Source organism: Pangasianodon hypophthalmus, chromosome 5, assembly GCF_027358585.1.
Source record: "Pangasianodon hypophthalmus isolate fPanHyp1 chromosome 5, fPanHyp1.pri, whole genome shotgun sequence".
Classification (NCBI taxonomy): Eukaryota; Metazoa; Chordata; class Actinopteri; order Siluriformes; family Pangasiidae; genus Pangasianodon; species Pangasianodon hypophthalmus.
Window position 1 is genome coordinate 22,354,026 of NC_069714.1, and position 248,894 is coordinate 22,602,919.

General features: G+C 39.7%; 3 protein-coding genes across 8 annotated transcripts; 2 read left to right on the forward strand and 1 right to left on the reverse strand.

Annotated features, from left to right (window-relative positions):
- The first annotated feature begins 9,281 nt into the window (after nucleotides 1-9,281).
- LOC113526168 (transcription factor 21) lies at nucleotides 9,282-12,342 on the forward strand. The gene is made up of 2 exons (XM_026912994.3): nucleotides 9,282-10,322; nucleotides 11,780-12,342. Exons 1-2 carry the CDS (start codon nucleotides 9,671-9,673, stop codon nucleotides 11,815-11,817), a joined length of 690 nt encoding a protein of 229 aa, XP_026768795.2. The 5' UTR covers nucleotides 9,282-9,670; the 3' UTR covers nucleotides 11,818-12,342.
- An 11,979-nt stretch (nucleotides 12,343-24,321) lies between these two features.
- Nucleotides 24,322-28,314, forward strand: twist2. Its single transcript, XM_026912804.3, has 2 exons — nucleotides 24,322-25,161; nucleotides 27,771-28,314. The coding sequence occupies exon 1, from the start codon at nucleotides 24,610-24,612 to the stop codon at nucleotides 25,123-25,125; it is 516 nt and encodes a 171-aa protein (XP_026768605.1). The 5' UTR covers nucleotides 24,322-24,609; the 3' UTR covers nucleotides 25,126-25,161; nucleotides 27,771-28,314.
- Nucleotides 28,315-39,520: 11,206 nt separating this feature from the next.
- hdac4 (histone deacetylase 4) lies at nucleotides 39,521-209,796 on the reverse strand. Of its 6 annotated transcripts, XM_034304205.2 has the most exons (27): nucleotides 209,660-209,795; nucleotides 193,650-193,930; nucleotides 145,297-145,365; nucleotides 113,472-113,701; nucleotides 109,504-109,654; nucleotides 105,096-105,216; nucleotides 102,945-103,063; nucleotides 92,398-92,526; nucleotides 92,162-92,274; nucleotides 91,543-91,659; nucleotides 90,821-91,025; nucleotides 86,263-86,456; nucleotides 81,668-81,877; nucleotides 80,435-80,621; nucleotides 79,160-79,293; nucleotides 75,898-76,000; nucleotides 75,056-75,102; nucleotides 70,930-71,037; nucleotides 67,495-67,550; nucleotides 65,367-65,454; nucleotides 63,910-64,029; nucleotides 62,763-62,860; nucleotides 52,442-52,560; nucleotides 50,761-50,894; nucleotides 43,962-44,046; nucleotides 43,690-43,831; nucleotides 39,521-43,605 (listed from the first exon to the last, which is right to left on the reverse strand). In XM_034304205.2, exons 2-27 carry the CDS (start codon nucleotides 193,669-193,671, stop codon nucleotides 43,566-43,568), a joined length of 3,141 nt encoding a protein of 1,046 aa, XP_034160096.2. In that variant the 5' UTR covers nucleotides 193,672-193,930; nucleotides 209,660-209,795; the 3' UTR covers nucleotides 39,521-43,565. The 6 variants fall into 6 exon arrangements, with proteins under 6 accessions (XP_034160096.2, XP_034160098.2, XP_053090245.1 ...); XM_034304207.2 differs by lacking the exon at nucleotides 145,297-145,365 and having other exon boundaries at nucleotides 209,660-209,796; XM_053234270.1 differs by lacking the exon at nucleotides 193,650-193,930 and having other exon boundaries at nucleotides 209,660-209,761.
- Between the last annotated feature and the right edge of the window lie 39,098 nt (nucleotides 209,797-248,894).

The window sequence follows — 248,894 nt, forward strand, 5'->3', positions numbered from 1 at the left end:
CATGCATGCCTCATATTCTTCGTGTCCAGTCCAAAACGGCTCCCTCATGCTGCTCTTTCAGGAGGAAATTATTTTTCATTGCCCCTGAAAGAAATAGCCATTGCCAAGCACTTTCTTCTAAGTTGAGTTGCCAGATCTTTTCTAAATCCCCCAGGACCCATTTTCCTGCCCTGCTCCAGAGGAGAAATAATGAGGATTTGAGATCAGGGTCAATGAGCATCAAGGACCAAATGATCTTCTTAGCTACCTGCATGCAGCACTGAGACATTTTATATTGAATGTAATGACTTTCTAAAATAGTATATACATCACTTCCTTTCATCTAGGTTTTTTCTCCATGGCAACATTTTTACCAAGCTCATGACCATGATTTGGGAAATGCCATTTTACAACTTTCATAAATTCTTTCTTTTTTATGTCCATGTAATCTGTCACATCTTATGTATTGTGACTCTAAAATAATTACCAAGAACCACTTTGGCCACATTCTTTGTACTTGTGGTCTCTTTTGAAGAGTTTGTTTTTGTTCCACTTTTATGTAGTTGAATTATTATAGCTTTCATATAAATGTTGCCATTAAAGAGAATGTTAGGTTACCCACATACATTCCCCTTTGGCCTGTCAAACTTGAGACTCTCATGCAGGGAATAATCCTCAGGCTACATGCCACGCTGTCATACAGCAAATGGATCAATAGTGGAACAAAATTCGGTTTAATAGTGTGAATCAGTTTTTGATCATGCAGTGACTCACACGCTTTAGGTAGAACATCCTATATGGCCTGTTGCCAGACACATCACCCACAAAGAGGCTTTAGGAGTGCTGTCAAACTGACTGCTTCGATTTGACCCCTATCAAATCAACAAGTAGAGGGCGACTCCCTTCTTAATGATTCAGATCCTGACCCAAAGTAGCCAGAATTATTCCCACAGGCTTGCAGCAGGCCCTGAAGTGTCTGGTGTATGTCTGGTTGGCTTCTCTCGCTCACACCCGATGTATCATGGAATATGATGAGCCATTGATCCTATGTTTTTTTCTCCATGGAAGCACTTTCATCCTGTTTCCTGTTTCTGTGATTCTCTGATTGGTGTTTATGTTCTGCAATCTGTTTCTCATAATCTTTTGCTTTTTTCCTTCTTTTCTCTTTCCCTTTCAATTTTTTTTTTAATTTAGGAAATAATGGCGGATTATGGGATAAAGCACTTGGCAGCAGTTGAAACGCAGTAGGAAGTGCAACACCTTTGGCAGCACGAGATGCTCTGGCGATGTATAGTTCCGCATCACTCGGCACCAGATGACTGCTAGTGGTGTGACGTACTGCTGATGGATTCAAATTCTATGAGAATCCTATTTATTGTAGTCTGAATTGTTTTTGTAAGGGCGTCACGCTGCATATGCTTTCTTTGATCTTGCATTTTTTAATCTACACTTTAAAAAATATATCTGTCCTCGCCACATAACTTGCTTTGTAATGCCTAAAGTATGCCTTTTCCTCTCACTGTGTCTTCATGGGAAATTAAAGTGATACCGCAATGACTGTGACCTTTCACCAAGCCTTGAGGCTTTCTGCAATTAGCAGTTCCAGTCACATGGCTTCTGTGGAGGCTCTCACTTTGTTCTCATATACCGCTTAATTATGGGCCCTAACCTTGATAACATTTAAGTCTAACATTTAAATTTCAGTCTCCGCTTTGAAGTGAACAAGTGTCTGAATATTTTACGAAAGGGGTCCGATGCCTTTTTATTGTTAGTGATTTGTAAAGTACGTAGGAAATTCTTCTCTGTGTGCAGGCAGCTGGATAATTCGCACACTCTGGCATGCAGCCCTTATCGATGTTTTCTTTTTGTGCTTCGATGCATGCATGCTTTACATGCAAATGCCTGCTTGTATCTTGGGCATAGAGAGAAAAACAGACTGGCACACTCCCGGCGTGGGATCTCAGGGGACATCACCCCTCAGCCGTGGCACCCCCTCACCCACCAAATTGTCCTTTTCACGGAAACCAAGCAGGCCTTCAAATTGTTTTCAGATGTGAGCTTTGGGTTACAAAAATGTAGTGCGGCTTCTCTCTCTCTCTCTCTCTCTCTCTCTCTCAGAGGTTGAATTAATTTATTGCTGCATATTAAAATGCTTCAAGAGTCTCCCTGGTTTTAGATTTAATATATATGCGTGGGTGGCAATTTCCTCAAAGCTTTTTACGGTTTTGAAAGGATGCGTGTGTACGGTACGTGGAGTTAGGCCTGTTTTCTCCAATTAATGATGCATGCTATTTTGCTTTGCTGGATCTGCACAATCAGGAGACTCCTAATTAGCTGATTCATCAAAAAGAAATTTCCACATCATGAATTTATTTTTTCAGAAAAGAAATCTTCATGCATGACCATATACAGCATTTATTTTCAGGGTACTGCAAAGCATTTCACAGTCTTTCAGTCTGTAACACACCGTCTCTTATACATGCCAGGTTTTTTTTTCTTTATATCTTTGGCAAAATCACAAATTCTTTTCTGGGAAACATGTTTTTATGTAGATAGGTGCATGACTTTAAACCTTGAGCGTTTTCAAACAGTGCTCCATGTTGTGCTCCGTGTGTGTATGTGTGTGTATATATATATATATATATATATATATATATATATATATATATATATATATATATATATATATATATATATATATATATATAATAAAACATATTACACTATTATTTATTCTGTGTGACACAGTGGATGAAGTAAGGGCTGGGGGAAAGTCTTCACGTTTTTATTATTGGTTTTACCCCTAAATAACCCTTTTGTGTGAAAATAAAACTTCATTTCAGTAAGAAACCAATGCCAGTAAAGCTGAATTTAGAGCACTGTCAAAAGGAAATGGGCAGAAGAAGTGTGTTTTGGGGGTCAGTTTCTTTTTTTTATTTTCTCAGGATGTTTGTGGAGCTGCTTATTCATTCTGAGGCCAGGCTGCTGAGTGGCTGTTGATGAGCCAGGATGCACAACTGCCAGATTTTGGATGCCACACCTGACAAAGATGGAGACTATTATTTATATTTCATTGTGTTTCATTCCATTGTGTTTGTGCAGGCTGCTTCAGGTTCTGACTCAGTGTAATAGTGTTTATGAAGGATGACTCAAAGAGCATTAGCCATTCAGAGATCACTCACTGTGGCAAGGAAAATATCTATAAAACAAAAGTGTACCTCCCACTCTTATTTAGGTAATGCGTCTGTGTTTAAATGATGAAATATTTGAAAGCTTACTCATAGTTTATGGTGTTTATGATCAACTAGTCACCTGAGGAATGTATTATAATTATCAGATTAATTTGCTAGATTTTGCGAGAGACACAGTAGGTTTTATTTTTCCTACCTATTTAATTTTTCCTATTTATTTTTTAGATTTCATTGTTAGGATACTCTAGGTTTAGCTATTTTTTGTCACACACTGACATAGTCTGACCACATAGTCCATAGCAAATTGTTCTAGGAACAGAATGAAGAGTCAGTCTTGAGGAAATAACAAGGTTTTCTTTAGGCAGCAACAGTGTCTTTATAATCTTACATAAATATGAAGATCTTGCTGATGCCACAATTTATGCCAAAGTCTCACCTGAATACTGTAGACTTGTCCCTAAGAACTGCTGCTGTAATCATAAAGACTATGATACTCACACTGAACATCCTTTTCACACAATTAGCATTGTTTGACTTGATAGTGTACAGTTGTAGAAGATCCGGTATCACCCAGAAGACTCCATTTTGAGTCTGGTTTCTCTAAAGGTTTCTTCCTCATGACATCTCAGTCCCCTCTGGCTTGCTAATTAGGGATCTAAATCTAAATCTACATACAGATTTCTGTAACACTGCTTTGTAACCATGTTTAAGTTGATGATTAGAACAGTGTTGGCCTACACTAACCTGGTATATAAACATCTATTGATACCGCCATGCTCTTGCCTTAACCAAAGAACTTCTTTCATGCAGCTTCTCTTCCTCTTTCAATTCACCAATGAAAGATGACAAAGCTCAAACTCTGACAAACAAACAACAAAACCAGGGACGGCCATTAACCCAGCCGCTGTATTCTTTCCTCAGTGACCCCACAGGCCCGAGCACTGTTCACGTTAGCGCCTGGCTGCTGGCTGCACCTGTGCAGTGGACATACAACCCATTGGTCTTTATCTCATTGAGTGCTAAGAGAAGAACGGCCTAATCATTCACATATGTCCTGTCAACACGATCGTCTTTCTGAAGGGTCTCTTCACCTTCTGCAGTCCAGGGTGAAACGTCTCAGTTTCTACCTCATCTCTCTCGCTTTGCACATCCTCAGGAGCCCGAGAGCTTTGACCCCCTGAACCACGAGGCCATTCAGCAGCTCTGTCACAAGCATTTGAGATCTGGAGGAACAATCAACACCCCCCTCCTTAGTCTCACCCACAGAGAAAGAGAGAGAGAATGAGAGAAAAAGAAGAAGGGACTCTTGCTTGCAAGTCATCAGAATATATGTCAGCTCTGTAAAGCTGTGGCTCAAACCTTTGCCGTCTCTCTTGTGGCGTCCTTGCCCAGCCCACGGGTGGACTGTTTATGCAAGTGGATTTTATGCACATGATGCTTTTTCCAGACAGGCTGTGTGATGCAGAGGGCCGGAAAGAGAGAGAGAAAAGTGTCCTGTAGCTTTAATGAGAGGAAGAATATGTGGTTTAGAGTGTCACGGCTTTGCTCCCGAAGGGGCCACTGTGTGCACTGGTGTGGATGGCCATGGCATCATGGTATAAACACTCATTCCCCTCTATAAAGCCAAATATTTTGACCAGCCATCTTTCCAGTTGCTTCCTACAGAGCATGTCAAATCAACTTTAAAATTCTCAATTATGCTTAGGAAGGTGCTCATCACATCCAAATGTCTGTTGCCATACAATTTTAAAATGTTATTCCAATACTCCTTCCAGCGTGGGGACATGATTTGGGACATGGTTAATCTTCTTACCATATCCAAGCCCTTTCAGAGAGATCAGAGGAAGTAGAAAATGTGGTAATCAGGGAAATATGTTGCAATCCAAGGGGACCAATCATCTGACATCATTACAGAACAGCACTGAAGAACATCTGATTGGACTTTTCAGTCTGATTAAAGCTAGGATGTAAAGCTACTATCTGCCAAAGAATGATCAGATTTAAAGACGCCTGTGACCAATCTCCATGTAACTGTAAGTAGAGGCTATACAGAGCGCACTAAAGGGTGGCACCATCTACTTATGTACGGAACAAGGTGGATTTGTTCCTAGGTACAAAGTAAATGGTTACGTAATGACATTGCATTAGTAATGTACGACATTAGCATTGGATTTATAGTTGCTCATAACTTCCTAATGCTAAAGGAATTTGGTAAAAAAATTCATACAAACTCCTAAATGATAATTTAATCCAACACAAGCCTGATGAATTGCCTATGAGTAATAGACGACTCAGAGATGTGATTTGAAGCTAGAAAGGGAACTTCAAGGATGATTTCAATTACTATTATTATTATTATTATTATTATTATTATTATTATTATTACAGTGGTGGAAATCACAACCCTCCATTACTAAGTCTATTATATGTATTACTGAGGTTTTACAGTTATTAGTGATTTGATTGGTCACTTAAATTAACTTGGTTTAATCCAAACCTCAGTAACTCAAACACATGTCAATCTAGACATTGAACCTTCTGTTTCTGTCAGTGGATATATAATTTAGCTATATGGCTCTATTAGCTATATGATAAATAGCCAGAATATTATTCTACACATTTGAACAATGACCCTAATATTTGAGTATATTCATTAAAAATAATCATTAAAAGTAATCTGTGCTGGGGATCCATGGAATTTATTTTATATAAGTCCCAGGCTGCAAAAGATTTGATAACCAAATGTCAAAATTTTAAATAAATAAATTACAAAAAAAAAGAGATTTTTGTTAGAAGTAACTGAGGAAAGATCAATTTTGTTATAGCTTAATGTGTTAATGTTTGCAGCCCAGTGCTTGACAAATCTTTTATGAACCATATACTGTAGCATAATTTGTAGCATATTCTGTGTTAGATAAGTGACAAACAAAATATCCAGATAGCAAAATATATTTTATTATTTTGTTGTTGTCATTAAACTGTTCTGACAGTTTTACGCTATTCTGGCAGATTAAAGATTTGACTGCATTAGAGCTCATTTGCTAACAATCTGATATGTTCAAATAATTGTTACAGGAAACTGACAGTATGACTTTTGGTTCATTTTAGGTTTCTTTGACAAAGTTCAGTATCAGTTACACTGAAAATTATTAGCCACAAAGAAATGATTTCATATCCGGAGGCTGCTGGTCAAAATGGTCCTGAAGCAGGTGTAGGGTAACTGAAGCTAATATGCCTTTAATCCTGTGTTCATTTACATTTCTTGTTTTCATCAGCATAATTCTAAAGTCAAGACGGCTGCAGAACTCGGGGACTAATTGTCCACAGATGTCTTGCTGCACTGGACTGAAGACCCAGTGTTTCACACACCTATTGAAGGAGCACACACTCCAGTCTCCTGTCCTAAATTAGGATAGGATTTTCTTCTAAATTAGGGCTAAGTTTGGTTTCCTAATATTGAGTAATATTCGAGATTAACAGTCTGTATAATCATAAAGGTTTGAATAATACAACATACTTTCTTGAAAGCTTTCTCCTCTTGCTGAACTTGAGACTGCTGTTTATTAACTAACTTAGTCCAGCATTATGTCTTTCCAAAAAGTCCACGGATAATCAAGTGTTGTAGGACGGATAAATCTGTGCCACTTTTGGATATATATATATATATATAATCAACACGGTCATAGATATTATGTTAAAAGCATTAATGTAATAATTTAATTTGTGAAAGTCACGTTTATAAACCTACTACTTTACTGGACACCATGTGTGGCTGTAAGTGCATCTGTATTGTATGATACAATTTAAGCTAAATAAAATAAAAATAAATAGCTTATATAAGTTTGTCCCCATCTAACCATGCACGTGACTTTTGTTTCAGAAAAGTTCCCTACATACAGACTACATGCCTGTATAATATTAAATCTTACAAAACAAAATTATACAATTTACATCAAACATTGAACACTTGTACCAAAAAGCGAATTGCGTGCGTGTGTGTGTGTGTTTGTGTGTGTGCGTGCGTGTGTGTGTCAGCTGCAGCAGACTGGTCCCTCTGCACGGCAGAAGGTTCTGACAGTCCTCTCATTTCGCCACTTCATCTCTGAACAGCTTTTATTCGTTGCTGTTTAACCGGCTGTCTAAACAAAACACATTAGAAGGGCCACTGGCGAATATATTTAACATACTCTACGGTATATTAGTTATATTGTTGTTGTGTTTGCTATATTTAATATTCACTGATTCATTTTGACTTCTTTGTCCTAATCTAAGTGTGCTTGATCACTGATTATCCATGGCTTAAGAACAATGACTTCAAACTTCATGGGCAATTAAAATTTTTGTTTAATTTTGAATCAAATTTAAGAAAACTTTAGTTAACCGTTATTAAATTAGCCTAGTTAAGGAAGTTTAGGAAGGTCACCCACCTGAAATGAGCTAACCTTTAGACAAGACAATGCAGTTATGTTGCAGAATATTTCCCACATCACTAGAATTTTTTTTAGTTCTCATGAAAATAGTCTGGAAGCAGTCTTATCTGGAAATAGAATAGAAAACTCCTCGGCCTAGCTAAGGTATTAAACAAAAGTTCTCGAGGCACGCTATAGGTCTGTGTAGCTCAGTATTGTAGGGCAATTCAGTTTTTGTAAAAAAGCTCCTAAATTATTTTGTTATTATTCAGAAACACAGGTCAAGGGAATACCTGCATATTTAATGTCCTCCCACATGACACTATTAGGGATGTGCCCATGGATATAGTCAAAACCACATACTAAATAAACTACATCACTATACAGTAATATAATAAATAGTAGGCTATCAAATGTCCTTCTAACTTCATCTATGGTAAATACAGTGTGCCTTACTGTTTGCCAGTTTGGACGTTTCCATGGCAACCAGTGAGCATTATCATACTATTCGAACATGGGGTACAGTGTAGGCCTACTTTTGTAGGATACGTTATAGGACAGCTCCAGAAAAACCCAATCTGGAAGTACAGTGAACTTTCCATCATGTCAGCGAATATCAACTTGAGTACTTTTAGTAAGCTAAATTAAAGCCTTGAGTTTATTTTTAGTTCGTTTCATCTGAAATATTGGGCTACCATGATATTTGCTTTTGAAAATAATGTAAAATGTCCATATCGCAGTAGGCATAAATACAATACAGGCTAGCTTATCCTAACCGATAGGGCTGTGTTTGTTACTGTATTTAAACAGTTATGAAAATATTCTACAGGGTGTCCCAAAAGTCTCCATACAGAAGGGAAATTAACACTTCCAAACTTTCTCATAGTAACTTATCATAACATAACTTTCTCTCTTAGTTTATATTATATTTTTTTGCAGATAGCCTTTAAGAATGCCTTTGACAAAAGAAGAACATATTGAAATCATTCTCATGGCTGGATCAGGAAGCTGTCAGAAGGTTGCGATGGACTTTAACAGGAAACATAGCAAGCACATCACACACGACACTGCTGCCAAACTTATTAACAAATTCAAAAAGACTGGACGTGTTGCGGACCAACTGAGAGCACAATCGACATGGTGCTGGTACACATAGTCCCCTGTGCATGGAGACTTCTGGGACACCCTGTAGTTAGATTTTTTCATATAGCTCTTTTAATATTATATTAGAATATAGAAATCCAGGTCCTTTCAGAGAGCTGTACTATTAACAAATGCATGTTTAGGCCATGCAGCTGGTCTATACTGAATGCTTTTATTTCAGTATATGCTGTTTAATATCCTGGGATTTTCTATTATAATATGGACTGCAGAATTCAGTAACTAATACACTGAGTAAAATAAAACTAGCCTGTAAAGGAGAACTTGTGCTGTAAAATGATTTGTTTAAACTTGAATAATCTGGACTGCATTCAGTATCGTAATAAGGTTTAGAAAGGTGCAAAGTAAGACATTTTAGAAGGATAACACTGTCAGGAGTTGCTGCAGTGGCTGCAGAAGTTCTTGCCAGGCTTGTTGTTTACTGGCCATGTGGTCTGTCTCAAGAGCCCGGGCGCAAAGCTGCTCGTTGTGCATTGCAAATAAGGCTTTTCATGTTATGGTAAATATTGGTACATCCTTTGAGCTGTATGGGAAACGACTTAAGAGAACTTTATAATTGTGCACGTGTTGTTTCCCCCTTTTCTCCGTCTGTATTTTCAAGCTCGGCTGATCCAGTTGAATGCGCCCTCGCTTCTGTGTTTAAATGGCAATGAGAGCGCTATTAGGAGGAGGCACGTGTCCTAATGAGGTCTTTTTCAAGCCGCTGAATGGACAGAAGCACCCCGCTGCGAGCCCTGCGAGCCCTCAAGCTATTTAATCCCTCCTGGATGGGCTTAGTGTCAGGAGAGGCCAGTCTGAGGACAGAGCCCTAGTGCGCTACCGTCGCGCTCTCGAGTGCCCGTAAGCGTATAAAAGCAACAGGTCGATGTAAGACACGCACTCAGTCACAAGTCACTCTGGTAACCGCTCAGACTTTCTAATAAAGCAGTGATGGAGGACATGCTGTTTGACTTTGACCAAGATGCAACCACAGATTTCGCCTTCTGGGGCCAAATGGACCCCAACTTTCAGTTTCAGTCCCAGCTCGACTCGCTGCTGTTCGATGGCGCGGCCCTGACAGGTGAACTGTCTCCGTGGTCCTCCTTCGGGTGTCAGTCCGTGTTCCCCGACGCGCAGCTCGCTTTCCCGGAGCTGGAGTCTCGCTCCCCGCAGGCTGAGGCGGACAGCAGCGCTGCAGAGGCGGAGCAAGAGGCGCAGAAGCGGGGGAAGCTCAGGCCTCGCCGCCTCGCCTCCAGCCATCACACACACCATCAGCATCAGCATCATCACCAGCACCAGCATCAGCATCAGCACCAGCATCAGCATCAGCACCACCCGTACCGCGTCCAGCGCCACGCCGCCAACATCCGCGAGCGCAAGCGCATGCTCAGTATCAACTCTGCGTTTGAGGAGCTGCGCTGTCACGTGCCCACGTTCCCTTACGAGAAGCGACTGTCCAAGATCGACACCCTGAGGCTGGCCATCGCCTACATCGCCCTGCTCAGAGAGATCCTCGTGTCCGGCTGCGACCCCAAGGCCTATGTAGACGAGTGCATGAAGAATGGCTACAAAAATCAGACCAACGCCATCTGGAACACGAGTGGTGAGGCTTGATCCTGCGTGGTTCCAATTCATACTTATAATTCATACCCACTAATTTCTCATTCTCATTCTATAACATCATTCTGATACACTTTGAATGATAGTTAATTTTTAATTTAAAGGATTAGATCAATGTTTTCATAAATGTGTCATAAATGCGATTAACGTTTTAATCTTTTACAAGATTCAAAGATTTTACACTCATGAAGATCACAGGATTATAAGTACATATTATTCTTATGACAGAATTAGTACAAGTGCAGTTTAGTAGAAGTTTGGTTTTACTTATTTAATAAGCTGAGGGATCAGTGATCAACCCCGGACTTTTTGCTGTGTTGCAGCTGAACAAGGTTAACACTGGTTCAGATTACAGCAGCTAACACATGATGTCCACTTCTTAGGAACTGTCTGGTCCAGCCCACTATATCTGCACTTTACTTTGAAATATAATCCTTCGAATCATATTATTTTTTGCATTAATGTGGGAATCAATTTAACATTTCATGCTTGTATCATGTTTCCACAAGTCATAAGTCATAAGATATGAAAAATGTACATTTTAGTCCCACACCATTCACTCAGCCCTATTCCCTGAACACATTCACCCCTAGGAAATATACTGAACATCCTACAAGTCACAGTAAGGCAATCTCTACTGTGGATAATAATTGTTTTAATAGCAATACATGTGTAAGAAAAAAATAACTTTTTAATAAACATGATTATTTAAATACAAAATACTTTCCTTAATAGCACATGCGAGAAGTGTCAGGTGCACAGGAGTGAATGAGTGTGAAAATGGAATGTGACATTTCATATTACACATTAAAATAATATTTAAAATGATTTGTATGCATTAATATTGTTATTTGTATGTAAAAATGATTAGCAGAATTGAAACATTTCCTTTTGCTTCATTTTTAGTAAAGATCATTTTTAGTTTTAAAATTATTTTGGCTCAAAATTGCTGTTTACTGAATGTCGGATTCTTACTTTATTTAATGAGCCGTTTAGTGAAGGACATGACACACCCACGGGAAATCATGGCAAGCATGAGCTATACTATCTCCACTTAATTCTTTTTTCTTAAAAGTGCATAAGCAAATATCTGGGAGCTGATTTGATTCTAAATAAGGCTTCATCACTTAAACATTGTCAAACAGTCCTATTTATTGTTCATTATTTAAAGTATATTTGTTTTTTATTCCCATCTGTCTAATTTTTTGGCTTTTGTGCTCAGAAGCTTTGTAACACAAGTACTCTATCTGAGCTCAGTATGCAGCCTGTGTACTTTACTTAACCACATCTCAGTGCACCCTCTCATCGAGGGGAACATTTTAATGAATAACTGGCTCCTATTGTTAGTCCTGGCTTTAACAAGCCTGTGAGTGTTTCATTGGTCATTAAAATGTATCTAAAGGCTTACATTTGTCCTGCTTTTGTCTCCTTCACCTCCAGATCTGACAGCTCGTCTTTCTTGGATAAAGTGGGATTAGTTTGCGGGACAGACTCGCACGGCTCGGAGGAGAGGTCCTGCTTCCCCCCACCTCACTGGCAGCTTGGCATCATGGCACACTGACATCTGCACATTTCTCACCATGTCACACGTCTGCACTTGGCACCCGGGATGCTTTTTATATTCTAATTTGTTGTGGGCAGAGAATGAGACTCAGTGTTTTGCTGTGCCACTCCAGTTGTGTGTTAACGATGAATGAGACCAGGTTTAAACCTTGGCAGGGCAAAGACACTTGTCTCTGTGGGAGATAAGAGGACTGCTAAGAATCTTGGGGCGCCTGTTTAAGTGTTTTGTATGCGTTTCAATATGGTCGCAAGCTGAAGGCTGAGAATTTGCAGCATGCCCATTGAGCACATTTACATGAAAGAGTAGTATTGTTTTGCACTGATTACACTGAATTGAAAATTCTAACTATAAACTGTTTTAAAAAAAACTTGCTGTAACTTTAAACAATATTTATATATTTATGACCCTTACAATTATTTATTAAAACTATCTTATTTATTTGCTGTCTATTTTTCTTTGTAAGTGTGTTCTTCAAAATATTTTTCTTTTTTAAATCTGATTTTGTTCAAACCTTAATACCTCTTCCACTATTTCCCATTAAATATCTTAACAGATGCACATCTCAGTGGATGAATTTATTTCTCCGTCATTTCAAGTGATTGCAAATAAAATAGCTGAGCATGTTTTTATTATTATTTCCCTTTATAAATCCAAATCATTTTTTAAGGTTTAATGGAAAAATAATTAATGTACCGCTGAGGTAAATGTGCATTAGTACAGGTGCATGTGTTTGCATTGGCCCAGAAAAATCAGTTCCACTATCCACATTGAATTCACAGCTGTCCTGTGCTAGCACATTGCCATTCACTCACAAGACTGTGCATGCTTTAGCAATTTCCCTTTTAGTAAAGGCTAACTCGAGACCTCTGAGACTGCACTCGATCCCCTAACAGAAAGCTGGAGCATGAGGAGGGACAGGGTTTGGTCTCTGGTTAACACACACACACACATTTGTGCATAATATGATGAATGCTTATGCTTCCTAGTGCGCTTATAAAAATGAATGCAGGTGAAAAAGCTCAGTCTCAGAACACACCTGGGTTGCAGGTGAGACGTGGACTAGCTCTCTTCTCTGTCCTGTCCTGCAGGTGTGATTTCTTAGCCGTTAATGGCCCTCGGTGGAAATAATTAAGCAGGCGCATAGAAAGGTATGGGAAGTTCATTATGGTCACAGTCAAACCTAAAGCTTTAAACCAACTGCAGCTTAACTTTACAGTTCGTCTTTGGGTTTCTCCGTCCTCTTGTGGACTCTGACAGTCCTGTCTCATGGGCTTTGCTTTGTTGTAGTGTCACCTCTTGAATGCATATCATTCTCTTGACTGCATACATTCCTGCTGTTTTACACAGCCTCTGTGTCCATGCACTTACAAAATTTTGGACGGATTGTTGAGTCTCTCAGGCCTCGTCTTGAGAGTTTGGTACTTAATTTATACGTTTGGCTGACTCCTTCCTCCAGGGCGATGTGCTTAACAGGACTTCGACTCCATCTCCGGGCGCAGCAGCAGGTGTGTGATGGCTCTCTCAGTCCTAGCCATTGATCAACCTTACATTATTCCTGCTGTGCTATTGCCATAACAGAGGCTTCAATTACACCACATAGGCAGTGTGCTTCTCCGCTTACATGTTGTGTGGCCCAGGAGGATGCTGTGTGTCAAGTGTTACACGCTGTCTGAGTGATTTACACTTCTAGGTAGAGGTAGAGCTCTGTCTCCTCATTGGAGACTCTTTCTGCTGTGTGGATCAGGGTGATGATTCAGTTTTCATATCATCTGGGTAGGTAAAAATGTATTTTCTCATGTTTTTTTCTCCCATTCGGCAGTGGCAGGGCTTGCAGTAATTGGACGTAATTGATCCATGCATGATTACTCTTGTCTCCCTCTAGTGGAATGCCATGATTTGTGTTTGTTCCAAGTTGCCAGGTGCTAAAGATGTGCTGTAGCTCAAGATAGATCAAGTGTCTCATATCACCAATCAGTACGTAACTACAGTGATGATACCACAACTGAGGTGTGACCCATGTCTTGTCTTTGTCTTTTTGCAACATTGGTTAAATGAAGAAAGCATGCATTCAAAAACTTTTTAAACCCATCTCAGGAAACAATATCTCATTTTTCCAAGGTTTCTTTGCTGAAAAATAACTGCAGTTTGATCTTGAATGAGTAACAGGGATGAAAGCAACAACAGAATTAGCAAGTACACAAAATGTGTTTAAGTAACAGACTTGTGCTTTCAAAGCAATCTCATCATGATATCACAAGATTATGAAAAATAAAGAAAAACAAAACTAAGAGGTAGACTTACTTTACTTCTTCCCATGATATTCAGGAAATTTGGATGATGCAATTTTCTGTTGAACTTGTGGAATATTTTCCATAGCCTATAAAAGATGACTCATGGATGTTTCAAGCATGAGATATTAAATGGATTCGCACACAATAACAAATTTCTTAGGACTTTAATGAGTATATCCCAAGGTAAAGTGTAGTTATAGTGAGCTGGTACAGGCAAAAATGTGGTTTCAAGTGCTGTAGATTTGAATTATTTATCTGAAATACCATATCTTACTGTGAAGGACTCTTTACCTATGTTTAAAGCACTGTTTACCTTTAGTTTACATACATAATTCTAACTGTAATGTATGTATGGCACATCAATGGCACTCTAATTGTGAAATCACTCGCACCAACTGGATGAAGCTATCTTTTTTCATACTTCCTACACATAATAAATTCATCCTGCTAACTGTATCAAGTTCCTGATTGTTTATCCGTATGTGAGGTATAGTTTATTTAGTAAAAGTGATCAGTCTGCTAACGAGGGCAACAACAGGAAGCTTTCTGTACACAGAGAGGCAGGTGTGTTTACGGCATCTCCTTCAGAACCAGCATGCTTTTTATCCCATTTGAACATAATTATATTCGTCTGGAACCTTTGTCACAAAGCAAACTACAGTGTTCATTTTGTTTGCATACTGCATACAACCCTGTAACACTGTTCTTCAACTTCAACCACCAACTTCAACAACTTATAGCTGAAGAATACCATCTGATCTCGGATGGTTTGATCTCATTCAAATGAAGTAATAAGAAGAGGTACATATAGTACAAACTCCACCTCTAACCCTAGACTTTGTCATATGAATTGAATTGAATTGTTACACATTTGGAAGTGTGAAACCATGTTGAATAGAAATCTAAGTATAAAACATCAACTACTGCTTTATCTAGACAATATGTACAGCATTTATCTTTTATTACAAATAACTGAGTATGCTTATAAGCATTACCTACAGCTACACACAGGTTTTAGCTTCATTTTAGCTTCAGGAGAAAGATATATGCTATAAAGAAATAGATAAAGATATAAAAATAGTATATTATGCCACACTGATAAATGTTTATTCATACAGAACAGATTAAATGGTTTTGAATAAGTGAAATCAACATGGACCAGATCTATCATGCTTCAAGCTTAAAAATCTTAATTAATTTTATTAATCTTCACAAATCCTTGCCTTAGATACAAAGAAAAGGTCAGGTCTAATTGCTGAGGACATGCTTTCCCCATTAGTGTTTAAGATTATTAACATTTAAAAGCCTATACACGTTACTCTGTTTAAATTATTTTAGAATTTATTATGAGAACATTTCTCCCTTTAGTTGAAATCACAGATTTTGCTACATGTTTAGTTATTGACCAAGAAAAAAACATTCATATTTTATCTTAAAATCCTTTCATTTCTTTTAACAGATATTTCAAGACATAACTCTAATCAATTAGATTAGACTCCAAAAGCGTCTCTGTATGAACAAGTGCAGGATTTTGTGTACTGTCTTACTTTTGTGTACAGACTTTAGACTTACACTTGACTGTAAATGTCCGTCTTGCGTTTACACCAATCATGGACCTGTTATTCACTTGTGCCTGGCCAATCAGCAGGGTAAACAGGTCGTGTTTGCCCAGGCTCAGTGGGGGAGTCCTGGCCACCTGGTCGCACAGCGCTGTGAGCCTGAGGCTAACCTTGGCACTAGGGTCACAAGTGCATGTCTCATTAAAATATACTGCTCAGAAAAGAGTGTGTGAGAGGAGAGGGAGCTGTGTGTACATTTACTGCAGTAATGAGCTGCAGACTCCAGTCGGTGCTTCAAAGCTACTAATAACTAGAATTTCCCATTAAAGTTTAACAATGAATGAAATAATGAATGTTATGTGTTGGCAGTAGGTAGAAAATGGCTCATGGTTGGAAAAAGCTGTATGGATGACAGCGGAGGTTACTGACGGCTCTGATCTTACCACAAGCCATGTAGCCGGCAGCGAGACAGTATTACACAATGTAGAATAAAAGACATAAATATTATGCAGTGTTGAATTAAGACAGACTTTAAGATAGAAAAAAGATAGAAAAGATAAAAAGACCCTAATCCTAACCATAAATAATAAGCAAATAATTTGTAAAATTTAAATAATAAAGTGAAATAACACTCCAACAAACACTGTAAAAATTAAAAGGATCTTTAAAGTGATGCCATAAAGGAAACATTTTGGTTCCCTTGATTTTCAGTCCATGATTATTTAACATCTTTTTGTTGTTTTCATGATAAACCAAAGAATCATTTTCAATCATTTTTCCACATAACATTTATGACACTGGTTTATTTAGTTCTCTGTGAAACCAGCAAAATAGTTAAATATCCCTTAATCAAAATGTTCTTTAGGAAACTGCTCTAAAGCAAGCGTGGATCAGCAAAGTATTTCAGCGTACTGAATCAAGAACTTGGAAAAACTACTCTAGCCGAACATATGAAACTGTACAGTAGATCGACATATGGGGAAGAAAACAGTCTGTAGTTAGGCGAATCTAGTTTTCCAAAGATGAACCAGCTCAGCTTCTGTCAGACTCTCTGCTGTGATCGATCACATGCATTTATGTAAATAATTTAGCTGAAGGCGATTATTCTCCACTTCAGGTTCAAAACATATGTCTCATCTTTTGAGAGTCTGTTGCACATTAATGTGAACGTGATAACATGAAATGCCACTACAAAACAAAATATCCTTCGAAATTGTCTTATTTATGGATATGAACTAATCACTGATGGTAAGCATTAAAACATAGCTGCTTTGTATGTAAGTAATTTTATGTAACTGGACCATTTCAAATTTTAGTTATATGCCCCTGCTCTAATATAATAATATTTTTCTGGCACTTTTATTTTTAAGAATGTTTGCGATTGTTCTAGAAGAATTATTTCCCAGTTGTCAGGTAAACAAAAAATACTGATGAGTGAGACTGAGTTAAGATGATTAAAATATATGTGTGTGTTCATTCATTTATACAGTGTAAGTAACAGATATGTCTAATATATTTCCATCCTGATGCATCAGAAACAGGACTTCCTTAAAGCCAAAAACCAAATGGAAACTACCAGACACTGATCTATTACTGCTTTACAATAGTCTAGCATGCTTTAACCTGAACTTATATAAAGTGCAAATAAATGTAACTCTTAAGCATGGTACAGAATCATTTCTCACATTTCTTTAATCTTTTTCTCTTTTTTTGAGTAAAGAATTGCAGGCTTGGCCTGTCAGAGCCCAATCCAGAGTGTGTGATGGAAGCGTTCTGGCCCATTTGCTTCACCTCAGCTGAAATCAAAGCGAGCAGCGGCAGCAGTGTTCTGGGGCCCCTGGCACCCTGGAGAGAAGCCACGCAAAGCCTCCATGATCCAGCCCTGACAGCACACACAGCGGTTGAAGCCTGCATCATATTAAACAAACCTAAATGCTTCAAGCTGTTACACACTCCCTAATGCAACATTTATGAAGGACCCTTTAATGAGATTTTAAACACACCTTGTCGTGGGGGTTTAAAATGAAAATGGAGGTATGTACAAATCAGTTAAATTTCCTTGTGTATAGGTCTAGCTTATTGATTTACATTAAAAATTCTGACGAATGAAGTGGGCATGTAGGTGCTGGACAGTTATAATTTTAACACTAGAGATAAAATTAACATGTGTTATAGGGTTCTTGCATAAAATGATATCTTAACAAGTAAAGATATGAATAAAGGAAAAGTTATCTACTATAACTCATTATGAGTTCATTGTATAACAAATACAAGACCATTAAACCTATTTCTAGACATTTTTACTAATTACAGGCCTAAAATTGTCTTCTTCTATTCTGAAATTTATTACTTCAAACTGAAATGAGTAAAAATAGCTTACATAATATTATATAATACCTTAAAAATATCTATAATATACAATAGGCTTAATCATGGTGACTGTTTATATGTGCTATAATGCAAGTGATAACAGGATCCAACTTGTTTTGCGGACGTTCCATAACATTAAACATAACTTTAAACAGATAAAAACTAAAAACCTCAGAAAATAAAAATAAAAACCTCAGAAAGTATTGCTGATTTATTTAACTTTTCCTTTCTTTATTCAACGTAACCCGAGAATGTGGTGACACACACCTGGGGTTATGCCGCCAAAACGGAAACATGATGAGCAAACATCAGAAAGTCATGACGGTTCTCTGCGTTTTACCGAGAGATGGCGTTTCACTGATGATGGATCAAAGAGAGACTGGCTTGTATTTGATACCGCGACTAACACAATGGCCTGCTCCGTTTGCCAAAAACATGCAAACGACAAGAATCTCAAAAATTCATTTGTTTCAGGGACAAAAAAAATGAAACTCAAAAACGTTAAAGAACACAAAAAGTCCTGGTGCCACAAACACTGCGTCTTTACCTGCCTTGTCAACTCCGACAGTCAAGGCTCGGACCACACATCAGGAGCAGACAGCCACCAAGATGAAGAATATGTTTCATCTGAGGATGAGGGGTAATGGGAATGTGTGTGAAAAAGAGAGTAGGCTGGTTTGATTGTATGGCTTTCAGTCAGTGAAATGAATTAATTCATTATTCAAAGAAACTGAAAAAAAAAGGTAATAAATCAGTTTGTTGCTGTTGTTTTTTTTTCTTGAAAGCAAAGCAAGGACAAATTAAAAACATTTTAAATATGTTTAGTCATTGTAGTAGTAATAACTGCTTGTTTTTGCAAAAAGAGTTTCATGGACGGTAAAAAATTTTTTGGCCAGTAAATTTTCTCACGTCACTGGCCAAAGGTTAGTTTTAGGCCCTGGGTACAACACTTCAGGATGTGCTATTATTGAAAAATAATCAACTTCAGGTTTGTAACAGTAACTCAGCTTCACACTGGGCTCCTTCACACGACCCAGTCATTGACTAATTTCTAATTTCGAAATTGTAATAACAGCACACTTCCAAGTGTTTTATTCTTTAAATAAATTACATCTAGTGTCTGAGTTCAATCCTTCTCAATGCTTCACATAGGAATGTTTCTGAGATAATAACAAAGCAAATAGATGTGGGAATTGTATTATGGAATTCCTATTCCAGTTTGATTTTTTACATTCGGAATCCATTTTTATTCTTTACAAATAATTCTTCCCTTCCCATAGAGTGAACAGTACACTTTCTCTTGGGTGCTGCTCAAGCAATTCCCTTGAGTAAAGTTGATTTACGATGAACTATGTGTTACTGTCAGTGGGCTCTTGTCCTGATGCATCGAAGGGTGCGAATGAAGAGCTTGTGTATCCAAACAGCAGTGTTTGTTAGAACATGTTTACACTCTCAGTTCACCCAAGTGTGTCACATTCACACCACCTTTACAGTCTCTGCAGCAAAGCATATATTGACACTATGCTACTTGCTTGAAAGGAAAGAAAATGGCAGCAGCCTAGAGCCAGGACACTATGCTGAAAGTTTCTGTATGTTTTGGCACCACAGGATTAAACAGGTGAGTGTGACGCTGCGCACAGTAGCAGCAGCACAAGCTGATGGCAGTAACACTAATAGAGTCTGAGGTAATAGTGATGAAAAACAGCTGCTCCCAGTTTTCCTGCATCATCTGTTCATCTTGGTGTAAAGAACATATTGCATGCATAAGCTCACAAAACCAGTCCATGCACCTAATCAACAAATGTGAGATGCACTAACACACAGGGTACATCTGCCTTCACTTAGGATCAGCCAAGTTCATTTCAGGCAAGGCCTTATACATTGAACCATAGGATACATCTGGACTGTAAAACCACTGATCACATTCTACAAATCATCTCCTCTATGGATCACACCAGCTCTTCCTTCTTCATACAGCATTCATAAGCAATATCATCCTCTAATGTACACAGTACCCACCTTTGTCCTAATACATTGTTCAAGGAAACATCTATTAAAACCCTGTGAAGTGCCAGTGCCACAAAGTCACTCAATTTCTCCTGTTTCCTTTCTGTTTATTGCAGCCTGAAAGCAGCCGCCGCAGCCCTCTGCCAAAGCATATGACAGACCTCTGCAGAAAGGATTTCAGCTTATTAAAGAGTTCCAGGCCATGTGGAGCTGATTTAGAGGTGTCAGGGAGATGTAAACGCGTCATCTTAGCAGAGTGAAATATGGCATTACACATCTTTGATCTGATGTGGGTCATCTCTAGAGCCTGCCTGTCAGTTCAGGAGAACAAGAAGAATACCTATGAGGAACAGTGAGGAAATGTGTATGGTATTATACCCGCCGTCATGAGCTCATGTTCCAAAGGAGCTGCAGCATCCATATGGAGTCTCTCTGAAGCTGTAGGGGTGTTGGAGGAATGCAGGGTAGGGGAAACAGGGCTCTCTCATCTTCTGACCAAGTCTGAATGGACAGATGATGTTTAAATTACGTCTGGGATGTGGTACCTTCAAAAAGCAGGAATCATTTAAATACAATTCGTGATTAGGGTCAATTTTACATGAAATTATGACATTCAGTTGTATGTATGTACAGATAAAAGGTATCTAGTGCTGGACAATTATCATGCTGGACACTGTGTTGGATGTTCATTGTTGCATTCAGTGCTAGGGCATGTATAAATCTCTAGTAGAGATTTTTTTTTTTTGGCCAAAAACTTTCACAAGGCATCTGGTTGAGACCAGAGGCGTGCATCAGGACTGGGATCCCACAGGACGCAACTAAAATTCATTTTTTACTTTCAGATATGAAGCTTGCGGAATAAACAAAGACCATGTTAAGCTGAATGTGTGGCACTGCAAATTGTACAGTATTTACAGCATCATTAGTAACTGTCTGGTCAGCGTCATGGTGGTTTTATATCAGGCTACTAGTTTGGGAAATAGACCCAGCAAAATTTGTTAGAAATGATCACGGGCAGGTGAAAAACAAATACAATAACTGCACAAGCTGAATAAAATAAAAACAGTCCTGCGTGATAGTGAAGGAGTTCATATTAAATTAAAAACAACAACAACAACAAACAAAACCCTTCAGTTTTAGACCACACCCACTTTCTGGTTTAAATCTGATTACAGATACAGATATTTGGAGCACTAAACAGATACAGACATTGTCACTGCACTTCTCCCCTAGTCACTAGATGCTTTTACTTGCTGATGTTATTAAGGTCGATACTATAAGTTAGTTTTGGTGGACTGTCATTCAAAGTTTGTTTTGTGACTGCTGTTTGCTGCAATATTTTGAATTTTGAGCTCTACTGTATTTACTTTCTATCTTTCTGCCCTTTCTAAAACTATCTTGCACTTGTTTCAGGTCTACTGGTCAGAACCCAGTCTTGTCGCACTTGTATCGGCTCATTTAACTGCTTTCTTTCCCAGAAAATCCTGGCCAGGATTTTAAAGAGTGGCTCTTGGGTCAGAAACCATAAATTCTAAAGATTAAGGTCTATGAATGATCTCCATCATGTTTCAGTTTGCCAGCAGTGTAACTGCAGCTTAGAATATAAGCATGGAGTAATCCAGGCCTAATAGGCAGTTTCATAAAGTATTTTGAGATGACTTCTCTTACATAGTTCAGGACTAGTTCTGAAATTATGCTGAGAGTAGTGATTATCAAGAAACCTTTTTTTATTGAAGACTGGACCAGGCTTAATGTGTGGTGACAAAATAAATTCCTGAACAACTCGCAATTCATATCATTCTAAAGCTCTGATACACACTCAACTTCTCAGACTTCCCAGAAATCAGACCAAAATAGGCTACCGATTTTCCCAAAAGCATCACACACAAGTTCATGTAGAACAACAGCAGAGCAAGTGTGACTTTAAAGAGGTGTTTTGTGGTGAAAATGACCATAGTGTTCTGATATATTTAAAAGCTTAGATCCTGGAATAGATTGTGAGATCACTGTACTCTCTGTGACCGTTTTAGGGACCTGTACTCGATTCGCATGTGCATTACATGTGCATAATTGAATGAAATATCAAAAGAAGATGCATTTCACAATTTAAAACCTAACAAAACTGACCACGCTTCACCAGTATATAAAACATCAACAGCCTCTTCTAAAGCACTGGACGCTGGTAAAAGAAATCTGACATGCATTATTATTGTCTTGTACAAGGAGACAGTCCAGACTCTGCATTGAAGCGGCAGAACTTGTGAGGCTTTGCCAAAAGTTCAGCACAACAGGCCGCCTTGGACATGTGGTTGGGGTATTGTGAAAGCCTGGACGTTTTTTTCTGGAAAAAAACAGGCAGAAGACTTTCATCATGGTTGAAAGAACAGATTCTGAGGAACATCAGAAAGCACACCTTGACTATTTATTTTGTTTTTGACTAATATGGACCCAAACTAGTACATTACAGTGAATTAGAAAAAAATGCTTTTTTTTGTTTATATAAAAACAAATAAGTCAAATACATGGGCTATTACAGTAAGAGGGTTTGTATTCGTTTCTCAAATGAGGAAATATAGGACACGATGTGCTTTGAGACAGACAAACTGGACTTAGCTTATTAACTGCTGCTTAACTAGCCAGTTAATAAGTTTTTGGTTTTCTAAGAGGAATTCATATCAAAAGAAAAAAAAAAAAGATTTCCAGGATGAACAAACCAGTTGCACTACTGCTACTACTACTACTATTACTAATACTACTAAAAACAAAGTGGATTTTTGTTATTCTGTATATTAACATTTATTGCAATGTGTTGTAAGGTTTCATAAATGTCCTGGATATTCTCCGCTGTGCTTTCAGACATCAGTAGAAATCCTCAAAACAGTCTACTATGTAGTGAACAGTGTACTATGTAGTGAACAGTGTGATTCAGACACACCTGTTTCTTTTTAGAAATTATTTTAATACATTATGGGAGAATTCGTTAAAAGATTCATATGATTGTGTGATTTTAATTATGAAAAACAAGCGAAGATGCATTCGTCTCTCTGATGAAAAGAAGCCTAAGGCCACGGGAAGGAGCTGTGAAAAGGAGAACTCGGACCATAGAGTCACGTGCGGCGCGCAAGGTGTAAAACACCTGACGTCATATATGAGCGTCTAAAGCGCGCGGCAGAAAAAAAAAAAAACGAGAGTCAATCTGTTTAACAGAGAAAGTCATTTAATGGTCGTATTAAATGTCTATTCGTTGTAGGTTTTAAACATAGACATTAAATAATAATAATAATAATAATAATAATAATAATAATAATAACAACTATTATTATTATTATTATTATTATTGTTATTAGTATTATTATTTAAGTATTGTATTATATAAGTATTGTCTAATGTTTATATAATTTGTATAATTCAATTCAATTATTAAACATCCCAAAGCGTGTATTGCCGCACTGATGATGATGATGATGATGATGATGATTATTATTATTATTATAGTTGTTGTTGTAACAATTTCAGAATGCATTAATGTTGAAAGATTAGTGTGTAGACAGGACCATCGGGTATAAACGGGGCAGGTCATTTTTGTACAGATAATTGCTATAAATAATTGTACACTATGGACACAACAGTATTTGACATGTAGCCAGTGATTTAACTGATCTGAGGTAGTTACAGTGTTTTTGTTGTTGTTGCTGACTACTGAAAATTTGATGGTTACTACTACTACTACTACTACTACTACTACTACTAATAATAATAATAGCTCTTCTTCCTCTTCTTACTATTATTATTATTATTATTATTATTATTATTTGTTGTTTGTAGAAAACTGTAGAAGATTTGAAAATTTGATGGTTGCTACTACTACTACTACTACTACTACTACTAATAATAATAATAATAATAGCTCTTATTATTATTATTATTATTATTATTATTATTATTCTTTGTTGTTGTTGTGAACTGATGAATTGTCGGTTGTGCTTACCCTACACTGATTAGAAGATATTTGTTAAAGATTTCTCTTGATGAGAAGTGAGGCTGCTTGTGTGGCGTCTCTGCAGAGACACAGTGTAAGAGTGTAACTTAAACCTGGTCCCTCCTGTGCGCTTGTCAGCCAATCAGACGCGACGCCACCTCCCCCTTCATCTATTTAGCATCAGAGACTGGACTAAAGTTTCCAAACCCATCAGGCCAAAACTTCCTCCGGGACCAGAAGTGAGGAGGCTTTAGTGCCCATCAGAGCGAAGAGCAAAACGAGAAGACAGCACACACACTGACACACACACACACGCATACACACACTCACACACATACACACACTCACACACACACACACACACAGTGAGGTGGAACATCCAAACTCTTGAAAGCTTTTTTTCTGTGTCTTGTCATCCCGCACGGATTTACTTTCTCACCACGGATCCGCAGGCGGAGAGCGTGTTTTGCCCCGTGCCCTTACATTTCTTTAAACGAGAAATGGAAGAGAGCTCGAGCTCCCCCGTGTCTCCGGTGGACAGTCTCGGGACCAGCGAGGAGGAGCTGGAGCGCCAGCAGCAGCAGCAGCAGCAGCACAGGCGCTTCGCCCGGAAGAGGAGACCGAGTAAAAAGTCCAGCGAGGAGGACAGCTCTGGAGGAAGCCCCGGCTCTGCTAAACGGAGCAAGAAGGCGAGTCCGAGCCGAGCGCAGTCCTACGAGGAGCTGCAGAATCAGCGCGTGCTGGCCAACGTGCGCGAGCGCCAGAGGACTCAGTCTCTGAACGAGGCGTTCGCGTCTCTGCGCAAGATCATCCCGACCCTGCCCTCCGACAAGCTGAGCAAGATCCAGACGCTCAAACTGGCTTCCCGCTACATCGACTTCCTCTATCAGGTGCTGCAGAGCGACGAGATGGACAGCAAGATGTCCAGCTGCAGCTACGTCGCGCACGAGAGACTCAGTTACGCCTTCTCAGTGTGGCGGATGGAGGGCGCGTGGTCCATGTCCGCCTCGCACTAGCGACGGCCAACAGCGCGAGACACCACTGCCACACGGGTATGACCCACACACACACTCACACACACACACACACACACACACACACACGGGTTTTTTTTTCCCCGAAGGTAATCCTGCTATTTTGTTTACGCATGACTTTAGTTTTAAGGTAAAATGAAATTGCTGCCTGAAAACTGAAATGTAAATAATTAAAGTTTATTATGTTACCTAAACAACAGTGGAGAATTTAAATGAAATAAAAATATGATCACAGAATATTTAGATGGTTTAAATGGTTTTGATCTGCTACAATACTACTACTACTACTACTACTATTAATAATAATAATAATAATAATAATAATAGTAGTAGTAACAATAATAGGAGCTGGATGGTTTTAATAATTAGAATGAATTATAACTGGGCTTCTGGAAGTGTTCAGTGTATTTAAGTGTGTTATCAGTGATAAAGCCAGATCCACTCCTGACATGCATGTCTCAGTAGCATGAGCTATTTATAATGCCTTTAATAAATCTAAACTTGGACATCAGTCTAGCTTATTTTTCTTTCTTTTATAGTTTATTTTTCTGAAGAGTTTAACAAAAGAACAAGGCTATGTAATTATTTAAGATGGTGGAAAGTCAGTTTATTAGTTTGTAGAAAATGTGAGGTTGATGAGGGAGAGAGGCACCACAGGAATGCTTCATTACTTCTGTGTAATTTCTGTAAGCTCTGTGGAAACTATTTCCTCTCGAAGCATTTAACAGAGCCTCTTACAAAATGAATCTTTTCTGTAAGATGTGAGGTGAAAATAATACAAAAAACATGACAGTTCTCCAACAACCGCCTCTCCTTAGCGTAAAACTACACTAAAGCTCCATACAACGAGAACAACTGCACTTTCAAGTGGAAAAATACACACACTTAAATACACAGTTAGAGTTATACATTTAAATAGCTAAAATAATTAGTCTAAATGCTAATTTTTCTATTTGTGGAAAATGTTTTTTTTTATTTTTATTTTTTTATTAAATTTTAGGTATAATCAGTGCAGTTTCAAAAGATTATGTTTAAGGTTAGTTGTGAAAGCTCCTGTGATAGCGTGATACATCATAAATAATAAATAGCAGAATCTCTTACTGCATAATGCGAACACTGCAAATCCCAAGATATTTTCTAACATATATACATTTAAAGGAAATTATTATAATAATACAATGAATTTCAGATAATACAGATGATTAGTAAAGAAGACATCTCAACTGATTTTTATAGCCTTAATAATTTAATCATTTAATAGTTTTAATAATCGTGCTTATGTGAAAGTGCGGCATGTGGGAAAAACGAAACTTCTTGCTTTTGTAATAACAATAACGTGTCAGATTGCGTCTTTGTTATATTTGAATAGTTTTACTGGTGTTACTCTTTAAAGAGAACCTAACGTCAGAATATAAATGTCAAACCTAGTCATGAGCAGTGATGATGACTCTCTCATACACAGTGTACAGAGTGATTCTGTTGGAGTGTATGCGATTCTGTTGGAGTGTATGTGAATCTGGTGGAGTGTATGCGATTCTGTTGGAGTATATGTGAATCTGGTTGAGTTTATATGAATCTGGTGGAGTGTATGCGATTCTGGTGGAGTGTATGTGAATCTGGTGGAGTGTATGTGAATCTGGTTGAGTTTATATGAATCTGTTGGAGTGTATGCGAATCTGGTGGAGTGTATGCGATTCTGGTGGAGTGTATGTGAATCTGGTGGAGAGTTTGCAATTTTGTTGGAGTGTATGCGAATCTGGTGGAGTGTATGCGATTCTGGTGGAGTGTATGTGAATCTGTTGGAGTGTATGCGAATCTGTTGGAGTGTATGCGAATCTGTTGGAGTGTATGTGAATCTGTTGGAGTGTATGCGAATCTGTTGGAGTGTATGTGAATCTGGTTGAGTTTGTATGAATCTGGTGGAGTGTATGCGAATCTGTTGGAGTGTATGTGAATCTGTTGGAGTGTATGCGAATCTGTTGGAGTGTATGTGAATCTGGTTGAGTTTGTATGAATCTGGTGGAGTGTATGCGAATCTGTTGGAGTGTATGTGAATCTGGTTGAGTTTGTATGAATCTGGTGGAGTGTATGCGAATCTGGTTGAGTTTATATGAATCTGGTGGAGTGTATGCGAATCTGGTTGAGTTTATATGAATCTGGTGGAGTGTATGTGAATCTGGTGGAAGGTTTGTGCTTTACACCACTGAGAGAGCAGGAGAGAGGGCAGGTGTAGAGGCTCATTTTCCAAACCAAAATGACTAGATTAAATCACGCTGTTATTTTGCAGTGACGTCATGCCACGGCAGGGTCTGGGCAGCGTGTATAAAGTGTAAAGGCGTTTTCCTGAAGGCCATGTGCTCCCACTTACAACCAAATCACTTACTCATTAATGACTTCCCATGCCAATATACCATATGGCTCTAATGCGTACTGTAAGAAAACACTACGAGACTTTACACTTTATAATACATAATATATGCTTTTAATGATTCTTTTTTTAATTTACAATTTAATTAAAGGTATGGTGTTAAATTATCATGATCTGTGTTGACATTTTTGTAGATCAATATCCTATTATACGGCATTATCATGATGCTTATCGTCCCTTTTTTGTTTCTCTCCTCCAGACTGTTTACTTCCACTATTTCTGAAGACACCAAAGGATTTATTGAAGAACCCGTGAAGCTTCATGCCATGACCAAAGACACAATCTGAGCTCCATAATATGGACTGAAAGTGCTGATGAAGCCCAGAGTCAGGGAAAGCTCCACTTCACCTCCACAGAGAGAGAGAGAGAAAAGCAGAGCATATCTGATACTTATTCATTTCCACAATTTAGACCTAAACGTCCTTATGGTGATAGTAAAGGAAAGCCATCTTCTATCTTTAATGAAACTATATTTCCCCTTGAAATAGAAGAGTTTATATATATATATATATATATAGATGTATATGATTTTTTTTGGTAAAGTATTGTACATAATGCTACCTGTGAGTTTGGTCAGTTTTTAAGGGGACCAGTACGATTTAGAGTAATAGTTTCCTGCATGGATTACTGCCTTTTTTACATTTAAAACAAAGAAACAAAAAAATCTTTTGTTCTATGCAAGAATTTCAATTTCCGTCCATTAAATTGTGCTTATTTATTAAAACATATTTTTTGAACAAGTAGGTTGATCTGTGGATTATCAGTGGGTTTTGTTATTGTTTTTGGGTTTTTTTGCTATTGTTTTCTGTCCATGTTAAAGAGAACATATTTATTTCTTACAATTAATAACACAATGGCAGACAGTGAGCACAAAGTTTTGATCTGTTTTGAAATGAAAGCTGTTCATTAGGAGCCAGTGTTAAAGCTTTATCCGCCTCAGTAGCGCCATAACATTTCAACTGCTGGAGCTGGAGACCAAATGTCTTTGTTAACGACCAAAACGAGTCGATCTAAAGAGCAGATTGATTCTCCTTCAGCCCTGTATAAATGGAAAGCTGCCACACTTGCAAAGCGTGAAATTGTTTACAGCTCATTTTGCTCAGATAAAGATCTGCAGAATAAAACAGAGCGATGTGCCATGCGCTGACTGTGGCTGATACAAGTGTACATAAATGTTGTGTGTAGTGCAGAACTAATGATTAACCACAGCGAGGAGATCTCTATCTTCTCAATCTACAATACTGATCATTTTCCTTGTCACTGGGGTAGTGCCATTAAGGGGATGGTGTTTTTGTTTTTTGTTTTTTTTTAAACCATGAACATCTTTAAAAAATAATTTCAGGTGCAACCAATAATGTACCTCAAATTGTTGGTTTGACCTTAAGGACTTCTGGTCTAAAAGATCATTATAATAAAAGATAATTAAAGATATACCACATGTACCTTCCTGGATAAAAGATACACATTAAGGTACAAAAGACTTGAAAGTACCACCCCCGTGACACAAAAAAATACAGTTTGGTACTTTATTTCTGAGTGTGTACTGGTAGAGACAATGACGCTTGTGCAGTTTTCACAAGTTTTTTTTTTTTTTTTTTTTTTTTTGCAACAGATATCCAACAGCAAAAAAGTGGACTTGTGGAATTTAGTTTTCCATTATGCTTTTGTGTTGTTGGCCCTGAAATCTTCAGTAATGTTGAGGAAGGTGCGGTTCAGATTGGACTTCAGTCCTTTAGTCCAAAATTATGTGCACCTGCCAAACTCTGCACTACCGCCACATTCCTTCACTTTACTGGAATGAGGATTCACATCCCAAGCTTAAATTCTTAAACGCAACAGAGAAAATAGCCATTCGTTTTTTTGTTAACTCAAAAAAAGAAAGAAAGTATTTTCATAGCAAACAAAGAAAGGTAAATAAGGTCAAAAAGGAGGGGATCCTATTAGGATCTAGATCAGTGTGTGTGTGTGTGTGTGTGTGAGAGAGAGAGAGAGAGAGAGAGAGCTGCATGTAAAAGCCAGTAAAAAGCATTACTGGTGTGTGTGTGTGTGTGTGTGTGTGTGTGTGTGTGTGTGCGAGGCCTCCATCGGCAGCGTACTATGTACAGTCTCATTATCTGAGCGCTCAGATGAGAGGCTCAGTTCCAGCCAAGAGCCTGAGGGCCCCGGGCCACACTTCCAACACTGTGCCAGGCCCAGATGGTTCCCGTAAAAATCAGACGGAAAAAGCAGCAAAAGTTTAATTTGCAGTAAAATGGATAAAGTGAAGGTTTATGCTGTGTGTGCCTCAAAATGGAATTCATTCTGGCTCAGTGTGGGGGGTGGACGCTGGTGTGATACTGTGACTCAGAAGTACCTTGTTACTTTCCTTAGACTCTTTGTACTGAAAATAGTGACTGTTCTTGAGGCTAATCAAGACTTCCCCATAATGTTTTTATAAACTTTATTAAAAAACATATTTATAGAGGTAATTTAGTTTAGTTTACTCAGTATGAACACTGACAATAAATTCACAGGAAGTTTAGAAGTAAACTCGTGGAGAGACTTAGTGCTGGTATCTACTTGAAAACAGTCTCAAACGGGTCGATGTTAATGTCGTATAACAGCCATGACTTCTACGTGTCACCTCTTCTGCACTCGTAGCTGCTCTGAATGTATGCTGAGTGCTTTTACTGCCACAATGTCACATGAAAGCCAAAAATTCTCTATGTCCTAGCCAATACATCTCATGAGATTTCTGCAATGCTACTCAAAAATTTTAGATAGGATCCAACATCAGGGACTTAATCTCTTTGGCTCGGAAAGCCTCTCCTCGGGTTTTGGATCTCAAATTCTTAGATCCAGGACAGGGATGACTCTAGTCACAGTCGCTGGACATGCGCCTTTCCTGTAGTTCTGGGGACTTCTAAGGTTGAGAGAGATGTGGTGCTAGTAAGAGTCAACAGAGTATTATTAAAATGAAGCATGTATATATAAGAAGCTGTCACTTCTACTGCAAATGAAACCTGTAGTCTGCCGACGGGTATTTATGAAGTATTTCAGTGTAACTGTGCTAGACTTGGATCCACTGCTCATTTTTCACATTAAATAAATATGAACATATTTAAGAGACACAGTGATTCTGGATCACCTCACTCTTTGGAGATGTTTCACATTTGTGCCTTAAATACTTTTGAGCAACTATCAATGCACACAATTATTAGCATTTAAGACTTTATGACTGTAGGTAGCATTGGCCGAGCTATACAACGTGTTTCTGCTGAGAGCCTTGCACTAGCACAATGCAGAATTAGGCTGTAGAAATTTCATACCTGCTTCAGAAGCCAGGTGTGCAGCCAGACAGAGCTTGCTTATGTTTAAACAGATTTTTCTAACACAAATAAAAAATCCCTTGCAGTGTCTCAAACCTCAAACGGCCAGAACTCTGGCAGAGTGATGAGTAAATTATGAGCTAGTAGGGTGTGTGGAGGTCTGGAGACTATCCAAGGAGCTAGAAGGCCAGAGGTCCTGCGTATAAAACCAGAGCGCTGATCTCAAATCTGTTCAGTGTTTCATATGCCCATGAATCCATTTACATGGAGCAGAGTAAAATTATACCAGATCAGCACTTCTGACCTTGACCTATGCCTGGAGAAAGCACTCTAACATACAGTACCTAGCTGGGTAGTGAGCAGACTACACATGCCAATGGACATCTATTACTAGGTATGACTTGAATTTAGTGCAAACACTCTGATTAAGAAGGGTATTAAACTGTACGTTTGGTCCATGTTCATACAACCTCCAAATGTCTTCGTTTTGTATGTATTAAGCTTAATTGCTTATCTGAAGAGCAAGATAATATAGCGTATAGTAGTTTGGACTGTGTCTACCGATATTCACGACAGAATAACAGTCTGGCCGTGTTTTCACCTTTCATCCTGTCCTAAGGAGCACCAAGAATTTCTTTACACAGCCCCACTTCCCCCACACCACCATTCCCTCACCACTGCTGGAGAAAGTTCTGCAGCCCACAAAAGTAGAATCAAACTGGACAAGAAAATGGGTTAAGAACACGAAAGTGGCTGTAAAGATGGCTGTGAACGCAGGTGGAGGAATGAGCGAGCAGGCCAGCCAAGGGAAATTACATCGGTGCTCAAAAGGCTTTCCAAGGCCGCAATGTTTGCTTTTGGCTTTTTTTTTTTTTTTTTTTTTTTTTTTTTTTTTAAGATTTGCAATATTCTTCAGCCACCTCTGCTCTCTCATTCCCAGCCCAGTTCCTAACCAAAGGCTCAAACAGCCCCTCATATGACTGCCCAGAGAACAGCAAAACTTCAGCAAAGTATGCTCTCGGCCTCATAAAACCCTATGTAGCAAATGATGGATATTACTTTTGAACCATCATCCACGGCATGTCAGGTTAAACAGAAAAGCTGTAAATGTGCAGTGCAAGTGAATGTGTAATTCTGGAACTGTAATAAGACAGTCTATTCACAGTGATTTGTAGTAGTTAAATAAACGTGTTGATCCCTCGGCTGCTGTGTGCTGTAACCTGATCTACGAAGGCAGAGGGCTCACATTGTGGCACAACTCACACCATCACTTTTCCTTTTATTAGCACTGAGGTCACTCGGGGTCAGCAAGGTCCTGCTACCAGAGGAGCCGTCTCACCCTGTCACACACAAACACAAAATTGATGTTTGAAGCAGTTACAAGGGACATGTAACATAATTCAATGCAGTAAGGAATCCAAGAACATTTTCCTCCTTGAAGAGGAGCTTCACTTATGTGTGTGTGTGTGTGTGTGTGTGTGTGTGTGCATGTTTCTTTCTTTCTTTCTTTTTTTTTTTTTTTTTTTTTTTTTAAACCAAGTATTTGGCTGTCTATCTGTATTTAAATGAACTAAACAAAATATAACTATTGATCTACTGATGATACTGAAAGTCCCAAGTATTGTACAAATAAATAATCAATAACAGACATACTGTAGTTTATTCTGTTTCTATTAATCACTCATTAAAGGGAAATTAAATCACAGTAAACCTAGTGTGTAACTGAAGACCTGGGATTTAAAGTTTTATATGAATGATTCTGTGATTTTGAGGTATTGAGGCAAAAATTTAAAAAGGATAAATAACATTATAATTAATACTTTTTCTACTTTATAATATTTTCACATTAAATATAACATACTGCATTAAGGGTGATTTAAATAACATATTTATAACATTAACCAATTTCTGCCAGAAAATATCAGATAGAACTTGATCATTCCAAGATTTCAATTTCCCAATCACTACAAATTAATAACAGAATTATAAACTCTTAAAAATAAAGGTTCCCTTTTAGCTCTTTAAAAAATACCCAACTTTTTAAAAATTAGTTTTTACCATTTTGCTGCTGCCATGATAACCTGAATAATCATTTCCTTCTTCATCCTTATAACATTTATGGTGAGAATTTTTTGTTATAAAAAGTTAAAAATAAAATTAAATAAAATAAAATAAAAAAGGAAAACAGGTTCTGAGACATCACTTAAAAATATTTTCTGGTACTATTATTTTTAAGACTGAAATTGGAAAACTAACACACTGCCTAATTAACTACAGTGAATAAATACCACATTACATATTGCTGGATAACTCGAACTTTAATTTTTCTCATTCACAACAAACAGACACATATTTTACCTGTGTGTGTGAAATGAATGTGCTTAGAGCCAGAGAAAGAGTGCATGTTAAAACGTAATTGAGACAGTTCTCATTCGTGCTATCTAACCAAAACTAACATTTTGCACTGGACATCTTCAAAAAATAAGGTGAAAGGTTCCCACATCAGCAGTGGACAAATCAGTAGCCTGGGCACCTGGGACAAGAAACTATACTGTAACTATAGTATTTTTCATTCTGAATCTCACCACCTGCTGCACTTCACACATCAGCATTGACGTACAACCTTTTTAGAATCAGAAACACGCCGGTATGTGGAAACACTAACAAAACCGATCAGACTAAAGCACAACACACAGTCAGCCCATACTTAAACGTGTCAAAAAATAAATAAAAACACATGAATAATATACTTTATGTAAGAAAACACCAAAGCTCATAGATAAAAAATATAGGCCAAGGACTTAGTGAATTTTGTTGAGGGGGCACAGACATGATGTACTACCTCAGATACTTTCTTATAAAAAGATGCTATTTGTTACCTATGCTGGAATTTACAAATTGATTTGTAAAAACTTCAATGCATTTAAATGCTTCAGTGTAAGAATTATCCAAAGCAAACATTTTGCTCCCTAATATTATTAAAGCAGAAAGTCCACTTTGACAAAAATGTGTGAAGCACTGGAGAGTGTGTTTGTTGTTGTGGACAGGGAAGCAGTCCTGAACAGATTACTGCACAGAGATGTATGTGTTAATGCGTTCCTGATGTGGAGACTTTAGGATAAAAACTAAGTCTCCTTTACAAGGTTAGCTGCACTTTGAGGGGGCGGGGCTAGGGGGGGGATGCAGAGGCCGGTTATGTAGATGGGGCTGAAATGAAAATAGCTGTGAGGGGGTTGAGCTTTTCCTCACTCCCTGTTTCATCTCATACAGCAGGAAGGTGGCAGGTCACCTGTATAATGCGAGTGAGCACAACAGGCAGAAATTGATGCAGCTTTAATTTGCGTGGGCTTCCACAAAGGTGAATGTGTAGTTAATGTGAAAAATATGGCTTGCACTGCCTAAGGGCCACCTTCCTCTGTGTATGTGTGTGAGATTTTCTGCATAGTATAAAGCCTGCTGAACCTCTCTTAATGCCCACAGACAGAGCAGACAGTGGAAAGCATTGTGTGAAAGCTGATTATTTACCATTCTCTCAGGAGGTGAAGAGCAGACATACTGTGAGTGCTGTGATCACATTTTCACTGTTGTCATTTTTTTCCTCCCATAGCATGACCTTCAATGCTGTGCCACATTCCAGCAGTGAAGTCTCACCTGAGAACACGCAGCAATGGGTCAGTAGGCAAATATGCTCTTGCCGTGCCTTTGCAGGCTGGGTGCTGCTTTCTAGACTAAACACACAGCAAGACAAGCAAACGTAGCCCAGCTTTCCAAACACAGCATACACGAGGCCGAGGCCTGAGCAAGACTGGTCAGTCAATCTACAAGAACAGCACATAGCTGCTCTCTGATAAATTATCCCAGTAGCTGTCTGGAATATGTGAGTATCAGTAAAGCAATAGCACAGCACGAAAACCACAACCACCTTGACTTAGATCTTCAAGCCAGGTGAAGAATTAAAGTCACTAAACCTGAACTGAGAACCTGTAGAGAAAAACTACATGTTTATTTCAAAGAAGCTTTTGCTCCCTTCAATGTTCAAGTCAATATGGTTTCAGTTGAGAAGAAAGAAAGAAAGAAAGAAAGAAAGACAAAACCCATACCAACAAACTCCTGCCTTTTTTCTTATTTCCAATGGAAAATTCTTCATGGTTTAAAAAATCCAAACGCTATCATCAACAAATAAGGATGTCAACATTGCCAGGGGTGTAACTGTATTTTGAAAAGTGCTGGAATCAGGAATGATGACTGGGAAAAATAAAATAAAATGTACCAATCTGCAATCCAATATAATACCATCACAAGTCACTCCACCAGTAGCCAGTTCTTGACATGTTACACAGAACACTAAAGAGTCCCAGTGTAAGTTACACCTATGATTGCTGCACTAAGTAGACCTTGTTGAAGCAAAAGCAAGCAAAGCTAAACGAGCAGCTAAACTGATCATGTGTCATGAAAAATTATTAAAACGTAATTAATTTCTTTGGAGTAATTTGGGGTATCATCTTTATTTTGACCATTTTTCAAGAACTGTCAAGACCAAGGCTCAGCAGGGTGGTACAGTGGGCTTGAGACCAAGGCTGGCTTCGAGAACTACAACCCAGCCTCCGTCACTGGCACATGAGCTGTTTCCTATGTCATATCAAAACAACTTGGAAGGCCTGATCTGTAATTTGGTGCAGAGATGCAATGGCCCTCCACCACCATTCAGCACCACAATTAAAAACTAGAGCAGTGTACTAAAAGATGGTCTGAAAGGAGAAGCTAATATAGGAGATGCTAATGACAGACTGAGTGGCCTTACTGAGGAGGATGAGCTGAAGAAAGCAAGAACACACAGCATGAGAGAGAGAGAGAAGTGTGACCACAGACAGGACAGTCATTGTGGTGAAGAAAATAACTGGGGATTTCTTTGCTATGTCACGATTCAAATCCTTGTCGAGGTTTTATTGTGGGAATTGAGGTTTCACAGGGCTCTTGATCAGAAAAAAAAGCCAGAGTGTCTCAAATCAAGTGCAGAGCTGCTGCTGAGTTTATCTAACCCTAAGCTATAGGGCAGGGGTTAGGAGGTTAGCCAGCGTGGTCAACAGTCAACTACTGATGAGCTGTTTAGCAGTTTCACTGGCCTTAACAGCACCTCAGCTCCTAAACGTCCTGAAATATAAACAAATTCCCCAACTTCACGTCTCCTTTGTCCACTTTTGTCCTGTCTGAAGTCGAGCCTTTAATGACTGCTAAGACAGTAAATATTGTCCCTTGCGTCTCTGTTTGCTTTGCTATGGTCCCGACATGCCTGAGTCCATTTGTATCCCCTATTACACATCTCACCCTTTCAGATTTATGAACATTTAAACATCTCAAGCTGCGACACAGGCCTACACTTTTTGCTTATTCCTAGTTTTAAAGAACAAGACAAAAGAGTTTAGCTTCAGCTTGGCAAACAAGCAGAATTAGTCACACTACTGTTTATTTGAATATGGCTTTACAGGTCAGCTGCTTTTTCTGTTTGCTGTTTCTTTTTATCAGCTGTTGGTCTGACAAGTATCTGCTTATTTAGACAGATATCTGACCCAGAATGTCTCACTCAGAATTGTTGGTGATCTTTGGCATGATTCCAGTTAGGCCCAGTCCTCCCTGCTGCCCTCCACTGGCCAGAGACAGCAATGCCAGCTTTTTTACACTACATCACTTTTGTTCACCCAGGGGAGAGGTGGTCAATCATTTTGGTCAAAATAAGTTAATGTTATAAATATGTTAGTGACATACTACTGAATAAATGTTATGCTTTGCACACAAACAAAAATACAAATTAAACTTGGTAAAAAAAAAAATAATAATAATAAAATTGAAATGTGCCTGATTTGATGTTATGGCACGTTATGTAATTTTAACATTAAACTTATTGTGTAAAAATTGTATCATATTAAGACCACTTTTTCTAGTTTTATTAAAACTGTATTTAAATTCATGCTAATTCAGGTTTGTTTTTGACTTCTGGGTTAAACCCATTCACAAATAAAAAAATGACAAGTCATTTATGCTTATAACTTCAATAAACTAATAGAGAGAGAGAGAGAGAGAGAGAGAGAGAGAGAGAGAGGTATCACCACAACCATTATAAAACACAATAATAAGCACTTTGGGCTCTTCACTGAATGGACACAGTTTAATAAAATTAGAGGTGGGTGATCTATTTTATAAACACTACCAGCCGAAAGTTTGGCCACACCTGCTTATAAAGTGTTTTCTTTATTTTTAACAATGAAGACATTAACGCTATGAAATAACACATATGGAACTATGCAGTGATCAGGAAGTCATATCAAATCTAATGATTCCTAATGAAGCTTTGTGCACTTTTGGCATTTTCTCAACCAGTTTTTGAAGGATCTATTTAGGAGGCTTTTCTTAAAATTCCCAGCTAGGCGGAGCTCCTTACTGCTAATCCTAATTTCTAGATTAAATCTAAATGTTTGGGGAAACAATTTAATTTTAAGTAAAAATTATGTATTAAAACTAAACAATAAATGAAATATTAAAAAAAATAAACAACAAAAAATTTTTAAAAATATTTTAATTAAAAATTAAAATACTAAATGAAATATTTTGACAACAAATATTAGTTACATACAGTCATCCATTGATTGTTGGTTGCAAAGTAGAGGGGAAAAAAAAGAAAGAAATGTGAACGTGTGATAACACAGCTGTTGATCCCAGTCCTGGGAAACACCTGATGCTGATCATGAAGGGCCAGTAACCATGAGTTAAATCAGAAGAAACACAGAGACCTGCAAGTCAGAGTGACTTCAGGACTGGGACTGAGAAACACTGGGTCACACACAGCACAGCCTTTTCATCTACAACTGCAAAACTGAGTGGATTTCATGTGACCTTTATATTGGTCATGGTGGTTTTGCAGAGAAATATCCACAGCCGGTCCTTCTCAAGGGCAACATGAAACTCAGAATCATTTGCTGAAGTGTGGGTTGAATGACAAAAAATGACAAAAAAAAAAAAAGGAGCAGTATTATTTTCCCTGAATCTCTGATGTCTTGCTGTATATTAACATACTGTGTACTTATACTTACTCAGTATACTGACAGCTACATATGCAAAAACACCTGTGATTTAATAACAAGTGGCAGCATTGCACTCAGACTAACCACATCACACTCAATGTGTTCTGATTATTTTTAGCGTGTGCACGAGGTGTGCATGAGACTGTTTATTTAATCCCACTCCTGGAGGAATTCTGACCAATCACACCCTCTCACACAGTATTTTTGTTTATACCCACCTGTGATATTTTCTAATGAATCTAGTTGGTTCAATTTCCCAAAATGTAAACAATATCCTCACCAGGATAAGGCGTTTACTGAAGATGAATGATTGAAAGCGGTAAAGGTGAGCCACAAGCACCCAATATGCTCCTGTGATAATGAATGTAGACTTCTATAAATAAAAACCATGAACATCTGTACCTGGAAGCATTGTAGGCCTATATAACTAGAAACTCTTCATGTAACAACATAAAATATGCAGTACCTTCTTAACATCAAGTATCAATATTTCTTTATCAATATACAATCATTTGCACAGTCCTGCAAGTTTTAGATGCTGCTTCATGTTTGAATTAAATGCTAAACAAACACCAACTGTGAAGTAAAGCTGATGGGGAAAAACAGCAAATGTGCTCTGACAGCTTTAAACAGCTTAAATCTAATTAAAAACAACAGTGTTTCTTCTTTTTGTCTTTTTTTTTTTAAAATCAGTAGCAACAAGGGATGACTGGTTGCTATCAAAAAGGCTTTTGCCAAATTAACAGAAAAAATGCTAGCAAATTTTCTTAGAATGTACTAACGTATATTTTTTAAGAAAATTTCCTGCCCTCAAGCACATTATACACTCACTGTCCACTTTTATTAGGAACACCTGTACATTTTATTAAATGGACATTTGAAAATTAGAATAAAAAAAAAAAAAAATCACCTGGTCTTTTTCCACTCTTCAACTGTCCAGTTTCATTCTGTGCCCATGGTAGCCTCAGATTCCTGTTCTTGGCTGACAGGAGTGGAACCCAATGTGGTCTTCTACTGTTGTAGTCCATCCACCTCAAGTGTTGTGCTTCCTGAGATGCTTTTCTGCTCACTATGGTTGTAAGGAGTACTTATTTGAGTTAATATAGACTTCCTGTCAGCTCAGAGCAGTCTGGTCATTCTCCTCTGATCTCTCTCATCAGCAAGTTGTTGCAGCTCGCAGACCCTCTGCACACAGTATGTTTTTTGTTTTTCGCACCATTCTGTGTAAACTCTAGAGAGTGTTGTGTGTGAAACTCAGCAGTTTCTGAAATACTCAAACCAGCCCATCTGATACCAACAACCATGCCACAGTTAAAGTCACAGAAATCACACTTTTTCTCTATTCTGATGTTTGATGTGAACATTAACTGAAGCTCTTGACCGGTATCTGCAGGATTTTATGTAGCGTTCTGCTGCCACATGATTGGCTGGTTAAATGAATGTGCAGGCATACAGGTGTTCCTAATAAAGTGGATGGTGAGTGTATGTGTATGTACATGCTTCTTTTCCAAGAAATTATTCTTGAGCAAACGTGGTTGGTGCAATAAAACAACAAGACATTGTGGTTTTCCAAAACAAGATACTTTATAGTTGATGTCAAAGACAAATGTTAGAGCAAAGGTCCCAAGAAAATGTCTTCTGTAACAATGGAAACAAAATCAAAACAAAGTGATAAAAATAATATGCATTTCTTACATCTGTAAACCTAGAACTGCTCTCGAGCCACAGTGGTCATAGATATATTACTGGCTATAAAGGGAAGTACAGGCTGAGGATGACATACCTGTCAAACATCTGGAAAAAGCCCTTTGATGACTCCAGATGCTCTCCGCTCAACCCAAAAATACATCCAAGGGGTGGGGAATATATATATATATATATATATATATATATATATATATATATATATATATATATATATATATATATATATATATATAAAATCACACAGGCATAATATGTAGTGTGTAGTTCACCTAAAACAAAGTTCTACATAAATACAATAAAATCTGTTGTCTGTATGTCACAAGTGCTAGATAGTTCTGTTTTGTAAAATATTCAAATGTTTTGAAATTGTTTAGCTTTCTCTATTCCATTTTTTACAAGTAAAAAGCACATGTTGGACACAAGAAGCATCGTTCTTTCTGCTTCCTGACCACAGAACAGCCAAGAAAGCAGTTGTGTCCCAAGCCGTTCTCCGATGCTGGAAAAGTCTCGTCCTACAGTGCTCATCGGTTGTGCAAATATGTTACAAGGACAGACAGGCATGCCGACACATAAACCATGCAGAGGTGGAGCAAAGAGAACGATACAAAATTTACCCAGGCCTTTGAATAAACAAGCTAGGCCCAGATTTAATGGCAAATTAGCAGGAATAACAAATGGTCAAATAAATGGGAACAAAATGAAAATAAATGGAATGTGTTATTTTTTTTTTGTTATTTATCCGGATGCTGGGTAGAGAAACCAGATACAGAAAGATTCCTTCTGAGGTGGAAAAAAAGAAAAAAAAAGAAAGAATATGGCTGCCATAGTTCAGACTGCTGTTGCAAAGTGATGTGTGAGTTCTGGTCAAGTGAGCCATCAGAGCCGCTACTTCATTAAGAACACTGATTAAAGCTTCAGCAAAACTCTCAATCAATGACGTTTTTAGTGCGAATCATTCAGTAAAAGAACTGAGGCATGACAAACTAAGAAACACTGCAGCATTTTTGTAAGTGATCATGCTACAGTACAACAATAACAAGTAAATCTTACTTCAAGTGCTTTTAAGTCAAGCAGCTGCGTAATACACAATCAGCTGCACTGAGAATTTGGATGCATCAAACAGAGAACTAAATTTCATTTGGTCAAATTGACAAACTTGCCAGAACATTCACTGAGCAAGACTGTAGCTTGTGTTTTCAGCAGATATTATGCATTAAAGTCACTGCATTATGAAGTGCCATGAGACTGTAAATGCAGAACCAGTGCAGTGTTAAACCAATGGCAGCCAGGAGGAGAGAAGAGAGTGTACACTGAGCAGATATATGAGCATATCACCTTGCACTTCCAATTTTTTTTTTTTTCAAACATGATTGTAATTTTTTTTATAATATATATCTATAGATCATTTTTTTTCATATATAAATCTACTATAAACAGAACATATAGTAAATACACAATTGTTGGAATCATTATACAAAGTAAAAATCTCAATTTCACCCTCCCAAAGAAAACCAGAACCCCAGCATGTGTGTAAAAGGCTGCTCTATAAGAGAAGAACTATGATCTCTAAGCATGTAAAACAACATTGTCAACTGTACAGAGTGTAACAGGGAAACAATAATCAGAAATGTAAAAAAAAAAAATAAAAATAAAAATAAAATAAGTATAAAAAGATTTGAGATGACAAGGAAAAAAAAAATTGAAAAAACAGACAAAACTGGCAGAATGGAGTAGTCATGCTGTATACCAATAAGACTTTAAGAACAACTGTGACTGCAAGTCATGTCTCCTTCGTTAATATGCCCTTCTCCCATCTTGTGTATGAGAATATTAAAAAGAATCGTAAATTCATACAATGACAAAGGTAGTTGCCAAGAGGCTGAACATGAGTTGGGGTTTTCGAACAAATTAGCCCATCTACATCAGTCCACAGTGTGATGTGTTCAATCAGTGTCAAAGTGAATGAAGTCGTCAACGAGCATGCTTGTATATATACACAGGTAAATGGATCATTAAAATGCATACATATGCTGCCATGCAGGTGCTCCATACCTACAGTATGCAATCAGCTCAGAGACTCATGCGAGGAGTGTCACAGCCATCTCCATGGTTTTAGCATCACTGTCAGGGTGAAGGCTGGTGGTCCAATTACTTCCTGGATTGTGTAGCGCACGCGCACACACACACACACACACACACACACACACACACACACACACACACACACACACACACCCACACCCACACACCCCTACACTCCTGCACACACATACACATATACACACTCAATCAGACAGTAGCACCTGCCTGTAGTGAAATCTGTAGGGACGTCCACTGCAGTGCTGCTAGGATTGCAAGAAACATCACGCTGGGCACCAGCACCGAATCTATCTGCTGGAACATCTGAAGGCTCAACGGTATATTTTAAAATTGTTTTCCAGCCCTTTTGCTCATATTTGAAAGATGCCAATGAAAACTGGCCATCTGGACAGAAGGTTATTATCGGTGATTAGCTAGCACTATTAATTGAATCAAATATGAACACTGTGACATTCATACCTATAAAAAGTCTATTGTCTGCTGTGAGAAATACATGAAAAATATAAATAGTTCAATCACTCAACTTTTCTCATAAACCACAAAGTTGTAGAAGAAGATAAACATGTTAACAGTCCTATCATGTATGCCTGCAGTTAGTGGCACTGAACTAACTACTGGTTAGATCTCATGCTTTTAGTTTGTGTTCCTCTACTGGTCTACTGGGAATGGTGTTCAGTAACAGAGCATGCGAGTTAACGGAGACGGATGTATAGATTTGGTCATAGAGTTTGAACAAGTAGCTACATTGGGCTGCACTTGCTCTCAAAAGTACTCAAGAAATCAATTGAAAACCGCTCCAACAATGTTTGCCTGGATATGGCTGGCAACTACCTTCTTGGTTATTTAAAAGTTAAGTCCAAAGCAAGTATCGAAAAAATGCAGAGGAAAATAAATTGCCAATAAAATGATGATAATGTGTGTGAGACACGCACAAGTCTGCAGGACATTCCTGGTAAACATGCAAAGGGCTTTTTGTCCTTCGGGCCTCCAGCCATTCCACTCCTGGAAAAAAAAATGGAGGAGGGTGCGGAAGGACCCGATGGCCTTCCCCTTATGGAACTAGTTTAAGGCAATGTTCTTCTCAAATCATCATTAAATCCACCAGCTCTGTAAAAAAAGGCACAAGCTCTCAGTGTCTCTCTTGTGTGTGTTAGAGGGGTTTCAGACAAGCTGTTTCGTCAGCCTTCGTCCACACATCCTCTAAATTTTCTACCTCTCTCCCACCCTGCCCATGTCTCCGGCCTCTCCTCTCAACCATCTCGCAAAGCATCCAGAAGTAACTTTCAAAGAATTTCCCAATTCGGAATGAAACAGCACCAGTCACTTTTCCCTCCTCAAGAAAAGACAAACCAAATAAGACAACCAAAGAGACAAGAAATAAAACCAGACGAGGACACAGCCATGACAATGTCCACAGTTGAAACCATGCGGACGTTAGTGGCCATGAAAAGAAGAGTTTGTTTTTTAAAGCACCAGCTCTCGCTTCTAGCAGTGAGATGCAAGTCCACATCCTGTTTGAAAGCAGGCGTCTGTTCGGACAGAGCAGAAGGGAGGCCTGGACACACCCTGCTCTAGACAGAGACTTAAACTGCGGAGGTTTTCCACACTGGTGTGCTTGGATTTTTTTTGGAGACGTCTTCGGTCTGTTTTGCTTTCTGTGCTGAAAAGGCACTCGGAGGCGGCGGTGCCATGGAGCCTGGAGCGGCCAAAATTAAACATATGGAGAGAGAGCAGAGTGAGGTCACACACCAGTGAGAGGCTGTGAGCCAAGGAGGTCACCCAGTCAAGTTGGTCACCTGTCATCTACAGTGGTGGTTCTTCCTCCATTGGCTCCTCTTCAGACCTGTGACACATATACAAACCCATTATTTGTCACTGAATACACAACTTATACATAAAACCACTGCAGTTCAACAATAGAACGTACCTTTTCCCCATGTTCTTGGTGGCTACAGACAATGAGGCCATGGCGGTTACAGTCTCAGCCTCCTCTGTCTCACACTTCTGAGCCTCAATCAGGGAGTAGCCCAGCGTCGAAACACTGCGCTGCAGACAGCGCCAGTACTTACCTTCAACAGACATGGATCAGAGGACAATGCTTAGAATCATCATCAAATACTGCGAGACTGTTCTGTCTAGAAATGAAATATTCAAATAATTTGGTTTGGTATTGAGCATAAGTGCAAGATGTCCACTTACTATGGGCTTCCACGACCTTCTCCATGGAGCGCACAGCGTTGAGATTGGGCCTTTGTTGAAGAACCTTCTCAGGTAGTGGTTCCAACTACAGAAAAGTACAGAAAAGAGTTCAGAACATCATGTCACACTGACAGTTTTCATGGCTCTACATTCAGTGGAATATATCACTACAAGGACAGTCATACTCATCTGTCTTTTTATCAACAACCCTTACACACATGCAGTCTTTACAGTGTTTCTCACCATATTAATTAACAAATTAATCAACTTATAACCGGCAAAACAACTGCTAGGTGACACACTGGCATACATTTGAGCCTTTACAGGTGTTAGCTGCAGTGCTCGTGACGGCTTGGCAGGGTTGTCTGTAGAATTGGATTTTACCCCATTTTGACAAGTGGTGGCTTTATGCATCTCAGGAAAAGCAAATTTTTTAAAAGAATTTACTGTTCTCCACCCAGAGGCAGCAACTGTGTTTTGCAGGGTTATCTGCAGTGCTGATGTCTGTCTGGCAGGATTACTGTCCATCTGACAAGGTTATCTGCAGGATAGTTTTCTGCCTGACAGGGTTATCTGCAGGATTGGTGTCTGTTTGACAGGATTAGTTGCAGGACATTTGTCTGTTTGGCAAGGTCACCTGCAGGACAGGTATCCTTTTGGCATGGTTAATTGCAAAACAGGTGTTCGTCTGGCAGGGTTGTCTGCAAGACTGGCATCTCTTTAGCAGAGTTACCTGCAGTGCTGGTGTCTTTTTGCCAATGTTATTTGCAGGACTGGTATCTGTTTGGCAGGATTAGCTGCAGGACTGGTGTCTGGCAAGGTTATCTGCAGGACTGGTGTCTGTTTTGCAGGGTTATCTGCAGTGTTGTAGTGTTGGTGGTTAGCTGGCATTAATCTGTGATATAGTTGGGAGAATACTGTGGTGTTTATATCCTAGTTCAGACTTACAGATGCACTCAACACGTCACTTATAACAATCCCTGCAATGCACACATAACAGTCCACAATACTTGCTTTGTTCCTTGTCAAACTCCAAGGGCGGAAGTGTGGCCAGTGCCAAAAGCAAATGGCAAGGAGGCAATAAGCCATCACTGATGTGGAACAATTCATTTTCATGCCTTGAAAGCTGTAATGACCAAAACCTTTTAATGTGAAAATGTAAAGGAAGAAGACAGGTCTGACCAACAGGCAGCATCTGCATGAAAATGTAGATAGAGGCTAATGTTACAGTGTCCAAGGAGGAAAGGAAACAGAGACATGCTCTTTCCTTCTGCAGACTGACAAAATGGGTGGTTTTTTCACTGACTAGAAAGGAGAGATTAGGAACACTCCTTCCATATACAATGTGAGAATTAGAATTACAGTGAGATTCAGTCCCAAACAAATACAGCACTGTTTCTCCTAATCAAACAATAATCAACAAATGGAAAAGAACTAAATGGAGAAGTGTTTGTGCTTGACTTGTGGACGGCTTCCATGCATGCTCAGTACCTTTCAACTGTAGATGAAGAAAGCCAGAGTTAAATGTGACGCTGAAGTGGAGCCCAAGGGCTGTGGCTGGCCGACAGAGCACCCACGCCAGACAATAAATCTTAGTGTTGATCCACTGGCATTAAGCATAAGTACTGCAAGCTCTATCAGAAGAGTGCCCACCCTCATTTTCGAGTTTGGCACCTGTGCCTCTAAAGAATGCACCGTAACCAGACATTTCAGTGTGGAGAGGGTTCTGCTTTCACTCAAATAGGCATGGTATGTGCCCATATGCATAGTCCCATGTGGTAAGGTAATCCGTCATCTCTGTGTTTGTAAAGCCAGGTGGTCATCTACTCATGATGCCCTGCTGTGCAGCTTCCCTGTAGCTCACTGCCAGTCTCAGCCAATCTCATCACGGTCTGTCAGAAATCTCTCATTGCACCTCACCACAGCCTCGACCCACTAACCCTAACCTACTCCTCCCATTCTCCCATCCCTCCTCCAGACCCTGCTGAGAGTGTAACCCTCACCTGCTCTGGCACAGGCCACTGGGGCCAGTCTGTCCATCAGTTTAAAAGACGACCATGGTGCATTGCTATAAACTTTAATGGGTCTTGTCAGCACTCTCCAAGCAGCTCGGCAGGTTTGGAATGCAAGGCAGTCCCCATGAAATGGGTTTATTTGAGTTGGTACAACTCATCAAGAAAAGTGAGAGGACCCATACAGTTTCAGAGATAAAGAATCACTTTTGCTAGTACAATACCAAATCTATCCTCTTGTCAAAAGCAATCTAAACCCATGGCACTGATTTCAAATGTGCAAGCAAGAGGCCAATTTGGGAAGAAGATACTGTACAAACCCAAAGCTCCAAGGAACCAACCTTTACAGATTTCAGAGAATGTATGATATAAACATTCGAGACCACTCAAGAATTACATAAATTATGTACATTTCATGGTATTGCCGCTTATTCTGTTATGAGAAACATTCCAAGGTCTGCCCTAACTGATTACTGTATATTATGTTTAATTCACAAAGTGACCCTGTATGAAATTATTTGTGACCTTGGTGTTCATTTCCACAGTGTAGAATGTGGTGCGAAGACTTGGAGGTAAAAACATACATGTTTACAGTAACTGCTGGGTAAACACATGGATAACCTCATCAGTAACTGGTAACAATTAGCCTATTAGGTTGTTGTTTATCAAATAATTACTAGGAACCACAAGTTGGAGAGCAACATCTGTTAGTGCACATTCACCAATTAGTCATGAGTTCAGAGTTGACTAACATCAGAGCTCATGCATCATTCATGAGGTATTTAACCTGAAAAAGCTTTCGATTAGTGACTGAAGAGCTGAGGTGGGGGAAAAAAAACAGGTCAGTGGTGGCAAGGTTTATTGCCAGCTCTCTCTCCTAATCTGAACTTTTTTTTGGAGAGGAAACACAATCCTCATTATAGCAGAGACTCCTCATCTTTACTGCTTTACCTTCCAATAAAACAGAATATTTCTCACACTGGACCTGAGTAAAACGCTTGATATAATGACCAGTCACACAGGAGAAGGCAGTGGTGGAAAGTGGAGGAATGATCAAAATGTGTGGGCTTGAAACCGTATGAGTATGATGGGTTAATTTAGGGCTCAGGCCAACTGAAGCAGCTGTGCTCCCATAAGAGTATTCAACACACTCTAGAGCGTGTGTACCCACACATACACACTCCCTCTCTTGTTCTATCAGCCTCATCACGAATCAATGGCCAGCATTCCATCTCTATTACACTGAAGCCTTTGTAAAGACTGTGATAAAACACTTGCTTCCTGAAATTCTGATTACAGGCCTTACTCTCTGTTTATTTGATCTGTTATCAAGTTTGGGGATTTCAACCCTGAGTTTTGGATCCTGAGTTTCTTGTTGCTCAGGTCATCAAATTAAACGTATGGCTGATTTTCACTTGTTCGGATACTGAGAAAACCCCTGCCAGATTTCTGATGAACAGATGCCACAAAAAACACCAGTATTACTTATTAATCATGTGCGTCTGAATTTGGCATGTGATGCGTGTAGTTATTTTGCATGGCGGCAAAACAGTTGGACTCAGCTAATGAGCCGAGATGAGTTGAACTAAGATGTTGTGCAGGTTATTGTCCTTAATGTCACAGCAGTGATGTTATTTTAGAGTTTGGAGCCATGCAATTATATTTTAAAAGTTAAACAGCAATATCTCTCAATATATCTGGTGCTGTTTTATGATGACAGCTTCCGTTAGACTTCAAATGATTCCTAATTTCCTTTGATTACTTCATCTCTGTATCTCGCTCTCTGTTAGTGACCCCATCTGCATAAAGTGTGAGCTTAACAGCTTGCAGATGTGGAACAGGGACACTGTTTGACTGCAGACAGAGAGAGAGAGAAAACAGGGGTATGTCTTTAACTATACTCAAAGATCTGACATTCTACACCCAACACACCCCCAAAGTGAATGATCACTGTAGACGTCTGAAACATATCCACAGAGCAGCAGTGATGCTTTTTGGATCAGTGGTAGCTCTATTTTTAAGACTCCCACTCTTTTCCTCTCGCTTGCTGTCTCCATTTTCTGTCTTCCACTTTCTATCTTTCTTCACCTGCTCCTTGTTTCCTCTCTCCTGCAGACCCCTACACTGTTGTTGCCATACTTGAGATGCTGATCTCTAAGCTGGGATCCAATCAGATAAATTGATTAATATTACGCTGTGAACCAATTTTATTCCCATTCTCTAGCCTCCACTTCTCTAGGTTTCAGTGACCTGTGGGGCTAATACAGTTTACACTCAAGCAATTTCTTTACAAGCTTCAGCAGCCAGTCTTATTGCCCTGTTTACTTCTCTCCTCATCCAGTGGACTGGAAACAGCTCTGTTATTACAGCTCCAGGCCTAGATTTACAAGCTCATCTCAAAAGTAAAACTAACAAGGTCGTCAGCTTACCCGACAGAGAAAAGTGCTGGAGTGACAGCATTTTATCCACCATGCACTGTTTACAACGCTCATCTTAGCCTGCTTCTAAAAACTTGCAAACTGAGCCCAAGAGTTTGAGCTAGGCTGATTTCAGATTTCTCTTCTTTGTGGACAGGATGCCATTAGTTGTTCTGTAAGGTCTCTCAGAGCCAGAGGAGATGGCTTTAGCAGCTTTTCTCTTCAAGTAATTAAAGTAAACACCATGAAGATGTGCCCATGACCTACTTCATGTCCCAAGCACTGTTGCTGTATCTGTAGCTGTCCTGTCAATTATATACATTTCCTTCAAAGAAGGAACCCTTTTGCAGCTTTACTGTGTGCAAAACCTAGCATTGCACAATAGAATATACATGGCTCTAAACAGTGCTTTAGTTTTTAACCCGGACAGTGATGGCATACAGAGTCTACAATGCAGGGGAAAACTCAGATCCATCGTGGCCAAAAACTCAAGCCATTAGCTTAAGAGAAAAGTAAGACCTGCATTTTACTGAGTGTAATCCTTTGTGTGCCATGAATCACAGAAAACAGCTGGTTCAAGAGGGAACACACTTCCACAATTAACCTCCAATTTTTCAGCTTGACTCTTGTTATTCCTCTGCAGTGGGAGCTTCCTCCTACACTGTGCAGCAAAAATGAGATGAGCGAGGAGAGGTTGTAGAACAGAGAGAGGAAATGTATGATTGACAGAAAAAAGAAAATCTGGATGGGACAGTAACACTGTATAAACAATAATTTAAGAGAGCAGGATGATTGATTTGTATACAAAAATATCTTGACCAAATGGCTAATGCTAAAAAAAGAAGAAGAAGAAAAAAAAAAAGGCTACAAAACAAACACTATACACCAATCAGCCATAACATTAAAATGGCTTGCCTAATATTGTGTAGGTCTACCCTGTGCTGCCAAAAAACCTCTGTCCCGTCGAGGCATTGACTCCACAAGACCTCTGAAGGTGTGCTGTGGTATCTAGTATCTGTGGTATAAGATGTTACCAGCAGATACCTCAAATCCTTGCCCAGCGTGCGTTCTTTCCATAGTGCATCCTGGTGCCATCTCTTCCCTAGGTAAGCAATGCAAGCACCTGGCTGACCACATGATGTAAAAGAAAATGTAATTTATCAGACCAGGCCATCTTCTTCCATTGCTCAGTGGTCCAGTTCTGATGCAGGAACTGGACAGGGGTCAGCATGGGCACTCCAACTGGTCTGTGGCTACGCAGTCCCATACACAGCCAGCTGCGATGCACTGTGTGTTCTGACACCTTTCTATCATAGCCAGCATTAATATTTTCAGCAAACTGTGCTACAGTAGCTCTTCTGTGGGATTGGAACAGACCGGCTAGCCTTTGCTCCCCATGCGCATCAATGACTGGGCGTCATTACCCTGTCACCGGTTCACCAGGTGCCCTTCCTTGGAACACTTTTGGTAGGTACTAGCCACTGCACACCGGGAACACCCCACAAGACCTGCCGTTTTGGAGATGATCTGACCCATTCGTCTAGCAAACACAAATTTGCCCTTGTCAAAGTTGCTCAGATCCTTACGCTTGACCATTTTTCCTGCTTCCAACACATAAACTTTGAGAACTGACTGTTCACTTGCCTAATATATCCCACCCCTTGTCAGGTGCCATAGTAATGAGATAAACAATGTTATTCACGTCACCTGTCAGTGGTTTTAATGTCATGGCTGATCTGTGTATTTTTGATAGACTGGATCTATTAAAATATCTGATGGAGTTGAATTATAATAGTAAAATCATCAGATCTCTTATTGCATGAACAGTTTGGTCAATATGCTAAGCTAGTTAATTAAGAAGTAAAAGTTGGCAAACATGATACTTAAATTTTAGATATAAAAGGAGTTAAATCCATACTTTAATGTCATAACAAACTGTACATAGTAACTGGTCATGTTCTTGAAGGCATTTATTTTTATGTTACTGCAACAGATATCTTGTCTTGAGTTTTATCTATGAATTTTTTATTTATTTTATTTTTTTTATTTATTTCTACCCGCTTCATTTATAAGCACTTAAATGGTCACTATATTCAGAGAGTGTAACATTATACTGTGATGCAATGCTTTCTAGGGAAATAAGACTACACCGTCTCTGGTGCCAGGCTACGCTGTGGTTACAAATCCTGGCAGACGTTTTATTCACAACGATAAAAAAGTGCTCAGAATGGAAAACATTAATTGTTGAAGACTTTACATGCCCTGTAATCAAGTTCATATTCTCTGTTAGACTGAAGGACCATCTATACTCCTTTACTGCACTACAATCCCTGACCCTATTTTTTGTGGAGCTCTACAGTATGTTCTTACCTCGTTTCCTAGCAAAGCAGAAACACATGATTCAGACGCATCACAGATGGCAGTGAGGTCGTGACCCCCCTCAAGGGCGAGCACCAGGCGGCCGCCGGCCAGGCCCATCAGCTGCTTGGTCAGGTAGCCAAAACCTGCAGAGAATGAGAAAGGAAGTGTGAGTGGTGTTTAGAGCTTACCCAAGAGCTTTGCCACTTGGCCCTCCATCAAAGGAGCCAAGGACGAAGCAAAGAGGGAAAGAAAGAGAAGGAGGAAAAGAAGGGTATTACATCATATTTTTTCTTCTGTAAAGAAGGCACCCAGGATTTAGTGGGCCTAAACATATAATAAAAGGCAGGTTTAATTTTAATAAATGTGGCTCAGGTTTTCAGCTCCAGGCTGCTTTTGATCTTTGACTATATGCATCCTGTTCTAACCGATTCAGACTTCTCTGAGAAGCCAGTTTAAGGTCCAAATATTTTGCTACATTCCCTTGCAGCACTTAGGAAAGAAAAAAAGACAGTGATATAAAAAGGGAGGAGATGTACTATTGTGTGATAGGCCTTGACAACACGGTAATATGAATTAGGACCAGTGTGTACAGACAAAATGCACTAAAGATTTAATTCACTGATAGAGCACTACACACAAAATACATTAGTTATTTATTAGAGGCCACTGAGTGGACACTGTCTGGAGAAAATGTGTGCGTGTAGTTCAGAGCCACTAAACGCGCATCTGTATGCACAGTCCTCTGGTCAGATCCAAATCAAAGTATGGTTAAGTGTATGTGTGATTGCATACGTGAATGTGCATGTTTATGTGTTCACCAGATATCTGGATAAACGTGAATGTGTATGGTTCCAGAGAGGTCCAGATAAGTGTGTGTGTGTGTGTGTGTGTGTATATGGCTCTACAGAGGTGTGTGTGTGTGTGTGTGTGTGTGTGTGTGGAGGAAAATGGGTCTTGTCACAGGCTGTTGGGCTGATATGAGACCATTCTGCATCACAATCAGATTAAAAGTGGACTTTATCAGCTGGTGCAAACGCAGGCTAAAATTTGAACAAAGGTTCCACTCAAAAACAAATCAGTGTTTATTCTTTACTACGCATGCATTAAACCACTTGCATAAGGAATGGCATGAGGTCATTTTTGGAGTTGCTGTAATCTACAAAGGAGGGTTGAACATATAAGGATGGATTTGTAATAAGATAAAAGGTACATGTTACATGTTTTCCTATATTTTAAGCTTAAACTAGGAATGAGATTAAAATATTTTACTGAGGTAGAATACTTAGCTAAGGGTAGTGAGACTGTTGGATGTACTACATATTTCAGTATGTCCAAGTGGAAAAAGGTCGCTTTGTATGTGCGCCATGATGAAATCTACAAAAACTGGAATAACAGTTAGACAAGTAAAATAAATCTTTACATTCTGCTAAGCAGCATGTGTTTTTCCTCTTCTCTCTCAGGCCACACAGTCAGGCCTCAAAAAAGAAAGGAGTTGATACAAACATGGATAGTGAGGAAAAAAGACAAGAGAGGGACACAGAGAGACAGAGGGACAGAGAGAGACTTGTATATTAATGACTCATTGTTTTATGTTGCGTGAAAGCCTGGTGTGTGGGAGGAGAGCAAAGACTGTGTGCTGGTGTGTGCTGCAGTGCAAATGTGTCAGGGTGAAGGGTACTTGGCCACTCACACTTAGCTGTGAGTTTGTATCCCCCCAGTGGTGGCGGGTGGCCCTCCACAGCATCGAACCCTGACGAAACCAGGACCACATCAGGCGCAAACTCATTAGCAATAGGCATCACTATTGTTCTGCAAAGAAGATAAAGACAGACATGATCATCCCACTATTCTTTATAAAACATCAATGCCAAGAATACAGTTAGATGCAGAAACCCTTTACACAAAACTCTGAACACTAACTCAGAAATAATAAACTAATACCTAATGTCTGCATCAAGAGTTAATAGTAAAACCAGGTATCAATAGGTACAGTAACACTGCTAAAACTATTGTTAGAAGCAGGGGTAAAACCTGATGATTTTAGCCTAAACATACCAGTGTACCATGAGATTTAAAAAAAAAAAAAAAAAAAAAAAAAAAAAAAAAAAAAAAAAAAATTATGACAATGGTAAAACAGGAAACATTCAACCACCCTGCAGTACACAGAGAAGCTCTCTCAAGCTCTCATAAACAAATGCAATACAAAATGATTATTTAAACCCCCCATTTGACTGAAATTTGAAAAAAATGAAAAACTACTGGAGTCATGTACAAATTAAGCAAATTCACTGAAATCGCACCATATCTCCCAACCAGACCTTCTTCAATTTGTTGCATGGATTTGAGAGAGCTTCTCTCTTTACTGCAAGGTGGCTGAATATGATGCCTGCTTTATTCTTCATAGATCTGCACCAGTTATTGCACAAATACAAACATATAAGTTAACCATGTAGTTTGTATCAACCGTGGAACCGTAGATACTTTGGCCCATTGACTAATTTCTACCATTCACTCTAATTTCTAGAAGATCTCTAGACAGCTTCCATACTTTTGGCATGTAGCATACATACAAATATGCTCTGAAGGAGGGGGGGAACAACTTACACTGATTTCAAGTTGCATGCTCAACATCAATGTGTGATTTATAGAAGGACTGTGGGTTTAATGGCCCATTTTGTGGTGAGGCTGTGATTCCTAGCCCAGTCATTGCAATGCACACAGCTCCTCGGCTCGACTAGCCCAGCATGCAGTGCTGACCCGATGACAGCGTGACTGAGCACGGCATATGGCATTAAAACAGTCCCATCAGTCCTCTCTCACTCTAGAACTTTAATAAAAGGTAACAAATGTATGCTCCCCTGTCTGAGTCTCATGCCATAAAGCATAGTGAATGTTATCATTGGGTAAGGAATATCAGAGCACACGCCAGCATGAGATATGTGTATTGCCTGGGCAGGAGGATATTATGACTGAGCTTATGACTATAACCTCTGGCTGGCCGGTTCCAGTGTCCCTGAAGCACAGCCAGCTGTGAGGCTATATTAAGCGCCATTACGATGCTGCATTTCACTGGCCTGCAGCTGGAGAGGAACTGGATCTGCCTGGGGTTTGGTGGGGCTGCAGTCAGAGCTCTCTCTGAGGATCTGGTTGGAGCATAGCTTGCCGCTGCAGTGTAGGTGTAGGCAGATTATAGGCTGGCTTTGTGTTGCTTTTCTTTAGATGTGGGTAGGTCTTGCACAGCTGAAACCTGTCCGCAAGTACCGCAGCTGAAGTCAGTCTGTAAATACCCGTCATGGTCTTCAGTGTATTCTTAAAACATTACGTATCCTACAACAACCTATCTACCTCATTCTGATTTGGCTAAAAGTTGACGTCAAATCTTGGCTTTATTTTTGTATTGGGGAACACAATCCTGTTCCATAACTGTCAAAGATGTTTAAGTACATGTAACACAGTTCTTGTTAGTGCAGCTTGGGGTCATGTCACGTAGGTAGTTTATTTGATTTGGTTCAAGTAGCTTGGCTGCTGTAGCTATAGCCATGCCTCAGACGTAAATGTGAGTGTGATCCATTAGCAGCAATGGCTAACACCACACAGATTTTGGAGCAGCTGTTGGGAGCTGTACTTTGCTGACCTGGAACATGGTACTTGGATGCATGGGCTTGGTGCTGGAGATCTGGCTCCTAAGATGGCTGAGGTCCAGTCAAGCCTCATGCTTTAGATTCCATTCTGCACTTAGCATAATTTGTAATTGAAGCACACAGCCCAATATCATTCACATCTCAAACCTGAATTTAGTGATCCTGGAGTTATTATGGCTCCACCAGGTTGCACCATTTTGTATATTGATGGTACTAAGGTGGACTGATGAAAACGAGGGAAGAGTGGGTGAGATGCCGCCAGTGGGTACACCAAAGAATATGGTGAGTATAGTGGTTTTCAGAAGTGTTGGTAAGAACATCATAGTCCTCCAAGCTGAAAATACTTAATAATATTTTCACAGTCAACAGTGACTCTCGTCATTGCATGTTTTGGCTTGTTTTGTGGCTACACATAAAAAATTCAGTCTCACAACGCCGCTTGGAAAAAGTGTTGACTGGCCACTGATGGTCTTGGGTCAATATTTTAGACAGCTCTAGAACTAAGGAAAATGTATTCGTTAGCAGGAAAGAAGTCTCTGTCTTCATCTCATTGCAGCCTCAGACAGACTTTCTGCCACAGGTGACACTTGCTGACGCTATGCTTCGCTTATGCAGCTGCAGCAAAGTCTGGCTGTGTTTCTCCTGTGTCTGGAGCACGATGCACAAAAGCTTTGATGCTTTACATGCAGGCCACAGGCATGCCGATGGCTGCCACAAACCTGGAGTCGAGACTTGGAGCGCCAGCAGTGGGGTGGGTACCGAGCCCGCTGCCTCACTTTGATGTTCTCAGTTAGACGCGCTAGCGCCATGCACCCATCAAAAATGTTCACATCATCACATTCCCTCGATGGACCCCCACCAAAACTTGCAGTGTTCTGCCATAAGCCACAGCCATGATCTCTTGGTGACGAGTGTGGAAATTCTGCATTAAAGCGCAAGTATGAATCATGCACTGTCTGATCTGGGAAGAAGAAAAGAGCTCCTCTAATTATATTGGGAATACTGAGATTTATGACCCACGGAGCGGGAGTCTTGGGTCTAGGCTAACTGTCCGCGGACTTTTACTCAGCTTGTTGCTTTACTCCTGATTCTAAGCAAAACTGAACCGAACAGAAAGGGGACGGCTTATCGTCTGGACCACACAGATATGTAATGACTATAAATCAAAGCAGGCTGTGACCCTCACAGAACCCATGGGCCTCTCACACTTCACAGATCCCAAACACCTTTTTTTAACCCTCTTCTCCATGCTTTGCCCTTGTCTTTCAGACCTGTGTGATTTTCCACAGGAGTAAAAAAGCAGGCTTGGGTATGACATCCTTGAAAGCAGCCTGTCAGGACCCTCAGTGGAATATGCTCTGAGAATACTTCTTACTAAACTACCAAGCATCCTATAGTCTGTCTAACCTTATGTGTGATCAAATTGCAAAGACACGTACACAGCTGAAGTGGTATCTGTGTAGATCCCACCAGGTTTTTTGTTAAGCTCACCTCTTGAAGAGTAGGCTCATAAAGAGAAAGCATGCCGTGTAAAGTCAAAGAGAGCAGCATTAATAATCACTAAGCATTCACCCAGACCCCCTCATCAGCCTAGAACATATTCCTTCATCCTTCAACCACCACACAGTCAGGGTCCTTGCTAAATCTTAAAAGTTCCATAAATGTTCGCTACCAGAAACTAGTGGGCAGAGCGCTGCTTTAAATATTTTTAAATACATAATGCAGCATTAGAAAATACTATTTAAGGATAGAAATAGGAACTTGGAAAGTTGCTATATTGTATTTTTCTTGATTAGCGTTATTGTACTCTTTGATTTAATGCTGAAAAGCTTGAAACCATCTTTTTCAATAACTGAGAAGTGTGAACCAAGAAATAAAAAGACAATTCTCTTTGGAATTTTTCCAGCTCATTTCTGAGCCAGGATTAATGGCAACTGTCAGTATCCCACTGTGTTTAGTGGTTATTGCAGGCCAGTACCCTGACAGTAGTGCTAAAGAAACAGACTGTGCTGCTCTCAGTGGCTTTCCCAGGGCCAAAGGAACATGCATTTACAGCACATGGGCTTTCCTCTCTTTCCCAAGAGCTTATCAGAAAACCTCAAAGCCCTTTACTCTAAAGATGACAGTATCCCCATCTTAGTCATAAAACAATTGCTATCAATATACTTTCTCAACATTTATCCTGAAAGTCATGTGAAATTTTCCCTCTGCTCCCCTAAATCATTGGGGTAATGTGCCTCCCCCTTTGACTCTTTTACCAAGAAAGATATATTTGGGAAATGACTAGTCACCTAGCCTGATAAGACGTTTCCTGATTTTAAGTCTAGACCAATCAGTGTGTTCTGGTGAACTATGGTGAAGCCTTCACTGATGAAAATAACTATACTCACTAATGAGGAAAAATCAAAGTAGAAACCAATATAGTGGGCTAAAGGTCCATGTGTACAAATGATTGGCTACTGGAAGGATGCCAGAGCCAAACCCATCTAGAAAACCTTTTGAAAAACAGTTGGGACCAGTTTCTAGGCATGGACGGTTATGATGGCTGGGACAAGTTCTAATGGATCATCAATCAACTCCTAGAGCCCAAATAGCCATTGGAGAGTAAAATAGTCTTTCTGCTTCTTCTCTTTTATGGATAGTGGCAGTGCATTTGAAAGGGTCAGAGGAGTGTAGCATGCAGAGCTGGAAAATGGCTTGGCAGAAGCAACTTGTTGGAAGAGAACAGAAGGTTTTGTATCTACAGGATATGATGATGCTACACCAAATAGAGATCAGGGCAATTTGTAAATGATCCAAACAGACACTCTTTCAAACGCACACATTTTGGAATCAGAGAAGGTCTTCTTGACATGGCATTGACAAGAAATGCGCCAAGGTCCTTCTCATTAAGCCCTCATCCGCTCCACCAAAAATAAATGTTCTAAATCCACCTCCAATTATCATCACTAAAAGGTCTTGCAGAGGAAAATGCTTGCAATGAAAGACCCAAACAGCAGCTGATCCACTGCAGAAGACATCAGGATCATGAGAGATGGCTGGCAAAGATTTATGAGTGCTAATTAGCAAAGGCCTCTACAGATTCTCCTGCAATGCACTGAGACAAATTGTGAGAAGTGGAAGTGGGACAGGGGACCACATGCTGTCAAAACATGATTCATCCTTACAATTCTGTCTAATTTCCAAAAAGAGGGAGGCCAGTAGTGGTTAGAGGAAACAATGGGGCCCACTTGTAAAACCACCAGGACCAACAAAGGGTTAATACTATCCAGGGCTATCTGTCAGGCTCAAAGGCTTTTCCAATCTCTCCCCTATACAAAAAAAGTCAAGAAAGACCTAAAAGGAAAAGAAGGGGGAAAACACTTCAAAGCCTTGTCATCTGGCATTGCAGAGAGCTGGTTTGAATTAACTTCAATTCTCCTCTCCTTTTCCAAGTTCATGGCGAGAATGCCTTGGCTTCTGGTTTTCATTAGAGCCAATTTTCTTATCTTTTTTCTCCCTCTTTCTTCATCTCAAGCTTGATCCCCTGTAAATGCAACGTGGCACTGAGTGTAGCTAAATAAGAAGGTGCTGCCCGCAAGGCACGCATTGTCTCACATAGCCCACAAAACGCAGCTCAGAGGCAAATAAAGAAAATGCAGAGAAAGGGAGACAGTGGGAGGAAGACAGAAAGAGAGAAAGATGTTGGTTGTTTACACCAGAGCAGCCTTTATTTATCTGTTCCTCTCATCTGTTTAGTGGGATACAGATTTTTCCATTCAGACTTTATCATTACTGCAATAATGCAGTATTTACCAAGCAGGGAGAGAGAGTGAGCGAGTGTGTGTGAGAGAGAGAGATAGAGAGAGCACTGAATTAAAAACTGATGGTAGTTGATGGAAAGAGAGAGAAGGCAAGGACAGTGAAAGAGAGCAGGAAGTGAGAGACAAAAGGAAAGATATATGGACTGTTGGGCTCTCCCTCTCCAGTCTTAAGGGAGAGATAAATCAGTGTTCAGAGAAGGGCGCAGTGCTGTGTGAATGATGTGAGCAGCAGGGTAGTGAGAAAGAGTGAGAGAGAGTAGGAGAGAAAAAGAGAGAGCAAGCAAGGAAGAGTTTGGCAGGCGGACGGTCCCTTCAACGGGTTGGAACTCAAAAATTGCCAAACATGGATTTAATGCATCAGATAATTGCCAAGTCCTTCATGTGGTGGATTGCGTGCATTAGCAAAAAGGAGAACATCAAACTGAGCAATGTATAAAAAATAAGTTTCTATTAATAAACTCCTCTGTCCTGGACAAGTAGAGCAGTTTTGTGCAGGAAACTGTGAACCTTTTTCATTCATTCATTTTCAGTACTGCTTTATCCTGGTCAGGGTCACGGGGCTTATACCGGGAACACTGGGCATGAGATGGGAATACACCCTGGATGGGAAATTGACTTATGTCAGTTGCACATATATGTTTCAGATTTCTGACTGAAGATAAGTCTTATTTCTGGGTTGGAGGAGATTTGTGACGCCCTGGGTAATAAGTTAGGTAAATGTTCAGTAAGTTTGCTCAGCTCATTTAGACAAACCTATATAAATTACTTTAGATGAAATTCCACTAATTGCTCTGCATAATTAGCACATTGAGAAGTGAAAAAAAAAATCAAGTTCAAATGCATCACTGTACAAAAAAATTTGACCACAGTAGTTATTACACAACATGGTCATAATACTTTAGACATTTCCCACAGTTTTGTAAAAAGTTGAAGACCTCCACCATTTCTTCCCACTAGCATCAACTAGTATCCTCTGATTATTTCTGTTTCATGGGTGCAAAGCCAACTATAGCCTATAGCCAGCAATTACATTTACAATTTGTATTTATTTACATTTCGCCTAGATGGATTTACAAGATGTCTTAAAATTGTATCATTTCAAACCAGAAGTATATGGATTAAGAATAGCAGAAGATTGTTAGAAAGTGCCAAAAGGGAGGGAGAGACCTGTCAGTGCATAAGCATATTTACTTTTCCAATAGGGTACAGTTCAATTCAACAAAGCTTTCCAGTACTAAACTGACGACATGTGACATTGACACCCTTGGTAAAAGAAATACATTGAAGGTGTTGTTGTAATATTACATATTAAAACTCAGAAAACACATGTATACTATATGGACAAAAAACTGTGGACACCTGACCATCACACCCATATGTGGTTCTTCCCCAAAATGTTGCCAAAAAGCTAGATGCACACAACTGTATAGGATGCCATATATGCTTTGTATGCTGTAGCTTTACAGCTTCCCTTCACTGGAACTAAGGGAGCACAACCTTGTTCCAGCATGACCTTGTACCCCATGTCCACGAAGCCATGGTCTGCCAAGGTTGGTGTGGAGGAACTCGAGAGGCCTGCACAGAGTCCTGACCTCAACCCCACTGAACACCTTTGGGATGAAGTGGAACACCAACTGTACCCCAGGCACCTCACTAACGTTCTTTTGGCTGAATGAGCACAAATCTCCACGGCCATGCTCCATAATCTAGAGGAAAGCCTTCCCAGAAGAGTGGAGGTTATTATAAGAGAAAAGGGGACTAAATCTGGAATGGGCTGTTCAACAAGCACATAGGGGTATGATGGTCAAGTTTCCACAAACTGCATAATTGTTATGTTTTTCATTGTACAACTGTACTGTCCAATGAGAGAAGACAGAGCAATAGAGAGCAGAGGAGCAGAGAAGAGAAATGAAGCAGGGAGAGACAAAGAGGAGAGCAGGCCAGACTGCAGTGCTGTGGGTACCATGATCAGTATGAATGGTCTGACTGTATGGGGCTATGTGCCAGGTTCAGAGTGGCGGCTGGCAGGAAGGACTTGGACTGAATCATCCAGCAGCTCAGTAAAGTGTGCTTCTGAGAGTCATACACCACAGTACCACACACTGCTGCTCCAGCAGACTGGGTCTCCAGTGACTAACCCTGACTCACACTTCAACACGTTATCCCTCATATTCCTCAGCCAATGACACTCAGTATTCCCTTAGGATCACAGAATAATGCTGCTAGCTGCACAGAGTCCACATATCATACATCAGCTGTTTGCTTCAGCTCTTCAGTGTAGAGGTCTGCATTACTGCCAGACTCCAGTGGGACATGTGGAACTCTATGCAATAAGATGAAAGGTTGCAGGAGGAAGCGGGTGGTCAAGTAGCTTGTGCAGGTGGGAATTGGGAAAACACTATTGTGAAAGAAATTCTGCTACGTGAAAGAAGGACAATATTTTTTCCACCTTTTCCTACTTTTCAATGTTAGACGATTGTTTCAACACTTAGCCTACTATGAGCCTTATTTATTAAATAATGACATATCATACTTTTGATCCCTTTATAGTTACACTTATTATTGTGGAACATCTGTGAAACAAGTTAGTTCCTGTTACCATTTATAGCTTTTATCTCTCTTGAAATTAATAAGACAAAAAAGCAGCTTGTCATGCTATTGAGAAACCACAAACCACAAATTCCTCTGTCATGAAGACTCTCCCATGTTGGAAAACTTAAAGTTACAGCTTCACCTCTGACTGTTAAAGTGCTGTCACTGGAGACTCCTTCCAAAAATTCTAAATATACGTCTCAAAAATTCAGCATATCAGAAATGCAGACGGCTCTATTTTATGAATTGGTGTTATAGAAAATGAATCAACACCTTCTGATCAATCAGAATAGCAAATTCAATGGTACTACAAACATTTTTAACTAAAAGGATTGTGTAGAATACATAACAATTACTGTATGTGTGCTAGGCTTACCTACTTTTATCATGGTAAATATGGAGTCAGTGAGACATCCACATGTGCAGAAAATAAACTGCTAAAAGTAACAAAAGGCAGATCCGGCATTTGTAACACTAACGGAATGCATTTCTGTGAAACTTTTGCTGTGCAAGCGAAAGTGAGATAAATGCCAGCAGGACACGTTATAAACAGACTGAATAACGTGTGCGCAGGACCACTCCATGTAAGAAGTGTGCTGTGGGAAGCTACACGTCTGGCCACAGTGAAGAAAGTACCGGGTGATGCAGTGTGTGAAGCAGCTGGCATCACTTAGACCCTGCGTGCGGAGCTTAGGCCGGACCGAAACTGTGCTGTTTATCAGTGATGCGCTGCAGGGAGATTTACAGTGCCCGCGAGACTGGAAGACAGGACCAAAGGCTGATTGGCGTGCTGAGATGGAGGTGAAGAAAGGGATGAACACGGATCATCCAGGTTCATCGCAGACATGCTGTGGGCTGTTTGTCACGCCGCTTGTCTACCTGCAGGATCAGAGTGAACGTGCTCGTTGTGGACTGACCTCTTCAAAGCAGAGGTCTGAAATAGGCCGTGTGCTGGCGTTCTGGGGGGAGAGGGTTATTAATAGTCCCAGACACCGGAGCTAATGGGGCTCAGACCTACTGGCACATCCTCAAAGACTCGCATCAGGCCCCGTACACAGATAAAAGAGACTGGCCAAAAGAGGGGTGGTGCTTAAACAAATTGTTACAAGACATTGTTTTGGAAGCTTTCTTCTCCAACTTTCTTTTATTCACTCTTACATGCTGAAAATCCATGTGAAAGTTGTAGGCAACATGCACAATTTCTTCAGCTGCTTCTTCAAGATGAAATCAGTGCAGCAGTTCTGTGACGTTTATTTATTTTTTACATGCAGTTGTGCAACACATTATCCATTTTACCTTCCTTATAAGTCAAGCATACAGTGAGTTACTCACTACTTGGAAATCTTAACTGTGGATACTGCTGCTTTCAATATTCTCTTTGCGTCAGAGTAGCAGGCATGAGACAGCTCAGGGACCTCAAGCTTACGCACAGTACAAGAGGAAACAAATTGTACCTTAAATAAGTTTAAGGTAATGTCTACTTGTATCTTCCAGTAGTGCACTAGTTGCAGGGCTTTCCGTCTATCAGCAGGACGCTCTCTAAACCTGAACCACGCATGGCTTAAATAAACACTCAGAGTACTGGCAGGCTCGCAGTGACATGAGCGCTCAAAGGAATAACAATGAAGATATTAAAAACATCACACCTACTTAGCCACAGAGAAATGGCTTGTTATCAAGGTTATTATAGTTCATAAAAATTGTCATTGAAAATAATGTACCAAAAAAAACTGGAAATAACTGAAATAAAATAAAAGTAAGATGTAAATAATACATATTTTTCTATTTTACTGTTGAAAATGGCTCCACAACCTTCAATTTGCTTCCAGAACTTAAATTAGTAAAATTAAAACTATAAACTGAATAAAAATATAAAAAAATGTATCTACCAAAACAACATTACAAGCTAAATTAAAAAAAAAAATTTAATATAAACTTAAAATACTGTCAGAACTAGAATAACACTGATGGTTACCTGAAGGCCGCCAGATATTCCACGTCTCCCATGGGAGGCTCCAGACCACCAGTGAAGGCCATGTTCACATTGAAGCCCACACCAGGCCCCGAGCCCACCTGGTACACAAACAAAGACATACACAGCCTTAATACAGCAAGAATTTGCTTTATTAAAAAAAAAACAAAAAAAAAAACAAGGAGGAATATTTTAGCATTTTGGAACCAGAATTAAATAAATAAATAAAGTTGTGTAGTTTTGGATATAACAGTGGCACTTCTCTGATTCAGAAGGAATCAATTATAAACAAATATATTGATTCACTGAAAAAAATCAAAAGAGCAGGAACTTTTTCAGGAACTCAGAAATCATGTGATCATTGGAGGAACCAGGGCCGATTATAGTTTCTAGGCCCTAGATTCAGACCCGTTTTCTGTTTCAGCTTCAGGTTACATAGATTTCTGTGGCTCCAAAACGTTTTAGGAGAAGCATGTTGTACTGTCAGTGTCCTGTTTAATGTTAGGCTCCTGGATCCAGTCTGACCCTAATCAGGATAAAGCTCTTCCTGAAGATGAATGAATGAATATATGTTGCACTGAATGACAGTGATTGCTCAAACACAAGTGTCACAAAATTAGCAACCGTATTACCTACAGAAAAAACCTGCATTTATTCAACAAGCAATTGCTGGAAAGTTTTTTTTTTTTTTTTTTAATTAATTTCTATAGCACTTTTGGTTTTAATCCAAGATGCAAATAAAAATGTGTGCTGTGTACATGTTTCCATTGGCATGCTGGTCATGGCAAAGGCATGATATTTTGCTTTAAGCAAGTACAGCTAGTTTAAAAAGCAACATTAATGTTAACATTTACAGAACAAAGCAAAACAATAGACAACAATATCAAACTCCTCCATGTTTGCTGTGATGCTAGAACAACACACTGTTGCACAGTTAGTACCACTGCTGTTATATACGCACTGCTTAAGGCCACTGTGGGATCTAGGACTAGTGTGTGTGTGTGTGTGTGTGTGTGTGTGTGTGTGTGTGTGTGTGTGTGTGGGTGTTTGTTTGACTGAAGGAAAATTAAATGGAGAGAAGTGTTATTCTTCTTTTCTCAGTCTGTGAGACATGATGAGTCGGTGTCTCAGCTGCGTCTGTGGTTCTGACCTCATCAGGAGCGCCACTGCCAGGAAAGAAGTTCCCGTCGTCATAGCGATGCAGAGAAAGATACAGCACATTGGGGTCACTGTAGAAAGCCTGCTGGGTGCCGTTGCCATGGTGAACGTCCTAAAAGAAGAGTGGTGTTATTATTTAGTGTTTGGTGGTGTAAATACAAATACAAATACATACTCAGTAAAAAAAAAAAAAAAAAAACAAACAAAAAAAAAAACACACCACTCGTATGAACATGAAAAATATTACACAGTCATTTACATAATGTCAAAATCAGATGCTATGCTGGAAAAGACATTGTGTGACACATTTTCATAACATTAAAAATGTATAAACATTCTATTCTGAGCTCACTGTAATAATGTTTAATAGCTTTGTGAGTCTCATCCTGTGTCTTTTGATCTGAGGCGCTGTGTGTCATGGCGTGTACTGCTCCAGCAGAAGTGCTGCGTGACAGACAGGAGGAAATGAACGGCATTTCAAAGGCATCCTGAGACCTTAATGATCTCAGTCGAGTCTGGCCAGCAGGATTACTGCACTCCGAGGCTCATATCATGCCACTACAGGCCTGAGAGGGATACTCACTGACCTACATACATATATTAACCTGTCAGTGTCGATATGGAACGGTTTATGAAAATAGTTTCAGGTTGTGATAGACAGACCATGGCTTTAGAGTGTATGGTGTGCGAAGAATAAATTTCATATTGTTTTAAAAACTGATATCTTAATTTAGCAAACTGAAGTCTGTAAGGAATAGAGTTTCCATTACCTCCCTGAAGTTGGTTAGTTTCAAATAACAGCCTGTGCTTTGTATGTTTTATTCCACTTATACCACAGTAAATTACTAACGCTTACAATTTGTACTTATTACAGAAATTTTTTACAATTTACAAATTTTTTTGAGACAAGTTAGCTCATGTTATCACTTAAATAATAGCAGCTATAAATGTTCTCACCAGTCTCTCAAAACTTGCAACTTGCCATATTAACAAGAAACTAGAACTCACAAAGTCTTCTACCTGACTGTTACAAAGTGCTGAGACAGCTTCCATAAATATTAATGAAACATCTTCGGAGAGAAAGCTTCATCATGGCAACTGATTATATATTTTTCATTGTTAAATAGCAACACATTTAAAAATGAATTGGAGCATCTGCCATACAAGTCCCTGTGAATGAGCTGTTATTATAGAAATAATAATATACTAGAAGGAGGGCATTAATATAAATGTGTGATTTGAATTACAAATGACACCACTGTCAGAGCTGCTGTTATACAAAATGAATCAACACCTTCTGACCAATCAGAATTGAGAAGTCTCTGATAAAAATACATTCTGAGAACACTGAGTTTTCATGAAGCAATGCTGCATATCCGATGCCACAGAGGTCATTTAATTATTTGCATTCTTTTAATTTATTGGTCAGACCTTTGAGAAAACACTCACCCAGTCCACTATCAAAATCTTGCTGACATTCAGTCGCTGCTGGAGGAGTTTGGCTGCGATGGCGACAGAGTTGAAATAACAGAATCCCCTGTTATTGCAAAGAGAGAAAAAGTGTAAAAAAGAGAAGAGAGATGGATGAATAAGGGAGCATAGAGAGAACAGGAGAGCAATGCAGTGTGCTGTGTGTAATCCTGTGTAAAGTGGACCCCCTGGTCGAGTGGATTCTCCCATTTCACTAATGACAATTCACCCACAGAGCTCTGGCTACACTTCAGAGTGGAGAGAACAGTGCTTTGGCCTGGCCTACAGCCCATACACAGTGATACACCGCTACACACACACACACACACACACACGCGGCCTCCACTAAGCCTGGCACACTCACCACAGCATTGCAACAGCCATTGGATTTAACCTTTTCCCAAACCCTCAGTGGAACAATAATTTCACTTAACCTTTATGTAATGAGGCCTGTTTAGTAAAAAGGCTTTTCTGTAAAACAAAGAAGGAAGTAGTAATACGGATCACTTACTACGCAGGTATTTAACACACACGCACACACACGCGTATGTACACGCGTGCACACGGATACACAAACAAACGGACACACATACACACAGACGCAGACTCAGACACACACTCTCAGAGACACAGATACACACACACGCACACACACAGACACAGAGAGACTGAGCAACTGAAAAACAAGCCCCTGAAAATCTTTCAATCTTTCAGTCATGACATTGCGTCAGTATGTTCTCAAAAGTAACGAGCATGTCAGAATAATACGAGGTTTCAATAATATCACTGCTGAATTCCTTTAGAGCAGCCAGGCCTGTGGGATGGGGAAGTCTGCACACTTGGCCAGGATGTTCACCTCAGAGTTGGATTCATTTATGTTTCAATGTGTGTGTGAGAACGATTTACATCATGCTGTATTAGGGTGCTTTCAGATATACAGTGTTTAGTACGTTAGATTCAAACCCTGGTCTGTTTTCTCCCTCAGTGCAGTTTGTTTAGGTTTGTTACTCGGAATCGGACTAAAACAACCGTTCCAAGAGTGTCTAGACTCAGGTCCAGTCAAACTCTAACATGGTTCTATTGCAGTGAGAAAGTGATTCGACCCTGAATCGGCTGAACTGTTGGAAGTGAACCAAACATGCAGTGTATTTTGGGTTGCAGGTGACAATTTTTTTGTAGATACGAGATTCTTAACTGAGCCACGAGGTGCAAACTGAGCCAAAGGACAGAGCTGTAGGCCACAGAAGCATGATGTGTTATAGACCAATGAACAGAAAGAGAAAATAAATGGATGCGATACAAAAAACATTTTAAGGTGCTGTTTATATAATTATTTAATCATTATTTATTCAGCATCTACTCTCTGTTCGCTGTGCTCAAGTTATTTTGGTGATTTCTATGCACACTTGGCAAAGGTTTGTTTACCATCACTGTATTTCTGACCAATGAATGAAAGAGTTTTACTAGTATTTTCAGCTTTCAATTTTTATTGCTTTTTGGTTCATTTATTTAAGGGCAGTGTGTAAGTGCAGTGTGTAAGTGCAGTGTGTAAGTGCAGTGTGTAAAAGTATTAATTTCACTCTGATTCAGACTCTGCAAATGGCCTTACAGACATGAAAGCACCATAAGACTTTCGAGTTTGATTTCGAGTGACGGAACTACGTTTTGTGATATAAAGTGAGGAGAATATCTCAGCTTTCAGGTGATAATAATATTACTGAGCTCCAAATATAACATGTTCGATAACATGTAACATGAGATATAACATCAAATATAACAGGTTTGTTAATTATTTTAATGTTGACTTCTTGACTGATTTTCTTTTAGTCAATTAACCTCAAATGTAGAAACAAAGAAAAAATGTAAGCATATTTATATTATTCTTTTTCCATATATGAAAAGCGACAATTGTATAGTCATGATCTTGACTATACATTAAACAAGCCAATATATTTGACGGTAATATACTGTCATATGTGTATATTAGAGGGTGTTGTATGAACTGACTTCAGATACATGCAGTGAAGCTGATTTAGCTGCGCAGTGAAACAGTGTTTGTATAGCAGTACGGTGATGTGGTTTCTGCAGTGAGGGGAGTGGTACTCACATGGGGGTGCTCTCCTCGGCGTGGTGTCCTGGAGGCCGCACCACAGCAAAACCGTTCTGTAATCACACACCAACACACACAGCTGCGTTAGCTATACCACCACACACTGGACAGAAACCAGCCCACATATGTGCACATGCATGCAGTTTCATACACACCCTAACCCCTGTGATAGTAACACACTGATGTGTGTCTCCCAGCACGATATTCAGTTACTCTAAAGTCTGATGTGGATCTGAGTTCATTAGTTTTCCATTCACGGTGAACGGGTCAGTGGAGGATCATGCTGCAGCTGACCCAAAGGACTAGTGGAAGTGCTGATAACAGAGTGACTGCTCTCAGATCAGTGTGGAAGACTCTCACAGCACAGGGACTTCCCATCCTAATGATGCTGCAGCAGCTGTGCTGTACTGTTTTCCTTCCTTGCTCCAGAGAATATTAATTTAGCACGAGAGAGGGGCTTAGCCGGTATAATGATAGTTCTCAGTGGTGTGTTTGAGTGCGCTGGGCTGGGCTGCGGCTGAGGTGTTGCACTTCTATTTTTGTGTGGGATGACTGGCAGACAGGATGTTATGCACTGATCGTGTGCGCTGAGATCTACAGTCTCACTAGTGATGTGGTTACACACTCAGGAGTGTTTGCATTGGTTGAGACTAGGTTGCTTGCTGTTGACAGGATGCCCAGATATCAGCTGATCTCACACTGACACACACAGATGAACTCCTTCACTCACGATTCAGCTACACAAACACTGAGATCAGCAAATATTAATACTACATTAAGTCGCCTTTTCCCAAAAAGTAACAGACAGGACATAGTGGGACAGAAACAATCTTTGAGTAAGTGATACGATAATTACACAACATTATCAAACGATAATGTTGCAGAATGTTCATACATTTCTCTAATGTTTTCTGCTGGTGTTTGAGCTGTAAGACGGCTGCATTCTATCATAAGATTACATTTCAAATTCCACTGTTAAAATACTTTCATGATGTCTACATATGTGAAGATCAGCAGTGAACAAATCATTAGCACATGACAAACTGATTTTGTGATTTTTTTTTTTTATTCATAGTTGCCTGCAACAAGTAGGTTCAACAAACAGGAAAAAACTATTCCTTATTAACTTTCCAAAAAAAAAAAAAAAAAAGTTTTTTAGTATCTACAGTGGTGTCAAAAAGTCTGAGCACACTAGTGAAAATGGTTTTATTTTGCATTCTTTTCTAATTTAATATGACGATATTCATTATAAATTATATCACTGACAACAACCTGAATGAAAATCAGAATCTCTGAAATTTTTACATACATTTCAGACTTCCTTAGTATACGGTATGTCCCCTTTTTGCTTTAATGTCTTCCAGAAAATCCGAATCCCACCACCTGCTGCACTACTCACACTGGCCTTACATTGGTGTAGTATGTATGGATGATAGATAGTTTTTCAGAATCAAGAAAATGCTGATATGTAGAAACACCAATGAATCCAAACAAACTAACATGCAGTGCTAAGCTGCTGCTAAACTAATGACACTCCCCTGCTATAAGTAACAGCCACAATGCAGTTGTCTTTTATATGACGTGACAATAACGTTTTAGTGAGGGCACACACAATGTGTGTATTAATGAACTTAACTAGCAAACTAGCTCACTGTACATTATTACATTACCCTGGCTAATAGGTCTTGCCCTAGTCAGTTTTCAGGCAACCAAAACATGGGACTGTGCAACACGCTGTAGTGTTTACTTGTCTGGCTAACTAATACATTTTGCTGCAGGTAATTTAAAAATCTACACAGGAATACTTAAAATCCTATGTTCTACTTTTTTCATCATATGAATCTTTTTGGCTGAATGGTTCTGAATAAATGCATATAATTTATGGCATACGTTTTGCAGTAATCTGACTCTTTTTTTGCTGTGGATGAATTTCAAATGTTCTTAGATTATAATGTATGTGTGATAATAAACATTTAATAGAAAGGCATATAAAATCAGCCAAACTGCGTGTTGAAGAGGGCTTAACATCAACAACTTCAGCATGAAAACAAGTAATGGCAGGTGATTTTTTTTCATAGAGCCCATTTAGCCTTAAAAAACGACATTTTCAATATTGATATTGGATTCTTATTTTTTATATTCCATATTTTGTGTAATACAATGCAGACTATAGCACTACTGCTAACACTCACACTGTAGCACTGTGAAAATAGACCTTTTAATATTCAATATTTAAGATGTGCATGTTAATCTTCGCACTTAAAGGTTAATAAACAAAGTGCAATAGTATATAGCAGATGGGAATTAGAATCATTAATAATAATATTAATAATAATAATAAAGTAAGTTCTTGCTTAGTTCTTGCTTAGTGTGGAGTGAGCAGGGAGGTGTGAGGTGTAGGAGTGTGTGTAGGTGCTGATTGAGAAGTAGGGGTGTGGAGTGAGATGTATGTAATGTGAGCGAGCTGCAGAAATGTTGTTATGTGTGTGGAATGTGGAGCTAAAACATATTTAAAATATTCAGTATTCAAACGTATCTGAGCATTAATGAGGCTAGAATTTTACACTGCTACTGACAGGATGAACCGCCACAGTCGTGCTACACCATGGTGGGTGAAATTTCTGTCTCTTTCTTAGGCAAAGACAATCATTTACAGACCGCAATGTTCTCTACTCACTGATCTTTAGCTCAATATTACATTTCTTGGGATTCAAGTAAAAGACCACCTTATTAAACAAAATAAATTTAAAAAACCTTAAAAAAAGATGGAATAAAAACTGTCAGAAACTGTCTGGTTAACACTAGAATTCAAAGTGTTTCCACTGGATAGTGAGATTATAAATCATTACTCTTCTTCAACTATATATTAAAAAGTCAAACACTGCTAAGTGTGTTAAAAGGACATTCTGCATGAGTGTATCGTGAATAATATGCTCATATATATGGTCAGTCTTTATGATTACAGCAGCAGCTCTTAGGTAAAAATCTATAGTATCCAGGTGATATTATATACTGAAGAAAGGGTAAGACTTGGGGAATAAATATTTAGACTCTCCATGTGGGATCAGCCACTGCAGCAGGCTAGTCACAAGTGCGTTTACTGTTAAACCTGTCAGAGATTGCGCCACAGCCATGCAGAAACGCGAGCAACAGAAATTGCCTTAAGGAGAGTTCTGGAGACAGCCGAGTAATAAACCTTCATAGACCTGTAACGTTAAAACCGTTTTTCTTGCACCATACGACAGGGATCATTTACACAACAAATTTAAAAAAGAATTTACGTTTCAACAGATTTGCATTAGGTGACTGAAAGGAGTATGTGAAGGCTTAATCACGTAAGTGTGGACTATAAAAATTTATTAACTTCAAATACGAGTAAACAGAGAAGCTTGTTCTGACAAGTGAAAAAAGTGAAGATGAGGATGGTGTTACCTTCAGTTCTCCAGATGCCACTTTAAACACCAGCTCCACCACGGAACCGACGGCCAGACGAGCTGCACTGGACGAGTGTACCTCGTTCCAGATAGTGTCACTGTCCACCTGCACAAACACAACAAGTGTACATAAACATCAACACTGTACAGTGGTTTTAAATAAATAAATAAATAAATAAAGTGATTGTGTAGTTAAAGGATATATTGGTTAAGTTAAGCAGCATTTTAAAGCATACTGATACTTAAACAATCCAAAACTGAGACAAAAACACTTTTGATGCTACAGCATAGAGAACTGATGTGTGATATTTGCTTGGGCTGATGCCACAGTACACACTGCTGACTAATATTCACACACAACAGTAGAAGTCAGGCCTTGCTTACACACTGCACTGTGTAAACACCAGCTTTGTCACCTCAACACCTGCTAGATGGCTTTAGTGCTCAAAAAGCAAGCTGAGAAATCTGCACTCCTAAAGTTAAACAGATTCCTGTTGTCCACCGCAACTTCCTGGCCAAGCGTCCACGTCAAGGTTTCTCATTTTGCGTGTTCCGAGATGCTTTTCTGCTCATCACGGTTGTACAGAGTGGTTATTTGAGTTATGCATGAAAGTTCCAGGAGATCAACAGTTTCTGAAAATTTATGGGTGTAACAATACACGATTCGATTCAATTTACAATACTGTCTTTATGATTTCTATTCAATTTGAGTTGATTGGCAGATTATTTTGAAAAAAAAAAGAAGAAAAATTATGACTGAAAAGACTCCTTTTTATTTCTGAATCAAACAATTTAAAACAATATGCATTTTGTCTGCGTTAAATTACATAAATCAAAAATTGCTACGAAAGGAGGTTTAATATTGTAATCAAAATGTAATACAGATTCACTATATCTTAAAAATAAATTTATAAATTCTCCCCAAAGTTTTGATTGAATAAACAAAGTGTCTGGCTTGGGAAAATGACTGCCTGAAACATAATGAGATATGAAATATTCAAACCAGCCTGTCTGGCACCACAGTAAAAGGTCACTGAGATGACATTTCTCCCCATTCTGATGTTGCTGCAAGATGGGTGTTTTTAAATATTGTGGAACTGCAATGGGTATTAAAAAAAAAAAATCTTGAGAAATGTTGGGGAAAAAAGTAAAATACGGAATTATTTGGTGATTCATTCTCTAATCCCCAGTATACTTGGTGTAAATGAGAATGCAGTGTAAAGTTCCTGAAAAGCAAATTCTACCAAATCCAACAGATGTATAGTTATGCATCATATCCTGTGTGCCAAATGGGAATGTGTGCAAATCTACTAAATAACTGCTTACAAGCCACAAGTTTGAAACACAAACATTAGCAACAAATATGAAAATGTCTCAGGTTTGAATCATATAAAAACAAGATGCTTCTCTTGAGAGTCTGAAAGTGGGAAGAGAACATGGCAGGTGAGTGGAGCATTTATTCAGTGCCATGCAGGGTAAACATTAGCGGGAAAAAACCTGGCAGGAGGACTGTGTGTGTATATGTGTGTGTCATCCAAGTGTGGACACAGAGAACACTCATTCATCAGTCACTACTCATTATTCCAACACACGCCTGTCCTACGGCCTGCAATTACTCCAGCCTGGCCCTGGCCCATGAACACACACACACACACACACACACACACACACACACCATACAGAAATGGACACGTGCACATACAAAATGCACCTCCAACGTAAAAGCCCAGGGACTCGTTCATGTTCATTTGGAGTCAGCTCTTAAGCAGGTGTCCTCGACGCAGAGCAACGTTACAACCAACCGCCGTCAAAGACAACCTTCCATTACATCAGCTGCCTTATTTAGCTTAACGTCTTCCACTAAAGCAGAGAGGGTGAATACACTCATTTCAGCATGTACGCTGCTGGATTAGCGTGTACAGAGAACAATGTTCTCCTCGTGTTGTGTGCACGTCGGGGAGGTTGAAATCTCAGAGCGGGGGACAAGCCGTGAACCGAGAGGCTGAGGGTTCGCAGGGTAACTCCCTGGGGCTCCCTTTGTGCATACATATTCGCTAGCAATTTATGAATTTCATTGCAATGGCATGAACGCTCAAGGGCAGCGTTTAAAAAAAAAAAAAAAAAAAAAGTAGCCTTTCAAGCCGGGCCAAGAATGACTCTGTCACGAATTACAAGCCTGTGGTGAATTTACAGTTCTAAAAAAAAAATAAAATAAAGTAAGAGAGCAGAAACCAAGTGCGAGGTCAAGGGAAAGAGCGTGGATGAATAAAGGGAATAGATACATGAGCAAGCACAACATGAAAAACAGAAACTGGAGACACAGATTGTATAGTGACAGATCACACAGAACTGAGAGCAGAGAGATGTGTATTATGTGTATGTCTGAATAAACACAGGCAACAAAATAGTGTGTGAGAGGAAAAAGAGAAACAGAGGAAAAAGAGCCTCTTAATGGACAGAGATTTGGGGTGGGGTGGAGGAGGGGGGCTAGCGATGGAATGAAGAAAGGCAGTCTCTCCCGACTCTGACAGGCTAATTTTCAGAGCGGAGGCTAGCTGTGGAGACGCAGGAAGACAACAATTTTGTTCCATTTCCATAAAAGAGTCCAGAGACCTTCTGTTTCTCACCAAGCTGCACCGGGTCTACTGCAGCAGCCTGCCAGGCCCGCCTGCTATTCATCACCCAGCAAACAGCGCTGATGGGGGTTAACCTACATCCCTTCAGCCACATCACATACACACCTTCATTACTCCAGCGCTCACATCCCACAGCCACAGCTCATTAATAAATACTATACATGTACACTCTTCAAGAGGGACACTGATGAAAGTACACTAGTGTTTTTGAAGTTAATCTCCATCCAGCACAGCTGCAGTGTACATGTGATTACCGTAAAGAAGATTTTCAATACATCTAATTAGAACGAGAGATGGCACCAGTATAGGAATCGGGTCGATACCAGCAAAAAACAGTGGAGCAGACTGGATCATTGGAGAAAACATATCAGACTGTATGTCAGACAATGACTGCAACTGGATTTGGAAAAGAAATTATTTTTGGAAATTGAAATGTTTACATATAGAGAGACTTGACTTCTTTATTTTTATTCTATTTATATTTTATGATATATACAATGTAAGGGATTTTTGCATGAATGAGTTTAACCAGGAAGAGCTTTGTTTAAAAAACAAAAGTTAACTTAGCAGTTTTTAAAAAACATTTTTAACTTAGCAGTTTTTAAATAAATAAATAAAATAAAATAAAATATCGGATGGGTATCGGGTTTGGCTGATACTCAAGGTTTCAGTATTGGTATTGGAGAAGACAGTGGTATAGTGCCATCTCTACTTATAACAGAACTACTGGGGGAGATAGGGAGGTCATCAATAAACATTTATACAAAAAGCATGTTTTTGTAAAATGCTTCTAAGATTTACAGATATTTGTAAATTAAAGACTGTATTTTGGAAAATATTGAAAAATTTAATTTTATAAATTGTCCTGAAGATGACAGTGTATCGGACAACCTAAAGTTACAGCTTTAGGTTTGACAGTTGAAATAAAATAAATACCAATTCCCCAAAAATATTTGTATTATGAGTGAGTTTTGCATTTTTCCGAGTACAGGAGAAGGTGCTGAAATCCTTGTGCGTGGTAATTCACAAACACTACAGATGTGGTGGATGGAGTTTAGATAAAAAAAAAAAAAGCTGGCCTATTCATTTAGACATGGAAGGAAACAGCCATCAAAAATACACAAGAGATTCTGGACTGCAGAATAGACACAGCCTTGCTCACTCAGCACTGGAGAAGCGGCCATCCATTCATCCAAAAGATCACACACACTCGAAATATCAAGCACACTGCAACTCAGATACACACCTTGTCTCAGCACACACACAGTATTTCATAATACAAAAGATTAGCCCTAACTCCACTGCATTCACACACACACACACACACAGCTTGTTTATAGAAAACATCTGGACACAATTACCCGCTCGGCGGAAAGCACAGCAACAGTTTTTGTTGCCGCTAGAGTTTCGGGGGTGGGGGTCTCGCTGGAGAACAAACAGTCCCATTATTTACACACGCGAATAAGAGAAGGAGAGAGAGAAACTTACCCCGATGCCCCCACAGGGCAACCTCACAAACATGGGTGTCACAGAGCCTGCAGAGAAGAAGAGAAAGAGAGAAAGAGGTGATGATCACCTTTTAGGACCCCTGAGGTCTTCCAAAGTACAGATTTCATCAAGTGGGTAATGTGAGTGTTGCCCCCAACTGTCTGTCTGATTCTGTGAAAAATGAGATTGACAGGTAGAGTTCTCACTCTGAGAACACGCTGCCCATCACTGAGCTCATGGAGTGCAGAGAGAGAGAGAGAGAGAGAGAGAGAGAGAGAGAGAGAGAGGAGTGGAGTGGAGTGGGCGAGCTTCACTGTGTGTGTGTGTGTGTGTGTGTGTGCGTGTGTGTTGATCAACTGCAGCACAGGACCTAATGATAAACCACATGGGAGGTGTGTTTAATCGCTGAACATTGTTTGATCACTGAATGAAAAGCATGGCAGTGGTTGAAGTCATGGAAAACTGCATGAGGCTCCCTGGTGGCCTTGATGGACAGCTCTGGGGCACATTCAAATCTGATGAAAGCCAAAAGGGGGAAACGGTGCTGTTTGGAAAAACAAGCTTTGAGGAGGAATTGGGTCTAGTGTGAAGAGCTGAAAACAGACCTAATACTACAGAGGCTGCAGTGTCATTAGTGGGGAAGTGGGATGTGTGTGTCTGTGTGTATGTGCGTATGTGAGATTGTGACAGTGTGGGTGGGAGGGAATGCTGATTAGTCACACACACACTCACTGAGAGAAGGAATCATTAAAACGCCTCCTTCTCATTCAGCCAGGGCAGGTCATTTGTATATAGATACGCATATGTGTCAGTATGTGTGTGTGAGTGTGTGTGTGTCTTACTGTCTAATTTCTGTCTCAGTGGGTTGGTCCCGTAAAGCAGCACGTGAGCTTCAGAGTGGACTGTCTGCAGCTCCTCTAGTGTGGCCTTCCTGCCCCGGATACACTGTACGCACACACATACATAATTTGCATCAGTTTCAAGTATCTTACAAAATTATTTCTTCAAAACAGCAGTCTGTAATTTTCAGAGCCCTCTGCTTCCCGCGAGGTGAACTGCAACTGCAATTAAAACCTTGTCTGGTCTTCTAAATCCATCCCTCCCTTCTGTCGAAACTACACATCATTGTGAACTGCTTCTTTAAGGAAAAGGGAAAAGTGAGCAGCTATGTTCCACATGAAGGCGGCGCAAACTTCCAGGCCAGAAAAACAAAAAGCTGTTAATTAAGAAACTAATGAGACCCATTGCAGGGCAAGATTGCGAATCAAGGTCTCAGATCCATATATGATTACTACAAGTCTAGGTACAATTTTACAAATTACAAACTGCAAATTACAAAAAGTACAGAAATATCAGTTATGAGTAAGTGTCAGAGGCTTATTGTGGTAGATTAGGGTTCAAATCCCAGGATGGCCCCAGGCTGCCACTGCTGCACCCCTGAGCAAGACCCTTACCCCTAAGTTCGACAAAGCAACAGGTGAACGTTCATGTTCTATGTATGTGCACAGAGCCACAATTTCAGCAAGAGCAGCAAGCAACATTTGAACTGAAATTTTTTTCAATTCTGTGCAAATTATGGATGCCACTATAAAGCAACAAATCCAGACGACTGGCTCTGATGATTACTCGGACCAGTACTATGGAGTGCGTGGTCCATTATTTTAAACTTCCCCACTTGCACATTTAGCTCCGACCTGCAATCTGTTCTCATTTACTGTCTGATACACGAAATGGAAGAAAACAATAGTCTCAAAGCGACATGAGCACCTTGTGGCTTGCTTGTGTGAATGTGTATGTTTGGATTGCATCTTGTATAACTAGTACATCCCTTCCCCTAAATGCGTCTATTAATATAAATATTAATGTTGTGTACATTATCATGATATCAAAACCGTGTCCTGTTTCTCCCTTAAGGTCTGTGCTGAAGTCTGCAGTAGGTGTAAGAACACAGCATCAGGTTTCAGTCCGGATGTGCTCGGCACCAGAACAAAGCGCCACAGCAGGAAAGCTGCGGCTCTACAATAACGTGAGCTGTGGCACTCAGCCAGACCATGAGGGGTTCTCTGAGGAGTCTGAGAGAGCCAGAGCCGCTCACCTGCGCGCACGTATGTGTGTGTGTGTGAGCTGTGGTGACACCTGCAGCAGCAGAGGGTGGGTTAACTCTTGGGTTTAACAGCACATGCAGTTAAAATGGGCCCTCTGGGGCCCAGGCTGTGGCTGGCAGCAGCCTGAAATGGCTCCACTGTCTTTAAGGGCCCCCCTGCTGTAGATTAGGGGGTATTAGAGTCATGACTGCCTTTAATTGTGGCCCAATTCTGTGTTCCCATCTCCCAGAACAATAAACAATCTCACAGAAGAGCTAACTACACCCACTTCCCATACCATGCAGAAAGAGACAGACAGGGAGGAGGAGGTAGAGAGAGAGGGAGGGAGAGGTAGAGAGACTCAGACCCTCGCTAATGTTGCTGTGCCTTGTTTACTTGTTTGTTTGTAGGAAACAGAGACGGCAGCTATGCGACTGGCTAATAGCCGTGACGCAATGGAGCCCAGAGGAGGAGAAGAGCGTGGTGGGAGAGATTAGAACCAGTTAGAGCTATTAAACTTCGGTTTGGGCTTAGTCACCGCACGTCAGTGGCCCACATGATGCCAGAGAGGAGGAATGACCCACTGCAGGTGTCGCCACGCTGGACTCGGGGCTATAAAAGTGCCATGTGCAACAGTGCTCATTTAGGGGTTTTCTGCCTTCCACTGTGGAACGAAAACTCATCCTAGAACATCTGAGGTGAATAAAATAACCCAAAAACTATACATTTATTTCTTTATTGCAGCTTCTTGTGGTGGTTTCCCAAAAGAATCATCATGCAATAGGATTAGGGCTGGGCAAAATGATAAAATATATGATATGATAAGATATTGTGATAAACTATGTAATAATACAATTCTCGGAAATATTGCTGGTATATGAACTGCTTTGTCTCACATTTGATCGCATTATGCATTAAAAAAATTCTGACTGGAAGTGGCTGATTTGATGTCACAATTTTGTACTGAATCTATAAAACTGTACAATATTAATTTACAAAATGGATGGTTCTGATTCTATATTCTGACAGGCTAAGCCACGTTTGAAGCCATTGTAAAATCCTTGATATACACACAACTGTGACTGCATCACAATAACTGAATTCTGTATTAATGCATTATTGGTTTTAAACCAATAAAATTTTTACACTTAAGATATTGTTTTGTACATAAAATAGCCAAATATTTGACAGCTGTGTTCTTTAGCAACCAAAGTTTTACTGTTTTGCTGGCAGCTATATCTCATGATGCATATTATGCATCAGATAAATGTCTGGTCAAATATTATGCTAGTTGATATAGTATGTCTATATCATCCCATCCCTACACAAAAGCCTCTCTCTCTCTCTCTCTCTCTCTATATATATATATATATATATATATATATATATATATATATATATATATATGTATATATATATTCATTCATTCATTCCCAGGTAAACCAGTATTACTGCCTGCACTGTCACTCAATTTGCAAGGAGATCTTCAGCTCAATCACACCACTGTAGTCATTATGTGTTACACCTTGACCAGTCCTGGCACTCAAGTCTGAATCCTGGGATGTACTGAAAGACTTTGACCTTTGTTTGTGATTTGTAATTGTGGCTTTATAGCACCCTCTAGAGAAAAGAAAAGACACTGCACTCAAAGAAACATCCCAATTATCACTTTCGTGAGAACTGTATTATTCTTTCCTGCATCTACAGTATAGTATCCTCTTTATCCTGTCAGGGTTGCATCTGAAGACTATCCTGGGAAGGCACTCCCCCACACCTAGGGGCAATGAAGAGTGTCCAATCATACTACTAGCATGTTATTGAAAAGTGGGAGAAAACCCACATGGACACGAGGAGAACATGCAAAACTCCACGAGAAAGGAACTGTGACTCATGGTTTGAACCCTGGATGCTCACAATTTAAGTATGAATGCTATTTCCTTAGTTTACTATCTTCATAAATCTGTGAGAGGAGTTTTTGAGACTAATCTGATGATTTTATTGTGTGTCCCAAGTTTGCTACCTCACACTTGCTGCGCAGTCCGGTCTCCTGCAGTCTGGACCAGATACTCTGGATTCGGCCCGCGTGCTCTGGGTGGGTGTTAGTGTTGCCACACATACACTGGTGTTTCTGCATTAGTGTGTCATACACCAGCCCTGTGAGTATACACACACACACACACACACACACACACAAGTAGAGAGAACCTTCATCAACAAATTTGAGACTTAACAAGGTACCACTGTAACAAGAGCAACATAAAGTTAACCATGCAAACAAAGCAACTCGTTAAACTATAAATGCACAAATGAGGACACTGTATTAATACCACCATCACGAACACTCGAATATTCTAATACGTTTGGATGAAAATATGGACACGCACTCTCTCACACACTTTCTCACTCACTCACACGTTTCTTTCACAAGGGATGGACAGAGCTTTTTTTGTATGATGAATATCTGTAAAGACCTGTAAAGACATGTTTGTCCTTTCAGCATGTTTTGAGAGTGTGAGACAATCAGAGACAACAGAGACAACAGAGAACAAGATTACTTTAGGAACAACCCATTAGTCATAATAACTCACAGAGAGAGAGAACAGAGAGAGAGAGAGACAAGTGAGAAAGAGACAGACAGAAATAGAGAGAAAAGGAGAGAGAAAGAAAGACCGACACAGAGAAAATATGTGTGTGTGTGTGTGTGTGTGTGTGAGAGTGAGAGAGAGAGAGAGAGAGAGAGAGAGAGAGAGAGCTGGACTTACAGTGCTCTAGTACGTGCAGGTACAAACAAATCACTGAAATAATTGCATTTATTTATTGCAATTGGAATAATTGCATATAATTGTAGCCAATAAATACATTACAAAAATAATTACAATTAATTAAAGTAATTATTAAAATAACTGCAAATATTTCACCTTCACCACCACCACCACAGGGTGGCGCCAGTGAATCTAAGCACCTTAAGGGCAACATTGAAATGAAAATCAAAATTTTTCTTCCAGTGAGAAAAAAAAAGTGAATTTGATTGTGAAAAGCAGGCTTTCCAAAACTAACATGGAGTCAGATGAGGATTATGATACACAGCTGTGGGAAAAGAAGGTTTAACATGACACAATATTAAAGATTCCTTATTTTTATCCCCTCTTGAGTGTAACTGCATTGTCATTAGGTATTCTCTTTGATTTCAGGTTGTCTCTAATGAGATCAGGCCATAGCAGTTTGTGTGAGCCTGTGGTGCTGTTTGGTTCACTGGATTATTTTTGAATATCAATGTGGTGGTGGTGGTACTGACCGGTGGTGAAGCGCGGCTTAGCCGGAGGCTCCTGCACTACAATCGGGAATGTGGCAGAGGCTGGAGAAGACTGAGCTCTGGACAGGGGGCGGTGCCCTGGTAAAGTGACGGACAGGCCAGCGGCCTCCATCGATGCCTGGTAGTTTCTTAGCTGATGGATCCTCTGCTGTTCCAAAAGGAGAGCCTGCTGCTCAGAGACAGGGGGAAAACACAGCCATACTGGGGGTTCAGAACAAAGACAAGAAATGTCGGAGGCATTTAGCGATGAAGTGTGGTTCTTGAATAAACCTGCAGATACAAAACGCTACCAGAAGATGGCGATCTTTACATGATATTGGCCCAAGGGTCCAACAGTGATATGCAAGCAAAAAAGTCAAATGTGTGTCCAATTTTATGTGCTATATACAAATTATAAATCTAAATATTTTGTGTGAAATAGAAGCAATATTGCCCTTTTACGATTACGCACGTGTTCACAATTTTTTCAAGATCGATTTTTACCAATATACGTTCATTCTCAAGGCATCATAACCTAAAGAAATCACCCACAGCTTCAATGTTCAGTCTTGCTATTTCTCATCGATTGTATTATAAAAAGAGGAAAACATGAAATCTGAATGTATTAGGTCTACTAGTGCAGACATTTTCTAATGTTCATGTTAACATACCTTAATATGCAAAAAGGATACGCATACATTTTCCAAAACCCAAAAACTTTCCACTACTTTCCAGACCTGCACATCAACCCTGAAAAAAGGAAGCCTATTTTGGCATATAGATGCTACATTACCCAGAATGCCTCCCTCTGCTGTCACAAACTTGAAAGGCTGTGTAAATCACTGAGAGTGTGTGTGTGTGTGTGTTGGTCTGCAGAGAGATGGATACTGCAGAGACACACTTCATGGCTCCTAAACCTCAGCTCACTCCTGCTGACTGAAACACACAGTCTTAGCTAGTGGAATCAGTGGAGCGGGGGTGTGCTGAGACACGGTGGTGTGTGCATGCGCGTCTGTAGGTTCAATCGTGACTGTGTGGGTGTCAGTTATTTTTAAGCCTGAGCCAAAAACTGATATACCGCGCAGTACACATTCAAATGCCAATAGCAGACTGAGATGAAATTTAATCACTAATATCTCAGTACATCTTAACTACAAATAATTGAAACACAAGGCAACATTTAGGCTTTAGTTAGAAGGAATGCTCTTCCACCTGCACCTCTCCCAAGTGTCTGACCTGTCTGAAGATCAGCTCGTGCTCTGCCTGTCTCTCTCGCTGCTGCAGCTCCTCCTCCAGTTGATCAGGAGGCTCCTGTTTGATGGTGACTCCACGTGGCAGGCCTTCGGCTGGGTCGTTCAGAGCCTGATGCTCTCTCAGCTCCTCCTCTGTCTCCTCCGGGTGACTCTCATGCTGCCTGCCTGGCTCATTTGGTTTAGTGGCCATAATCTACAAAGATTAAAGTGAAACATATATGCATCAGGACTGTTCTCTGTATTGCACTGGCATCCATGAACCTCCCCTGGCTGTCTGAACATCTGACTCACTAACTGTCTACAAACAAAGACTCAGAACTGAAATGAGCACTCACTTTTAAAATGTTTTTGTTGCTGTACTAACTCATAAATTCCACTCTAACAGGGTTTCAGCTTGATAGTATTCTTAGGCCCTGACCTATTTGTACTCATATGAGGATGTTTTGATGTGGAGTAAAAAGCACTTCTGCTCAGACACTCTGGACAAGAGAGTCTGCTAAACGCTGTAATGTAAATGAAACTGCATTTTGAGGACATCAGGTGTGGTACTACACTCTAGAACAATATCTAATATACACTCAGGTCCATAAATATTTGGACACAAAGTTATTGTTATTTTAGCTTTGTCTATCACAGTATATAGGAGCTGAAATTAAATATTGAACATAGGCTCAAAGTGTGGACTTCCAGTTTTAATTTAAGTGTATTTACTTCCAAATCAAGCAAACAGTGTAGGAATCACAGCACTATGTATATGTGCCCCTCCCTTTTAATGGACCAAATGTAATTTAACAAACCATAAATTAAATTGTCATTTTTAGTAGTGGCAAATCCAATGTAGTCAATGGCTGCCTGAAATCTGGAACCCATACACATCACCAGCTGCTGGATTTCTTCTCTCGTGAGGCTCTGCCAGGCCTTTACTGCAGCTGTCTTTAGTTCCTGCTTGTTCTTAAGGTGTTTTGCCTTCAGGAAGTGAAATGCACCTTCAGGTCAGGTGACTGACTTGGCCATTGCATTCGCTTCTTTGCCTTAAAAAGTCTTGGGTTACTTTCGGAGTATGCCTCGAGTCATTGTCCGTCTGCACTGTAAAGCGCCGTCCAATGGGTTCTGAAGTGTTTGGCTGAATGTGAGCACATAATATAGCCCTATACTCTTCCAAATTCATCCTGCTGCTTTTGTCAGCAGTCATATCACCATGCAAATGTTGCACTTGAAATCAACTCTATACCTTTTATCTGCTTAATTCTAAGTGAATTAAGGAGGGAATAACATACCTGCCCATGGAACAGATGAGCAACCAACTGTCCAATTACTTTTAAGTCCCTTAAAAGGGGTGGGACCTCATATAAAAATGCTGTAATTCCTGCATTACAGCATTTTTAAACACCCTCAAATTTAAGCTGAAAGTCTGCACTTTGAACTCATGATTTAATATCAACTCCAATATAATGTGGTAGAGAGTTAAAATAACAATAACTTTGTCAATGTCCAACTATTTATGGACCTGACTGTATGTAATCTGATATTTCACAATCTTTTATACAATGCTGCAATATCACAGTGGAAGATATGCACACATCTGCAGAGTAACTGAACCTGATCTGTAAAAAGCATTTTGTTGCTTCACTACATTTCATTTTGCTAAGCAACTAAAAGCCTAGAAAGAAACTTCTACACGGTCACATGTACTGCTTTACGGCCATGCAGAGATCTGCTTATTGAGTGTTACACACAAGTTGCAAAGTAAGGTGCTAGGTCTCTCCTATTGCATAACCTCCAATTTGTGATTGTTAAGGCTAACACATGCTTTCCACAAGACGACACAAGCCATCTGAACACAATTACATTTACATATTTGGCTGACACTTTAATCCAGAGTGATTTACAGTTGAGACAGGATATATCTGAGCAGTTGAGGGTTTTGCTTAAGGACCCAACAGTGGAAGCTTGGCAGTGCTGGGATTTGAACCCTTAACCTTCTGATGCCTTAACCACTGAGCCACAACTGCCACTGCCAACACACTTGGAGGACTGCATGAAGTTGTCCTAACAGACATCTACGATTGGCAAGTATATGATTAACAGGGGAAAAAAAGAACACCATCCCTCACACATCTTGGAGTGCAGGCCTGTACTACAGTCGTTCAGGTCTGATTTAAAGCGTCAGAACTTTTTACGCTGATTCCTTGCTCAATCGAACTTGATTTCCATGAAACATATTGTTTCTGATGGCTTTGTCAGCATCGCTAACACTCAACAGTGTTATTTACAGAGAAGCAATTACAGATAATTAACTACAGAGAAGCACAACTAGTGCTGAAGACTGGCGAGTCAGCAGGCTGTGAGAGTCGTCAGCACTCGCTCCGGGACCAGCGCAGGATCTGTTACTGAAGAGCAAAAAGGTGAAACTCACCACAGGAGCTCTTCAGACACTAAACCATGAGAAACATCTTACACACACACAGGCCAGCAATACGATCTCACAATAACACACAACTCCTGTGCCGAGAAACTGAAACAAGGGCATGTCATAACACAGAGTGCAGAGTGAGAGAGAAGAGGGGAGGACAGAGATACGAGGGGAAAAATGCAGGAGGCTTTTGTTCTTTTATGGTTGCTGACACTCCACCCTCGAATCTGCCTGCTTTCTGGAGAACCTGCCTCCTGCCCTATCGCCACGGCAAGATCACACACACCCCTACACACACACACACACACACACACACACACACACACACACACACACACACACACAAACATGGGAACTGGAGCCAACGCTGGCAACAACACAGCATTGTGGCTCTGAGCCAAGGGAACATCTTTGACGTCAGAGTGCTTGGCAATGCCGCATCCCTGTCCTCAGTTCTCCAAACAAACTTTGCTTTTTTCAATTTTCTTTCTTTCCGCACCCCCCCTCCCCCTGCATTGTTGCTCTTTTCACATTCTTACTCATTTAAAGTGGAAATTCACCGTGGCTGAGTGGCTATGTAAGCAGTGATTAAGCTGCTCCTTGCACAATGTAAAGGAAAAGTAGAAAGACAGCAAAAAAAGCTGGACAAATTAAATAAAAGATTAAACACATCTCAGAATGAGAAGTAAAGTTTTTCCATTAAGCAGCTAGCTACAAAAATAGCTAATGCATACACAGAATGCTGCAGACACAGACAAACACTGGATATATGTGTAGTATGTATATAGTGAAGTGCAAACTAAACACAGATCAGTAAAACATGCAGAAAATGCAGCTGTATGAGACTAAGAGTCTTCCTGGCTGTAAGCACTTCACATGCTCGTGTGGTGCGCATATCTTTCTCGCAGCAGATTCTAACTGTGCACGTAAACAGGGGAAATGCCACAGAGGTATTACATTCCTTTAACGTCTGCAGTGTGAGCGGCAAACAACGCCACTTCCAGAAGAGAGCTGTTTAGTGAAAGCTTCTCCTCATCCTGGGAGCTCGGCCTGCTTACGAAAGCCACCTCTCATCTCCAGCCTGTACGTGTGTGTGCGCGCGCGTGTGTGTATGTATATCATATGGCTAAGCAGTGGTAACATCAGCCCTCTCCAGATCGTACACTGCGTCAGACATACGACACACAACGCAGGGAGGAGGGGGCTATTATTTTTTTTCCCCTTTTGTCTGCTTAATGCTCTGGCAACAGTTGTTATCTAAAATGCATGAATATGAGAGAGAGAGAGAGAGAGAGAGAGAGGAGCAAGTTAGATGGAGAAAGATTGAGGACTGCTGGAAGGAGAAGGACAAAATAAGAGAAGGTTAGAGGAAAACAGTGTGGCAGAGAAAAAGAGAGAGAAAGGGAGAGGAAGAGAGAGACAGTTGAATAAGAAAAATTGAGAAGAGAGTGACAGAAGAGAGAGGAGATGGGAGAGAGAGATGGTGAGTGTAAGGGGGATAGAGGGAAAACAGCATAACAAAAAGAGAGATAAAGACAGGGAGAACAGGGCAAGATGAATAATGGAAAAGGAGAAGAGAGTTACAGAAAGAGAGAGGGAGATAGTGAAAAAGACAGGGAGTGAGAGGATGAGAGATAGGGAGAGAGGAACAAGGAGAAAGAGGAAGAGAGAGAAACGAGCAACAAGACAGAGGGAAACAGAAAGCAAAAGAAAGGGAGGCAGAAACGAGAGAGAGAGAGAAGGAGGGACAGGTAGAGAGGAAAAAGGAGAGAAGGAAAGGGACAGAAAGAGAACGAGAGGGAGAGAGTGACAAAGAAAGGGAGAGGGAGACAGACAGGGAGAGAGAAAGAATGAGGGGGAAAAATCATCACTGGAGTAATTCTCTACGCCCACACTCATCTCATGACACTGCATTAAGAGCGCAGCACACACACACACACACAAACACACACACACACACACACAAACACACACAAACACACACAAACACACTCACATACACAGCCACACTCAGTCAGCTTCCACTGTGACCAAATAAGGGATGTGCATCCTCCTGGTTGCCATAGTGACAAGGGAACTACAGGGAGAGACAAGACAGAAAGAAGGGAAGGGAAAGGAAGAAGAGAGAAAGTAAGAGAATGGATGGAGGGATGGAGGGTTTGTACCTTGCTGATGTGGAGCTGCTGCTGCTGGAAGTGCTGTTTCTGTTTGACCAGGAACTGCTGGTGCTGCTGCTGGACCACAAGCTGCTGCAGGGCCTGTGAGTTCTGGGGCAGCGGCGCTGACTGGGTTCGACCCAACGGCCGGTGAGGACGCAGCTTATGGATGGAGGGAGACTGCAGGGGCAGACCACTCAGACCTGGATGGAGACACACACACACACACACACACACACACACACACATTCAAAATTTTGTACTACCCCAGGATTATGGTCATCTCATCCAACCATAATCTCATCCTCTTGTTCATTCATCCACCTATCCTTTCACCCATGCACTCTGTTGTCCATCTATTCATCCATCCTCTTATCCACTCATCCTTTAATTGACCAATCTATCCATCCACCCCAACTGTCCATCCATCTTCCCATATCCACCCATTATCTCATCATTTTATCCATCCACCATCCTCTCATCCATCCATCCCTCCTTCCATCCATCCTCTCATCTTCTCATCCATCCATCTACCCATCCTTGCATTCATTGATTCATCCTCAGATCTATCCAGTCATCCATCCATCTATCCATCCATCAATCCACATTGCACAATGAAACTGAATTGCAATTCCATGCCTTGATTTGTACCAAGTATATACATAAAAAGGCAAAGTGTATTTGTACACAAGACAAGAGTACCGCAAGTGTAGTGTTGCCATAAATATATGCAGTGTATGGAAATTATGATGGAAAGCTTCATCATAAATTATAAATGTACTACATAGAATGTTTTATTTATGTCAATAATACACTCACTGAGCACTTTATTAGGAACACTACACTAATACTGGGTAGGGCCTCCTCTCAAAACAGCTTCCGGTCTTCATGGCATGGATTCCACAAGATCAAATTCCTTTGAGATTCTGGTCCATGTTGACATGGTTGCATCATGCAATTCCTGCAGATTTTTCAGGCGCACTCTCATGCTGTGAACCTCCCGTTCTACCACATCCCAAAGGTGTTCTACTGGATTCAGATCCAGTGACTGGAAAGGCCACTGAAGAACACTGAACTCATTGTCATGTTCATGAAACCAGTTTGAGATGACTTTTACTTTATGACATGGTGCATTTTCATGCTGGAAGTAGCCATTAGAAGATGGGTAAATTGTAGTCATGAAGCAATGCACACGGCCATCAACAATACTCAAATAGGCTTTGGCATTCAAGTGATAATTGATTGGTATTAATGGGCCCAAAGTGTGCCAAAAATATTCCCCACACTATTTCACCACCTCCACCAGCCTGTACTGTAGACACAAGGCAGATTGGGTTCATGGATGCATGCTGTTGGCGCCAAATTCTGACCTTACCATCTGTGTGCCTCAGCAGAAATTCGAGATTGATCAAACCAGGCTACATTTTTCCAGCCTTCATCTGTCCAGTTTTGGTGAGCCTGTGCATACTGCAGCCTCAGCTTTCTGTTCATGGCTGACAGAAGTCTGCTGCTGTTGTGGCCCATCTGCCTCAAGGTTTGACTTGCTGTGCACTCTGAGATGCTTTTCTGCTCACCACAATTGTACAGAGTGGTTATCTGATTTACTGTAGCCTTTCTGTCAGTTCCAACCAGTCTGGCCATTCTCCGTTGACCTCTCTCATCAACAAGGCGTTTCTGTCTACAGAACTGCTGCTCACTGAATGGTTTTTCTTTATTGCACCATACTTAGTAAACTCTAGAGACTGTTGTGCAGGAAAATCCCAGGAGATCAGCAGTTATAGAAATATTCAAACCGGTCTGTCTGGCACCAACAATCATGCCACAATCAAAATCACTGAAGTCATATTGTTTCCCCATTCTGATGGTTGATGTGAACATTACCCAAAGCTTGTGGCCCGTATCTGCATGATCGTATGTACTGCACTGCTGCCACACAATTGGCTGATTAGATAACTGCATGAATGAGTAAGTGTACAAGTGTTCCTAATAAAGTGCTCTGTGAGTGTATATAAAAGACGAAAATGGATTAATAATTAACAAAGGCAGTTTGGGTGTACCAATATAGCTCAAGTTTGAATAATGCACCAGTACAGCAGCTGTAGAACTGTAAAGGTTAGTGAAAAGGTTAGGGCATTGTCTTTAAATGTGTTATATAAAAACAAGTGACTTGATAATACAATATACAGCTCACTTGGCTTAGAACACTATTTAGTACTTGAAAGAAAATGCACTGAAATGTAGTGTTCCTGAGTAAGCTGACACACATCATACTCTTTCAACCCCTGAGCCAAATAAAACAGAAAAAGAGAGGTGAGTTTTAGGTATGCATTTAAACTCAACAGATAAATATGGATTTTCCCTATTTTATCCACAATTTGCTCATCTGCCTTTCCCTAGCCAGCTATCCTAAGACAGCTACCAACTGGGAGGAGGGTGAAGGCTAACATGTGCTCCTCTGGGACATGATGCCAGCCAACCACATGTATGCATCACATGAAGCGTAACACACTTGGAGGAAAGCGCTGTTTACTCTTTTCTGTGTACTAGAGCTCACAGAAGCCTGCAATTGGCTAGTGTTGCTCTGATTGACAAGTGAAAAAGAGTATGACCCTCCCACCCAGACAGCCCAGCTAATTTTGCTCCCAGACAGACTGTGGCATTGTTGAGATTAAAACTCGTGATCTCCTGATGATAGGAGGAGTGGCGCTCCTGATGTTGCGCCACTATCTGTTGAGAGCCACATAAATCTGTTATCAAGGTTCCAGAGAATCATCACTGAATGCAGAAATGTCTCCTTAAACGTCATAAAAAGAAACTGCATTAACAAATGCGTTGTTTTTTTGAAAAACAGCTAAACATATTGTACAACTATAGGAGGCCCTAATTACTGGCAGCAATTTTTTGTCATGTGTGAACACAGTTTATTGTAACCTGCAATCATGCTCCCTTGGATGCCTCTGGAAGTGTCAGGACCAGAACGATGAGACAAAAGCTTAGAGATCTACTTGGAGCTCCAGATTATGTGCTTTTCTCGTCTGAGATTTCAGCATTGTTAGTTAATTCAATTCAATTCCATTTTATTTGTATTGAGCGTTTAACAATAGACATTGTCACAAAGCAGCTTTACAGAAATCTGGATGTAGATTCAGATCACTAATGAGCAAGCCAGATGTGAAAAGAAGTCCCTGAGACTACATGAGGAAGAAACCTCGAGAGGAACCAGATTCAAAAGGGAAACTGTTCTCTTCTCGGAATAAAGATGCAATCATCATCAGCGGAGCTCAGTATCGGTGACAAAATATTCATATAAGACAGGGCTTAGTATGTACATGCAACATTTAATAATGAATGGCTGTGAAACTGAGATGACTCTTGACTCCTCCTAAGTGGCATTGTGTAACGGTGCTCCTCTATGGTAAAGCACAATCAACACTGTTCACCCTCTCTGCAGCGTCTCTGTCCTGTGTGCTTCCTGCGCACTGATTTCAATAATCTCTTGAACAGATGAGATGAGATGGAGGAGAAGAGGAGCGAGTCAGTTTGAGCAAAGAGTCGACTACATCACTGAAATTTCTCTCTGTCGGCTGGGCAGAAGTATCGACCTGCCTGCTGCTGTCATGCCAAGCTCTGTGGGAAGCTAATTAACATTGTCTATGACTAATTTCATTAAAATAAAGCTTCCTTAGAGCCAATCTGCACAAATTGATGGCAATTTGTAAGGGATAATGTTCATAAAGTAGCGCTTAGAGCGAAGACGTACATCCAGCTGTGAGAGTATAGCTTGATACTGCACTAACCCTCCATTTTATTTACTGAAATGATCTGCTTAACCATTGAGAAGGGTTCAATCTGATTTAGGGCATAAACTTTATGATGCACTTTAAGTAACATTGTTTGCTTGTTTCTACCATTTCTGTCTTTTATAAAATTACATACAAGGCTCATTAACAAACAGTTTTTAAATCTTCTCAGTGTGATGAAATTGAAACAATATTAATTTCAAAACCGAAAGTAATTTAAAAAATAAAAGTAGATCATGTGCTGTATTTCTGTTATAAAAGTAACTGTCCAGAATTTTTTTTTTTTTTTTTTTTTTTTTTTGTGGTTAGCAAGTTTTATGTGACAACATTTTTGTTCTCCTTACGTTCTGGCTGCTCTTAATAAACTATCTGTTCAGATCTGCTAATTTCTTTTGAAAATTTTCTGCCACTGTCATGATTGTCATGAACTTTGTCTGAAAACTATGACCTTACATTTATTACAATCTAGAAGATCCTCAATATTGGCACGCAAAATGTACGAAGGTTTCAAGGCTATGAGAGGTTTTGTTTCTAAAATCCAAACACTAACTTTAATAAGGAAATTCAAGAAAATTTGTTAGTCCTCCATCCGTTGCAGGCATCATGTGAAATCAGGTTATATTGCCCCCAGTATTGTGCTGGTACTGCACCATGTGCACAAAAAACATTGCATTATTTTTTCAGATGTGCATAACTGATGTGGAAGCCATCGTGCATATGCACAGATAAAGGCAAGTATAACCCTCATCTTAGAGTAAAATACCTACCTGAAACCAGGGGATTCTGTGACTGCTCCAGCAGAGCCATGTGCTGCAGCAGAGGGTTGTGGGCGGAGCCTCCCTCTCGCTCCAAGGCCGAGGCAGCCAGATATGAGGGAAGGTGGGCTCCAGCAATGAACGGAGTGGTTATGGGTAATCCGGGCTGCAGGCCTGCTATTGCCAGCCGCTCACCTTCCTGCTGGCCAGACGCCACCTGGTGAAAGACAGCGACAAGACACAAAAGGAAAAAAGGCAAAAGATCAGCAACCAGTGCGTGAAATGTGAATGCAAAGAAATGAAAGGAACATATCAAAGTTCCAAAAAGTCAAATAACAGAGACTTTGTTTCTCTCAAAATCAATACGAGGGTTAGCTCTGTGTTTTGGGGGACGGGTGTTTGCGTCAGCAAGCAGCGGTCAGTCATTGTGTCTCAAGAGGTCCTTTCTGAAATGGTAGTGGTGCTGAAAAGCCACATGCGGCACACTGACGGTCTAGACAGGAGTCTTCTATGTGGACTCTTCATCTCAATGACCAATCAGAGGTAAACCCAGTGGCAGAGGATAGGGGAAAAATACGTCAGAGAGATGGAGAGGGTGGAGAGAAAGCATAAGAAGCTATAAAGACAAGGCCTTGAGCTAAAAATAGACAAAGTGAAAAAGATATGCATATGAGAAGGTGAGAGTAAGCGAGAGCGAGAGAAAGAGAGTGTGAAAGTGAGATGGAGCCACTCACAGTGGTGGAGCCGGTGGCTGGCAAGCCCAGAGTGATGTTTGGGAGGGAGGGGGATGTGTACAGAGACAGCTGGCTAACAGGACCCTCTCTGCTGGCAAGACGATGTGCCAGGGAAGGCTGGAAAAGAGCAACACACACACACACACACACACACACACACACACACAAATAAATAAACGCTGTGATCATAACTAACGGCTCTGTGTGGTGGTGTAAAAATGTACAAACACACACACACACACTATCCACAGCACAATGTCAGCACTCTAGTGCTATGTAAAGCAGCAATATGGTTGCTGGATTATATCTATATTTATTCTGTCACACTTATTTAGTAAAATTGGCAACAAAATAGTTTTAGTGCACTCTCATTTTAAACCAACAGGAAACAGCTTTTTCTTTCACTGATTACTCTTACTCTGATTAATCTACTGCTCATCATTTAAAAGCTGAATATAAACAGAAGTAAATTTTGAATGAATAAATATACGACTAGAGTATGCAGTCAAACACACAGTATATATAGACACTGAAGTCATGGTATAACCTGACGAAAAAATCAATCACTGAATTAAGTTCCGAGCCGAGGCTGTAGTGTAATGCAAAACGTGACTTTTACCTCCACTGGACTGTTGGAGATTGAGCTGGTGATGCCGTTCTCGTTAGTGATGTTGTTGGAGCTGTTGTTGGGTGAGCTCGGGCCAGAGCCTGGTGCACTGTTACAAGCTGATTCTTTATTTAAAAAAAAATAGGTAGATGGACACAAGATCTAATCAGTATGGCATAACTGCTGTGTGTAATTCACTCCAACAGGCAGTCTCTTTCATTTGTGGGTTTTGTTATTGAGTCATTCACCTGTCACGTCCAGAGAGCGTTTCTTGGCTGTAGTTACGGGGCCGTCCCTCCTCCGCAGCAATGGGCTGCTCCGCCGTTCCGTCACCTTCTGCTTCAGCCTGGAGCGCAGCTTCAGATTCGGCTCTGACGCTGCAGGGAGCCCAAACACACACTGTGTTCACATTGCAGCCTGTCATATCATGCTCAAATCCTTCCTTCTTTCCTACACATAATCTGATACTAATCTGCTGGCCTGTGTTTACAAAAGATATCACATTTACAAGGTAATATAAAATCAAAAGCACACACACTTCACATTATGTTTAAAGTTAATCTCTAACAAAGCAACATTTCTGACACTTGCACTGAGGGTTAGGTTACGGTTTTTCTAAAATTCTCTTTACTGCACTGGGCTTACTACAACTTCACCTTAATAATGTTGCCTCCAGTTTTCCCAGGGCTGCTTCAGAGTCAAGTCACCTTTATTTATATAGCACATTTAAAAGACAACAAGTGCATGCCAAAGTGCTGCACAAATAAATTAATGCCAAACAGAAATGAACTGCAATGTGAAATAAAATGAAAAAAAAAAAACTGAGAAATGAATAAAGCAATAAAAAGCAGTAAAAGACAAAACAGATAAAAACACAGGACAAAACAGAGGATTCGATACTACAGACCCTAAAGAGACTCACCTCTGCACCAAGGTTAATCAACCATGCACCAAGGGTAATCAACTATGCACCAAGGATAATCAATGCAAGCAGAGCCTGAATATAACTAGCATTGGCTTCGGAGAGTCTTCATGAAATGTGGGGACTTCAAACTGCAATGCTGTAATTTGGGAGTGTGCACAGGACCATGCTATTCTGAGCAAGAAGCAATAGTCTGTGTGAAGCAATAATCCCGGAAATAAGTGTTTTCCCAAACACCGTCCACTTGACCATTGGTGTTTCAACCGCTAGTCCCCCTGTCTCCACTCCCCTCATTTAGTGGACCAACCCTAACAACCCATGATTAGCATGTGACCATGTGTCAAATATCCAGTGGCCAGTAATGAGTGCATCTAGAGATCATTAATGGTGTTCAAAGCCCACTGGGTTTTGGTCAATATTAAGTGCGGTCAGTAGCCACTGAGAAAATGACCATAAGCACCATCTTCCCATCGTTCACACCCATCTAGAAACACTAAGTTAGACCATAGACAAACCTGTCTTAATGCACTTAGCTAAAATGTCCAGGTTCCATAACCTGAAGTACTTTCCAAAGAGCACTCTGTATTAAATAGCTGGTCTTGCGGTTGCGATTAGCAAACTAGGTGAATGTAAGGGTGGCACTTCTTGTAAGAGGCAGGACCATTCCCAGACATCTTTGTTAAAGAATGTAGTGCATCCTGCCATTAAGACGATGCATTAGTCAAAGATGAGGAACACAGCTGCCAAAGACTGAATTAAGCTTTGCCCTTTGCCTTCTCATAAGTGAAGTCTAGCAAGTGCACTAATGGCAAGAAACTAGCCTTTCTTACCCAAGCTAAACGAGTAGTTAAGGTCACACCAGCAGGACATTTGACGATGACCAAAGTTTGGAAATCTACCCTGAGCAGAAAGCATTATGAACAACATAATACTAGATTCAGGAAGGACATGCAGTGTCCTTCAATTATCAAAATAGTATCTCTGACAAAATCCTAATATGAAGTTCTCACATGCAAATTTATAAATATCTCCTAGAACAGGAGAGTATGCACTGTAATACACACTCAGATGAACATAAAAAACAATAATTAGAAAATATATGTGGAATGATCAAGTGAGGAGAGGCTGTCATGCTTTTTTTTGCGGTGGGATATTAATTGTAAATAGAGTGGGCTAGTGTGTAGCCATGGCCGGCAGCCAGCAGTAGGGCATCGCCAGCTGTAATCAGAATGAATGAGGGCTACCATGAGGCCAAGGACCAGTGGACAGCCCCCCCTCACTCTGGAAAAGTGTTAACGTGGCAGAAGTGAGGCTTGGAGATCAGCAATAGAAACAGACACAGGGCCCCCACTGGAATCTCTGACTCTGAAGTGTTTTTACATGAGCACACGTATATTTACTAAAGCAGTCTGATATTTTCTGATGGCAAACATGTACATATTTTAGATATATGCTTACTTTATCGAGTTATGTACATGAGAATGTGATGGGCAGTGGTGAAGTAGGTTTGAGCCAGCCGTATCAGAGTATTGGTATAAAATGTTCCGTGTACTGAGCGTGCACTAAGAGCTTCACTGTTCTTCTATAGAAACTAAAGTACTTATAAAATTTTTATTAATATATCTTGTATTTCAAGAAATGCAGACAAGCTAGATAGTCATTTTCTCACTTTTTACCCTATTTTCGCCCAACTTGGTCATGTGCCTATACCCACTCACTAGCCAGCTCTACAGCTACTAACTAGGGAGCTGAAGACTAGCACATGCTTCCTACAAGATACCTGAAGCCAGCCACCACAACTTTTCAAACTGCTGCTCAAGGGGCAGCTGCATCACAGGGCAGCATAACACACTCAAGGAAAGTACTATCTGCCCTCTTCTGCATACATGAGATCACGGATACCCATGACACAGCGGCTAGTGTTGCTGTGATTGACAAGGAAGAGAGTAGAACCATCCAACCCACCCAGACAGCAATGACAATTACTCTCTCTTGGACTGTCTTAAGAGAACCAGTATGTTTAAGTACCGTACGTTGAGTTTCAGAAACCTCTGCAAGACTCAAGACACGGCCTTGTGGTTAGCAAGTTTATTGTGGTGTGGCACCATTTTATAATCCTGAGCTCCATTCAGTTTAATTGACAGAATAATATGAGTGCAATGCAGTAACCACCCAGGCTCAATGGGATGGATTCTTATGGCTGCAGCAAGTCTCAACATCTGCTTTCGAATAAGTGCAATTACCTACCTTCTTTATCAAAAGCTGTCCGACTTTACTGCTATGAAGGTACTTGGTATGTTTCCAAGCTTTTTGGGTTAATACCATCCCTGGTGCTAAATACTCAATAAAATAACTAAAAATAGTCCCCCATTTTTGTAACTTCATCCTTCCACACTTCAGTAACTTGTCATATTATATGCAGCATTAGTATTTATCATAATGTTTGTTAAAGTTTTTTGCACGTATCCTGCACAAGGCATCATGGGACTTATTACTGGAATATTGCAGATATTCACGGAATGTTATTACCTGCTGAAAAAACAAGACTAAATTGCTCTGAAATTCACACACAATGCAAACATTGCCCATGTACTACAAGGGCTTGCAAATATTAAACCAGTGAGAACACTGCAATCTGTTCAGCCAACATCAGATCTCAAACAGTAATAAGAAAGGATTTACAGCTGTAGGCCTTACCTCACCTCATGCTGTCGTTCTACACAGGGACGCTTTTGTTACGAGAAATGTGCTTCTGTATGGATTAGCCTATAACATTCTCTCATAAAAAGACAAAGTAACGCCGCATGGGAGCACATCTCAAACACACACCATCTGGGCTCCCTGCGTCTAGCTTCTTGCCAATATTGTGCGTAGATAACATGGGAGAGCAAGGAGGAGAGAAATTAAAAGTGATGTTGAATTTCAAAGCCAGGCTTATTTTGACCTCCTGCAGTAGTAACAGAGAAGTACAGCTCAGCATGACCTCCTGTAAGTGCGCTGATTAGAATGCATAAAACGGGTTATTAATCAGATACTAAAGAGATCTCAGTTGCATGAAAGATGGTTATCTTCGTGCACCCTGGGTAGACACCGAATTCTGAGAAGACGATTCCAAAAACATTACCAGGAGAATAGCCACAGTAGCCTTGTTGATGTTCGTCTCATTGGTAAAACCAGATTAAAGACTCGCATGTGCACAGCTGAAATGAGCTGGAGCATCTGAATGCAGAGCGCAATGGATTGGGTTCTTCACAGGGCCGTAAAACAAGAACATTAGGAACCCAACTGTTGATGTATGCCTTGCATTTTGGCACAGGTGCTTAAATAAACGGCCATAAAAATGATGAGGGAAGTGATGTTGAATTGTTCATCGATTATCTCTTCAGTATCCGGTCCAGTTTAAGCTCATCAAGATGTGGAAATGACTCAGACTCCTCACAAGCATTAATCAGTCTTGTACACTCATCAACTCCACATCACAGTTCATCAGAGGCTGAAAACCTTTTGCACGCTGATGAATAACTACAGTAACTATTTTTTTTTGAGAAAATGATTTCCTCTATTTGGGGGTTCTAGTCATTTCTATTCGGATGTAATGAAGGCACCCTGGTACATCAGAGGAAAGGGAGCGTCATTCTGCACCTGCACCTGACACGGCTGAGGAACGCAACTGACAAAAACGAGGAGGTTAAAAAAAGAGAGCAGAAGGAGAGGCAAGGAAAGCCATTCCCCCCTGCACTATAAAGCTTGATGAAGGCTGATGAGAAAGCGCTGCAAGGGAGTTTAAGTGCCATCAAGGACACGCAGTGACTGTGCCAACTATGGCAAGTCACCAGCCGAGTGCAGTAGAACGAGCAGGAAATGATACACAAGTCTCTGCTGAGATCCATTTAATAAGCGCTTAGCGCTGTTAGAAAGAGTTCGAATCAGGTGAATGAGCTCCGAGAGCTGTTCATGGTCTAATATAAGGGAGGAGAGCACACAATGTACCATGTGAGGAATGAGTACTGTCCTCAGCAGCACTGAGGGCACCGTAATGGCTCACTCTCAAGGGACTATCGCTTTGCTAAACAAATACATGGAAACGTTGAGCAGCAGACTTCTCTAGAGGACACAGAGAGATGTGCCTGAGAAAGAGTTCATCGGGTTCTGATTAAAGCCGATTAGGCAAAAACGCCGCCATTGAATATTCATATACAGTTTCTATTGCGGTTGGGCAAAACATAGGCAACTGATGTATTTGCCTGAAAAATTCATTGTGCAAAAAAAGTCCTGCACATACAGCCATGAGCCTACAGAGAATAGCAATTACAACGGCTTACTTCCTTGATTAGGATGCAGAAAACATTAATTGATGTATGATTGAGGAGGGGTCTGATATGAAAAAGAGTGGTGTGGAAATAGCATGTTTCTGTTTTATGCTTTTAGCATTGCCTGCTGGATAAATGACAAAAAGTAGTCCTCAAAAACACATTCTGCACTGCAGTTGAACTGGTTTGTAGAAAAGACATTTTTACAAATGTTTTAGTCATTTTTGTGTTTTGTTTCATTGCAATTTATATGACTGTCCAGATACAAAGAAAAAAAAGATCTCTGTGTAATACATTAAGTTGGCAAAATATTCCGGGAACTTGTTGACATAAATCTGAATCAAAAAAGTCATTACTCATTTTAGTCCACAAAAATGGATATACTATGATATGTACTGTCATTGTGCAACATGTAAGCCAAAAAAAACATGATGGGGCATGCAGTGATAGGAATATAATCAACGACAGCGGACTGTGATGGCACCCAGCGCCAAGCAGGGCCACTGTTACGACCCCTTCTCTCGAACATTAGCAGCCAATAATAAATCCCGAAGACTTTCCTGTTGTGGAAAACTGGAAACTGGAAGTGTGTCTTCACGTTGAGGCTGGTGTGTGAGGAAAAAATAATGAATAGATTCATCATTCACGTACTCATCCGGCAGTATACAAGTTCAAGGTGTACTCTGCAGCCAACTGACCAAAAGAAGCAGGAAATACATCACATAGTTACAGCAGGTATTTGACGTTTTCCTGTTCCGCGTCTTTGACAGGGTAGTGACATGTGGTATGGCTCCAGCAGGTCCGTCCCCCACTGTGCCATGTTTAGTGAACATTAAGGCCCAAACTGCAGCCTTCAGGCTGTGGAGACTAACTGCTTTAGTGCCTCAGCCTGATTCCTTCCAGATTGCTGCAGTTTTTGCTTGATGCTAGATGGTCTGCTCCAAATGAAAATCACCATGTCAACATAAATGTGAATGGTACTTCATTATAACAAGGAGGTGGCGCATATGGAACACAATTGGGAGGCTGGCTGCTGGAATAATAATGGCTTCCTACTGCGCGCCCCCAACAAAAGATCTCAGATATTACTATAGATCTGGGGTGTCAAGCTCATTTTAGGTAACGGGCCACATTATACTTAGTCCAATGTCAAGCAGCCTGGACTGAAAAATAGACCACAACAGCTCCTTGTCAATGTATTCATTTATCATCGTTTGTCTGAAAGGTACAAATAAAAAAAAAAAAAAAACAGTAAAAGTTGTGATTCAGTATCCATTCCTTTGCTGTGAAACCACAAAATTTGCTCTTCTGAAAAGAGACACGGTTACAGTGTCACATTTTAGCTTTCTAATAAACATTAACATTTCATTAGCACATTTTGTCAGTAGCTGTGTTTATAGCCTCGCATTAATTCCTCTAGTGGAATAATAAAGATCAGCTCTTTTTTTTTAATTCTTTCAATTACGGCTCACAAGATGTTTTTGTGTTTGTAAATTTATTTGGTATGCCAGATCAGAACCTTTATCAGCCCACAGGCCATATGTTTGACATCTTTGCTTTAGACATTCCACACATGTCACTCCAAAACAAATATGAATTAAATTATTTTATTAATTTACTTTAATTTCATGCAAATCTAAAAAATAGAGATTAACGTTATTCCAAAAAAGTCTAGATAAATTCTTTTCCACTTTTTTCATCGAACGTCTCATTTTACTTCCTGTGGGAAAAGCTGGACTTGAATTGATCTCATACAGTTGAACAGTGTCATTAAATGAGGGCAGCAAAAGGACCTGACCAATGGAAATATCAAATCTGTGACCCTCATGTCAGCTGGCACACAAAGGCTGTGTTCTCTCTTGCTGAATAAGAGTGCCCTATACACAGCTCCGCATGCACGAACGAATGAATGGACGAAAACACAAGAGCACTCCAGCAGCTCGTTTCCACCCTTATTCACCCCTCGTGCGTCATGAGAGAAGAGGGGAAAAAAGAGACAACAAAAAGCCGAATCATGAATTTGAACAGAGAAGGACACAGATTCTCTGCTCTGTCACTAATCAGAGAGGTGAAAGGCTTGTGTAAAACTGAAGGAGCTTTTAAAAAAAAAAAAAAAAAATGTCGGGGGACTGCTTTCTGATGGGAAAGGAGGAGGACATGGAGCTTCTGTGACAGGAGACGAAGCGCTCTACCCAGCCCCAGGAATGCACCGCAGCAGCCAGAGCAAACTGAGGTTTATCTACAGCGGGAGAGCTGGAATCAACACTCAGACGTGCCTCACCACAAAGTGAAGAACTGTGACCATACAAAGGAACGCTTGACTTGAGGTTTAGATTCTTTCCCCTCTAAAAAAAAAATCTTCCTGAAGGCGTGTCCCCTAACTAATTAATTCATTTGGGAAATATAACTGCAGATACTTCAAAAAGAAGGAAAAGAAGAAGTGTTTTAAAGTAATACCCCAGAATCTTCCAACCTAATCTGTATCTACCAAGTGTAGTGTATGTGTGCGATTACCGCAGACAAGAATTTCAGCACCAGCATTATGAAATGAATACCTCGTCACTTAAACCGCATGTATAACAGGAGTTTAAGGGCAGTTGTTATGGAGGTCAAAACCATTTATGTGTTTTTGTGGAATGCTTTCATAAATTCTTCACAAGCATGTTTGAAAATGAAGCTCTAAGAAAAAAAAAAAAGAGGGAAGAATTTGTGGTGTGGGTCTGCCTGTGCTTAGACAGCACAAAACCTTCAGGAAAGTGTAAATAACTAGAATTAATTTGAAATGTATTGCTCAGATGATGCAGCAAGTAGCACAGCTACCTCACAGCTCCAGGAATCTGTACGATCATGAGCTTGAGCTGATGTCCACGTGGGTTTCTTCTGGGTTCTTTCCTCGCAATGCCCACAAAACATGCCGGGTGGTGAACTGGCAGTACTGAATTGCCCCTAGGTGTAAACGAGTCTGTGAATGTGTGTGCATGGCACTCTGCAATGGACTGGTGTCCCATTCAGTGTGTATTCCTGCCTCATCCTCAGTATTCCCAGGATAGGCTCCAGACTACTGCAACCCTGACCAGGATTAAACACTTCTTGAAAATGCATGAATTAACGTACTGCTCCATTGTTGAAAAGAAAATCTAGGAATCATCATAGGAATCATTTTGTTTAGACATTCTCATACACCTGTAGTTTAAATTTGCATTATGTAGCCACATATTTTGAATGTTTAGTGGCAATTCAGCCCTTTGACTTCCATTCTAAGTGAATTTGATGCAAAGAGCTTTTCTGCTATAGGGTAAAACATGCTGAAGTTCCTTCTAGAAGTAATTGCAGATACTCCACAAACATAGCTAATTGAAATTAGATTGGGAAAATGCTGTAAATTAACACACAGCACAATGTTAAAGTGGCAAGGAATCCAATTTTGAGGTCAGGAAATACAGAGTACAGATTCAGTGATACTCTGCCCTGCAATATGCTGCTCTATGGAAGTAGATCCACCCACTCTCTCTCTCTCTCTCTCTCTCTCTTGTCCAGTGATGGGCATATTGCAGCTGTAACATCCCCTTCCTCTCCTTCCTAGCCTTGCTGTAATTGCTCTGGTGTCTCAGGGGGCTGTGAGTGTGCAGGGAGCCTGGACCCAGCTGCACTGCAGTACTCTGACAGGTCCATTTCCAGCATGATTAATGAGAGCAGTGGCCTAATCTCAGGCAGCCTAAGGTGAGTGTGCAAAGGGAAGGCCCTTAAGTGCAGCTCTCCTGCTGAGGGGAGCAGCTCAGGACCTCAGGCTCCGGCTGCACTCTCTCAGGGCCTCGTGTAGAGCGCTGATCTGCCTTACTCACCGGTTCACTCTTAATAATGCTTAGCAGCTGGCACACACCACGCTGCAGTGCCTACCATAGTCACTTCTTCAAACACACACGTCTGCAGGAGCTTGGGCTTGAGTGTAACAGAGAAGAGCTGGCAAAAGCCACAGACATCAGTCACAGAAACCTTCTACTGCACAACACAGCCAGACATCCAGCTATAAATAGAGAGTCAAAGTGACCAATAACCACTTATTCACAGGAAGAAGCAATATGACTGCAACCAAAGACAGTTGTTTTGCTTGAAATGTAGAATTAGGAAATTAAGAAATGGTGCAACAACCTGGAAACAGAAGTTTATGGCATTCTGTGATCCTCAGAAACTATTTTAGTCCCTCCAAAAAAGCTAATTATTGCCATTGTGTTTAAAAGTTTATTTTCTCTTCATCAGTCTGATGCAGGGACTTGTTTCCTCACAGAGTTGTGCTTAGCCAAAAAGATATTTGCAAGATTCCGACAGTCGTGTCCAGGTAAGTGGTCAACATATATCAGACTAGATGCATCACTGATCAAGGCAGATCAGAGTTAGGCCTTGTTCACCATCTTGGGTGAACCAGTCACAAAAGGACTGCTAAAGTGAAACCGACAACAATTCACACCGGATACTTACACACATCTCCGTTGGCAACTTGTTACCAGATTTCATGATGCTCAGCTCAAAAAAATAACCATACATAACTTAATGGTAAACCAACTCAGCAAGAAAACCACAGACCTGGCAACACTGGCCCTTTGATGTTGTGGGGAAGCACTGCTCTACACGCTAGAATGTGGCCACATGTATCTTTGACCACTTCCACAAGTGGTTTGAGTGCTCAGGTCACAAGACACACTTGACCCAGTTCACACCTGTATTTACTGCTGGTCGCTTGTGATCGACGGCCTTTTAGTCTTCTTTTGGTCTTTCTGTGCTAATGAGCACAAGACAAAGCGTGAGGTGTCCACCATATGTTATTTCTCTTGGAGAAAACATGCATTGGAACATGAGTTATGTGAGCTGTGATGTGAGAGATCTGAGCAGTCCATATGCTGCCAATACCCAAAAAGAAGGCTCAGGTAAGTGAAAGACACATCTCTTTGGAGTGTTTCTTTTTTGTTCCCTGTCATCAGTTGAAGGAAAGGTACTATTTCTGGGAGGTTGATGGCAAGCTTAGCAGAGACATACAGAAAAGAGAGACAGAGAGAACATTCCTTTCAGGCCCTTGTGCTTGCTGCTGGCTGTTTGCCTCCTTGATTTAAACTCCAAGTGATGAAAAGGGTCGCTCAGCCTTCTGGGATTGATGGCAGGGCCTGTCATCGTAGCAAAGTTATGTGTTACCAGACAGCTAGGATAAAGACATAGAGTTTCCACTGGCTGAGTCCAGCGCCTGACCACAAGCCTCCTTACACCGGTTTTGCATCATTACTTCAGTTTGTTTGGATTTATGCTTACATGCAGACCGAGTCTGAAAGCTTCATACTGTGTGCTCTGGACAGAAATAGAAATTGTGAGAATTCGTCTTCTAGCAGTAAACCTCACACTGACAGTGAAGGTTATTAGTTGTGAGGATCAGTGTGTGGGAAGTGAGACACAGATCAAGTTGTTTTTAAATGTCTGGTCCTGAATCAGAATCAGAACATGGCTAAATAAAGGTAAGTCAGAGTGTATTAGAGGAATCTTTGTTAATCATTAATCCTGGAGCAGGAAGTTATGTTACCTGTCTTTCGGAGTGGAAAGTCATCTTTGGAATCGTAGAGTCCCAGCACTGGGTGGTTGTAAGTGGACATCCCTGTCTGAGGAGGAGAACTCTGATCCAGTGAACTGTGCTGGGTTTTCCTGTAGAAAACACAAACATGAAAATTGAAGGCTATTTAAAGCTCTCTCCCTAACATACTGTCTCTGTTTTGTTTTTTTCTTTTCTGAATCCACAGCCCTGATTAATCTCTGAGCATTATTTTTCCACTCTTTCTCTGACCAGAGCTCCGAACCAAACGGGAAGTTCAACCAAAACCCAAAGAGTCAACATCACCTAATTCAGCCAGACAGCCTCAAACATCATAAATTCAACCAGAAGACACCCTTTCATCTTCTCGAAATAATATTATTTCATCCCCAATACAGGATACAAATCCAAGTCCTGTAAATGTATCTAAGCTTCACTTCAGAAAAATGGCAAATGCTTTTAACACATGGGTATTTATGGCTTGTTATTTTATTTTCTTTTTTTTTCTGTGTTCAAACAGTTTGAGCAGCAGCAGCTCAACATCTCTCTGTTTCTGTAAAGTACATTAGACAAGCAATTTGGAATAAATGTCCATATCAAATATAAAGAGGGAGTACAACAACCAAACACTTCTCCACTACGGGTTTGATACACCACTTGAAAACACAGTATCTCGCTCAAAATGCAGAAGACAGCAAAACAACAGAAGCAAAAAGGAACATTCCTGTGAGCACACCGACACCATCTGCACACCTCCAATCTTAAAAAGACCAAAAAAAAAAAAAATCACAAACCACACTGACAAAACAAACAAATGATCAATTTTTCTCTGTTGAGGACGTGGATTTTGCAAGCTAACAGAGCTTTGTTACACAGTGCCTAGCATACACTATTATTCAGATTCCCGTCTGGCAGAAATGTACAACATTTATAAAATAAATAAATAAATAAATAAAAATAAAAAAAATTGTGACATTGTTTTGTTATTTCAGTACATTACATTTACCCACTTGACTAAATGTCAGGAAGCATTGCTACATTCTGAATAAGGAAATGTCACCACTGATATACAGATAAGACATGCTCATTAACAAAAATGATAAAGAAATTATACGCCATTTCACAGACACAAGCTTTATGCCACATAGTAGCGCAAACCTCAGCTACAACATTCACAAAACGGCTGTTTTCTGTGCCAAGGCAGGCAATCTGGCACACACCCAACCCAACCTACTCACTTTGCCTGCTTTCCCATCATCTAAAAAAAATAAGCTGTGTGTTTAGCAGCATGAGTGATGAGTTTCTGGAACCTGCTGCAATTAAAAGAAATGACTGGCGTTTTAGACAAGTGAGAATAAATGTTTTGATCAATAAAACATTCAGCTTTCGCCGCAGGCTCTCTTTGTTCAGCCGTCGGTGTTGATCTAACTGCGAAGGTGAGATAGTAAACAATGTTTTATTGACACACTCCTAGTATGAAGAAAGCCAACCTGAGAATTTCAGTATGTGATGTGAAGAAAATGCGAAATGGCGCTAGTGCTTGCACACAAGATGATTCTGAAGCAACACTATGGCCTTGAATGGAGTGGAGAAGAGTGGACAACTCCATCTTGTTCACACTGTGTGTAGGGAATTTATCTTCCCTCTCCCAGATACACGTTCATAAAAAAAGAAAAAAAAAAAAGAGAGCTCCAGTATGCTAATATTCATTCTTTGCACAATCTCTTGCTCTCTCTCCACACTTTATCTGAACCTGAGAGATAACGAGTGTGAATTGGTGTGCATTTTTTTAGAACCTGCTGCTTAAAAAAAGGTCCTGTTATCTTTCATTTTGCTCGTCAAATCCTTTACAAATATCGTAACAATCCAGAAACACCTCCTTTCCCCCTCTTTTTTTAAATCTCTAACTGCTGAGGTTTGACTGATAAAAAAGTCAATAAGTAGACAGAAACTTCAGTCAGGCCTATGTTTACCTATGTCCCAGGTCTTATTCCTGTAAATCACGCTGGCTCTCTGGCTCTCCCTCCCTTAGAAAATATTCATATTTTGTAGCTTGCCTTATGTGTGATTTCTGAGTTGAGGTGTGGAAGTGTCTTAAATTTGGTTGTGAGACTTTATTTATTTATTTATTTATTTTTAACTTACCAGTATGAGTAGCGTGGGTCATTGGGCATGCAGTGGTTGAGGCTCCTCTGGGCCAGGGCTTTCTTCTTATTCAGCACAAACTCCTGTAGACGCATCTTCACCTCCGTGCTCGCCACCGCACCTGCCAATCACAGAACAGTGTTCAGAAACAGGCCCCGCCTACTACACTAACGCTGCGTTCAACTTAACTTGGAAGTGGGAAGTCGGATCTCGGAACTGTTGTGAGCTGCCAGCAGCAGAATCCTTGTGCTGAGTTTATGTTTAAGATGTTTTATCAGTTAACTTTTACTGTAGGAAGATGGTGTAGTTCGTCATCTTTATATTTTCGCAGACCACAGTTTGGAGTCTGCTTTGTTCTGATGGTTGGTAGTGAAGCATTTTATTATTTATTTATTTTTTTTTACAAGTATGAGTAAATGAGCATGGTATCAATACAATATTGATACATGGAACAATATGGAACAATCCCATTACCATTATCACTATCAGTGCATCCCTAATTTTAATATTTTTGCATATACACCCATCACCAAAGTGCGAACTCAGTGCTAAATAACTCCACTGTCTCGTATACTAACTATAACAGCTACTGCTAGGGAAATCATTAGCTTAAACAATCCCTTTTAACGCTCAGAATCAGTTATAAAAACATGTCAATCTCAGTATTCTGTACTCAGTATAATGGATATTCAGCAGTATTTCATATGCGCCCTGACAATGTTGTGCAGTCAAGTTTGATTTTTATGATTAAAAAATTGAACAGGGTTGGATATTTGATGGTGCAATGCCAGAGCCATGTCGTTTGCATGCAGCATGTGTGGATAAGGAGTCGCATGGTTCTCTATACATCCTCATACTGATGCACTGTGGTCCTCATCTGGTGATGTTAACGTTAAAGCGTGGGCCTGTAATAAACCTGTTGGTGGGAGTGTTTGGAACACAGCATCATTACAACCTCGATGCTTCATTACTCACTCAAATGCTTGTGTCATGACTGGCAAAACATTTTCCATCTGAAGATGAATGAAATTCAGTCACTTTATTAGCTCTTTTCACCAAAACAGCAAGTGCACAAGATCACACTAGAATATAAATGATGCACCATGATGATCAGCTGCAATAGAGTTACTATCTCTTCCCCGTGTCAGAAATTTAAGTTAAAGCTTCATCTCTAACTGTTACAAAGCACTGACACTGGAGACTCCTTCCAAAAATCCAACTTAAAATGTCCTTACAGAAAACTTCACCATATCAACAATTTTATTTAAGCAATGTGTGGAATTAATTAAAACAAGAAATTAATACTGAGTGAGTAACATTTCACACAATAGCTCACATTGATTTGTACATTCTTGTTAAAGGTGCTTCTGGTAAAATTGGCTTCTCTTCTTCCTATGAGCTTTCATATATTAAGCCAAAAGTTATCTTCCTGAAAAATGAGTCATTTGCAATGTCCACTGACAGTCGCTAATGCTACTGTAGTAACAGTTTCAGTAGGATTGTTGCTAAAATTGGAATTTGATGTGGCACACACACACAGACCAGCGGAGATACACACAGTGAAAAAACATTTTCTGACCAATCAGATTTGAGATTTTTAACAGTGCTGTGGTATAAAGAGGACATGTTGCTCTCTTGTGTTAACTGATGTGCTGTGATTTGTTATAACTACCATCACAAGACGTTTAGGGGTCCGTGACCAACGTTAAGTCCACATCAATGCAGGCATCACTGAATGGTACAATAAAGGGCACTTGATTTTGCACCTAAAATGCACAACTGATGATCCGAACCAATGTTTCAAATTCATTTTATTTCTCTAGCTCTTTTAACAATAATCACTGCCAGAAAGCAGCTTTACAGAAATCAGGATGTAGAATTGGATTCAGATTCAGTGCCACAGAGGCGAAGAAAACTCCCTGAGAGGATATGAGGAGGAAACCTTGAGAGGAACTAGACTCAAAAGGAAACCTGTCTTCTTCTGGGTATAATTCTTTGTATTGTTTTAAAATGCAGGGGAATTTTCTATACATTTCTTTCCTTTTTTCTGAGTATCACAAATTACAGATAATGCAAATAAGCCATAATCATCAGAAGTTCCCCTAAACACACTGACAACACTAACCCCATCCTCTACAGCTATCAGTACAGCGCAGTGCAGTTTCCGTCAGACAGGCACCTCAGTGGTTTTTTTGGGTAAGGTATCTTCCCTTTAATGTCTCTCTAAAAGAAAGCGAATTCATAGAACAATACCACAGAGACAGTGTCAGTTAAACAAAGCTGTGTGTTTATTTCTCTCTCCAAAGAAAGCATGTTTTCTCACAGCTCTCTCTACAATTTCCACCTTTCCTATCATCTGTAAACAAGCCTCCAGAGACCTCTGCCAGCTTCACACACCCACTCACCGACCCACAAACTTCCGCCACCAGGCAACACACACTCGCAGCCAGCAACAGGTGAGCAAAATCTCAGGTGGCAGATAAGAAAGCGAGCGATCAGCAGTAGGAGTAGTGAGGAGGAGTGTGCTTTCTAATCTCGGTGTCTCAGAGGGACCTGCAGGCTACACTGGGACTCTCGCTGACATACGGCTCAGAGGATTCCTGGGTTCACACTACAGCTGTGACGAGGATGGGAATTAAAGTGAGAAATATGCACTTAAACCCAAATCAGAGGCTGCTGAGATCGGTGTCTTTATCAGCAAAACAAAAAACAAACAAAATCTCATCAACCTCTGCTCTCTTTCTCTACATTATTTTGAGATCTTGTACTATGTAACAGGCGTTTAATGCACATGGCTAGCTCTTGGAAATCGGAAAATGTTTAATTTTTATCTTCTAGTCATACATCTCTCTGGCTGCTGCACTGGAAGACTCACACCTTAAGGACAGCTGAGAGACGGCATGCACAAATGCTTTTGGTCTGCATGAAAAGAAATAGCTCCATACCACAAGGCGGCAGCAGACTTTATTTGTAATCAAACAAAGAAATGGAAGAAAATCAGTAGCTTGGGCACCTGGGAGTTCTCAAGGTTTCACGCCAAGGCTATTCATACTTTAGTCATTGTTGCCAGAGGACAATTAGGTTTAAAAAACAGAATAAGGAAATAAAAAAACATTATCAAACATAATGCACTTGACGGCGGTGGAACTATAGAGCACGCTATTCGTTCTGAATCCCACCACCTGCTGAACTACACACACAGGCAACGCTAAAAATAATATTTTTAGAATGAAGAACATGCAGGTAGGTGAATGTAAAACACTAACAAACATGAGCAAAATAAAGTCTAGCACAAAGCTAACATATAACTCTCTTATGTAACTAGCACAATACATCACCACATTTTAAACATACTGAGAGAAAATAAAGTCACTGGACAGGCAAATAGTAGCTCTACGCGTAATGTGAGAAGAGAATAACACAGCAGAAATGTTCTCTTACGACTTGCTGACTTTTAGTCAAGGTCTCAGACATCACTGAAAACTGTATCGAGAGAGGAAATAGACTGTGGCTCTATGGATACACGGCTGTCCCCTTTCTGGGAATTCATATACTAGTCTATTTGTCTCAAGCTATAATGTATGAATGCACTTAACTAGCTAATTAGCTTGCCTTTTTTTTTTTTTTTTTTTTTTTTTTGAGTCAGTCACATTTCTGGGGCAAACCAGAGTGCATATTTCTCACTTTAATTCCCAACCACATTGGACTGGGCAACACTTGTCCGGTTGGGCTTATGAATTTATCACTGGTTCATCACTGATACTATGTAACTGAAAAGTACACTAATTTCCCACCTTATTATTATTATAATACAGGTGAAGATCTGAAAAAGTCCAGGCAATGTTTTTCCTATCGATCCTAACTGTCCTGTTTCACTGAGCCTGTACCCACCGGAACTCGATGTGGTCTTCTGCTGTTGTAGCCCTCACTCCTCAAGGTCTGACATGTTGTGCGTACTGAGATGCTTTTCTGCTTACTATGGCTGAAAGGATGGTTATTTGAGTTATCATAGCCTTCCTGTCAGCACTAACCAGTCTGGACATTCACCTCTGACCCCTCTCATCACAAGGCGCTTCTGCCTGAGGAACTGCCGCTCTTGGGATGCTTTCACACTATTCGGTGAGACATCAGCATCCACTCTGGCATCAACAACTAGTCACTGAGATCACATGTGACATGATTTTACGCACTGTGCTGCTGGCAGGTGATTGGCTGATTGGATAAATGCACAAATGAGGTTCCTAATAAAGTGGTCAGTGAGTATAATAGTATTAATGCAGCATGCTATTATTATAATATGTAGTCTGCAGTGTAAGATACTCTGTAAGATCACTTGCCCATAATGAATTCTGACAAAATAAGTAAAGAAAGTGTGTGTGTGTGTGTGTGTGTGTGTGTGTGTACTTACTCTCCTGGCCACGCTCCTTGTTTTTGAGCAGCTGCAGTTTCTGCTCGCGCTGCTGTTTCTCCAGCTCCTGCTCACGACGATGCCGCTCCAACTTCCTCTGGTGCTCCAGCAGCTCCTGCTGATGCTTCATGGCCAACAGCTCCTGCTGATGCTGAGACAGACAACAGACACTTTCAGTATATCACACTCTGCTTTTCTGTGTGTGACTAAGCAAATCACAATACTACAAAAACACATGTTCATTCTTGGTGCTTCACAATCAAGCGGCATAAATACCAATGTTCAAGGAGACGTTGTAACGTTAAAGACAGCGTGTGTGAGGAGCAGAGCGGTTTGTAAACATACAGCTGTATAAGTGATTAAGTGTGCTCTCTCTAGCTTAGTGGGAGCGAGAGCACTGGAAGTGACATTGCCTTTTACAGGCAGACCTGAGCTCTGTGCTCTGCTCGCCATCCTCCTGAGACGCGGCCCTTCGGCTTGTTTAGCACTATAAATAGCTGCAGAGGTGTGCTGAAGGAGAGTCTCTGGACAAGCACAAACTTGTGGCTGCTGACAGATACTCAGCAAAGTTCGACACATCACAGAGCAAACACCTCTGAGGTGATGCGCTAAGAGGATGACTTGCTGCTGTGAAAAGCCGTGTCTTTCTGTCTCCGTCTGTTTATGCGTTTTTGAAGATGTACGAGGATGCCCAGTCTTCACCTCACTCTGACAGTCTATTAAATCACATCAGCCTGTTGTGACTACTAAAGCATTACACTCAAGACGAGACGCAGCTTACTCTGTGATTTACTGCGTCATTGTGCAGAAGTGCTGGGATTTGAACTCACAACCTTTCCAGAAACTGAAATACTGAGCTACAGGTGGGCTATATCACGTCATCTGACATTTTTTCATTTCCCCACTCATAACTTTAGTTCCTACCTGTGATTAGCCCCTATGTACTGCTTGACTTGGAAAAATAATAGAAGAAAAACATAACTGTGGTTTCATCTCATCCTGTCATATACAACTGCTCAATAATGTGTATAGAGACATTACAAAGAAATTTCAAGCTGGGAAGGAAGTAGCAGAGATCATCCGAGTCTCTGGAGAGTGTACGGTTAGCTTCTGACGCAAATGTGCTAATAGTTAATATGAAGCCTGGAATATAATATGTAACTTATACCAATTTTCACACTGATTAGTGTGTTATGCATACTGGGTTTAGTTAGAAGAAAAAATATAGATATATAGACATATGGTGGTGCCTCTGGTGAGTGTATATAGCTAGTACAGTTAGCTTGTGCTGCTAATCTGCTAACAGTGCTAATATGAAGCCTGGCAAGTAATGTACATCAAACAAAGAATTTTCTATCTTTTTTTTAACTTCATTAAAATATTAGAATATATTTTAAATATATTTTTTACACAAAGGTAAAACGTATATCGTAATAACTGTGTACTGTTGGCTAACTATCCTTTCTCACAGGAATAAAAAACGCTGGATGGATGCTACACCCACACAAGAGGCGGACTACAAGTGACACGAGCGGCTTGTCGCTCTCTAGCATGAACGCAGGGTTGCTCAGGACTTTTTTTTTTGCTCAGGACTTGGTTGCTAACTTTTAGGAGACACACATTGCAAAAAGATCTGTTTGAGACTTTAGGTCATTGCTTCTCAACTGTGGGGTCTCCTGTGATTATTTATAACCTAGTTCTCGAGATAAAAACTTCATTTATGCATGTTTATAATATTTACAGATATTTGCATATAATATTAGTGAACGAAAGCCTAGAAATTCAGAATTCTTCACTCCCTGACGCACCCGATCTGTGATGCTTTCGGTGTAAAATGGGTTTTATGCTCATGAACATGCCCGACTAAAAATAATAAACCCAACCACTGGCTAAAATTTATTTATGGCACGTAGAATTCAGTGCCCTTGTTTGCATCAAATCAGAGTAGTAATCTAGACTGAATGTAACAGCTGAAATGAGATCTACTGAGATTGATATGCTGCAGCGCGCCGCACGAGCCCAGTCCTCTCATTAGATGAACACAATGAGTCATAAAAACATTGATAAATGTGTAAAGAACCCATCAACTTGTCTTTTCCTTTTTAATGTTAATTAAATAATATATATTTGTATTATTGTATTATTTCAGTTTTAATCTTTTAAATATGTTGTGAGAATTTGGGGTCTTTAAAATGGGGTCAATGCTCCAAATATTTTTGAGAACCCTTGCTTTAGTTACAAATAGCCACTACAACATGCAACAAATAACTTTCACCCACATCTGTCCATCATTCCATCATATTTTATGTCTATAAGTTATTACTCAGATTGAATAATTGCCCACAAAGCCAAAATATTTGGCATTCCTGTTTAGTTAATTCATTTCTAAAATTTCAAAGGGTTACAGTCATACAAAGCAATAACTGAATTTCCCTCCAACCTCTTTCATATCCTGTGAACAGCTCTTGGATCGTCTCAGTTATAATATTCGCCTCTATTCTGCTTGACGTTTCTCTTATAACTCTGCCAGATGTCACAATTTGCCTTTTTCAAATCAGTTGTGGAGACTGAGAGGCTCCTGGCAGAAATTTGACTTCTTTCTTTTGGTTCTTTGCGATGTTTTGCTCTGTTTTGTCTGATTTCGCCTTATGTGTTGGATTGTTTTGATGTGGCGTACCGCATTTTATTTTTAACATTTTGGGGTTCTTTTTTGGACTTTGAATGAATGAGTTGCAAACTCACCCTACCTTTAAATATGCTGAACAACAGAAAAGAGCAATATTACATTTTAATGATTAACTTTTAATCCTGAACCCGTGTTGCTTGGTGCAAATGTACATTTTAGTCATTTGTAAGTGGAATATTATGACTAGGTACTAGATGACTACGTTCTGGTTCAAGCAGCTGCAGATCTGTTCGCATTCTTAGCTCAGCAGATCTGCGCTGTGTGCAGTGACTGGTTGCAGGAAGACAGTGCTGCAAAACGCAGTCTCCTTTCTTCTACTACTCATCAACACGGCGTCACCACAAAAAGTGCAGGCACTACATCACTCAACTCCCTCCATCCTTTCTCTGTCCACTGCTTGGGTTATTTATAGCCCAGCCAGAACTACTGCTCTTCTATTGGCCAGAATTCTCACTGTGGCAACGCAGCAAAGCTGGTGATGTGCTGAGCTCATGGCTTCATGGAGTTTCCCAAGGACAGGGTTACCACAGCAGACCTCCCCTCTCCCTTCACCACACTGCCCTCCTCTACACACTTCCCTTTCCACAGAACACTGCCATTAAGCCCAACACACACACACACACACACACACACACCTTTCCCACAGCACACTGGCCTTCTGCTGAGCACATTCCAGTGTGTAATCAAGAGCTTTATGATGAGGCCTCACACAGCAAATCACTGACAGCAGCACAGATTCAGGAAACCACAGTCTCACTCACTCTCGTCTCCCTTTCATGTCTCTCTCTCTCTCTCTCACACACACACACACGCACACACACACCAGAGAGAGAGAGAGAGAGAGAGAGAGAAATACACACACATGCAGACATACACACACCGCTGGCTAAACACATACATGTCACTGTTTTCAGACTATAGCCATACACAAACTCCAAACACACAAATGCACACACAGCATTCTTGCTGCAGCCATACACAGACAATAGCACAGCTGTTGGACTATAGCCACACAAACACTCACACACACACCTCTCACAACATGCACACACAGTGGCAAAGCACCAAACACGTATGCAGCCACACAAACTTGTCACTGGAAAAAATACTACTTTGTACATTTTACATACATTTTGTAATCCCATTGTGGCATCCTTAATAATAATCTATCAAAATCATGGGGTTCGCATTACTACAGACGATCCATCAGCAGATAGAAGCAGACACGTGATGAGCAGTGACAGAAAAGAAGAGGACGAGCGTGAGAGAGGACGTGTCTCACCTTAATGTGCTCCTGCAACTGGGCTTCGTGTTGGCGTGAGAGCTGCTCGTGCTGCCGCTGGAACTCGGCAATGAGCAGCTGCCTCTGGATCTGCTGCTTCTGTTTGAGTGCCAGGAGCTCCTGCTGCAGCTGCTGCTCCCCAGACACGGGCAAGTGCTGCTGATCCACACGCAGATCCATCGGGATGGCAGCAGGGGGAATGGGAACGGGCAACACCGCACTCACATCAACTACACACAAACACACACACAGAATATAATGTATTAATACCTTCAGTGCAATATTACCCTTCCAGCAAAGCATTTTATATATATATATATATATATAAACGTCAATACAAGAACTGCTCTGGTGGGCGTGGCCTATTATTTTAATGACAAGTACTCCCAGAGACACTCATGCTGCAATGCATGAATACATGACAGCAGGAGCAAGGAAAGCTGAGAAATGTGTCTTGCATAAGTGTTCACCCCCTTGAACTTTTCCCACATTCTGTAGAACTTTTCCACATTCTGCTACAACCTAGAACTGAAGTGGATTTAACTGGGATATTATGTCATGAATCTACAGAAAATCAGCAACGGTTTCCATGAAATGGAAAATGGTTTGAGAAATTGAAAAAGAAGAATAGACAAAAATATCAGTATCCAGATGTCCACACCTGATAGAGACATATGCCAGAAGACTAAAGGTGGCTCTACCAAGTATTGACCCAAAGTGAGCGTGAATACTTATGCAAACAACAAATATCTGCTTTTTTTGTTGAAGTAATCTTTGTATTATGACATAATTTACACTGAAAAGGAGAAAATTCTGATGGAGTAAATGCATTATTCATGTTATGTGCAGCATATTGAGGCCCACAAGACCAACACTGACCTGATTAAAAAGCAATCACTGATTTACGTCCCCTGGGGCTGAACTAAAAGCGTAATTCATCAAACAGAATTCAATTAGCAATCACACAGCGATATGTCAGTGCTCTTAAACGCTAATTATAACAGAACTGCAAGGAATGGATGTTTTTAGGACAGGTAAGAACCCCATGCATGTCTTTTATAAACAAAGTACCCACACTGAATTAAGATGATGATGCACGTACTCGTACTGATATCTATTAACCAGGCAAACATATTTATCAGAGTACAATCAGGCCAGGGTGAAGCACACACAGCACAGATATGCAGTTAATAACCTCAGTAAGGCTGATCGAGACAGCTAACACATCAGCTCAGATCAGCTTTAGCTTTAAAGGAAAAGTGCACCCTGAAACATGATAAATATTGGAATATTTGTGATTCTGGTACTAATTTGCTGTTTGATGCTGTATCTTTTTTTACTGCTGTCAGAAGGTAGCGGTCGTGTGCCGCACTGATGTCACGGGAAACAGTTACAGTGGTGTTTAATAGGAGAAACTTTGTTCAGCGATCTAAAACAGTGATAATCGTTTTATTAAGTGCTAAGCTGTAAAAAAAATAAATAATAATAATAATAATAAATAAATAAATAAAAAAGCAAGAATTTATTTTCTCACCATTTTTCAGTGATGTTCAATATCATATTAATGAGAAATCCAATGCAGAAATAGTGGAGACAACAAACATTGGACTTGTAGTCCCTCAATCCAATCCAAGCTATATGATGCAGCTGTGCTGAGATTCGGTTCAGCTAGGCAGCGATCAACGAGATGACGAGCGCGATGGTGTTGACGGCTTTACTAGCATGTAAGTTGAAGCTTTGGAACCTTATCTGTTTGAGCAGAGTGTACAGATGAGGAGGTGAGGAAGCTGGACAGGGTAAAGGACTAAAGCACTGCTGCATTGCTCTCTGTAGATAGAGATGAACTTCCACTGGCACCACTATCAGCAGGCAGTGAAATTGCATTGTGGGTAATTTAGCCAAAGTGAAAACAATGTGTTGTTGAAAGAAGTTTAAACCAAAAAGGTCAACTCCAAATTTCATCAGTAAATAAATATTCTGAAGCTGCAATTGAAGCTATCATGTAAGTTTACAAGTATTATGCAAGTTGTTCAGGGTGGATTTTTTCCCTACAGAACTGCCGTGGATACAGTCGGGCCTCTGCGTCTGCTTCAGGACGTCACACACTGCTCCAGCACTACAGCCACTTCAGAAATACCCAGAGACCCTGAAGCCATGCCAAGCTCAGGGTCACAGCCCTTTTTTTGTAATAGCGCAGAGGAGAAAATGATCCATTCATTCCTTATGACTTAATAAAACCATATTCGTGACGCAAAAGCGGCCTCACAAAGGGTTCATTGAGTCACGAGGCCTGGAAGAAGTCAACCGCACTCGGCTGGACAGGAAGCCGAAAATGAACGACTTCCCTCGGATATGCTTTGAATAAGTATGTTTTTGCACTTAAACTGAGACATAAAATGGGCAAATGCTTGCTTTCAGCTTGAGCTCAAATCCCAACAAAGCCAAGCAAGCAAACCAAAACAAACATCTATTAACACTAATTAACGTGCCAGTTAGCTCCCTGCAGCACAAACGGCCCAACAAAAACCTCTAATTAAATAACTTTGGTGAACATCAGAGTAGTCTCTTTCCAAACAATAAGTGGAAAAGGAGCTAGAAATATGCAGTTAATATTAACTGTCAAAAACAGTTTACCTCTGTGCATGGCAATGAAATCTCACTCAGAGGTGCAGCACCTGTGAATCACTCAAACGCACACATCAGACTCACATTTGTTTTGTTGTGTATTATTGATTAATGACTTATGTAAATGTTTTTGTGTAATTATTAGGTAGATGAGCAGATAGCAGCACTCAGAGTTTAAAGTCCACAGGAATACGTTTTAAAACAGGAAGTCAGGGAGAGAGCATGTCGAAGGACTTGACTGATCTCCACAACAGCTGAAAGCTTTCTATACCAGCCACACCTCCCACCCTGTCTAAACAGACTGATCCATAAGAGGCCACAAGTTTAAATAGAGCTTGTTTTTGTTTTTTTTTTGTTTGTTTTAACTGTATAGGATTTCTCGCTGCTGATTTGTCCATTGTGACTTGGTCATGATTCAAGAGCATATATTTCCAGCCAAATTAATGTCTTGATATTGGTCTTGATATGACCACATGCTCACTCGCCCTTTCAGACACACATTAGCTGTATATGAAACTTTATGTCGCAGCACATAGACCATCTCAGTTAGTGCAACTCGCAACAGCCGTACACGTCTGAGCCAAGATCAAACTCGTGGAGCGGGATGAGCAGTTTGTTCACAGAGGCGGAACAAATGTGCTCTAGAAACAATTTGATTGGACTCAAAATGGACGAGTTCAGAATGAATTGTCCCATATATATATATATATATATCCTATCTGTGTCAACAGATTTCTTGAAGCCATTTCTACAGTACACAATCTGTATCATGACATGAAACTGTTACAAATAATAATACATTTGTTTATTATTAATAAACAAACATAATATTTTTATTTACAATTTTAAAGATTAACTAAAACATTTTAACATCACACCAACTGCTTCTGGTCTTTTTGTAATTGAAATGAAAAAAATAAAATAAAATGTTATAAAATGTTATCACTATATCTCATAAAATGATACTGATATCATTTATCACAATATCTATATTACATTGTCACATCACTCAGTCCTAGTGTACAGCACCAACAGACTTGCACAAAAAGCTATGGGAAAAAAACAATCTTGATTTCTTTAGAATTGCATTAAAAATTGATCCCTCTCTCTGTGTACCTTCAAGATGAAGAATGTTGAGGAAATTATAACCTCAGAAAGTGAATAATGTTCCAGTTCCAGTGTGAGGAGAATGTCTGCAGCTCTACATTGCTTAGTGATGCAACATGGTGCAGAATAAAAATAAAACCACACATACCAGCAAAGTTCAGCAAAAAGTGATTTGCTGACACAAACAAGAGTGTGTAAAAACACACACACACACACACACACACACACACACACACACAGGGTGAACACTGATAAAGATTGATTCAACAGTGCTGTGCATGCATCAGTCACAGCATGTACCTTAGTGGAGTGATGCATCATGGGAGCAGAAGACGGAGAGTGCCTGGTGGTTTGGGTCAGTGATCCATCAGAGTTAAGGCAAGCTGTAGGTTCCTCAGTACAGACCACAATCATGTGATCAGATTACAAAGATCTGTTAAATCTGATTTCTCTCTATCGTCTGTTGGATTTTGCTCTCTGCATAGCTCTCAGTGCTGCTTGGTGGTATGAGACTTCCTGTGCTCTTCCACATGTCTGACTCTGGAGCTGCCCTAACCCACCCCCATACCCAGCACAGCTCAGTGACCCAGTGACCCCCAGGCAGGCTCGGACAGTCATCAGGGCTGTGTGACTGTGACGTTAGCAAAGCCCCATTTCTTCTAGAGTCATGCTTGAGATAACAGAGACATGTCTGTTCTCCAGCACAAACAATGGTCTTGTCATGACACACACACACAAAACAGTGAACAGCGAGTTCAGACTGCAGACTCTATGTGTCTTCAGTGTTATGGTCGTATCCATGTAGAAAAGTCTATAAAAGGCTAGCACACACTCTACTACTCCAGCAGAAAGCAAGAGAAAGAGAGCACACACATGACTTGACAAGAGTTTAACCCTACCAAAGAGATGGAGCTAAAAATAGCCTTCAGTGAAACTACAACTCACAAACATTGACTTGCTTTTATGTTTCCCCAAAGACCTCACTGCATCCACACACAGATTGCTTATCGATATCAACATTTCTTGACAAGTGAGAACTACACCAGCAATAGTAGTGTATGATTAGATCAATGCATCTTACACGCAGATTTCATGCACAGTGCAACAGAATACCAAAATGAGAAGTTAAAAAAACAAACACACAAACCAAAACTGAAATATTGCTCACACACACACACACACACACACACACGCGCACACACGCGCACACACACACACACACACACACACACACACACACACACACATACATATATATATATATATATATATATATATATACATACACATACATAGATGAACCATTTGGGGGTGTGCTGTTATAGGAAAATAATCAACGACGGCTGGTGTGATGAAGTGAAGTTACTGTTAGCACCCTGAAGATGATTATTTTCCAATAAAACACATCCTCTTAAACCACAGCATTTTGCCAATCATTACAAAGTATTCATTAAAGATTGACACGTAGTACTCTTTATTGGTTTATAGTTACATTTATTGTTGTGTTAGTTACTTCTAAAAAATGCAGCATGTGATATTACCAAAAAACTGGAAAGTGCAAACTCGTCTGTCCTGAAGACTTTCCCATGGTGGAGACTCATTCCATAAATGTTAAATAAATGTCTCCTTAAAGAAAGTGTCTCCATATCAATGTTTATATTACTTTTTTTTTTTTTTTGGTAAACAACAGTACTTTTTATTCCATCCATTTATTATTAGCCTTAGATTATGTGGACTGCCTGCTGTACAAGTCCCGGTGAATGAGTTGTTACTATAGAAACAATAACAAATCAGAATGACCAAGCATTAAATATAATAAACCTGTGATTGGAATTACAGCCAGCGCTGCTGTCAGAGCTGCTGTTATAGAAAATAAATCAACATCTACTGACCAGAAAAAATGGTCCTCACACAATGCTGTATTTATTACAGAAAAATTTGATACAGTGATATCAATACTGAATTAAAAATAGTTTTAAAAAAAATGGGATCTGTGCATCTCTAATACTGCACACGGCAGTGTACATGCAAGTATGGGAGATTCATAACGACATCAAGAAAGGGGTCATGTGGTTTAGCAGGGCTCTGCTCCTGAGAAAACACGAGTCTTGGGAACCACCGGGTGCACATTTCCCTCAGTATGCCAGACTCCTAAACAACCCCTGTGCCCTCTGCGTCCTTTGAAACGGTTAAATAAAGAGCCCGTGCTGGCTGAAAGCTCCGTGATGAGGTCAGAATGACCTCAGCAGAGTTGCTGTGGCACAGCGGTGTGTGTAAACAGCTGGCTGGACTCTGCTGCAGGAACACACACGGTCTTACCGTGCAAAGCCAGCGTGCCTGCCTCCTTACGTCAGCCAGGCAGCTCTGCTCAAAAGCCTCCTTTTAGCCCCAGCTGCACTGTAACAGCAGGAGCATGGGAACATTCAGTTATTCCACGGAGCTGCAGCCAGACCTGGCATCATCGGCCGTCAGTGCCTTCAGGCACCGGGTCTAAAAATGACGCAGAAACAAAACGGGTCATGGCGGTGCCTGGGTGGGGAAAAAGGCATGTTCTTGGGATGAGGAGACAACTGGTGTGTGCGTGCATGTGTTTAAGTGATCATTCCATTTTCTATATTCACATATGTTATGCATTTATGCTCATCATAGCCTGGAGAGAAGTTGGCCTGCTTTAGAGAAAACTCCTCTGTAGAAGCAGATGTCATGGTTATGAATATTAAAAAAAAGCACATTTTGCTTTTAGCAGTCTTATGTAACTCCACATCAATCAATACCACAGTTATTCATTTATACTTAAGCTCACATAAGCTTTCAAGCAGCACATCTATCTAACTATCTCTTCAATAAAATACCGGAAAATAGCCGACATAAAAAACAAAACATTGCTGAAATTGCTAGCACTGAGTGCTGGTTAAAAGCTCCTCCACGTCTCTCGCCGGTCGTTCACCTGACTGCACGCAGCTTTTCAAGCCTTCCAAATGCATTCCATTAATTCAGCGCAGTTCAATCCGGTGATCAATGAAGGCCAGGTTTACTCCAAACCCTGGAATGAATCCACAAGGAGCTCAGAAGCCGCGGTAATCGCTGCAAACCCCGCCGATGCCAGCAGTGGTCTACGTGTGCTCTGGCAGATGCGCTAGAATACAGGAAGGAGCTGTCTCTCTGTAGGGCCCTCAGATTCACCGCTGTACGCATAGATGTGCTCATGCATACAGCCACAGCCTTAATCGTCCTCTGCTGCATCACACTCTGCCAAGCGAGACAAGCCGCAGCAATCACTTCAACCATGAGGCAGCCAAAACAAACAAAGAAATACAGTGTGCACATGGTGTCTCTCTGTTACGCACACACACATACACAGACCTGCACGTACACAGGTCTATAGACAGGGCCAAGCTAAGTACACAAAAGCTCAAATATAATTAAGCATGGCATGTTTACAGTCAACAAAGTCGAATGTAAAGCCAACTCCACAAATACTGCTGTCAGGCAATTAGACACTCTAATGGGTAGACACTAGAAGAGCCAACGTGCCTAAGTGTCGTATCTGAACACCATGCAGCGATTCAGTAGTGTGATTCAGTCACTTCCTGTCCAAAAATCACAGTACCTCATGCCAGCGTTTAGGCTGAAGCAACATGCTTCAATAGTCAAGTTCAAATGAGGTAAATACAGTGACACTATTGAAAAAAAAAATCAATACGGCTTTAAAAAAACATTATGGTTAAGCCTTATAACATAAAACTATTATGCATGCACACAGAAACACAGTCGTTCATGATTGATTTTTTTTTAAGTCAAATATCTCTTACAATAATGCAGTGTCTCTTCCGATCAGAGAAAATGTGGTAAACAGAAAAGCCGTGCTTGCCCTTAGCTAGCTCCTTCTATCAAACCACAAAAACCTTAAGGTTGCATCACCCCTTTGTGTAATTTGTATTGTGATTGAACAATGTTTGCTTAATCTCTCTAGTCCTAGTTACTCCACAGACATTTTGAAAAATCAGTGATTGAGAAAGTACTTTGTTAATGTTGGTTAAACCTGCTATCGTACTTGCGCCTTTGTTGGTTAAACCTGTGCCTTCTTAATCACTGCTGATGGTGTGTTATGGATGTCTCAGTGAAGTGAGATTTAATAAATTAGCCCCAGTGCACACAAACTCATGGGAAGGTTTCAGTCTGTGTAATCACCTGACACAAGTGTCACTGATTCTATCATCTGCGCTGGAATGAAATCAGCCCCAGCCTCTACCTCATATCATTCTGTGTATTTTTACTTATGACATTTGATGTTGCCGTTGCTCTTGGTTCCACAAAAGTAAAATAAAAAAAATCTACTTTAAGCAATTTGTTAACAGCAACATAATGTTGTTGCAAGATAATTTCCCAAACAAAGAATGTAGACCAGATTTGATGGGATTATTCTTCACGAGATAGAACAGGCAGCAAAAGTGGGTAGAAGACAAGTGTGCATGACATGGCAAGCAGATATCATGACACTTAATGATACAGGATTAAGGATTAGAATTTTGTTATTTCACTTTCTCTGGTAGAAAAACGCCATTGTAAACTACATGCAGAAGACCATTTTGTAACATGAGTAGCTGCTCTTTTCCTCCACTGTGTGCATTCATCTCATGGTTGTGATTGTACACATTTAGACCGAATACAAGACTGTGTCCCAAATCACCCAATGCACACTAAATAGTACATCTAAGTAGTAATGGTGTACTGAAACACTCGCTCACTATCACTCTCTCCTCTGATTGGTTACCGGCTCTTTACCTGTCACCAGGTAGTCAGACTTCTTTCATGCCTGGAGTTGGGGCCTGGGACCTGGTTCTGACCAGCACACCTGACACAACACTGAAGTACTACTGCAGGATTGTCAGTGCAAATCACAAAGATCATATTATAGAGTAATTTTTGTCCTCTGACAATAATCATCAACATTATGTTTTGGCACCACCAAAACCGTTGTAACTGGTTTAACGAGAATAAATAAAAATGACATTGTAATATACAGTAGCTTTCTATTTTATGATATGAACAAACTTGAGGAGATATTATTCCACCATGACTGTATAAATCTCATGGAGTATGGAAAGCTGAAAATGTACAGGACTGGAGTTAAGAAACCCTGCGTTACATGTCGCTTGGGGAATGTAGCAGAATTAGTCATTAAAAAAAAGGTCTTAAAACAATAGGATTTATGTAATTAATGCAATGCTGGTGCTTAACAATACAAATCATTTAGACTTGTATGCATAAATATTAATAGATCTCTTCATTGTTCAGAAGATTAACTACGATGATGCCTGGATTGCTGACGGAATCCAGATGATAAATATGGCTACTATTCATTCCAAATAGTGGAGTGCTGTTTATCCTTTTTTTTTTTCTCCACAACATCTTTAGAGTCTGTAATGTGGAGAACGTAGGGCGTGAGCATGTATTATTAAGACTGTATCAGGTTATTACAACATTTAAATCTCCTGCCAATATTGATTTTCTCACTATGATAGCAGATATTGATCAGCTTTGACCGCTAGTCGATGGTATATGCAGCATATAAGCCATGCTGACTGCTGCAGCTATTTATAGCCTGGGTTGCAGTGTAGAGCGGCTCAGCAGCAGATTCTGTATCACTGCAGCCCCAGAGCAACAGCAGGATCATCTCACTCCGAGTTTACGCCACTGAGATTACACAGAGCCAGAGGCTAGGTGAGGTTAGGGCCTTATGAAAACCTGCGCAAGGAGAGATCTGCGCAATCAGCTTCAATCTCTGTACAGAACAGCGAGTGGGGGGAAATTAATGAAGGAGAAGAGTCCAAGAGATACAGAAACACAAACATGTTCAGTACCAGTCGTAAAGCATAGAAGGATGCTTATCTCTCGCTTTTTGCATGTCGAGTAAACAGAATTTACTTCCACCACCAAACACAGCGCTTACAGCACCCACTTAACAGACTAGACATCACCCAGCTGTCAATACACACACTCACGCTTGTGCATGCACACACCCACTCATGCTTTCTTCCCTCTTAGTCAAAGTCTCATTTACAGCAAAGTGCCATTTACAACTCACATTGTGCATGTGTGTTTGTGTGTCACTGGACGAGTGGAGGAGCTAGCAGATGGCACGGATGAACACTTCACCTATTAAAACTGAAGAGTGGACTTAATATTTTCCACAGCGCTGAATGAAAACAGGATTTATTTTTTTGGACCGCTGGTTTTGGGAAGCGCTGAACATAACTGCTGCTGCTAAGAAAAACATGAAAACAGAGAGACAGACTGATCAATGTGCAATGAGATGTGAATGGCACTGAGGTTGGACACTGCAGGCTGCTGGCTGGGGAGAGAGAGACTGTGTGTGTGCGCGAGTGTGTGTGTGCCTTCTACTATCATAGCAGAATGTTTATATATTTTAAAGACACACACATTTAGAATTTATCCAAATCAATCTAATCATAATGGGACTGGTCTAAGACTGTTTTTTTTATATATTTTTATTTTCCTTCCTTTGCTACTTATTTTTTGTGGACAATTAATTCAGTTAATGTTGTTAGTTTATCCGAACTGTTTTGAGAACTTTTTCATTCACACTGAACATTAAGCTTGTATTCCTTCATACAGACACATTAAAAGGTAAATTAGTGCAAACTTCTATTTAATATGATCTAATTAAATAATTTATAATTACGATGATACCTGATTCAGCTGACAAATCCAAAAATGTAATCATGTAATCATGACTGAAATACAACGAACTGTGTATATATATATATATATATATATATATATATATATATATATATATATATATATATATATATATATATATATGTATGTATGTATGTATGTATGCATGTATGGGTTTTTTTTTTTTTTTTTTTGCCTTATCCCACAGCGCTGTTGAATTCTCAAATCCAATTGGTCAGCTCTGACAGTAGTTTCGGTTGCAAGGCAAATCAAAGGTTTTTATTTTACATGATAATTTCTATAGTAACAACTTACGAAAGGATTTGTTTGACAAACGCTCCACATAAACAGATTTAAAAATGTGAGATTGTTGATATGGTGAAGTCTTCTGTGAAGACTTTATTTAGCATTTTTTTTTTTTTTAAAGAAGGAGTCTCTGGTGTTAGTGCTTTGTAAGTTTTCCGACATGGGAAAGTCAAGACATTTTATTTCCATCTTCAAGAAAGAGAAAAAGAAGAGAAGCTGGTGAGGGTATGACTGTTGATAGCTACTATAACAGAAATGATGACAGGAACTTGTTTTGAGGACATGTAATGTAACTAGAACTTACTGAAGAGTACTCACATGTCATTCTTTAATTCATATAAAAAAATGTTTTTGTTGGCAAATTGCTATGGTATAAGAGGATTGAAACACATGAGGATGGGCTGTTATGGAAAAGCAATCAATCATTGATTATATTCCTGTAACGGCACGCCCTGGAGTCTTTTATTCCTTACACATCTGTCTTTTGATCGAGCACACACACTCTTCGCAGCATCATTAAGCTTTTCAACTGAGCTTCCACATAACTCCTGCGGTAAACAGACCTGAAATAACATGCAAACTGTAAACACTGGCGCACACAGGAAATGTTTCCCGCTACTGGAAGGAAACTCTGACACTGCTCATCATATTCACAAAGTCTCACTGCTTCACTAACACAGCCTGGAGACTGATTAGCACCCTCTCTCCGTTGCTTTCTACCATGCCGATCTACCCACTGCTCATTTTCTCATTACATTTCTGTCCTTTTGCTTTATATTAATGTAGCCCATTTCCTCATTTGCCTCCTCTCTCTATCTATCTCTCGCTCGCTCTCAGTGAATGAAGGATGGAGCCCCCGCATGACTGAACCAGTCAACCAGAACACCTCAGCAACATTACACTCACTGCAGTGCACAGCCTGCATACTTCTCTTCCTCTCTCTCTCTCTCACTCACACACACACATATACACACAAACAACAATGCAACACAGCACTCCTCAAAAGAGACCGAACATAAAGCTCTCGTCAGTCTCCTGTGTACGCAGCCTGTTCAAGGATGCACTGTGCACACAAACACACAGCGTACACCTCTTAACGTACATCAGCACCATTCAATAAATGCACAGTTCGTGTCTAGTGTGTCCACCCACTCACTCATTCATACAAGAAAACACACACACAGTATCCAAAGCAGAGAGCAAAAAGCTCTTACCCATTAGTTCTTCAGTTCCGAGGGAAGAAGCGGCCGTTTTACAAGCCGAGCAGTTTGAAGCCGTGCACCCACAACGCTCAAACACGCAGTCCACAGCAAGCGGAATACAACCGAGTCTCTCTCTTTCTCTCACGTTTCTTCTCTTCGCCGTCTCTCAATGAGCACACTCTGCTCTCCCTCAGGCACTGTCTCTAGCTGCCTCTGTCTCCTCCTCCCACTCTCTCTCTCTCGCTCTCTCTCTCTCAGCTGGTGACATCAGAGAGCCGTTGCGAGCATGCCGAGTGTTTATGCGCGCCGCTGTTGGTTTCCTGGAACGCACGCCAGATTCACAGAAGGTCCAACCGTCTCTCTCTTTTTTTATTACTAATGGGTGTACACATTGCAGTAGGGCCTTTGAGCAGCACCCAAAAATAGAAGGCACTTTACAAAAGATTTACTAAAGATTTACGAAAGTCAGCAAAGCAATGACGTACTATTAGGCACCATCATGTCTTTAGCTTACTCTCATACATTTATTAGTTCAATGTTTAAACATCCCTTCTAACAACCTAAACTCTCAGCTCCTTAGTTAGAGTTCACCAGCACCCTAAAATAGCATTCACATCATCTTAAAAAAAATATGCACTTGGAAGCTCCTTTCAGTTTCATTTCCTTTATGTTTTTATCTCTCCTTGTTTTTTCTTTCCAAACTTAAGTACTATTACAGGGTACCTGGGTATACTGAGGCCACCATCCCCTGGTCCTAGGATAGATAACAGGAGTAAGACTCAGAAGCTCTTATTCCCCCAATCCCAAGGTCCACAAGTTTCTACTCCTGCTATTCCAAACTCCAAAGTTTCTACTCCTGCCATCCCAAGGTCCACAAGCTCCTACCATCCCAAGGCCAACAAGTTTCTGCTCCTGCCATCCCAAGGCCCTCAAGCTTCTGCTCCTCCAATCCTGAGGCTAGCAAGTTTTTGCACTTGCTATCCTCAGCCCCACGACTCTCTGCTCCTGCCATTCAGAGGCCAATAAGTTTTTTCTCCTGCCAGCCTAAGGTCAACAATATTCTGCTCCTGCCATCCTGAGGCCAACAAATTTCTGCTCCTGCCATTCTAAGGTTCACAAGCTTCTGTGCTTGCTAACATGAGGCTCACAAGCTTCTCCTCCTTCAATCCCAAGACCAACAAAATCCTGCTACTGAGGATCTGGAGACCTACAACCTAGTGTTTGTCCTGAAACCCACAAGCTCCTCATCCAGCAATCTTGAGGCCCACAAGGTTCTCTTCCTGCACATGCTGCTGCTCCTGCCATTCCGAGGCCCACAAACTCCCATCTGGATACCCACAAGCTCCTGCTCCTGACGTTCATTTATGGACTGCTGACAATAATCAATGTGCTCTATAAAAATAAAACTGAGTGTAGCCTATACTGAAACTCAGGTATATATCTTCATGGATCTGAATTTATTATTAGTCTTTGTCGTGTCGCTATATAACATGTGGCACGAGTACAAGGAACTTGAGTTGTGCTGTAGTGAGAAGTGCTTCTTACGCACCTAATGATTAATTGACTTGTAAAGTAAGAAGAGCGAAGTGCTCAAGTAATAACCTCCTGAGTAATTTCAGTCCTATTGATATTCTCTATTCTCAACATATTGTGCGGTTAAATTACTGGGAGCGTAACTCTATAAAATAGGTTACGCTCTTCTGTCGTAAACTCCAGAGCACCAGATGTCAATTTAAACAGCTATAGCAAAGAGCACGATCATGTGCAGTCCCACACGCATACTCTCACAAATACGCAGCAGTCTGTGAAGATAAACCGTACAATAACAAGGTAGATAGATGTATATTTTCAGTAATGGCCCACCTTATTGTGCAACTAATAAATCTAGGTGACTTCAAATATGCTCTCCTTTTGAAAAGCAAAGAGAGGAAAAGATAGAGACAGACAGAGAGAGAGAGAGAGAGAGAGAGAAGAAATACTCTCTACTAACATCAGAATTGGAAGGAAAACAGTGATTAAGGCTGTCCCTTTGAATAATGTGCATGATGAAATGAGTTGGGGTTGGGGAAGACATTTTAACGGCATTAGAAATGAGGTGATTATACCAGAGATGGATGAAGCCATCAGGACCACTGGGAACAGGAGAAGCAATATTCTCTCTTTCTATCCAAAATGTGTGCGCACACACACATGCACTTTAAGAGAGCCATACAAGTAACCACACTCTGTATAGTGCTTGAGAAGGGAACAAGCTTCATTCCTCATCGACTTTTAACATCTTAAGAGTTAAAAATCTTGCTGGATGAACAGGTGCTGTATACGAAGAAGGGAGTGGAGCAGTAAGGGTAAGAAGTATGGCTGAAGGCTTGGGCTTGTCTCCTGGGAGGGGCAGAGAGGGAGGAGAAAAGGAAGAAAGAAGGGACATGGTGCTAGGGCCAGCACTTAACCAAGCGGCAGATCAATGGCACATTTACTCCAGCACGACTAATCAATAGCCAGCGTGTTTGGCTACGTGGGAGCAGGGAGAGAGCAATACTGCACTGAAATAAATATCCCACGGATCACTTTCACGCAGAGATGTCCAGCAACCTATAATGGTCAACACCCAAAAGCAATGGCAAACGCTTCTCTCTGAAGAGCCCGAGGCACCAGCATCTGTAGAGCAAGGATACACAAACTGTCCTAAATCTTCGCATTACATGAATCAAAACTTTTTCTGCTACCAATCAAGATTAATACAGTATCTGTAGAACAAATCACACTATGAGTATTAGAATTTCTATCTATGTACATATCTGAAGGCAACAAACATAACCCCTACATTTTTTTGACCAAATGACTCATGTTATTTGACAGTAGCAGAGGGCTGAACCTTGGCCATATAGTGGACTACATACACAGGTTCTAGAAAGCCTTCACATTATACCCTACAGAGTGAGGATACAGTATGTGTGTGTGTGGCAGGCTGGGAAAACCCATAGATTTTCACAAAAAAAGGACCAAAAAAATATCATAATATAACAGGTTGACATTTACATTTTAAATACACCAAAAATAACATGAAAATCTTTTCATTTGTTTTTTAATCTTGCCTTGGTGGTCTGTCTGCAGAGATCACATTGCGGTGTTAAAATGCAACGTTAAAAATAGTCTGCCTAAACCTTGTTAGCTACACGCACATTTCTTTTACAATGAACGTCATTCTCTGATCATGTGTTTGGATGCCATAACTTTATTTCTGGTTGAGACTCACGCAAAAGAGAAACATACAGTGCGTTGAGAAAGTATTCTTACATCTTAAGATCAATTTACTTTTTTTGCACTTGATCTCCGGACAATAACACATAATGACAAAGCAAAAACAGGTTTTTATACCTTTTTGCAAATTGATTAAAATCTCATTTAGATAAGTATTTAGAACCTTGATTCAGTACTTTTTGGAAGCACCTTTGGCAGCTTTATAGCTTCGAGTCTTCTTAGGTAAGCCTTCTGGATTTGGGCAGTTTCTCCCATTCTTTTTGGCAGATCTTCTCAAGTCTGTGACCTGCCATCTTCAGATCTCTCCATAGTTATTATAATGGGTTCAAGTCTGGGCTTTTGTTTTGTCATTATGGATTACTGTGTGGAGGCCAATGTCAATTTTATATTAAATCTATAATACACTGATTTTAAATGAAATCAATTTTAAATTAAATCTATAATACAATTAAGTGTGCAAAAAGGGAAGGAGTGTGAACATGTTCCAAAGCCACTATATTTCATTTCAGGAAAGCTGGCAGTTGTTTTAAATATATATGTATGTATGTGTGTGTGTATATATATATATACATATATATACACATATATATATATACATATATATATATATATATATACATATATATATATATATATATATATATATGTATATATATATATATATATATATATATATATATATATCAGAAAATGTCAATATTTCACAATGAAGGGTTTCCCCAGGCCGTAATACATACAGTAAATAGACAGGCATTTGAGATTCAACATAGCTTGTTGAAGTGGGTGGATTTTTATGAAGATCCTCAGTAACCTATAAAATGCAAGCACTAGCTTAATATCTGGAACAAATGAGCACAAATTAGTGAACTAAGCTGAACTTTCAGGCAGCTTTTTACACTCTGAAGGCAGCTGTGCGGCCTACAACTGACAGTTGTTAAAAAAAAGAAAAAATTAAAGCCCTTATCTACTTCTGACGCTACACACACAGCTATGCTGCTGATAACATCCACATGCACGCACACACCCAGTGATCACACCGATAAAACACTCACATACGTAAAAATGCGCAAGCATGTACACACAACACTAATTGTCAGAATTTCAACCCAACCTGCTAGGGAGGAACGTCAGAAGATGTGGCCAGCCAGCTTTTTTCCTCTAGTGCTGCGCCAAAGAAGAGCACATGTAAATGCAATGCTGTAAATGGAGCTCCCATTCCATGAAACTCCCATGTGATGATGGCTCGGAAAGCTCCATGGATTCGCGGTCCTATGCTTGTTTTTCATGCAAACGTGCCAAGGACAATCTTGTATACTTGTACAAATAGATTTTATGGAAAGCTATTCAAATCTAAAAGAGGAAATGGACAACTCAACGGTGATATACAGTCAGAGTTAAGGAAAGGAAACACTGAAGTTGGTGGCGTGAGGAATGAAAGAAGATTTCCCAAAAGCCGAAGCACAATGAAGAAACAGAATGACAGATATGCTACTACCGTCAGAAATTTTCTCCCTCAGGACACAGCCGAACACCAATGTGAAAAATACTGTATCATTCATTATTAATTACTGATCTTGATGGATTTCTGCTGTCTCTCTCTCTCCAGCTCTGTCCTTCTGAATATAAGAGCAGGTGCTGGAGTTGTGTGCCTCAGAAAGATATAGTGGCATTTCATTCTAATAAAGTGGAGCATGGTGAGAAATGCACTAGCAGCTAGATACACTGCCATGTGACGTGATTAATACTTCAACAATGAGTATTTTCCCTTTGCCTGTTGAGCACAGCACAATAAGTGCAGGTCAGCTGGTGAAAATCTGGGTGTGGAATAAACTCTCCATCTGATCTGAAGCATGCTTCAATTTGAAATGATTCAGCTGCTTACAAAATTCTTCCCTCTCCTTTTTAAGATCTGGGACCAAACACATGGGGAGCGTGTGAGCCACAGAACTGAGGAGGAGTCATGAGCTGAGTAAGCGAGCAATTCCAGCGTTGAACAGAACCAACTTCGGGGATTTGGGCCGGCTCCAGACTCAACACTCCCTCAAGAGCCGCAATTATCACATTTGTGGAAAAACAACGTTCGGAGCAGCTTTTCTCCATTAAACAGGGCTGCTCATTTAACGGGGTTGTCTAATTATATCACCCCAACACTCAGCTACCTCGTCTTCCATCATGCTTCTGTCACTGTGGAATTTTTCAGCAGCCAGATACACGCTCCAAGAGGGGTATGAGGCTTAAAGGAATATTCCAGAGTTTTGCATCATAATCTCTATTTAGTTCAACGGTAGCGTATCCTAGAATTCACACCAGATGTGTCATGAGAGTGAGCTCCTGTCAAGTCCAAACCACACGTGTGGTCACACACTAGGGTCGTTACGGTATCACGGTTAGTCACGATGTATTATCATCTACCAGGTCATTATTCTATCCAGTCATGTTTCTTACTCATGGGGTTCTCATCCCCTTTGTGTCTGGTTGCAACACCCCATAAAATGAAGGCTGGATTTCACAACCTCCTCCCTCTTGACTGCTGCTAAATCATATCTCTACTGCCACTATCATGTTCCTAACTTTATCATACACAACCTGTATCAAACACGCAGAACAAAATGCCATTGTTGACCACAACTAAATGAAGCAACTATCTATTTTTGGCTAAATGGTGCTGCACACTGACAATGCAAACAATTGTATACACATACTGTGTATACACAAGGATGTTTAAACTGACTTTTGTACAGAGATTTTGTAATAATTTTTTCATCACATCTTCATGAAAACTTTAAGGCTAAATGTTCACTGCACACGGTGTGAATATCCCCCTCCGCTTCCTTTTCCAAAACCTCACCGCTTGAGCGGCGCGTCTGTTTACAATGCAGGAAGTAAATGAACCTGTCAATCATGAAATCGTGGATTTCAAGTAAATTATGTTCTTATTCAAGTAGGCTACTCTTGTAAACTTAGTTCTAAAAAGGCATTCTGAAGTATGATACAATGTAAAGTTAAAAATTAAAATATTCCTCATCGGGGTGTATTCATGATACTGGCTTCACGATTCAATTCAAATCGATTCTCAGAATATTTTGAACAAAATTTGAATGAAGAAAGATTTTGACTGACTTGAACGATTGAAACATAATGAGCCTGAGGCGTCATTTTTACTGGAATTAGAGCTCCAAAGTCGGCTAAAGTGGCCATTTTAAGCAGCTTCTTTCTCAGACACTGCAGATCACAGCGGCGCAGGGCTAATGTCATTTTAAAGCTACTGAAGAGTTCTTTTTAACAGTTATAACGTGACTGTATAATCATATAACCTATATCTCACAAGTGCAGATGATTCCTGGTAACAGCATAGGCTCTACACAAAAGAATGTGATCACGTGACCAGTGTGCTGTTTATATATTTTAACTCTAAAATATATTGTTGTGCAGTTTGGGATCTCTGGTGTTTAAAACAGTGCAATTTTATCACAGGCATAATTAATAGAATGCTGATTTCCATGCTGTGAATTGCACATTTCCACGATATACAATGCCACACTTTTGCATCACAATGTATTGTGTCATGATGCATTGTTACCCCCTATTCCTTATTTACTTTTGTGTCTACAGCAGCATACAAATGTGCTATTAAAAAAAACAGTACTCGTCTATAAATACAGAGATGATACACTCAAAATTAGCTGGAAAGTACATCAGAGAAAGACAGCATTGCGGGATTTATAAATTTTTTGTCCATGCAGGCAGGAGGAAATATATGCATGCAGTACAATGTGAACCGACCGGTCACCGTTATGTGGCTGCCGCTTGCAATTTGTAGAAAGTTGAAACCAAACCAGCTCAACTTGGAGTTCTCGCTGCTGCCAATCATTGGAAATGAATGGGAGAGAAATTTTGAGTGATGAATTTGCATGCAGTGGCCTGAACCACACACTTCTTTTTTTTTTTTTTTTTTTGCAAGAAAACTAACACCTATGAGCTCAATAAAAACATAATATGATACTGGGACAGTGAATAAACAATATATGTGCTTTTTCTGGTTACTTATGAGTATGATTACCATGTTATTTAACTTCGGACTTTAAAACTGTTTAATCAAAACTCACTTATAATGCAAGTCTAAGGGCAAATATTGAGCATCAATAAACATTTATGCAAAACACCTTCTTCAGTTAAAGCAATTTGCAAATTAAGCTCTGTATATGGATAAAAAGTGAACTTTTTTTAGATGGAAGAAATTATTATGAATATCCTAAAATTTAAAAATGTTAAAAGCAAGGACAAGTCATTTGAATTACTCTTGCTGTATCACCCGAGTGTTAGAAACTTGGATTAACCTACATCCTTTCCTAGTCCTACTTTTTCTTAGAATGTAACAGTATTTAAATTTGTGTTATATTGATAATGATGGATAATGATGGAGTATTCCTTTACCAGAAGTTCAACAGCCTCAAACCTGTATGCTACCTGTGTGAAGAGGATCCTGCATGTATTTGCAATAATGTATTTATACCAGGGAGCTCATGTTACTAAATCCATCACACTCTTCCTCAGCTTCTCTTTCTCAGCACAATGTGGCTCTGCTCCATTAGTCCAGTGGATTGTGCATTCAGTGGAGTGTGGAGCGCTCATCCCTCACTGACCTACTGAACACTCGCTCCACCCACTGAAACAACACCAAGCAGTCATATTAGCCCACGTCCCTGTAGACGACATCAATAATGCATGTGGAAGAACATTGGATGTGCCTGAATGTCTTTTGAAAGTTTTAAGGGGAAAAAATCACATTAAAAGGCATAAAATCACAGTGAAAAGAAAAAAAAAAAAGCTTTGTATGTTTAGTGTTGCGACTTCTAACATGCTTTTATTTCGCTGAGTGACAAGGACAAAATTAAAACAAACGAGAAAGATCTCTCTCATCTATTCTTAGTGCGGCCCGATCTACGGTTGTCACTTAGTATCTGAAGAAATGTAACCTTAGGAGGAAATAAAGTTAAGAAATAAGGATCCATATTTGATTCCTCTCCCACTCCAGAGAGTGTGAGGAAGATAAAAGGGGTCATGGCCTTTCCTCTAACCCTCCTCCAGCAGAAGAGGCTTCTCACATACAAAATTCAGCAGGCTATAAAAAGGAGAGGAGAAATTGCTTCTAGTTAGCCTCAGCAAAGTAGCTGAAGTAGATTAAAATGTTAGCCACCCAGCTGGAAGACAACAGCATGACTGACTCCCAGACGAATGATTTCAACATTAAGCGGGGAAAAAAATGTCATGAACAAAACCAGACATCAAGCTGCAGCAGGTTACATGGTCTGTGTGTGCACTGCGTTGAAAGCCAAGTGATGTACAACTATAACATTTTGTGGCTTTTGTACAGAAACAAGAGAAAAAAGTGGAGGAGGGATTTTTTGGGTAGACTCCGGCAGCGAGAACTGCCTGTTCTGCAAAGAGAACTGGAGGTATAGTGCAAAGAAATGGAGCTGTTTTTTGCCATTCCTAACAACCATTTGGATTACTGATTACCGAACTGGATCTTAATAATAATCTGATTATCATAGGAAAAGGACACAAAACAGGCACATAAAAACAGTTCATATATTTAAACTGATATGTGAATAATTTAATAGGCAAGCAAGATGATTTGCCCGTAACTTTGATACTTTTAACTTTAACTTAGTCCTTCTCTACATCATCATCATCATCATCATTCACAAATTTACAGCAGGCCTACCCCAGATTCTGAACAAAGCTGGTCACATATCAATGAGAGGCTACTAAATCAAATTGCATATTATATTATAGCAGATTCCGTGATATCAAATCGTTGCTTTATGAATCGAAATCATATCGTATTGCATGGAAGCTTGAAGTTTACACCCAATAAATTCAGGTATGACATGCCAAATAATGTCTTATAAAAGCAATATTATTGTGCTTACAGGTTTCCTCTCAGTCTCTTAGTGGCTGTTGCTCCTTACTGTTCTTGTTACTTGCTGTATCAAGAACAAGAGTCACTGCCAAGAATTTCTCACACACTGAGAAAATGGCCAAAATTAGTCTGGGAAAGGGACACTGGCACTAAAATGGTGTACTGTGTATTCGGTATCAGACGCTAGTTACAGTCAGGCTACAGCACCTTTACCATCAGCCCTATCATTTAAGCTGTCTATCTATCGCTCACACTGAGACCAGACACAAAACTGAGCTGCTCTGGATCCAATGCACTAGAAGGGTGTGATGGAAAAAGAGAAAGAGATGAAATGAGAGAAAATGAGCTCTGCATCTCACTCTGAGCGACGAGAATGAGATTAAATGAAGCCTCACCAGGTAATAGACCTGTTACACACATCACACAAGAATCCTTACACACTCTCTCAGTTCAGATATCCTGAAACTCCAAGCTATAACTTGGATGGAATGACAGCCCTGAAACCACACACACACACACACACACACACACACACACACACACACACACACAGAATGTGCTGCACAGTGTGTGAGTGTGGTAACACAGCACAGCACTGAAACTCCACGGCTTCATATTGATCACGCAGGATTGAGGCTTGTGCCCGGCTGCCTCTCAGCACCATTACGGCAAAATCACAGGCCTGTCTTCAGTGATTAGACTCAATCATGTAATAAAATGCAATTGGAGTGCATTATGCACCGGTGGCCTCAGAGCTTTCACAGCTAAATCAGATCGGCAGCGCTGCTCAAAAGCTGCCATTCTGAGGCAATATGGCTGCTATAAAATGACCAACTGATCAATTAATTAATCAATCACTCAGTTAATCAGATTATTATTCAGTCACTTATTCAGGGATAAATTGATGCAGTTGTATCATTTCGGTTATGATAACGATATCAGAGCTCTGTGTAGTAACTGATACCTGATAATGATCTCATACAGCCATCCTGGTAACCGAGCCACTTTCTGCTGTCAAGTTATGTAAAGCAATAAGGAGCGATGACTTGGCAATATAACAACAGCTGTATGTTGTATGTTCCTGTGCATCAGCTGTGTCATGTCAGTCAACGTTACATTCACCCACAGCATAAAATACGTCTGTGGAGTAGATATGGCAGATACCAATATTAGCTTATTGTAAAGAAAAATCGGAAGTTGGTACAACATATATGATATGGCCACATCACTTAATGTAGATAACAATCGATTATAATGCATGCGTGCACTTGTATGTTATTAAAAATTGATAATACAAATGACATATTTTTATATAACAAATATTAAACAAAATTAGTTATGACAACTAAATAAAAAATATATTTAACACTAATTTTTTCTTTTTTTCCCAATTTTAAAGATTAAGTACATTTTAACATTATATCACATAATAATAACCATTATTGTACCCTGAGTGGAAGAAGCTGATATAAATTGTTTTATAAATTAATCATATATGCAAAAAAATTAATAATAATAATGAATAATTTAAAAATCATGTAAAATATTTTGAATTTATGATATTGGAGAAAAGTGTACTGTGACATTATTTATCATGATATTGATATTATATAGTCACATTGCCCAGCCCTAGCATTCAGTAATGCAGCCTGCAGCTATAGGTAACGCTAGCATTAGCAGTTTCTTTCAGAGCTTGCTACCTCACACATTGGAGTAAAACGTGCAGTTCTTTGATGTACAAAAATGTATAAAGTAGTACCAATTCTCAGACAAAATAAAGAAATGTTTTGAAATTGTTGTTCAAAACTAAGACACATCAATATGACCTGGATCAGTGGTGAGTTAAACATTTTAAAGTGTATTAAACCGTTATATTTTATATCGTATTGTCTGAAAGAGGGAGATTCGCACCCCTAGCACCAAGTGATCAGTCCATCAACAACAAGAGCTGACTACTATGTTGTTATCTAGCTAGTTTTATGGAGCGGAAAAAATACGCAGTTATTAGGAGTTAAATAAAAGGCGATGTTCATTTCGCCAGGCACTAACGACTCTGCAGACAGGAGTGAGAAACTTTCCTTCATGCTACTTCTTCAAAGGTCATGCACTACAAGCACTACAAGTCTCTTAAAGCCTAAACAACTCAAAATATTCAAAAGATGACTTTGCCCTGAGGTCAAGGGCTACATTTGAATAATATAGCGTAGACACATAGCCTGTGTGTATACATGTGCAAGTGAGTGAGTCAGAGATAAATAGAGATAAAGACAGAGAGAGACATGTTCTGGTCCAACAGAACCGAGGCAGCTGTCTCACAGCTCCTGCCTTCACCACTTGGCAGCACCAGGCTGAGCATGAGTGCCAAGGCGGCGGACAGGGCGCCACTTTCACTGGCCAATACAGGATGCTCAGAGACCATCTGTGAGGACTGGCATCAGTGGCAGCCAGCAACCGTCTCCCAAAAACACATGTACAGTATTCGGGTGACTTCTCATTACTGAAAAATAAATAAATAAAAAGAAAACAAATAATATTATACCAGAGCGCTCATCAATTCTCAAATCAATTCGCAGATTCATTTTCTGTAACAGCAGCTCTGACAGTAGCTCTGGCTGAAAAGACAAATCACAGGGTTTCATTAATGCAGTAACTCAAACCTTATCGTTTCTACGTTAAAAGCTCATACACAGGGACGTCTATGGCAGACGCTCCACATAATCTGTCTAATAATCAAGAAATTAAAGGATGGAAAACTCATTGATATGGTATAAATAAATGTTTCTTTAACTTTTATGGAAGGAGTCTCCAGTGTCAGAGCTTTGTAACAGTCAGTAAGTTTTCCACCAAGGGAAAGTCTTCAGGACATTGTCTATAACATGACAAGTGGCATTATTTTTTGTCACATTAAATTCAAGTAACAGAATCAAAGACAGGCTGGTGGAGGAACGAGTGTTGCAGCTAACTTTTCTCACAAATGTTCTACAACATTAAACGTAACTGTAAAGGGGTAAAACGCATGACATGTTCATTACTCAATTACAGATTGTAATCGTTAGCAAATTGCTATGGTATAAAATAAATAAAACACTTTGGGATGTGCTGTTATAGGAAAATGATCAACTTTGAAGTGGTAATACTAACTGTTGCATTGCACCACCCCGTCACTGATCATTTCCCTATAACACACCTTGTCATGTTTTAGTCCATACGTAATAAACACTCCGCAGAGATGAAGGGAAAACTGAACAGCTCTTAGCAGGATGAACTCATCTAAATTCATCTTGATTGTGTTTAACTTCAATTAACTGTAATTTCTCCTGATATTAAATATCACTTTTACTAAAGCGTTCTCCACTGTGGACTGCTGTATGGCTTCCTCTAACAGGCTCCTATGAAATCTAGATTTTATGGTGAGTGATAAAAGCTGCATTTATTTTAAATATCATGTCAGGATAAAAGAGATGAACCGCACTGCTTTTGCTGTGAAGAACAAGCTGCTGCACCATGCTGGCCAACATCCAACCTTACAGTCCATCCAGAGAGAGAGAGAGAGAGAGAGAGAGAGAGAGAGAGAGAGAGAGAGAGAGAGAGAGAGAGAGAGAGAGAGGTGGGGCAGTTGTATGGCAAAAGTGAAACGTGGGCATAGTGCCTGACTGTTACATCCCCAACACACCCACTCCATCCCCTACTGAGTATGCAAGGTGACCCTTGACAGCTCTCAGTGTCTCAGAGCAGCATGCCACCTAGCACTAAACATGAAGCACTGCCCGGAAACACAGCATGGTTCAACACACACACATACACACACACAAAGTTTTAGCATCAGGGTTCACAACAGCTGAATATTTTAACCATGAATCCAGCTACACAAAGCAAACTAAGTCCAAGCAAAACCAAGCACAAGACCAACACATGATCTGACTTGTTAAGAAAAGGCTTATTCCATAATGACTCGCTTGGCAGGAATCATTAACAATCCGAGCAGTGTACTTCCCATTTCCTGGAAAAGGGATCATTTCAAAGTTCCTGTACATCAGAGGTCAGTGGACTACCCTGCCATAACGCTTCAACAAGGAAATATATTCCCCTAAGAGACGTGTGTAAAATTAGCAAGGGTCAAGACCTTCGCTGGTTTTACAAGTAATAGCACATAGGCTGAAAATCTGTATGTGTGTGTGTGTGTGTGTGTGTGTGTGTGAGAGAGAGGGTGTAAAGTGAGAGTTTTGCCTGTCAATACTCTTGTTTTTCCACTGGGAGCTCCTAGTACTGCTTCCAAATCAATGCACTTCCAAATTCATGCTTCTTCCTCCAGACCAGATTCACACACCCAGCAACTCATTACACACTATTTCTCTTTGCACTTCTGCCTTGTTTTGGTTAGTAGTCATTATTTTACAGTATAATAAGAGTCAGACTTTATACGCAAGAGTCATACTTTATACAGACCGCAAGTCTGTCAGGACTAAACTTAGCTGGAAGTGATCAGGGTACCGTTTGCTTTACATAAAATAAAAAAGAAACATCCGTTCTATACAGGTAAGTATGTGGGACTGACTAGAGAATGTTCCTGGGAAGCGTGTATGAAAGACAGACACGTGTTTGTGCATGTCCAGAGGCGAGGACTGGCATGAGTACTGCTCTGAGACATAATGAGTGATGAGGAGAGATGAAACGAGAAGAGATGACACAAGAAGAGAGTGTGGCAAGGTTCAGAAAACATGCAATTTCAACAAGGTTCCTTGTATTATTTGATGTTTCTTTTATTAATAAAAACAAATAAGCAAAATCATCAGAACCTGCATTAATGTTCCAATGTTCATATCACTAATGAGCAAAAGTATTTCATTAACATTTAAACAAAAGTTAATGAATACATGTTATGTGTTACAGTACATGTCAACATTATGTACTGTTTATAAAAGCGTGATTTGTTGATGTTAGCTAATGCATTAAATAATGTTAGTTAAAGGAAACTTGATGTAAGGTGTTACATCCAACAGGTCATTGATAAACCTCTGAAATCACCAGAATGCCTCCTTAAGCTTAATGCCACTGGACACCTCTGTGTCTGTGTAGGCAGGAAAACCTTTAAGAGACTCATGTCTTGGCAGACACTGAAACAGAGGGAGTGTTAGATTGAGATGTAACTGGTGTACTTCACCCACCCACATACCCGGGCCCGTGGTGTGAGCGCGCGACTCTGCGGCGTTGGCAGTTTGAATAGCGTGCTTCTGAATGAATAAGCCAGGCTCTCACTCAGCCTAGTTAACATGCAGGCAAATCTGTCTTCATCGCCTTCATCAGGGGTGTCAGAGCCTCCTCTTCAAAGGGCAAACACTCCACATGCATCACCCACACACACACACACATCTATTTCAATAAATCTTTTACACCCATGTTAACTTGCTACTGAAAAAAAAACAAAAAAAAAAAACAACTTGTAGTAAGCGTTCATCAGGCAACAGGTATATTACTGCCATGTTTATTCGGGTTGGGCCGGCTTTGCAGCAGCTCCACGTGGGCGTTTAACAAGCGCCCGTCTTTATAATATCCACTTCATTTTCATTTCCTCTCATAGCAGGAAACAGCACTGATGGAGCTACTCTACGCTGCTGAGAACCGAGAAGGGAAAAAGCCTCCAGCCAATCAGTGCTGAGCACAAAGACACACAACCGTCATCAGCGGTCAATCGAGCAGCACTCACGCAAATGAGCTGAGAGGTGAATGCAAATGCGAGCGGCCCCAGCCAATCGGCCTGACCGCAGACGTGCAGGATTACGTCACGCTATTCAAAATGACTCATTGTAAAAATTCACATGCAGACATTTAGCCTAGTGTTTGTCACGAGACCGGTGTTTCGTCCTTGACACTGATACGATACCAGGGTAGGAAAAACATTCTGGAAATATGATCGCGGGAATTTGAAATAGTGAGGCATTAAAAATGCATAACAGCAGCAAACAGAAATGTAAGCAGTGTATGCACACAAATATAGAGAGGTTTTCATGAAACATTAAATAATAAAAAAGCTTTCTTTTAAGAATTCTGCAGGAATGGATTCATACCACAGTAAAGGTGTTCTTAAACTTTTTAAACTCAGGGATGCATTTAACTTTGACTTAATAATAAACTACACAGATGCCTTTAATATAGATTTATTTTATGGACATCCAATTATTCAAATTTTCATTATGTAAATGTGGGCCATAATATTCTGCCTTTTTATTAGAGCCATAGAGTTTTCTATTTCATAAACATAACATTCCACTGACACTTTAGGTCCAAGTTTACATTATTTATAGGCCTATGTTTTTTTATGTTATTGAGGTTTGGATTAAACCCACTCAATTCAAGTGACCAGTCAATTCAGCTAATAACTATAAGAACTCCATAATAAATAAAATAGCTTTAATAATGGTGGTTTGTGGTTAGATTTCCACCACCGTAACAAAATCAAAAAAAAAGCATGAACCACTGCTCTAGTACGTAAAACTTTCACATTTTCCACATTATTTGTGTATCTAATACTTCTACCAGTGTAAAATAATGAAAACAGCTGCTTTAACCCTTAACCTCTCTCTGCTTTGTGAATGTGTGTGCATGTGTGTGTGTGTTTTTGCGGCTCAGTGTAAGCTGTATTTAGGGCCAAGTAGAAACCCAACAACTATTACCACTGAGCGAACTTGGCTGACAACATTTTTTTTTTCTTTGATGGTTGTTGGCTGTTGATTTCATGCGTAGGTTTTCTGACTTCACAAAACAAAGAAAAGAAAAATGCCAAACTCGTGCACCATTAAATATTATGGTTAATGGTTCAAAAATCTTGACCGAAATTAGCAATTAATTATGGCGGCTAAGAGACTGGACTATATCGGTGAGCGCACTTTATGAACTAGATATGAACTTCATACCTGCTGAAGCAGACTCACAGCATTCCCCTGACATGGCTGAATGATTGTGAAAGCTATTGCCATTGTCACAATAGCAGTAATGTTCTGTTAAACACTGCCTTGTAATGATGCACTATTATGTGTCTATATTAGTCCACAGGAATTGGCATGCAAAGACTTCCACAGCAGCTTAAGTAGTACTGCTACTAAAATATTTATAGTAATTTGGTGTGTCGATAATTTTCAGTACAGGAATTCCATGCAAACTTTATCTGAACAACTTCTTTTGTCAAGCAGATCTCTTCAAAAGTCTGTACTTTACCAAATCAGCTGTGGACAAATCATTAACTTATTAATTAATCCACTGGGCAAGTAAAAGCTCCAATGTGTGGCCCAGTCCTTAATAGTAATGCAATAATGCATGGTGAGCTACTTAGCTATTTAAGTGAACGAGTATATCATTACCCCCTCCACCCCTGAGTAGGCATGTAGAGTATAAACATCATAGTATTTAATTTCAGTGATTTCTCATTTTATATTTAAACGTCATTTGTTTTACCATACCTTTATGTTTACTCCTGATCCTTGACAAACAGACATCACCTTATAACCACTATAAACAGCCATATTTCCCAGCTGTAAAATGCCAACACACCACAACAGAAGCCTGTTGGCTTCCCATTTCTGAGCCCTAATTCAGATGGTGTTATTTTCCAAACAAACCCATCATACTGTCGTACCTTTTATTATCGCTGATCCCAAACGGCTCAGTGTCTCCGTTGTTTAGTGAGCTGTGTTTGTTTTGGTAACAGTAGAGTGGCTCACCCCACTCAGCATTATGCCAAGTGATCCTGTGAATATTTAATGGCGCTCCCACACAATGAGAGCACAAAAATGGCTGTCACGCCCGGACTTCAGCGAGCTGTTCGCATGTATGACGTGCATTGTGCAAGGTATCCTAGTAATACCTGTGAGTTATCAGGTGATTTACTGGGTTACACTGAAAGACAATGGAAAACACACACACACACACACACACACAGTGTGTAAATACACCCAAGTGTACATAAATATCTATAGTAAACTTGTATTCACTCGTACAAAAACAAACTGAGGAAGCTCGGCTAAACCTGCCTCAGATTAATAAGACATACGGCATGCCAAGTATAGCCCAATGACATCAGCACAGAGAGAGAGACAGAGAGACAGAGAGTGACAGAGAGAGAGAGAGAGACACATTTTTTCTGTACTCAATACAAGTGCCTCATATAAGCCACTCACAAGTATCTTTAAAATACACACACACACACACACACACACCACAGCAACATACACCACTACAGTGTATTGGACACTATTTTCACAATCGGTAAAGACTAGCCTATTGAGATTGATATCGAATGGCTACATGTTTCACCCAGGATGAATAATAGATGACGCTGGATGCGGTGGTTTGATATTGTGCTGTGGTATTGAATGTTCTGATTACTGCTGAGGGACAAGAGCATGAACAAGCTCTGCACGATTTGGCCGAGTGAGGAACCAGAAACAGAGTGCAAACAGCGGAGACAGACAGGGAGACAGAACGAGAGGAAATGGAGGGAATGGAAGGAGACATAAAGGGGCCGCTGGTAGCGGGCTTGTCTCCAGGCGAGGAGATCACACAGCCAAAATCACCCTTCAGCACCATCTGTTTCCTACTTGTGAGTCTCTCATAGTCTAAAGAAAATGCATTTTAGGTCCCTCCCAAACCCATTCTAAACCCGGACCAAGCCCATTCTAAAGCCAAACCAAACCCATTCTAAACCCGGACCAAACCCATTCTAAACCCAGCCCAAACCCATTCTAAACCATGCACAAACACATTCTAAACCTGGCCCAAACACACACTAAACCTGGCCCAAACCAATTAAAAAAAACAGGCCCAAACACATTCTAAACCTGGACCAAACCCATTCTAAACCATGCACAAATACACTCTAAACCTAGCCCAAACAGAATCTAAACCCAGACCAAACCCATTCTAAACCATGCACAATCACACAATAAATCTAGCCCAAACCCATTCTAAACCCAACTCAAACCCATTCTAAACTCAGGCCAAACCCAGTCTACACCTGGCCCAAACCCAGTCTAAACTCAGGCCAAACCCAGGCTAAACCTGGCCCAAACCCATTCTAAACCCAGCCCAAACCCATTTTAAACCCAGCCCAAACCCATTCTAAACCCAGCCCAAACCCATTTTAAACCCAGCCCAAACCCATTCTAAACCCAGCCCAAACCCATTCTAAACCCAGACCAAACCCATTCTAAACCTTGCCCAAACCCATTCTAAACCCGGCCCAAACCCATTCTAAACCCGGCCCAAACCCATTCTAAGCCATGCACAAACGCACTCTAAACCCAACCCAAACCCATTCTAAGCCATGCACAAACGCACTCCAAACCCGGCCCAAACCCATTCTAAACCCAGACCAAACCCATTTTAAACCCAGCCCAAACCCATTCTAAACCCAGCACAAACACATTCTAAACCCAGCACAAACACATTCTAAACCATGAACAAACACACTCTAACCCCAGCCCAAACCCATTCTAAACCACGCACAAACACACACTAAACCGAGCCCAAACCCATCTTAAACCCAGTATAAACCCAACCTAAACTCAATCTAATCTAAACATTGCCCAAACCCAATCTAAAACTAGACCAAACAAAAGAAAGCCCTGGGTATAATCCAGCCAAAACCCAAAACCAGTTGAAACCCTGCCCAACTACAGTCTCCATCTGCCCAAACACATTCTAAGACTAGCCCAAATCTGTTCTAAACCCAGTTCAAATCAAGCTTAACCCCAGTAAAACTCAATCAAAACCAAATCTCAATCTAATCCAAGCCCAAACCCAATCCAATCCCAGCTCAGACCCAGCTCAAACCCTAAACTCAACCGAAGCCAGCTATAAAACCTATAATAAAGCCAGGTCAAGCCTAGCCAAACTGGGCCAAATCAGAAATCCACTAATACCTCTCTCATTGGCACAATATTGCCTGTTGATTGGAGGTTCTGTAAATATAATAATCAGTTATCACAGATTGCTCTCCTGTATGAATACACACCTCAGAAGACACATAAAAATATCTGCACAAAGGCCTCTGACATCCAACAGCTGTCAGAGGATGTTATGTTGCTTTTTTCCTTAACAACTGGACTATACTGGGCTATAGGCATTATGTCCTATGAAGGAAAGATTATTACATTATGACACTATTATAGCACTTGTGCTCATTTCCTCATAACGGAAGCTGCCAGTATGTTGTTCCATGCTCATCCAAGCACATGTATAGGTGAGAGAGTATGCATGCACACATCCATGCAGCAGAAGGGAACCACTTAAGGACTAAGCAGTTTTCTGTGGCAAGGCAGTAACACCCAACATCTACAGAGAAAAAAGCAGTGCATGTCAAATTCTCTGCAGTCTTTGTGCCTGGCTCTGCTGGAATAATAATAATAATAATATTAATAATTCCCACACTTTAGGCACAGAAAAATAAAAGTATTTCCTCTTGCTGTTGCAGAGAATTTGGCACACACTGCCATTTTCACTCTCGTACTTGCATTTTAGCGATACTGCATCAAAGTAAAACGGATGATAGAAGCCTGTGCTACGCCTGATAGTATAGTTTTGTTTCAACATGAATAAGAACAGCATAATATACTGTTCAGTAAACTGGTTGAAGTTAGGACACACCAATCTGAAGCAAACTCAGATAACATACATACATATACACATTAAAAAAAAGTCCTACCAGAGGGAATGTGGTTGAGTCCAGATGGCTTGAGAAGCTCCAGAGGCTGCTCTTTATTGGGAAGGCTATCTGTGGGAGAGAGAGAGCAAGAGAGAGAAGACAGGCGTTCAGAAACGATCCGGTGCACTGACGCTCAGCCAGAGTGCAGCTGTGTGAAGCATCACACCAAGAGAAACACCGAGAGAAAGAGAGAGAGGGCAATACACACGCTTAAAGACACATACACTCAGATAGGGGGCATTAAGAAGGAAACAGCATTACGGAAAAATAACCTGCTGGAAAAGAATTTGCATTTCTGTTCACACCACTAATACTATAACACAGGGGAATACCAATATGCACACGTACAAATACAGAGCTGTCACTAAGAGCCTGCTTTTAAATATCCCTGCAAGAAAGAAAGAAAGAAAGAAAGAAAGAAAGAAAGATAAATGGCTTTATCTGGTGAATTATATACATGCAGGTTCAAAGGGTTAAAAATCACAATTTTCCATTCTGAATAATAAAGAGGAAAAAAAAAATCACAGGATGACAGCATACCCAGAAAGATAAACAAGTAAATCTTTGAAACTTGTCTGTCTCTAAAAAAAAATAATCAAAAGGTGGTGTGATGCGGCCCGGCGAAAAGCAGAGTTACTGTTACCACACAGAAGTACCTTGTAGATTATTTTGATTATAAAAGCACATCAAGAAGTGTTTTATTCATCTTATATTCCACAGCAATTTGGCAGCTGTAACAATGTGATATTTATTAAAGAATGATATTTCATACTTTCATTCATTTTTAGTTGCATTTAATGTTATCACTTAATGTATTCAAATTTTGCTAAGTTTCTGTTATCACTGACATTATAACAGCTACATTCTCGTTACATTCTCGGCTTTCTGTCTTTTTCTTGAAGTTAATAAGTCTTCAAAAAAAACAGCAGCGTGTCATGTTATTGAGACACCACAAACTGCAAAGCTCTCAGTCCTGAAGATTCCCGTGTCGGAAAATGTAAAAGTTACAGCTTTACCTCTGACTGTTAGAAATCACTGACACTGGAGACTCCTTCCAAAACACTAAATAAACATGTCCTCACAGCAAACTTCACCATATCAACAATTACACATGCTTACGTAGAGTGTCCACCATACAAGTGCCTGGGTAAATTGCCACTACAGAAATGATAATATATTAGAATATAAACCGGTGATTTGTCTTGCAGCTGGACCAACTCTCTAAGCCATGGTGCTGTAGAAAATAAATCAGCACCCTCTGACCAATCAGAATTGAGAAGAAATATGCCAAAAAAAACCCAAAAAAGACAAGGAACATAGAAACTACATACAACTGCAGAAAAAAACACGCTGTAAGCACAAACTCAGTCTCAGAACACTGACTTGACATTACTGAGTGTGAGCTGCTTTAAAAAAAAAAAAAAAAAAAAGGAAGAAAAAGAAAGGTGAGAACCCTGACACAATGATCTGGCTGCTCCTCACACCTACACACTGAGAGATGAGCCCTGAAGCACGAGCTTCACAAAGACAGGCAGGCATTTGACTTCAGCAGAAAGCCTGAAAAGAGCACCAATTATAGTTCACATAGAGAGGGTATGTGTGTGTCTAGAACATACAGCAGGTTAGAAGAGGGCAAAAGTGCCTGTGCTCCAGTCGTCAGCCATTCCAGGCACAGAGCACATACCCAGCTCTACGGTCAGAAGCTCTGAGGGGGAGGAAAGACCTTCCACCCTGATTCTCCTACACAATCCATTCATATCCACACTGAGGACAGGTGATCCATGCAGCCCAGGTGTCCTTGCCCATTCTCAGGCAGAAACACGGGCATTCAAATCCCTTCCCTTGCTTTTCATGTAATTCTGGATATATTAAGCTGTGGGTTGTGGAAGAGACCCAGGGGCATCAAAGCAACATTATTTATTTAGTGAAAGAGGGGAAAAAATGAGCAAGAGGGCACTAAACTTATAAGCTCAGACCTACAAGTGGTCTGAGCTGCTAAACCTTACAGACACACATACAGAGCCATCTGGCTTCCACTTAGTCACACAAGTCAAACCACAACTTGTTCCAAACCATTTTTTCCTCTATATTAATTCATACATGGTTTGACATGGCAGTTCCACAAAACATGGCAGAACAAGCGCCCACACTTATCCTTGTGAAGAAAAAAAAAATCCAAATTCTATGAATATGCAAATTAGAAATGCCTCCAACACTACACACAGTCCCTGCTTCCCCTGGTTAACTGGTACTGAATGGCCTGTATTTTCATATTATACATCATAGACTCTTATATTTTATGTAAGGAATAAAACACAGCAGAGTGTGCTGTTAAAGGAAATTAATTAATGATGATTGATGAGATAATTTTGCAATTTACTTATGTACATAGCGCATAATCTAAATAAGTATCATGCTAATTTTATGAATGTATAACCCTGGAAAAGAAGGTAGCAATATAGGCAGGTGATGCACACACCTACTATATCCAAAAAAGAAAATAAATAAAATGCTTTGGGGTGTGTTGTTACTGGAAAATAATTAAGGATGTGGTGGCGTGATGTGGCCTGATGCAATGCTGAATTACTGTGACTACCCCAGTGTTGATCATTTTCCAACAACAGCATGTCCCAAAGTGTTTTATTCCTTCCTTAATTGTCTCTTCACACAAAATGTCACCAAATCAACAATTAAATGTTTTTATTTGTCAAATAACAGCATGTTTTTAATCTGTTTATTATTAGCCCTAGATGGTATGGACTGTCAACAATACAAGTCCCTGTGTAAGCTGTTAGTATTGAAATTATAACGTATTAAAGCAAATGCATCAAGATTGGTACTACTGCAGGAACTGATGTTATAGAAAGTTAATCAGAACTGAGAATTCAACAATTCTCCGGTATAAGAATCTTCACTAATAACTCTAAATAAACAAAATAATAAACTGATTTTGCAATGAGATGTTCAAAAGAGGAATGCAAGTGAAGAGAATGCAGACGAACCCTAACAAAAAAGAAATCCAAGTGGAGGAAATTCAGAACCCCTGCCAAAGAGGACTCCCAATGTAAGGAATGCAGAAGAACACCACCAGCAAAAAGAAATCCCAATGTAAAGAATGCAGAACTCCAGAAAAAGAGGAATTCCGGTGGAGAGAATGCAGAAGAATCCCAGCAAAAGAGGAATCCCAGTGGAGGAAATTCAGAATCCCTGCCAAAGAGGACTCCCAATGTATTGAATGCAGGAAAACTCCAGCAAAAGAGGACTCCCAGTGGGGAGAATGCAGAAGAACCCAAGAAAAAGAGGAATCCCAGAGGAGAGAAAGCAGAAAAAAAAAAACCAAGTAAGAGAGGACTCCCAGTGGAGAGAATACAGAAAAACCCAAGTAAAAGAAAAATCCCAGAGGAGAGAATGCAGAAGAACCCTGACATAGAGGAACCCTAGTGGAACCACTGAAGATGCAGGTACAGGCTTGCATAGCAGGCAGAGTTAACTCAGGGTACAAAGCGGCATGAGTGGAAGCACAGCTACTTTCCGTTTCTGTTTCTGACTTTTTCCAGCCAGCCAGACTGCAGGCATGATTAATACATGACGGAACACAAGAGGAATGAAAAATTCAAAAGTGAGCAACCCCCACCCCAGTGGAATGGTTACTAAAGAAAGATGCCTCCACGCTCCACAGGCAGGCCTAATTTCTGTCTGACAGAGGGAAGAATAAAAAGACGAGCAGATGGGAAAAAGCCGAGGAGGAGAGGAAGAACACAGAATGGTAGCTGGTTAGTTAAGTTTGTGGATCAGGGCCTTGTTCTCAGGCTCGTCTCACTCCTTGATCTATTTCTGGACAAAGTCTCCTCACACCATAAAAGCATTTTAATTAGCCCACCATGCCAGAACATCCATCATGCATCACTCTGTGAAAGCCTGCTACTAAAATATCAGCAAAAACAACGCTCAGTGTTCAGTGCTCTTTCAGAAGCATTACACTGGAGCCACATTACATGTGCAGACTTTCTGACATTGTAGTCTATGTGTGCTAGCAGTTACTGCCTTTCTGGTGTTATGATGCTTAAAAAAAAAAACAAACAGAACTCAAGTGTGAGAAAGCTACAATGCACTTCTGTAATGTCATTTAAGAAGATCAGAGAGAAATACACTGCCGGGCAAAAGTTTTTTAACCACATGCAGCAGGGCTGGGCAATATTACACTCTAATATAGATACCATGGTAAATTATGTCACAATACACTTTTATTGAGATTTTTTTTATTTTTACATATAATTTATATTTGAAGACAATAAATAAAAGCTCTATCAAGCTGCACACAGTTTTTTTAGCCTACTTTGAGACATATTTTGTACGTCTGTTTTTTTTTCTTCTCCCTTTTAATTACAGATACATAAGTGTTCCATCAAAATAAATCTTCATAATTATGGACGTCATTCATTTTTCACTCTCTGCACTGGTTTGTAAAGCAGTTACTGTATGACTAAGTTACTGTAGTACTAGATTTGTCTCACAAATATATTTGTCATCCAGACTGCGCTCTTACACTCAAATTTTCTCCAATAAAATCACAGTATATAGATATCATATAGATAACATTTCTCAGTTCACTTGTCCTTATTTCCTACTTAGATTTTCTAATTCTACAGTATTTATCTTGAACCCATTTCTTGAAATGTTACTAAAATGTGAATACAATTTGTTAAAAAAAAAAAAAAAATTGCCCCTCACCACCCCACCACCCCACCACCCTCAGACATATACACACAAACAATTCTACTAGACCAGGCTCTAACGGTTTCCACACGCACTTGGCACAGACTTAGCCATTCTCTAGCGTATTCCTAGCGACCTATTCATTAATGGATCACAGAAATAACATCCTGTATTTTTCACACAATAATATTTAAGGAACAAATTCTTTTTTCAGGCCTAACAGACATGATGAAACAGGAGACAAATATCCACTCACGCTGTCCACATGAGAGATCCCACACACACTCACCACATCCCACACACTCTGTCTAAACCCCAAGATGATTCTGTCCCATCTGATTCTATCCATACACCCCATAAACTAAATCAGACCGGATGCATTTTCCCAAGAACTGTTAAAAGATTATCTGATCTGATCTTCAGTCCGAAGAAAGAATGCATGTATGAAAATAAAATCACACTGTTTTTCATTATAGCTGCAACACTTCCTTAAAAAATAGAATGCTGATGAATAAATACACGAGAGAACTGAACTGTGTGTGCGTGTGTGTGTGTGTGTGTGTGTGTGTGAGTCACTGAGATGGGAGCCGGGCAGACGGGCAGCCAGTGGCAGATGGCAGAAAGATGACACCAGAGCCTGATGGGCTGGATGAGGAGAAGTCCTTCTGTCTGTGTGGCATCAGACCCACGGTTACACACATGAACACGTTCACACCCAATCACAAACAATCAACATGTAGTACGCTGTTACTGAGTTCAGAGGTGAATAAACCGTTAGCAATCAAGGTTGTCAAATTACAGTCAGTTCTGGCATGGGCAATGTGAGAACTTGATATTTTTGGGACTTCTTGATATGTTTAGAACCAGACAAACCCAGAGTGATGCATAATGGTGGGTGAAAGACGACTCCAATAGAAAACTGTCCACTTGTAAGAACCATTAAATCACACTTGGGCAAAACTGCAAGGGTGAAAACATGCATCTGACCTCAAATGTTACTTGCTGCAACCCAGCTTACAATGTGTCTGCAGAACAAACGTTAGCTTTGTTTCTCATTTATCTGAGACGACTAGTTACTTTTTCAAAAAAAGAAATCAATGTCCCGGTGACAAAAAAAGTGTTTTATTATTTGGCTAACTAACCTGGCTAATTAATTAATTAAATAAGGGCAATGCTGAGTGTTTTTGAATCCCTTACTATTGGCTAACTAATTTAGCCAAATACTCAACTAGCTTAAACTGCTACGCTACACGTGACCCCTGCGGCATTTTGGAGTTCCATGTGATTGACACTCAGCCACCATATTAAAGCACTGATGAAGAAGAAATTGAGGAAGAAAGCTATGCAACACACAAAATAAAAATAAAAATCTGGCTAGGAAAATAGTCGCATCCTCAGCTATAGGGATGCATCGATGCGATCTGTTCAGACCGATTACATGTTTCACTCGTCAGTACTGATACTGATACTGAAATGACAAACATACTTATGTTACTTATGTTATACTTAACTATTTAGCAATCAGAAGCATCACGGAACATTTTATTTAGCACCGTTTATGTTGGTGTTGCTAGCGATGAACACCACGTGCTGTGTACAGTAGAGCAGAGCAACATTAGTGATCATTAACAATGCCGTGAATTGCGCTCGCAAGCAAAAGGACACTGACAAAAGGAAGTGTGTGTCTCAGTGCTCAGTGCTCGCAGAAGTGCAGTGCTCAGGTCAGCCATCCTCATGCACTCTGTTAAAGACACTGTTTAAACACCTGTTTTATCAGGTTACTTGTGAATTGTAGGAACATGCTGCAGTTCCTTTGCTTGATATTTTCACAGAGCACAGTGTGCAAGCTGCTTTGCTTTGATCATTAATTGTAGAATATGTCCAGATCGCTGTCACTTTGTACTGTCTGTTCATTAGCAACAACATACACTAAGCTGATGTCACATAGTCTCATGTAGTATCACATGGAGTATAGCATGTAGTATAGTATCATGGAGTATGACATCAGTATCGACATCATTGCATCCCTACTCAACTGTGAGGTTTGGATTTAAAGAGATCTGTAAAACCTATCTATCTATCTATCTCTCTCACTCTCTCTCACTCTCTCTCACTCTCTCTCACTCTCTCTCACTCTCTCTCACTCTCTACATTTTATTCTCTGGTTTGTTTTCAGTTTACAAAACTTTTATAAGACATACGAACTCATACTTCCCCTTTTAAGTCGGTAAAGGACTCCAGTAATTTGTATGTTGTGTGTTTTTTTTTATTATTTATTTAAACAAATGTGTACCTTAAGATATATATGGAAGATTACATATAGAATAAACAAAGCTGTTTCAACCACAAACTGCATCAAAATTGAATGAAGACTTAAGAAATAAATACACAGCTGTTAAAACCACACAGAGACATGATTGGATCACATCCCCTACTTGTCATTACTTTCTGATGCTAAAACCGGAGCCTGAACAGGTACATATGCTAGTTCTGTGAAATGCTCGGGTGAATTTCTGAATAAGTCGAGGCTTTGAAGTCAGAGACCTTATCAGCCACCAGAAGCTCCATCTCCAGAAACATGCAGTCCTGTGCCATTTTGGCCACACACGTCCCAGAGGACATGGGAAATGACATCAGAGCTATTACGCAGGAAAGCAGGGCTAATCGTCTATATCTCTGGTAGAGGAGAAGCAGGAAATGCCTAAAACTGCCAAGCTGGCAGCGCTTTATTTACTTCCTTTATTCCCTCAGATCAATGATGTCCTCCTTGAGGACAAACGTCTCTGCTTGGACTTGCATGTGCAGCCTCGCACCAGGGGCATAAAGTGCCACACAGGGGAGAAGGAGTGAAGGCAATCTGCTAAAAATAGAGTATGAACTGCTGATGACAGGTCTGCCTGAGGTCACCTTGCCTCGACTCTCTGAGAAGCGGCAGGGAGGAAAGAGGCCCAGCAAGAGCAGCGCTGATGAATGATAGAGAGAGACTAAATGAAACGGAGTGAGTGTGACTGAGAGAACAGCATGGCCATTAGCGTCCTGCATTAGCAGCCTTTAAGCACTCTGAGCTCCCAATTATCATCCACAACAAAAAAACATACATACAGCACAAACTGCAGCGTCATATAGCAGTTAGATTAAATACAGCTCTCTGTATACTGCCTGTAATGTTTCTGCTCATGGAGTGATGCACAGAAAAAAAAAGTCCTGGCTGAAATTCAGGACAATTTATTTGTCTGAATGAAACATAATTTCTAAAAATAATTATTATACATTTTTATTGTACATAATTTATTGTACATTATTATACATAATTATACAATTATTATTATTATTATTACTAATCAGTTAATAGAACAAAACTGCCCTGAAAAGTAAAAAAAGTTTCTTTCTAAATTTACAGTTCTACTAATCTGCTAATGTGACTTGCAAAAATCACATTTTTTCATATTAAAAAATAAAATATTTCTAAAAAAATTGTAATTTCAACTGAAACTTCCACTTAAATTTTATTGCATCTTGTTTCAAATCGGAAAAAAAGATGCTGTAATTTACAACAGGGCTCAGTTCTTAACGATATTCTTTAACAAAATTTGAAATAGCTCAAGTTTTATGCATAAATTATTTAAAAACATATCCAAATTCTTTCGATGTTTTATTACTGTATTATATTTTTTATTAGTTCTTGTATTAAAATCAAGTCTAAAAAAATTTAAATGTTGAAAATATAATTTTCATAAAAGGATTTCATTAAAAAAAATTAATTGGAGTCTGGTCCCCTAAAAATATGTTTGATTTATATTTTGTGTAGAACGTTTTCCTAAATACAGCCTTAAACTGACTGTCCACAAGTGCGGACACTATGTATGAAAAGGTTTACTTCCCACTCCCATGTCTAAGACAGTTTACAGCAGGGTTGTCATGGTAACCGGTTTTGTTCAGTGATCATGCTAGCTCCAAACACAAAACACTATTTATAAGCTTATTTAATCTAAACGTGGATTAAAACCTATGAAACCCAGATCTCATCACAGGACAGCAGTAGAGAAGACAATGAGATGGGGAATGATGGCTAACAGATTGAGTGATGGATGCCCACTCACTGTCGGACCATCCGCTATGACAGAGGCGGCTGACTGACGAGCTGCATGTGCTCACTATCTACCTGACTCTGCCAGCGCGTATGTGCCAAGTGCCCGGTGCCGGCAGGAACCAAGTGTCTGGCAGGAAGTGTGGCAGTTGGATGTGTAGTGAGGGATGGTCACTTCCCTGCAGCCCCAGTGAGTGCATAGTGGGTCCAACCAAACAAACACACACACACACACACACACACACACACACACACACACACACACATACAACAGGGCTCTGGTTCCCACTGGTATACACCCAACACATACCACTTCTCAGCATTCACACACACGCACACACTGCTAAAGGTCGTGCTCTTCGTCTGAGTCAGGTATGCAAAAGACCAAAACAAGCTCATTGTCTATAATTAATAGCCAGAACATCCGTTACTTTTTTATTACCTCCTTTATGAGTCACATAACAAGGAATACAACTATAAATGATCTAAGTAGCAAAGAATGAGTTAAAAAAAAAACTATTAAATTTGTTAGTCTTTTCCCAGGAAAAAAACCTACGCACAGGGACAAGAGATACAAATGAAGCTGAAGAAGGTGGGCAACTTGATAGCTATATCACAATAATTCTATAATGAATAAACGTAAGTTTAGAGAATTATTGTGGGTATCTGGAATACTTCTGCAACACTGATCAACACCTTTTCTAGTTTCACTTTCACTCCATGTTGTTTATGTTGTACTTCTCATATCATTGCCCCATATCAATAACCAGCTCCATCAGCTGTTACGTTTATTTTCAGCTTTAGCAACTTAACATAGGACAATAAGGCAAGATGAATTCATAATTTTTCTATGTAGTCAAGCTAATCAGCTACATTCTCACAAAAAAAGGTACTAAACTGGACATTTTCAAGCCTGGAGCTTTTTTTTAAAGAAAAAAAACCTTCATCTGTATGTATCTTTTACCCAGAAAGGTATGCATGTAAAGTTTTACTTTAAAATATAATTAACTATAAGTAAATATAGTATAAGTAACATAATTACAGTCCATTCATGAACATTAAATCTTTTTTTAAAGGTACACCATATCCACATATCCAGGTGAAAGATACATATTAAAGTTACAAATGATAAAGATAGCATCTCAGCGACAAGGAAAGGTAAAGTTCAGTACCCTTTTTTTCTGATTGTTTAAGAACACCAGATCTGAGAGCTCCTCTGTGGAAAGTAGGGCTGGGCAATACCGAAAAAAAAAAAAAAGCTTGATTTTTTTTTTTCAACTTTACAAATGATTCTCGATTACGATTTAAATTTTTTTTTTTTTGCTCTTACATAACACAATTATAAATAGCATAATTTTTAAGTTTTTTTATTTATTTATTACTTTGGAATAAACTTTGGAAAATGTAGATGTGCAAAAATAGAAACACCATCTATAGCAAAGAGAGCAAACACTGGTTCTTTTAAAGAAAGCATATTTTTAAAAAACATTGTTTGCACTATTTGCTTTAGAGGGCGCTGTTACTATTTTTGCATAAATTAGGGAACCCTTCATTCTCGACAGAGTAAATAGGGACCATGTCTTTCATGACATGAAATGCCACCGCAACTGAGAAGTCAACTTGGGGTATTCGACTCAAATCTGAGCTCCCTCCCCATTTACTGAGTGACGGCAAATCAGCGTGGTTGCGCAGAGCATCAGAAATTAAAAAAGCAAAACTTCTTACCTTTAAATGAGTTATACAGTATATACAAGTATTAGCTTTAGATTAATCAACATACAGATATATTTATTTATTAAATCTAAAACACTGACCCAACAGTTTGTTGTTTGAGAAAGAAAATATTTATCACTCATCCGAGTTAGCTGCCTAGCTTGTTGCTAACAAAATACGAACATGGTGCATCAATTTTCCCACTTCATTTGTTGAACGTGCTGATGCCAAAAATGACGTAATTCATTATATTTTACATAAACCTGTTCGTCTGACTTTTCTAACCAATTCCATATCTCTTAAGTGAACCTTTCTTTGCTACGAGCTCAGTCCTCGGTGAAATGCTGCCTGTTTATCTTGGCGCTTTTTTTTGTTTGTTTGTTTGCTTGTTTTTTTTTAATCTAAGCGCACAGTGCCTGGGAGTAGCACAGACTGTAGGAGGCATTTATCAGGTTAAGAAGGCTGCGTTTTTCCTTCATATTGGTTTAAACTTTTAAATACCTTTTATGGATGTTTAAACTGAAAATTTAAATATGCATATATATATATATATATATATATATATATATAGGTACAATCTCGATTAGAACATTTTGAAAATACGTTAAAACAAGTTGAGTTAACCAAATTAATTGTGACAATCACCCAGCACTAGTGGAAACCTAAGCTCTGGCCACTCATGGCCCTTCATCACTTCCTTATTATGGCTGCAGCTTTCAACAGGTCGTCTCTACTGCTGCCTGTATACTCTCCTCACGTGTTTACAGGCTACTTAGCAGTCACTCCACAGATACCACAGTGAGTGGAGAACTACTGTCAGCACTTTGTTTTGCCTATTAGCCTTCTCTTCCATATTATGTTCCATCCAGTTGGTCATCCGCCAGGGAATACTTCCACCATTAACAGCATCACTCACAGAGCCACCAAACTAATACTGGACATTTGTACAGAACTTGTGCTAATGTGAGAAGAAAGCGAAACAAAGCTAAGCTATCTTAGGCCAAGTAAGCGGGTTTGGAGAATGTTATAGGGTCCCTGGAGAACTCAAAGATGACCTACCAAGTGCACTGAGTGACGAAATGTGCCATCAGAGGTAGAGAACCTTCTGTCTCTAATTCAAGAATATATTAGCGTCTGGAGGACCACTGGAGCATGTTAGTGCATGCATTTTCACCACTAGAGTCAATCCATCTCCCTGAATATGTATTCCCAGAGGCCTAATGAGCATAAACCCACAGCAAGTCACAACATAGTTGGATATAATGAGAGGAGGTTGATATAGATGTTGGCTTTTTCGAAGGGGAGGCAAAAAGAGGGAGCGAGAGAAAAAGAAGGGTGTGCTTGTGAAAGGATATGTTAACTGGGATCTCAAATGGCAGCCATTAGCGACACTGCAAAGCATTTATGGCATCCGCTTTCTCTCTGATGAGAAACAATTAGTCCTGAAATGATGTCCTTTTTTTGTTATGCAACAGCTGAGACTAGGCGCTGGGCCACGATAAGAGCCCATCTCCTCTTGGCATAGTTCTGGTCATTACCCTCAGCATGTTGTATAAAAGGTTGATCTCTCTCTCCATCATGTGAGAAAAGCCCCACACTTAACTGGAGCTATTGTGAAAAACAGTAGCACGTTTGCAAAAATTAACGCGTTGATTTTCAAACAATCTCCTCCATGCCTGCAGGGGGCGATGAGAATCAGCAGGACTGCACATTGCTCCTCTAATAACCTGCCAACAGGCTGATTACTCCAGTAATGGTTGTTAGACATGGTATAAACATGCTTGGTCTGCAGTCTGCCTGTAAGCTTTTAAGTTTTTCTTGTTGATTTCTTGTTGATTTTGTTTTTCCAATGCCACATTTCTGAGGTTACGGGACAACTGGAGAAGACCGTTTCTTATGCAATCTGGATCTCTAGCGTGGCTCAATTGTAGTAAAAATACGATAAGACCATGATTTCGACCAAATTTCATGAAGTGAACCAAACATGTTATATATTATGGGTAGAGAGCAGCATTTTTTGATGTGCAAGAGGCCTGAACTGACAAACTAATAGAACAATGAGTAGCAGAGGACAGAAATAGAGTGCTGAATAACCAAGGGGAAAAGAAAGACTTGGTGGGCACAGTTAACAAAACAAGTAGAACTCGACGCCAAAAACTGTCAATGCCCCTGCCGCCAACAATTCTAGTCCCTCATGTTACTAATTTGTATGCCAGAAATACCCTTAAAATATATTTCAAACAGGAAGGCAGCAATTGAAGAAAAACTATTTCAGACATTTGACCTTGCTGTGACCATGAACCTGTTTGGACCAATTCCAAAATCTAATCAGTTTGTCTGCTGGTTACAATGATAATTCCATATAAACCCTACAAACATTCAACCACTTGTACTTAAGATATCATGCAAATGAGAATCTCAGATGGATGGATGGATGGATGTACGGACAACCTGAAAACACAAAGCATGAAATCATTAAGCACTGATGTAGCTGTTAAAATGCTTGCTAAAAGCTGGCTTGGGTTTCACTGTTTCTGCTACACAGGATGACAGCTTGTAACAAGGACATGTCCTGTTTATCATTTAGCACATGAAGACGTAAACACTGCCTCAGCACCTCCAGAGCCACACCTACCGCTGACTGGATAACACCCTAGTCCATCTTCTCAAAGAGGCGGGCCTGCAGCTGAATGTCCTGAGGGGCTGGCTTGTTTTGCTCAAGATGCCCCCAGAAGGAGAAAGTGATGACATAGCCTACCAGCATTACAACAGCACAAACGGAATATCAGCATGTCTACCACTGCAGCTGCTCCTTCCACAAAGGCCTTGCTTAGTCACCTTCAGAGGAACTAATAACAGCTAAATGAAATCAGTTACATCCATCCAGCTGGGATTAACCATAACCAAGCCAACAATCAATGTGCACCATAAATGACCACCTACAGTCATGTCATCTTACTGGAGATCTGAGTCATTAAGTCATGTGGGCCCAACACTTCAAGTCCTCAAAAGTCAGAAAATTAAGCGCCCTAAAAACCAAACTTCAGTCCCTACTTCAAAAGACCTTCTGCAGAAGATCTTCCTCTGTCTTTGATTATTCTGGGTCCCTTACTGCACCTCCTGCACTCAAGCAGGAAATGGGGCACTTGCTTCTCAGAAATGCATACCGAGAGAAAGAAAAATGATCAGCAAAACAAACTGCACAACCTGAACTCTAATATTCAAATCAACCGTTGATTCAAACAGCTAGGAAGTAGTATGTAAATAGATGAATAAAGCAAAGAATCAAGCAGGTGTTTCATTATTAGAACTGCAGCAGGAACTCCAGTGTGACTTGTGGTTCTCCTGTGCATCCAAAAGGCAGTACTAAATACTCAAAATCTCACACAGGCACTATCCTGAGTGTCAGCTTACAGATAGAAACAACTTCATAGAGTGGTTGGCAGTTGCTGCCCAGTTGACGATAGCCACAGGCATGGCAGAAACTTCACATCAATCAGTAAATATTATTCCTACTTGCTGTTTTTAGGATATTTCAGGATACTGAGTAAAAATTGTTCTTTACTGTGCTGTCAGATAACAATCCAGTATAAATAACAAGTACTACAAAATCTGGAAAATCTTATGTTTTGAGCATGGCAGGGTATGTAGGCAAATCATCAGGCCACATAGTATCGGTATGAATGCTCAGTTTACAGTGTGCAATGTAGACCGGAAGTCAACACCACTGGAAGCAAATTCATGCGTTTCACTTACACAGTTGCAGTAGATGGGCTTTACTGGGTAATTAAGGCTGCGTGACTGTATATGCACGCATCTGTAAGAGAGTAGGCATGCAGTGTCATGATTTCATCGTCAGTGTGGTGACAAACAGGATGGATGAGTCAGAAGGTATGAGCGCTCATTCGCACTCTCACTTCCTCTTGCACACCGTTCGGCTTTCAGAAAAACAGCCATCACCTATGAAGCGCTCACTGAGCGAGCGCTCACACACACTTCAGCTCTGATTCACGACCGATTCATTCACAGGCTTTTTGAATGAAGAGGAAGCTGTTTACTGAGGAACATTTCGGCACAGAATATTAAAGAGGCCAAGGCTTTTTAGTCATCGCCACATCAGTTGAAGAAAAACACAGACCAGTCAGAGGAATATACATGGTTTATATTACGCATTGCTCATGAGTAAAGGAGTTCTCCTCCATGATGGAACTTCTGAAACTTCAGAGGCATATCAACAGGAGAGCAAGGACTCTGAAGCATGCTAGGGTGTGTGGAGAAATCCCTTCTTTCCTGGCTGGCTGTGATTAGCATGCATGTGTGCCTTCAGTTTGCTGTTGCTCTTCATCCTGTTTTGCTCTGATATAGATATCAGTGTAACTCAATTTGCCATCTGCTAACCACCGAATTAAAAACATCCACTGCTTACCTCATGTTATCCAGACACTTAACACTACACAGTAGCATTGCAAGTAGTATTTCCCTCACATTCTTCTTGCAAATCTTTCTGCAAATTGATCTCACTTGAATGCTTCTAGACTCAGGTGCAGAAGCTCCATCCGCTGGCCATCTAATATGCCTGGCTTCATTTATTTCAGAGGAAGCATCTACTAGCCCTCACTCTCCAATGTCATATAATAGGGAAGAACTAGCAAATGGAAAGGAATTGGCAATGACTAAAACTGGAATAGAAATGAGGTCAGTACAAAATTGACTGACTGAAGGATGTGCCAGTGGCTCGCCAGCAATCCTGGGATTTGAATTCACAACCTCTGTCCACTGTTCCACTGTCCTACAACTGCTGTTGAGTGATGAAACCCATCAGATCCTAGCAATCGATAGAAGTCTAAAATGCAAGCCTAGAATGCTCCTAATGTAAGGATGATTCTGTAATGTGCAGGCAGATAACAAATGATATGTGCCACAATGAATAGCCCTGTTGCTCCAAATGATGTCAGTGGAACGTGTGGGCAAACAACCTGCGCTCTATTAATTGCTAAATGTCCTGGGCACAGCAGCTTTAATTATAGGAGGAGAGTATCAACAGAATTCCAGAGAGCACTGGCACACCACAGCTCTACAAGTGTGTGTATGTGCGCACACTTGGATTTGAAAGAGACTGGGGTCTGAAAGCCTGGAAATGCATCAGTGTTTGGTCTCAGTCTGGCCACACAACCCACTCCTCTAAGGAATCATATCCTTAGGTGCTTTGGCAAATTCACACCCCATAACATCTAAGAAAAGCACACAAACAAGCTGGCCTGGGCTCATTATGGCTGGGAGACTGAGGGCTAAGCACAGCCCTGAGCTAGCACACAACACACCTGGATGTATGTATTAGCTCAGTTTTGAATTGGGAAGGAACACATCTCAGTATGGGATGAATGCATTAGCATTACAGCAAGCAGAAATGAAATGCACCATGCACACAGCTGGAGATGTCTGTGCCAACAAATCACACTAAACAGCTAATCAATGCAGCAAGCTAAACCATCTCAGGGTATTTTAAAAACCCCTGGATGAAGATTGTATAAAATCCTGGGAAGTGGCCAAGTTGAAGATCAACTGATTGGAGGTTTAATCCTGAGACTGTGTGCAATTTTTCCATATCTCACATGGGCTTTTCCATCTAGCACATTTATGTTAATTTTGAAAATGTGAATTAAAAAAAATGGAAAGGCCCGAAATAAAAAAAAAAGAAGAAAAAAAAAAGGTTTTTAATGCATAAGGTTAAAAGGGTAGTCTGTCAATAAATACAAGATGTGAAAAAGAGTGATAGGCATGGGTTTTCAAATAAATTATGACAAAAGGATGCATCCCCCATGTTTCAGAACTATATCTATATATATCTAAATGTAAACATGGCCGCAAAAGACACTCATGCGTCGTTTGGATGGATAACGAGAGGAACGTTTTTCTCAATTCATTTAATCAACAAAAGCAATATCAAACATCACTCCAACCCTGCAAAGCTTTTTTGATAGGATGATAAAACAGATTCATTCATCTGTCATTTGCCAACTTCATTCTAAATATTCATTTTAAAATAGCAAAATGTTCGAATGGAAACAATGCTAGTGGCCCAGTTCTGCTCCTCATACTCCTTAAAGTCTATTAACGTTCTCCAACTGGTAATTTCAATCAGACACAGCATGGTGCTGATGCTCTGAGGGTGTTCATTCAAATCTGACTTACATTTCCGTACCTGGAGTATCTCAAAAGTAATAAAATGAGTGCTAGGGGCCATTAGTCTTTCTGACATCGCTGAATCGGAAAGTAATGATTATTATTGAATGAGGGAATATATGAACACATTTATTATTTATGCAAAGATTGAAGTCATGTGCTTCAGAACAGGACTACCTGGAAACTTGCTCTGAAAGTATGCAGGGGAACAAGGAGGAGAATTGATTTTACCAATATTATACTCTTAATATTATAATATTACACATCCTATCTTAATATTATACCTCTTGGTTTTACCAATATTATACTGAGAGTAGTTCAGCTGCAAATAAAGTCTCAAGTTACCTGTAGCTGAATATGTTAAAGCTCTTGTTATAAAACATTATCGTTTCTACAGTAACTACTTACACAGAGACTTACACAGTGGATGCTCCACAGAAAGTGTAATTGTTGATATGGTGAGGTTTTTTGAAAGGATATGTTTACTTTGCGTTTTTGGAAGGAGTCTCCAGTATCAGCACTATCATAGGCTGTTATTTTACGTTTTCCATCACAGAAAATTCTTCAGGATGGGGGACTTTGTGGTTTGTAACCAACTTTTCAAGGAAGAGAAAGAAGAAACACTGTGAGGGAATGACTGTTGCTGTTATAATGTAAGTGATAACAGGAATGAACTTGTTTTGTGGACAAAACAAAACTTGTTTTGTGGATTAAACATAACTATAAATGACTAAAATGTATGTTGTTCTTTAATTAATAAAAAAAAAAAAAATGCAGCAACTGTTGGCAAATTGCTGTGATAAGAGAAATAAAACACTTTAGGACATGCTAGAAAATAATCACACTACCCTGTTGGTGATTGTTTTTCTATAACAGCATGTCCTGTCATGTTTTATTTTCATTACATATATAACTGCCATTGAAATCAACTAGTTATTTAATGGTGCAGCAAAAGGGGTCTTTTGCAGAAAGAAATTGTGGCATGAGTTTCTACTCTTAAACCACAATCTCACCTTTTCTAAAGCTTGCCAATAACACAGAGAAGTGTTTGATAAGCCAGTCGCCCTGAACAACTTGTACAATAAGCCTGCACATTCCTCTCAATTAGGCAAGAATCCCTTACATGTGGGTCTCTCTGACGTCAATATTGTACCTTCCCAGACACTCTTTTCCTCTTGCTCTTTTACATAACCACTTTTTTTTTTTCTGGCAGCCTCTACAGGTCATGGGATTACAGTTATAGAGAGGGTGGAGCCTCCCATCAGAGACACAGACACACACACACACACTCCACTCCACCTCTCTTTCACTCTCTTCTTCATTTCTTTCTATAAGAGAAACTTCAGAGAGAAGGTTGGTGTCAGTCTACAGCTGCATAAAAAATGCACACTCGAGTCAGAAAATTCTTGAGTCCGATCATGCCCTAAAGTTCAGAACAAGACTCAAGGCCTGTATCTCACACACCTCACATCAGTAGTAATTAAGCACTATGTTTGGCATGTTAAGACTTGGTCAGGCTTATAATCATATTACAGCAGTAGGGCATAATCATGTCACACTTTCTGAGGTACCATGATGCCCCTCATTGGAAGCAGCTGATCTGATGTTAAACCTGAATTACTGAAAATTTTACAGAATGTTTCCTTTCCTTTTATCCTGTAGACATTAAAAAAGTTTTTACAGGGTTTTGCAACACTACTCTTTTGCTGGCGGGTTATTTTTAATCAAAAGTTATATACACTATATGGCCAAAAGTATGTGAACACCTGACCATTACACCCATATGTGGGTCCTCCCCAAACTGTTACCACAAAGTTGGAAGCTCAGAATTGTCTAGAATGTCTTTGTATGCTGTAGCTTTACAATTTCCCTTCACTGGAATTAAGGGGCACAAACATGTTCCAGCATGCCAATGCCCCTGTGCACAAAGCGAACTCCATGAAGACCTGGTTTGCCAAGGTTGCTATGGAAGAACTTGAGTGGCCTGCACGGAGCCCTGACCTCAACCCCACTGAACACCTTTGTGCTGGACGAACTGTATGCCGTCTGTACCCCAGGCCTTAGTGCCTGACTCGCCAATGCTCTTGGGGCTGAATGAGCACAAATCCTCACAGCCATGCTCCAAAATCTAGTGGAAAGACTTCCCAGAAGAGTGGAGGTTATTATAACAGCAAAGGGAGACTAAATCTGGAATGGGATGTTCAAAAAGCAGATATGGGTGTGATGATCAGGTGTTCATGAACTTTTGACCATATAGTGTATCGTGTATCACAGAAATGTCTTCAAGCGTCATGATTATAAGCCCACCTTTATAAAGCATCCAGAATTTTCTTCCTAGCCTCAAACAATATGCAATAAAACTTCCAGGAAAGACGACGATTTGTTTTGCTATGATTACAAAAGCTTTATACCTGACCTTGAAACTGCAGCGACTAATTGAACTGATTTATGATGCAATAAACCTTCTGCTTCAACTCTCAAGTATCTACACTGTTTTCCTTTAATTACACAAGATTCACTGAACATTTCTGCCTTGTTGTTTGTTGACAATGAATCAGAATGGAGGAGGATTTCAGCCAGAATCCCAGCTTTCAGCAGTTTGTTTTGTATCTCTACAGTCATACAGAATGAGGATCTTACAGGGTTTTAGCAGGTCTGTAAGCTCCCATCTGATGTCAACAGGCATTTCGGTAACAGCTAATCCACACACTGGCTGGATTTCATCATACGCAACTAGAGAGCTCTGTAAAGTCTCATAGAAGAAATAGGGCAAAACTACTTTTCTAAAACTACTGATCAAAATCAGGTCATCCTGTATCACGTTTCAAAACCAAACCAAATGTATACCACAAATAACCATCAACAGTTAACCAAAATGTGTCCACATCACCCCATGTGTTCAGCAGAGTTTATCCAGGCTATCTCCCTCACCAGCAGGAAGGATGACCCTGACTTACACCACCAACATATATGGCTTGTTTAACAGCCTGGCCATTTCCTTTCCCAGCTCCATGAGCAAGCTGTACTGATGATGATGGCTATAAAACAACAGAAGCAATTGAGGACAGAGGGCAACATGACCAGCCTGCCTCTTTCCTGAGGTACTTCCTGAGGGCTCAACTCAGCACTGTGGCACCCTCCTCTGCTGCACAACACATACTACCACTCGTGCTTCCTGTCATAAAAAAGTGTAGCATTCTTTTTCTGGGACTATTCTCTGAAACAATACAAGCCTCTTTTATTTCCCTACTTCCCACATCGCCCCTAAAATGGTCCCAGTCATGAGATGCAGGGAAGGAAACAGTGAGAGCATAAAGCCTTCCACATACCACAGTAAAAGCCTTTGAAAGTTCTTTGCTGTTGTTTTGTTGCCTAGGATGCAAAGAGAATTATTCAGATAACTGCAGTACTGAATCTCACCTGACTTCAGTGACTCAGCCAGTTAGTACAACTGCAGGAGTAGCAAATCACTAGCACTGGATAAGCAGATTTCATGTTCGGGCTAATCTTTGTTTATTCAGAGTTGCCAGGCTCACAAGAAAAAAAAAACCCTACTCCTTACTGACTTTCACAAAACAAAGGTTTTGGTGTGTATGTTTAAGCATAACATGCTTAATCCAACCTCCTCCTGCACTACACACACCCCAAGATGTGATTTGGGTGAACACTTTACTAGGTGGATTGATTACCATGCACAGATTACACTCTTTTCAGAACCAGGAATATGCACGTCCACTATATAGCCAAAAGTGTATGGACACCTGACCATCACACACGTATGTACTTGTTGCATATCCCATTCCAAAGTTGCCCCCCGGCCCCACTCTTGCTGTTATAATAACCTCCACTCTTCAGGAAAGGCTTTCCACTAGATTTTGGAACGTGGCTGTGGGGATCTGCTCATTCAGCCACAAGAGCATTACTGAGGTCAGGCACTGATGTTGGGCAAGAAGGCTTGGTGCGCAGTTTGTGTTCCAATTCATTGCAAAGGTGTTCAGTGGGGTTGAGGTCAGGGCTCTGTGCAGGCCACTTAAGCACTTTCTCTCCAACTTTGGCAAACCCAAAACTTAGGACCTTGCTTTGTGCACAGGGGCACTGTCATGCTGGGACATGTCTGGGCCCCTTAATTCCAGTGAAGGGAAAGTATTCAACTGTGTGCTTTCAACTTCAACAATTTGGGAAAGGCCCATGTTGTTGTCTTAAAACTCTCCGCACAGAGCAAAAATTCAAGAAAATTAAGACAGTATCTTGAATAATTTCTTTTGCATGTGATGAGAGAACAGAAAACGACAGCTCAGAGCCAACTTTTTCTTGAGTGCGCAAACACTATGTACTACATTAGAAACTTAGTTAGAAAAGAATAATAATATCCTTTTTCATTTCCCTTAGCCTGTATTAATGTGCTTAAGTAAGGTTTCAGCTAGCTAACTAGTTCACTTTATGTTATTGCATTACTAGCTATCACTGTTTAGCCTACTGTAGTAATTAAGGTTTCTGGGCAACCAAAAACATGGGACTGGGCAGCACGCTGGAGCTTTTACTTGCCTGCTGGGCTAGCTAATAAAAATGTATGATTTTTCTGCCAGTGGACTGAAAATTTTCTTTTCACTGCTGTGATACTATAAGAGTTGTGCTTTAATTACTCCAGTCCAGCACACTTCCCTTTACTCTTACTAACCTGTACACTCAAACAGCAAATAATCCAGGTTGCTCAGTGTAAATCCTAATGGATAAGAAAGGCAGACTTAACTACTTAAGACATAAATAAATACACAACACATTAAAAGGAAGCACTCAAACTGTATTAAGTAGTGGATCCATTTTCTTCAAGCACGTTTGCAATCTTGTACCCAAACTAAAGAGGGAAATGTGATAATAATAGCACAGTCACAATGGGCTATATGACAAGTAGAAGATACCCATTACTTTCATTGGAGAGATGCTTTAATTATAAGTAAGGTTTCAGAAATGGAGTCTCTTCATGTTGACGTAGATCACAAACCGCTAATTAAGAAGCCAATGGCTGACAGGTACTAGTATGCTGGACCCAGGGGGTATCTGGTATGAAAAGACTTGCACATGTAATTATGGGATCACAGCTCTTATTTTAAACCACGATTACAGCTGAAGCACTGTGCAAACTTTAGCACTCCTATATTTTGACATTTTCCCATTCCGAGATTCAGGAACAGCACCCCTGAACACCAGAGAGTGATTTGATAACCACTGCAAAAATAAATCAGCATGTAAAATACACTTTTTAATATCACTGCATAGTTTATCCAGGCTGCCTAAACGGAACATGAAAGGAAATACTGTTACATACACTCACCGTTCACTTTATTAGGAACACCTATATGTTCATGTAGTTCTGGGGGTTGGGTGGGGGCAGAGGGGGAGGTTGTTGAAGGAAGGATGGAGGGGGGACAGGAGACAATTTTCCAATCTTCATCTGTCCAGTATCAGTGTGCCCACTGTAGCCTCAGATTCCTGTTCTCAACTTACAGGAGTGGAACCCAACACGGTATTCTGCTGTTCTAGCCCATCCACCTCAAAGTTCTGAAATGCTTTTCTACTCACCACAGCTGTAAATAGTGATTATACAGTACGAGTTATCATAGCCTTCCTGAAACAATCTGTCCATTCTCCTCTGACCTCTCTCATCAACAAGGCGTTTCCACCCACAATACCACCTCTCCTACGATGGTTTTTTTTTTGTTTTTGCACCATTCCGTGTAATATCTAGAGATAAGCAGTTTCTGAAATACCCAAACCAGCCTGACTGGCACCAACAAGATCACATTTTTTACTCATTCTGATGCTGGACGTGAACATTAACTGAAGCTCTTGACCTATATCTGCATGGTTTTATGCACTGTGCTGCTGCCACATGATTGTCTGATTGGATAACTGCATGAATAAGCAGGTGTACAGGTGTTCCTAATAAAGTGGCTACTAAGTGTGTCACAGTTCCTTCCCAGATATTTAGTTGGTCACCAGATTTTATGTTTAATATCCATGAAGCTGAGGTCTCAATAAAGAGCTTTGTACAGACAGCTTTGTACTCCAAATGCCTTCCACATAAATAGTCTCAACATGCAATAAAGAGATCATAAAGAATTTTAATGTCATAATGAATTTTTTTGGCGCTGTCAACATTTTTTCCCCAGCAGCGCAGACTTTGTCCCTGAGAACAAAAACTTGAGCTGAATGTGAACTTTAGGTCATTGTCCTGGCATGACTCCTACATCAAGATCCTTGCACTAATTAAATTTAAAGTCAGCATGCTTCTACAAATCCTCTAACAAACAGAATTAACACAGCTTGTAACCATGCTGTAGAAAGAAACCTAGCAATAGGGCCAGGCGATAAGACCAAAATATCATATCACAAATTTTTTTTTTCACATTATTGATTTCGATGGTATTTTTTTCCAAAGCAACTGGCATGAAAAAAAAGCATGACTTAAGGACAACAATGTTGGCTGTAGCTTTTGGCAAAGCAACAGTCGCTGAGGTCTGCCTTTTCGAATATTCTCCATATTCACTCACATGGCTAGTTCTTAAATGAGAACAAGGATTGCTTGTGTTTCCACCCTTTGCAGTAACACATCGTTTGCACAGCTTGCAGTTCAGGATCTTCTGCCAAACCAAAGCATGTCCACACTACAGACCAAATCAGAATGTTTGTAAACATACAGGTTGGTGGTACTTCTGGGTGGATAACACACATCCGTTGGTGATGGACGTAGCTTGTTTTAGGTAGTGGTACATATGAATGTAAAAGACTGAACCAAAACATCTTGTGTTACCCTGGTCAGGGCTGCAATGGATGCGAAGGCTATCCTGGGAGCACCGTGTGCGAAGCGAGAATCCTCAGCCAATCCACATACTGGTATGGTATTGAAATGTGGGAGGAAACCGGAGAACCCGGAGGAAACCCATGCAGACGCAGGGAGAATATGAAGCTCAACAGTAACCTGACAGTAACCTGAGCTCGTGATCAAACCAGTGACCCTGGTTGTGAGATGCCTGGTTGTGAGTCACAATGCTACCTGTTACACCACCATAATGCTGTTTTGTTTTCGTATTTTTAATTTATGTATTTAGTTAGTTAGTTAGTTAGTTAGTTTTGGAATGTAAGGGGAAAATACCACTGATGAAGATACTGCAAAAATGAATACCTTTACGTGAATCCGTACTAGTTTACCTAAGACTAAGGTGGACCTCTTAGCCATACATAAGGACATAAGCCCATCGCAATAAGACACGAGAAAGCAGTGGTAACACACTTTAAAATTCTTATGAAAGTCTTTTGTTTTCTTTATACAACTCAAAATGACAAAAATGTCAAATGACAGAATATATAAAAGGATTTTACAAAAACAAAGTCATCGCGAGGATATGAAGTACTGTACCAAGTGACTACAATTACAATCGAAAGAACCCTTCCAGTCTATTTACAATTCATAAGAGGAAAAAGCAGTGTAATTATGGTGTCAGTGTTTGACATGACAACTCTGTGACAAGAGCAGAATAAGTATAGAACATTTACGAACAGAGTTTCAATGAAGGGGTCAATGTAGGCACCTCAACTCACACACAGACAAAAACCAGAGAGAAAACATGAGCTAAAAGCTTATTATCATGTGTGCGATGACAGGAAGATAGCCATGTTTCTACTGTGTCCTCATAACCCTGGATTACAGAATATAACACTTTGCATGAGCAATGTAAAAAGCCTTGAAGTGACATGGCACATGTATAACAGTAATTTTCCAACGGTGTGCTTTATATAGATAGCTGGAGAGGACACACAAGGCAGCTTGTCAGCTTTTCTTTCTTTCTGCATCTCTTCCAGGTCTACTGGCAAGCACGGTCCCTTTGCAAAAGGGAGAAATGGAGCCACAGGAGGTCCAACAAATTACCCTTTGCTTTATAGGGTGGTTGTGGTGGTTCATTCGGAACGCATCTCTCAAAGTAGAGTCGCATAAGGTATCGAAAGCTCAATACCTTTTCGAAGCTAACATTGTAAACAGATTCTATAATGTTCAATAGCTTCTACAGCCCCCACATTTTGCTTTTCCTATAGGCGAAATATTTTTACCCTTTCAGTGTATAAAAATTAAAAAGACAGACTGAAAGAGGGGGAGGGAGGTTTGGGCATATTTATTTTACCTCATCTTTGCTGATCAAGATGTGTAGCCAGACACAATAGAAGACACAACAGACACAATAAAGCCATGGATGGTGTTAGATATCCCCCCACTGAATCCAATACAAACAACTTGGTTTAGAAATGTGGCTTGTTAATGGAGATATACTTATTACCTCAAGATTATCTTGAAGAATGTTTCCGTTTATGTGACCCCATTTTCTGCTGATTGAGGAAGTAACCATAATGTAGTAACGTTTCTGAATCACAGGTCTACCGGTAGTGAGTCTTCATCATATGATCTGTCATGGAGAACATGTTATCACACAGTCTGTTACAAAATTCGGCCAAGATACGTACACTGCGGCAAGTAATAATCAAGACCAATATAATCACGCAGTCTAAAATCTGCTTTAGATAGACTTTGAAGCATGATAAAATGTGTTCAGAACACTCAGAACACCGCAGTTATGACCTGTTGCTGGTTAACAGTACATGCAGTGCACATAGTGAGTGTTTCTCTCCACACACCGTGCCTTTACTTGCCACTTAATGAGCACTATTTTTATCTTCATAACTGTGTAGTCTGGCATTATACAAATAGGCTATAACTATAATTACTATAACTACTGCTTTTGTGCATGTTTTTGGCAAGAACTTATGACATTATCAATGCTATATGGCTCCAACAAGTGATTTTAACACAGACATACAAATATAAACTCCATCCATCTTTTTAATACATAAGAATTTGATTGGAAGGAGAACAACATGAAGGAAGCTATACCACCAAAACTACACAAACGACTCATGTTTGATGCTAATTCCCTCCTACTGTAGAGTGAATGTTCTAGTCCAGGTTGTTTAAGATGAGACAAAATATCAGTTTTCTGAGAAATGAATAAATTGAAAATTAATAATAAATGAATAGTAATTTCAATGTAAATATAAATTAATATATAATCAAAATAACAATATTAAGATAAAAATATCTACAGCACACATTTTTTGTCATTTTGTATATGTATACTTATATACATAGTTGTGTCTACAGCACCAAGAGACGTCGACTTCAGAAAGTACTAAAACACCAACTTGATTTCATGGGGACTTGAAACGATAGTTACTTTTTTTTTGTTTTGTCTAACTTATGAACAGCTTTGTATCCAGTGGTGTTTTTCTCCCACCATTTTGATTTATTAATCTATTTTTGTCCAAAGTATCACTTTGGTATCAAGAATTGTGACACCACCTGGTATTAGTATCATGACAGCCCTACTTGCAAGTGAATACATCTTGAAAGGTCTTTCTTACTATTCAGAGACAATGGTTACCCTAAAAACTGTGGTTGATGATCTCTCAATAAGCAGGGATACAGAGAAATCAGAGCATCTTTAACCACTTTTGACCCCGTGATCAGCCATGCCCAGGCTGGATTTCCTCATAAAGCATGAGCGCATGGTGCAAATACACTAGAAACAATATAATCTGTGAAGAGGCTGCACACTGGTCCTGTTCTCATCAGTTTCTCATTATAGCATTATTTTATTAGATTGATGTAACTAGGGCTGCAAACCTTCTGGGGGAAAAATCTCTGTCAACAAGTGGAAAAAAACAAGATTTTTCCCCATTCCAATCTTTTCATATTACAGGAAGGAGAAGAGGGGAGTCTGGGCATTAAGAGTAAACCGAATTGTTCAGGTGGGAGTCTTATCTAGCAAATATAAGCAATGCACAATAATGTGTAAGTGTTTGGGCAAAAGGTGAGCGCAGATTTTGGTTGGGAATTCACTGAACACCAATGGACATTGACTCCTCTATAGCAAGCTCACTGAATACAAGTAACATCATAAAATGTGAGCCAAGTGCTACCTTAAGGTCAGTAATGTTCCTGAAAACTGATTTATGCCTGGAGAACACAAACAAGAGCCACAGAAATGGCTCTTGTGCAAATATCCATGCAACTGCTTTTATAGCCTCCAGAGAAGCTCCTCAGGCAGTTCAGCCATCAGCACTTCTAATGAGACCTGTTAGGTTGAAACGTGACAACATAGTGTGCTTACAATCCGTCCTGACAGGAAAGTTCAGTAATATTGCCACATCTGAGACACTGGGGGTAGGTCTAGCAGTAATTAAGGCTGTTCGATGAAGCATCAGGGCCCTGAGATCACAGCCACACTGACCGGTTTGAAGCTACTCTCGCAAAATTTAAGTCATTATTGTAGAATCATGCACATTCCACACAGTCCACAGTCCAAATATTAATGCTACACCAAATGCCCTGGGCACATTGTTACATAAACAGCAGAAGAAGGCATTGTATTGGCATAAACATCCTTCTGAACATAGAACGAGGCATGCATGTTAAAACACAAGTCTTTTGACGCACGTACCAACAAATACGTCTGGGTATAATTGAAATCTAGACACTCTGACTCCTGAACAATTAAACTGAGCTATGTGGAGACTTCCAGGACCTGTTGATGAGGTCAGGCTTGGCTGATGCTTTTATCCAACGTGACCTACATCTGAGACAGGATATAACAGTTGAAAGTTGAGGATTTTGCTTAAAGATCCAACAGTGGAAGCTTGGAGTTTCTAGGGTTTGAACTCATGATCTTCCAATCAGTAGTCCAAAGCCTTACTCACTGACCCATTGCTCTGATCCTCACTCTAGTAACTCGGGGTGAGGAAAAAAATCTGTTCTTATATACATCTCAATTCTCTCTTTAAATGATTCTGCACTGATGCAAATAAAGTATTTCAGGAATACAACAAACATGTGAAATCGAAAGCCACATTTCAATCTGGATTTGGAGGAAAAAAATAGCCTTCTGCTGTCCTTGCTAAACAGAATCCTTGAGAAAGTGGCAAAGATTCCACGTAGCCTGGAAAGGGCAAAATGGCATAGCATAATGTCTCATCATCATTTTAGTCACACATTGCTCTACAAGGACACCAAAACTAAAGAGTGGTGAGAGGCTGGAGGTCACACCATTAAAAAGGAAACAATCTATCAGATATGGATTATAGATGCAAAGACGCATCAGGAATCATTTTAGAGCCACATCATGGCACTCTGAATCGAAATCACATTGAATCATAGGGGGCCTAAATATTCCTACCACTACTCAAAACTATGGATCTTTCCTATTCATTGCCATTACTGAATAATATGATTTAACATAAACAGCTGAAACTTTAATGGATTAACTGATTTGTTCTCATATCAGAGCTGTAAAATCAAACACGAACGTCCCCACCATTTAGACCAACAGACAGATTTGTTTCATGCCAGGACATATTACCGGACTCATGTCACAGTAGTTGCCTTGTCTGCCAAACATGTACCATCTTGCCCAGTTGCACTCATCCATTTTTTTCTCAGACAGCTAAACCCATCCGCACCAAAGTGTGAATGCAAATATTTTCCCAGCTGTAACTCCCATTTCCTATTGGGGTGAGGCAGCCCACGCTAGCGGCCTGCACTGGTATCAGGGGGGAAAAAAGTGGTGTAGGAGGATGACAAATCACTCTGCAGATGGCCACTCACTTTGTCCTGTCAAACTTCATATTTTTGTTCTTTCTTCATCTTTTAACCAAAAACCACATAAATTACTCTCTTTTCTGGTCCTCAAATTGTCCTTTGAGGTCACTGTGTCACCATCATTGCTCCTGACAGTGCTCCTGACTTGTTCTCCAAGGCTGCAGTAGAAACTTCAGAAAATGTGCTAGTGGTTTCTCTGTTTGGCTCTGATTAGGCCACAGGACCGAGTGTGTGGCCAAAGTACTTCCTTTCCGAAGTGTTATGGGGTCAGGATGGCTGGGAAAGCTTCAGAAACTAGGAACACACTAAACCTCAGGCCCGAGCAAATGATCTAGGAAAAAAAAATGACCATGCGATACTTTTACCAGCCTACAAAATCTGTGTGTCTTACACCAGAAGTTGTGCTGTTAAGTGCATCAGAAGCTTAACACGTAAGAAAATCTGGTAGAGATTTGGATTTTGGAAGGCAGACTACCATCATTATTATGATTATATCTCAGGTATGCTGATGGTCGGTTGATCGTTTTGTGAATTGTTTCTCCCACAGGGAAGTATTCCTCCCACAACTATGTTAACCTGAGATAGTGGACCAGGAGTCGTCCAAATCACTGAGTCACTCGCTGACCTAGAAAAGGCATTATTATGATGCCTAAATCTCTACCTCTACCTCCACCAACAGACCTGAATAAGCTTGTGCTATCACTCAGTGGACCACAAACCTGCAGGCAACGATGTCGCCCTGAGTCAAATCCCAGTGATCACTGCATGGGCAGGCTGTCTCAGTGGCTCTGCAAGCTGGAGCTGGAATGGTTTAGTAGCAAAAAGAATAATAATGCAGACAGACCATATCAGGATATCCGGAGAAGGGTTTTTCGTAATATAAGATGGTGGTGTCGTGCACTTCTCCAGCAGGATGAAGAGCTTAGCAGCTTTAGGCTTGTTAACACACTAACACTTGGCACTGCCAGGCAAAGCTTAGATCACTAACAGTAGAAGGACAATTTTAACTCCATGACGGCTTAACGCAAGTGGATAAGTGACTCTGCAGGAATCATTTCTGCACAGAAGATTTCTGAGCACTTCTCTGATTTAATACTGCATATGGTACTGTTTTATTCTGGGTGGAGTTCAGTGAGAATTTCATAGTCTTTTCAAATATCTCACAATTCTTTACGATACCGAACCATAAAGTTGTGACCCTCAATCAGGGCAAAACTTGGGGGCAGATGGGGGTGGGGTCATTCTGCAAGATTTGCAGTGAACCTTCAGTCTAAAGGGTCAAGTGGAGCCAAACATATGCCAGCCAAAAAAATAAAAGCCTCTCACATTCTTCTTTTAATTTGTAGCACTGACATTTAGCCAATATTTTGGTGTAAACCCTACTCACATACAGATGGGTGACAAAGGAAAGAAAGTATCTTAGTAAGGTTTTGGGCCAACACAAGCCAATAGAAGAGCTTTAAGTTTCTGGAACTGTACTGCAAAGATGAACACCACTGCTACAAAAGGAATATTTTTTCAATATCATTCAGTGAGCTTTCATGCCCTGTAGATGGGGGCAGGGTCATCCTGGTAGAGACCACTCCCTTCAGGATAGAAAGAACTTTGCAGTGACTCTTCCCTCTAAGGGAAGCCAGCACAATGCATCAACAGAGCCACTTGTTTTTCTTTTGTCACCCATCTTATAGCACTGACTCATTTTTACCAAAAAAATAAAAAAATAAAAAGTCACAGAACATTAGAACTGCATGCTTTCTATGTTGAAATATTCTAAAGTGAACAAGTTTGTAATGGAAGTTTGTTTACAGACCACCAGATCAGTACGAAACATCAAACTCCTCTGGAAATGAGATGGAAAAAAGTCTTCAAGTTAAACACATGAATTGCCGTAAAGGTCACATTAGCAGCCAGGCCAAAGCACAACCCCATGTACCCACTGGGCTCACAAAAACATCACGCTTTGGAGCAGCGAGAGGCAGGAATTTGCAGAAAGGCCAGCACTGCCACGGAGACAGAAAGCTCCCTGGGTAAAGACAACAGCAGTCCTCTGCTAAGGGGCCTCCTGGGGACCAAAAAACCCAATGAATCCGTCAGACCAGAATGAAAACATGCTTAGAGGAGGAGGAACGCGGGGGTGTCACTCTGCCATACAGCCCACAGCTGTTCTCCAAAACAGAGAGCAAGAAAGACAGAGAGACTGAGCAAATGCCTCGGGGCTTATGAAGCACGGAGGAGGATAAGATGCAGTCATGATACCGTCATTTGAGTGCATGCACACAACACACGCACACATAAAAGGCCAAGCTGGATCTAACCACCCACACTTCTTTGCAGACCTAGTTACACCATTACACACTGACACACATGAACTCTAATTTTTAACCAGGCTGGTTATTCTGAGATACTACTCTGAACTGAATTAGTGCCAGAAAGCAGAAAGCACATTTTCAAACTAAGCCATGCAGGGTAATGACAAACTTCCTAGAACAGGTCAATAACTGATAAAGCGGTTTATATTGCTAACTTTAAACATGCTGCTTTTATCTTAGCTGTCATTTGCTAACGAACTGCAAAATGACAGCAAACAGAAATGGCTTCTTGAAAAAAAAAAAGATTTGTATAAACATGTCTAAGTGTGGTTCAGAAATCAGGCACTGAGCTAAAACAAACGTAATAGATACTGTATACAAGACCATACACTTACAAACTTTGCAAAGTTCCTTGGACATATCCAGGCCACACAGGTTTCAGATTATGATACAGAAACTTCCATAACAGGTGATAAGCGCTGTCTAGACATGCACCACTGTAGAAGGGAAGGAATGCTTCAAAAACCAGTCAGTCAAATCAATTATCCAAGAAAAGCGTAACAAATCGTCATCAGTCAAGTTTCCAGGAATCACGACAAATGCCACCAATCAGATTTTTTCGCATTCGGAAACTATAGCGCTTCGATCCATCCTGAAAAAATGTAAAACATCTGGAATTAAGACTCATGGCATACTCGAGTTACTTGAATTTAAATGAGCTGAAAAGATAAAGCATTAAACATACGGAGAGACAGAGAGAGAGACTTGTGGAGTTAGCACAGGCATGCAGCAGTAATAAAGTCTGCATTGTGCCAGCTGTGCTGTCAACTACGCAACAGCAGGAAATGGCTCTATCACAGCAGGACAACACCAAAGCCCTTTCACTATTCCACCACTTCCCTCTGCTTCGTTTAGGTTTTTTTTCCTCCTCTAAGTGCCATCACATAACATTAAAATGTTATCTACTTTAAACAGTGGCTGCTAATGCAGGAGTTCAGCTACCTGCCATAACTAATTATTTAATCACAGCACTTATAATAACAATCCACAGAGAACATGTATGTTATTACTGTCAAGCAGATCAATGTCTCTAAAGAATTCTGCAGTGCTTGTGTATACTGAGCTATTTTAGTCTCCAACATCAGACTGATTGATGTTAGGCTGCAGGGCTGAAACAGGCCTCTGCCCTGCACTGTGCAGCTTTAAAAAGATAAGCACGGAGATTGCGTAGGCCTCTGCTCTTATCTCGAGCAGGAAGATGAACACCAAGAGGCCTGGTGTGCTATCAGGCCACAGATAAGTGCCCTCTGCCCCTGAAACAAAAGAAAAAACCTGGCTAGGTCAGATAGGTGAAGAGAAGAGCTGAAGCAGCATTATAACATTTGAAAGCCTAAGAGCTGGGTGAAAGATCTGATTTCAGATTTAGAAAATGCTCTTGTACATTTGCACTATTGTATGAATGTTTAAGTTTATTTACCACACTGTGTTAGGTTTCTACTTTGTGTTTGTCAGTCACATTTGTTGACACTTCTCTACTTACCAGTGCCTTTTTAAAAGGTTAATGTTTATTTAAAGCATGTGACTTCTTTTCACTGTGCATTATGCGACGCGCTGACTTTGACTTTGCCAGACAATTTTATATGTAACATGTATATTTATAAACAGCTGTTAATAAATCTTCGATTCAACGCTGCATAAGGTAGTGTTTTATTCATGATGGATTTATAGCCTTTTTACATATTGTACACAATTTACTGTTGCTATAATAAACAACTGTGTCAGATATCTGACACACATCCTGCAACACCTAGGAGACAGTAGGTTCTATCTACCGGGATCTTAAAATCTCTGATTTTACGATACTGAGCCATAAAGTTTGACCTTCAGTGTGGTAAAAGCAACAATTTTACAACAATCATTACAAGCATGTTTAAACCTTCTCTCATATCGGAAGGTGACAATTTTCAATGACAACCCAATGTAAAGTGTCTTAGGAAGATGTTGTGCCATTATGAGCAACCAGAATAGCTTCAATGCTCTTGAAGTCTGTACTGGAAAGATGAGCTCCGTGCTTCCAAAAAGTATTCCCTCAATTAGTGTTGTGATGATGGTGGTAGGGAGCGCTGTCTAACTACGTCACTCAAATCTCCCATTGGTGTTCTACAGGACTGAGATCCGGTCAGTGTGAAGGCTGTAGCATATGAATTACATCTTTTTATTCATCAGACCATTCAGTGAGCCTTTAGTGCCCTGTGGATGGGGCGGGGTCAGCCTGGAAAAGACTACGCCCATGAGGGTAGAATGTTTCAATGATTGGCAGTGATTCTTCCCTCTAAGGGGAACAAACTATGTCAGCAAAATGACCGCAACAGCATAACAGAGCCACCGGTTTTCCCATTAAATTGTTACTTTCAGAGATAAAGCTGACTTTGTTTTTGTAGAACACGGTAGAAGGGTGACTTATTTGAGTCAGTATCAGCCCTAGTGATGGTAAAAACTCATTTATAGAAAAAAAAAACCTTGTTCATTTACTGGTGGTAACTTTTAATCACATTGGTTGATTAATACTAAATTTATTTTATGCAGGGAAGATGAGAATGTTCTAGAAACATGTCTGCTGCGCTGCGCTGGTTGAATGTGGGGGCGGGGCACTGTATGCCATTGCGGAAAGCACATATATCATGTTTAGCCTATACAAAAAGCATCCTTTGGTCTTGAGTAGCATAGTTCTCAAAGCTCAGTCTATGGTGTTTAAACAGTATCTTTAACAGAGAGTGAGAGGATTACCATGGTTATATTTGTAACCTCTCTCTTGCACGTATTATCTCACAACCACATGTGGTACTCCTCTTCCCAACAGTAACAAAGATGTCCCCTTAATACCGTCCTTTTGATGTTTGAAAGCAGTGCGAGTCTAATTTACAAAATTAAAGAGATCTCATAGGAGCTTTCTATCTGCATGGCTCAGTGAAGGTCAAGAGCACTTTCATCTTGTTGATTTGGTGTAGGGCTGATTATATGGAAAGGTCACATGCATCACGACTCGAAGGAATAACTGACTGGCCGCTCAACTGTGCAAAAAGCTGCAGATGAAGAAAACGCGAAAACGAAATCTCAGCCACTTCAGCCTGTGACAGCATCAGCCCACACAGGCCTCCTACGGACTTATAATAGATTTCTATCGACATGCAAATGTCACCTGTTGTTATCCTACTTGTATTTGTTACAATACAACATTAGGAATGCCAGTCACAGACAGTAGCGCCATCAGTCACATTCCTGCTGTCTGTGTCATGTCCCATTCATGCCTGGCCTAACTGTCACTGTGTGAAGTAGTGCTGCTATCTGGCTTGGGCGAGATCAGGTGATGAAGAATGGCATGTTTTATCACAGAGGACAGAGAGCGTGGGTCTACTTTCCCTCACAATTTGGTGTTGTACTCTTATTTACTGCAATCACGAAAGAAATCAAACTGCCCGCCTAACATTTCTAAAGAGCTGTTGTGAGATGTAGCACATCGCTGCAAACCAGTGCACCATCGAACAGATAAGCTTTGCACACTACACGTCTGGTTCAGACAGCGAACAGCTTGGGAGTGGTGGTGTGATTCTTGCTCTCATTTGGTGGTGAGCTTCTTAAAGAGCTTTAGTGAAAAATCTTAAAATCTATGAAATGTGTAAATATTTGATACTTCTTTAGGACAACATATTTTTCAATTAGGATGCATAGAGTACATGTGTACATAATAAATGTCACCGAAATGGCACAATTATTTTTGTTCTGTGGCTAATCTGTGAATTAGTGCTTGCCATTCCTACCTCAAATGAGAAAGGTGCATTTACCTCTTTGTTTGTTTGTATAAGAAAAAAGTTCTCTCCCAGGAGGAGGATTAGGGATTAGGTACCAGGAACCACCTTACAAACACAACTCATTCACTTCCACCCATCCCTGAGCTTGGATTACTGATTTGTTTAATTCTAATCAGCCATGCCACGTATCAAATCAAGATGAAAGTTGATATTTCCGCACGTTTTTGGTAGATTCAAAACCAACTGGAACAAATTAGGCACAGCACAAAGCAAAGCACAGACAGAGCACATTCACACTGGAGTGGAAAAGTGCACTGTAAGCACTGGCACTGGTGGAGCACCGGTTGCATTTTCTTCATGCCAATTACAAAGCCCACACCCATATACACGTGCACGTACATGACATCTCCTGAAAACATGCCAAACTAACAACGGTTTATTGGGATGGATGCAATGGAAACAAACACTGGTGGTCTAAAAAGTGGCTTTGCTTGTTAAGGGGGGTGTGGAAAAAAAAAAAAAAAGAAAAACGTCGAGGACTGTTAAAGAGCACCGTGCTACATCTGGCTACAGAATCTTTGAAGATTACGCCTCTTCCTGCATGCTGGTTAAATGTTTGGCCCCACCGGAGGCTGCCTGATGTGGCCTGCTCTGGTGTGTTCCCATAATGCTGCAGTACACCTCATCAGGAGTCACTGTGCTGCGGTGCTTCAGTTCCTCTGAGAAACTCAAACGCGTGCAGGCCTCTTGATGTGTGTTAGCCACAGCTATAAAACAGGTTCTTTACTGCTGTGTCCACAGCCATTGGGAGACAAAGTTTAAATGCTGTTAACTTTGTAATTAGCGCTTTTCCCGCCATTTGAGGTTATGTGGCCCTGGTTGCGAGTTTGCCTGTGAATGTCTCTCCAGACTCTTTATATACAAATGATAAGAATACAGTCTGTAAACAGCAAGATTAGCTTTTAATATCTATCCATAATATGTCATATTGTATTTGGAATACACTCTGCGTTTCAGGTTGCCAAAACGGAAAGTTCAATTCAAACAGCACATGAGCACTTCTTATCCTCTGATGAGATTAGTCAAATTAGATATTACAAAAAGTGCACGAACGAGACAAAAGCACCATACAAATCAGCATAGAAATTACCCTGACGGAATTTCCATTATGCTCTGAAGCTTTGTTTAGGCTCGTCCCTCTCGCTTTCCGCCTACAAATCTGTTTCCATTGAGAAGAATTTTCCAGACCAGTCACTGAACAACAACAGTGATATTTTTGTGACCTTACAGAACTCATAACTTTGAACATCGCAGAGTACAGACCTAGAAAATAATAAAGCCGGTGTTTTCCCTCAAGTAGTTTAGTTCGAATGCATTGATGGTGAAACAGATGGTTAATTTAGTAGATAGTCGGAGAAGTTGTTTCCTCACTGGCTCCTTGCAAGCAAAAAAAAATGTAATATGCATCATGTTCTTAGGCTTTCAAAATTCATACTTTTACATGGTTTATTATGAAAAACACAATTTCACACACAATTAAATTCTGCATCTTTTCTCCAGCCTCTCCTCCAATAAAGATTATTACAATTATATAGGCAGGAGTTAAGCTCATCTTTTAGAAGGTCTCGATTCATTTACCAACCTTTAGTTTCAGAGACTGGCCATCTTATATAATCCCATGCTGGCAACTTTTGATAACACACACAACTGGTCATTAGAGAGGCGGTGACTCCCACAATGGGAGAGTTCCTCTCAGTCATGACATAATGTGCTCACTCATGAACAACAGGGATGAGAGAGGCCTGGCAATTGTGTTCACAATAACCTGAGCCAAGGAAGAGTAAAAAATAAAAACTAAAAAGAAATCCCAGCGGCCATAATGCATTTTCATATTTACCGGTTCTCTCTGAATTAGTTAAGAAATCTGAAAATGTATATAATAGTGGTGGATGAGGTGGATGGGCTACAACAGCAGAAGCCCACATCTGGTTCCACTCCTATCAGCCAAAAACAGGAATCTGAGTCTACAGTGGGCACAGATAGAAGATAAATGTCACCTAGGTTTTCTAATCTTCAACTTCGTAGTTTTTAAGCAATCTGAGATGCTTTTCTGCTCACCACGCTTGTATAGAATGTTTATGAATTACCATAACCTTCCTGTCACCTCGAACCAGTCTGGCCATTCTCCTCTGACCTCTTCTCATCAACAAGGCCCACATAACTGCTGGGTTGTTTTTTTTGTTTTGTTTAGTTTTTTTGTATTATTCTGTGTAAACTTTAAAAACTGTTGTGGGTGAAAATCCCAGAAGATCATCAGTTTCTCAAATACTCAAACCAGACCGTCTGGGACAGTCTGAGATCACAATTTTTCCACATTTTTCCTGATGTCTGATGTGAACATTAACCTGAAGCTCTGGACGTGTATCTGCATGATTTTATGCACTACGTTGCTGCCACATGATTGGCTGATTGTTATCTGCACAAATGTAAAGGCATAGAGGTGTTCCTAATAAAGTGGATAGTGGGTGTATATAACAAATTTCCTTCAAACTAGTGCCTCTGTAATGACTCCCATTTGTAGAACATAATGCTATCGTCCCATAAATAATGAAGCAATAACCCATGCGATGCATACATGGTTATGATTTATTAGAGTCATATTACTATTATTCAGAATCTCTGTATCAAATTTACACTTTAACTTCAACACAATACTGAGAATCACTTACCATGAAGGCAAATCTTGCAAATGTAGCCTTTCTATTCAAATCGATGTACCTTATACTTTACATATAAACTTGTTACTTTGTGCATGTCAGCAGCTTGTTTTACGATTCAATTTAAATAGAATAAACAACCATATCAACTAACTGAAGTGATTAATCAAGGCATTAAATCTCATTTCTTGTAGCTGCAGTGCGGCACTTAAAAATATCAAATCGCCAAGTGAATTTTCTGAAGATGAGAGCTTGCAGAACATTTTGGATCAGTTTCTTGCTCTGAAATCTAATAGCCTCCGAGATAAATGTGATGCCGAACACTACCCACAAACTTTTCATGAATTATTCAAAACCATCTGCTACCCAACTGGAGCTGAAAAAGGGATTTGGGGATACTCAGAGTCTTTGTGCTCCTGTTCATCCTGAGGCCTCAATTCCCTTTCACCCAGGCTCGGCCTTACTGTTAATGTTTTACAGAACTAAACGCTCTGTAATACTGCAGGTTCCAGGTAGTCATGAAGAACTGCAATCCACAAAGACAATTCTTCATGTAGCATGTAGCCAGAATTCACAGGGACACACGCACACACAACAAATGAAAACCCTCTGAGAGGTTTAATCAAACAAAGTGTGTGTATATGAAAACAGACATATAAAACACTGACACTGGACTCACTCAGTTGGCACTCATTTGAGTCTGACATAAGCTTAAGTATTTGTCCAGATCATGTAAAACCAGGCCTTGGTTCATGGCAGATTAAACAGCCCAGAGAGATGCGTGGCCAGATCTCCTCTAATAAAATCTGGGTGTTAAATAAACGACGCTGTGGAGCTCGGAGGGCCTGTGGAGCTCTAACTAGCTCTGGCCTGGCTTCAGTCGCTGCACAGCCTGTCTCTGTGTTTATGTTCGAAGCAGGGGAGTTGCCTTCATGACGATTTATTGACGCAAGATCCCCTCGGCTGTGCCTGCCAGCAATTAATCACGGCGGGAGAGGGGCTTGTTCAGGCAAAGGCCTGAGAAAAAGAGCATAAGCTCGACAAAGCTTAAGCCAGGCATGAAACCTTGCAAAATCAGTGCAACACATGTTCTCTCGAGCCAGGATCACTACCCAACAAAAGGCTTGTCCACAATCTCACCAATAGTGCAATTCTGCAAACAGAAACATGGATTTAATGGCAAAGCAAAGTAACTCACACACGATTTAAGGCCCCTTATAGAGGAAATGTCTAAATAAATGTGAGTATTGTTTGCATTTTAAAACATGTCTGTTCAGCTGTTGAGACAGCTGCCCACATGTGATGCAATCTGAAAACACCGTCCAACTTTAACTGCTATGTAAACTCATGCTGGACACCAGTGAGTAATAGATCCTGCTGTGCTTCCTGCTCTACTTCCCATTGCTTAACGCTTCACTCTGAAGGATTATCTATTGGAATCTGATTTAATGCTAATAACGTGAACGCTGATAGCTAATGGATGAGAGCAACTATTTCTTACCCACTGATAATGCAGTGGGTAGCAGCTGCCTCACAGCTCCAGGGTCCTCGGGTCGAACCTAAGCTCGGGTTACTGATCTGCGGTGTCCTCCCACCTCCCAAAAACATACTGGAGTCCCATCCAGGGTGTATTCCCGCCTAGCGCGGGACACTTTTTTTTTTGACTCAGTGCATCCTCTTTCCTCACAGCCACTTTTAATGCTTATAATGGCAATGAGTTGAATACTGACAATGTAAGAGAGGTTATGGAAAAGTCATTCTCAAAGTATCTTTCTAAGAAAAGAAGAACATTTAGGGGATATGATCTTTTTGTTTGCTTTTGTTTTTTTTTTAAATTTTTTATATATATACAAAAAATTCCTAACAAATTTATTCTTTGATTTTCACCATCAGCTTGTGCTGTGTACCCTCTAACCGTCGGCTTGTGTTGTGCATCCTCGGCTTGTGTATCCTGTCATAAGCTGTGCACCACAGGTCCACTTCCCAGTGATTTTCTTGTCCTGTTCTGATACTAAGCATTGGTTTTTGGACTGACACTAGCCTGAATCCCTGAACTGGCATCATTTCAAGTCCACTGTCGTATTTGATGTCGTGAACACGTTATGTTGACTAACAACTCAGGTTTTGCATGTGAACACAATACACAAATTGTTTTAAAGCCTGCCGCCATCACGCCTCTGTTGCTTCCCATAACTTAGCAACAGAGCAACAGAAACTTGCAGAGAGCAAATCGGTGACTAAGAGGATGTCAGTACTAGCTTTAATATCCGAACTGTACGGAAAGTGTGAGAGAAAATGAGACATCCTTGTACACACAGTACTCTTGCTGTTTTTGGGGTGGAGTATGACACTGTATCTTGCTCTCTAGACTGCCAGGGAGCAGACAAAACACATAATGATATAATGAGAGATGAGAATAATGACTGAAAATGAAAGTGATTAAAAGATTGTTCCAGTACAATGTGGCTTTTGGGCTCAGAAGATGGCAAACTGCCCAGAATCGTCTACTGCATGGTTATACAAGTGGAGCCACCCAATAAATTTCAGGGCTAAACAATTGCGAGCAAAACCTATACCATGGAAACCAAAGCACACACATCTCAAGCCAAAAGCGAATGATTCAAATTCCCAAGGACGTACAGGGCATGTATCCAATCAACACAGAAGACTCTCCAAAACAGCCGAAAGATCAGATAGCAGAGTACTATTATTACATTATGATTGAAAGAAAAAAAAACCCACATATTCAAGGACCACGTAATGTATTTTTAGGGGACAATGAACAGGATCAATGTTTCAGCTATTTAAACCCATCCACCCTATAAACAGTACTTATTTTCCAATGAGTATCATAATCATATTAGGCTTCCTCCTGTTTTACAGTCCCAATCAAAACAATGATAGAACATTTATGCATGAAAACTGCCCTAATTAGAACATGAGCCCATTAGTAATAAATGGAAACCCAGTTAACTTTTGAACTGAAAACTTTCCAACCAGAAAAGGACAGAAAATGAAAAAAATAGATGATGCCCTAGAAAGTAAGCTGATAATATACACCAGGACTTTTTAACCCCAATACTGCTGTGCTGAGAAAATTCTAAGGGCTGAAATGAAAAGAAATGAAAAGAAACTTAAAGGTAAGTATTAGAAAAAATATATACCTCTGACCATAGTTCTCACATCTCTGTTCGTTTTACTGAGGGATAACTCAAATATATCCCTGCCATCATCTCCAGTGGGTTTATTCAATTAAAGGTTATTTGATTAACACTTTTAACAACAGATATATGCTGTGTTCGACTAAAGCTCGTAACTCAGAATTTCTATCCTCTGACTAGGAAAACTTGGAATTCTTTCCTACTCAGAAAGTCAAGAAGATGTCCTCGACCCCAAGTTCAACATATAAACTTAATGTCATGTCAACATGGCCGCTCACACTGTCAAAAGTAAATATCACTTCACTACTTTAAATAAGTTTATAGCAATGTTTACTTTGGACGAAGCAACATAGACACATTAGTCGGTTAAATCAATAACACTGACCATACAGTTCGCTGTTTCGCGAAAGTAAATACAACATAAATTCAAGTTCACGTCAACGTTAGCTGGCTAGCTAAACAAGTTCAGACTTCCCACATCTGAGTTAAGTCAAATGCAACAATTGCCACAAAGCAGCTTTACAGAAATCTGGAAGTAGATTAATCTCCCTAATGAGCATAACCAGAAGTGACAGTTACAATGGAAAACTCTCTGAGATGACCATAAGGGGAACAACACTCAGAATGGGAATATAAATCTTTACAGTACAGACCTGCAGAAGAATAAAGACTAACAGCACCAAATGATCTTTGTTTTTTCATCAACCCAGTGTCTCAGTAATAAGACACTGCCTGCGGAGGCGTCTCAACTAACCGACCCTGTGCAGTCCTGCTGCTCCGAAATCTCTGTTAACATTCCTAATGCAGAGTAGCTGGGTCACTGGCTCTGTCATACATCATTAGTGCCAGGCTTTCTGGGGCAGTAAAGCCTGTAGATTAGTGGCACTGACGTCAACCAGACTGCTCCAACTAGGCAGCCCCCACAAACTGGGACGCAAAAAGCCCGGACAGATAATGGGCTCCATGAACCAGCAAAGCAGCCACTGTTGAGGGGTTACATCTGCTCTCCATTGGGCTTTTACCATGAGGAACTTTAGGTGGTACCTAAAATTAAGGCAGAACCTCACAAGAACTGCCAGGAGCCACCACTGTGTAAATGCAGGGTCTTTAGAGAGCATAACCCCAGTGGGAAGAAAGAGGCTAAACATCTGCCATGAACGGAACAAGGCCATAAGTAAGACAATAAGCATTGGAAAAAAGACGAGTGCACCCCAGAGCATAGCCTGGGACTACGTGTGAATGTTTGCAGATTGGGTGGAGAGACTGTAGAGATTGCCGGGCTGAATGTGTGAAGAAATGGCGCCAAACCGCCGAAACACAACACCCATAGGAGAAGCAGGAAGATCTCCAAGCACTGTGTAATTTCAGTGGTCTTTTAAGATTATTAATTTCCACAGTGCATGACATGATCCCAATAAAAATCTTGGCCAAACCGCATAACAGACTGCGTGATAATTTGCTCTCCATGCCGGATTATACAATGAAGATCCTCTAGCGATATACCTGTGATTCAAGAACAATACTACATTCTGCTTATGTCATTAAACAATGTGATCCGTTGTATAAACAGAAACAAGCTCGGTATAATAGTAGCGAAGTTCTGCCTGGAGAAACCATGTTTTAAAAGGTGAAGAGGTGTTTGGAGCCACTTGTGCCTGGGTAAACATGGACGACAACATGGAATGCCCATTCTTCAAAGGAAACAAGGATATTTTTCATTTCAAGTTTCAAGTTTGTTCATCCATTAGCTTTGCAACTCACTGTATGATGGATGGACGTAGACTGGTTATATTAACCAAATGAGAGCAAGTCAGATTTTAAATGATCACTTGCACAGACAAACATTTCATTTTGAGTTTTGAGTAATCCTATGCTGTCCTGCAATTAGTGGTTTTTAGACAAATGTCTTGACATCATTCACACTCTGAGATTTTAATAAAAAAAAAAAACATTTACATTGCCAGAACTCTCTGATCGGCTGTCTTTGATTGCAATGGCACTAAATCATGTCACATTAGGCGCTCTGTTACTGCTGATATCAACTCACGGCAAAAGTACTGTTTTACGATATGCGATTTTTCAAATTGGCCTGAAAATTCCATCATAGTGGGGTTTGCTGAAAACAGTATTAATGTTGTGTTCGACTCGAGGTCACAACTTGTAATTCCCAACTTCCAACCAAGAAAAGTAAAAGAAAACACCCCCTCAACTCAAAATTCCTACTCGTCAACTTGGGGAAGTCTTCTCAACTATGAGTTCTTTTCCAGCTTACGGAGTGACGTCAAATCAACATTTGCTGAGGCTGCACACAGCATCAGAAGTAAACAAAGTAGCACTTCTTACCTTTAAATATGTCACAAGCTTTTGCATTAGATCAATCAACATATAGACATATTTGCTTTGTTACATCTAACACTGACTACACAGATCACTGTTCGAGGAGGAAAATATTGTAAATGAGAACTGGTTCTCAATTGACTTACCTGGTTAAATAAAGGTTATTATTATTATTATATACATCACTCCTCAGAGATAGCTAGCTAGCTTGTCGCTAACAAAAGACAAGCATGGAGGCATCCATGTTTTTTTCCACTTCGTGTGCTGTATACAAGGTCAAAAACGTCATTCCAACCTGTGAATTACCACTTACGAGCTAAGCCGAATACAGCATAAGATTAGAGATGCGAGTCCAGATTTGCATAGTCAGTAGTACAATAGTTAAACAATTTACAACCAAGCTTTAGAAAACACCCCGAAGAGATAATCATCTACTCATGAACAAACCTGCCGTAGCATTACGAAACATTATTATAACAGTGTCATTAAACTCTGAGGCTATAAACGGATGATAATATCCCAACTTCTTGGAACCCATGAGAAACCTGCTTTGTAAACCTCTCTGAAATGAAAGGTATCAGAGCTTTGAGAGATAAAATATTTTCTCATGCATCTTTCTAATTTTAATGAATGCATTTTTCTTTGTTTACATCTGTTTGACACTATATATACACACATATATGCTTCGAGTGTTTGAAAAGCAAATACAGAGAAACCAAAGACATTCCAAAAGAAAAACATCACTCAAGGATAAAATAACAGCAAAGGCATGTAATATCAGCCACAGGTGCATAAACAAAAAAGCCCTTTAAGAAGGCTGCTCTAGTTTCAGCCTTTCCCCAACTGTCCATGAAGAGCGTGTGGAGTGTACAGGCATTGATCACTCCTCGGTTCATTCTAGTAAGGCTCCTTTGCAGAACTACAACGCTGCTGAGGTTTCCTGCCCTGTTTACTTTTTCCTACAGGGGGTTAACAAATAAGTGTGTCCCCAGTGTCATGGTGCAGCTCTAGCAGACCAAGCTGAATATGTTCAGGGCAGTGGAGTAACTCCTAAACTGAAAGTTTCACCCCAACAACACTGAAGATACACCACGCTAGGAATGCACAGACACTGATACTAGTGTCAGGTATCAGTTCGATGAACAGACGCCACAAAAAAAGTACAGCAATCTGGATGTAGTTTGTGTTCTGGGAAAATATCAAGAGGAGGAACTACACCATCTTCCTACAATACAAGTAACCGGATAAAACATCTTAAACTCAGCACAAGGAGTTCATTACTAGCAGCAGACAGCAGCAAACATTGGCTTAGAAAGAAAAAAATGTCTACAAACAGCACTAGGTGAGTAAAAATAACAACTATTACCCAGTATGCTGTTCTTGACTATCAGCCATCATCAGTTACTGACACTGTGGAATAATGATGCAATGAAAACAATGAAACATACTTTACTTACAGCTGTAAAAACTGCTTTGTTTAACAAAGTGAAACAAAACCCTCTCTCCACGTCAACCCTACTCAATCCAATGTAGCTGATGTCATTTGTGTAATAGCTAATGTTAAAAATAATGAGTGGAGAGTATCCCATGAACACACGTGTGCACTTTTTCACGGTCACTACGTAAACCAGAGAACAGAGCATGAACAGAGCTAAACAGAGCTAAACAGAGCTGGACTGATTAATACTAAGTAGGTTACTTGTTTCAGTGTCGCAATATCACACCAAAAAAAGTAACGTCCTAAGAATTCCTGAATTCGCATCCCATCTCACAGAATCAGGGAGTTTTTAAAGAGAGCTCATGAAACACAGACCAAGCCAAAAAGATGACAGGGTTTATTTGAAATCCATGGTAACCATCTTATTAATACCTTTTAGTCTCATCTGGGGGTCAAGGTGGCACTGAATGAGAAGGGCAGAGAGGGTTACCTGAAATCGGTGATGTCCTTTTCGAACTGACACACTGTGAGCACAAAATTACAAGCATCACAGATCAACATTAAATTGTGCAAAGAAACAGAACTAAACTGGATTTATACAAAGTGCTACTGAAGCACTGAGGCAGTATCTTGCTTGCTTGGACCCTTGTTTCCATGAGTAATTTCACCTGGACATTGTAGAACTGCTGCTGCAATCATAAACACTGTCCTGTTCTCAACCCAGACTCCAGTTTTGAGTCTGGTTCCTCTCAAAGTTTATTCCACAAGTCATCTCAGAGAGTTGTTTCTTGCCACCATCTTTAGTGATCTAGAGCTATATATCCAGATTTCTACAAAGCTGCTTTGTGATAATGTCTATTGTTTAAAAAAGAAGCTATACAAATAAAACTGAGTTGAACTGGCTCTGTGTCACACTGATGGCAGTTAAAACTGAAAGATTTGCTTAAATGGAAAAGACAACACAATTATTAGACCTCTATGTGGCCTCCATGACATGTTAATGAGTCCACACCCATAGGAAATGTCACCCCTGCCCATTTTCCATGCACTTTTTTCCAGATATTATAAAATAGAAAACAATTTGATGACATATTCATAAGACATTTGAGATCAGCCCGATGCTAGTGAACCTTAGTTCTTGCAGATATCTTCTTGTGCTCCACCCATTAATCATTAGACCTGCGGTGGATTAACACATCTGAACACCAAGGCCTGCACAACTCTCACACACTGAAGGAAAAGGAAATGATCTGCTAATGAGCTTCACATTTCTGGTCTAGACTGGGATCTGTGTAAATGCTGGAGTATGGGGTGTGTATACTGTATATACAAAACTAAAATGCTAATACAGGGAATGCTTCATTTTTGTGTTTTTTTTTTTCATAATTCATGCTTAAACAGTGTCTGCAAAAGTGTCCAAGGCAAGCTGCTTCATTTGCTCTGACATTCCATCTTACATTTCCACTAAGCATTAACTGAGTGCAAGTCAAACCTGAAAAGTGAGATGGAAACAAAATGAAAAATGATCTGACAAAAATATCATTTTTCTTTTCAATAACATGTCATTTTTGACATTTCTCATATATTACATGCATCACAATATACAGATTTATTAACAAACTATCTGCCAAACAGTAGTGTTACATTTAAAAAAAAAACTATTCAATAATACTTTCATTTCATGTCTACAAAAATAAATCACTTTGAAAAGAAGGGAAAATAAAAACAAATATGTAAAGTCTCATAAAATTGTAGATTTTTTTAGGATTTAGTACAAACTTTTAACATCAAATCAACTTCAAATTATCAATTTAAAAAAGATATAAATAATGATATTTTGCAATATGTCAGAAAGGTATATTGTGGCGTAATTTATTACAACATTGATATTATCTGAAAATTGAAATTGCCCAGCCCTTTACTCAACAGAGCAGCAGGACTCTTGCAGATGACTGTTTTTAAGACAAAGCAAACTTTCAGTCATTACTGTAAAAGCCAACAAAACAGTGAAGTTCAGCTCAGAGAGGCTGTAAAGCAGCATTTAAAGGCCGCACCTGCAGAGATGTGCACATAGCTCAACAAGACAGAGGCATGACTCAAAATGAGCACAGCCTAACAATGTCCACAATGGATTCATCCTTTCAGTGAGTAATGAGAACAAACACCATTCACGGTCTTTTTCCCAAAAACAACTATGGAAAAAAAAAAGGAGAAGCTGAATGTATTCTCTAGCTGAACTGATATATAAAGAGAAGAAAAGGCAAGAACGAGAGATCGTTGCTTACAGCAATCTCCTAAAATAACCTTCTTCTTTCTCAGAGATGACAGTTGGCTGAAGGCATCCTTGGCAGAGTTGCACAGACAGATCAGGCACAGATATTTGAATGAGAATCAAAAGGCTTTTCTGGCACTGCAACTCTCAGCCCTTAAGGTCCGTCATGCGGCATTCCTGTAGCTGAGAAAGGCGAGCGTCCTCGGCCAAGGCAAACTGGTTTGTTAGGACAGAAATCTGGATCACAAAAAGTCATAATTGAAACCGGAGCCTGTCTGATACTGCTGCTTTGAGTGTAGTACCCTCAGTGCTCAGGAGATGATATTACAATAACATAACAAATCAAGCCCTCCTTTAGGAGAAGTGAGGGAATATTCCACGCACACATCTTGTATTTCATTCTTGTGAAGCCCAAACTAGTGAGAGCGGGGCTGTATTTGCAAATTGAGCCTTATTTCTACATTTTTTAATCCTTAACTGTTTACATTTGTGTTTGGAAGTGAGCTGCATGTGTCATTAGTGTCACATGAACGCACATCTGCCCTGCAACCATTTTCAAAATCAACATTATGTGTATGGTTCCGAGTGCCATGAAAACCAAAAAAAAAAAAAAAAAAAGAAAAAACAATCATTGCGAGACATTCTATCATTGCAGTAGCAATAAAATAAACGAGCCATTAGCGCAAGACTTCACTGCAGAGATGATTTATTCTAGATATTAGCTGCCAGCTCATCACTATCAGGGCGAGAAAGGCGAAAAAACAGCCAGATGTGTGACTTGTTGTTTTTGCAACTATTATTAGCATTTCTGTGCTGATGGGTGTGGGTGTGGGTGTGGGAGAGAAGCATGTAACTGAATACAAATATATTATTCAGATTGAATAGATAACGTGCTCTGAAAGGATACAAACACAGATACTAATAGGAGCGATACAATTTGTAGTTTGTTTATCTGTTTTTTTGGGGTTTTTTTTAAATCTTGTTGAGATTGAGGTCCTGCAGGACGCAACAAAAAAATGGCACAAGCAGGAGGTTTTTACTTTCAAGTAGGTCGCTTTCATTTGACTTCCAAGCGGTCACATTTGAAGCTTGTGAGACAAAGACCACATTGCGTAAAGCGTTTATGTATGACATGCTGACAATGCTGCTACCTCGGGGTTTCTCCCTAGTGTTTCCAGGAGCATAGTGATAGAGTTTCAAGCCTAATTTCAAAAAAAAAAAAAAAAAGAATGGGGAAAAAAAAAACAATCAAATAAGAATTCTTTCGGTTTAGGCCATACCCACTGATACAGACGTTAATATTTGTAGCATTACACAGATACAAATAGAAACACTGCGTTGTAACACAAGTGTGCACACTGGGGTGGCACAACAGAAAAATGCTTGCCCTATCACTGTGAAATTGTAAATTTGAATCCTGACAAAGAGACAGCTATGCGTGGGGCATCCATGAGAACAAAACTGGCTGTGCTATCTGGGCAGGAGGGGTTTACCCTTTCTCACCTGTCAATCACAGCAACACTAGCCAATCATGTGCATCTGTGAGCTCATGTATGTGGAAGAGGGTAGATAGCACTTTCCTCCATGTTACAACGTCCTGTATGTCACAGTAACAGTGTGTAAAAAAATGTGATTATCTTGGAGGAAGCACATGTTAGCCTTCATCCTCCCTGGCTGGTAGCTGATAGGGTGCGAACTGGCCAGACCAAATGAAAAGATTTCACTTCAATGTGATCTCTGAAAAATCAGATGTACGAAAAACAGACCTGAGACACTTCGTCAGTGTAATGTCAAGGGAGCTTGAAACATGATCCAACATTTCATATTCACCTCATATTTCACACACACATTTCTGCCTAAACAGGACAAAACCAATCAGAATCAGGTCCAGAGAAGCAGGCAGCTCTTACCTGGGTGACTGTGGGAACTCATTTCTGCTGCTGTTCTGTGTGTGTGTGTGTGAAACAGGAAAGGAAGACAAAGGGGTCAGAAAGGAAGTGTGTCCTGGCAGATGAGGGTGTGGAGAGGACCTCACTGCTCCCCAGATGCCTTTGAGGGGAACACCATCCACTGGTTGCTGATCCCACTGGACAAGAGAGACTGGTATGGAGAGACAGAGCTCTCAGGTGCACATAACGCCCCCTGATGGGCTAAATCCGGTCCCACCAATAGTCTTGCTTCTCTTCACTCCCTGGAACATAGAATGAGCACAAAAACATGCAGGAAAAGTCAAGAACTGTAATGTTTCATACCGTCCTACATAATGTGTGCATTGTTGTAAATGCCGCCACCTCCTCCCGCCAACACAAGCGCAAACCCATGACCCGCACCAGCAACAGAAGGAGGGTATGACACATTTCGACAGCAAACACTGAGCAGGAGTCAGCCACCCTCATAAATATGACACTGTTGACGTGCTTCCTATCACAGACTCCCACCTTTAGTAAAGGAGCAAGTACAGCTCACTACGACAGACACATGTCAATCATAACTGAGGAGTCATGCATGCATACATGTGATTCCTACTGACTGCAATCATTCTGGAGAGACATCAGATTAGATTTCACATCTTGGAATTTCTAGCTTTTGTTTCGGATGCGCAAACAACACTATGAATGGATGGATGTGCAAATATGCATGAAAGTATGAAAGCATGTATGCATTAAAGACCGTTAATACGCACGTATGCATTATTTAAAAGACAGACAGCTGTCATTTCTAAAGATAGACAAACCTACAGTTTGAAGACAGACAGGCAGATAGATTTGACATTTAAAGACCCAAACAGACAGAAAGAAAGACAGATCTGCAGTTAGAAGACCTAAACAGCAAGCAGCCAGATCTTAAGAGATGGTACATAAAGGGACAGAGACACAGACAGATCGGTCTTCTGAAGACCAAGACAAACAGACGGATCATCTGTCTTGGTCTTCAAATGAACAAATGACCCGAACAGACAAATATGTTGCTTGAAGTGAGAGACAGACAGGCAGATAGACAGACCTTTCACTTGACAATTAGGACAGACAGACAGAGATGTTGTTTAAAGACCAAAACAGACAGACAGATTCAGTGGTCTCTCTCTGGTTTGGTCAGATCAGTAAGCAGACAGATCTGTCATTTGAAGATCGATACAGAAACAGAGCTGTCATCTGAAAACTGACACAGACAGACAGACAGACAGAAAAAGCTGTCATTTGAAGAGTGAGACAGGCAGATGGACAGATCACTTATTTTCCTACTGAGACACAGAGGATCTCTCATTTGCTTTCTGACACAGATCTCTCACCTTCACACAGACAGACAGACAGACAGATCTCTCACTTGCACACAGACAGACAGATCTCTCATTTGCACAGTGAGACAGACAGACAGACAGACAGATCTCTCACTTGCACACAGACAGACAGACAGATCTCTCATTTGCACAATGAGACAGACAGATGGATCTCTCACTTGCTCAATGAGACAGACAGATCTCTCATTTGCACAAAGACAGACAGACAGATCTCTCACTTGCACAATGAGACAGACAGACAGATCTCTCACTTGCTCAATGAGACAGACAGATAGATCTCTCATTTGCACACAGACAGACAGACAGATCTCTCACTTGCACACAGACAGACAGACAGATCTCTCATTTGCACAGTGAGACAGACAGACAGATCTCTCATTTGCACACAGACAGACAGACAGATCTCTCATTTGCACAGTGAGACAGACAGACAGATCTCTCATTTGCACAGTGAGACAGACAGACAGATCTCTCATTTGCACACAGACAAACAGATCTCTCATTTGCAAAAATCTCATCTGAACATTCACACAGACAGTTCTCAGACAGTTCTCAGACAGACAAACAGACAGCTCCCTCATTTGCTCTCTGAGACAGACAGAGACACAGACAGATCTCTCATGTACACACTCAGACAGACGGGCCACAGGAAGACAGGAGCAATGGATTAAATGAGTGGATTGAGGTATGTTTGTACTGGATCAGAATGAAATCTAGCGGCGTGGTCATCCCTGACCCGGCACGCTGGAGCCAGTCTCGCAGCATAACCACGTGTAATGAAAACGGGCATCTCCAGTACAGTGCACGCAGACAGACAGGCAGGCAGACAAGGCTTAGCTGTGTTACATAACTCAAATATGTGCTGCTAAGAGAAGGGAGGAGTGTGCTCTGAGCCACAGGGATATTCCCCACACTTACGCACTCAGCTTTCCTTCTGATAAAGCAACGGGAAAGGGGAGTTCCTCTAGCAGAGCTCCAACATGAATGAAGGCTTAACAGCAACACGGGACTAAACAGCCAAACTCAACAAACAGGAATTCAGGCAGTGAAGGAGAGTCAAGAACTGTCTGTAACACACTTTGGCAATTGCATGTAGCTGTATCTAAGCACACATAAGCACATCACTGATCTACTGGCTTCTGAAATTGAGACATTATCTTAAAAGTAATCATCTGCTTCTAAAAGCAGTTACATTATCCCAACGCATCTACAGTTAGTAATACAGTGAGTATTATAAGGTTGTATCTGCCCCAACCCCCAACCCAGTTTTGCATCTAATATTAATAATATAGGTGCTTTAACCAAAGCAGGGCAACAGAAAGGTTCATTCTAGTTTAATGAGATGAGAGAAGAGCTGACTCTGGAGCTAGAAGTAGCAGTAGACTGTTACACTTGGACAGGTGAAAATTCTCTTTAAATCAGATTGATCAGAACGATATGAATGTTTTAATTTGTTTCTACATCTTAATGGTTTCCACACATGAAAATAATAATAATAATAATAACAATAACAATGAAATATGATTTGTAATAAGGCCAGAAGTCTTAATTATATCATATGAATTTAGCATAATAATAAAGCAATAAGAGACGGGGAGAGTGAGACGATGTGAGTCTGCACAGGTAAGTGTGTTTTTAGGCACAACACACTGTGGATCACTGTAACTCACACAATCTATATAAAGTATTTACATATAAAGGGCAACTATTAGGGTATTTTATGGACAGAAAAATAACTTAAGTGTAAAAGTTTTATTTGTTTAAACCTGGAGCATTACTACAGATTTCCATTCTTCACTGTGATGCCAGTGTACTGAGTATTTTACAGTGAACACAGCTCAGCCAACCAGAATTTTTGAACTAAAATTATCCATTTTATAATAGAAAACAGTCGTTCAGACCCCTAAAAATATATTTTAAAACTCTATTCAAGTACCAAATGACAAAGTTCAGTGTGTGTTCTAACACTGCGTCATTTTGAGAATTTACATTCAAAGCACCTCTGCAATGCCAGATAAGATGCCCAATATCTCATACAAGCCCTTATAACACGTATAATATACAAATCCTGTCTTACTAATGAAATGCTTAAAAAAATAAGAGCTCCCAGCTGCAGAAACTCTGACTTTGGACGGGATTTATATGGAAAAATGCTGCCAAGAAACAAGCGTTCCAGTCTATATCACTTTGAACTCAACAGGGGGAAATCATATCAGAAAACCTACATTCTGTAGCTTACTATTTCTTTTTCTTCTCCACCAACACATCATAAACCTAAACATAAGAGGTAGGATTTAATTATATTACAGTACGCAGTAGGTCCTTGAAAGTATGAATTTGCCAGTGGAATAATTACATGCTCCAGGTCCTCACACTGCCTCAGCGCATGGGGTGTATGCTTTACCATACTTCAACAAACACTTATTAAGGACTCATTCAACAGTAAAGCCTGTGTGTGCGTGTGTCCATGCGTGTGTGTGTGTGTGTGTGTGTGTGTGTGTGCGTGTGCTGAGAGGAAGCAATCATCCACTCTAATGAAAGCAAACAGCCCTCCCTACTAACACATCTATATAGAACACACACAGACAGAGGATGCATGTAGCCTGCTGACTTGAAAGCTATAGGTTTCATTTTCCGCCCAATTAAAACAAAAACAGATGATTAATTTCAGTCATTTTCAGGTTACGGCAAGAAAAACAGGCCAGAGAAGTTAAATCAGTATACCACTAGTATAAACAACCAAAAGAGGCGGTCAAGTCCAGAGACCAATCGACTCTTTGAAGCTGGTCTGATTTTCCAGTATTCTGTAAACTGGATTGGATGATATTAATCTAATATTATGATAATACAATACATTACTATTATATTAAATAACATATTATATCACCAAACCTGAAGGTATTGTTACAATATACTTAGTTACTCAATTACTTATTGTTTTGTTATGTTTTTTGTTAATGTGCCAAGAAAGCGGTAAACTTCTTACATTCAAAAACATTTTATTCAGTTTTTATTAACCAAAGTATTTAACGAAGATAAGGAGAACTTTCTCCAAAACAATTAATGCTCAGTTACAGTTGATGACAACCGCCTTTTAAATCACCAATGATTTATAATTAAATGTTCCTTCCTTTGTACTTCATATTACAGTCATCTCCAGAATTATTGGCACCCCTGTTAACAATGGGTAAAAATAGTTATGGAAAAAATGTCTGTGTGGTTAATTCGCTTAATCGCAACTGAAAACATGAGAATAATCTAATATTTAATTCAAGTAAGTTTATCCTAAGAAAATAAAAATGAATTTTTAAACAAAACCACATGTCTCACAATTATTGGCACCCCTGCGTTCTGGACCTTGTGCAACCTCCTTTTGCCAACATGACAGCACTGAGTCTGTCCCTATAATGCTTGATTAGATTCTGAGAATTTGACAGTCTCTCCAGACTGTCCAAGGTCCTCAGTTCTCTTTTGTGCACTCGCCTCCTCGGCTCCCTTCACAGCTTTTAAATGGGGTTTAGGTCAGGGGAATGGGATGGCCATATCTAAAGCTTGATCCTCTGGTCATTTAAGCAATTTATGTGGATTTGGATGCATTTTTTGGATCACCGTCTTGCTCCAAGGTGCCAAGTTTGTAACTTCTTGGCAGTTTGTGGACACCTGACCATCACACACATACGTGGGCTTTCCTCAAACTGTTGAATGAGCACAAATCCCCACAGCCACGCTCCAAAATCTAGTGGAAAGCCTTCCCAGAGGAGTGGAGGTTATTATAACATCAAAGGGGGAGTAAATCTGGAATGGGATATTCAAAAAGCAGATATGGGTTTGATGGTCTGGTGTCTACAAACTTTTGACCATATAGTGTAACAAGTTTCCCCGATCCTTTGGAGGGATAAACGGCCCCACCGATCACAGACTAAGTTCTTTTCTGTATAACCCTTATTTTTAACACCAAACCCACAATATATCTTGGTTTATCACTGAAGAGGTGACAATTTAAAGGGAAAACAGCATAAAGAGTCTTAGCAAGTCGCTGGGCCACCACAAGCTACCAGAATAGCTTCAAGTCTCCGGAACTGTATTCTCTCGGTTGGTGGTGGATGTTAACACGTCGCCCCAAAATTTGCTCAACTGGGTTGAGATGTGGTTATTGTGAAGGCAATAGCATATGATTTACATCATTTTCATCCTCATCAAACCATTCAGTGAAACCTCATGCCTTGTGGATCATGGGGCGGGGTCATCCTAGAAGAGACCACTCCCATTAAGATAGAAAAGTGTCATCATAGGATAAAGGCGGTCATTCGGAGGAATTTTGCAGTGACTCTTAACTCTAATGAGTGGCTCTAAACCATACCAGCAAAAACAAATGCATAACATTTTCCTTGAAAATGACATAGTAAATGAATCATGAATCACATCATGAATATGACATAATAAATTGAAATGGCGTAAAAATGTAAATCATAATGCTCAGTGTAATGCAGCCCAATCAAGGGTTCAAGTGCGTTTCAGCACCAGTATGAGAATGATAACTTCAGTAATGCTGAGTTAAGCTGGTGGGTTTGGAGGAAAGCATCTCTGGTGAGTTGCAGATGGAGGGAACAGTGTCTCTGGCTCGGAGTGTCTCTGGCTGTTCACTGAGGCCAGGTGGTGTGGATTAGATGTGCTGGAGTCAGCTTACTCCTACTGCATTAGCACTCGCCATCAACACAACAGCGCTCCGATCACACCATTCGACTATTAGACACGCTCGCTTGAGAAGATGCCTGTATGTGTTCGGGAAATATGTTTGGAAGTTATAAATAAAATTATTCAGGGATGGCTAAGCTGAACAATACTGCCATTATTTTGAGCTGTTGTCATAACAAAAGAGCTGTAAAAGGATACAAGAAAACCACTACTTTTTAAGTTCTCCAAGAAAAACTGATTTTCAGCGATTTTCATCTGATTATTAGATTGAAATCACGCCATTAGTTTTTGTTGATGGAGCAGATTTGCTAAAAATCTGCCTCAAAGCTAAAGTTTTTTGAATAATCAGCTTATAGCAATGTTTTTCACTGAATTTCTCACTGTTTCATCTTGCTCTAAGCCCAGTCAGACCGGGATGTGCGTGTGTGTGTGTGTGTGTGTGTGTGTGTGTTTATGCGTGTGTCAGAGAGATAGAGATGGCAGTGGTGCACTTCTGACCTGAACAAACTTTCTGACTTCATACACACCATGACTGGAAGCCTGTGAGAAGACAACTCAAAGGCAGAATATGGAGGACTACACACACACAATCTTAGTAATATTGTTACAATCACACCTACTGAGTGTGAATTTAGATGAACTTAGATCAAAGCAATGATGAAATCGCACGCACGCACGCACGCACACGCGCACACGCACACACACACACACACACACACACACACACACACAGTAAAAACTGTGAAGCTGCCCGGAGTGTAAAAGTGTTGTGTTCTATAAAGAGCTTTCCACGTGTAAGTGCAAGAGCTCTTGTACATACAACCACTCGACACTCCACTATTCCAGCTATTTCAGCCATGCGGCTCTTCCTGCATACACACAGCTGACACCCCCCCCCATGTGTAACAAAAACACACACGGCAAACAGATTTTTGCCCTTTAACCCCTTAAACTCTAAGGATCTGTCAGTAGCTCCAGACTTACATTCCACAGTCTTGTAACTACACATCTCTTCCATCAGCTTCGCTGTAGTTAGTGAATCATTTATAGCAGTTAGTGAATTATTTATAGTAGTTACTGAATCATGTATAGTAGTTACTGAATCATTTATAGTAGTTACTGAATCATCTATAATAGCCAGTGAATTATTCATAGTAGTTACTGAATCATCTATAATAGCCAGTGAATTATTCATAGTAGTTACTGAATCATTTTTAGTAGTGACTGAATCATATATAATAGTCAGTGAATTATTTATAGTTACTGAATCATTTTTAGTAGTTACTGAATCATTTATAGTAGTTACTGAATCATCTATAATAGTCAGTGAATTATTTATAGTAGTTACTGAATCATTTATAGTAGTTACTGAATCATCTATAATAGTCAGTGAATTATTTATAGTAGTTACTGAATCATCTATAATAGCCAGTGAATTATTTATAGTAGTTACTGAATCATTTATAGTAGTTACTGAATCATCTATAATAGTCAGTGAATTATTTATAGTAGTTACTGAATCATTTTTACTAGTTACTGAATCATCTATAATAGCCAGGAAATTATTTATAGTAGTTACTGAATCATTTTTAGTCAGTGAATTATTTATAGTAGCTACTGAATCATTTTTAGTAGTTACTGAATCATCTATAATAGTCAGTGAATTATTTATAGTAGCTACTGAATCACTTATAGTAGTTACTGAATCATCTATAATAGCCAGTGAATTATTTATAGTAGTTACTGAATCATTTTTAGTAGTGACTGAATCATCTATAATAGCCAGTGAATTATTTATAGTAGTTACTGAATCATTTTTAGTAGTGACTGAATCATCTTTAGTAGTTATTGAATAAGGTGCTAAGCAGTTTTTCAGGTTAAACAAATCAGTGTAATTGCATACCAAAACACAGACTCAGTCTAAAGCTCTTATTTCCAACACAAAAGAGTAAAGATGAGCATTTCAAGCAAAACCACTATTAATATTTTCCAGCCATTATTCAAATGTGTAGCACTTCGGTTTCAGCTTTACCTAGCAATGTTTGCACTGCACCTCATTTACATTGTTTTTTATTTAACAACTGCCACACTGAACCCTCTGATAGTTGCAGCATTTGTTTCTGCAATCATTCAGCTTATATTCAACTAATAACCCCCAGGTGGATGACGCACTTCTGATTAATACTCAGAAATCCCTAATTTTGCATTCAACAGCATTTTTACCCCATTTTCTCTCAATTTGGTAACTGGCCAATTCCACACACTCTAAAGAGCACGCTGAAGCGCTGTCCGCCCTCTTCCACATACATGAACTCACAGACACCTATGATTGGCTAGTGTCACTGTGATCGACAGGGGAGAGAGTATGCTCTTCCCACCCAGGTCATGGGTGGCTGTTGCATCGTCAGTATTCCAACTTGCAATCTAGGCAATAGACCGAACACTTTTCTGTTGCACTTCAACATCCTCAAATGCTCCAAAAATACAATTCATCCCTGTTTTAATAAAACAAACTGTATGCAGCAAGTGCACAAAGTGGCATCTCTGAAATCGCAAGAATATGACAAACATTATCACGAACATTATCCATTACTTAACTTTTCAACCTACTGAATTCATTCTCAAAATGCTATTCAGCTGCATAACACTGCTCTCTTTCAGCTAACTCACTATAAATAACTCTATCTGGGATTTAAGCAGCTAAAAACAAACCTGCACAGTGGAAAATGTGTGCCAAAAAGGGGGACACGAAGTGAAAATTAAATTGCCTAAAGTCGGTCAAGCATCTGTCGACTTTAGGCGATCGTCACGTGGGGGTTTGAGACATGAGGGAAAGAGAGAAAGGCTCTGCCACCTCCAACACACACACACACACACACACACACACTCTCTTTGTCTCTCTGAGCTGAGGTCAGTGTACCCTAGCCTGTCTGAATGCACATGTACAGGATGCCTGTTGGACCTGATCGTGGCTGGGGGACAGATTGGAGATCACCTCAATAGCCACAGGAAGAGATGACACGGGCCGAGACATGCTAATCTAGCCTTCTCTGCTGTTCGCTGCACTTCTCTAGAAGGAGGAAAGGGCACAGCAAGGCCCAAACTCACTCAATGTCTGTGATAAGCACTAAAGCCAGAAAAGCCCCCTTTTCCTCCCAACACCGTTATCAAGATATTTATCATTTTTAACAACATCTGTTCTCAAAGACACCCAAGACAAATAGCTGATTTATTTTTAAATCCCTCTGAATCTATCTACACCGATTGAAATGAATTATTTCCCACCCCAGTGATCTATCAGGCTTAATGGGTGTTACTGTTCTTTTATAGAGATCAATGTCGGTGTGTAACCTCTCAAAATGAGGATAAATGACTAGATGAACTCAGATCATCCTCTGACCTTTCAAACCGTTCCCTCACCCCAACTACGAGCGCTTTGTGTCACATTCCATAAAAAGTACAAAGTTGCACAACACCCGAGGAGAAGGAGCTGAAGTGGAATCTACTGCGGCCTCCAGTCAGTGATTTCTACATCCAGAACTAACAAGGTCAGTGCTTTTCACTGCTATATGCACCACTTTCAGAAATGTTTCCACTTGCGTGGTGAATTCCCGGGCTGTGGCAGCCAAACCTTTCATCATGGAATGTCAGTGCGCTGGTCGGCCGACACTTAAGACATCGTTTTGTGGTTGCTGTTAGTCTCACCGAGTAGAGACATTTATCCTGTTACTCTAGGAGGATTTTTTCAGCTCTGTTAAAGAACCCGCAACTACCAACCTCAACTAAACAACATGAGTGCAGTGCTGACACAGAAAAACGACAGGCCAAGAAACTTTTGCGTTTTGCCTGAAAGCAATAAACAACACTGTGTGTGCGTGTGTGTGTGTGTAAGAATGAGTCAAGCTGTACGCGGTGAAGCAGCACTCCATTAAGGAGTTGCTGGGTGTCTTACCGCAGACACAGAACCCACACGGCTGCGTTTCCACCAGAGCAGGCTATTTTCAGACACACACCAAACAGGAAATGAGGTGAATACCCACCATGCACTGCATCTGGCTGACAGGTCTGAGCTGCACAATCACCACCATCACTCTTTTTTGTCTCTCTTTCAGACTTATGTCATCAACTAGTCCCTGATAATCTCGGAAACACTTTGCGTGGGTGTGTCATTTCTTTTTTTTTTTTTTTTTTTCCCCAAATTTTAAAATGCAAAGATTTCACTTATGCTTTGCTTAAGCATGACATTTAAAAACTTGACATTTAAAAGAAACAAAGCACAGTTGTTCGGTTTTCCATATTAATCTTTTTTTTTCATAATGCATGGTTCCCTAAATATAAGAAAATGTCAAAAACAATTGCAAGCTATTATTATGAATGCAACTTTCTTCTAAACCATCCAACTTTGTAACCATTCTCAGAGATTGACAACATAATTACACAGTCTACAAAAATCCTCTTCACTTTGCCTGAAAGTTGACCCACAAACCTGACAGGATTCTGTACTTAGCTAAAAACTAGTCAGTCAAACCATTACTGTCATCACTGCAGTTTACCTGGCTTTATAGTCATCACTACAAAACCTTCAATTACTAACGATCATTTCTGCAGTCTAGAATCTCGCCCATTATGCAAGCCAATCTGTTTAGAATTTAAAATATGAACATCAGGATCTTGAGAGTTGAGAGGCAAATGTTTAGCAAGTTATATAATATACAAATGAGTTACGTAAAATAAGATATAATGTATTTTACAAACTAATTGTGTAACATGCTGCTAATCAATATTTTAATAAAAATGACCTCAGTTGTTTCATTCAATTTCTATTAAATTTAAACCACAATTTCTGTCATCTCTACTTTGTAAATGAATGATACTAGTGCTGCTCCATAATTTAATAATTATTATTCAGGAAGTTTAGGAACAAAATAGTTTGGCTATTTCATCATTTTTAAAACAGAAAAAAAGGATGCAGGCTTTTCTTTTGGATCATATAAGCTTTTACATATTTAAGCTTAAAAATCTATAGTTTTTTTTCCCAAAACACTGATTGAGTGTTAAGTTCACATATTAAATTCTATTAAACTGAGTGGAACCCCAGAAAAGAGTTCTACCTAACTTTGGGAGATTCCTTGTGGATGGGAGTCCAAGAGAGCAAAACTGGCTGTGCTCTCTGGGTGGGAGGGGCGTTCTCTCGCTCCCCTGTCAATCACAGTGTCACTAGCCAATCAGAGGCATCTATAAGCTCATGCATGGATAGTGCTTTCCCCTGAGTGTGTTACACTGCCATGTGAGGCAGCATGAGCAGCAAAAAAAAAAAAAAAAAAAAAAGATCTTCAAAAAGATGTGGTTGTTTGGCTTTATGTGTCTCAGAGGAGGCACGTGTTAGCCTTCACCATGCCCGATAGGTAGCTGTCGTAAATTAGTGAAAATGCCTGGGATCCAAAAAAAGGACAATTAATTAATTAATTAATTCGTAAGTAAATAAAATATTTTTCAAGCAGAATGTTGTAACTTCACAAAAAAAAAAAAAAAAAAAAAAAAAAGCATGGCCACTCTCTGTTTTTTGTCACAGCAGAGCTTCTAAAGTTCAAAAAAAGTTCAACTTTTTTTAGAAAGGCACTGAATGACATCAAGCACTTTTTTACCTTCTGACCTATCAGGTCACAAGCTGAGGGGGAAGAGGAAAAACCTACATGGAGGACTGAGTGCCAGTGGAAAAATGACTCTTCTTGTGTGAGTGAATATAAGCAGATTTACAAAACGTTGCGACAGAAATATTTCATGTATTCCAATGTTGCATTACAATATTCGTGTGTCAACATTGACGTGACGTCCCCTTTAACTCTGACTGCATCCAGTCGAGTCACATAAGCAGCTTAATGATTTTGTTTCCAAAGCTACCGCGAAGGTCTTCTTATCACCAGAGTTAAACCAACCTTTATTGCAACTGTACATCAGATAATAAGAAATTTAATCTAGATAGCAAGCTAGGCTATTTAATTAGCTAGGGCGGGTAAGAGCGTTGTTATGGCTACAGTGTAAGCATCGCGTGAGCCGCTTTTTTCCTTTTGAAATCTGCATAAAGGGCATCCTTTCTGTTTTTAAAAAAAAAAAAAAAAGTGAACATTCCCTCCCCACCAAATGTGAAAACATCCTAACATGTACTTGAACTTCTTTGCGTTCAAGCAACATGGCATACCTCAGGTGTCTAGGAAAAAGAGAATAAGGGATTATTTAACAGCTTAAACTCTCAGGACCCATCAGCAGGTCTTACATTCCTCTTACATTCCTCACCTTGTAGTAGCTACATACCTTTTGCATTGAGGCTGACTAGTTACTGAATATTTCATTGTAGTTACTGAATAATATACTTTAAGCAGAATAACGAGACTACATTGAGTGCAACTAATCCCAGAAGAGACTTGCATTAATGACTAGACTGCACCACGTCACATCACCTACATGGCAAGCAAAATGATGGTCACAGAACGTTAGCTACTGGCTGTTCATTTTTTTCATACACAAACAAACGAAATAAACAAAGCACTTCACTAGAGCAGTTTGAGGCAAGTGTCTGTCTGCTGCTGGTTGCCAATAATTGTGAGCCGGGCCAAACTGTGAGAGCACAATGGCACACTAAAGATTTTCAACACACGCACTGCACCAGATCCAAATGTGTATGAGACGATGAAACTTCATGTAACAGGTTCATTTCCTGAATCTGGCTGATTTCACACAGTAATTCATTACCAACCTGCTCTGGCCAAGCGGCATAAAAACTCGAGGGACATTAATAATCATTTCCTCAAGCAGAGTGCAAGCAGAGGCAGCAAATTCCTACTTTTAGATCCTCACTGCTCCCAATCCGTCACCTTCACCATTTCTGGCTTCATTATGTAAACCAGTATCCAGCTTCTCCTACTGTATAGCACATATAACCGTCTGCAGCTCTGCTTCTTCTCTCTCTCTCTGCCTTAAATACAACAGAGAGCACAATCTGGCAAGCGCCATGAATCGTTATGCACCCTGAGGAGCAGAATTGATTAGCACGGTCCTCGAAACTGTTGTAAATTGTTATTCAGGCCTATAAAAAGCAAGGGCCTAAAGGCTGATAGGCAGTCACATGCACAAGGCCGGGTCGCTCCTCATGATCCATGCTGCTCTTTCCGTATGCCAAGTTTTCAGAAAGCTGCCTCGACCTTCTTCCTCTAAGGCCTGGAATTTACAAGGACTGTGCGCCGGACCTTGGGAAGTGGAATGTGGATGGGCCAGCTTCCGACCGGCTCCGATTACACACCGGGTTTACAAACCTGCAGTTCTATACCTGCTTTCATAAAGAAATTTAGAGTAGAAGTGCTGATCTAGGATTGCATTCCTTCACCCGCTTAACACTCATAAAAATAACTTAGTCTAGCTCACCACTCGTATGCTAGATTTTATCCCCTGTAATAGCTGTTGGCTTTAGATATTTAGATCAGGAGTTCTCAAATGTTTTGCAGCCAAGGACCACTTTATTTTAACTGTAAAATAAATTTCACTGACCTCCTTCGAACATAATCCGACTATTCAAATATTACGATCATTATGTAAATATGTGCAATAATATTTTGCCTATTTACTGTAGACTTAGAGCTTTTTATGCCTGAAATTTCCACTGACAGCACACATTAGGTGTAAGCTGACCTACTTGTTTTGAGCTATTGAGGTTTGGATTAAAGCATTTTAATTCAGATGATGAATCAGTCAAACAGGCTAATAACGATGAGAACATTAAATAAAATAAGTTTGGTAAGAGTGTGTTGTCATTTCACAGACCCCCTGGCTTTGCTTCATTGGTCTACTGGTGCGTCCCTGGACCCCACTGCTTTAGACAATAGAGAGATTCGGCAAAACAAGGAACAAACAGGAGAAACACACTAATGAAAGAAATGTTCTAATAGACTACAAAGTGCACTGAATGTACCAGGCACAAACTGTGCTAAATCCTTCCAAAACATTGTTTCACAACAGCTCTGCATATGAGCTAAATTGCTTCTATCTGTGATTTCCTTGCATCACAGATGTGCTATATAATCCTGTATATGTTTCAATAACTGAACAAGAAACATATTCCAGACCTTAGGCTGTAAAAGACACGTATATTACGAGCACAAACAAAACCATTCTGACACTCGCATTACCAAAAAACAAGTGTAGGTGTCACATGTCGTACGCACTGAGCTCATATGTAATGAGTAACCTGCATTACTTTGAATGTTTGCTTTCTAACTAAATAAACCACTGACAGCAACACAAGACGTTAACACCTCAGCACTTCTGGACCAAAAAACTACTCACGGCATTTATGACTAAATTCACACTCACTCATGACTTCAATTTCAGCACATTTGCAAGAAATTTCACCAGAGACCTCCCTACATTATTAACAATCATTTTGTCTACACTGATATGTTAAATATTTGTGCATTTTTAATCCTCTAATATAACCACCAACATTAGTTTTCTGCACTACAGCCCAATGAAAACCTCGTTTCTGATTTAACAGGCAGAAAAACGTGAGAAAACGAATGGCATGTAACTACCTATAGTAGCACTGTCTCAAGCAGAAAAGGCACAAATGTTGCTAAAATCTAAATCCACAAACTGGGTTCACGACAACACATGAGCTGAGGAATGAGCAGAAGCGTGTACAGAGTGTATAGCATTATTGTCTCAACCATATCTGCCATAGGATTATATAATCTGCTACATAATCCTGCCTAAGCAGTGAACAAGAATATTCTCAGCATTACATCCTACACACACACACACACATATATATATATATTACACACACACACACACACACACACACACACACACACACACACGAAACCATGCTGGCACTCACGTTTCTTTAAAAACAAAATTGCTTTAACAAATTGTTTCATAACCGCAATTTTGAACTAACGTAAATAAAGATGCCTATTTTACTGCCCTGACCTGTGATTATTTTTTGTATGAATTCTAATGTGCTACATAATTCTATATGTTTTAAACAATGAACATGAAAAAAGGCCTAAACAGCATGTATATTTCAAAATCATAAAGTAATATCGTCCTGCCTAAGCAGTGCACAAAAACACAAAGTGCTCAGATATGGCAAAGAAGTTATTCCTGGGGAAAAAATCTATATTATATATTATATATAGCTGCCATTTTATATGAAAAAAAAATATGTATTATGTATTATAATATGTATTTTTTTTCATGGTATAAAAAAAATTATACCATGCTGGCAATCAAGTAAATAGACAGATAGATAGCCAGATAGATAGATAGATAGATAGATAAATACTTTTTGAACTTTTTTTTTGTTTAATCAAGTTTGAAAGATCAAGTTTTGACTAGAAATTTGGACTTTTCTGGACTGAACACCTTTTCAGGTTTTAGATGCTAGATTTAGTACTATCTCTAAAAATGTTTCTGCTGTATTGATAGTAAAGTATGCCTTCTGTTTTATGATATTTCCCCGTCGTTTTGAGATCTATTATTATTATGATGATGATTATTATTATTATTATCTTGAGAAAGTGGGAAAGGTTCTGGACTGAAACTTCCCATGAGTCACTTGAATGAGCGCGCTATTGTTTTGCTGAATGTTACTCCAGTATAGTGCAGCTGCAGCGCGAGCGTGCAGAGCGTTAGGCTCAGACTGCGTGCTGTATGGAGGGGAAGGTGGTACAGAATGAACCGTGACAGCTCCAAGTTCGCAGCTGCAGCTCGGACACTGAGCGCTGAGCGCTAACCCGCGAGCCCCGCGCTGATACATTGTTGTTATGATTGTTTCCGCTCGCGCCGGCCATTCGTCAACTATTTTCCCCACGCTTTCGACACAATTCGAGCTTTTCACAGCAGAAACGAGTTCGAGTAGAAATCTCTTCTCACCTAGTCTCCTCCCAGGGCAGCCGTTTCTCCGCTACGCGCCAAAGCGACGTACTTAAATTTCCGTCGGAGCGAAAAGATTCACCCGCGGACAGATTCCGCCATACTGGATTCTGGCGGAACAGATCACGTGACGCCTCCCCGCGTTTCCTCCAGAGGGCGGGGTCTGTGCAGGGGCGGGGCTGAGAGAGTAAGGCCAGCCCTGTGGCGCAGGGAGAGCTCTCTAGAATAAGAGTTTATAGCTCCACTTCTGATTCTGAGGCAGATATACTGCGACAAGTTTTGAATCTTCCCCCATGTCTACAATTTTTTTTGCAATTAATGAAGAAAAATAGAACCAACAACTGGTACATTTTTGAAACATTCAAGGTGTTTACTATCTACATATGAAAAAAAAAGTTTATATCATATTCTAAAGAAGCATGGCAAGAAAACCTTTTTTCAAAATGCTTGGTCATTTGGGGCTGAACGTTTTGGTCATTTGGGGCTGCAAGTATGGACATTTGAGGCGAGATGTTTTGGTCATTTGGGGCTGCAAGTATGGACATTTGAGGCGAGATGTTTTGGTCATTTGGGGCTGCAGGTATGGTCATTTGGGGCTAGACATTTTGGTCATTTGGGGCTGCGAGTATGGTATTTTGGGACCAGATGTTTTGGTCATTTGGGGCTGCAAGTGTGATCATTTGGGGCTAGACGTTTTGGTAATGTGGGGCTGCGAGTATGGTCATTTGGGAAACATATTTTCATTGGTTTCATTGGTTACTTTCCTCAATGATGCATTCAAAAATGTTATTTATTTGCAGCATGATTATTCATTCTTTCAATGATTCATCCATCTTCAGTAACCACTTTCTCCTGGTCTTGGTGGATCTGGAGCCTATCCTGGGAGCACTGGGCCTCAGAGAGGAATACAGCCTGCGTGGGATTTACGCCAATCCATCTCAGTTCACCGTGCAAATGCACATTCACACCTGGGGCAATCTAGCATGAACAATGCATCCTGTATAAATATGATTGGGAGGTGGAAGGAAATCAGGGAACCTGTAGGACAACCCACCAAAACATAACAAAAGATTTGCCATACAAATATAACTTATTACAGGCTTAACTGCATGCGCCACATTCACCAATGTTTTTACCTATGCTAAAGAAAGCCTTATGAACATAATCTCTCCTGTATGTTACATGCTGTATTACATATTTAGTATTTTCACAGGTCATTAACAGGATCCCTGTTTTAGGATTACTTATGTGTGTAATATGATTATTATATTAATATCTCAAGTCCGCTCATCAAGAAAGGTTTATATATAACATATGATCTCACTCACACACACACACACATACATATTCCACCCTTCCCAAAACTGTACTTTAGTTCTAATTTGCCTCAGGTGTGCAAAAACATATACTGACATCCTGAAGGCCTAGCAATATTATAAATAATAATCAGTCTATGATGCATGTCTAGTGTGTGAGATCAGGTAGGATATTTCGCTATATATGAAATCTCTGTGGTGCAATGGGTAGCATTGGTGCTTCACAGCTCCAGGGCCCACAGTTTGATCCTGAGCTTGGTTTAGTGTCTGTGTGAAGTTTCTTATGATCTCGCCATGTGTGTGTAGGGTTCCTCCAGGTTCTCCTCCCAAAAACATTCATATTGGTGAATTGGCTGCTAAATTGCCTCTAGATGTGAATACTGAATGTGTTTACAAGGTGACTGACATCCCATTTAGGATGTATTCCCATCCAGTGATCCCAGGATTAGGCCCCCGATTCCACAGCGCCCCTGACCAGGATGAAGCACTTACTGAAGAAGAATAAATGAATGAATGAATGAATGAATGATTGTGAAATCTGAATTGTACACAACGTTGTTGCTAAATTCAATTCAATTTCAATTCACTTTTATTTGTATAACACTTTTAACAATGGACATAAGCAGCTTTAGAAATATATAAATTCAGGACATAAATTTTAAATATATGAATTTATCTCTAATGAGCAAAAGAAAAACGGGTGGAAAAGAAAAACTCCTTGAGATGACATGAGGAAGAATCAAAACTGAACCCATCCTCATCTGGGTGACACCGCATAGTGCGATTATAAATAATTCCCTTCTATTACTGTATACTATATGGTCAGAAAGTGAAATTGTGTAACCATGAAAGTCATTCTGACGCATGTAAAGTGTCAAACAAAACAAATACACCTCCAAAACATGCATAAACACAATATTCCTCAAAAGATAGTCTTCATATTTTTAATTTCTTATTAAATGTATGTTTCTTACTGCAATGCAAGCAAGACAAAATTTTAGTAATTAGTAGTACATTTGTGATTGCTGCTCTCTGGGCACTGCAGGCTTTTCCATTAAGCTGCCTTCACACTGGCTAAGTGACAATGATCATTTTCTTGCAAATTTAATTGGTTTAATTATTCTCTGTGAAAGCTCCAACAAATCATAAATCGACCACTCAAGCTAACATGTCAAGTCTCTGAATAAAAAAAAAAAAAAACAGCACCATTTCACTGAAAACATAAACAATATGCACTAGAAGAATTCTTATCTCCAAGAGAGAACACACTGCATTGAGCTGATAAAAGAAATTCACTCACCTGCTGATAAAGTTAGACTCGCTGGTGGTGAAAGCTGACTAAGTGAACTGCACTGGTCGAGTGGAAATGACTGCAGCTGTGTAAAGCTGGGCAAATGTCACACACACAGCCTGAAGAAAGCAGCTGATGCTTCACATTCACACACACACGCGCACACACACACACACACACACACACATTCATCATACCAATGTACACACATGCTCCAATGTGTACAGACATGCCACTATTCAGTGTTCAGGTCAGTATGCTCTGAGCTGGCATGATATGCGTCATCTGCTCAGGGGTTAAGTTGTGAGTTTGAATCTCAGAAAAGTCAGAGTGCCACTGTTAGACCTTTGAGCAAAGCCATTAACCCTCAGTTGCTCAGCTGGGATTGTATTCTATCTCACTTGCAAGTCACTATAATTTAAAAACATGTAAATATTCATCATATACAATACAATTCATAGTATATGTTCCAGGAGCTTGATATTTAGGAACTAGGAAACATTAAGTACATGTAGATACATGAATGACTGCATACAAGGTTCAATCCTACACTCCAGTTAATGTTTGTCTAGAGTTTTGCATCTATACAATGTGGTTTTCCTTAATTTACTTCCAAAAACAAGCCCATAGATGGTTTGGCTACTCTGAAAACTGCCACTAGGTGTGTGTGTGTGTGTGTGTGTGTGTGTTCAGAGTGTACTCCATGCCTGCCAAGACTCATCTATTAAACTAGATATGAATTAACAGATAATGAATGAATAAATGAATGACTGAATCAATTAATATATAATGTTCTTAAATATCAAGTTATTAAACTGACTATAGACTAATTGTAAGCAGTGATTTTGTTGGAAGAACTCTACTAAAACATGCCTAGAATGCTAATGCAAGAGATAAAATGGACACGCAACATGATTGACAGACGAGTAGAGAGGCCTCTTTGTCTTGATTGGTTTGATATTGGTCAGTGCCATAACCAGAATCAAAATTTTAGTGAATTCTACAATATGTTTTTTCTTATTGTAAATTATGGAACTGAGATTTTTATTATTTTGTATATGATATTTATATTTAAAAAAAATGGGTGATCTCATCGTACAAACGTATGCAAAAGGAATAATCTATTCTAGGAAAACAATGTACAGAAATTAATAAGAAAGTGTGCATGTAAAATTTTTGGATTAACTAAAACAGACAAGCACCTGGTGTTTTCTATAAAACTCTGCATGTACACTCACTCCAGTTTCATAGCTGGCTTGACAGCAGTTGTAGAGTTTCATTTTTGCTAAACACAATGGGAACAACACTGTTTCCATATTGAATTTGGCAACTGGAGGTTATGAGAGAGGGAAGAAAAACTTCCAGACCTCAGTGTCCTCATAGCTAGTTACAGCCATGATATTAGTGGTCCATATCATTTGTTTTTTTTCCACACACATGAAAAAAGAGAGCTTGGGGCACCATAGTTTACGTCCAAGTTTCTTCTCTGAGTGAATATTTTATCGAAGGTGGCCAAGTGTGTAGAGAATATCATTAAAACTATATCAATATCATTAAAACTCACTGACCCAACCTTCAGTAATGTTTGTAGATATATGTAAGCCATTACTAGCCATTTACTACACGTACCCCTAATCTGTAGGCCAAATAGTATACTCTAAACAGAGAACAAATTCATATGCAGCATTTATTTAATTCCAAACCAAAAGACACCAACCCATTTTGTCTAGGTTTATCTCTTAATTGGTGATAAAGACACACACGCATACACACAAATACAAAGCTAAACAGTGCATGTGATCAGGGAATAGGGGAGATTGTGGGTGGGGGCAGGAGCTCTGTGTCTTCGCTCTGCTCCAGGTGCTAATTAGATTACGCTAAATGTAGGATTTGTTTACAGTCTAAAAATGAGCCTGTCACTTTTTCGAAAAGCGCACAGGGCTTTAAGGATCCGGCTGGTATTTGTCACTGTAATTAAGCAGAGTGACTCTGCTTTTTCCAGTGAGAGCACACAGAGTTCCATACGCCTGAGACACCTCTACTTAATAATACCACTGCAGATAGATGAATCTGTGAGCTAAGAAAAGGCAGAATGCACATGGAACTATGACAGATGGCAAAACATTCATTCAAAACATTCAACCTCATGTCAAAAGGGAAGGTGGGGAAAAAACAACATGCACATTGTGGAATGACTAGATAAGTGGATAAAGGATCAGTTATGCTTCCGAACTTATCTCTCTTCAGCAAGACTGAAAGAGTAACTGTTAGGTTGGGATATAGGAGAGGGTTGCAGTGTGATTACATGCTGTGCAAGCATGCTTAATAGTCCAGTGTATAAAATTTACTCTTATAAGTAATAAATATCACTTTATGACCAGTGAAAATAGTACAATCATCTTTGTATGAACCATTCTCAAATAATGGAAAGAAATTATGAACCAGAGTAGTTTAATTGTGAATTAACACTTTAAACTAGTGGCTTATTATTCGCCTTTTCCTCTAAAATATTATTTAATATTATTAATCATTAAGTAATTATTTAATGTTATTAATTATTTGTTATTATTAAGTAACTACTGTGAATTATTTCAGTAAGTACAGTAAAACTAATAGGAAAGGTATGTTGTTACAAGAGAAAGGAATGTAGCTCTGGACCTGGGACAGCTCCTGGGACATTAAGAGGTAATGTTCCAGGAAATAGTAATTATATGATCACACTTGTTTCACACTGTGATTTGAAATATAGCTCAATCACAAATCTGATGCTTAGTGAACTGCCCAGATAGCTTTCTTTATGATCGCTGAGACTGGAAGGAACATTTGTGTCACTTAATGTGTCAGACATGAAGGTTATTTCCTGCTCTGATGCCGTGTTCCATGTAGGTTAGACATACCACATTTACAGGAGCAAGTAATTTGCAACCTAAAATTAAAATGTTCAGATGATTACTGTTTCTAATCTGGGGAACCTGCATGTCCCAATACATTACTTTGATTGGCACCAAATGGCAATCTGGCACTTCCTTTTTTCTTTTTTTACTCTACAGAAAGAAACCTTTCATATTGCTTTAGCTTTCATATAGATGGACTTATATGATATCTGCTTAAACCCTGGGTGTACTTATTTAAATTGAGGTGCAGAATCTAGTTTTATACTTCCATAAACTCAGAAAGAGATGGACTAATGTTCAGGTCATGTCCAAAAGTCTAAGTGTTATGTACCCATTACTTTAAAAGGTTTTTCTAAATCCCTTGAAAACATGCAGTTTTGCAATCCCTTCTCAGCATCGATTGTCACTCACTGCTTTTTGATATTCAGCATTTCAGTTTGATGTAGGATATGGAGTTCCTTTTTATCTGCTCCATGCTGTCCATGCGGTGTTTGTGTCAGCTCAGCTGACGGCCCCTCAGAGACTCCCACCACCACCGCCGGATATTTCAGTACATTGCCGGTGGCTAGCTCCACTGTTCGTGCTTGCTGCACACATGTGATTACATCAGTCATGTCTCCCACAGGTTTCTCTTATATAAGGGTGCCAATTAGCAGAGAAAGTCCTAACAGGATTCAAACAGGCCACAACATCCAAGAGCTAACAAGTGTCTGACAAGAGAAAGAAACAGCTCGTGGAATAAAGAGTCACAGAAGTAACAAGCATCTTTGAACACTTTGGATGTTGTATAGTAAGTTTAATGAAGAAGACATGCTGAATGGTGGAATATGACAGATGTTATTTGGGTGGTGGATTATCAAAAAATATAAAAGAGCACACAGTTATAATGAATGCTATAGCAACTATGCTGCTTAGTACAAGATGTATTTATATAAGTAACTGCCCTGTAATCTTATGCACTCTGTTGTGAGTCTAGGTGCACCTATGCTATAGCTACACTTCGTGGCCACTTTATCAGGTACATGTACTATATAGGTTGGTTTGTAAGTATTCAATTATGGTCTGTAGCCCAACTGTTGCTATGCACAATTTGTCTACTTCCTTCTACCCCATCCTTTAATGGAAAAAGACCATAGGATCACTACTCTCCAGATATTATTTGGGTAGTGAGCCACCATATTCCCTTTGAGCATAGCTTGATCCATCATCTCTGAAAATACAAGAAAGACATGCATGAATATTCTTCTCTACTGGCAATGTCCTTCCCCTGTCTGTCCAAACAGCTGAGTCACTGGCTGTCTTCAAATGAAGACTGAAGGCCTATTACTTCACCAAGCACTTAAATGAGCATAAATTTAAAAACAAACAAACAAAAAAAACCAAACTTGAATTGTGCGTTTTTGTTGTACTAACTGACTGACTCCTCCCTAACAAGGAGTTAACTTGATAGTATTCTCAGACCCTGACCTATTTAACTAGAGGATATGTTTCTGATAGGGTGTCTGCCAAATGCTTTAAATGTGAATGCAGATGTGTCACTAATTTCTCCTCTCAGTGTGTGGTGCATTTCCGAGCATGATGAGCACTGCTCTCGTCATGCGTTTTTAGTTAATGTCTTGTGGTTTTGTTTGTTATGATATGCTTCGCTTTGGTTTTGCTCCCATCTCTGCCCTTGTCCCATTGTTAGTATTTTGCCTGATTGTGTTCACCTGTCCTGAGTTCAGTCTTTCATTAGTGGTTATTTATACCCTGTTGTTTTTCACCCACCTCGTGAAATCTTGTCGATTGTTCTCATACGTTTGTTGTTTCTTGTCTTGTTTCCCAAGTGCTTTTTTCTAGTCCTTGTTCTTTGAATAGTATTTCCTGGCTGCCTTTTTTCCTTGATTTTTACAAGTATGGATCATCCTGGTTTGTTGCTGTCTGCCTGTGTTCTGACCCCCACAATGGTAAAGATTCTTGGATTCGGCCAAATGAAGCACATGCCAAGAACCCGTATTAGCGTCCTCCCTCTAACCACAAAATATAAATAACATTAATATGATAGTCTGTGGGACTTTAGTACTGCTGGTTTGAGAAACAGCCAAAAAAAGTCTCCAGCCAACAGTGGTGCTGTAGTCAGAAGCTGACATCAATGAAGGATAGATAATAACCAGTTATGGCCAATAATTTACATACTCTCAGCTGCTGTGCCTGTTACATTCATTCCCTTGGTACCTATTGACACCATATCGCAATATCAGTGTCAGTGCTAAGAATGATCCAACCAAATACTGTAATATCTGGTCAGTGTTGGCCTGGACAGGATAGAAGGGGGATGAAAAATCATTCATAACAACAGTAACTGTATACTTAGAAAGTGTTTTTATATGGTAGGTTTACCTGATAGAAATCCTATGAATATAGATACAGTGAAGTGTCTATATAATATTTGAAGCAACCAATGACCATTTGTTATTACATGATGCTAGGTATTATTCTGCAAATACTGCAGAATAACCCAGCTTGGGCAAAAACAAGATGAAATATGCAGCCTCTGAAATATTGTTTTACCAACAGATGCAGAACTCTCCGCTTATTATCACAACAAGAGCAATTTCTCCAAGGCTTACAAAAGATCATCCCCTGAGACGCTGGGGCTATCCAGAGACTCCGGCACATTTGTACACTGAGACTAATGCAATCAACACAGGGGAAGTGGAGAATCCTAAACCATGAGCTGTCTATGTGATTTTTTATACACAATGAACAACTGACACATAGCTTCTATGAAAGAACACTCCACGTGTAATTAGATAAGATAATGGAAAAATTGTGTTTCTCCATTATCTTATCTAATTTCGTCTTATTCAATTTTTGCTACACAGAGGAAAAATCAGAGACGAGCAAAGAAAAGTTCCTGCACACGCACTTAATCTTGGAAGTGCTGAAGTGTCAGCTCACCTCTGGGAAAGTGATCTTAATTGGGACCTGTGTTGCCACGTGCAGCTGGCCATGCAGAGCTGCCATCCTCATACTGCCACTTCGCACAATGAATAGTCACAGAGACAACTTCATCTCAGAGAACAAATGAAAGAGAACAGCATAGCAGTGCTTTCTCTGTCTCTGTGTGTTAGTAGGATGGTTGAGACAGGTGTGACGGTTTTCTGAAGACTCTAAACCCTCGCTCCCTATACAGACCTCTTCTAGACTTTCTTTCTCTTTTGCACTTTCTCATTTTCAACACATCTTCAACCTTTGCCAGTCTCCTTAACAGTCAATCAACAGAGAAATGACAATATAATGGTTAAAATGGATGACGGTCATAAATCAGAACACCATGATCCAATGTCAGTCACAATGGAGCATGACTCTGAATCTTTTGAGTGAATTTCAGTTTTTCTCAGTTTGGCAAAAATACAATTTCTAAACAATTTTCCACTTAACCCAAATGCAGCAGGTCAGCCAAAACAAAGCATGTTTGGTGTCTGGCATCTGTTTCTTTCGTTTTGCACTGCAACTATGACGCTAATGTGGCTAACAAGTATGGGAAATAAATAACTGCCTCAAACCACATCCATTTCTTCAGTAATGTCATACAGACTTGAAGAGGTGGTTAAGACACACTGGGCTGTATACAGAGTGGACTTACACACATGTAGTGTGGAGTTAATAAAGGAATTGCACAGACCTCAGATGTAACTACGGACTTGCACGCTATTTGCGACAGTTGCACATGAGATACTAACACAGGGTGGAGTCTGCCAGAGTTTGCATATTTCAGTTACGTGTGACTCTGACCTTGAACTTAAGTCTACTTTCCTTCTGGAGCAGTAAGTCCAGTGCCACTTTCTGATAGGTTTATGTAACTACAATATATCACCCTGAAATCTGTGTTTTGTGCTGTAAACACACAGTGTAAACATTTAAACATAACATTCAAAGCAATGTAATGTAAATACATAAACATGACAGTATTAATTAATTCGTAGTATCGTCTCTTTAAAGGTGCAATAGTCTTTTTTTTTTAAAAAAATTGATTAAAAAATGATTTCAGTTGTGGCCTCAGCACAAGGCATTTAAGTGGCTGAGAACAGTTTGGAATACTGATTATGGTCCAGAATGCTTGTTTGTGTTTGGATGGGCCTCTTGTCAGTCATTTTAGAGACACTCTGTAGATGGGGTGGAGCTTTGTGAAAATGGCTGGAAATGGGGAGGTCAAAAATAATTCACACGTCGAACCTACCTACTTAATCTTTTCAGAGCTAATCTTACCTAATGCACCTTTAAAGTTCTTGAAACTTAACTTTCATCATCTCAATCAGAGACATCTTAATCAGAGACATTGCTTATCCCAAATGCTTATGTATAAGCATTTGAGTAAATATATTTACAATATTTTTATATGGATACAATTATGAACAAAACTTACAGTAAGACAGAATCAAGGCAGATGAATATCCTTATCCTCAATTTAGTATCTAGTATCTAGTAAGTGAGTGAGTGAGTGAGTGAAGTGGCCAAGTATGGTGACCCATACTCGGAATTTGTGCTCTGCATTTAACCCATCCAAGTGCACACATACAGTAGTGAACACACACACACACACCGTGAACACACACCTGGAGCAGTGGGCAGCCTTTTTTTGCTGCGGCTCCCGGGGAGCAGTTGGGGGTTCGGTGCCTTGCTCAAGGGTCTCACCTCAGTCGTGGTATTGAGGGTGGGGGAGAGCGCTGGTCATTCACTCCCCCCACCATCAATCCCTGCCGGTGAGAGGTGAGACCCTTGAGCAAGGCACCGAACCCCCAACTGCTCCCCGGGCGCCGCAGCAAAAAAAGGCTGCCCACTGCTCCGGGCAGTAGGGTCAAAATTAAAAAGGGTACATGGAGTACATTAACTCATGTTGTTTCTATTATGGTGGCACCCTAGAGGGCACATTTTCTTACACATAGGAGCACCTAGAGTGCACATTCTCTTATTTTCTCAGATGTAGGGAAGCCTATAGGGCATTGCATCTCATTTTCTCCAGTGCATAGGCATCCATTAGGGCACTTCATCATATTTCCTGGTATGTAAGGGAACTCCATAGGGCACTGCATCTCATTTTCTCCAATGGAAGGACATGCTCCTAGAAGGCACTTCTAGGAACATGCCTTCACTTCATGACGTTTGCTTACACATAGCTGCACCCTAGAAGACATATCATCATGTTTTTTCCCACTGTAAGGGCACCCTAGAGAGCACGTTATCATGTTTTATCTACCTTAGGGGCTCCCTAGAGGCACTTGCAGGGGCGTTATTTTGACCACGGGGACACAGCCCCTGAGTACACCAGTGAATAGGATGTGTGGGATCAAGTGCTATGTTGTAAGTCGCAGAAAAATTGGTGTGAAAGACATATTGTTAAATTAAATCAAATTAGCAGATCAACATTATAGTTATGACTAGTACTATTCATGGAACAATATGGGAGAAATATACTAGACTCCTATTAAATGTTTAATTTGATGCTTGCCAACTTCTGACATCTGCTTTATCAGTCTGCATTTATTTTCAGCCAATTATATTTCACCCTAAAGTCAGTATTATAGACACAACTAAAAGACGCAGTCTTAGACACCTACTCAGACAAAGTCGAGCAATCTTGGAGCTATGAACTGCAGGCAATTTTGAATGGGTCAGCCAGAAATATTTCCCAGCATCAATATTGACATAAATTTTGAACTTCAGTCGCCAACTCTGAATGAGGCCTGTATGACTTATTGTCATACAAGAAAACTAAACCAAACTTCACAGCGTAGCTGAAGTTTGTAAAGGCAAAACACCCTAATGGGACGACAGTCCATCACAGGGCGCCATGCACACACATTCACACACTCATTCACATATAGAGGCAATTTAGCATGGACAATCCACCTGCCAGCATGTTTTGGAGAGATGAAACTAGAAAACCTGGAGGCGACCCACGCAGACATGGAAACATGTGAACCTCCACAAAGACAGCAACCTGAGCTCAGGATTAACCCAGGAAGACAGTTCACTGTGCCTCCCTATTGTAAATTTGTAAATATGGATAATCCCTTTTAATGACACAATAAGATTCGTAGTTCCAATGTATAACTATAACTAAATAAGCAAATCCAGACATCAAACATGTCCTGGCTACATTTGGTTTAAGTATAACTATGTAAATTTGATTAACTACATCACTGTTCTAGTCATGTTATTTAGTAATCGTGTGGTTCTTCTGTTTACTTGACTTTGAAAGTCCATGCAGTGAGTCATCATTACCCCAAACCCCAGCCTGCTTTCATTTCCTACTTCATGTCAGACAGCACATTGTTATTCCATCTAACAAACAGACACAGGGTCATTTATCACTGTAGTGGCCTGATCTTGAGGGCAGCTAGAGGACCCATACCTGTCAAGCTTTCATCATGGGTCTGTTTGTCCACTGCCCCCTCAGACCCTGTCAAATTTGGTGCTGCTTCTCTAACACTCCATGAGTTCATCTTTTGTCACCCAGAACAATAATGAAACGCCCTCTGGCCACCAACGCAATAAGCCAAGAGATTTATTATTATGCTGCAGCATTGCTTCTGTGTGCTCAGTGCTTACAAGTAGTCAAGCTGCTTTCAACAGCCATGAAAGGAAATCACTGTCCTGTCCATGCCAAACATGTGCAGGTTTCCATGAAGACTTAACTCCTTAACTGCCTCACATGTTCTTGGAAGGGAAAATGTGCTGTATAAGGTTATAGAAAAATGTCACGCCATTCATACTTATCTCTGAACGCAGACTTAAACCCACCATGAAAAATCCTGCAATCTTAATTCCATAGTACATTGGAAAGGAGCAGCACTGTAGTTAATATGTGCCATGGACATGGGTACTGCATCTTCTTCGTTAATTTGTATTCAGTGCCAGACTCCCCCTCCTTAAGGTCCTTTCGATGAAAAGGATGGGTGCACAGATACAGTTGTTATGCTAGTGCAGAGACAAAACCCACATTGCTGCCACAATCCACTGACACCAGAGAGATCAGCTTTTGTGTGGAAACATCTTAAATTATGTACCTTTCTGCCAGCACAAATGAAGTGAGTTGAGGCTATGGTATCCATAGTAACAGTGGATTGTCATGTGTTATATAATTATGCTGGTGTGTTTACACCCCCTGGACAAATCACACACAAACATAATTTATTTCGTATTGAGGATGTGTTTTAAAGGAATGGTTTGGAGGGTCAGGTCCAGAAATGTGTAACCATGAACTCACAGGATAGATGCGGTTAGCTCGCCTCTAACCTTCAGAGCTGTGTTATGAACTGAATGTCAGCAAAGAGACACTACAGAGTCCTCTGCCTGCAACATACTAAATAAGTTGTATTGCGATTTCACCCTCACTTGTTATCCTGTAAGCTAGGATGAGGCTAAACAGACCACAGATCCTCTGGCAATCTTAGTTCAGACAACTTCTGAGTGGCTTATGGTGAAAAAACTCTATAATACTTTATAAAGTGTACTCATTTGTTTGTCATCCACATTGTCAATATGACAAACTTATATTACAGCTCATCTCAGTCTGCGGTCAGGACACAATCATGCCACCAGGGCTTTGCTGGAAATCATTTATTGTAAAGTGGGACCTTCATGGCCAAAATAATAAACACAAATGCACCGAACTGGAGAGGACAAACTAACTAACTGTTTGTCCAAGCTTATGGCACATATACAGTATAACAATAATAAGAGACATCAACTTTTATTAAAAGTCACAGCAGGTTAAAGTTAGGCTGAGACATGTTTTAAAAGATATTCGCTCATATGAAAGCCATCTAAATGACCCACTCTCATTACAATTCCTAGTATTTGTCAAGAAATTTTCATTGAACGTAATCAAAAATGCAAACAGCATCACTCTAAATTGTTCCAGAGAGAAAATGTTATTTTAAAAAGTGCTTACATGGTTAATAATGTTATTTTTCTCTTCCAATGTGATTTCAAGAACGTATAGCCCAAATTCCTGTCCAGAATTGGTCACTTCCTGCACACTTGTCCGATATGATGTTATATAGCTGTTATGGCAGGGTTTTCAAAAATGGGGCTAATGGCAACAAAATCTGTGTAATAAATATTTTTCCTATGATTCTGCAAGCAACAAATCACTCTGCAAACTATTAGGATGCTCTGAAAATAAAGACACGTTTCTGGTTAAATGTAGTGCTTGGTTTTATTTATACTCTATAGCCTTCCTATAAGCAGAGTAAGCTATCATATGTAAAGAACATCATTAACCATTGGTTTTCATTGAAAAGGGGTGTGTGTGGGAAGCTAGAGCAGGAACATAAAAATATATCTGTTGAGAATGAACCAAAATGAAAAATAAATTGTTTCTAATCCTTGATTTTAAATACTGGTGTTAAAATGAACAGCCTCATTGATTAGGTACTTGTGGGTTGTGCTGTGTTTTTCTCCACCACACATTAATCTTACAGGTGCTAGTGCATACTCTTAGAAAGAATTCATGGCTGTGTCCCAAACCACATAATGCATACTAAGTAGCATGCCTAAATAGTAATGACACCAATGGTGTACTGAAATACTATTTATGTAGTATTTTAGTATGCAGTTTGAGACGTGCCACAAGCGTTCACTTCTCTGAGGATATAATCAAATGCTGCCGTCTCCTCAGTATTACAGAAGCATTATGGCAATAAAAAACTTTATTATACACATTAATATGACTGTCACAGTTACCTTGAAGTTATCACAGTTACCTTTAACTACCTATCTAAAACACAGCATAAAGAACACACCTGTCACCTCTGGTCGCTTCTGATGTGTGTACTTTTATTACCAGATCTGTGTTCTCCTTGAATTTGTTTATGCATTTTGTTCTCCTGCCTGTCAAAGCATGAACTGGATAGTGTTAGCACACTAGCCAAAACCTAGTGCAAACATTTTACTCTTTAACTCCCTCTCTCCCATTTGCTTTGTTTACTCTTTCACTTCCCTGACTGGCTGGTGTAAAATAGCTGAAACTGTGAAAAGTTGGTGAGGTTTGAATAACTATTTTATATGTAAACAAACTGTACGCATATTTAATCCATCAATTATGTAGCCTTTCACCTGTTGGTTAAAAGACCAACAAAAACAACATGTCTGTTAATAAATGTAGTTCTGCTAAATTTTACCACATATTTTGAACAGGCCTGGACCTGTCAGATCATGTGTTAAATCATGTGTCTTACTCCTTTAAAAGTGGCACTATCCAGCCAAAAATGTACTCAAGTGAAAGTAAAAAAGTTATCATTTTACAATGTGCTCAAGTATTAGGCAGTAAAAAAATAAATGTTTTTAACTGATTAAATTAAGTTAATGTCATGTTATGATGAAAAAAGTCATTTTTATTACTTATCTAAAACTGTTAGAAGTTGATTTTCATTTTAAAGTAACTACTCCTTTTTTTGGATTAGATGGTGTTCATGCCTTCTAGGGAGGCAAAGGAGACGCCTCATTTTGTATGAGTATTTGCTTACTCTAGCATATTGAATCATTTTACTTGGCATGATTCTTGATAGTTTTTTTTACATTGATGAATCTAATTGGATGATTGTTTTTTCCCTTGTAAAAGTAATTAAGTACAAATATTCAGCTTCAATAATAGTCAAGTAAAATATAAATACCACAAAATAATACTTGAGTATAGTCATGAAGTACAATTACTTTTCAAGTATTTTCAGTGCCTAATCTTTGAGTAAATCTTTAGCTGACTGCTTTATGAGGAATTACTTCTCAAAGAAGATGAATACTATTTAGACTTAGAATGCATCTCTACTTGGAGGACATTAAGCTAATGACAAAGACATTGTTTTTTTCACCCATCTTTACCAAGCACATCAATTATTCTGGAGCTAACTCTACGTAGCATGGGTGCAAACACCGGCACATGCAAGTTTAAGATTAATGCATCAACATTTGGCAGCAGCAACTAGTTCTGTTACACCATTTCCCGTGTTGTTTTGCTTCTTTGAGGTTTGGGCGTGATGATATTTTGAGATAACTGTGCAGTTCTGACCCCTGACACAGCGCTGACTGTGAGTTACTCTTATAGGATTGTCAAAGTGAGTCACGTCAGCTCAGGAAGATCATATTATAAAGTATTTCTTATCCCTTGACTCAATAATCCTTTTTTATTAACACATCATAGCTTTAAGAAAGCTCCAAGGGAAATTACAGAGAACAAAGTGCTATTAATGTGACTGCTAGCCTGAACCAGTTCCTTTTTTAGACTCCTATCTGGGTTCCTTCCAGCCTTTGCCATCTGCTGGTCTTCATTAATGACACAGTATGTATAGCTTCTCAGTTCTGTGTTATCGCTTTGCGTTGGAATGTGTAATTTTCTCCTGCCAATAAGTAGGTTGCGTTTAAGTGCTTTCAGAACTCTACGTGGCTCATTGATGACAATGGAAGCCCACACAGTGGAGGGGATGTGGGGGAGGTGAGGAATAGCATGGGGTCAGGGATAACCCTGGATGATTGACGGAAAATGTGTGGGCTGCATTGCTCCACCTGGAAATATACAGACTGGCTTTCTCCGCAGAGTTAGATTGTTCAGCCATGAGTCACAGCCCATGCCGGCTGTGTCGTGCACATGCAAGGCACTTCTCAGAATGCAAGTCCCCTCCACCTACACATCCTAACATGAAAACATATTAGTCAGTCATAACCTAGAGAAAACATACATACCTTAAATATAATTCAAAGGTTTTCCGACACAAGGCCTTGCATTGCTGTGGCCAATAGCAGAAGAAATGTTGGGGTCTTTGTGAATATTCACTGAAAGATTTATGTACAAAGAGCTTCAGATTTCAAGTCATTAGTGTAGAGAAAATGTCTATGGGATGGCAATGTCTTCACAGAAATTCACCGGAGAATCAGAGAAACTGCCACTAAGCATTGATTCCTATACCACAAAAGCTTTTTTCTTCCTGATGTAACTTCTGCTATACCTTTCTAACCTCCATCATGTGTTACAAACTGTATCCTACAGTTTTTTTTAACCCTGTATAGTCTCATTATTCAGTTTCTCAAATCATTTCTCATATTATTCAATAACTACAGTGAAACTAATAGGAAAGGTATGCAGCTCCCAGACGGAGGAATGTAAGTCAGGACCTGATAGTTTAAGAGGTTAAACCTGATTCACAAGATGTTTTCCTGATCACAATGTCGTGCTTTTATCCATTTCTCTCTCCAATCCATAGCATCATGGTACAAATTAAATTCAAAACATTTACAAGTCACCAAATATATATTCAGTGATTCTTCAGTACGCAAGAAATCTCTTGTTGCTTTTGAGCACAGGCACATCTGATAACTCTTACATTATGTGAATTTTCAATTTTGGCCTCTCAAGAGGGAACTGATCTACATTAACTCTAGAGAAGCTGCCCCTTTGGACTGCACATAATATCAGATAAACTGTGGCTATTTTACATTGACTTAACTTTGAATGAGGAGGATCTGAAAAGGGCAGAGAAATCCGCTAACCGCTTGGAGCTGGAAGCAGTGGAGTAAGCGAAATGTTAAGGTGACAGAAGTAATTACTGCACGGAATTCACTTTACGATCCCAAGAGAAGTTAAATTATACAACCATATAATTTTTTTTCACAATAAGGGTCAAGGGGAGAGTTCAGACAATTACATGACTGCTCCAAAATCTCTGGCTGCTGCTTGCAATTTTAGGAAAATAGGTAACTTTCTGAACAGGGATAGAATTGTATATGGAATATGGGTTTAAGGACAGTTGCTATGAGAAGTGGAGAGAGTCACTGAAAGGTCCAGAGGCACTGGGCTTCTAGTGGACAAAAAAATTGGGGAAATGCATTAAAACTCTCATGTTCATAATAATAGTAGTAATAATAATAATAATAATAATGATAATAATACACAAATAATAATACTACAATAGTAATAATAGTAAAAAAAAAAAAAAAAAGTGAGTAAAGTGAGTCCATTAAAAGCTGTCACACAAATTAAACCAAACTGTGTGGTGTAGCTGGTCACAGTCCCACTGAATCATGGCAAGCAAAGTCTGCATGGCCACATTAACACCAGGCAACACTGCTGTGAATGATGTGCCATGGATACCCAGATCCTGTGAGCTCCATAAACAGCGCACACACTGAGAACAGGCACCTGTGGTACGGAAGGTCAAGCAGCCCAGATTCAACTCAAACTGAGGACCAAAGAGCAAAGCATAGCAATCTGCCTTCAGCCAGTATTGCAGAATATCAGAGACTCAAGGGTTTTATTATAGTGAAGAATCTTGGATCACAGCTTGGATCATTAGTTCATAAATGTGAAATGGGTATACACCTCAAACTCCCCCATGAACTAAAGGATTCACTATGCATTTCAGATAAATGTAAAATTGTTTTCCTGTATTGATATAAAACATAGATTTAGGGACATCAAATTTCATTTGCACATTAATGGGATAAGACTGGTGCCTTTGCATGCCCATGGGCTGAATATTTTCAAATTATATGATGAGGATGTGTCTGAGGAAAATATTATCTCTGTTGACATTCTGTAAGGAGTGCAATGAAAAGCTGAATGCAGACAAGTTGAGGCCATGAAGATCTTACAATAGTAAAAGACTTTCTCATAGCAAAGGGATTTTGACTAAAGATTATAGATTATAGATCCTTGAAAATGTATGGTTAATTACCTGAAAAAGTCTGCAGCTGTATTTCTAAGGCATGCAACACACTCAGAGAGCTAACCCACAACTATGTGAGTGGACTGAGAGGCACAATAAAGCCTTTGATCATATTTCTTTGAATATTTTCCACTGGCTAACTCACTGAGTATGGCTACACCATTGATCCATAAAGTAGTGACCAAGAAAACACTGAGTTGGAGGCAATTAAGATGGTCCACTTTCTGCCAGTAACCCCTGAAAGGTTGTGCAAGACTAGGGTATCAGGTGAAACTAGGATTCACTAATTCTGAAATCATCCCATACTTCCACACACTAGATGAATGAGGATAGCACTTTTTATAACATTTTGTGATGCTATCCTCATATTTCGGCAGCTGAAAATAAAATATGCTCAAGGCCTTTTAAAATAAAAAACAAAACTGGTCACCAACATCCAGCCAATCAGAACAACAAGATGTTTCTAGATTGGTATTGCACAATCTGTGGGAAGAAGAAAGAAATCTTTATTTCTCTGTACTCTTTAATCTGTTTTTCTCTAAACTCTGCTCTACAATGTGGGAATCTTCTTCACTGAGCTCCAATAACCACATCCAGTGGAAGGAAGTCAGTTGTTAAATGTAATTACTTAACATCCACCACCATGGCATCTGTGCATGCTCTGTTCTTCAAGCCAAAGCATTAGTGAGAATCAGGGATGGTGGAAAGTGATATTTACTCTGTAAGTACAGAGCAGGTAGGATCAGAGATGAGAGTGTCAGAGATGAGAGCGTCTTCAGTCCCAATATGGAGTCTGGATGATTCATCAATCTACAGAGGGCAGGGGAGCAGGAGCAATAAAGAAAAAAAAACACACACACACAAAAAAAAACATTGACTTTGCTATTTCTGAACATTTAGAATGTACTGAACAATGTGAATATAGTTTAATAAATCCTTCAACCATGATTTTTCCATCTGATATTCCAGAAATATTGCCATGAAGTAGTACCAGATCTTCTTCTTTATTTATTTTTTGTAAGAATCTTATAAATACAAAATGAAAGAGAATAACCACTTTTTCTAATGTGAATTTATTGTCATTGTTACTTCAACACTTCACGTACATCATGTAACAGTGTTATATTACCACCAAGTGCTGTGTTCAGGAGATACTGAAGAGCATCATTTGGAAGCACTCACCTATGTTTAGTTTTCTAATTAATATCCCTTGGCAAGCTCACATTTCATATCATCACCATTATCTGGCATAGCAGAAATACACTGAGCTGCTAAATCATTTATCATGTCATTGTAATGTATAATGTAATAACACGGTATTATAACAAATAACAAAATTCAGTGTCCTTACCACAATGTCATAATGTCAACATGACATATAAATGAACAAAAGTGCTCTTTAGGGCAGTTTACATCAGTTGGAGTTAGCATTTATAAATGTTTATGTACCCCTTTTTGAATCAAGACCTTGACATGGTGAAGGTTTGGTGAACACATCTGATGAGACAGGTCAGATAAAGAGACCTCCATAAAAGGTACCCTTGCCTATATTAGTGTTACTAGGACTGAGTCCTGGAAACAGACCTGGGAATAGTGTCATCTGCTGAGCTCGTATACGTAACTCGGTCAGGCTAATCCCAAAATGGCAATGTTGAGTTATCTTGTGGTCTCATCACCAGTCAGATGTACCTGGTAAACTCTGCAGAGCCTTCTATATTGCTTGGGAGTGTCTGGAAAAGGCTTTATGAGTGATGAATTTATTTTCACCTCCAAGGACTTCCTTGTGCCAAGTGAGGGTGGGGATACTGAGCATGAATGGACCATGTTCAAGTCCTGAATCATAGCAGCAGCTGCAAGAAGCTGTAGCTGGAAGGCTGTTTGTGGCTGTCATGGCTGTCATGAGAGGGGAGACAAAACTTTGCACAAAATATGATAAACAAGTCTGAGGATATTGCTGAGCAGTGGATGAACTGTTGTATCCTGTGGATATGTCTTCTTCTCAAAAGGCAATGCCAGAAATTTCTGATGTTTTGGAGTCCATCTCTGTGGCTACAACCGTGGTTACTATGGCAGTTAGAAGCCTTCATAGTGGCAGAACTGCAGGGGTGGATGAAAATCAGCCAAAGATGTTGAAGGCACTGGACAGGATTGAGGATGCGTGGTTAACACGCCTCTTCAATGCTGCATGGAAATATGGGGCAGTGCCTTTGGACTGGAAACCTGGGATGGTGGTCCCAGGGGAACTAGAGGGTGTGTTCTAATTATAGGGGAATCATTTTCTCCTCAGCTTCCCAGGAAAAGTCTATACCAGAGTTTTGGAGAGGATTTGTCCAATAGAACCTAGGAGGGTTTCACCTAAGTTGAGTGGAACAATGGACTAGTTCTTTCTGTTCACAGCTTTGTGAGAGGTTATAGAAGTATGATGTATCTACGTTGCTACTTCATGTGAGCTGGTCTGTACATGAATGCAGTGAGAGTTATATCTACATTCTTGGAGTTAAGTCAAAACTGTTTCGGTAGATTGTGGACTCCATTAAGGTTGCAGCTTGTCTCCACTCCTGTTTATATATTTTTTTTAATGGACAGGATATCAGTGCGCAGCCAAGGTTGGAGAAATGTCCAGTATGGAGAACTAGAATTAAAGTCTCTGTTATTTGCATATGGTGTTGTTCTCTTGGTACCATCCAAAGTGAACCTCTGACATATTTGAATGTTTCACTGCTGAATGTGAAGCAGTTGGGATGAGAGTCAGCCACCTGGGTGGAACCTGCTTTGCTCCTTCTTCAGAAGAGGGGAGAAACCTTGGACTGCTGGAGGTGTTTATATACCTTAGGATTTTATTCGTGAGTGATAATCATGAGAGATCATTAAAGAAAAACAGAGTGTCAGGATGTATCAAGAGTCAGGTCAGCAGCTGCAGTGTTTCAGTCACTGCACTTGTCGGTGTTGGTGAATCAGGAGCTTAGATTCCAGTCAGTCTACTTTTGAATGAATGAATGAATGAACGAATGAAGATGTTTATGTATAGGTTGTCATGAAGTACGTATGTGCATGTCATTTAAATTTATAAACACTGCCCTTTAAGTAGAACATTGCAGTTCCACATTTCACAAGGCTTATCAGCTTGTTTCAGAGATCTTCTTATAAGCACAAGAGAGCACGTTATGTAAAAGCCATGCTGAAGTAAATGGCAGTTTACCTTTTCTGACAGCATATTTTTACCACTCAAACTTGTCAGAAACCTCAGAACAGTAGAAAAGGTTTCACTTCAAACTGACTTGAAGTGACACAAATGTGATTCATTTGGATAGTGACAATCATGGAGGAGGGCTGACATTTCCTCTGACAGCTAAATTACAGCATGGCAAGTCAGGCTGATTGTGCCTCATATGACATAAAAGAGAGTGATTGGGAAGCTGGTTGTGGTGGACGTGTTGGTGAAATGAGTGGTTGTGTGAGAACAGAACAACAACTGAAGGATAGAAAGGTGCAGTGTCACTGGAAAAGGTGGAATCCAAACAACATGCTGTCACACTCTTTGTAGAAAATAACAGTATAACAGTTAGTAACAAAATTTTTTTTGAAAGTTGTACTAAATTTTCCCACTATATCCTCTGAAATATTTGGGGCACCATGATGGAGAGTGTTTAGGTTCCTCATGCAGCATTGGTAGCTGAAGCAGCTTTGCTTTTTATTTATTATAGTGTATCTTTTTCCGATGTTTTAAAGGCAGGAGAATTGAGGAACTTTTGCTTCCTCTGTGTAGCACTCTGATATCAAGTCTAAAGACAAAAATTCCTGATCCTAACTCTGTCCTATTGGGAACTAATAAACATTAAAGAGGCAGCTCTTTCTCTTTCCAAGTACAATAAGTAGACCTTATTCCAAGCACAGGGTCTTTCTGCTCTGATTCCCATAGATACCACTCCCAGGGACAGTTTGCAATTTCTCTCTGTAATAGCTTCTTCCCAGAGCCAATTTGCTGGCAGATACAAGATAATAAGGTGGTGTTGCTTTGCAATTGCCTATTCTATATATCCCTTCATTTTGAAGTGAAATGTAGCCATTATGGATGATACTGCTCTGCAGCACAACTGCTCAAACAGCTCAAATAGAAAAAAAAATGATATGAATCATGTCACTAGAATATATATGAGAATAAATGTGCAATAACAGCAAAATTGCAGACTGTTTTACTTTTGCAATTTTGATCATTTGAATAGGGGATAATCACTGAGTCATCTCAGACATTAGGCATATACGGAAAGATACACTTTCTTCCTGCAGCACTATGCAAATGGAGAATAAAAGGTGGAATTTACAGTGCACCACAGTGAGTCACCATTATGGAAGCCAAAAAATAAAAGCCTTCCAAACCTCACTTCCTTTAAATGTCATAGTAAAATGAGACATTGTAAGACTCTTCTGTGCTACATAAGCTTATCGACATGTACAGTAATTTTCTTAGAGTCTGTTATATCTATTGTAGAAATCAGAGAAAGAAATTTGTCTGATGTATTTATTAATCGATGCAGATTAGTTGATCAAGAAACAGAATGGAAATATATTACGGTCATGCATTTTCGGGATTTGTTCAAAGTCAAAGTATTTTATTTTCCATTTGCACAGTTGACACATGGAAAACTGCACATATACTAGACATACACTTTAATAGGAGCACCTGTACACCTGCTCATTTATGCAGTTATCCAATCAGCCAATCTTGTGGCAGCAGCACAGTGCATAAAATCATGCAGATACAGGTCGAGAGCTTCAGGTAATTTTCACATCAAACATCAGAATGGGGAAAAAAATGTGATCTCTGTGACTTTAACAATGGCCTGGTTGTTGGTGCCAGATGGGCTGGTTTGAGTATTTCAGAAACTGCTGATATCTGGGATTTTCACTCACAACAGTCTCTAGAGTTTACACAGAATGGTACAAAAAAACACTGAGTGAGTGACAGTTCTGTGGGTGGAAACACCTTGTTGATAAGAGAGGTCAGAAGAAAATGTCCAGGTTGGTTCAAGCTGCCAGGAAGGATATAGTAACTCATATAATCACTCTTTACAACTGTGGTGAGTAGAAAAGCTCAGCATGAACCCATTGAACCTTGAAGTGGATAGGCTACAATGGAAGAATACCACACTGGATTCCACTCTTGTCAACCAAGAACAGGAATCATGGGCACAAACTCACCCAAAGTGGACATTTCAAGATTAGAAAAAAAAATCACCTGGTCGTTTCCCTCTCTTCAACTGTCCAGTTTGGGTGAGCCTGTGCCCATAGTAGCCTCAGAGTCTTATTCTTGGCTGACAGGAGTGGAACCCAATGTGGTTTTTTTGCTGTTGTAGCATATCCTCCTTGAGGTTTGATGTTTTGTGCACACTGAGATGCTTTTCAGTTCACCACAGTTGTAAAGAGTGCTTATTTGAGTTACTATAGACTTCAGCTCAGACCAGTCTGGTCATTCTCCTCTGATCTCTCTCATCAACAAGGTGGTTCAGGCTGCAGACCCTCCATACACAGAATGGTGTTTTTCACACATTCTGTGTAACTTCTAGAAACTGATGTGTGTGAAAATCCCTGGAGATCACACTTTTTCCCCACTCTGATGTTTGATGTGAACAGTAACTGAAGCTCTTCACCTGTATCTGCATGAATTTATGCATTGTGCTGCTGACAAATGATTGGCTGATTAACTGCATGAATGTCCAGGTATACTGGTGTTCCTATTAAAGTGGACGGTGAGTGTACATTAACATATAACATATATCTCCTAAACAAAATATGCAAATGCAAATACAAAATACACACAGGGCAGAAAAGCTTTCAGTATATAAGACTACACAAAATAATGCACAAGAATATACAAAATATACATAAATATGCGTGAGAAGTGTACATACTGAGTGTGCAATGTGCAAAGTAGTGTGCAAAAAGATGACTGTGCAAACATGCTGTCACTAACTGTTTAAGAGTCCGTTTGCTTGGAGAAGGTAACTATTTTTCAGTCTATTTGTGTATTCGTGGATGCTCCGGTAGCTCCTGCTGAAAGAGCAAGTGTCCTGGGTGACTGCTGTCCTTGATGACCTTTTTGGCTCTTCTCAGGCAGTTTCCTGCCGATGCTGAGCTCAGCTGATCTCACCACTCTCTGTAGGTCCCTGTGGTTGCCAGCGGAACAGCTTACCACAGCCATACCAGGCTGTGATGCAGCCACTGAGAATGGTCTCAATGGTGCAACAATAAAAGTCAGTGAGAACGTCTAGGGCCATTCCAAACCATCTCAGCTTCCTCTGGAAGTAGGCACGCTGCCGGGATGTTCTCACCACTGTGTGAGCGTGGATGGACCATTAGAAATGTGGGCACCAAGGAATTTAAAGCTGCAAGTTTCATTAACACTTATTTAGCAACAAATTTTTAAATGTTCTTTAGTTAGTGAGCTTGCTAACTATTTCTTGACTTGAAGAGAACACTGAAAAGATTATTACAATGCCCTACATCAAAACACTAGGTACATGTTGTGTGGTTCTGGGAACCCCAAATAATCACCTGGATATCTTCTTGTGCAAATGCGCATGCATGCCGTGACCTTTCAGTAAAATCATGTAGTGACATATGATGCAGTATTCACAATAAACACCACTGTCATACAGTCATTTACCCCTGGAATCATGGTCATGAGTTCTCTCTGGGCTGGCACCGTTTCCGAATGACAAGGAGCCCTGGACGTTATCCACAGTTCACAGAGCCAAAATCAAATTGTATCTTCCTTTAAGAAAGACCATGATAAGTTTATGACCCCTCCAGAATAGATGCCATGCCATATTCACCTCTACCATATTCGGGGACTTGCCAGTGGAGAAAAGCTAGTATTCTGAAAATTAGGTAATACAATCCAGATAATATGGGATTAGTGGTTAACACATTTGCCTTGCACTTCCAGGGTTGGGGATTTGAATCCCGCCTCCATCCTGTGTGCTTCGAGGGTTTCCTCTGGGTACTCTGACACCCCCGTCTAAGATGTCCCCTGCCTTGTGCCCCAAGTTCCCTGGGATAGGCTCCAGTCTGCCCCGTGACCCTGTGTAGGATAAGCAGTATGGAAAATGGATGGAATCCAGATAATATCCAGAGAGTGATGGAAATATGACTATTACTGATTAGCATGCATAATTGCCAACCATGCAGCTATGGAATCTAGTGAATTCACTCAGTCAATTGAGCCTAGACGCTGGAGTTGACAGCATTTCAGCTGCTTGGTGTAAGATTGTAAGTATCTCTGCAGACATGTGAGGGGTGGGAAGGATGACTAGTCAATAAACTATAAGAAGGATTTAAACCTTATAGTATTTAGTTCTCAGAACAAGACTTCAGAATGAATCCTAGAAATAACTACACAGATTTAATTTGTAGAATTAGTGAGGTGATTTATAGAATGGGCACGGTGGATCAAAAGTCTGCTCCCACAACGGTGATTCCTTAGCAGCATCAAGGCAAATGACACAGCTAAACACTGGCAGGCATCTATCAGTAGTTGTTTCTTTAGGTAACTATTTCATATTCATTTTATTTTACCATTAGGAAGAATATTACACGAATTTACACAAAAACCCACCAAGCAAACTAATCAAGTTTTCAAGCTCTCAGGTCACTTCAACACTCTTCATTTTCTTAAGTTGGTTTTGAATATAACCTGTTGTAGGTAAAGGAACATTTACTGTTAGCTGTACATGATCCTTCTGTACCATTTCCAACATCTCTGCTGTAATCCTTGGCTGATCTCCTACTCCGACTTCCTGTTCGTTTATACCCTTGCACAAACAATCCATGCTCATGCATGCTTATGCAAAATAACAGACACGGAAGATTAGCTTCTTGCATAGACGTTTCTTGATTAATATAGACAGACTGTGTTGAAATATTTAGTTCCTGATTACAGAGCACAAGATAGTCAAAGCCGTGATCTGAGAGCACCAATTTTTAGTGTGCTGTAACGTTGCCTGAATTCTCAGTAGACTATCATATTCCCTGGATAGTTTACTATATTATTACCCACAGTGCACCTTAAATCCAATGTACAACTGATACTCACTACGTCCATGGAAAAACACCGAAACTATTACTTTTGGCTTGAAATTTACTTAAGGACAACGGCAGTGTTCATTTATTTCATGCAGACCTGGATCCTTATGTGCCTAATGCAACTGTTAATGCTAATGCAAGTAAAACATACTGTTTAACGTCCACTAAACACAACAGGCTGTTGTTAGTCATGTATTTAATACAGAAACAGTTCTGTAATTTCATGAATTCAGTTCATTCATTCATCTTCAGTAGCCACTTTATCCTGGTCTGGGTTGTGGTGGATTCAGAGCCTATGCCAGGAACACTGGGCGCAAGGCAGGAATACATCCTGGATGGTATGCCAGTCCATCGCAGGGCACCATGCGTACACACTTTCACACACTCTTTCACACCTAGAGGCCATTTAACATAGCCAACTATCCTCCCCATAACCGGCATGCTTTTGAGGAAACTACAGAACAGGGAGAAAACCCACTCTGACATGGGAAGAATGCGCAAAACTCCAAACAGACAGTATCCTGAGCTCAGGATCGTGTATGTGTGTGTGTGTGTATATATATATATATATATATATATATATATATATATATATATATACATATATACATATCTATCTATCTATATCTATATCTATATATATATATATATATATATATATATATATATGTATATATATGTATGTATATATATTTGGACACTTTGCTAGTTGATTATATTTACTTTATAGTTTATATTAGCTACAGTGAATGAGTAACAGAGGCTACTGTTTAACTAAATGTGTATGAATAGAAGTAACATATACACTCTTATCTGACAAATACTGCTATAATATTTGGAGTGGGAGATTGTACAGGACAATCACACTAGTGAAAATCAGAATGTGGCACAACCAATGTACAGAATACAACCCCTTATTTAACAATGCTTTTATCTTTTATCTAATGCAGTTTGCATTCTTGGTAACACTGGTTTGGATCACAAAATCCGAAGAAGAATGTCACTTTAAAGAAACCTTTATCTGTCTAAGTGCTTTGATGTAAAGTGCATAATCAAACCTCAGCAGGTTGTGCAGATAGACAGAGAGCCTGGATGTCAATTCATCAGAAGATAACAGGGCTGTGTGTCTGTCGACGGTCATATGGCAGTCATCAGAGAGCCACAACTGACAAATCATATATTAGTCAGCTAAAGGATGAGAGACAGCTTCGATCAGAACACTAGAAAGAAAACACAGAAATAAACCTGTTGAGAAGGTTCTTGGCCATGAAGCCAAACGTCCCTTTAATTTATAATGTTCATATCTTCCTGGTGTAAAATATGTAACACAATGGGTGTAAACCATCAGCAAGTCACTTTGTCTTTAATTATATTTTTCTTTGCCTGTAGGTGGTAGGTTAGTAAATGCAATGAAACAAACAAGCTGTTCAAAAATGGATCATTTCAAACTAAGTAAAGCATACAGTCAAAGCAAATTAATAAGATACTACACATTTCTGTCTCCTCTAGCTGCGCAAATGGCTGCACAGCAGTGAGCTTTTCTCCTACTTAATGTGCACTTTTCCCCTTTAATTGCTTCAGTCATTTGAATGCAACAAGGCAAACATGTTCATGCTGTAACATAAGCCTAGGGTGTGTATAAATAGTTTTTTCCCTGCCTACTTGCATTTGTAGAGTGAAATTAAAGCAGGAAAATTGAACAAGAGCTTAGCTGGAATAATCCGATACTCGACCATTTCCCCACCCTGGTAAAATCAATTTGCTGTAAATCAAATAATCTCAATTACAGAGGAACCCTAGTGTTTACCCTACTGCAGTTTCAGCAAAACAGAAAGATAAATGAAATAAAAGTGCCAGTAAACACACCAGTTTTACATTGGTGATATGACAGAGAAATATCAGTTACAATTTATCACTCTGTAAAATGTTTATGTATCTAATATATGTGCATAATAAAGTTTGTTTTATTTACTCAGTTTTTGCTCATGGTGATGTACTGATTTCTGGTGATACAGTCTTTTTCCTAATTTTATTTTATTTTGTATAATTGTATAATGAAAGTGAGTGTGAGAAATGCATTTTATGTGTAAGAAAGAATAAACTGTGTGTGGTGTATAAATAAAACTTAAAAACTTACTGTTTTATATATTTTTGACTCTTGATTTTTTTGCTTTACAGGCCTTACAGTAAATACACTTTAATTAATTTTCTCCTTTCATAATCACATTTCATAAATGTCAATAAATGCCAGTGTACAGTGTAGAAAGCAAATACAACACATCCAAGAACTACTAATTGCCAACTTACATCTAAGGTCCTGTATAACAGCTAAGATCCTGTATAACATAAGGTGTCATAGCATTTTATACATTGTACATTGTTTTACTTAGCAAGTACATATCATATACATAACTCAGTAGCTATGTTTCTGTGCTGGTGGCCAGAAGGCAAATGAGTTTCAGCAAAATTTGCAAAATTTCAGCAAAATTTGCCAACAACCATCACAACAGGTTTACTGATAAATTAACCAATGAAAGTTTATATTCCATTGGTTTGCATGTACTATAATGTATTATAATTGGAAAAGTATTAAGAATTTATGGTTAGTTGTATACAATTGTTTAAGGAATTTACAAATTTTATGTTTATTTATTTCATGTCTAGTTTATTAATGCTGCTGTCAATCTTTTGGCTTACAGTGCATGTGCTCAGATAGTATTGTGCCTCACTTGTAATTTCTTACTAGTTCACATAACCTAGAAAATATGTAGAACATAGGAAAAAAAGAATCGTTTGAACAATGATATCAGCACAATTGTATTATGTGGCTGAGAAACTGAGTTGGTCTAGGCCAGAGTACTTGTTTATATTTATATGGGACTCCTTTTAGTCATTTTATAGATACTTCCAAAATCCTCTTCACTCCATTCCAATCTCTGTATATTTGGAAAGCAAAACACAGAAGTGTCCGGAAAACACCCAGCATTGCCAGATACTTTTAGTATGAGCAAAAAATCATTCTTTCCTTCCAAAAAACTTAGAAAGAAACATAGAAAGTAAACTAGAATAAAAATTAGTAGGGCTTTAAGGCGACCAATGAAACATGATGAATTAACAACATTGTTCCTGGACAGCAATGTTAAACTTTTTAAATGGCCGGCTTTATATGCATACCAACTCAAGCAGACACATTTTTTATCACTTAGAGAGCCAGCTGAGATGATCCTTTGAGTGAACCATGTTCGTAGAAATATATGTAACTCTTGTGGAGTTAACAATGCTAACTAGCTAACACTGGTAGTAACGGTCAGCTGAAATTCACATGGGAGTTTGTTATGAATAAAACAGGACATTCTTTCATTATAACACAAATCTTTACTAACGCACCTGTAACTCTCAGAATGTCAGCGTGTACTGCACTACTGCACTGTAGTGGCTAATAGTTAGTTTCAATGGTGTAACAGGACCACAAACTGGGTCACGTTTAGATTGGTGATACAGTCAGCAATTTGTATGGTTCCACTGAGTCTCTGAGAGCTGCTGTGGTGATTTCTGCACATTATCTCTGGAACTGCTGCAGTCAAGATAAATGTGGTTATATAACAACAGAAGCTCGGGAGAAGGACCACACCTAAACCTCCACCCCTCCAGCAAATATCCGGCCATACATAAACATGCCTGCTACTTGTTCCCAATAAATTCACTTTGATTAAAGAATCACAAAATCAAAGCTAGTACAAAACCTGATTTATGTACACAGACACAAACCTCAGCAGCCAAAAGGCTGCCGTGAATAGATTTGTGTGTATCAGTAAGTAAAGGATTATTCCCTCTGAGAGTCCAATCAATACATTCTGCACTATTTGTGATCAGGATACAACGGTTATAGCTATTTTCTCTTTTAAAACACAGAATAGATCAGGATTTATAGAGAAGCAATGAGTCTTATCAGTAAAGTAGCCTTTTCAAATAAGCTTGTGTACAGAATTTTAAAGACTAAAGCAATGATTCTTGCATTCAGTTATAAATAAGTGTTCAAGATAGTGTGATCTTAGTATTAAAGTTCCAGGGTGAAGAATGAATGGCAGATAGAACCTTATAACAAAAGGCCATGAAGGGTTGATTGCCATTTCCCTGCTAATTATGAATAAAATTGTAAATATGAATAAATAGCATATTATAATAATCAATCTTGTAAGTACTTTAGAATGCATTCACTAAATGTGTCATTCTGAATGTAACCAACTGTTGTACATCACTGCAGTTGTTTTATGCATGTGGAGCCTAATAAATAGTTTTATGCTGCACCCAAGCAATTTTAAAAACACCCACACCTCTGGGTATCCTGCCAGGATTTGATGCCATTGCCAACCGGCAGAGAATCAAAACTCAAACAAGATCATGGAAACATGGTACTCTAGTCCTTTATCAGGAATTTCATCTTAGAGCCTGTGGGCTATGATGGTCTTATACTTCCAAATTATGAACAATTGTCGTGACTTATGTAGAATGAGTTAAGGTTAGGGATAGAGATAGAGTTAGTAGTTGTATCATTTCTTAGCACTTCAATTTGTATGAATAAAATGCAATGATATCATCCTTACTAATAGTTAGTCCCGTGTATAGTGCCGGGGTCTGGGTCTGGAACAAAACCTAATGTTGGTTTGATCAAGCACGACTACTCCATATGTAAATAAGTACCCTGAGCACCTAGTACATGATGAGGTGTCTTGTCGCTTCCACCAAGTGTGTAGCTTTGTTCTTGTATGTTTCCTTGTCTCTGAGATGGTACCCTTAAGGATACACCTTTTGTGTATTGTTCACCTAAAAAGATGTACATGTAGTGTTAAAGCTTTACCCTAAAAATGAATTATGGTCCATTTATATACCTTCAATCATTTCCATATTTTACAGGTGAAAGATATAAGTTAAAGGTACAAAAGCCACAAGGAAAGGTACAGTTTAGTACTATTTTTTCTGGAGTGTGCATCGTATAAATCAAAAGCACATGCACGAGGAATATGACACTACCTGGTTATTATTATACGCTCATAGTCCAACTTTCCATAAGTTCCTAAAAATTATAAATCTAATCAGTCACACAAAATGCCTTCATCCAGTCTGAGAAATAAAGATACTAAACTGTACTTTTCCCTATTGCATGGGTGGCACCATTAAATGTATATCTTTTGTACCTTTAGTGTGTATCTTTTAGCTGGGAAGGTGCATGTGGTAAAGTAAAGCTTTAAAGATATAGAGATATTAAGGTACTATATAGATACATACTAAAGTGATACCATCCCAGTGACAAACGAAAGTGCAGTTTGGTACATTCTGATAGTTTAATGCCATCAAAGTCATAGGTGATAAAACATGAACTACATAATGCTAATTAATCTCTGATGATTGTGTTTAACGGTATGTGCGGGGGCAACCCTCTCAGTTTTCCCCCAAAGTACCAGCACACCCCGCTAATGAGACCGTAAAACTTTACACAACACCACGCTCCCCATTCTAGATTCTTCCATCCGTGGTTGCTATGGGCACTAGACACAACAACTCCCTAACTAACATTTACAAGCCTAAATATTCCCAGCTGCTTTGGACCAAAACAAATATTACATTACATTTAATGGCAAATATTCCCCCTTTTTTTTGGTGCATGGGCTCATTTTCCTGCTGAATTTCTTTTCAGCTTCAGTAACACATGATACTGCAAACGTAAAAACGATATGACCCAAGAATATGAGCCATCTTTTTTTTCTGAAACTCAGCCCTTGTCTTGTTCTTGCAGTGAATAGCTCTGCACTTGATCAATGGGAGGTTTCGCTGGCCAGGGGCATGGATCGTAAGAGTGATGTGTGCCGTCTAAAATTCACACAAGTGAGCCGCTGAAGACTTTCCCTGCAGGAATGTTAATCAGCGTAAGTGATGTTGTGGTTGTAGTGGTAATCAGAGATCATGTATAATTCATATTGTGATCTGGAATGTTGGTGTGTAAGGCAAGTATGGCAAGAGGCGTGGGTGATGATGGACTTCGAGCTTCTCAGGGCAGCTGAAGAGATGATAAATTCAGTTAATGAGGAAAAAGACAAAATAAAAAAGATGTGAGAAATGAATTGCTTTTCTGTTATTTATATACATGTCAAAAATGGACATGAGCACTTGTCTTGCAGAAAAGTTGCATGAACTTCACGTGAGATTTATACACATGATTTTTAGGCACTTTACATGTTTCATCGATTTTTTTTTGCACATGTAATTAATCACACTATTAATTTATTTCCATGTTATTTTTTCACACGTATGGCATGTGGATTTATTTATTTATTTATTTGTAATTTTTTTAGATTTATTTTTTAACATATTATATCTCACTATTAACTTATGGGTTTCATTTTCACATGTGATTTTCCCACATGAATAATTCTATGATCACATATGGTTTACACATGTTTACTTACAGTAAGGTCACATATGTAATTCCATGCCATAATGCACCTCCACCGGGGTTCAGAGAAGGTGTTTCACTGATTTTTGTTCAAATGAAATTGTCCTGAAGCAGAAAAAACTCAGAAAATAGATTCTCTCCACACGCCAATTTTGCAACTATGCTTCAGCCATCCACATTTTTCTGTATTATATTCAGATTACTGAGGTGAAAGCATTTCCCCCTCCAGTTCACTGCTTTTGTTCCACGTCTCACCCCACACACCATTGTTTTATAATAATGTTTTTATGCTCTTGCGTTTCAAGTGGGAAAACCTTGTGCTCTTTCCTGGAAAGGGAGTGTGTCAAATATCCAGTTCTGTAGCGATGGAGAAAACATACCACAAGCTGAGCATCTTAGCATCAGTTACTGATACTGCCAGGCAACATTACTGTTGCTTCCATTCAGCTCCTATAGATACCATATAAGTGCTTTTAATGACTAGAAGGAAATACTATCAAGAGAGTTAAGTAGGAGGAGTACGTTTGATAAAACACTTACCTCAAATTCATTGTAGGTCAATGATCAGGAATCAAATACAAAGCATTCCTGCAAAACTTTGCTTCATGCTGTCCCATGAGTGTAATATTTTCAGTTGGGACACAGCTGTAGGTGTCTACTTATAGATAACGTTTGACTTTATAGATTTTCTTTCTTTCAAAGATAAAAAGACAGTAATAAAAGGTTTTTTTAATGCATCCACATCAGTCATATCTAGATCCACTGCCTGAGCAGGAGCTACCATTCCTCATCCCCAGCCCAGATATTACAGTGATCACACTCATCTGACTTCTCCTGTTTTCCTTCTCCCAATCATTCTGTCTAATTAAACTGCTCATTCATGAACTCATTGCGAGGTATCACCATCTCTTGTGTGTGCAGATCTGAGCATTATTTCCTGATTGTTTATTGCTTTGTTTGCTTGATTCAGTCAAATTATTTGCTGTATAAAATCCTTTAAAGTGGATTATTATTTTGGACTTTTGTGGATCCAAGCACAACAGCACCACAAACAGTCATAAGAAAGCTACACAGAATGGTATACAGAAGTGAGGCTGGGACTGATTTCTTTCTAACCCAGACTGTAGATTCATCTGATCTCCTTTTGAGCTGATATTTTTCAATCCATAACATGTCATTAGCAAACAAGGTGGATTAGTTACTCTATCATCACATTTGTTCCAAAATGCTCAAGTATGAGCACAAATATTGTGCAATAACAGTACAAGGTTTACAAAAGGACAGATGACAGAAACTTAAGAGTTCTTTGGTTTGAACACGGTTACAACTTTTCTATTTTTCAGGTTAGGAATTGCAGCATGAACCCAGTAGGACATTAAACACTTTGGGAAAAAAATCATGAATGACAATTTTTTTGCCATTGCCATTGTGTGCCATTGCCATCAATGAGAGCTTTTGATATCATGTATTGATCAGCCCTAATAGTTTCAATGTTGAACTATTGACAGATATTAGATTTTACCCCTCTGCACTAATATCATGACTAGCCATCACTACAGGTAATGGTAAAGGGATGAGACATGCATTATGCATAAATTCCAAATACATCCCTATGTGATACACAGTACACCACAGTAATGCAACTGGTTTTGTACTCTGTGATACTGTACATGACATTTCAAATAGATACTAACCCAAGCTACAGCATAGCATGAGCCACCATAAACACAAAATGTCCCCAGGGATTGTTTATATGAGCTGGGATTACTATGACGTCAAAGCTGCCCAGGCAACATAACTGCTGTTTCAGTCTGTGCTATAAAAGCACCAGATACATTGACCAGCTCTTATGGGGCATAGCATGGGGCTGCATTGGCGTCACAGAAGCCTACTGGGCCAGTCTGTAGGGTCTCTCATGATACTCATGATGCTCAGTATGATGTGATTTCTATCGTCTAAATTTAGCCTGCATGCTCACAGGGAGAAAGAGCATGTCTCTGCTGGATGGAGCAGCAACAAACAGCTTGCACTGCGGGCTGTGAGAATATTAGAGAATAACAATGAGATTCAATACCATGTCTGTATCATGTTGTACATTCATATATGAAACACATTCAAGCTCAAAGCTAATCATTATGACATTTTTTTTTTTCATGTATTTAATATATTCTGATTTATTCAAATTTAGATATTATTAGAAACTCACAATATGTGAGCAGGAATGCAGCACAGTAAAATGAGTCGTAATGAGATCTAGTTAATTGTAAATTATTTAGTTTTTTCTTGTTATATGAACCACTTAATAAAGCTTGTCCTAGTTTTGGATGATTAATTATTTATAACAAGATATAGAAAGTAGCATTGTAAAATTAATAGTGTGTATAACTGGTCCAGATGTATAGATATATTTATAAAGATATTAAAAATTTTTATCTTTAATATAATATCTTTAAAAAATTTTTAAAGATATTAATACTGTGATGAATTGGTATCCCAACCAAGGCCGCCTCACACCCAGTGGTTCTAGGATAGGCTCTAGATCCGCCATGGTCCTGATCAGAATAAAGTGCTTACTGAAGATGAATGAATGAATGATATAAATAATAAATGACTAGGTTTTGTTAAAAGTTTCAGCTAACAATAACAGCCACTATCAAGTCTGTGTGATTTACAACACAGTGATCAATCAAGAACTTGGCCTTGGGAACCTGTGAATACAGAATGAAACAAGGCTGTAAGATGATAATCTGCCTCATTGCAATCCATGCAAATTAAAACCAGATCTACAAAATTGATGTGAATATCATGTCTAAAGGACATGTGCTTTTATTTTTGACATGTTATTTCTCACATGATTAATTTCCACCTTTTCATTTTTACATGTAAAACATAGTTTCATTATTCAAATGTGAATTTCTAAAATGAATCACTCTTTGTCACATGCCATCACATGGGCTGTTCATGGTGACTTTCTGACCAGCAAAATTCGCCAATATTGAAGTATGTTTTCATATTCAAAAGTTTATGTTGGATGTGCATTCACATTCTTTTTGATTCTTGATCTTTAAAATGCTGCCATTACTTTAAATCACTGGAGTTATTAATTGTCACTGATGTCACAAGCACTGACCGACATTGCATACATCATTATTTTCCAAAGCACACATCATTAATCCCACCAACATCAGTAAATTATTCTATTAAATCCTTTTTCATCTAGTAAAAAATATTTACAGGAAGATTTCACAAGACGATTGAAAGGTGTAACTCCAATGACACATAATCCACAACACTAACAGTAAATAATCCAGAAGGGAAAAATTGAATTTATAAGTAAATTAATAACTCATTTCTCTGAACTTTGACTCTGGAAGCACCTGGAAGAACCACATTTGTTTGTGATTTCAAAATATGAGTTTTCAAAATAGCTAAAAATAATGACATGAAATGCAAAGACAAAGGTTCTTTTAAAATTATTAATATTATTTAAAACTTATTCTGATAATTTCCAAATTTGATAGATGTCACACATATGTTCAGCCTGTGGCATTAAAATGATAAGGAATATTTTTTTGTCTGCAAAAACCTCTAAAGCAGTACAACTGGCTTGTGGGGCAAGCTATTTTTCCAGCACTTCGAAGTTTCAGAGGGGAAAAAAGTACAAATGTACACATTTTTTTTTTTGTTGTTTAGGAACCATTTTAACCATTTTAATGACTTTCACATGGAAATGAAATGCACCTACACATGCACTTTCAAGCATTTACCTTTATACTGACAATTACAGCTTTGATATGGTAAAATACTCGAGCTACCAATGCCATTAAGTTTCTCCCAGACATTCTGAGACCATCTTAATGAGTAAGGTGATGGAGACTGGTCTTATGTCGCCACCTAGTGGACATTTAAAGAACACCAACATCATTACTGCTTGGAAATTCATTTTAAACTGATGTAATTTAATATAATATGCAAACCTATGATCTTACACACACACACACACACACACACACACACACAAACACACAAACTCAGTGACACACACTAACTGAATTTATGTTGTCCAAAATATTAGACAGCTTTACTTATTAGGGAATGTAATAACATGGAAGCACATGAATAAATGATAGAAAGTAGATTAGAAAAAAAAAAGCAATTATAATGTTTCTGGATGAACTAAGTTCTTTGTTCAATGTTTTTTCTACAACCTTTTAATGTACAAATATAAAAGTATAATGTCTATGTGTAGGAGATGGTGTATATGTGGCCATGACAATACTTTCCATCAGTCATTTCTAATAGTTGACGCTGAAATATTTGTTCATACTGAATACCATTTGCTGACAGTTCTCTGGTTCTGAGATCCTGATAATGTTGGCATCATCTGTACTTCTGTTTAAACCAGTAGGAACCAGTTTATCATTCAGTCAAACACTTTGCAGTTCCCAGAGACTTGTTGCTTTGGATGTTGTTCTTCTGAATCTTCCCCATTACCTTTCTGTGGGTATTCCCATCTTTAATATAAAAGGTACCATTATTTTCTAGCGGCTTTTCCAAAACTCAAGCCCACCAGCATGTCCAAAGCCATAGCCAAAAAGGTCCATGTATAGCAATGTCCTTCAGTTAGTCATTGAGAGCAAATGATTTTCCACCAAGTACTAAACATGACATTTTCTATAAGATTATTTTAATTTGTCCAAATGCTAATAGTCAACTGAAACTTGGGCGTGATATACAGTATACAAAAATACTGCAATAGCAGTATACATGTAAAAGCCAGTTCAGTTAAAGCTCACATTCTGCAGTAAATTTTTTATTCCAGTCATTAGTACAGAGCTAAAACAACAAATGTGTTTTCAATGGCCAGTTATTTATGTACTGAGAAGTAGCTGCCATAATGCATTATACATAATTATATTCTGTTCTTAATGACTAGTGGGAAGTTAAATTCACACTAATTCATTTTATTTAAATTTATGGCTAGATTTGCATGCTTTATCGTACTTCTCTGTAGTCTACTTCGCATCTCATCTGATATCCAAGCATAAGCTTTAACTCTTTTAAGAACGTACAATTACCAAAGACACAGCTTGGAGGTTTAGCTTAAATGTATAGATCAATCCTTGATTAGTGATTTGACTCATATATTATACAATACGATATTCTATTCTATTTTAGATATCACAGCAGGTTTTGTTTTTATTCTTAAGCCATGGAAGATACACTGAGATTTACACTATATGGCCAAAAGTATCTGGACACCTGACCAACCACACCCATATGTGCTTGTTGAACATCCCGATTTAGTTCCCTCGTTGCAGTTATAATAAGCTCCACTCTTCTGGGAAGGCTTTTCACTGGATTTTGCAGCGTGGCAGTGGGGATTTGCTCATTCAGACCCAAGACCATTGGTGAGATCAGGTGCTGATGTCAGGGTACAGTCTGTATTCCAGTTCAACCCAAAGGAGCTCAGTGGGTTTGAGGTCAGGGCTCTGTGCAGGCCACTTGAGTTTTTCCACTTAAACCTTGGCAAACCATGTCTTCATGAAGCTCACTTTGTGCACAGGGACATTGTCATGCTGGAACAGGTTTAAGCCTCTTATTTCCAGTGAAGGGAAATTCTAATGCTACAGCGTACAAAGACATTCTGTGCTTCTTCGTGGCAGCAGTTTGGGGAAGACCCATATATGGGTGTGATGGTCAGGTGTCCACATACTTTTGGCCATATAGTGCTAGGAGAGCATAAAATGTGGTCTTTGCAGTAGTATTAAAATGAAATATCACACTAGTGTTTAATATGTAATTTAGTCCAATAAAGATTTACGTAATACAAATAAAGAGATAATTCATATGTAGATAAAAGATAAGCTCGCTTAAGGCTCTCCTTTCACTTGATTCATGCATGTGGAAAAGTATAATTTGTTGTACCTATCAGATCCTGATTAACGTAGTTTTCATGGAAGTAGATTCAGTTCTGTTACACAAACACACACACGTGCACGCTCACGCACACACAGTATTCACATATTACGCATCGACTTGTCCAGTCGATATGTCTAAACTTGTCAGTTATCCAGCGTCATCACTGGTGTCCTCTAGGCTTTTTTGTCTCAGGGTCAGTTTTCACTTTCACATGTATCATCTCTGTTTACTCTCCAAGACTGAAACAAACCATCTGGTACCCAGGCAACTACGTATTTATTGTGTTGGCCCCTGCTATTATACAAAACCGTTTAGTATATGAGTCAAATATGTTTTTCCAATGATTGAACAGAAAGTGTTTCTCATCATCATCATGGCATCCACACTTTAATGAACAACTCTGCATGCAAGTGCAGGGGAAAGCAGCAGGTCACTGCTTTAATCCTCTTACTACTGTGTTTCTGGAATGAATCTCAGCTTGACAGTATATGAGCTGCCTCTATAGAACAATTACAGCTAATAATGCTGTGATCCTTAATGCTTACCTTCTAATGTATTATTCAGTAACTACAAAT

Bases quoted from the DNA above. Each gene is read 5' to 3' on its own strand.
- LOC113526168 (XM_026912994.3), top strand. From the start codon at position 9,671: ATGGAGGACATGCTGTTTGACTTTGACCAAGATGCAACCACAGATTTC. The intron at 10,323-11,779 runs GTGAGGCTTGAT...CTTCACCTCCAG, and splicing joins CGCCATCTGGAACACGAGTG to ATCTGACAGCTCGTCTTTCT.
- twist2 (XM_026912804.3), top strand. From the start codon at position 24,610: ATGGAAGAGAGCTCGAGCTCCCCCGTGTCTCCGGTGGACAGTCTCGGG.
- hdac4 (XM_034304205.2), bottom strand. From the start codon at position 193,671: ATGAGTTCCCACAGTCACCCAG. The intron at 113,702-145,296 runs GTAGGACTTTTT...GTTTGTGTGTAG, and splicing joins ACTCAACCACATTCCCTCTG to TTGATGTGAGTGCGGTGTTG. The intron at 105,217-109,503 runs GTAAGTACACAC...TGTGATTGGCAG, and splicing joins CAAGGAGCGTGGCCAGGAGA to GTGCGGTGGCGAGCACGGAG.